The 288,358-nt window shown below is 44.8% G+C and overlaps 1 gene segment (V, D, J or C); it reads right to left on the bottom strand.

Moving 5' to 3' along the window:
* Positions 1 to 76,530: 76,530 nt before the first annotated feature.
* LOC138521168 (T-cell receptor alpha chain constant-like) lies at positions 76,531 to 231,550 on the bottom strand. The segment is given in 5 exon segments: positions 76,531 to 77,617; positions 88,061 to 88,167; positions 136,278 to 136,331; positions 165,153 to 165,431; positions 231,499 to 231,550. Coding segments are annotated over 4 exon segments (480 nt in total).
* Between the last annotated feature and the right edge of the window lie 56,808 nt (positions 231,551 to 288,358).

Raw genomic sequence — 288,358 nt, 5'->3', positions numbered from 1 at the left:
ACACTGTCTCCTGTGTCTATGTTATGTTTGCACCAAGGTGTCAAACCAGGCGACTGTGAAAACAGGGGGGAAAACTGCCTAAGCAAACTTTTCACCTCAGCCTGCTGATCAGAAGTCAGGTGAGGGGCCACTCGGACACCCTCAAAGGAGCTATCTGAAGGACCGCTTTGGAACAGGTCGGGGAGAGGTTCTGACTCCTCTTCCTCAACATCTGAAGCCAGTAGCAGTGCTGCGATTTCGACTCTTGGGACGAAAGCCTTCAGCCTATTTACGTGAAACACTTTTGGAGCCTGTCCAGACCTTCCAAGGTCCACTAAATAGTTAACCTCACCCAGGGGCTCCATCACTGTGTAAGGGCCTGACCATTTGTCCTGTAAAGCTCGAGGCCTTATGGGATTCATGATCAGGACTTGCTGACCAGGTGTAAAGTTGATGAGGGAAGCTTTCTGGTCGTACCAATGTTTCACCAGCACTTGTCCTGCCTTCAATTTATCACTAGCCAAGCCCATCAGAAGTACCATCCGTTTTCTGAGCCCTAGCACATAATCTACTACGTTGGTAGTAACAGGGGGAGTGGGCATCTCCCATCCCTCTTTGACTGTGGCTAAGGGTCCCCGTACAGGATGACCGAACAGAAGTTCGAAGTGGCTGAAGCCAACACCCTCCTGTGGTACCTCTCGGTAGGCAAACAGTAAGCATGGTAAAAGAAGATCCCATTTTCTTCTCTGAGGTTCTTCCAGAGCCCCAATCATGCTCTTTAACGTTCTGTTGAAACGTTCCACCAGACCATAGGTCTGGGGGTGGTATGCAGAAGAGAACTTGTAGGTCACCCCACATTCTTTCCACATAGCCTGCATATACTTCGACATAAAGTTGCTGCCACAATCCAAAACAGCTTCTTTAGGGAAGCCAACCCTAGTAAATATGCCAAGTAACGCTTTTGCAACTGACTTGGCAGTTACAGTTTTCAATGGGATGGCCTCAGGGTATCTGATTGCATGGTCGACCAGCACCAGGATAAACCTATTGCCCGAGGATGTTTGCGGGTCAAGGGGACCAACGATGTCGATCCCTACTCTTTCGAATGGTATTCCCACAACTGGGAGTGGTACCAATGGAGCTTGGATTGTCGAGCCAACCTTACTAGATAACTGGCAGGAGGCACAACTCCTGCAGTGACTTTCTACTTGCACCCCCATCTTGGGCCAGTAGAAGTGCATGGATAACCTTTGCTTGGTCCTCTTAATACCAAGGTGACCAGCAAGGGGCACGTCATGTGCCAACTGCAGGAGGAAGGGTCTTACAGCATGGGGAACCACCAACCTTCTATGGTCTCCTTCTGTAGACTCTGTGGGCTCACTATACAGGAGTCCACCTTCCCAATAAATCTGATGCGTCCCAGGAGGTTCACCCTCAAGCTGGGAGCAGGCCTGTCTCCTTAGGCCTTCCAGAGATGGGCACTCACGTTGGCCTTTACTGAATTCGTCCCTATCAGGACCACCTTCTACTAACAAGTCTTTTAGTTCAGGATGGTGGTTGGGTCAAATACTTCAGGCATCGCCCCCTCCTCATCAGGCCCGGGCGATTGACCAACTTCCTCCACCGCAGTGGTAGGCGAGCTCGGGGGAATATTCTCATTCCCTCGTCTTGACTTGTTTACTCCTTTCGCCTTGGGTTTCCCCTTCGGCTGGGGCGGTGTATTGGTCTTGGCCAATGCTGCCCGTGCTTGAGACCGTGTGTAGGGTCTTTCGGCAGTGTCTCCTACAAGCCCTAAAGCTCTGAGATCATTACCTAACAAGACTTTTCCTGGGACGTTTCTCTGAATGCTCACTGGAATCCTGACTGCTGTACCATTTAAGGTAAGATTTACAGGTATTACTGGGAACATACGGAGTGGGCCGTCAGCCAACTTAGTGGGCTTCAGAGTAGCTCTGGCAACTTCCTCTGAGTCTACCAAGGTAGAATCCACTACAGTTCGACTGCACCCACTATCCCTAAGAGCTGGAGTGTCTACTCCATTGATCAGCACACTGTCTTTAAAGTAGTGCTTGGTATTATCTGGAATCCTAGCATAAGCCTCTGCGACTTTAGGCTCCCAGGAACCCAGGGAAACTAAAACTACCTCAGCTTCTATCCTGCTGGGAAATGAGTCTGAGGAGAAGGATGCTCCTGTAATCTCTTCTTCCTCATAGGAGGAGAAGGCCAGATTAGCGGAGTGGAGCCCCAAAGGTCTAACCTTATACCGGGGATCCCCCTTCACGTGGTCAGTTGCTCCACAAGCAAAACAAGATCCATTGGGTCTGTTTACATAGGGAGACTTATTTTAACCAGAGTTCTGTTTCGGAGGCTGACCTCCACTACCCTGTGAGTTATCTTGTGTCTTACCCTTATTTTTCTTTTTGTGGCCTTTTTGGGAAGAAGATTTATCAGATTCTCCACCCTCCTTATCTTTGGACTTTTTCCCTTCCTCCTGCTTACCAGGATGAGTTTTGTCCTTATGGGACACTCAATGTGACACCCATAAATCTGCTGCAATGGCCAGCTTCTTAGGATCTATCTCCTTCGAATCGGCCAAATGCTGCTTAAGCTCCGGGGAAGAAGATGCAAAAATGTGTTCCAGCATGACAAGATTTATCATGCCTTCAAAGGTAGAAACCTTATAACCTTCGACCCAGCCAGTTAAGTTCTTTAAGGATTCGGTGACATAAGATACCCAAGTACCACCTTCTTTTTTCTTATACTCTCTGAATCGTTTCAAATATTGGGCCGGAGTCTTCCCAAACTTTAAAATGAGAGTTTGCTTTAACATTGCGAAATCAGCTCGCTCAGCCTTCGACATTTCCATAATGGCACTACAGCCAGAATGGGGCAGTCTGCTGAGTAACCAGGCAATCTTATCAGCATTGTCAACTTGTTGAACTTCGCATGCATACTCAAACGCATTCAGCCAGTCCATAATGTCATTCGTTTCCTCATACACACTGAGCAGATCTTTCAGAAACCGTGGATGAGAGGAGGCCCCAGACCCATGTCCAGGACCCTTGGACCCATTTGCAACCTGAAGCTTGGCCAGTTCCAACTGGTGATCCCTGTCTTTCTGTTTTTCTACCTGTTCGATTTTTAGTTTGGCTATGCTGAATTCAAGCTCCTTCTGCCTAAACCGCAGCTCTTGCTTCTTGAATTCAAGCATAGCCTCCCCATCAGCACTGGCAGAGGAAACATTAGACATCTCATCCTCCCTGTCATCGTGGTCGCGGTGGATCAGTGCAGCGGCAGAACCGTCGGTTCTACCAGTGAGAGCAGCCCCACCTCCTTCTGCACTGTCCTCGGAAGTTATAGCGTCAAGCTGCGCTTCTTGCCACGCCACGATTCTTTGGATCATATCCAATTTCGTGCCTTGAGAGGAAACACCTCTCTCCGCACACATCTTTTTCAATGTTTCTGATTTGGAAGCATTTAAAGTTAACAAGGTATTTGTTTCCATACTGTTAGATAGGACTATGGCCTTTTTAAAGTTAAACTATAACAATTCACTACGTGTCCTGGTAGGAATAACTTGAAATGCCTTAGTTTGTGCGCAACACTGGATACCTTCAGTCGTATCCCACCGCTGTACACCAATTTGTTAAAACGGATTTCTGAACTCTGTCCTGGCGGCGCAGAAGTTCAGAAGGCCAACCTAATTACTTGGAACAGGGTAACCTCTGGACAAGCCAGACCAATCAGGGTAGCGATCGCGGCGGTCAAGACTAGGTCTCAAGAGGGATGAGGGTGACTGAAAGCCTGCAATGAGCACACAAAGCAAGGACACTTACAAACTACTCCAAACAGGTGTTATATTAAAAATATATACACATTTATTCCAAGGCCTTTAAAACAATGACCGTAGCGAGAAATCACAATACAACTCTAATAAACCAACACATACCATACCAATACAATAAATATACAAATACAAACAAGTCTATAGCGTTAGATGCACGAAATGTGTAGTCCACCTAAAAGGGAAGGAAAACAGGCAGTGCGAAATAATGCTTAGACCCAGTCCGCCTTCAGAGGCACCTAACTAAAAGGAAGTCCGAGCCCTACGAAGAGTGGAGCCTTGTGCTCAAAAGTACCTGCACACGCTGGTTTCAACGGGCAAAAAGGGGAGTCTCTTCGAGGGAATCAGGCAGTTCAGTTTAGTGCACAAATGAAGAAGAACAGTTCCGTGACTCAAGCGCAGCCTCCACTGTGGGCAGAAGCAGAGCGCGAGTACGGAAAGGCGTGCTGTTTTGACACAGCGGGGAAAAGCTATGGGCTCTGCAGGAGGGCGACCAGTTCCTAGCTAAACTACTCACCGGTCCCCGATGCAAGCAGACCCAGGCTTCTCCGCGTCAGTTTCAGTCGCTGGCAGGTTCAGGAGAGCAGGGTACGTCTCGTCGTCGTGTTGATTCTGCAGCAGCAGAGTTGAGTTAAAGATGTCCCAAACTAAGTGAACCCGCACAGTTTGTTACCACAGCAGGTCAACAGAGCGGCCGTGTGTATCTGAGCCAAATGTACACTACTCACTTCAGACCTGGGAACGCCAAGTGTACGAATCGTGTGAGAGTGACAAGGACACGAAATACTACACAACCTGGCGGCGGTTACAGAGCAAGACTCCTGGGTAGGCTGGTCAGTCTGCTGGATGGCCCAGAGACGCTTCCGAAGGCTTACGAGCAGGAGATGGTGAAGATGCCGAGAATAGCTGTTCCCGCTATTTCAAGGGTCGAAGTACCAGTACAGGCCTTCTGGTTCGATCAGAGGTAAAAAGGGTTTCACAAGGCGACAGCAGTGCAGAGGAGCAGTCCATCAGCGGGTCACCAGCGATTCCTCGGTTCAGCCTCTTGGTTGCAGGATACTTGGCTCCTGTATTCCTTCGTTCGTGAGAACTCAGGAGATCGACATGGTAGTGGTGTTTCCAGCCCCCTCTTCTCCACGGTTCCCTTCGTGCCAAAACGGAGGGGGCCCAATGGGAGATCCGCTCATCAACACTCACACCATACGTGGACCTATCACGGACCACGGTGGTCCCCGGCATTCACACCACCCTAGACTCTCTGGCACCCAGGATGTGTCTTGGGACCAGACATCCCAGCCCACATCCTGGAGGCACACACAAGTCCTGTAGAAGCCCGCAAAAGCATCCGTGTTTCGCGGGAAAGTACATGCCCAAATAAGGAAGGCCCCGGGTCGGCTCGACCTGGGGAAGGTGAAGGGAGCAAGAGGGTCAGCGGACATGACAAAGGAGCCTCGTGGTCTGGCCATTTTGGGAGCCAGGCCACCATTTTGGGTTAAGTGCGAGAAACGCGCTTAAAACGCCGAAAGGAGCTCAAAACACAAGAAACGATCGCTGCCACCATTCCCGTCCGTTAATCACTTGCACCGATCAGTTACAATCCAAAAAGAGTATCTAGGGCCTGTAGAAGGCTAGAGACCCAAGAGAGCAGTAACTTAGCTTACAGTGCCCTCTTGTGTCATGTTGCACGAAAGCCGCAACATGTTAAAAGAAACTACGGAAAACAGAGTTTCCCGGTACTGACTGTCTTAAGGGCATGTCAGTTTCCCTGTAAGAAAGGAGCGAAAGCCCAGAGGAGTGCGGCAGAAGGCTGCACTTCTCTGGCAAAGTCGAGAACAAGGTGAAAAACAACAGCAAAAAGTTTAGGGGTTGCCACATGGAAGGAAAATTACCCACAATTACGAAATCTTTCCTAACAACCCTCACCTGGGACTCAATCAGAACACATCACCCAAGCAACATACACATCGATTACACACGCATGCATGGGCACTCCCCGGACAATGCTTCAAAATCTGGCAGGGCTTCCACGCCTTGGATCTTTTCCTTTGTGACGAAGGTTCCAGCGACAGACTCATGTTCAGTGAGTTGGTCGTCCTCTGGTGGAGACCCACCGCCAGTCACCAGAGTAGAGGCATGATTGGAAGCCAGCGTGTTCTTTGCTCTGCGTTTTAGATCATTACACCACTTGTAGCAATCATCAGCTGTGTGCCTCACAAATCCAAGGGCACTAATGTGGTCCGCGATGGTCTGCAGTGGGCCCTACGTTGAGCAGGCATAGTCTTGCACCCTGCAGTCACCACCATTTCGCGGCTATGTGCCAACACATAGGCCACAAGTGCATCTAGTTCGGCGTCAGTGAAGCAGGCCTTCTGGTTCGATCAAAGGTGAAAAGGGTTTCACAAGGCGACAGCAGTGCAGAGAAGTCCTTCAGCAGGTCACCAGCGATTCCTCGGTCCAGCCTCTTGGTTGCAGGATACTTGGTTCCTGTATTCCTTCGTTCATGAGAACTCAGGAGATCGACATGGTAGTGGTGTTTCCAGCCCCCTCTTATCCACGGTTCCCTTCGCACCAAAACGGAGGGGACCCAATGGGAGATCCGCTCAGCAACACACACCGTTCGTGGACCAATCACGGACCACGGTGGTCACAGGCATTCACACCACCCTAGACTCTCTGGCACCCAGGATGTGTGTTGGGACCAGACATCCCAGCCCACATCCTGGAGGCACACACAAGACATGTAGAAGCCTGCGAAAGCATCCGTGTTTCGCGGGAAAGTACATGCCCAAATAAGGAAGGCCCCGGGTCGGCTCGACCTGGGGAAGGTGAAGGGAGCAAGAGGGTCAGCGGACATGACAAAGGAGCCTCGTGGTCTGGCCATTTTGGGAGCCAGGCCACCATTTTGGGTTAAGTGCGAGAAACGCGCTTAAAACGCCGAAAGGAGCTCAAAACACAAGAAACGATCGCTGCCACCATTCCCGTCCGTTAATCACTTGCACCGATCAGTTACAATCCAAAAAGAGTATCTAGGGCCTGTAGAAGGCTAGAGACCCAAGAGAGCAGTAACTTAGCTTACAGTGCCCTCTTGTGTCATGTTGCACGAAAGCCGCAACATGTTAAAAGAAACTACGGAAAACAGAGTTTCCCGGTACTGACTGTCTTAAGGGCATGTCAGTTTCCCTGTAAGAAAGGAGCGAAAGCCCAGAGGAGTGCGGCAGAAGGCTGCACTTCTCTAGCAAAGTCGAGAACAAGGTGAAAAACAACAGCAAAAAGTTTAGGGGTTGCCACATGGAAGGAAAATTACCCACAATTACGAAATCTTTCCTAACAACCCTCACCTGGGACTCAATCAGAACACATCACCCAAGCAACATACACATCGATTACACACGCATGCATGGGCACTCCCCGGACAATGCTTCAAAATCTGGCAGGGCTTCCACGCCTTGGATCTTTTCCTTTGTGACGAAGGTTCCAGCGACAGACTCATGTTCAGTGAGTTGGTCGTCCTCTGGTGGAGACCCACCGCCAGTCACCAGAGTAGAGGCATGATTGGAAGCCAGCGTGTTCTTTGCTCTGCGTTTTAGATCATTACACCACTTGTAGCAATCATCAGCTGTGTGCCTCACAAATCCAAGGGCACTAATGTGGTCCGCGATGGTCTGCAGTGGGCCCTACGTTGAGCAGGCATAGTCTTGCACCCTGCAGTCACCACCATTTCGCGGCTATGTGCCAACACATAGGCCACAAGTGCATCTAGTTCGGCGTCAGTGAAGCTAGGCTTCCTTGACGTGCCGGAGTGTGTAGCTGTGTCTGGGGTCCCAGCCTGTAGTGCAAGAGCACCCTTTTTCTTCTTGGAAGGTGGTGCGGATCCTGAGTGGCTTACGCTGCTCTGGTTGGTAGGGGCAGAAGCGCAGGTGGACTGGGTACTTGAAGTTTGCAAAGGCACAATGACCAAAGGTCTCGGTGCAGGCATTGGCTGAAGGGTGATGTTGGCCTAACCAACGTCGGTGTGATGGACTTGTACCGACACTGTCCTGGCTGGGAGACTTGGAGCTGGGGTGGATTGAGCTGCAGCTGCCCCTGCAGCCTCCTCACCCTGGCTACTTCGGGCAGCAGATGACATTGCTGCCCCAGATCCACATGGCCTGGTGACAGCAACTTTCACCGCCACACGTGGCTTAGACTTGGTGACCTGGAAGTCAGCCTGGGAGTCATCCTGTGCCGGTTCAGTTGACAAAATGGGCTGGTTTAACAAGGGCGGAGCTTTGATGGTGTCAGCTACATTTCCCACAACCATTGGGGGGGCATAGGTGGCCCCGATTGGTCCTCCACACACTGGCCTCTTGGGGCACCCTGCACATCCTTGCCACGTCCTCTACCGTGGCCACCTTTTGGAGGTCGACCACCTTTCCCTCCCTTACTGCTTGGTCGCCTCCCAACCATGGCACTGATGTTGTTGTGGGTATGGGAGTTGCAGTAAACAATTGTCCTGTGCAATTGGGGTGAAAGGGGTAGGGTACTAGATGGAATTTGTACCCTAGTGCTCTAGCAAGGCTGTCTGTGACCCCTGGGGGAAGATGACAGGTCACGCAACGCACAGGCACCCCAAAAACAAAAGTAAACGTGCGCGCAACCCCTGGTAGACTACGTGCATGGAAAAATGAACCCGCACTACGCTGTGGCACCCAGAAGCACAAAAATAAGCGTGTAGTGTTACACGCAGCCTACAATGACCTCTGAAGGGGTACGCGACACACGTGGGTAACCACAGTTGGAAAATACATGCGCGACTCACTGTCTGCCTGGAAAAAGAACGTGAAAAAGATGCGCTTGTGCGTGTTGGCAACACCCCACCAAAAGAAGAAATGAACACAGTCTGAGGAATCAGGGAGTATGAAATTGAACCGTTGTGAAGTAATCGCATGTGAACCGACAAGAAGTACAAGAATCACCCGCTCACTCTCCACAAAAAGCACGTACAAGAAAATGGCGTCCTACACGTACCTTTTAAGCCAGCCCACACGTGTGACATCACTTAGGTGCCAATCACACGCAGTGACACTCGGACGTGCAGTTTTTTCACATGTACAATTAACATGCACCCGTGTTGTGGGAAACGCCCGTGTGTCTAACGTCACAGGTGCGCTTACGCGCTAAGGGCCTTTCCTCGAATTACACGCTAACGTGCAGTTTTTTCACGTGCCAAATCACTCCATATCAAGCTAGCCACGCAACAACACACGGAAGACCACGCTCATGCCCAGAAGGCCAAATTACTGACCCCAGTGCACCGAGCATGCCCCCACCTGCCATCTGCTGCTGCCTGCCTGCCTGCTGGCCACATGCCCTGCTATTTGGTGCCTGCATGTCAGCCTTCTGCAGGGGTCCAGTTGCTGTGACCAGCCCTGCTGGAACAGAAGACTCCCGACTGAAGTACCATCTTGCTTCACCGCCCAGCCCCAGGACCCAGTTGCCCACCCACACCTGCCTCAGGGGTTGCCATGTCGGACACAACATCATCCAGCACCACTGGCAACCCTCAGCCAGAGAGGCAGAGGGCTACCAGCTTCCCTGTTGCAGAAGTTGGTATCCTGGTGGAACAAGTCCTGGGGCATTATGAGGCCCTCTTTGGAAGCTCACGCGCCTACAATGAAGGACGGAAGAGGATCTGGATCGACATCGTGGCTGCCATCAACGTGGAGGAGGTGGCAGCCCGCGACTTGCAACACGTCCGGAAGCTCTGGGAGGACTTCAGGTCCAGAACCCTCAGCAAGGCCCGGCGTCTCCTGAAGGCAAAGCATGCAAAGGGGCGCCGGGTCCACCTTACCAACATGCAGATGAGGGTCCTGGAATGTATAGACCCAGCGCTCCACCTCCAGGTCCTTGGGAGGCTGACCCATCCGGAGTCGAGTGGTAAGTGTGCATGCGTACTGATTGGATGCTGTGCATGTTGAGGTGTGGCAGGTGTGTGCAGGTTGCCCATATGTCTTGGAAGGACCATTTATGGATGTGTATGTACAGGGACATGAGCCTGCCGCATGAGAGTCCAGTCATGTGTGAGGCACATCAACGGTGTATGTGTACAAAAGCATTATGGCCAAATGCATGTTGGGGTGCACACATGTTTACATATCTGTGTATGTACCATGGCATGGTTGGGGTGTGACACATGGATGTGGGTTCCACCTTCATGTACGTGCATGGTGTACATGTGTGTGTAAGGGTATTTGACATGTGTACCAGGAGGTTGCTTGGCAGATGTGACATGGATGCCGAGGATTTCACTGCAACAAGTGGTGTAGATGTACATGTACGTCTGGTGGCGTGTGTGCATGTGTTTGCCAATCCCCGTGTTGCATGTGATGTCAGGCTAACCTTCGGATGGTCATGATGTTGTATTTGTATGGATGGAGCTGGCTGCTGCAACATTCCAGTTCATTTGCGCGTGTGTGTTGATAGAAATGATATGTGTGTTGGAGAGTCTGAGGCCATGTGTGAAGGTTGAGACTGCCACTCATCTGCAACTGTCATGTGTGTATCAGACCATTGTACAGTGCCCTGATGCCTGTGTTCTGTCTCTCCCTGTCTGCAGCATCAACTGATGAAGAGGGCGGAGACGGTGCTGTGGAGCACACAGGCAGGGATCCCACCACCAGCTGGAGAGGCAAGGCCCAGCTCCCCTCCCAGGTTGCCATCTCGTTGGGGAGTGAGGAGGCTGGTGCCGCCACCGCTGCCGCAGCTGCCGGGGGTAGGTCTATGAGGCGGAGGTCGGAGGTGGACTCCTCGGCAGCAGAAGGGGAAGCTGAGACCCCACAGGTCCCTACGGAGGAAGATGGCACGGAGTCATCCAGGTTGGTGGTGGGTGTGGTTGAGGAGGAGGACGTGGAAGTCACACACACGGGGCCTGAAGGGGCGGATTCCACTGGTGCCAGTGGTGCAGTCCAGGGGCAGGGACAGGAGGCAGCACAGGCGGCCGCGGAGGTGCCTGTGTGTAATCCTGTTCCCGATCCTGTGACTGCATCATCCGGCACCAGCAGGGATGCCTTCGTCCAAGTGTCACCCGGGCACCCTGTGGAGCTGTCCCTGACCCATCAGCCAGTCTGGTGGAAGACACATCCCTGCCACAGTCGGGAGTCGGAGGTCCAGCAGGGGTGGCCACCCCAACAACTGGACCCCAGCAGGTGGATGACATGCAGGCAACAACAGGCAGGGCACATGCACGGCAGCAGCAGGCTCAAGGTGGGAGCGATGATGTCTCGGGGCCAACAACATCAGAGGGGCAGGCATCGGACAGAGAGCAGGAGGACCCTCGATTGCAAGTGTTTTCCGTGTGGCAGCGGTTGGGCCATGCCATAGATGCGGAGCGGGGGTGGGCGGAAGAGGCACGGCTCACAATGCTCTTGGGCGGAGAACTCCATGCGCAGGGTGCTGAGGCGGGCCGAGTGCCTCGAGGCAATTCGCAGGGAGTTGGAGTTGAACATGGCATCGTCCCTGCGAAACCTCGGGGACATGGAAGAGGCCCGCCTCCAGGACATAGACCAGGAGTTTGATGATGCCCAGGCCCGGGAAATCGGAAAGTGAGCCATCGGACTAGCCTGCCCCCATAGTATATAGTTTGTAGTGTTAGGTTTCATTTTCATTTATTTTGGGGTGATTGGATTATGCCCCACACTTTTGTATATAGTTCTTTTCTTAGGTAGTTTTTTGGATAGGTTTCATTTCTTTCGTTGGGCTCATGGACCCTGGCTGAAATCGGTGTACATATTTGAACAGTGGATTATGTGAGGATTTTATTTTACTAATCACCATGGATCAATGGATTTTTCAATTTACAGTTCCTTTGGATTTCATGTGGTGGACCGTGAGATTGGACACATTTAGTTTTTCATCACTTTGGATTGGTTCTTCATATGTTTTGTTATTCTGTTTTGGACATACATTTCATTTCATGTTTGAAATATGTTTTATGCTTTCATTTCATTTCATTCATTTTGTTTATAATACATTTTTATTTCTTACTTCCATGTGTGGTATTCGCTCATTGGGTTACTGCATGTGAAAAAGTGGATTTAGACAATCACTGGCACCCAGTGTGTGTGTGTGAGGGGCATGTTTTGATGTGCATAGTTTACTTTTGGTTTGTGTCATGGAATAGCCATTTCAGTGTAGGGTGGATTGAGGACTTGATTGCCTCTCAAGACTGGGGTGGTGTGCTGTGGGATTTTGGTGGACATGAGGCCTATGATTGTGCATCTTTATGACGTTATGGGGGGGACATGAGTCGGGTCCTGCTGGCAGGTGCCCGTCAATGCTGGGTGGGTCGGGATGCAGAGGGACATGAGTCGGGGCCTGCTGGCAGGTGCCCGTCAATGCTGGGTGGCTGGGGGTGCAGAGGGACATGAGTCGGGGCCTGCTGGCAGGTGCCCGTCAATGCTGGGTGGGTGGGGGTGCAGAGGGACATGAGTCGGGGCCTGCTTGCAGGTGCCAGTCAATGCTGGGTGGGTGGGGGTGCAGAGGGACATGAGTCGGGGCTTGCTGGCAGGTGCCCGTCAATGCTGGGTGGGTGGAGGTGAAGAGGGACATGAGTCGGGGCCTGCTGGCAGGTGTCCGTCAATGCTGGGTGGGTGGGGGTGCAGAGGGACATGAGTCGGGGCCTGCTGGCAGGTGCACGTCACTGCTGGGTGGGTGGGGGTGCAGAGGGACATGAGTCGGTGATCACTAGTGCAAGGTGGCATGTGGGCTGGCTGGGGGGCATACCCATGGTGGATGGGCTGCCTGCGGGACATGACCAGGGGTGCAGGGTAGTCCCCTGTTGTGTGGGCTGCCTGCAGGGGCTGGGGAGGGGGTCGAGGGCACACCTGGGAGGACCCACACTGCCAATTCACATGTGTAACACCCCGTGCACCCCACTTGATACATGTACCCCGCTCTGCAAGCGAAATCTCGTGTGAAAGTACCCACGCACCCCTCAGAATACACGTAACCCGCTCTGCAAGCAAAATCGCATGTGAAAGTACCTGCGCATCCCTCAGAATACACGTACTGCGGTCTGCAAGCGAAATCGCCTGTGAAAGTTCCCGCGTACCCCAGAAATACACGTACCCTGCTCGCCCAAGGCCTATCGCATGTGAGTCTCCCCACGCACCACACTGGATACACGTACCCTGCTCTGCAAGCGGAATCGCATGTGGGAGTACCCACGCACCCCTCAAAATACACGTACCCCGTTCAGACAGCAAAATAACGTGTGAAAGTTCCCGCGCACCCCAGAAATACACGTACCCTGCTCGCCCGAGGCCTATCGCGTGTGAGACTCCCCGCGCAACACACTGGATACACGTAACCCGCTCTGCAAGCGGAATCGCATGTGGGAGTACCCGCGCACCCCTCAGATTACACGTATCCCGCTCAGACAGCGAAATCGCATGTGAGAGTACCCGCGCACCCCTCAGTATACACGTACCCACTCAGACAGTGTAATCACGTGTGAAAATTCCCACGCAACCCAGAAATACACGTACCACGCTCGCCAAAGGCCTATCGTGTGTGCAACTTCCCGCACCCCCCAGGAATACTCGTTCCCTGCTCGCGCAATTGCAGTGTAGTGGCCCTGTTAGCTGGTCCAGGGTTAGCGTGGCCCTTTGCGCTGCATTGGGGATTTCAATGGTTTTTCCTTGTGCAAGGGGTGTTCTTGGGGGTGTAACTGGCGCTGCGGGATGTTCTCTGCACCAGCGCTCAAAATGCCTTGGCAATTGCATGAATACGCGGTGCGCCAGAATGCTGTTTAGCACACATGGCTGAAACACGCTGGCACACGCTCCCTCTCTGTGCTGCTCACGTGCGCTGCCTCTGCGCTGAAATCTATGAATTACCCCGTTAGTCTCTTTAGTCTGATTTTACTGTATGCCTTTGAATCCATTGCTCGATTGAGATTTTGTTTCTGAAAAATTAAATAAAGTTGACTAAATAAAATAAAAAAATAAAAAGGTAACTAACCTAGCTAGAGTCATCCTATTCTCTAGGTTGAATAAGTAATTTGACCTAGGACAACCTTGTCGTCTGTGCAGATCGAGTGCCATAATGAAATGGGGTCTATTTGTAGTTGGCCTCTGGTGTAATGCTGTATTAGTGATATAAAAGCTCTGTGGCCGTTGCTGAGGAGACACCCAATAAGGAGCACAGACATTTTTGCACAGATGCTGCAACAGAGAGTGGGTGAGAAATTCCCCAAACACCAGCACCATAACAGGAAATGCAACCAGACTTAGCCTGATAAGCATTAATAGTTGGGAGAACTGCTCCGCTCCGGAGCAGTTGATTGACTTAACAATATGAGCTGACCAGGTGTTCATATCTTTGAATTAGATGCCTAAGTAATCAAACTTAATCAAATGTATGGATTCTTTTAAAATTAACATTCTTGACAGAGATGAATGTGTTTGACCTCTTATTTCTATTAAAACCAATTAAAACTTATTTAGAGCTATAGACTGGTTTGTCCCTGGACTTCATTGTATCTACGCAGGAGTTTAGAAGTACCTGTAAGGCATTGGGTGTCCGTCCCAGTAGGACTGCATTGCCTGCAAAGCCCTAGGCAAATACTGGGCCTCATTCCGAGTATGGCGGTAAGGGATAGCGGCCACCGCTAACGAGAGCGGTGGCGGTAATCCCTTACCGCCATACTCCGAGTTCCCTTAGCGCCATGGTGCTTTTAACACCTGCTTTTAGCAGGCGTTAAATACCATGGCGCTAAGGGACCTTGATGTTAATTACGCCACCGTAATTTACGGTGGCGTAATTGACGCCTTCCCCACTCCCATTATGCCCTATGGGGCAAGAATGGGAATGGGGAAGGGTAAATGGGGATTGGGGAATTACCGCCCCGCCAACCTTGGAATGGGGCGGTAATTCCGCCAACCACCAAGGCGCTGCCGGTCCGGGTACGGCGTCAACCAAGGCGTTAATAGCGCCATTGGTTAGCGCCGTACTCGGAATGAGGCCCACTGTGCCTAGAAATACTTGTGTACAGGCTCGTTATAAATGTCACATCATATCATATCATGTTATACCTAAGAAGGATGGAACATCAGCAGGGTTACTTAAAAGAGTTTCTCCAGGCCCTCAACATAACGTTTTAATAGGATGGGGGCCATAAAACATTCCTGGAGGACTCCTCTGCTCATCTTAAATGTATATGTGCATTCACAAACTTTCCCAACATACAATATAATAAAAGGCCAGATGTATGTTTGTTCAATCCAGCCATGCTCAGTAGAGACTGCTAGCTTTGCATGTTATCACCGCTAGAGGGAGCTGTTGCCTGAGAAATATATAAGGCCAGATGTAATATTAACACCCTGAAAATGTCTCTTCTAACGCACGTTGGCCCATGTATGCAGGCTTTCACACTAGTATGTAATAAAAGCCTTGGTATTTAAATATAATTGAATGAGACTCGTGTCTATATTCAAATCACAAAGGACTGACCACAATAGAGGTCTGTTCACCTTGATAAATGCCATTGAAAGCTCCATAAATGTCAAATACAAGGTACCCCCTTTTCACTTCATTGTATTTATCAATGGCAAGGGACAGGATTAGGCACTGCCCAGTAATTCTCTCCACCTGTTGGGAGCCTATCCACCAGTACGCACCCAAGATTTTTGAAGGCACCCCACTAAAGATAATAGATCTAAAGCAGGAGGGGTCAGTGCAGGGGCCCTTTTAGAGCACTGGAACAATGCTCAACAGTAACCCTAATGATGGGAGTTCTCTTGTAGAGAGGATAACCTTAATAAAATAAACAGGGGAGCTCAAATATCAGATGAAAGCTTTCACAGATCCCATGGGTCTCCATCTGGTCCAGGGGCCATGCAGGAGTGGAGACTAACAATGGCCTTACGCACCTCTAATAAAGTAATACTATCATCCAGCAAATTAGATGGTGAGAGGGAGATACATTGCCTAGTCTCCATCCCCGCACTGAGGCAGACATAAACCTTAGTATAATGCATTAGCCATTGTGCTCTGGTAATTATTGCCTGCCATGGGCTCTGTACTGGACCAATGTTCAGAGTTTAAAACTAAGGTCACTATGATCCAAAACTGAGTGGTATCTTTTTAATGGTAGGCTTCCCACATATGGGCTCAATACCAATGTATGTGTGATCTTTGACTCCTGGATAGCATGTCGATACTTTTTACAGGCCCACCCTATTTTGCAGCCTTAGATTCTGGGGTTTTTAGCAGCTTTATAAGCATAAGCTTTGCAGCTCTGCAGTTCTTCCTGAACCAAGTTTTCAGTTGTCTATGGGGCTTATTGGTCGAAAAAGGAACTGCGAACAATGTAATTTAATTCAGAGAATAGTTTGCCATAGTCACAACCTCTAAGGCTGTAATGTGCCACTAAGCATAGTACTGAATCAAAAAATAGTCAACTAGGACATTGAGTGATCTTATAGAGGTGTTATGTGCCGGGGGTCTAACATAAATTTAAATATTTTGCCTTGCTTGTTAGTAAAGGCCACTTTGGAAAACATTTCAAGAATACCCTAGACCTCACTTGTATTGTGGTCCAATACTTACCCCTCATTCAGGGTCACCGATGCAGGAACATATGAAACCCTGGTATTTATATTGCCCCCAAGCAGGAAAAACTGATCCGGAGCTAAAAAATACCATGTTTCAATTGAAAGTGTGTGTAACGTTGCTTGTAAGTCTGAACAGTGAACCACTGCAGTTGTTGTACATATTAATCATTACACTCCTGCTCTTATTCCTGTTCACAACTCTTAGAATTTGAAGGTTTGCCAATGACGTTGGAGCCAGAGTTAGATCAATAACTAGCAAGGTGGAATCCCAGGTTACAATGACACTCTTTGCTTTACCATGTGATGCATTTTCCGGCTGGAGTACACACTGCAGAACACCTTGGAAAATAAAGGCTCCAAGGTTTCTTACAAAAATATTATATTTAATGATGCAATATATGTACACCATTCCGGGTCCATTAGCTCAGTGTTTATGCCAGCAATGTTCAAAGATTCAACTTTCAGAGCATTAGAGATGTAAGAGGGCAATTCTACAAGCCCAACAGCCTTGTCCACTGCTGCTATGTCTGATCAAGAGGTACAGAGGTCAGATGGAATAGCAGTGTTGCCAATGGTAGGAAGTCAGTCCTCTTCATCAAGATGACTCAGAGGCTCAAATCTATTCCTGAGCTCAGGAATAATACATAGAGGAGTGGCAGCCCCACCCAGGGACTGAAGACCATTGATTTATTTATTTATTGGATATTTATAAGGAGCTGTACAACAGGAAAGTGTTTCAAAGCACCACCAGGCACTGGGAAGGGAACAAGGGAGAAAATAAACAATTAAATTGACAGTGAATAAATAGAAATGGACAGAGGTCATACTAGGCCTTGTGATATTTGAAGCGTGCCAGAGGTGCCCGTGGGGGAGATAACAGGTAAGTGCATGGGCAGAGACATCCCAGGCGAAGAGGGAGGTCTGCCACCCAGCAGTTAAGTGCAGAGTGGAGGCAAACCACCCAACAGGCGGGTGTGAGCCCAGAGGGCAGTGCTGGGGAGGTACTGGGAGTGATTAGGCAGAAGGCCAGGACCCTATTAGACTCTTGAGGGACCAGGCTGCCAATCACAGCAATAGAGGGGATGGTTACCACGGGAGGGTGAGAGGGAAGATGAGGAGAAGAGTTGTTTTGAGTTGTCTTGAGTTGTTTTCAGAACTTGAGGGGGTCTGTTTCTAGAGGGAGAGAGAGGGGGAGGTTGTTCCATAGGAGGGAGCCAGCTAAGGAGAGATAGCTTGCCCCGGCTCTCTGCTTGGAGAAGCGTTTGATCACCATAGAGTTGGAGGCAGAAGATGCTAGGGATCTAGAAGGAGCGTATTTAGTGAGAGAGAGTTGCAGGTACTGCAGTCCTAGGCCAAAAGACAGCCTTGTGGATGATGCAAAGGGTCTTGCATTTGATCCTTGCAGCAAACTGGAGTCAGTGGAGAGATTTTAGAGCTGGAGAGATACAGTCCCAAGGCTTAAGGCTAAGGATAAGTCTTGAAGCCCTATTCTGGATTAGTTGAAGAGGACGGAGGCAGATTGGGGAAGAGGCTGTTACAGTAGTCTAGACTAGAGAGGACCAGAGCTCTAGAGACATTGAGCTTCTGGGTGAAGGTGAGGAAAGGAATAATGCCCCTAAGGAGGTGAAGTTGAAAGTAGGCTTTCTTGGCAAGTTCTAAGATGTGAGGAGTAAAGGAGAGGGAGGAGTCGAAGATGGACCTCAGTGGAAGGAGGAGGGGCACCCATAGAGGATGGCCATAGTTCAGGACGGAAACAGGGAGCAGGTGTCCCAATAGGAAGGGTCTCGGTCTTACTGGCATTAAAACAGAGATCATTGGAGGTGCACCAAGACTGAATAAAAGACAATCAGTGAGGGATTATAGAGGAGGAGGAAGAGGGGAGCTTTGAATTGAAGAAGAGTTGTGTGCCACATGCATAACCCTAGAAGTGAGGAGAGAAGGCAGAGATCAGGTGAGCAAGAGGTGCAAGGTAGATGTTGAAAATCCAAGGCAAAAGGTTAGAGCCCTGGGGACACCACATTTAGCGAGAGTGATGGAGGAGGAGAAGGATCCCAAGAGCATCTGGGAAGGACAGTCAGTGAGGAAAACTACCATGAGATGTTGCATTATTTGCCATGTTTCTGGTCATATTCATCTGGCCCACACGGCCTCCAAATTCAACTGTTGGATCAAACAATGACCCGTATTAATGGGAGCAAAGGTGGTTGAAAATGATTAAAGAAAGGGTTTATAAAAAAAGGAAAGGAAGAATCCTAATTTGATCATGGATTTCAACTTTGGGCAGGAACCTCCATATGATATTACTAGCTATGGATGGATGTCTGTGTGTAATGGCCACATAGTCACCTTGGAAAAGTTTAGGTCCCCTTCCAACACCATTCACTCTGTGAGCCAGTAGTAGATGCCAGTTTGATTCTACACATAGGATAGTACTGCTGTTAATGAAGTAAATAGGTTGCAGACTTAGTGCCAATGTCGACTCTAATTGAACATGTCTTAGCTTTGTAACCTGGGCAGGGCCATCTTAAGCACTTTTGGGGCCCCGGCATGGACATCTTTGGGGGCCCCCCTCCACCAATCCAAAGGAATTTAGTTAAATGATCAAGAATATCAGGTTGCGCCCTCCGCCCATCGTCGCGATAACAACCCATAGATTGATATGCTGCCTTGCAGTATTCAAAATAAGCATGTTTACTCCCTTTAAGTCCCCTTACTATCTTCATATTTGCTCTAATCAGAAGGATTAATAAGTAGCATTTGAAGGCCAACATTATCAGTCTACGAAGAGGTTACCTCTGTTCTGGCATAGATACAGGAGACTTTATTGCAGCTTGTTGTATTAATGCAGGGCTGTATGTAAAAGGTGCATGTAAACAAGAATAGACAGAGAACTCACAGTAGCTGCCTCACAGAATGCAAAAGTGCTCAAGCATGAATAGAGAAGACTAATTGGAAAGAAGGAGAAGGCTACACATACCATGGCATGGATAGTGCGTGCAGATTAGAAGCTACCAGGAAGGTGTCTGTATCCAGACAGCCTGAGGTTAGAAGTGGGACATGGTTTTCAAATATTGCTGCCATTAGAGATCAAAGGAACAAGTGCCTTTGGTGTGCAATATATCAATGCTCACTATTATACCGGAAGCAACACCATAGCCAATGAAACCATGTGTGAGACGTTTTTGAAGATCATACCCTGCTGACAATTTTGAAAGGTTTAGGGACTGGCAATTTTGAGAGGTTAGGCAAAGCAAGATTATATTAGATGCCCAGGATCGCACATTGGTTAAGGTGTGAAGCTGGGATTTGTGCTAACACTGCAAAGTCTGCATTTGAACACTTTCTTTTCCAGTTTTTACTATGAACTAAAATAATCTCATTTTATGGAACTGACTTGGACAGTACACAAAACACATTAAAAATCATGACCATTTAAAATAAAAAAAATATTACAGAAGGGTGTTACGCAAAATGAGAATGATTCTTGGTTCATTTTCCGCATCCTCAAGGGAAGTATATAAGTACAAGCATACCAATGAATGTGATTCAACAGATTTCATCTGGGTTTGTCTTTTGTATTTTAAAGCTTTCAATACTTCCAAAACACTGGCATTTGAAATTGTCATTTATAAACATGCAGAAAAATCTTTGACTTTTACAAAAAAGCAAAGCGCTGTTTGTGTCAAACCAGCAGACCTTAAAATCTGCTTGCCCGAGGCCTGCAACATCTGGTCCACTCTCTTCTGTCTACCAACCCTTCCACTCAAATGGCCTCCATAAGAAGAAAGATCAAGTAATTGGCTAAACGATGCCACCAGCATGCGAGAAGGCAAACCTCACAGAAGACAGCACAGTAATATAAGAGTTATTAGATGATTTTACCAGGATCACTGTATCATCTGCTGGCAAAGCCAGGATACAAGCATGAACACTTTGGTTCCACAGTTTTGAATTTTGGATACTTATTCATCTCACAGTTTATAATCATCATTGGATGTGACTGCTTGGTTTTACAACACTCCATCTGAACAAACCAATTTCTAGACCTTCACCATACGGATGAGATGTTAGTTTTTATAGCAACAACTATCTGGTGCAGTTATATTGCTGATACTAGCACCTGTTGTGCTGCAAAACCAAGTACATGTGCAGGCAGGTTTATGAAGTTCAGACATAGCAAAGGCTCAGCTAGCCCTGCTGGAATGTGCAATTCTAATCTTGCATATGTACACATATTTCTGAAACGAGTGCTTAACACACTGAGCTAACTTCTGAACCATTGTGGCACTCAATTTATAAATATGCATTTTAACTTTGGCTATTGCACAGGATCAACATAATCCCCACAGGAAGGAAAGAATGATACAGGAGTTCTGCCGTAAGGAACACACAAAATATGCATACCACAGTGAACACAGAAATCATTACACAATTAATTGATCAAGCAAAACGTACTTGTCAAAACAGACAGGCAATAGGTTTAGAGCCTGAAAACTGGCATCCCCCACAATTACAGTTAAATAACCAAATAAAAGACACTAATGGACACACCCCAGTAGGGAATGAGACCAGGACCAAGTGCAAGTGAGGTAAAAGATAAGTCTTTATACACATTTAAAATGGGGCACGCAGAGGACTCTGCTACTCTGAGAGCGCTCTGCCCAAACAACGATAAATACACAAAAACACATCATCGATGACATGTTCTATAGGGGATACAATTAGTAATTTCATTGGACAAAGGGGATTGGTCAGTATGTTTTCGTATAGGGACGATGCTTCAGGATTGGTCGCTTCAGATTGTAACTTCGTGGAGCACGCGGTTCAGCTGGGCTCATCTGGGAGGGGTGCGGGGTCAGGCGATGTCCACGTTTCTGTAATTCAGACTATCTAACATTTGCCCTTTTGGCCACTCATACCTTAGCCTTATTCATAAATCTCAACAAGCAATATATATATATATATTATTGGAATTTTGACCTGAACAATAAAAAGTAAGGGTACATGGGTCCAGGTGTTTTATCTAACTTAGTATTTCAGTAGCACATTAATCAAGTGTCTCCTTCGATCTGCTGCGGGTCTATTACTGTTTGTTAGTGCGAGAAGAATATATGGCCACATGGGATTAGTGATAGGGGGTGAACTGGAGTGGTACACCGGCGAGGGGCATGCAACTGTTACATCAAAAGAGGTGTAGGGTTAGGGGGCTTGTGGTCTATATTTCTTTAGACATGCTCTTCTAGTGCAGAGGCAGATTTGTGTTTCCCAAGGAGATGAAGTCATTATTGTTCGTGTGGGCCTGGCACTTAACCAGGGCCACCATCGTTGGTTCTGTTAATGCTTCTATCAGCTCTTTTAGAAGCTCAGCTTGTTGTACCGGGGACCCATCTGCCCTCCTGAACTCTCTCCTCCCCCATCGTGACAATACCTGTGTACTATAGTGGTAATGTACACTGAGTCTGTGTAAATAGTTACTGCACACCCTTTTGCTGTGTGTAAGGCTTCAATTAGTGCTACCAATTCCACTGCTTGTGCTGAAAAATGTGCTGGCAACCGCTTTTGCATTATTATCTCATATTCCCCTTCTTCTAGTCTCACCACTGCTGTCCCTATGTGTTTTTCTCCTGTCTCTGGGTGTATTGACACTGACCCGTCTACAAAATACACTTCTCCTTCCTCCAGGGCATTCTCGTTTGCTTTGGACATGTCATCCTCTTCCCCCTTGTGTGTGGCACAGTCATGGTTTTGCATATCTTCTATGGTACATGCCTCTGTGAGGAACGTGGCTGTGTTTACTGTTTTGCATCGCACTATGTGTATGTTTGGACTCGAAAGAATACTCTCATATGCTGTGGCTCTCTGTGTTGTCAGTGTGGATTTTAATCTTTGAAGGATGGCAAACAATGAACGTTCAAAAAACAACATTACTGGACATCCCATTACAATTGTGGTGTTTTTTTCAATTGCAAACGCGGCGGCTGCAAGAGCCTGTTCGCATGCAAAATGTCCCTCCATTACCGCATCAAGTGTTCCGCTGTAGTATACTAGAGGCTTGTGCCCTACTGATGTTTTTTGTATCAGCACTACTGTCATCAGCATTCCATCACCTTGTGAGAACAGGTAGAACTCACGGTTATAATCAGGGGTTGCTAGAATGGGTGCTGTTGAAATCAGATCTTTGAGTGTGTCAAAGGATGTGCTAATTTCTGGGGTCCATATTAATGTTGTGTTTTCTCTCTGTGCTTCTTTTAGTGCATGCAATATGGGTATCGTGTATGCTGCATAGTCCAATATCCATGCTCAGCAAACATTTTGCACATGCCAAAGAATTTTTGCATTTGCTTTACTGTGTTGGGTTTGCTAACTGCACGCACTGCTGCTGCTCTCTCTGGTATTATTCTTTTGCCATCTTTTGATATGAGTTGTCCCAAGTACAACACTTCTGTTAGACAGTATTGCAATTTTTGTTTATCACTTTGTACCCGTTGTGGGCTAGCAAGGTAAGCAATATTATTGAGTCATTTCTGCACTGTTCCTCATTCTCTCTGCAAATTAGAAGGTCATCCACGTATTGAATAATTGTGCTTTTTGTGTCAATGGTCCTGAGGTCTTCATGCAGTATCCTGTTAAAGATACTTGGGCTTTCACAGTATCCCTGGGGCAACCTGCAATGCTCGTACCTCTTTCACCCGAGGGTGAACGCTGTCAGGTATTGTGACTCTGGGTCCAGTGGTACAGAGAAAAATGCATTTTTCAAGTCTACCACTGTGAAACATGTCGCTGTTGTTGGGATGCTGCACAGAATTGATGCAGGGTTTGGGACAAGTGGAAATTCCTTTTCTATGATGTCATTAAGAGGCCTTAAGCCCTGCATCATCCTCCAAGCCCGGCCCTTCACTTTTTAAATTGGATAAATGCAAGTGTTACAGAGTGAATTTGATGGCACGATAATCCCTTGCTCTAATAGGGCATGTATCGTTTCTTTTATCCCCTCCTCTTCCTCCCTTGATAGTGGGCATTGTTTTACAAAGGGCAGTATTGCACCGGGTTTGAGCTTGATCTTAATGGGGGTTACTTCCTGCAGGAGTCCTACATCATGGGGCCCTGTGGTCCACAGTATGGGAGGTACTTGTTGCATATCCTGGTCGAAAAATGCCGGCGATGCACTGACAATGGCCATGAGGGGTGTTGTCACTTGTCTGTGTTGAATCATTTTTTTTTTAAACGGTTTTTATTATTTTTTAAAACAAACAAACAATACAAACCAAACTGGCAGCGCTTTTTGCAACAATCACATGAACATCTATTAGTCAAGACCACTGCTCCCCCAATCCCTCCCCCCTCAAGAGCTTGTTTGTCCTTCTCATTCCGTATCTGCTGCGTGTGGCAGGGTATCACCTCCTTCTGAGACTGCAGAATCCGTTATTGTTCCAAACAGTCCTGCTATTAATACTCTCCATGCCAGCAGGGTACTCACTTCTTCTTCCTCACACATGCTACATGCCTAAGCCATACCGCCGTTTCAGCCTCCGCCCATTTCTGCAATTCCCGCCACCATACCTCCACCCGTGGCTTATGGCACTGCTTCCATCCCATGGCAATCCTTCGTTTTGCGAGCACATATGCCAAGTCCTTCAATTTCCCAACATGTTTAAGATTCCGTGTTCTGGGAAACCCTCCCAACAGGCAGGCCCAGGCCGTATCTATAATGAGCGTGACCCGTTTGTCCGCTAGTTTTTGCGCCACTTCTCCCCAGAAACTCTCAATCAATGGGCAAGACCAAAACATGTGTGTCATATCAGCATTTTCCTTATCGCATTTTGGGCACGCTTGTCGTCCCGCATTTACAAACTTTGATATTCTCATCGGGGTCATGTAAGCTCTGTGCGTTATATACAACTGTATTTGTTGTTATCTAGCATTTCTTGACACCTTCTTGTGGTATCCCATAGCACGCTCCCACATCCCATCTTGCATCTGTGCTCCCACCTCTGTTTCCCAATCCAACCTCAAATGCGTCAATTCCTTCCCAACCCGGGTCATCACCATCTCATACAATCTAGAGATCTCATGCCCCCCTTCTGATATGTCATATATTGTCCACATAGTGGCGTCTGGTTCCTCGCCAATACAGTCTCAGGCCAGATTTTATGAATATTTTCCACCAGCCTTAGGTACATGACATACTGGCCCCTATGCAAGCCCCCCTCTTCCCCTAGTCCTTCAAAATCCCTAATGGCCCCCTCTTTCCAGACATCCCCCAATGTAACCAGCCCGACCGACTCCCAGTAGGTCCTGATTATCATCCTTAGTTGTTTGTCTTCCCCTGCCCAAGCAAAAAACGGCACCTGCGGGGAACACGGGTACGGGTCCTCTATCATTCGACATACTCTACGCCACATCTTCCACCCCAGCAACATCATTCCTGGGCGCTCCTTCATTTCTGACCTAGGCAACCAAATAATTTCCTTCAGGTAAAACGGAGTGCAGTCCTGTCCAAACAGCCTAAATTCAGGAGTTACCTCATCAGAGAGCCATTTGACCACATATTGCAACTGACCAGCTACATAATAGGCCTCAAAATTAGGCAGCTTAATACCCCCCCTTTCATAGAAATTCTGCAACTTCCATAGCACCACTCTATTCCGGGTGCCATGCCATAGGAAGTCTCTGCACATACTATTCAGCTTGGCAAAAAACTTCTTAGGTATCATATACAGAATATTGCTGAAAAAATGTAAGAACCTAGGCAGGACCACCATTTTGAGCATCGCCCTCGCCCCATCATTGCCAACGGCAACTTCGCCCAAAACTTCATGCTTATATGGATTTTTCCCACAGCCACCTCGGTGTTATTCAAACCGCCCGTGGTATCGGTAACACTGGCAACCGCTCCGGAAGGGTTCCTCTATAGCTACCCAATGGGAATATGCTCGATTTTTGGGGGTTCACCGCTATGCCAGACAGTTCTGCATACCTTTCCATTACCTCCAGAATATATTGAAGATTTTCCTCTGGATATTTCAAATATAATAGCAAATCATCAGCATACAGGGGTATTAGGTGTTTCTCTCCCCCTACCTCAATGCCTATCATGTCATATTGTTGCCGAAGGTACACTTCCAGGGGCTCCAGGGCCAGAATATATAACATCGGGGACCAGGGGCACTCTTGTCTGGTGCCTCTGCTAAGTTGCCACCTCTCGGATATCACCGCTCCTGTACGTACCCTAGCTAGCGGCTCACTGTACAGCAACTTCGCCCACCTAACATAGCCCGGCCCCATCCCGTATTCCTTCAGGGCCTCCAGCAACCACGACCACCTGGCTGAGTCAAAAGCTTTGACTGCATCTAAGGACACAACCGCCATTTCGCCCTCGCTCTTGCACCCCCATTCAATCACCTGGTGGAGTCGCCTATGGTTGTGGGTTATATTCCTGTTGGGGACATAACCTGTTTGGTCCGGATGTATCAATTTACTAATAACTCTCCACAATCTATTAGCCAGGACCACTGTCTAAATCTTGCCGTCCTGGTTCAGCATTGACAAGGGCCTATGGGAGCCGCAGCTCTGCCCTGGTTTGTTGGGATTAGGGAGCGGTATTATTATCGCTTCTCTAAGCGATTCCAGCAACCGGCCCACCTCAAACGATTCATTAAGCATTTCTAGCCTGGGGGGGAGAACCTCCTCTCTATATGCTTTATAAAATTCGCTACGAAGTCCGTCCGCACCCGGGGTCTTACTGGTGGGCAGCTGCCTCACCACCTCCTCCAATTCCTCCAAAGTAATCAGTGCATCCAGCTCCTCTCTTTCTTCGGCACTAATCTTAGGTAATCCCATATCTCTTAGAGTTTCCCTTTTCTCCTCTCGGCTGCCCCCCCCCTTTGTCCTCATATAGTGCCCTGTAATAATCCAAGAATGCCTCATTGACTCCTTCTTGGGTGTTCGCTACCTCTCCATCCTCTCTGGTTATCGTGCTAATCGGGGGCCTAGGGGTTTCACTCTTGTATAGCCACGCCAAGAGACGGCCCGTTTTATCCCCACCTGCATGCTGCCTCTCAACATACTTCTTATAGTTAAGGTTGCAGAGCCTTTCCCAAAGTTCCACACACCGCTGCTGTAGTTTAGGTACTAGCTCCGCATCCCCCCCTCCCCTATTGAGTTCCCGTTCCAGTTCATCCTCAGCTTCCCCTAACTCTGTTAGGACCCCACCCTGCAGACCCTTTGATTTAGCAATGGCAGCACCCCGCAACACCACCTTAAAGGCTTCCCAGAGCGTTCCCGCTGAATCCACACTGCCAGCGTTCTCTTCGAAATAATGTATGATCTCGTCCCTGATATCCTCTCTGAAGACCGGATCCTTGAGCGCCTCAGCCCGGAAGCGCCACGTCGGTATCCGCACTCTGGGGCTGTAGTACTGCCATCCCAGGACCAGAGGCGAGTGGTCCGACAGGACCCTCGCTTTGTATTCTATTTGGGTGGTCTCTACCACCACATCTGGAATGGCAAAAAAATAATCAAGTCTCGTATACAGTTGAGTAATGCGAATACTGTTCCTCATTAGGATGTTTCAGCCTCCAAACATATGCCAGCCCGAAGTCGTCGAGCAGTGTCTGCAATGCCCTGGCCGCTGGGGTGGGCCTATCAATCTTATCATCAGATCTGTCTACTCTGGGGTTCAGCACACAATTAAAATCCCCTCCCCAAATAACCACCCCACCCACACACCCAGGTTGGTACACAGAGTCCTAAAATATGCCGCCGTGTTTTGATTGGGGGCATACTTATTTACAATGCACACCTCTTTATTCTCCACCAGTGCCTTCAATATGACCATCCTCCCCTCTGTATCCACCACCTCTTGTGTAAGTTGGAGCGGAACGTGCGGTGCCACCCAGACCAACACTCCCCTAGCGTAGGCAGAATACGGAGAACCCACTACAATACCTCTCCACTTCTTCCCCACCAGTTCCAACTTTTCCCGAGTCAGATGCGTCTCCTGCAACAGTGCAATATCAATCTTCTGTATTTTCAAATACATCATGACGTTGTTCCTCTTTAAGTAACTATTGAGTCCCCTGACATTCCACGTTATGATCTTAAGATCCCCCATAGCTCATAAGTATCCCCCCCCCTTCCGTGCAGCAAATCCCACCTGCCCACGCGATACAGATACAACCCTCTGGCTTTTTCTTGTAGCCTCATGTACAAACTCGAATTCCCCATAACTATGTACACCCCAAACTCCCCACTTCCCTCCCCACCCTCTACCCATCCCTTCCCCAACTGCTGCCCAGCTCCATCCATGGAACTCAGGCACCCCCACATCTATCCCTGCAAGCACCAACCAATGCCCAGAGCTCAGTAGGGTGAAGTCGCTCTAATGGCCACTTAACTAAGGTTACTAAGTGGGGTAAAGAGATCCGCTCTGCAAGGCTCCCCTAAATACAGCAATAGTCACAGTGCTCATAATATATTGTGCAACAGTCTGACTTTCTCTGCCTAAGGCCCCTCAAATGACTATAATCAAGTCCCAGAGACCTATTTCGTGCCATCTTGTACCGCCCTCCTCGTGCACTACTTATCTCCTCCATCTCCTCTTCCCATCCGAACGTCAGGCTCCTGGGGACATCCCTGCGCATTGAGCCATCCCATGGCGTCCTCCGGAGTCTCAAAAAACAAAGTCCTGTGTTTGTGAAAAACTTTCAATTTCGCCGGGCACAGCAACATGTATTTATGGCCCGCCTCTCTCAATCTCCGCTTTACCGTCCCAAAGTTCATACGGCTACGCCGCACAGTCATGGTATAGTCCGGGTAGGCCGTTATGTTTGCTGCTCCTCGTGTAATTGTTCCTCCCTTGCAGAAGTGTTCTAGTATCCTCTCCCGGTCCCGGTAATTAAGGATTTTGGCAATTACTGGCCTAGGTGGGTTTCCCGGTGGCGGCCTCCTTGTTAGAGCTCTATGCGCACGTTCCACCGCAAATCCTTGAGATAAGGCTCCTGCGGGTATCTCCTGTAACAGCATAGATTCGATGAACTCCGTGGGATCGTGGCCCTCCGATCCTTATGGCAGGCCCACAATGCGAATGTTATTCCGTCGGGCGCATCCTTCCGCCTCCTCCGCCCTGTTCTCCAAGTTGCCCACTCTCTGCACCAGGGCATGCAATTCGGCCTTATGGGAGGCACAATCCGTAGTGTTCGGGCTCACCTCTTTCTCGAGGGTCTCAGTGCGATCCGCCAGTAAATTCACGTCCTCCTGCACCTCACCGACCTTAAGGTCCAATGCCGTTTTCAGCTCAGTTACGGCCAGTTCAAGCTTAGCCTCCCGGGCCGCCTTCAGGTCCGCAATCGCAGCCAGGACCTCTTGGTTAGTACCCGTCACAGGCATGCCGCCTGCAGGCGACTTATCCTTGCTCTTGGAACTTTCCAGACCAGGGGACGTCTTGGCGAAGTCGTCCAATGTGGGCTGCTTCGCCTTCGGTCTCACTGTTCTATTAGACATGACCCAGGGGACCTGTGTTCCGCGCAAGTTACAAATGCGCACACAGTACGCTCCTATCGCCCGACCACCGTGCGGCCTGCTCCTTTCTTTGTTCCGGTCGTTGATGGCCATTTTGTTTTGTCTTCCGTCTCCGGCGCTCCTTATCTTTTTCGCACAAAACTCCGCCACCGTTCCTCGCACGCCTTCCAAAAGTTCACCAAGCGCAGTCAGACCGTTCACACACCAACATGTGTGTTTTCAGCAGTCATAGGCACGTTGTTATGCACTATTTCGCCAGGATCATTTCAGGATCTCGGGAGCTCCTCCAGATCTCGTCCTCCTACATGGCCCTCGTAGCCACGCCCCCCTGTGTTGAATCATTATCTCACACGGAATGGAAATTGACATTATTATTTCTCCAACAGTGTCATTGTCAGTGAACAGCTTCTCATCTGATATGTCACGTAGTGCTACATTGGGGTCTATGCACAGCACTGTCCGCCACTCACACCCATGCATGTCCATTCCAATAACTGTGATCCGGCGCGTGGATACTTCTACTGCATGCAGATCTATGGACACTATCAACCCGGGCACCACCTTGGGGGCTGCCACGGGGCGAAATACAATTTCCGATGGTACTCGCCACTCTTGCCGTGTTATCTCTGGTACTACTCTCGCCAACACCTGTATCACCTGCACAAACATGTCTGTGTCAATGGGTATCCCCGGACTGTTAGTTCATTGGCATGCATGTGTTTAACAACATGGCCCTCATGGCACATATCCCTAGTGTTGAACACACTATTCCTCTTTCTGTAAATGAGATGCTCATATTTAGCTTGCTGAGGAGGTCCCTCCCGAACAAGCAAATCTTCATAATACAACAGGGGTGCCTGCACTGTTTTCCCCCCCACTGTTACATCCAAATCATCAGTGTATGGAACCTCGACCACTGCTCCAGAAAATCACTGCGTCTCCATTTTTCGGTTTGAAAGCGGAAACCGGCCTTCTTTTAGACACGATTTGTTTGCTTCTGAGTCCACCATAAAGATTAACTGTTTGTTTCCTATCTCTGCCCCCACAAGTGGTTCCTCGTCTGTGCAGAGGGTCGTCTGTGTTCATATGCATACCGGGGATCTGCTTGCTCTTCGCGTCTATATACACCAATAGGCAAGCCATAAGGGCTGAGTCCACCATAAAGATGAACTGTTTGTTTCCTATCTTCGGCCACATCAGTGGTTCCTCGTCTGTGCAGAGGGTCGTCAATAGTACTGGACATGCAAGTGCTCTCTGTGGGCTGTCCTATGCTGGGTGTCTCATTGTTTCATGATTGTGGAAAACACTGTCTCCCACTACTACTGTCCCTCTGAATGGTGCGGGTGCGCCATTTGCTGTTGTGGCGAATGGGTTGCCGCATGCAGGTGTCATGTGACTTTGCGATGGTGGGTGTTGCTGTGACCTGCAGGGGTGCTCTGTGTTCATATGCATACCGGTGATCGGCTTGCTCTTCGTTTCTATATCCACCCACAGGCAAGATAGGGGCTACCTGGGTGGGGGTGGACATACTGTTGTTCATTTTGGTAAGACACCTTGCGGCGACTGCAACATTCTCTTGAAAAATGACCCCACCTATCACAATTCCAACACACTCATTGCCCTCCTCCTCTGGGCCCCTGACTTCCATACCCCCCTCTCGATCCTCTCTGCCCACCTCGTCTCTCTTCTGGCCCTTCCTTGCCATTGTGGTCCTTCATACTGCTCCTCGCCAGCCCATTGTTCCTGTCCATTTGCTGCCCAGTTTGCCGCCATTCTTGCCTGTATTGCTATTGGCCCCTCCTACCCATCTCCCAGCCGTTCTGCAAGTAGGGCAGCAGCTACTGCTGCGACCTTCACCAATTTCATTTGAAATAATTTTGCCTCGTCCGCCAACCTTTTCTGCACTATCTCCTTTTCCCTCTCTTTGATCCTCCGACAGTGGTGCACTATGATGCTCTGTATTTCTGGCCAGCCTTTCGCGCCTATCCCTGCAATTTTATCTAGTGCCTTCTGTACTTCCTTTGGGAGGCCCCTCTTAATTATGAAGTGAAAAATGGAGGTGGACTGATCCCACACCGTGCCCGTTTTCTCCCTCCACATATCCTGCACCCGAAGAATGTAAGTCGCAGCATCTTCGTCCTCCCCCATAGTGCACTCCATTACTGACTGCAAATCATAGTGCCTGGGAATGTGCTCCTCAGTGCGTCCTATAGCCCAGCCCTCACAATGTTAAATGATGCTCCATCATGGCTGTTAGGAAAGATTTCTTATTTGTGGGTAATTTTCCTTCCATGTGGCAACCCCTAAACTTTTTGCTGTTGTTTTCACCATGATCTAGACTTTGCCAGAGAAGTGCAGCCTTCTGCCGCACTCCTCTGGGCTTTCGCTCCATTCTTACGGGGAAACTGACATGCCCTTAAGACAGTCAGTACCGGGAAACGTTGTTTTCCGTAGTTTCTTTATCATGTTGCAGCTTTCGCGCAACATGGCACAAGAGGGCACTGTAAACTAAGTTACTGCTCTCTTGGGTCTCCAGTCTTCTACAGGCCCTAGATACTCTCTTTGGATTGTAAATGAACGGTGCAAGTGAATCACGGACGGGATTGGTGGCAGCGATCGTTTCTTGTGTTTTTGAGCTCCTTTTGTTTGTTTGTTTGTTTTATTTAGTATAGCGCTCCAGACCCAGGGGTAAATGGGCGCTTAAGGATAGGTTACATAATTACAGTAAATAATCAGTTATACAATTGTGGCGTTAAGATGCCAAATATAGAGTATACAGGCAGGCAGTAGGAGCATTTCAAGGTATGTACAATATATACAGTTGGTGCAGATCTAAGACAATCATCTATTCAAGGTATGTACAGTAAACGCAAGTGGGACTGAGCTTAATTTATCTGGGGATTTCCTTCTCTAGAAGCCAGCTAATGACTGATCTTCTGAACAGTTGGAAGGATTTGGTCAATTTAATACTCAGTGGCAAGGTGTTCCAGAGTTGAGGGGCAAGGACACTAAAGCTTGAGCCCCCCGCTCTTTTGGCGGAGAATCTGGGCACGGTGAGGCAGAGAGTATTGGATGATCTGGTGAGTCTTGTGTTAGGCTTGAGGGAGAGTTTGTTGGTGAGGTACTGGGGGGCAAGGTGATTTAGGGCTTTATAGGTGAGGCAGAGGGTTTTCAAGTCGATTTTTTGTTGGATAGATAACCATTTACAAGCTAGTCTTATGTGTGAGATGTGCTCTCTCCTGGGAATGTTTAGAGCTGCTCTCAGCGCATTATTCTGGAGGATCTGAAGTTTCTTGATTATAGCTTGGTTGGCACCAAGGTAGAGGCTGTTGCAATAATCGAGCTTAGATTGTATGAGGGCCCTCGCCAGAATGAGGCAGCTGTTTGTAGATAGAAAGGGTTTACAAGCCCTAATTAATTTCCCCGTGTAGGCGGTAGCTGAGGCGGTCATATTAACTTGTTTGGAGAGGTTGGTATTGGCGTCTAGGTAGAAGCCTAGGGTTTTCACATGGTTTACAACTGGAATGATCTTGCCATCTATGATGAATTTGGAGTAGTCAGGGCTGAGTTTCTGTAGGTTATTGGGGGAGCCGACCAAGAGGAGCTCGGTCTTCTCATCATTCAGGCAGAGGCCGTGTATGGCCATCCATGCCTGAATGATGGCGAAGATTTCGTTGATCCTGGTGGCGTCAGTGTTGTAGTTGCCAGTGATGGTGAGGAGTATCTGGGTGTCATCCGCGTAGTTAGTGTAGGTGACACCCAGATGGTCCAATTTGTCAAAGAGGGGTTTGGTAAAGATATTGTAGAGGGTAGGGGAGACGCAGGACCCTTGTGGGACACCGCATGTGATGGGGATGGGGTCTGCTGCAGCCAAAGATGAAAAAACCCTCATGGTTCTGTTGGCTAGGAAAGATTGTATCCAAGTGACAGCAGAGTGTGAGAAGTGGGCAGCAGATGAAAGGTGGTTACAGAGTATTTTGTGGTCAACCAGGTCAAAGGCTGCTGAGAGGTCTAGGAGGAGTAGGATGGCTGCTTTGTTGTTGTCCTTGATGCCATCAATCTGGCTTTTGAGGTCAACGAGGGCTGTTTCTGTTCCGTGTTGAGGACGAAAGCCAGATTGACGCAGGCCTAACAATTGATTGGTCTCCAGGTAATCTTTAAGGGCGTTTCTCGCGCTTAGCCCAAAATGGTGGCCTGGCTTCCAAAATGGCCAGACCACGAGGCTCTTTGTCCTGTCCGCTGACCGTCTTGCCCCCTTCACCTCCCCCAGGTCGAGCCGACCCGGGGCCTTCCTTATTTGGGCATGTACTTTCCCGCGAAACACAGATGGTTACATGGGCTTCTACAGGCCTTGTGTGTGCCTCCAGGATGAGGGCTGGGATGTCTGGTCCCAATACACATCCTAGGGCTCCAAAGAGTGTAGGGTGGTGTGAATGCCTGGGACCCCTGTGGTCCGTGATAGGTCCACATATGGTGTGAGTGTTTTATGAGCTGATCTCCCATTGGGTCCCCTCCGTTTTGGTGCGAAGGGAACCATGGTTAAGAGGGGGCTGGAAACGCCACTACCATGTCGATCTCCTGAGTTCTCACGAACAAAGGAATACAGGAGCCAAGTATCCTGCAACCACGAGGCTGAACCGAGGAATCGCTGGTGACCCGCTGAAGGACTGCTCCTCTGCGCTGCTGTCGCCTTGTGAAACCCTTTCTACCCCGAATCGAACGAGAAGGCCTGTACTGGTACTTCAACCCTTGGAATAGTGGGAACAACTATTCTCGGCATCTTCACCATCTCCTGCACGTAAGCCTTTGGAAGTGTCTCTGGGCCATCCAGCAGACTGACCAGCCTACCCAGGAGTCTTGCTCTGTAATTGCCGTCAGGTTGTGTTGTATTACGAGTCCTTGTCACTCTCACACGATTCGTACACTTGGCATTCCCAGGTCTGAAGTGAGTAGTGTACATTTGGCTGAAATACACCCGGCCGCTTAGTTGCCCTGCTGTGGTAACAAACTGTGAGGGTTCACTGCGTTTGGGACATCCTCAACTCAACTTCTGCTGCTGCGGAATCTACACTACGCCGAGACGTCCCCTGCTCGTATATGAACCTGCCAGCACTGAAACTGATGCGGAGAAGCCTGGGTCTGCCTGCATCGGGGACCGGTGAGTAGCATCGCTAGGAACTGGTCGCCCTCCTGCAGGAGCCCGTATGGTTTCCCCGCTGTGTCTAACAGCACGCCTTTCCGTACTCGCGTTCTGCTTCTGCCCCTACTGGAGGCTGCGCTTGAGTCGCGGAGCTCTGTTCATCTTCTATTGTTCATCGAACTAAACTGCCTGATTCCCTCGAAGAGACTCCCCTTTTGCCCGTTGGCACCAGCGTGTGCAGGTACTTTTGAGCACAAGGCTCCACTCTTCGTAGGGCTTGGACTTCCTTTTAGTTAGGTGCCTCTGAAGGCGGACTGAGTCTAATTATTATTCGCACTGCCTGTTTTCCTCCCCATCTAGGTGGTCTACACATTTCGTGCGTCTAACTCGTTAGACTCGTTTGTATTTGTATATATATTGTATTGGATTGTGATGTGTTGGTTTACTTGAGTTTTATTGTGATTTCTCGCTACGGTCAATGCTACAAAGGCCTTGTAATAAATATGTATATATTTTTAATGTAACACCTGCTTGGAGTAATTTGTAAGTGTCCTTGCTTTGTGTGCTCATTGCGGGCTTTCAGTCACCCTCACCCCTCTTGAGACCTAGTCTTGACCGCCGCGATCGCTACCCTGATTGGTCTGGCTTGTCCAGAGGTTACCCTGTTCGAAGAAACTAGGTTGGCCTTCTGAACCTCTGCCCCTCCAGGACAGAGTTCGGAAACCCGTCCTAACAATGGCGGTCACAGTCCAACGTTACCCCGGGGAACCCTGCCTTTACCCACACCCTGTTGACCTCGTCGCCCACTGCAGAAACCAACAAACTTTTGACATCACCAATTGCTAGGGGGACCCCGGCTGTTTTTTTCTCAAATGCGTATATCCACTTACTTGCTCCGCCTGATAGTGGAGGTAATGTTTTCAACAGATTTGCTTTGTCCATTTGTGCCCATGGGACATAATGCGGTCTCCCTGCTCCTTTATGTATCAATGGCATCTGTAACTTGCTCTTTCCTTTTCCCCACTTACCTTTGTTCCCTTTTTTCATACTACTGCCACTCTTCCCGTTCTATTTATTAGTTTCCCTTGGTGCCACCCTTCCTCTTCCCCCCGTTCGCCGGGCACTGATCCTACAAGCAGTGACGCTCCGCCTGCAACATCACCACTTGTTTATAGGCGCGTTATAAATGCCATATCATATCATATCATATATTCCGTTCCCCTCCCCGTCTTCCTCTAAATCGCTCCAGTATTCTTCCTCCCTTTCTGGTGACACACTTTCTTGCCCCATACTCACCTGCTCCTCTCCCTGGTCTACTTGTATTATTCTGGCGGGGGCATTGTTTATGTGAAATAGAATTTCCCTCTTTTTCCAGTGATCTCCCACTATGTTTACAGGGGTATCGGGCATCTTTGGCGATGATGTCTGCTCTCCCCTCTGTAAGGGTGTACTTTACTCACATATCCCTCTGAGCCGTGTTAGTTCTGTTTGTGTCATTGTTAATCATGCTTCTAAATCCTGTGTTAGCTGTTTTATATTTAGCGGAGGGGTGCACATCTGTGGATTGTATGGGGGTGGGACTGGGGCTCTTGCTGGTGACATGGGGGTGTGTGCTTGGCTTTGGTACATAAACAGGGTCACTATATCCCTCTGCAGGTTTTGTCAGCATTGGGTATGTTTTTGTAGGCTCTGTTATCTTTTCCTTGCTTTCCCTTCCTCCCTCACTGCTGTTCGTGGCCTGGGGTGATGTGCCTTGGCCCTTATTCTTACTTGGGGGTATCTCTTCGAATAATCTCCACAAATCCAACACTTCTCTTCTGTTCTGGAGCAGTTTGCCATTATATTTAATGGTCAAGTATGTGGCTACCATGTCTAGTAGTGACCTTTCTAATGATCCACCTTCAGGCCATACCTGGGGCATATCTTCCCCTTTCATTTTTGTACGCCACTGTTTGTGGTATTTTAAAATGTTTTCACTATACCCTGGTAAACTCTGACATATATGCATAAGTGATGTTTCTGCCCCCATCGTGCCTTAATTGTGGCCTATGGAGTGTGCATGCAAGTATGAACAATCTAACACCAATGTCAACCAATTTCTTAAGAACAATAGCCTTTTTCACCACCATTATAGCAATACTGTTCACTAAATAATTTTTCTTACATTTTCAATTACCACACTTTGTCATTGTCAAACCAAAATTAAACAGGACATTGGCCACGTGACATATAACACTCAATTGGAAAGGCACAACATGGATCATGCAACATTGAACAAAGCGTTATACACGAACATTAAAACATGGACCCTACCTGCCTGCTGTCCCCTATTCCCCCTACCCGTAGTACACCCAGATTTTTGCCCCTGTCCTGGCCCCTTCTGGACCACACTCTAGGAGACAAGAAAGGAAGAAGGAAAAATAAAAAGCGTGTCTAAAAACTACTTTGAGTCTCCTCTTTATACAAGACTCCTACTTTGTTCACTTTGTCACCATTTAATCCGTGTACTAGTTGAGATAGTACTACGTGGCACCACCTTCTACCCCCTCGCGGAGCTAGGTTCCCGTACCTCTGTTCACCTCTTGACCTCTTACAAAATCCTAATGGCCATATGCAAAAGAAAAGGGCAGTAAAGAAAAGTTCCCTGCTTTTATCCCCACCATATATTTCCAACACACCTCTATCTGACTCCCTTCCCGTTTCCCCCCTCCACCTTCTTTTAGGATCTTTCGCACTTGATACTCACATGTCTTTATTGATCTGAGAGCCTCCGGACCCGGTCTCTCAAGGTGGCGCCAATGGCCACCGGTGCGGTACGGCCGGGTATTTGCAAAGCTGGGACTCGTGAAACCTTCTGTCCTAATGTGCGCACTTCTAAGGGTACCAGTTGCCGTAGGTAGGCGGCCTTGACGGGGGAGCCCTGGAGCTCGCCACTTTGGTCGGGGGACGTCTCATACCAAAAGGAACGAAAGAACGCTATTGTGTCAGGGTCACCAAATGAAAGCTGGCATTCCCCACAATTACAGTGAAATAACCAAATAAGAGACACTAATGGACACACCCCAGTAGGGAATGAGACGAGGACCAAGTGCAAGTGAGGTAAAAGATAAGTCTTTACATAAAGTTAAAATCGGGCATGCAGAGGACTCTGCTACTCCCAGAGCACTCTGCCCAAACAAGGAGAAACACACATTATATTACAAAAACACGTCATCTATGACATGTTCTATAGAGGATACAATTAGTAAGTTCATTGGACAAAACATACTGACCAGTCAAGTCAGTATGTTTTCATATAGGGACGATACTTCAGGATTGGTGGGCTTCAGATTGTAACTTCGTGGAGTACGCGGGTCAGCTGGGCTCATCTGGGAGGGGTCAGGCGATGTCCACGTCGCTGTAATTCAGACTAGCTAACATTTGCCCTTTTGGCCACACATACCTTAGCATTATTCATAAATCTCAACATGCAATATATATATCATTAGACTTTTGATCTGAACAATAAAAAGTAAGGGTACATGGGTCCAGGTGTCTTATCTAACTCAGTATTTCAGTAGCACATTAATCAAGTATCTCCTTGGATCTGCTGCGGGTCTTTTACTGTTTGTTAGAACAAGAAGAATATATGGCCACTTGGGATTAGTGATAGGGGTGAACTGGAGTGGTACACGGGTGAGGGGCATGCAACTGTTATATCAAAAGAGGTGTGGGGTTAGGGGGCTTGTGGTCTATATTTCTTTAGAATGGGTCTGCTAGTGCAGAGGCAGATTTGTTGAGATGAATGGTTTTTTCCAGGACCAGGCTTCGGCCCGGTCACACACAGGGCAGTGATGTAAAAGGAAGAAGAGAGATACAGTGTTTAGCTTGTTACATTTCGCGCCCAAGCTTCCATGAGAACAGGACAGCTGCGGAGAAGGCAGAGGGGAGGAGGTGGGGGGTTGGCATACTGGCTGTGCACGGAGAATGAAGGGGAGAGGTGCAGGTCTGCATTCAGCGTTTATATGCAGCCTACTAGAAAATGGAGTTAGTATTTAATACAAAATGGAGTCTTGCGGCTCATAGGCCATGCACAGTTATGGGTCATTCAATGGTAACTTCACACCTTGGCCAGAGGTGTGCTGTCAACCGCGGAATGAAAATATCATGTGCGTTGTTAGGAATGAAGGGGGGCCTGGGAGACCCTTCCTCCCTTACAAGCCTAAGCAGCATGCCATAAGATATCCTGACATGTGATATTTAAGTCTGGTGAACAATGGACTCTTACTTCTTTAGATCATGCAGCCTTGTGGGGCCCCCCTGAGGTGGGGGCCTGGGGCAAGTGCCCCTTTTGCGCTCCCATAAAAACATTGCTGAACCTGAGCCAAGTGGAGCTGTTTCAGGGGGGAGTTGCAAAGAGGACTGAGTTAGATAGTGGCGGTGTCTGAACAAGAGAATGCAGGTTAAGATATATCAGCCTCAGTTTGCACCTGATTTCGCTTACTGGACTCACCCTGTCTGCTGATAGCATACAAGTTATGCCAGACTCTTGATGCATCACTAGGTGTAACAAAGATTCTGAGAACTCTGTCCATTAAACCTACATTTGTTGTAGAGCATTGAGAATTTTTCACCTGTGAAGAATTCCTGATACTTATGACATTTGAGAAGACAGTTAGCGAGCTGGCTAAATAAGCTAGGGGTGGGTTATCTAAGCGATGAACACTTGCTTGTTCATAGTGAGTGGTGTGAGCCGGTGGATGGACAGACGGTGTAGCTCCAGCTCCAGAGATACGCAATTCTAGTTTAGTTTTGAGTGCTGTAATCGTTGAGTTGGAAGCATCCAGGGACTCTTTCAGTAAGTCGATTACCATTCTCATAACAGAGAGTTGATTTGCACGCAATAATTAACTTTCAAAACATGCCAACATAAGCTAAACATTCGTTTTTAGCCTCAGGGTTACATTCATTGAGCATGTCAGAAATCACTGGAGATGGGTTATATAGAGGTTCTGTGGAGCCCATGCAGCTAGTGTCTTTTAAAGTTAATGGGACATTCTATTCATCCGAATCAGGGGCAAGCTCCTGAGCACCTATGCACCTTGGGAGTGGTGTGCTTGCATGTCTACATTGCTGGAGTGCTCCTAAAGATGAAGCTAGTTGGTCTCTTTCAAGGGTCAAAAACTGTAATGACCAAGGCAGGAGCAACTGGGTGGTGTAAATCAATCTTGATGGATGCAAGGGTGTTTTGCCCACCCTCTTGATATTAGCGTCTTGGGATCTCTTTATTTTATTCGACTTCATCCATCTCTTTTTGGCTAATGAAATGCAGCTGAGTCTGATGCCGAGTACGTAGGCTTAGTCTTAAGCCGGTTCCCCCATTCATGGTGGTGCCCCCAGCTGCTGGTGTATTGAAGGACATTATCAGTATTAAAGCCACTGGCGTAACAGGGGCCCCTGCAGCCCCTGCAGTGTGGGGGTCCCGCCCGGACATGTACTGGGAGGGGGGCCCTACTGGAGAAAAAAAAAGAAAAATATTTTTTTTTCAAAATATTTATTTTTGTTCTTTTTGAATTTACTCTGCCTTCATAAAGAAATGAATTTTGTAACAGAAATTATTTCTTTATGAAGGCAGAATGACTACAAAAAGAAACGTTATTTTTGAAGTCCAAGGGCTCCGACCTCTCCATGGCATGGAGAACCCTAGGCTGGAGGCCTCCATGTTATGGGGTAGGGAGAGCCCTATGTCTTCAAAAAGAAATAGTTTATTTTTTAAGTCAATCTGCCTTCATTATTCTTCAAGTCATTCTGCATTTTTTAAGTCATTCTGCCTTCAAAGAAATTATTTCCATTATGGTTCGGTCCTTAACGGAAATCATTTCTTTATGATGTCAGAGTGACATCAAAAAGAAACAATGGGTCTCATTACGGGTTTGGCGGTAACTGTGCCAGTGCTACCGGCATGTTGCTGCCGGACCCATAATGATTTACCATTGCCCGACTTCCCGGTAACACCGGGGGATTACAACCACAGCGGTCCGGGAAGTCAGGCGCAGGCAAATGGTAAGTCCCCATTTCCATCGGACTCTATGGGAATGGGGACTACTTCTGTAAAAACTTTGCGGGTGGGTGCCTTTCTGCCCAGCAGGTTTGATCTGTCGGGCAGGACAGCAACCGCACGCAGAGCTGTAATATGCTGGTTCGGAAACAACGGTGCTGGTAAGCTTATCGGCACCGTTGTTTGCAGACCGGCATAGTAGTAATGAGGCCTAATTTCTTTTTGAAGTATTAGGTCTCCCCTCAACCCCATGACATGTGCGTGTGTGAGTGTATGGTGAAAGGGTGCACACTTAAATGTATAGGTGGCTCCCTGTGTGAGTATATGGTGAAAGGGTGCACACTTTAATGTACTGATGGCTGCCTGGGTGTGCCTGTATGGTGAACGTGTGCACACTTAAATGTACAGGTGGCTGCCTGTGTGAGTGTATGGTGAAAGGGTGCACACTTAAATGTATGGTTGGGTCCCTGGGTGTGTTTGCTTGTATGGTGAAAGGGTGCACACTTAAATGTATGGGTGGCTGCCTGGGTGTTGTTGGGTATTTTGCATAGATTTGGGGCCTAGCGGTATTTTCTTACTGCCAAAATGAAAATAATTCAGTAATAATCACTCTTTGCATTCAGATTAGATTTGGTATATAGTACTACAGTATACATACATTATTTCAGCACACAGATATTATATTATTGGTATTCTTTATGTTGGTAGGCGTTATTGGTGGTATTTCTGGTGAGCATAATTCCTTTATTTTATATGTGGCCCCAATATCCAGAACCCCTTATTTCTGTTTAGTTTGTTCATGTGATCACTAGAGAGGCCTCAGGCTTACATTTCAAGAACACCACATTTTCATTTGGAATGCCACCATGGGCTGTCCTCACTGACTTATCTACGACAGCGAGCTAACATGTGGTATTCATCACCAACTTTTCTACATCAGTGAACTATATCCAGGGCCTCTCCTTCTGCTGACACATGTACTTCCAGCAGCAGGCTATTTCATTATGTTATTATTATGTTCCGTTCAGAAAACACACACTTATATACTGATGGAATTGTGCACACAGCTACCGCCAAGTCTTATTTTTAGCTACCTTAAAAATGACAATTGCCCTGTCTAAACATCTCCCCATATTATCAGTACTGTAATGGTAGATGCACAAAAAAAGAGAAAAATAAAACACACTACCCGTCTGCTTTCAGATATTTTTGTGTATTATAAAAATTGCATTTCAACACGATCTTACTCTTTTTACAGAAATAAATGGAAATTGCACAGTAACAACATTATCTGTAACAAAATGAGAAGAGAGTGGCGAGAACATATTCAATTTGCAACATTAAACATGTTGATAAAACACTGGAATTCCCTCTTCTACTCTGACTAAATAGTTTCGCACACATACACACTGCCCCCACACTCTGTAATATAATTACCAAGCCTGTCCAGCATGTGAAATTCTTCGGCTGGTCGCCTTCTGGAAGTGGCTCAATGCTCCCTCTCAAATCACCCCAGCAAGGACGAGCATCTGCCGTCACTCAAACCGGGGCTTATTGTCTGGAATTCCCAGTTTCTGCAGCAGTGCACTGGGATCTGCTTTTTCAATCAGGAAACTCCCCAGCCACCAGCCAGGTCTTTCTCCGAGCTGTGTAAAAATGTCTTCTAACTCTCTTCTTCCCCCGAGATTCAAAAGAAAAGCTCTGTTACAGCCTACCAAACGAGTTCAACCAATGAATTTCTATCATGTCCTACTCTCCTTCTCTTGAACAATGGCTTGGCTTATACAGTTGCAACTGTAACAAAACTGATTTCCTGCTTATTCGAGTCTTTGCTTCCTGCAAATACTGTGGACAGAGCACAGATAGAAGCAAAGAGAAAAAATCTGGATGCACGTTTAAAATGACTTTCAGAGCCTGTCATTTTCCATCTCATTTTGCACTGGAGAACACATTATATTATTAATGAGTTAGAATCATGTTAGTATTGTTAATGAGGTTACTTCATTAATCCTCAAATGTGTCTCCTGCAACAGAGGAATTTCAGGTGAGAAAGAAAATATATGCTTATAACTGTGAAAAAAAAAATTTGCATTTTAGATGTAGAAATCGTTTTTGACTGAATAGCCTGTTTTCATTTACATGTCCATGTCACACTGGTAACACGTGCCTTGCTGTACCGCATTATAGCAATGCACCAAACCCATGCAGTTGTGCTGCATGAAAAAATTGCTAAATAATCTTACAGTGTGCCTGTATGGTGAAAGGGTGCACACTTAAATGTATGGATGGCTGCCTGGGTGTGCCTGTATGGTGAAAGAATGCACACTTAAATGTATGGATGGCTGGATGTGCGTGTGTGTATATGGTGAATGGTGTGTGTGCTTGCATTCAGGGGCGCAACAAAACCTTCATTTCGGGGGATAACCCTTCAAATGTTGGGAGAGGCGCTAACTTCATGGGTGGTGGAGGAGGGGCAAACTTATTTGTTTGGGGGCATCTAATTTCTTTATGCATTATAATGAGACTCAACTAGTGCAGCTTCAATGTTACAAGCAGTTAACTCTCTCCTTTAAGATTGAAAGCATCCACTTATGGACTGCTGTGAGAATGAGTGGTCTCCTGTTCCCCCTCTACCCTTCCAATCACTCCCCTAGCATACAAGTATTAAACCCACATCACGATTTCGATTGCCTAAAAAATGTGGCATTTAAATGCAGGTACTAACAGTGAAATGCTTTATGTTAGTAATTGCTGGGCTCTTGTTAACAGCGAAACCCAGGTGCTATTTAACATCTGTGTCATGTTCTGTCTGGCAACTGCTCTGAAGGTCAACCAGGTCGAGTCAACATAGCCCAAAATGTCTGTGGGAGGTGGGGGAGAGTGCTGAATCCCAGTCAACTCAATGGTGTTGCACCAATACTTGTGTTTAATGCATTGATTACTCATTATTCCTAGCCCTATTCTTCCTCATCCCAGAGTATGAGACAGTACTTGTGTATAAGGCACTCTGCCTGATGCACAAGTACTGGGATGAGGTAGAGGTAACTCTGACTGTCTGTCTGCTATCCAGGAGTGGTGTGCCACCAGCCAATGACCTCTGCCTTAATACCAGAAAGACTGAGATTCTCCTCATCGGCACACCCACTCCCTCCTTTCCTGTAGCTGTCTGGCCTGCCTCTCTTGGCCCTCTTCCTGCTCCCACCTGTGAGGCTAAAAACCTCGGGGTCATCTTCGACTCTACACTCTCCTTCTCTCCTCACATCTCTGACGCCTCTAAGAAGTCACACTACCAACTGCACCTGCTCAGAGGTATTCTTCCTTTCCTCTCCTTCCCCCAGAAGTTCACTGTCTCCAGAGCTCTGGTTCTCTCTAGGCTGGACTATTGCAACAGACTCTCTCTAAATCTGCCTGCTTCTACTCTTTGCCCTCTGCAACTTATCTAGAACAGGACTGCAAGACTTGTCATTGGCCTCAAGCCCAGGGATCATATCTCTCCAGGACTGAAATCTCTGCACTGGTCCGAGTGGCTGATAGGATTAAGTTCAAAACCCTCTGCATCATTCACAAGGCCATCTGTGGCCTGGGGCCTAAATACCTTCAACTCGCTCCTCCTAAATACCTTCCTTCTCAAGCCCTTCGCTCATCTGCCTCAAACTCCATCAGGGTCAGTCGCTTCTCCAAGCAACGAGTTGGTGGCAGATCTCTTTCTTCGGCGGGGCCTCCCTCTGGAACCGCCTCCTTGCCTCCCTTAAACTTGAGGAGAATCATCTTCGGTTCCAGAAGCACCTCAAAACCTTTCTCTTTGCTTCTGCTTTTTCTCCTCCTCTCCCTTGCTGACTTCCTGACTGACACTGATACTGTTCTGGCTGCCTGCCCGCCATCTGATCCCGGGCCCATGTCCCCTCCCCCACCAGTCGCACTCCTGCACTGTCCTCCTGGCAACCCCACACTTGGGGACTGTTCTGTATCCCTAGAGTCCCACTACCAGCACTTGACACCTGATGTCTGCACTTATCCTTGCACGTGCCACCTGCTGGCCGTACTTTTACTTATTGTTATTTATTTTCATATCCCATGTACTGCACTGTCCTCCCCCACTGTAGTCTCCCCCCTCCTCTTCCCATGCACTTGCGCGATCTGAATCACACTTGGCCTAGTAGGATCGTTGTCTATCTTCCCTCTGTTCCCCTCCCTTGCCTCATCGCGCCTTGAAACACTTGCGTATAGGCGTGTTATAAATGCCATATCATATCATATCATATCAAATCATATCATATCATACATGGAGGTAATGCCTGACTTAGCTACCTGTAATCTTCATTACTCCTAGTCCCACTCTTCCTCATCCTAGTACTTACCTATGATACAAAGAGCCTCATACGTAAGCTCTGGGAGAAGGAAGAGGGACGTGGAGGTAATTCTGGGCCCAGGAGCTGATTTTGGAGGTTGGGGTAGGGTTGGGAGGGAGAGGTGGTGTGTGGGCGGGGGCAGGATTGTGCAACAAATCATAATGGCTGTCCATGTCCAGGCTAAGCAGGCATGATATGTGGTATTAGTGGCTAGAGAGGCATTCTGGTGCAGCCAGTCTAGTCATTCCTCAGTTTGGTATGACTTTTTTTAACTGGGCATTTCTGATAAAGCAGTCATGCTAAGTAAATTACCTGGCTAGACTGCCATTTGGGTGCTGCCAGTCTAGCCGTTTCTTACTGCGGCATTGTATATTTTTCTGGGCATCTGTGATCAAATGATATGATATAAGTAATTTATAACGCGCCTGTACACAAGTCTTTCTAGGCACGACAAGACAAGGTAGGGAGTTTAGAGGGCGGACAAGACAAAGGATCTTACTAGGCCTTGTGTCATTCAGATCGTTCAAGTGCGAGAACGAGAAGTGGAAGGGGAACGGGAGGGGGAAGTGCAAGGGAGAGTGGAGGGAAAAACAGGGCAGCAATGCTCTGAGGAAGTGCAGCGGGACACTGGGTAGTCCAAGGAGAACAAGGGACCATAGGGTTACAGTTACAGCCCCTAAGTGTGTGGTAGGCCCAGAGGCAGTGCAAGAGTGACTGATCAAGAAAGAGTCTGGACTCAGTCAGACTCTGAGGGTAGCCAAGCAACCAGTCATTACAGCAGACAGGTAGGTCAGGTAGGCCAGCAGGGGAGGGAGAGAGAGAAAGCAGAGGAGAAGAGGAATGCTTTGAGCTGCTTCCCGAACTTCAGGTGGTCTGGCTCAAGTTTGAGAAGGGCAGGGAGGCTATTCCAGAGGAAGGCACCTGCAGAGGAGAGAGATCTACCCCCAACTCTCTGCCTGGAGAAGCATCTAACACTTAGAGAGTTGTAATTAGCTGAGCGAAGGGCTCGAGAAGGAAGATATTTCGGAAGAGAGCATTCAATGTAGTGCGGGCCCCAGGCCCAGAAAGCCTTGTGGACAATGCAAAGGGTCTTGAACTTTGTCCTTGCAGCAACTGGAAGCCAGTGGAGCGATTTCAGGGCTGGGGAGATACGATCCCTGGGCTTGAGGCCAAGGGTAAGTTTCGCAGTCCTGTTCTGGATTAGTTGCAGAGGGTGGAGAGTAGAGGAAGGCAGATTGTGAAAGAGGCTGTTGCAGTAGTGCAGCCTAGAGATAACCAGGGCTCTGGAGATGGTGAGCTTTTGGGGGAAAGTGAGAAAGGGAAGAGTCCGTTTGAGGAGGAGCAGCTGGTAGTGGGACTTCTTGGCAACATCCAAGATGTGAGGAGAGAAAGAGAGAGTGGAGTAAAAGATGACACAAAGGTTGTTTGCCTCACAGGAAGGTGAAGGAAGAGGGCCCAAGGCGGTCAGAGTGAGAGAGGGAAAGAAGGGGCAGGAGTCCAAATGAGAAGGATCTCCATCTTACTGACATTAAGGCAGAGATCGTTGGAGGCACACCAAACCTGAATCGCGGATAGACAGTCAGGAATGAGCGAGAGAGGAGAGGAGTCTGAGGGGAGCCTGAAGGAAAGCAGAGTGTCATCCACATAACACCGAAAGGTAGAGATCAAGTGCGCCAAAGGGGCCAATTAGAGGTTGAAAAACCAAGGTGGGAGGATGGAGAGGAGAGAAAGGGACCAAGTTGGACCTGGGAGGTGCTGTCCAAGAGGAAGGAGGTCAGCCACTCAAGGGCCTGATCCGTGATGCCCAGGTTCTCATGGAGTCGATTAATAAGGATTGATCAGGATGGTGTGGTTGACCGTATCGAAAGCAGAAGAAAGATCAAGGAGGATGACGACAGAAGGGATGCTGGAATCAAGGTTCGAGAGCAGATCTTCAGAGGGGTTCTGGAGAGCAATTTCTGTGACTTTGGGAGCTCTGAAGCCAGACTGGAGAAAATCAACAGATTCTGTGTGGAGAGTAAGCTGAGAGATGGGTAGCTTTTCCAACAGTTTGCCCAGGAATGGGGTGATGGGCATTGAGCGATAGTTTGCCAGGCAGGCAGGATCGGCAGACGGCTTCTTGAGGAGTGGGTGCATAAGGGAATACTTAAGGGGAGAGAGGAACGTTTCAGTGCCGAAAGAGTGATTACAGAAATCGGCCAAGGCTGGAGCAAGGGTGTCAATATGGTCCTTGATGGTTCTGGAGGATCAGGTGAGCACCTGTTTGAATGACACTTTCATAGATCAGACTTGTTTGCAACCTCATCAGGCGTTGTCAGAGAGAAAGAGGAGAAAGGAGGAATAGAGGTAGAGATGGCCTAAGGGGGTCCGAGAGAGAGAGAGGAAGAGGAGATGGAGGACAGGGTATCCTGAGTTTTAGCGGAGAAGTGAGATGACAGAACCATACAGAAGGCCTGGGAGGGAACAGGAGAGGTAAAGACTGCAACAGGATTTACCAGTTCCTTGCAGATTTCAAAGAGTTTGGCCGTGTAATTAAAGGCCACAGGATTGAATGTGTGTTCTCTTCTTGATGATTGTTATTGCTTTGATTGCCATTTTGGAGCAACCAGTCTAGGTATGTCTAAATGTGGCCCGGCATGCTTTACTGTAACGTTATTACATGTCGACACTGCTCTACATGGTGCAGACAGTTGGACATGTTTTCATTGTGGCATGGCATTTTTAATAGCAAAGCATTAATGTTCCTGTGCACTGTTGGTGACTCTCATCTATTAGATTGGTGGTACCCTACAAAACAATTGCAAACACTCTGGCTTTTTAGCCAATTTTTCTCAGAAAGTGTGCTGTATATCGCATTAAAAACATATTTATATCTTTCTCCTAGTGCAGTGTGCGGCATATCCCTTCAGCAGCACGTTTGTGCATATTGCGGACGCGTGATAATCTATGCCGGGCCAGAGTGTGGCGTGACCCAGGATTTGTTGCCGAGTTGGGGGGGGCCCTCAGCATGGCTCGCAGGGGGGGCCCGCATTTTGTGTTACGCCACTGATTAAAGCCCTAACGGAATGGGGCTCAACCACTATGTTACTCCTCAGGCGACTGCTTCTCCCACCAATGATCTTATCTGGGGCAACTGGACCAGAGGAGGCACAAACAACCGAGGGTATAGGTGAGTTGCTCAATTCCCATGGTTTGACCGAATATGCTAAGATAGAAGCTCATACTTGTCCAGGCTGAGCAGGTGGCACCCTGGTATCTTGGCTATTGGCTGTCACATTACTTTCTGTCAGTTCTCTAAGAGCTCCTATAGATTTCATAATATTCTTAGGCCCACTAGTACAGGCGTTGGCTTTCTACGTTTTGGCTAAAAACCACAGGGTGCAGTCAGCCACGTACACTTTCTCTTCTGCATGATGCAGCCTTGTGTGCCCAAAGGTGCCTGCTAAAGCGAGTTTGCTTTTCCTTCGCAGCTTAAGTTAATTTCGTGTGGGTGCTATTCAAATAAAAAATGTGTAAAAGACAGGCTCACACCAGAACAAGAAAAGCAACCATCAAGTTCAACCCAGCTGTTATTTTCCCCAAACCATTCTAACATGTAGCAATATGGTAGGGATAGGTAGGAGAGTGTTGGGTTGCAGCTGATATGTAGCTGAAAAACAGCTGAGGAGGGAAGGGTTAATAACAGAGGTCTGCAGATTAGAGTGTCATATAATTAACTGCAGGATCAAAACCTTACCCCCACCACTGAGCCACAACAACAACTGTCGGCCATCAGCCAGTGTCAGCTTACCACAGCACCCTTCGACAGTCTACCCTTCATGTGGACAGCAGCTCGTCCTCTCCGCGTTGCAACGGAAGGAGAGATTTGAGGAAAGACCTCACTTATGTGAGAGTTATGTCTGTCACCGCTAACACCGTAAGCTATCAAGCCGTGCAGAGCGTCTCAGCCACTTCCAACATCCTGCTGGGATAAGTTAGCTTTTCAAATTGAAATATTCACATTTGGACCTCGGAAATTGGAAGCCGATAATGGAGTATAATGTCCATAACACCTGATGCAACCTGACATGTGACAACAAAAGGTTGCCACATCAAATAAATATTAAAAGTAATTTTTGGTCAGTCCTTGTCATTATGAAGAAAGGCCTGCAGACCTTAACAGAGGTAGTCAACATCAAGCAGGCCCTATCAGCAGATACTATTCACCAATAACTGCCCCTCTTTGTCCATTTTGGGACCTAAGGAATGGTTAGGGTACTTTGAGACCTTTTTTTATCCAAGAAACATATCCTTTTAAAGAACATTGTGGTTTTTACTTGCCTTACACCCTTGATTCATTATTCAGAGTGCTGCAATTGCTCTGCTTATTCCCTGTCCTTTCCTCAGAGGTGGGATTTTGGTACTGGTTTTCTACTTAGTTATTTTGCAAATGGTTGTTTTATTAAAGTAGATGTTTATGTTGGACTATCATGCTTTGCTGTTTGGGTCACTACTGAATCACATTCACACCCCTCTTTAGAGCCCTCGGACCATATTTCCACAAAAGGCGAAAGAGGTATATCTCTTACTTGTGCCTGTTTTACTTTTATGATTGTGGTTGCGCTTGGTTTGTAGAGGGTGAGGGCTGAATGGACATTTTAACCTCTACTATCCTTGTACTTCTGCAGGGCAGAATCCAATTTGTCACATTATGTGCACATTTTGTTGTGCATCTTTTACTTGGACGAAAAGAAATCTTTGTTAATCTGCCCCATGAATTTTCAGAAAATGAATTTGGGAATGTCTGCTTTAAAAAGCTTTTTTGACAAAAACATTTACAACGGTACACCAGTGAAGCTGACTGCATGTGCTTGCTTGGTCCAATTTGGTTTGGGCATTCACATTCACCACTATTAAAGTTGCTGCAGTATGCAACCTACATTTTCAAAGATAAAACAGAAGATTATGACAAATCTCACTATGATAGGGCATTGTGCATAAGAATTTCAGACATGCTGAGCAAGTCCACAAACTAAAACCAAATATTACATCTTTCTAAGGAATGCAATTGAGGTAGGGGTTGATCACGTGTCTCCCAGAGATAATACATTCAGGAAATATGAAGGATTGAACGTAAATGAAGATGCAATGCATCTCTACTAGAGAGCCTTTCTGACCAAACTTGATTCGAAAAATACTGAACTTCTGTTCACTTCAAAGATTGATGTGTCTATAGATAAATATAACATTGACTCCTCCAAAAAAGAAAACGCAATACAACTACATCTACATGCAAAGATGCGAAACCTTATTTCTCAAGCTAAAATCTTGGACAGAAAATATGGTCACTTCTCACTAGTCCCGATAATAAAGTTCTACCGGGGGAAAGTGATCCCTGCTATCACATGCGGTGCGGATGCTATGCCGTCTCTTCTGCAATCACTATGGTCGATATTGGAAAGTCTGTTCTTGCGTTCAGTCCTCAACCTTCCAAAATCCACGCCTATAGTGCTAATCAGACGGGAGCTATCCTTAACATCTCTTGAGGCAATCGTAGCTCAATCCAGCTTAAAGCTATACCGAAAAAAACATGGATCCATCTAGTTCGTTGATCTTTACATTAGTAAAAGAAGAGATGAGTCTAGGGCAGTGCAAAATGCTGTCCCTCTGGGAGAATGGATGCAAGGCGAACTTGGAGGAATGTGGCAGCTCAATCGAAGAACTCATCCAGAATCCAACTAAAACAAATCTTTTTTTAGATGAGACTGATTGGATCGCCACCTTAGAGAAAGCCTCGAATTACAAATTGTCATTGCACCTGCCCCCGCCAAGGTCAGAAGACGAATCGAGCTCCAGCCATTTTTGAAGAAGTGCCCCAACAGAAAATTGCATTCAACCCTCCTGCGGGCAAGGCTGAATCTAATGCCTTCAAATGAGATCCTAAACATAAGAGGAATCTCAAACTCCAAAAATTGCCGCTTTTGTGACACACAGATGAGCTCAGAAATGCTTCAGCACCTTTTACTATCTTGCCCTGGTACTAGGCACTGCAGATCACCATACTTGTCGCACCACTTGAACAAAGGTCACTTGGCAGAAGAAGAGCTGAGGTGGGCGCGGTTAATAGGGGGCCTCAGACCATCATGGCCGATAGCTGCGGCTAAAATCCTGGACTTAATTTTTTGCAACAAATTACTGGAGCCCTCGACCGAGGTCTTAACCTCAGCAAGATCCACGTGATCATTCACTCACTGGCTTATATTCTTTGAAAAACAAGTGTCTTGTTTAGTAACTCTTGTTTACTGCTACCTTTACTCCTACTGTTGCTTTCATTTTTACTTTTTACTTTTTCTTTCTTATTTCAAGACGTCATTGCTGTCTCTTGTAAAAATCACCTCAGTGATTATAATCTCGTAAAAAAAAAAAAAAATATATATATATATATATTCAGTAAAAAAAACTTTGTTAAAGGGACGTTATGGTTAAGTTGCGCTACTAAAAACCTATGAAATTCAGTGAAAAAACTTTGTTAAAGGGACGTTATGGTTCAAAGTAAAACCGAAAACCCCCTGAAATTCTGCAGTTATGGTAAGATAAGCAACCATAACTCATGCCGTCACCGTGCACTGCTAACACTAACACCCAGGACATCAAAGATGACATCACAAATGTCATTGATGACATCACTGATGACATCAGGTGGCTGGCTCTCTCTTTTTTTCCTTTCCTGACATATCTAGGCCACATGATTTTCTTCAGTAACAGTCAGGAACTAAAAATTGTAAATTACTATATTCGTAGACTTATCCTTCAAGTATGTTCTTAGAATAATTCCCTTATGGTCCAGTCATATCATATGAAACATATACATAGGAGAAGTCACAACCTTGAAAGACAGCAATCCTTTTTGTGCATTAAAATTATCAGTAGATTTATCAGCAATTTCTGATACTTTTGATGTTTTTTTATTACTGTACTTTCCCTGTATATGCTCATATTTTTATATGTTGTACTCACACTATTTTCCTTAGGGTCCAGACACATCATGTGATATTTATAGATAGGGTAATTAACAGCTTTGAAACAGAGCAATCATTTCTCTCCATAAAGGTAATCAGTTAGGTTATGAACACTTTCTGCTACTATTGCTGTTTCTTTTTCCTACTTCAATTCCCTTGTATATATTCATATTTGTATGTGGTGTTGTCTCTTTGTGATTTGTGTATAATAATGCAATTATGTAGTAAGTGGGTTTTATTACCTACTTATCACAAGTTTCACTGTACGCACAACTCTAATATGAAAACAGTTATCATTTCAATATTCAACATGGCAAGGTTATGAATATTGCACCTCCATCATGTATGCTGCACAGAATGCCTATGTTTCTACATGAGTACCTTGGTATACTGGATTGAAGTTAATAATAGAATTCTATTTATATCAATGCATAGCTTAATGCACTGATTAGCACTTGATATTTATTCCAATAATCTTTGACACTTTTTTTATTAACATTACACTAAGAATCCCTTGTACAGACTTTTCATGAAAGGTAAATGCACATGTGATGTCATCAGTGATGTCATCAATGACATTTGTGATGTAATCTTTGTTGTCCTCGGTGTTAGTGTTAGCAGTGCACGGTGGCGGCGCGAGTTATGGTTGCTTATCTTACCATAACTGCCGAATTTCAAGGCTTTTTCGGTTTTACTTTCAACCATAACTTCCCTTTAACAAAGTTTTTTCACTGAATTTCATAGGTTTTTAGTAGCGCAACTTAACCATAACGTCCCTTTAACAAAGTTTTTTTTACTGAATTTCATAGCTTTTTAGTAGCGCAACTTAACCATAACGTCCCTTTAACAAAGTTTTTTCACTGAATTTCATAGGTTTTTAGTAGCACAACTTAACCATAATATCCCTGACTTCATATACATGTAACATAGAACATACTAACCCCCTCGTAGTGATTTTCATGTCCGCGGACTACCGCCATGTCCGCGGACACATCGAAAATCTGAGCGTGGTGAATGTAAATTTAAATATTGTGCCCCATTTCCCCTTTGAAGTTGGCTCTGAAAAGAGCCGTTGTTTTTTTTTTTACAGACGCTTGACAGACACCTGTTATTTTGTATTTTTTTTCTTGTTCTTTTTTCTTACTTCACTCCTAAAATCTTTACATAACCTTCTCCAAAGCAACCCTTACATTCCAAAATAGAAAGGCATTTCCCGTAAAAGATAAAGAAATGCCATCTTCTTTAAAATGAACAGCATTACTGGCATCAATATTCTCATTGTTACAGAAGAACATACCAGCTCTAAGCATGAAGGCACACATGCTCGGTTGATGACACACCTAGCAATGTTTTGCTGAGGACGAAAAACTGAACTATTGTCCCATATTGCCCTAGGTAGTAATCCAGAAAAAATTACTTTCGCATTTGGAAGGATCTTCATTACGGCTTGAACCAAGCCTTCCAAATCAGCCAACAAAGTAGGGGCACTGACGTTGCCCAAATGGAAAGCACCATAGTGCAAAACTACCACATGCAGACTGTTCATCGTGGTCATATCCTCACAAACTTGTACAATTCCCTGTACATTGCAATCAGGCACAGTGCTCCACACCACCTCCATTCCTTTCACATCAAAGTTCTTTGCAAAATGCCTGTATTCAGCGTACTGCTGTAAACCATGCACAAACATATCTCCAAGCACCGACACCCCTTTCTCCACTTCTGCCATCTTCACCACACACAGTCTCTTTCAACACAAATCCACAACCTCGACATCTGATTGGCTGATCCGTACAGTCTTCTTTCCATGTTGGATTTCCTGGAAAAACCCAGATGTAGCACGCCCTGTCCATGAACAGCCGCGGTGTCCGCAGACGGCGTCCACTTTACTCTCTGTGCCATTCCCTCATTGCATACAGCTAAGCAATCACACAATACGAATAACGTCCTCAGAACACCCCCATTTTGTGAATTTTCGAACATTTCAGGACAATTATCATTTCATTATTCAACATATTAACATTACAAATATTATACTTTCATCTTGTACTCTGCACACAATGCTATGTTTCTCCATTAGTAGCTCAGTATACTAGATAGAATCCCATAATACAATGCTATGTATATCAATGCATCGTTCAAAGCACTAATAACGGTATGATATTTATTGCAATATCCTTGACACTTTTTTCGCAACATTATAATAAAAATCCCTAGTACACAAATTCCATGAAAAGAACATACACATGTGATGTCATCAATTACATTTGCGATGTCATCTTTGATGTCCTGGGTGTTAGTCTTAGCAGTGCACGGTGGTGGCGCGAGTTATTTTTCATAGCTTACCATAACTTGCGATTTTCAGGGGTCTTTTGGCTGTACTTAAAACCATAACGTCCTTTAAACAAACTTTTTTTAATATTACGCAAAAAATATACAAACATGGCGTGCAAAAACCAACTTCTACATATGGCTTTACACAGAATGTTGCAAAGTAAGAATTTATGCTCATTCACAGTGAAGGTCAGCTGCTTCCATTTTTTTCTCGGGCCTCGGAGAGGCTCACGAAGCGGACTATAAGGTTGTATTGTGTTTTGACCTTGACAGACAGAGATTGTGATGAAAGACTTCTCTTGAAGGAGTGTTGCTAAAACGTAAGAGAAGATAAGGATGAAATTTATGAAACAAAACCACTTTTATATAGTATAACACTATGCGAAAGATCGCTGGCACACGCAGAGTCGTATTTTGGGACTGCACCACTCGTAGACAATGGAAATTGCAATTGTACTGCAAGTAACCCTTTAGATTATTTTATACCAAATATAATTACAATAGCGTAGCATTAAAGACCGCTCAAGTTGAACTTGTTCGTTGAAAGTGGCATAATGTTTTCTACCGCTCACTATCACCGCCAAATTGATCCCCTGTTGTTTAGAGGGCTCTGAAAAGGCAGACGACACAGGGTGGGTTAATACAAATAATTTAATCGGTCTATAGGCGGTCAAGTGCTCTACTCGTTGTGCCACTTCACAGTAGCCTGTCAAATGGCACAATGAGTACAACGCTCGCTTTGACATCCGTGCACAGCTTGCTAATGCAAGTTTGAATCCCGGCAAGGCCAAACTCAGCCTTTCATCCTTCCGTGGTCGATAAATGAGCACCACACACCGTGGTTAATAATAAGCACCGCTTAGATACCTCACGGTTCTTAGCGCTATATGAATGGGAAAATATTATTATTTTGTTATTAACATACTCCGTTGCACTATCTTCGATAGCAAATAGTTTCACGCCCTAATAAATAAAATGATGATTTTTAATGAAGATCGGCTGGTGAGACTAATTTATGTTTTTTAAAACAGGTATGTGGCCCCATTTTGCCTATGTCACGATTTACAGACTCCAGGGGATGGGGTCTTCAACTGCCAGGTGCAGGTCCAAATATGCAACTTCATGACCCTCACCATTTTATGGGACAATCGCCAAGGACCAATATGCCCTTACGCAGTACTAGCGGCTACAAACAACATACCAACCAATAGGGTGGTCTAATGGCTCGTTGTTGGAGCAACCTTCCGATTATCAGAGCGACCATTTACTGCTTTTATCATAAACCAACAGCCTATCTACCGCAAAGGAACAACGCGTGGCTCCAAATAAACTTTTGCTGATCGACAGCAGAGACAATAGCAAATCGCTGAATATTCACTAAACATTTCATGTGAAATAAATGTACTTTACCAAATGTACAATCCTGCTGTTTACTTTTAAACCACAGTTTCATATTCTGAATTCTGGCGCACTGAGTTGTAAGCTGATCTAACACCCTCTGTACCGCAAAGGAACATCGCGTGCCTCAACATGAACTTTTGCGGATCGACAACAAAGACAAATGCAAATTGCTGAATATTCTCTAAACCTTTGATGTCAAATAAATGTACTTTACAAAATTTACAATCTTGCTGTTTGCTTTTAAATCACTGTTTCATATTCCGAATTATATATGGTAGTGGCCATGTAGTTATGGTTAAGTTGGTGTTTCCGTAGGAAGAGCACTTTTTGGGCGGCTTATAGCTTCGCTCTCCGTGGACCGATCCTCACCAAACTTTGCAAAATAAGTATTTGGGTCACTCTGAATTTTTTTGCAAAGTTTGGTGAGGATTCGTCCAGGGGGGGCAAAGTTATAGTGGGGGTCCCAAAAATTTTGCTCGCGTCTACAGCCCAAACCGCTGGACGGATTTTCACCAAATTTGGACCAGGAGCAGCGGCTTGGTCCTGAAAGCGTGCTTTTGCAAATTTGGTGAAAATCCGTCCAGTAGTTTTGTTTAAAATGACCAAAAAGTAGGTTAAAAAAAATTAGTGATATCTGTGTTCGGTCCGCGGATGGACTTCCCTGTTCGCTCTGCGGACAGTGTCCTGATTGGCCAATCAGCTTGCGTGATGTTCGCGGACATGTAACGTGTTCGCTGATTGGACGGCATGGAGCGTGAAGCGCGTCAGTTTTTCGGTAGCACCCGCCATCTTGGATTTGCAGTCATCCGTGGACAGCGCGGTGAAACTTTGTTCAAAATTTGTATTTAGTAGAGTGTGTTGGTGTGTAGGAGTGTTTGGGGAGGGTGGGAGTGTATGAGATAGGATGAAAGTTGTGTTTTTTATGTGTTAGATGTTCTTTTTGTGTTCGATTTGTCTGCGGACATCACGGGTGTTCTGAAATGTTCTAAATAAACTGAATGGGGGGTGTTCTGAGGACTCAATATGTGTCCGTTTTGTTCGCAAGCCAACTGAAACTGTTCTAAGAACACTCGCAGTGTCCTGAAATGTTCGAAAATAAACAAAATGGGGGTGTCCTGAGGACATTGTCCGTATTGTTTGTTGTTCAAGTTGAATATGTTCTAAGAACACTCGCGGTGTCCTCAATTGTTCGCAAATACACAAAATGGGGGTGTTCTGAAGACGTTGTCGAACACTCGCTGTGTCCTGAAATGTTCGCAAATATGAATGGGGTTGTGGCTGACAAGTTGAATGTGTTCTAAGAACACTCGCGGTGTCCTGAAATGTTCGCAAATAAACAAAATGGGGGTGTCCTGAGGACGCTGTCCGTATTGTTCTCTGTCAAGTTGAATGTGTTCTAAGAACACTTGCGGTGTCCTGAAATGTTCGCAAATAAACAAAATGGGGGTGTCCTGAGGACGCTGTCCGTATTGTTCTCTGTCAAGTTGAATGTGTTCTTAGAACACTCATGGTGTCCTGAAATGTACGCAAATAAACGAAATGGGGGTGTTCTGAGGACACTCTCCGTATTGTTCATTGTCAAGTTGAATGTGTTCTAAGAACACTTGCTGTGTACTGACATGTTTGCAAATAAACAAGATGGTGGTGTTCTGAAGACGCTTCTAAGAACATTCGCGGTGTCCGGGGAATGTTCGTAGGGGGTGTCCTGAGGACACTGTCCGTATTGTTCTCTGTCAAGTTGAATGTGTTCTAAGAACACTCGCGGTGTCCTGAAATGTTCGCAAATAAACAAAATGGAGGTGTTCTGAAGATTTTTCTAAGAACACTCCCGGTGTCCTGGAATGTTCGTAGGGGGTGTCCTGAAGGCATAGTCCATATTGTTCACTGGCAAGTTGAATGTGTTCTAAGAACACTCGCAGTGTCCTGAAATGTTCGCAAATAAACAAAATGGGGGTGTCCTGAGGACGCTTTCCGTATTGTTCTCTGTCAAGTTGAATGTGTTCTTAGAACACTCATGGTGTCCTGAAATGTTCGCAAATAAATGAAATGGGGGTGTTCTGAGGACGCTGTCTGTATTGTTCGTTGTCAAGTTGAATGTGTTCTAAGAACACTCGCGGTGTCCTGAAATGTTCGCAAATAAACAAAATTAAGGTGTTCTGAAGACGTTTCTAAGAATGTCCTGGAATGTTCGTAGGGGGTGTCCTGAAGGCGTAGTCCATATTGTTCACTGGCAAGCTGAAAGTGTTCTAAGAACTATCGCGTTGTTCTGAAATGTTCGTAGGGGGTGTCCTGAAAACGATGTCCGTATTGTTCGCTGGCAAGTTGAATGTGTTCTAAGAACACTCGCGGTGTACTGAAATGTTTGCAAATAAACAAGATGGTGGTGTTCTGAAGACGCTTCTAAGAACACTCGCGGTGTCCGGGGAATGTTTGTAGGGGGTGTCCTGAGGACGCTGTCCGTATTGTTCTCTGTCAAGTTGAATGTGTTCTAAGAACACTCGCGGTGTCCTGAAATGTTCGCAAATAAACAAAATGGAGGTGTTCTGAAGATGTTTCTAAGAACACTCCCGGTGTCCTGGAATGTTCGTAGGGGGTGTCCTGAAGGCATAGTCCATATTGTTCGCTGGCAAGTTGAATGTGTTCTAAGAACACTCGCAGTGTCCTGAAATGTTCGCAAATAAACAAAATGGGGGTGTCCTGAGGACGCTTTCCGTATTGTTCTCTGTCAAGTTGAATGTGTTCTTAGAACACTCATGGTGTCCTGAAATGTTCGCAAATAAACGAAATGGGGGTGTTCTGAGGACACTGTCCGTATTGTTCGTTGTCAAGTTGAATGTGTTCTAAGAACACTCGCGGTGTCCTGAAATGTTCGCAAATAAACAAAATGAGGGTGTTCTGAAGACGTTTCTAAGAATGTCCTGGAATGTTCGTAGGGGGTGTCCTGAAGGCGTAGTCCATATTGTTCACTGGCAAGCTGAAAGTGTTCTAAGAACTATCGCGTTGTTCTGAAATGTTCGTAGGGGGTGTCCTGAAAACGCTGTCCGTATTGTTCGCTGGCAAGTTGAATGTGTTCTAAGAACACTCGCGGTGTCCTGAAATGTTTGCAAATAAACAAAATGAGGGTGTTCTGAAGATGTTTCTAAGAACACTCGCAGTGTCCTGAAATGTTCGCAAATAAACAAAATGGGGGTGTCCTTAGGACACTCTCCGTATTGTTCGATGTCAAGTTGAAAGTGTTCTAAGAACTATCGCGTTGTTCTGAAATGTTCGTAGGGGGTGTCCTGAAAACGCTGTCCGTATTGTTCGCTGACAAGTTGAAAGTGTTCTAAGAACACTCATAATGTCCGCGGACATTAAAAGTTTCCATAGACCATAGTTGAAATGTTTGACTCTATGGATGAGATATGCTGCGGTGGTTGTTGCCAGGGCATAGAGTCTTGGGCGCATGGCCATTTGGTGTCCTGAAATGGTATTTCTTTTTTGTATGTGTTTAGCAAAAAGTTGCCATGTGTATAATTGTTGCTTAATTGGTTTAAAGCTATTTCATTCTGTAAATGGCTTTCACTTCCAAAATATTTTTCTGGATATAGTGAATTTCTTCAAGTAGGTCTTTTGCTGTACCATGTAGAAGGATGTTATTTAACTTTGCTAGTGCTAAAGCAGGACTTTTAGCATAGTACAGTTTATAGACTAGATTTCTTATAGTTGAATGATGTGTTGATATCCTTTTGATATCATGGAAAGTGGTTTTACAAGTAGGTCCTGTAATGCAGGCCAATGAATGTCCTTGTAGTCCTGTGTACTTGCGCACTGGACAGGTATCCAAATTTTGCAGTAATTTAATTTTGATTTTGTCTTTGCTTTTTACATATTTATTGAGGAATTGTCGTAAAGATTTGAAACATTGTTTATGAATGTCACACATTGACGTGCATGGCCATTTGTACACTAGACGTTCTGATTCATTTGAATGGAGGGGTAATTCTAAGTTTTCAGGGCATATTTTTGTAAGGAGTACTTCTTGTTCCATTATGGTATTATTCACTTTTTCATAACTTGATCACTGCTATGTATGGCAATTGTATTTGTTTGCTTTTGTTTGTACGCTTTTTCATTAAAATATGGTTCTGTGCTTGTAGTGTAATTCCATTCACCTACGCAGATACTTAAGAAGTTCTTTCTGTTGACATTTCACTTATTGAGAAGTCTTTTTTGTAATTTAGTTATTAGTTTTGTTAGTGGTTTCATTTTGTTTAACAGTAAAATAAATAACTTTCTTTTCAGAAGAATTGCACTGTCCATCAACGCTTCTAAGATTAATTTCCTATTATAGGTTTTAAGCATTGAACCTGATTTCTCTCCTGTTTTTATAAGATTTTGAAGGACTTTGTGACAGTACATTTTGGCTAAAATACTTTTCTTGGCATGCTTACTTTGCACTATATTAAAATTTGAAGAAGTAGTTTTATCTGTATTTATAGCTGATTTTCTGTTAATTGTTTTTTGGTTTGTTTTACATTTTGATAGAGGAGGCAAAGTTTTTGTACTTGAAACTTCTTGTGTTTCACTAAATGACTGTATTAGCTGTTTTGTTTCAACTTTTTTTTACAAATTCTGCTAGAGATGGATGCTTATGTTGGACACTTTAATTTTAATTTGCTCTACTTTTGCGTTGCTTTCTACGGACTTGACTTTTGGTAGGCATTCTTTAGGGTCTGTTGAAAAAAATAAAGAAGATATGGGTTGGGGTGTTCTGGAATGTATGTGTGCTGTGTGCATGAGTGTTTGAGTAAGAGGATAAAGTTGTATGCAATGGTGTGTGATTGTGCATTGGGAACTACAACTAGTAGGGATAGGTATTCTTGAATTTATTTGTTACTAAACTGGGGTTCAGATGACAAAAAAAAAGTAAGCTAGTGGTGTGGAAAAGTACAAATAGTAAATCTAATGTATACAATTAAAACAGTTGTTTGTTCTATAATATGAAAATTGTAGCGGTTCAGTTGGGTAATTTGTGTGTCCAAAAATAGGAATTTGTGGGCCATTCTGGCTGTAAATCGCTGTTTAAGACATGGAGATTTTTGGACAAAATGGTACACAATCTCTATTTTTAGGCACCAAAATAGCTTGTATTAATGTTATAGTATGTTTGATTAATAATACAAATATTATGGTGATATTCTACTTACTTATTTTCTTAAATTAACAGGTAACTTCTTAGTTCTTCTTTGTTCTTCGAATTCGGCTGCTTCTTTTCAGTAGACTGGTCTTCACTGCAATTGTAAAAGCTTCAAATCAGTAACTTTGTTTGTATATAGCGCTGTTTTTAATTTAGATATTGATTTTTTTAATTGAAATCCTCAGTGCCTTCTTTAAAACCATTAAACTAATGTATTTACATAAGATACATTGCATCAGTTCAGTACATATGATATGTTCTTAATGAACAAATTGTATTGAATGACTAACTGTAGCAAAAAAAAATATCTTTACTATGTCTTGTGAAATGTATAATATACCAGTGAATACTACTATTTCTGTAAGTCAGCTGTTCTAGGTAATAGCGCCTCAATGTCATGTCTAAATTAAAGTAATTAAGTAAATAAATAAATAAAAACAAAAAAATATGAAATTGTATAAGTATTTTTTTAAAGATTTAAACATAGATTGTGCTTGCATGCAAATTTGTTTGAATATATGTGGTCTATATATTTCATTTAAAAAATGTTAGTTTAACATGATTTGAGTGTGTGTGTTTAAAGAAAGTAATTAGTATAAAGATTTATAAGTGATAGTTGATTTTAGGATATTGAAAGAAAAACAGTAAATTCATTTTACAGATTACACAAGCTAAAAATCTGTTTGAAAATGTGTTCATCTACTGTACAGAAAATATGCATACCTGAAGTTTGTATTCATGCATATGGCTATGTATGGAGCTGCAAGTAGAAAATCTTGAGACTTGTACAGTATTTCTGGTAGATGGTGCTTGCCAATGATATGACACTTGTACTCAGAGAGATTCACAGTACATTTGCAGTGCTGATCTAGGATGATACAGTTAGATCTAGAGGTCTTGAATGTGATTGGAGCATGGTCATGTGATTTTTTAGCTACATCCAATGAAGGAATGGCAGAGAGAGTGAAGTGGAAATGGTAGAAGGGCTGTTCATGTTACGATATGTCCACGGACATGGCACTAGTTTGCGGACATCGGGAGTTACATCCGGGGATTTTTGGGTTCAGAAGTCATGCAAATGAGAATAAGCACTGAAAGGGATTGGTCAGGAAAGTTTAGTGGGTGTGTTGTGCCAGGAGAGAGTTTCTCAGATACTCTTTTTGCTGAGAGAACAAAAGATAGCTATGGCTGTGTGTTTCAGAAAACAGATTGTTTGGATTTTGGGAGATTCGTGGATACATTGGTTGAAGGTGCATGCAGAAAGCTGTGGAGTAGCTGTAGATCTTGGATTCCCACATGTGGAAGTACACTGGCATGGAGTACGTGGAATGAAGTGGTTGGACTTGCTACCTCTCTGTGCTACTTTGGAGACAGAGCAACATCCAGACATAATTGTAATTCATTGTGGAGGGAACAGTTTAGGACATGTGACTGGAATTTTTTTGCAATTTGCTATGAAAGAAGGACTTGGGAAGGTTATGGACATGTTTCCTAATTCTCAAGTGATATTTTCACGGATTGCACAGAGACAAATGTGGCTTTGTTCTTCTTCATTTGGTCCACAAATGGAAAAAGCAAGGCGCAATGTTAATAAGGCTGTTTGTGCCTTTCTAAGAGATTTTGGCATGTCCTCTTTTCACAATGAAAATATTATGTTTCGTAGTACATACATTTTTCGCAGAGATGGAGTCCATCTAACTTATGCTGGCAATCAGATTTTTCTGAGAAATGTACAAAATGCATTGCAACCTTTTTGGAATTACAACAACCATTTTGAAGTAGGTGTTAAGCATTTATAATTTTTGACTTACAAACACCACCCAAAGGCTCTTTTCAGAGCCACCACTTCTTCCCAGAGAAAATTGCAATGTTTGTGATGGGGAAGCAACCCAATTTTTTAAATGTTCGCAAACTGTCCGCGGACTACTAAAAAATACAAAGGGCCCTGCTTCATTTATTTTCACTTCTATTTTTTAACTGTGAAAGGCGGCTCTGAAAAGAGCCTTATTTTTTTTTTGATTTTTGACATTTTGTAATTTTTTTGGTTTTTTATACACAACACACTAGGAGAGGAGGGGAAAGGAAGGTAAAGCGGGGGACACCAACCACAGGGATAAGAAAGGGCAAGCTGAGAGAGGAAGATGTAGAGTGGGTTTTATTTGGGTAGTGAGCAGATCTTCTCATGCTCTGAGACGATAGTCTCAAAAGCACTACGAAAGGTAAGGGTCATCAGACAACGTTTTTTCACTGAATTTCATAGGTTTTTAGTAGCGCAACTTAACCATAACGTCCCTTTAACAAAGTTTTTTCACTGAATTTCATAGGTTTTTAGTAGCGCAACTTAACCATAACGTCCCTTTAACAAAGTTTTTTCACTGAATTTCATAGGTTTTTAGTAGCACAACTTAACCATAATATCCCTGACTTCATATACATGTAACATAGAACATACTAACCCCCTCGTAGTGATTTTCATGTCCGCGGACTACCGCCATGTCCGCGGACACATCGAAAATCTGAGCGTGGTGAATGTAAATTTAAATATTGTGCCCCATTTCCCCTTTGAAGTTGGCTCTGAAAAGAGCCGTTGTTTTTTTTTTTACAGACGCTTGACAGACACCTGTTATTTTGTATTTTTTTTCTTGTTCTTTTTTATATATATTCATTAAAAAAACTTTGTTAAAGGGACGTTATGGTTAAGTTGCGCTACTAAAAACCTATGAAGTTCAGTAACAAAAACTTTGTTAAAGGGACGTTATGGTTAAGTTGCGCTACTAAAAACCTATGAAATTCAGTGAAGAAACGTTGTTAAAGGGACGTTATGGTTCAAAGTAAAACCGAAAAACCCCTGAAATTCGGCAGTTATGGTAAGATAAGCAACCATAACTCGCACCGCCACCGTGCACTGCTAAGACTAACACCCAGGACATCAAAGATGACATCACAAATGTCATTGATGACATCACTGATGACATCAAATGTGCATTTACTTTTCATGAAAACTCTGTAGAAGGGATTCTTATTGTAATATTGACAAAAAAGTGTCAAGGATCATTGGAATAAATATCATGAGCTAATTAGTGCATTAAGGAATGTGTTGATATACATAGCATTCTATTATGAAGTTCTATCCAGTATACTAAGCTATTCATGCAGAAACATAAGCAGTGTGTGCAGCATAAATGATGAAGGTGCCATATTCATAATCTTGCCATGTTGAATACTGAAATGATAACTGCTTTTTTATTAGAGTTTTGCATAATGTGAAACATGTAATAGATAGCTAATAAAACCCAATTACTACATTATTGCATTACTGCACACCAAACACAAACAGAAAATAACACATACAAATAGAGCCTATAAAGGGAAAGTGAAGTAAACAAAAAAACAGCAGTATTACCCGACAATTTTCATAACGTAACTGATTATCTTCATGTACAGAAATGATTGCTCTGCTTCAAAGCTACTACTTCCCTATGTATAACTATCACATGTTGTGACTAGACCCTAATGAAAGTAGTGTACGTGCAATGTGTACAAATATGAGCATATTCAGGGAAAGTACAGTAATAAAAAAACAACAGAACTATAACACAGTGTTGATAACCGTACTAACCATCTTCATACATAGAAAGCATTGTTGTCTTCCAAGTCTGTGTTTTCTCCCTTGTACATGGTTCATATGCTTTGAGTGGACCCTAAGTGAATTACTGTAAGAACATATTTGTAGTATAAGTCTACAAACATAGTACTTTGTATTATAGTATAGTGAATTTTTAGTTCCTGATTGTAACTGGCCTAGATATATCAGTAAAGGAAAAAAGAGGGAGCCAGACATGTGATGTCATCAGTGATGTCATCAATGACATTTGTGATGTCATCTTTGATGTCCTGGGTGTTAGTCTTAGCAGTGCACGGTGGCGGCGCGAGTTATGGTTGCTTAACTTACCATAACTGCCGAATTTCAGGGGTTCTTCGGTTTTACTTTGAACCATAACGTCCCTTTAACAACGTTTTTTTACTGAATTTCATAGGTTTTTAGCAGCGCAACTTAACCATAACGTCCCTTTAACAACGTTTTTTTACTGAATTTCATAGTTTTTTAGTAGCACAACTTAACAATAATAACTTTGACTTTATGTACATATAATATGGAACATACTGAACCCTTTCTACTGAATTTGACGGTCCGCAGACATGTTTGGACAACAGTACCACCACCTAAAAACTCTGGGGAGGTATGTGTAATAGTTATATCATAACATAGGAACATTTAACAAATTCACAAAGCAGCACACATACAAAGTATATGTAGTAATACTTAAAAAATGTTACCCATATATGTAACACACTAACCATTCATGTAAATACAATATGTTTTAAAATGGAATATACCAAAAGAAGATAAAGTGGCTTCCACCATAATTATCTCACAGATGCTCCACAACCAACAGCAAGACCAGACGTATACACTACTGATTACATATCTCACCAGACATAGTAAGTGCACTTCTTTTTACTCATATATTTATAAACTTTCCATATTAGAAAAAATAAACATATTACTTTTTTGTTTTCTCACAGAAATGTGTAGTACTCTCGACTGGCTAGAGGAGCATTTCCCACGAGAGGAAATGTTAGTAAATAGTCCACCTAATGGTACACACTTTACTATATAAACCAATTAATAAATATTATTCTGTATACATTTAACATATACTTTTTTTTATTACAGACCATACAAAAATACCAAGCATCTCACAACAACAATCAAAGGATATCATTCTACAGCAGATTAATCAAAAAATGGACAACCTTATGCAAAATTTTATGGATTTGAAATACTTTGTGGAAAATTATGTGAAACCCCCAACAGCACACCATTGTCCAACCTGCACTTGTCCCCCCTCACCCTATCCCACGCAGTTAACCCCAAACCCTGTCTATGGACCAAAGCGTTTCGATGAGCTTTCCTTCCCTTCTTCACCTGATCCCAGTTATCTAGAAATCCCTAATTCTCCTGTTTTTGTTTCTGTTTCTGCCCCACCTTCCCAGTCATAATTATATATATATATGAAATAAAGTTACTTTTCTTATATTGTGTTGTAATTACTTTCAGTTCCTTGTGATAAAACCAATTTAGGTACCACGGACACCGCGGTTGTTCGGAAATGTTCGTAAAGAAACGAAAATGTCTCTGTCCTGAGGACACTACATCTGTCCGTAATGTTCTCATGCAAGTTGAAAATGTTCTAAGAACACTCGTAGTGTCCTGAAATGTTCGTAAATAAACGAAAATGGAGGTGTCCTTAAGAACACTATGCCTATTCGTAGTGTTCGATAGCAAACAGAAACTGTTCTAAGAACACTCGTGGTGTCCTGAATTGTTCGTAAATAAACGAAAATGGAGATGTGCTTGAAACCCTATGTCTGTCCGTATTGTTAGCAAATAAATTAAACTGTGCTAAGAACAAACGCGTGTCCGTAAGTGTTCGTTTTACATGTGACGCACTTTTAATTAGTTCAGGACCTGAACACTGTCCGCAGAACATCAACACGCATGCGCAAAACAATGTCCGTACATTGGGTGTCCTGCGGACGACCGCTACCTTAGCGAACATGCTCACAAAACAATCATGTGACCGCGCCCACGCTCATCTCGTGCTCTAAATGTGGACACTGTTCGTGTCCCCAACCAGTTTAAAAGTACATTTCCAAGTAATCCACAATATTTCTCATAAGAAAATCACCATACCACAAATCCCACATACTAATCCTAACTTTCCACATAGTTTTTGTGACTTTTTGAACCTTTTTTGATGTTCGATCTGTCTTGCGGACGGCGCGCATGTCCGCGACCCGCGCTCAAGCACCCCGATATAAGACCACGCCCTAGAGCGCATTCTCATTGTGTTTCTGACTATTCCACAGAGCACACTGCATTTTGCTGCATACTTTGCAGATTTTGAGATTTCCATCTCCAAGCCTATGACATCCATGGCTCGACTACTACAACATGGTGCTACATCTGCCTCAGCACCACCCCCACCCCCTCCACCACCACCATTTCCCCAAGGGCCTGAAGAGGGGAACAGGAGTGAGGATACAGAGAAGGTAGAAGAGGATGACGAGAATGAGGTAGAGGAAATCCCGACTACCCGCCCTCGGCGTGAATCTTGGGTGTGGCGGTTGTTTACCGTTCATGGAAATGGTCCTAAGTCTCATGCGAACCGTGTCACCTGTAATGAGTGCAAAATGGTACTCAGTCGCGGGAAGCATGGTTCGTGTAGCTTTGGGACCACTACCATGAAGCGACACCTGCGCTTATTCCACACTTGGGCCATTCGCAAGGTTGTACCTTGCGAGAAGCGTAGTAGGTTGATTGCCTCTACTTCATCCTCCGTTCCTGATCCTGTCACCACAAGGAACACCTCTGTGGGACAGCGTCTGCCTCACAGGCCATACAGAATTCTGATGACCCTTACCTTTCGAGGGTCACAGTTGTATGTGTGTACTGTGACACAGTACTCTGCAGGGGGGAACGACTTTGGAGTGCTTTTGAGACGATCGTCTCAGAGCACCAGAAGACCTGCTCACTACCCAAATAAAACCCACTCTACACCTTCCTCTCTCAGCTCGCCCTTTCTTATCCCTGTGGTTGGTGTCCCCCTCCCTTTACCCTCCTTTCCCTCCTCTCCTAGTGTGTCGTGTATAAAAAAGAACAAAAAAAATACAAAATAACAAAAATCAAAAAAAAAAGTAAGGCTCTTTTCAGAGCCGCCTTTCACAGTTAAAAAATAGAAGTGAAGATACATAAAGCATAGCCATTTCCATTTCGTGAAAGTCCGCGGACGGTCCGCGAACAGAAAAACAATTGCATTGCTACCCTATTGAAAGCAATGCATTTTTCTCTAACAGGAAGTGGTGGCTCTGAAAAGAGCCTTTGGGAGGTGTTTGAATGTAAAACATTTTAACTACGTAAGACGTACTTCAAAACGAATGCTGTATTTCTAAAAAAGATCGCAATGCATTTTGTACATTTCTCAGAAAAATCTGATTGTCAGCATAAGTAAGATGGACTCCATCTTTGCGAAAAATGTTTGTACTACGAAACAAAATATCTTCATTGTTAAAAGAGGACATGCCAAAATCTCTTAGGAAGGCACAAACAGCCTTATTAACATTACGCCTTGCTTTCTCCATTTGTGGACCACATGAGAAAGAACGAAGCCACACTTGTCTCTGCGCAATCCGTGAAAAAATTATTTTACAGTTTGGAAACATGTCCATTATCTTCTGAAGTCTTTCTTTCATTGAAAATTGCAAAGAAATAATTCCAGACACATGTCCTAAACTGTTCCCTCCACAATGAATTACAATTATGTCTGGATGTTCCTCTATCTTCAAAGTTGCACAGAGAGGTAGCAAGTCCAACCACTTCATTCCACGCACTCCATGCCAGTGCACTTCCACATGTGGGAATCCAAGATCTATAGATACTCCACAGCTTTCTGCTTGCACCTTCAACCAATGAATCCACGAGTCTCCCAAAATCCATACAATCTGTGTTTTGAAACACCCAGCCATAGCTATCTGTTCTTCTCTCTGCAAAAACAATATCTGAGAAAACCTCTCCTAGCACAACACACTCACTAAACTTTACTGACCAATCCCTTGCTTCATCCAATCTCATTTCCATACCTCCCCTCCCCAGATTCCCCAGGTGTAATACGCAGTGTCCTAGAACTACCGCCATGTCCGCGAACGTATCCTAACATGTACATCCCTTCTACCATTTCGATTTCACTCTCTGTGCAATTCCCTCATTCGATGTAGCTAATCAATCACATGACCATCCACCAATAAAATCCAATAACTCTACATGTAACTGCATCATCATAGAGCAGCACTACAAATGTACGGTGTATCTCTCGGAGTACAAGTCTCATACTATTGACAACCACGATCTATGAGAAATACTATACAAATCTCCAATATTTCTACTTGCAGCTTGGTCCATATCCACATACATGAACAGAAAGTACAGGTATGCATATTTTCTACACAGTACATGAACACATTTTCTAACCGACTTTTACCTTCTATAATCTGAAAAATGAATGGACGATCATTGTTTCATTGTCCTAAAATGACCTGTCACTTACAAACCTTTATATCGTTTAATTTCTTCATACACACACACTATTAAACTAACATTTTTGAAATAAAATATATACACGACATATATCACACAAAATAACATACACACTCTATGATCAAATCTCAAACAATAATATTTGTACAAACACATAATTGGTTTTAATTTTTTTCGTTTATATAAGTACTTACATACATTTATATAGGTCAAGCAGACTATGACATTCACTCACTGTTACGTGCAAAAGCAGGCTATGACAATGACTCACTATTACCTGGAAAAGCTTAGTTACAAGAATAGTGGTATACGTTGGTAGATTATGAATTCCACAAACCATAGTAAAGATATTTTCTTTCCTACTCTTAGTCATAAAATAGTTTTAATGGTTTTCAGGAAGGCGCTGAGCATTTCAATTTTAAAAAATCTATGTCTAAAATGAAAACAGTGCTATATAGCAACCAAATTACTAATTTCTTTCTTTTACAATTGCAGTGAAGCCCATTCTCCTGAATAGAAGCAGCCGATTTTGATTTACAAAGAACAACTAAGAAGCAAACTACTCATTTTTGAAAAAAAAGTAAGTAGATTGTTACCATAATATTTGATTTATAACTCACACGCACTGTACGGTGCATTCATGGTATTTCTGTGCCTAAAAATAGAGATTTTGCACCATTCTGACCAAAAATCCCCCCCCATCTCAAACAGTGATCTCCTGTCAGAATGGCCCTCAAATTCCTATTTTTCGGCACACAAATTACCCAACTTAGCCGCTAGAATGTAGATATTGTAGAACAAACAACTGTTTTAATTGTATAGCTTTACCTATATTATTTATTCTTCTCCACACCACCGGCTTACTTTTTTCTGTCATCTGAACCCCAGTTTAGTAACACATTAATTGAAGAATACCCATCCCTGGTAGTTCAACTTCCCAATTCACAATCACACACCATCACATACATCTTTTTCATCTTACTCAAACAATCATGCACACAACACACATGCATTGCAGAAAACCCCAACCCATACCTTCTGTATTTTTTTCAACAGATGCTACAGAATGCCCACCAAAAAGCAACTCCGTAGAAAGGGACGCAGAAGTAGAGCAAATGAAAAGAAAAGTCTCTAACATAAACACCCATCTATAGCAGAATTTGTAAAAAATGTTGAAACACAACAGCTAATACAGTCATGTTGTGAAACAGAAGAAGTTTCTAGTGCAAAAACTTTGCCTCCTCTATCACAAAGTAAAACAACCCAAAAAACTTGGAATTACATCCACTACCAAAACTCCTTCAACAACTTAATTTATATGAGAGCATCATAATTAAAACAGTTCATCCATTTCAAGCAATAATATGCCTTCAACCAAAAACTGCAAAATTACCTCCCTCTGAATTAGTGAAAGGTATTCGTGGAAAAGTAGTGTATTTACCATTAGATCTAAAAGAAAATGTGCACACTCTAGGAGTGCAACGTCCAATGCAACAATCTTTAATTATCTTGGTAAATGGAGTACCTACAAAAGACAAAAAAATTTGGCAACAACTGGTAGATTTACAATATGCAATATCTCAAAGAGAATAATGATTATTACAAAGAAATTAATATCAAAGAAAACTTGAAAGATACAATTGAAATAATTCAAGAGACACAAGAAACTGGTCAATTTGAGCTCCTTGATCCTGCTACAATAGCAAACACTTTAGACCATTATACAATTCACCCATTGCACTCTAATGACACCATAGAAGATGCACTGGAAACGTACCAAATGCGTCAAACAAAAGGATCACCAATGAGCATATGGGAAAAAAGTATAGAAGCACATGCTTTTCCTCTACTCTTTCCTACTGGCAAAGGAGGAAGATACGATGATAGACCTGTTCAAATATCAGTATCAGAATATCGCTCATTATGAATGTATTCTGAAGATCCCAGATTTCGACAAAATGTGGAATGCATATTCCACCTACTCTTTGAAAGTGAACTAGGAACTTTATGTTACGGAGTTGCACACATATTAAAATCAGGATCACACTTTCCAAATATGACAGCCACACAATTATTACAAACAGTTCAACAAAAAGATGAGGTTTTACAGACAAATCTTACAAATCTATTAGCAAATATGCGAGGTATTAAAGAGTACTGGTTTCGACGCCATGTATGATCAGAAACCTTGGCACACCCAATTGGTTTGTTACATTAAGTTGCGCAGAATATGCATGGGAAGATTCATCGCTTCATTGCTATGCTACATTTTATTTGTAATAAAACTGTTCCTCCCCTTGGAGAAGTGCAATACTTCTTTTGGAAAAAAGAATACCAAGCCAGAGGAGCGCCACATGTCCACATGCTTTTATGGATTAAAGATGCTCCTAAATTTGGTCAAGACAGTGATGCCACTGTTTTACAGTTTATTGAAAAATATGTCACTTGTGAAATTCCGTCAGAATCCACAAATAGTGATCTTTATGCAAAAATCGTACAATTCCAAAGACACAGATGTGGCAAATATTGTCGTCGCAAATACAAAAACAAAGGGAAATACTACACCAAATGCCAATTTGGTTTCCATAGACCAGTTACAAATACAGGTCAAGTGAACAACCTCATGTCTTCAGTTAGACATAGTGTTAAAAGTAAGTCACCTAAAAATACATATTGCATAAAAAGAAAAGAAGAAGAAAAATATATCAATGATTACAATGCAATCATTGCCCACTTGTGGAATGCAAACATAGATGTGCAGTACATTGCGGACAATTCTACTGCAGTTGCACGATATGTCAGAGCATACTTACCCAAATCAGAAAAGACAGAGCTCCAAGACCTCTGGAATGACCTGTCATCAGATAAAACAGTGTCTCAGAAATTATACAGCTTGGGCATAAAAATGCTGTCCCATAGAGAATGTGGATCCTATGAAGCAGCTGATCAGTAAACTGGTACTGCATTGTATGGTAAATCTGCAAATATAGTATGGCTAAGTCTTGGTCCAGCTAAATCTAGAAAAAGAGTTCTAAAATCATACGAAGATATAGAAACAATAGCCAAACATGATCCCAACAGCCAAGACATTTTAAAAAAACAATTTTTTGAACACATACTACCCAAACAGGAGTACCACTTTGGAAACCATGTGTCTATACCACATAGCCCAAAACTACACATACAAAAATAATATAAAACCTGATGAGCAAAACCGTAAATACAAAGTGACAAACTGTGATAGCAGCTTAGTAAAACTCACCAAACCAAATTTAATTAATCATATCAAATTGTCATTAAAGACTCCTCAACATAAAGAAATATATTACATGTCCCTGCTACAACTCTTCAAACCATGGAGAAAAGAAGAAGACATACTAGATACCTATGACTCATATGAAGACGCTTTCAAAGCCAATGAAAGCAGTATAACTGATGTAAACTTTGCACAGTACAAAACAATGTTGCACAATGAACAGCAACATGAAGAGGAACTCCAGGCCCAACTAGATAAGGACACTCCTGACAGTAGTCAACCTTCTGTCACAGGAAGCCACGAACCACTGGGAGAACCACTAATAACAAATGAGGCAGAATTAGCTATGATAGAAGTAGAAAACACCATGTGTCACTATGAAGATAAAGAAGACTTAACTACACTACAATCAAAACTAAACAAAGAGAAACGTAGCATTTTTCAAGAAATAACAAAAGAAATTGCACATGGTGTGCAACATGAAAACAAAGAATGCACCTGCCATAATTACAAACCTATACTATTGTATGTCAGTGGTGAAGCTGGTTCTGGCAAAACATTCCTTATCAAAATCATCAGTAAGTTCATTCAACAATTGACAAACAACAAACTGTCAGCTGTTGTCACTGGCCCCACAGGTTTAGCTGCATACAATATAGGTGGTGTCACTTTACACCGATTACTACTCCTGCCAGTAGAACACCAAAACAAGATTATTACAAACTTTCTGCAGAAGCTGCAATGGAAGTACGCAGAGTATTGAAACAAATGAAAATGCTACTAATAGATGAAGTGAGCATGGTGTCCAACCTAATGTTGGCTTTGATTCACCTCAGATTACAAGAAGTACTCAAAACAAACTATGAAGAGCTATTTGCAGGAAAACACATAATTGTTTTCGGAGATCTTCTTCAATTGACACCTGTAAAAGATGAGCCTATTTTTAAAACATTAGGACACAAACTCTGCCGTAAAACTGTTGGCAGCATTGGAAATGCCAACCTTTGGCAACATTTCCAATACAGAGAATTAAAAGAAAACATGCGCCAATCTGCAGATCTCACTTATGCCAACATCTTAAAAAGTATCAGAGTTGGTATACTTTCTAGAGAAGCAGAAGCAATATTGAAAACCCGGCACATTCATGCACTTTATGGTGATAATGCATGTGCTACAGATGTTATGGAACAATTAGCCCACAAAAATGTCAATTGTATGGCCTTAATGCCAACTCTTGCAAGCTGTTTCAAATTCAATTAAATAATGTTAAGCAAAGAAATGCAACCAATTATGGAAATTAGCGCCACAGACAAACTAGATGTACATGGAATGACACTACCCATGTGTGACCAAGCCACAGCAAGACTAAATAGTTTAGAAAAATCAATCTCAAACACAGCAGGCTTGGAAAAGATATTAAAATTATCCTTAAATTGCAGAGTAATGCTTAAACGTAACCTTGACGTGGACCAAGGACTAGTTAATGGAGCATTGGGTACAGTTTGTTGGCTTTCAAACATACCCACGTGACAACAAAATTCAGTTTGCCAATGTTCTCTTTGACAAACTTTCAGAAGTAAAAAGAATAGGACGCTCAACAGCTCGATTCCTTCTCTTCAAAGACATGTATGTACGCAGAGAACAATTTTCTCTAACTCTTGCATACGCAGTCACCATTCATAAATCACAAGGTCTTACTCTAGACAAAGCAATGATAGACATTGGTAACACAGTCTTTAAAGAAGGCATGAGCTACGTAGCACTGTCACGCCTATGTACAATTGACGGTCTATTTCTAATAAACTGGGCCAAAATTTTACAATATCCAAACAAATACCTAATATCTTACTGCTCACAAAAACTGGAACAATCCAATGCATAAAGCATTAGGCAGAAAGAACAAGTAAATGTGGAAAACAAACAAATAAATAAACTGTAGCATAACAGAAAAAGGTTGTTTTTTTAATCCTTCATGGATTTTTTTTCTCCCACAGACCCAATGATTTTAGCAACAAACACACAAACTTTGTACATTGCACAGTACTCTGGTTTGTAATCTACTAAATATGAGGGTCAATAAAAAGAAGAAAATGTTGATTGTACAATGTAATAAGTCATTATAAAATACTAATACTAACATGCTATTTTCTTTTATTACAGAAATGAACAAGAAAAACATGGACTCCCCTTACTAAACCAAATAGTATGTATAACAAGATAAATACAACCATCGCAGCATATCACACCCATACAAGCTTATAACATTGTTCCTTATAAATTAGTTTTTGACCCAAAGTTAAAAGCCACTATGGGTGTGATATGCTGCGGTGGTTGTGGCCAGGGCATACACTCTTGGGTGCATGGCCAAATGGCCATGCACCCAACATTCTATACCCTGGCCACAACCACCGCAGCATATCACACCCATAGATGCAAACATTGCAACCATTGTTATGTCCGTGGACAGGGTGAAGATCCTAGGACACATTCAACTTGCCAGAGGACAATGCAAACAGCGTCCTCAGGACACCCCCATTTTCTTTATGTACGAACATTTCTGGACACCGCGATTGTTCTTAAAACATTTTCACCTTGCCAACGAACAATACAGACAACGTCTCCAGGACACCCCCTGCAAACATTCCAAGACCCCACGAGTGTTCTTAGAACACTTTCAAGTTGACACCGAATCCATTCTGTTTATTTACGAACATTCCATGAACAGCCGTGTTGTCCGCATGACAAATCGAACACAACAAAAGCGTCTAGCACATAAATAAAATACAACTTTGAACCTACCTCATACTCCCCCATGCTCCCCAAAGACTTCTACACACCAACACACTCTACTAAATACACATTTTGAACAAACTTTCACTGCGCTGTCCGCGGCAAATGCAAGATGGCGGGCGCGACAGAAAATCTGACGCGCATCACGCACCACGCCGCCCAATCAGCGAACACGTTGCATGTCCGCGGACATGACGCAAGCCGCTGGGCCAATCGGGGTGCTGTCCGCGGAGCGAACAGGGAAGTCTGTCCGCGAAGCGAACACAGATATCACTAATTTTTTTGCCTTACATTTTGGTCATTTTTTAAAAAACAACTGGACGGATTTACACCAAATTTGCAAAAGCACGCTTTCGGGACCAGGCCGCCGCTCCTGCAGCAAATTTGGTGTAAATTATGGCATTCAGTCTATGGGAAAAAGAAAAAGTTTTGGGACCCCCTATAACTTTTCCCCCCCTAGACGAATCCTCACCAAACTTTGCAGAAAAATTCAGAGTGGGCCATACACTTTTTTTGCAAAGTTTGGTGAGGATTCGTACAGGGGGAGCGAAGTTATAAGCCGCCCAAAAAGTGCTCTTCCTATGGAAACACCAACTTAACCATAACTACATGGCCGCTACCGCGGCCATGTAATATATATAACATTGAGCTGTTGCAGAGAAACCAGAAGTGATGTGGTCTGCATAATGTTACATTTTTTTAAAAAAATGTTTTAATTGTGTTTTGATTTCACATATGCTAACAGTTCAAGGAAAACTTTCACATAAAACATTAACATATTATATAAAGAAATGAAAAGAAAGACACAGTTAAAAACAGTTTGAGGTGAAAAGAGCTAGAATAAATTACTATCACCTTAAAGAAAGAATTAAGGTTAATAATTAAGGAGATTCTGCGCGTCCACTAAGGGTGAGCGTTATTGCTCAGAAGCTACTGCTGCTGGATTATTAACTGATCTAGATACATTGGGCCTCATTACGACCCTGTTGGTAGAGTGATAATGGCACCAGTAGTGCTGCCAGAGCCGTTATCACTCTACAGCCACATTACAACACTACAAGTTCTGCTCGCGGGGCCGCTCTGTACGCCTGGTCAGACCAGATGTGCAGAGCGGCACCCGCTAGCAGTACAGGATGGTAGCAACGGTCCCATTATTAATGGGGCCGTGGTTACCATCCTCCCTATTCCGATTGAGCCCTATGGGGGCTCAAATGGGAATGGGGACGTACCGGGTCCGGGTCCCGCATATGGGAATTACCGGGCCCGCAAAGGTCAGAATGTCTCGGTAATTTTCATTTTTCGGGATCCGGACCTGGACCCGAGTTTGGGGGTAGCCAAGCTGGTAAAAACTGCATGTCTATCTCCAAACTCGTAATGAGGCCCATTGATTATTATCAGATCGACTGTCTGATATGATAGGTTATTAACCCAGAGGTTTCTAAGTGCGGACCCGGGGATCAGACCTGTGCTGCTCTGTGTTGTTTTGCTTCCAAGGCGAGCACTTTGCTCCTGAGCTATCCTCCCGAGACAAACACAGTGTATCTCCAGGTGTTTTATTGTCTCAGGTGTTAGAGAGGTGCATAGCCTCCAGGTTCTGACTGGGAGATTTTACATAGTGGCAATTACTTCCAACGTCAGTGAGTTTCATTTTAAATCCCAGATATACCTCTTGGGGCATGAGTATTTACTTAAACATCGGGAGATACTGGCCCTTTTTCTATTCAGCGTTGCATATTCTTTAAAGAGGGTATACCGCAAGATCTTGGTAGTTTTTATCCAGTCCCAGTCAACCTATGTTTTGATATGTCCTTTGGAGTTTCCTGTAGCCCCTTAACTCTTGCATCATATTCAGCGAGAAGTTAACGTGTTTTTTGGAGATATGGAGTGATAACCCAACATGGTATTACCCAACAGCATTGTCATTGCTACTTAAATAATAACCAAACACATAGCATGTTTTCACTCCATAACCTTTTTATTGTAATATAGTTTGCGCATAACGTTTGTAGAACAATGATTTAATTCGGAAATAAAAAGCTCCTGTTTGAAAGATCACGTAAAATCCATATATTTATATGTATGGTTTCTAAATACATACACATTTATTTTACACGTTTTAATGAAACCATAAAGTTTAAATGAAATACATTCATAAAGATTGCAAAGATTAAAAATAAACGTTATTTGCAGAAGACTTTTTCATGTAGGCTCACTTGTGAGTTGGCTTCCTCACATGATCTAATTATGAGTACCCTGGCTCCATATGCCGTTCGTTCCATTAACTGCTGCTTAGAATTGCGTGCTCAGAAGCAGACTGCCCACTGCCAAAACGGGCGCCATTCCAAACTGAACCTGTACTACACGAGTCACCCTAAACTAAAATATTTATGGGATGATTGCTACTCTTAATACATTTTACTGTTTACTTGGTTGCTTGAAATGTATACATTATGTGTATCAAATTAACTTTTTGAAAGATGTGACCAAATTATTCTCAAATTCTTCATGATATTTTGCTGCCCATTGCCATTATTGTAAAAGACATACCGTTTGCGAAATGCTTGAAGCAAAGATAGAAGCAATTATGTATTTGTGTTATTTTAAAGACTTTTATAACATCATGGCATGGTATGTTTCAACATATGATTGCAACATATGATTGTTACCAACAGCAAGCAAACAAAGAGGACATGAAAACAGGTACTCTTGTCTTTTGAAGATTGTCATTCTGCCACGGTAGACATTAACAACATCTGTGGCTTCTTCCGAGTTGTTGTTTTTTCTGCTGTAAGTTTGACTGTCTTTTTGGACCATCCATGGATTGATTCTTCAAATGGCATGTATGGAGTCCTGGCATGGAAGAGTGAGGAAGATCCCGGTGTAACTTGATTTATCATGCAGTTTTTCAGATATTCATCAAACTAAGTTTCCGATGTTCTTCTACAAAAGTGATCACTGTGACCAAAGGCTGTCCTTTTCAAACGGTTTCGATTAAATAAATGGTCTGTGTGCTCCCAGGTCCACCTTGTTTTTTGTACTCCTGTAGGAAACAGAAGGAAATTATTTAACAGAACAATTCTCATTACATCAAGCAGACCGATTTTTGCATTTTGCTACTGACAAAGATTGCTCACTGTACTGTTTTTAAATGAAGATCTAAAATGGTTCGCCTCGCACACCTTCTGCTCCACGTTTGTTACTATCTGTATGCAAGCGCAAAGTGGTAAGGGGTAGCCATAGGTCGCTCAAAATTCCACGCCCAGCCCACGCATTTTGATGGCTGACTAATATTTGAGCTAGGCCAGAGAAATAGGAGCGGATGGCAGGACATCGATTACAACATGGAAAGTGCATTTCATCCGTGAGGTGCACTACTTTAATCATTTAATATGTGAACGTCTCCCTGCCATGCAGCAGAGCAGAGCAGAGCAAGCTCTCTGCACTAGGTCATTTCAAACACCTGATACTTTTTAAGAGCTCTTACGGTTTTCACATCAGCTTCTTTAGCATAACATTCTGCTACAATTGGAAATGTTTTTAAATTTGTTTCAACATGTGAATAGGTTCCTAAATTAGTTTCGTTCGTTCCATAACTTTATTTCGGCATCAAGCCATAAAGGTTTGCACATCAGATATAAAACATCAAATTATACAAATATAAAGCGTCACAATTAGATTACCCAGGAATGTTCAGTCAGATCAAGAACAGCATTGAGTTGGTGATAGTCTGAATGACACTAAGTTATGACTGGATTCATAACAAAAGTGACTTATAGTAAGGCATAATAATGGCGTAATGCTACTAATGGAATGTAAACCTTGCCATTCAGGGCCGAGGGGTATCACCGAAGGGCCTGCTCCCCAATGGAACAACATTTGTTCCTGAGAGCACATTTTCCCAGGGCAGGTAGCCAAGTTCTATTAGGCAGTTTGACTGTTGTTGTCAATTACATTTCAATATTGTATTTATTTATTGTTTATTTATACAGCGCTTATACACAAGTGAAGTGCTCCAGAGGGCTTCAAGGAGGGAAGGGAGCAAGGGAATACAGTAGTCATTCTTAGGCCTTGAGTTTCTGAATGATCTAAAAAAAAGTAACTAGCCTGCTAGGCCTGACAGCATTTTTCCTAGTGCAAGTGCATGAAGTATTTCAGGCGAACCAAACTAGGGAGGGAAGACAAAGGGGGGACAAGACAGAATTTAGAAGTGAAGCCCGGAATGAAGTAAAGGGCGGACGTGAACTCGCTGTTTAGAGGCCGTGGAGCTGTTCAAAATTCCTTTTGTCATTCCTTTAGTCATCCCGTGGCTGATACACTGTATCTACAACTGAGGAGAGACTGTGCGGGAAGCTTTTGACAAAACCTTTGTTTGCAGCGTTTGCAGCATTTTGAAAATCGGGAAATCCCGAGTGTGGGGCTGTGTCCCTTTAATTGCTGACTATTCCTGCTTCTGGAGATCAACTCACCACGTGACACATGACGTACGCAGGAACTGCGGCCAAAAACAACGACACATCGCCCTTGTGTGCCCATTTTGATGACACCCCGCTTTCAGAATCTGTCCTGGAATAATTCCGGAGGCTTGCACATGTTGTGGAAGAAACAGAGGACGGAGAAACCGGGCACCATTAACACAAACAAAGGGAAAACCCAAACAATGCTTGGTCCCCAATCTGGACAGAAGGTAGCAAACGAGTATCTAGGGGAAGAAGAAAAGCCAGGAAAAAAGAGGCAAAGAGAATAAGTACAACTGCGTTCCCAGTTGTCCTCAGAAAACATCAACGAAAGGCCCCTGTGAGAAAGCAAAAGGAGACAAATTTGTTAAGTGAAGAACAAATACAAAATAAAGTGAAGAAAGTTCCCCAGGAAGATCGATTGGAAAAAGTACCTAGTGGGGTAAACCTGGAAATGGCCACGGGGAGAAAGAACAAATCTATGGAATGTAGAGAAAAATCCATAATAATCACAGAGGAAGAAAACAAAAGGAGTACAGATGATGTAGTTCCAAGGATCAAAAAGCAAGAAATGAAACGTAAAAAGATCATGAAGACAAATGTAGGTTTACCAACAGTCCTCACAGAAGATCCACAGACCTTAAATATCGGGGCTATGACCCCCACAAGCCTTCCGGAAAAAACAGTAGGAAAAGGGCAAAAGCGGGACAAAAGCTGTTCCCCAAAAAAGGGACCACCATGAGCCCCGATATTCCTGGGAAAAGGGAGAATAGGTGCACCAAAAAAGGATACAGAACTCGGATTGGGCCCCTCCAAATGAAATTGCATCTATTTTTCTAAAAAGAGCTCCTCACGACAAAGTAACCACCTTCAAGCTGGTTGAAATTAAAACTGGCCAAGGCAAAACAAAAGAGTTAGCAGAGGAATGTGAAGAGCAAACGCAAGAAACTTTGAGTAAGGGTCTAATGGCGGAAAGCCCTCATCTCCAGGCATTGGCAGACAACTCAGAAGGTCAAGACTATGCTGTACCGAAACTATGGCTCAGGGCACTAAATAAAATCCCACAGCATAATTCCCTTTGCAGGAGGGCGATTCTGGGGTACTTTAGTAAAGTCCCAAATCTATACCTCTTTAGCTCAGGAGAAATGGAATATGTAAAATGTCCATGCAAAAGTAACACAAGACTGGCAGACGTGGGGTTTGCATCGCTAAAAGCATGGAATGCAATTAAAAGTAATAAAAAAGATCTGGAAAAAGTCAATTTACAGATTCTCGAAACTCTCCCGCTAGAGCTATTAAAAGCAAAAGGAAGCACAATCTCTGTTACGGAAGAGACAAACTCCAGAAAAACAGAATCTTTAAATCAGAAGTCTTGCCCAAACCCACAGGGGGACAATGGAGATATAAAAACCAACACGTTAGCGGTGTTGCCAGAGATCCTTACACAGGTGTTCCAAAGACTGGGCCTGGGGCATCAGAACCTTTAGGCAAGGTGAAATAAATATAACAAGCTGGAATACCCATGGCCCAAACACCTTCTCAAAGAACAGTATAAAGAAAACTCTCTTCTTTAATTCTGATATTATTCTGCTTCAAGAAACTTGGCACACCCACCCAATAGAAATAGAAGGCCTCTCAATCTTCACTATCCCGGCATTTCAAAAACTTAAAGGCCGCCCATCAGGAGGGTTACTAATTGGAATAAATAACTCATTGACTAAAGAAGTATTGCTCCTCCACAGATGGCATTCTCGCATGCAAAATAAGAGTACAAACAACAGAGGGAGTAGCAGATTTTTTAATAGTAAACGCCTATTGGAACCAAGCACAGATCAGCCTTCAAAATTTCCATCTGCTACTATCCACAGTACTTGAAAAGATTGCACTGTTTCATGGAGACGCCAAAGTGATCCTGGGTGGCGACCTGAATGCTCATTGTATAACAACACAGGACCCTAAGAACAACACAAGATGGGCAAAAAGATCAAACACAGGAACACAGTGGGTACATTATTTGAACTCATGGGGCCTTTATATGCTGAATGGGTCGGTAAAGGGAGACAGTCTATCAAAGCCAACTTGGTCGCAGGGCAAGTCCTTTTCCACTTTGGATTACTTCTTTGTCTCTAAAGACCTAGAAACAAAGGAAATATTAATGGAGATCGTAAGTGGAGAAGGGAGTGACCATGATCGGTTAAAAGCATGTATTCGGAACCCTACAAAAATAATAACGGACAAATATGCTCAGGCTCTCACTCTGAGAAAAGGAAAAGTGATATTGTCAAAATATAAGAGAGAGGGGAAAAAATTAAACGACAAACTGAACTGTATCCCATTGGAAGATCATCGAGAAAACTGCAGGCCGGAATATTTCAAATCATACATTTGGTCAGTCCATTTGCCAAATTCAGGATCCTCAAAGAAAGTTACGCAGCATCAACATGTATTTGATGAAGAAACTTGGGAACACAAAAAGCTCTACAGGAAAGAATGCAGACATCTAAAGAAAAATGTCAAAAACCAAATAGAGCTTAGAGCTGAATTGCAAAAGCTGAAAAGAAGATACAAGCAGTGGTCAAGGGCAAGGAAAGCACTGAGATTTCAACAGGACAACAAACAGATGCTCACAGCCTTATGTGAAAATAACACGCACAACTTTTGGTCAATTATAAATAAAGCATGGCTGAAATTTGGCAGCAACAGCATTCAATGTAATTTGGTGTCTGAAAAAAGATGGACAGACTACCTCACAAAAAACCTTAAGAACACAGAGGAAATCCCAGAAGAGGAACAAGAATCTGCAAAATGGGAGCTCAACTATGACATCAAGTTAATAGAAGAACTAATCTGGAGTGCCTCCAAGTCAAAAGCGGCAGGGCCTACTGGTCTGACCTATCAGGTATTAAAAAACAACATAAATACTTTACGATGCAATACTAGAATCGAGGAGTTTCCCTTCACCATGGAAGCAAGCAGTAGTTATACCATTTTTTAAGTGGGGCAATAGATTTCAACCAGAGAACTACAGGCCTATCGCCTTGCTTGATGTCGAAAGCAAAATATTTATGCGAATCCTCTTACAAGAACTAGAGGACTGGGTTAAACATCGAAAGTCCTGTCTAAATTTCAAACAGGTTTTAGACGCGGCATGTCCACTACGATTAATGGTTTAACGCTGAATCTTCTAGCCGAACATGCGAAACAGCAAGGAGAAGGTCCAATATATGGAGCCTGAATAGACTTTTCGAAAGCCTTTGACCTGGTAGTCAGAGAAAAACTATGGCAGAAACTAAGAGACTGGGGTCTACCGAGAAGGTTGCTAGCCATCTTAATCGAGCTAAATAGGGATACTTCCCTGATGGTAAGACTGGATGAGGCAGGCCATCTCACTAACACGATCAAAGTAGAACGAGGTGTGAGACAGAGATGTTTGGGAGCACCTTTCTTCTTCAATCTGTATTTGGTATTTGAGAGTAAGCTTCGCCCAAAGGCCGTATAGGGTTCGCAGGGTTAAACTCTGGAGCACATGTGGAGGACAATGTATCAACTGCTAGAATTTTCTGTTTTACTAACAACATTTTCAGTTATTATTTAGGAACAGGCGCTGGTGCAGAGTTCACTGACATGTCAAAGGTATAATGGGCCTCGAGGGTTGACATAGTCAGTGAATTCACTAAACACTATATTTAGAGTGAATTGTTTGCTGCGTAAGTCTGTTCCCACTTAAGACAGCTGAATCAAAAAATTGCAATTTAACAGGGTTAACACTCACGTTGGCTCTCACCTGGTTCCTATGTACCCAGACGCCAGGCTCCCGCGACCTGCACTGGAGTCCCCAGCAGATGTCAAGTGCCAGCAGATAACCCTTGTGTGGGAGCTAATCCTGTCAATGGGCAGTAAGCGGTAGATACAGGTGGCGTGCTAGTGCACAGGACGTGAACACCCAGCAGGCGCAGGCGCAAACGGCTGTGCCCTTTCCCCTGCGGGCTTCGCCCTTGCAGGTGGTGCTGGGGGGTTCTGCAGCTTTTGTCCAAGAGGGGGCAGGGCTCACAGAGGCGGCAGCACTAAAAGACTGGGCTGGGAACACCCAGCAGGCACAAACACCTGTGCCCTTTTACCCTCGCAGAGGGTTCTGCAGCTTTTGTCCAAGAGGGGCTGGGTCTTCACAGAGGCGGCAGCAACAACAGACTCGGTGGGGGACACCCAGCCGGCGGAAACACCCGCGCCCTTTCTCCCAGCTGGCTTCAATATGTGAGCTTTTTGGTCAGACTACACTGAGTAATAGAGTGGTCTGAGAGAGTTCTCAGTAAGCAGGACACCATGGGGCCTGATTTACAAAAATATTTTTAAATGGGAAAGTTCCATTGAAAACTATTTGTAAATAAGGCCTCAAGACTCCAGTCAAGTAAAATGGTGTGGGTCGCGCACAAAAAGGGAACATGATCCTCAAAAGCATCCTTTCTCCTCTTCTCTTCTACAAGCTATCCAAGTTCTCAACCACTGATCTACCATCACTTGGTGACAATTCCAATGTCTAATTCACACAACAGCAGTGATGAATACAGCACTTGAAATGGGGCACCACTCATGAAACAGAATATGTGCAAATTAAACTTAAATAACTATGCCTCATGAAGTGAACAATTTCAGCGCCAGAAAAAATCTGGACTAGATTAAATCTGCTAGTGTCCAATGAGAAGTATTTTGTATGTTTATGTGTGTTTATTTTTAGAACACGGATGTCGATTTCAATCACAAATAGCTCACAACAACATATTTACAGATGGTGTAGGTATTCCCACAAAAAGTGCCTGTACAATAGCATACACATAAAAACAAGTTGTGAGACAGTTTATGAGGGTGTAAACATTGTGGACATATAACAGGGACAAAAAAAGAAACAGAATAAAAAGGTGCTTAAAGAAACAGGTGACTTACAAAAGTAACATTAACCTACGGGAGCAAGTGCTAAAACACTTAAGAGGAGTACAATTTAAATATACAAAATATTAAGCGTCAGTGCAGTCATGTTAGGTAGGGAGGATGGGGAAGAGGGCAGGGGAGCTCCCTCTTTAGCAAGTAAGTGAAGTTTAGGCCAAGCACTTCACAGTTGAGCTGGCTTTGATTGTTATGGACAGTGGGTTTCAGTGGAGCATGGCAAATAGGGAGGAAGAGTAAAAGCAACCAGTGGCACAGAGAGGCTATCGCACAGTGAGCTTGATTGAAGTTGAGGGTCAGCTGGAACAAGATGGTGAGTAAACTGAGATACAAACAGACATGCACTGAGGAGCAAGGCCATTGATTGCTTTGTGGACTAGGAGAAGGGACCAGAAAAAGAGAGCGATTGTGCATGGAGAGCCAACAAGCATGTTGTCAGTTGGTAGAAGTGTTGGGGGATTTGGGTAGGTTGTAGAATGCGGGTAGCAAAGCTGAGGAGTTTTTCTAGAGGGTGGAAGGAGTAGAACGAAAAGCCATGGTTTAGTTTTGAGTAGTAGTCCAGTTTGCTTAGCACAAGAGTGGAGATTGGACTTTTTGTAGAGTGGTTAGTAAGAAAACGACACATTTTCTGAATATTGAGGAGGTTCATGCGCATTATTATTGTAGTGATGAATTATTGCAGTCGTTGGTCACTATCAGAGGAGCCCAAGATTGTGAAGCTTGAGTTAACGGAACGAAAAGGTCAGGAGAGAAGGAAATAGGAGAGGGGAGGGGAGAGATGGCATTGGAGCTAGGGGAAAAATTACTTCCATTTTGAAGAGTTCAGCATGAAGCAGCAGAGAGCCATCCAGTGGCGAAATTCAGTGAGACAGTTTGTAATCTGTTCTGTGATGGCTCAAGTGAATGATGGAAAGGAGACAAATATTTAATTGTCATCAGCAAAAGGATTATAGCGAAAGCCAAAATATAATTAAGTCTTTCTAGCTCAGAGGTATAGAGCGTGAAGTGCAGAGGTAAGGACTGATCCTTGGGGTATGCTGACTGGGAGAGGGGTGGGGTCAGAAATTTGCAAGCACCAAAAGATTTTAAAGGATTTAAAGGCATGAGGCAATTCCTGCAAGAGCAGATTATTTGCGAAACCCAAAGGCCTTGAGAGTGAGCAGGAGAGAGGAGTGGTTGGCAGTGTCAAAATCAGCAGTAATGTGTATAGAAGAGAGTTTTGGTGTGGTGAGCTTTAGAGAAACAATTGAAGACATGAATGAGTGCAGTCTGGGTGGACTATCTACTACTGAAGCCAGATTAAAGTGGATCTTCATAGCCATTATCACATGGTACTTAAAGATCCGTCAGAAGACCACCTGCTCAAGCACTTTAAATAATGGGGAAGGGGAGAATCTGGACGATTGTTTGCTGGGATTTTTGGGTCAGGTGATGGTTTCTTTACCAGCGGTAACACAGGGGAGAGTCCAGCAGAGAGAGATGTGAGGGTATTAGCTTTTTGGGGTAGGAGGTTTCGGCAGAGTCCTGTGCAGAGGTTAGGGGAGCCATGGAATCTATGTAGGCTAGGAGTGGCAAAGGTGTCCGTATTTTGCATCAGGGTGGTAGGTCATGGTGCATTCTTGTTTTGAGGGTCTGAATTGTAGATGTGATAGATGTGATTGAAGGCTGAGGAGGGGACAGGAAGATGTGAATTTTCAAGGATAGTATTTGTCAAAGAAATGCAGCAAAGCCAGAAATTATATTGTTCGGTCCAAAGAATAAAATGTCACAGGAAAGACAAAATCCCCCTCCACTGATTTTAGGTGAACAATTGCAGCATTCCAAAAAAGTAAAAAACCTAGGCTGCTGGTGGCAGGAGAATTTGGGAAGTGAGAGTCAGGTGGGAGCAAAGGTAAAAACAGTCAATTTTGCACTACGATCTGTATGGAGTCTACTAGCTTATATTCCAATGGAAGATAGGGCAGCTGTGGCGGGGGCAATGACTAACCCCCACTTGGACTACTGCAACAGTTTGTTAGCGGGAATCCCTCAAAAACAAATAGATAGACTCCAAAGAGCACAAAACACAGCAGTTAGAGTAATCGGGAACCTTAGAAAAAGGGATCATGTTTCATCAATGCAGAGATCCATCCACTTGTCGATGGTGGAGGATAGAATTAAGTTTAAGACGGCATGCCTAGCTTTTAAATTTTTGAAAGGGCTTACACCCGTGTATTTGGCTGATAAGATTACGCCATATCATCCCAAAAGGAACCTACGCTCAGAGGATAAACTCCTGATCTGTACTCCTCAAACTAAATGTGTATCAAGAGGAGACAGAAGCTTCAGAGCCTTCGGCCCTAAAGTTTGGAATGAACGTCCACTGGAAATCGGAACGTGTGGAACGTTGGACATCTTAAGGAAGACATTGAAAACTTTCCTATTTAAATAAAGGAGCAAAGTGGTGGAATTAGAACTCAACCATTTGCTCTTCCTCTTTGTTTCATGGTCCTGGCCTTAGTTGTCATCTGCGCCCAAATACGGTCCTCTCTGTCTGGTGCACATTATAAATCCTTCAAAATCAAAATCAAATGGAACCATAAGGGCAAGGGAAAGTCAGAGAAAGTATGGTCAATGCAAGATACATGAAAAGGGGAAAGAGACAAGAAAGAAGCACTCAAATCATCAAGGTAAGGGGTAAGGGAGTCCTGCCTGAATTACTTTTAGTCATTCAAGAGGAGAGATGAGTAGAAGATGGATGGACTGAGATGTTACAGTAAACAATAGTGATAAGAACGAGAGGGGTCAATGAAGAGGTCAGACAAGGAGAGTTCATTAGAGAGAAAGACATAGTCAAGAGAGTTCCCATCAGAATGAGTAGGCTTGTCATGCAGGGAGTAGTGGCAGTGGTCATATAGGAGGGATTTAAGTTCAAGGCAGGCACTGCAGAGGGCCTGGGGAGGTTAAAGTCCCCCAGCATGACAATTGGGATGTCAGTAGGAAGTGACTCAAGTAGCAGGGTCAGATCAGGGAAGAAGGAGTTGAGATGGGATGGGGTTCAATAGAGAGCCGGAGTAGTGAGAGGTGAAGGAGGGAGGAGTTGAATAGTGGCACACTCAAAAGAGGACGTTTTGATGTTAGATGTGGCTAAAGGGGCAGTGTTGTGTGCCTTATTGATAAGGAACCCCACACCGCTGCCCTTCCCAACAGGTCTGCTAGAGTGTGAGAAGATACCAGAGTCAGTGTCAGGAACTGCTATTATTGCATGGTCGTGAGGAGAGATCAAGGTTTCTGAGATAGCAAGAAGTGAAAGTTGAGGGTGATAAGAGTCAAAGTGGTCACTGATGTAGGAAGGCTTGCTGCAGAGGGGCTGTGCATTCCAGAGTCCAAATCAAAGTGGGATAGAGGAAGGGGTGAGGAGCAGAAGTGTCGTAGGTGAAGGGGATAGGTAAAGTTGAATATCTTGGGACCACAGGAACGTCTTATTTGAGGGGCGCGGGTGCAGGGGGGAAGAGGAAGAAGATGACGCTGTAAAGTGATGCAGAGCTTAGATCAAGTTGAGGCTTGTATGTTGTTTGTTATTTATTGTTTGTATTTTAATTCATAGTGCCTTGCTACTGGTATTAACAGCAATTTGTAGAGCACAATAAATACCTTTACTACTAGGCTGAATGCTGTGAGAAAGTGTTTAAAAAATAGGCAAGTGAAGACAACAAAGAAAGCACACAGCCAAGGAAGATGGTGGGTAGGTGTGTGAGCAGTAAGGGACCGGGTGGATGGCTGGCTGTGAAGAAGCAAGTGAACTTTCTGAGTTGGGCTAGAATGGGGCCATAGGTAACCAAATGTCAATTTCTTTTAAATAAGTGTTTCTTAGTAACCCAGGAGTGTTTGAGTTAAGAAAGTAACAAAGAGATGAGTCTTTCCAAGATGCTACTGAAACAGTTGTGCTTGTTAACATATTTAACAATGGTTTGTTGGATAACATTCAGAATGCATGCATTCCTAGAAAATAATATCACATTTGCTGTTATTGAAAAATTGTGTGTATGAACATAATGCCACCCTTAAAATATAGTCTTGGCAGATTGGGTTGGTAAATCAATTTCACTAACCTAATTAGTCCATAGGCGCAATGTCATCAGCAGGTTGAATCCAATGCTCTTCAAGAAGATGATTTTCAATCCCAGTACTGTGAGTGACAGGGTATTCAGTTGTTCATCTGTAAGAGACAGGACAGATGAAAAAATCCATCTATGACTCTTTGAGAACATTATTTCATCTTCATTCACATTCCTGCATCCCATACCTTTAGACGCATTCTCTGTAAGGCAAGTCTTAAGCTACTTTAGCGGTTAACTTATATTTTAAGAATTCCACCTGTTTCGCCTGTCTTGATTACCAACCCTCCTTGGATATATATCTAGCTCAGTACCCTAAAGTGACTGGACAACCATTGATATTTCACTCTGCAATGGAATAATTATGCTCTCAAACTGTCCTCATGCGATAGTCATCTTATTGGGATTCCACCTAACGCTGGAGAGAGGGAGGGATAGCTGTTCTATCTTTTAATGGATTTAGGTCATTTGTAAGGCTAATTATGATTTGGTAAAATGACCCTTTCACTGCCTGCCCCCGTGGGTCTATTGTACTATATCCATGGTCAAACTAACTCTCCAGATGCCAGGGTCGTGGAGCTTATACAGAGTCCCCAATCCGCAATTTAACACTTGCAAACATGTCCTAAAGGAAAAAAAGGACAACTTTATTGGAACCTATATACATACAGCAAACGGACACTCAAAGTGTTAACAGATCCCATCTGGCCTTCTGAAACTCACAGCCCATCTGTGTCTTTAGCGAATGGAGGCACATTGTTCAAAATGTAAATGTGGTGACATGACAAATCATCGGACGTGGAGGCTGGAAGACAAACAGAGAACCACTGGAGAGTCGAAGTGGAAGGAGTAAATAGCGACCAGTTATGCCGATACCTATACTCTTTGTAAACGTGAATAAGTATAAAGTAATCCTACCTCTACAGTGTCCTGCACATCACTGCAAGTTGGTGATGAGGGACTTGAAACCCTTGCCCAAGGAGCTCTGCGGAAAACAAGTTGATGGTTGTGAAAACTTCCCAGCAGAGGCACATGTTGCACGACAGGCATGGGAAGTCCCAGATAATGCCATTAACGGGGATGTTTTGATATCCCCAGCCGACGCTTTCCGAATCTGTGCCCATGCGCACTAGAGAGTGTGTGAGCATGTTGTGGAAGACATTGTTGTGAAGATGCTGAAAAACATTGCTTAGCAATGGTGCACCACGAGTTGGACTTTGCTGGCGACTTTGCACTCAACACTACATACGCATATGTAATGAATCTCCTGTACTCATACATTGTTTTTGGAATAAGGACTCCCTCAACCCCGAGCTGCAGCTTGGAAGGCTGTGTGAGCGGTGCTGAAATGAAGCATTACATTTGCCCTGCTGGGCCGTTACCTGATAATGGATTAAACAAAGTGTCTGCACTGGTTGCACTGCTCCTGAGTGTGCCTAAGCAATATACTGTGGCCAAACGTTTTACCTTCTACCTGTAATGTCAATAAATAAATAAGAGACTTCTCTCACAGTAAATAAATAAGGGACTGCTTTTACAATAAATAAGAATGCTGCTACCTGTTAAAATTGATGTGGCAGGATTGTTATTCTATGTTATGTTATGAAATGCTATGCTATTGTATGCTACATTAGGCTCTCTCATACATTTAGGCCTCAGATCCTCCATGTTGCCTTTCCCTCTGTTTCTCTCTGCCTCCCTCTGCTCTCCGCTCCTCTGCACGGCCAAACCCCTCCTGGTGCTGATTAGACCAAGACCCCGTAACAAGGCAGAGGAACACGTCAGAACGTCTCTTCCGTTTGCTTTCTCTAAATATATCATGAGCACCATATATGGTAGATAACAATAGTGTTTCTGCAAATACTGCTTATCCATACGACAACACAATGTACCCAGCCCATGTCACTGCAAGGCTTCATCACAAGGTCACAAATGAGATGTTGACAGCTATTGCCAAATGTCTGCAATTTCATGCCAAATACCTCCCACCATTGTGCAAATCCTTTATTATCTAAGTGATTGCACAGGATATGCTATGTAACCTGCACTTTGAAGGCTGTCCTTTCAGAGCTCCCAAGGCCGACTTCCTGCCACTTGTCCTGTTGTACTTTCCTGCTTATCAGCTGATCACTCTGTATGCTGCATATTTTCTATCTAATACAAGAAGCTCGGTTTACCCATCAGTCTGTGTCTAATATTCTTATTTTCTGCAAGCCAAAGCTGGGGAGGGCCACTTTGGCTACCACAGATGGTGCCCATGACTCTGGCCTACCTGCACTAAGGTTCTCTGTGGGCTACCTTCGACCACAACCGCACAGCCAAGTACACACCAAGGTCCTCACCATACCAGAGGTTGCTTTTATAAGCGTGGCACATCTGCTGACTGCGAAGTTGCTAAATCTGTGGTGGGGGTCGAGAGTTGAGCCATGGAGGATCACCAGTGCAGCGCACGGCTGTGAATCTGATCCCCTTGGGCTTAACAGTAAATACAACCTTCCTGCTGCTTATTCTCTCACTCTGTTTTTTTCTGCATTTCACCATGTGTTGACAAAATGTTTATTTTTTTAATTTTAATTTTTATTTTATTTAGTTAAATTTATATAGCGCACATCGGCCCTGGGGCATCGTGGCGCTTGTTACAGAAGGCTTACAGCTTGCAATTTAAACCTTCAGCACTTCGTCAACATTCCCAAGGAGTAGACAACGGTGCACGTTCCTTGGTTACAGTGGAACATTGAAATCGAAGAGAATGAAGTCAAGCAGTTTCATCATAAACAGATTAATTGAACAGAGTGGTTTTCAACATTTTTCAAAAGACAGTATATGATTTTTCATTTCTGAGAGTAGTGGAAAGGGCATTCCAGTTCTTAGGTGCTAAGTGTTGGAAGCTGGCACCACCTGCTTTGGCTCTTTTAAATGAGGGGACACAGATCTGGTTGGTGAGATGAGTTCTCTTGGGTCTAGAAGAAGTGCACGGGATGATCCTTTCGGATAGGTAGCGAGGGGCGTTGAGTGACAGGCATTTGTGTGTAATTGCCAGTGTTTTGAACAGAATACGCTCTTTGACTGGCAGCCAGTGAGCATCTTTCCTAGCTTGGGATTTGTGTTCCCTTTTGGGAATGCTCAATGCAGCTCTTAAGGCATTGTTTTGAGTTACTTGTAGATATTTTTTGCAGATGTGCCCATAAATAGGGCATTGCAGTAGTCAAGTTTAGTGGAGCTTGTGGCTCTGGCAATCGATAGGCAGTTTTGTGTTGATAGGAAAGGTTTCACTGCATTAATGATTTTTGTGGTGAGTGCAACGGACGAGGCTATAGCATTGACCTTGTGTTTTTACTGCTGAGGATACTTTGATGGTGGTGTTGTCGACTGTGAATGTGCTGTATTGTGGCGAAAGTTTGTTGAGGGTTTCTTTCGTGCCAAACACAAGGATCTCTGTTTCATCCCCATTGAGACAGAGACCATTGGCTGCCATCCAAGTTGATTTGCCATGTCATTTATGCACTGCCTCTCTATCTACACCCTCTGGTATATTTTGTGTTTGTCTGTAACTGGGTAGATTGCTGCACTGAAGATATTTTTAGCTCTGTCCATCACATTCATTGTGTCTGTCTTGCTTCTGTCTGTCTGTCTTGGTTCTATGCACTGTTTGCTGGCTCCAGTTTAGAGATATGCTTAAAAACGGAGTACCCATGACGAAATTAGTGTTGCAGGCTTTCCTGTGGCTTGGCCTTTTTTGCCATCTCTGAGGGACCATTAGGGTTACAAATCGGTGTACAGGGATATTGGCAGACAAGTTCAAAACAAAGAGTTAGATTTCCCATATTTAATGAAGAAGGTCCCTTTCGTCGCAGAAGCACTGGCAGGGGGCCACCGCCCACCACTCCCCCTCTTCCCTTTGTCAGAGAAGCTCCATGCAGACGCAGAAAGCACTAGCAGGGTTCCTGCCACAGCCCACGTCAAAGCCAATGTTTTCACCAAACATAAAACAAATATAAAGACAAGCACTGAACTACAAATCGTAGTCCTTCTGTAGTTCTTTTCAGTAGTTTTAATCTGGGTATGTAGTTCATTGACTCCCGCTCTTCCCTCAGTGAAGATCTGCACATTTTAGAGGGCCTTTCTTGCAAACAGCTTGTATGTGTTGTTACTGTCCATTTGTCATGTTATGTTAAAAAGGCTTCTGCTGATGTTTTTTTTCTACGCAATTTTGCCAGTGATGTTTTGATTTCTATTTTTGCTTTGTCATGTTAGGTTTAACCATTTATGTTGCTGTTTGGTTTGCAGTTCACTTTGTTTTAAGATGATGTTTTGATCCTCATTACATTTTCTTGTGATTCAGGCCTACGGCCCCCGTGTGACGTCTCAGTCTATTTCTGGTTTGCAAACTATTGGGACATGCTACTGTATCTAAATTCAGTGGGTCACTCTGCCTGTGGTTAATGTGTGCCACCATATAGCCATCATTTGCAACCTGTGTGCGTGTCCAGATTGGGGGTCCAGGTATGTTGTTGCATGGCCCCCAGGATTGGTTGCAAGTTCCAATGCATTTGCCCCTTGTTGTCTATTAAGAGTTCTTTCTCAGCGTGCCATCGCTGTAAGAGTGTTATACATTCCTGGGGTTGCCATTTCTATGGTCACATCTGATTCTGGTGCCTCGTGTTTGTACTCCGCTGCCGTGTTAATTTTAACTTTCTCCACGCCGTGGCTTTCCTTTGCCACTCAATTAGAGGGTTACAGTGGTACACCATTACCACACATATCCTTGACCTACGCCAGACATCTTTAAATTGCTGCCTGTAGGCCTGCCTTGTTTTGAGGATTTCCATATTCTCTTGGGGTTACTTGTCATTGTGATTTTGGTTGCTGAATTGACTTCGTATTTTATTTCGTGATTTATTGTGGGCATTGTCAAGATTGTTTTGCTACTATTCACCAGTGCCTTGTCCATGGTACAATACAGAGAACTTAGTGCACAGACATAGATACATGCCTTGCTACCATGCTTGGGGGAGGACTTGATTAGCAAGTAAAAAATGTGATCATAACTACACATTTTTTGTGATTGTACCCCCTTCATTGCTTTATTTACTACACGCCTGCATCTCCGTGGCTTCCAACAATACGGCTGAATGTTTCAAAGTCTGTAAGGAGCTGACCAACCCTACTGCAGCCTCATCCTTAATTGCACCCACCCAGGCCCTTTGCGGGGCCCTGGCTGCACACTTCACCGCCAAAAAACAGGACATCCTTTCCTCTCTCTCTCTCTCTCTCTCTCTCTCTCTCTCTCTCTCACTCTCTCTCTCTCTCTCCCATACACCCACTCATGCACCATCACCTCCTAGGCCCCCCTAGGCCACCTCCAACTCTCTCCCCCTTCTCTCCTCCTTCCCTGTCGCAACTGAGGAGGTTTCTAGACAAGTCCGGTCTATGAAAGCCTCCTCCAAACAGGTAGGCCCTTGCCCCTCCAAAACCATCAAGGGCCAGCCTGGGAAGACCTCTGCAACCTCTCCTTCACCACTGGAGTCTTTCCCACTTCTCTCAAGCACTCTCTTGTGCACCCTCTGCTCAAAAGAACTTTTGCCGACCCTTCCATTCCCGGCTAACTATCGCCCGATCTCTATCACTCCTCTCCTGGGCAAATTCCTGGAGAAGTTGGCTATCTCTCAGTTTACCATCCACACTGAATCTGTTGGTTGTCTTCATGACCATCATTCTGCCTGTAGAGCATCCAGAGGCACCAAAACTGCTCTTCTGAACACCTGTGAAGACCTGCTCTCAAACCTTGACTCCAACTCTCCCTCTGTCCTCATTCTCCTTGACCTCTCCTCTGCTTTTGATACAATAAACTACAACATCCTTATATCCTATCTCCGTGATATCCTAGGCATCACAGATCAGGCACTGGCGTGGCTTGCGTCCTTTCATTCTGATCATCCTTCACAGGTGGAACTTGGGTCCTTTCTCTGCACCATTACCCTCTCTACTTTTGGTGTCCCCCAGGGATCTAATCTATCCCCCTGGTACTTCAATGTCTGCAGGGCCCCTTTGGCCCGCAATATCTCTGCTTTTACCTCCAACTTTCAGTACTATGCGGATGACATACAGATCTCTTTCAGGCTACCCTCAGCCTAATCCTCCTCCTCGCTCATTCCTGACTGTCTGCAATTTAGCCCTCATGTGCTGCTAACAACCTCCACCTGAATGCCAGCAAGACAGTGATCATCCTCATTGGGATTCTCGCTCCCACTTTCACTCTGGCTGGCTTCCCTTGGTCCTGTGCCCCCACCCCCCAGTGAGGCAAAAAATCTGGGGGTCATCTTCGACTCTCTCCTTCTCTTCTCACATCCCAGACATGTCCAAAAAGTCCCATAGCAGCTGCACCTCCTAAGAGGTATTCTGCCTTTTCTAACCTTCCCCCAGAAGCTCTTTCTCTCCAGAGCCCTGGTTGTCTCTAGGCTTGACTACTGCAACAATCTCTTTCTCAATCTTCTTACTTCTACTCTCCAACCTCTTCAACTTATAAAGAACAGAAATGTGAGACTTATCCTTGGCCTCAAGCCTAGGGACCACATCTCTCCAGTGCTGAAATCTCTCCACTAGCTCCCTGTGGCTGCAGGGATCAAGTTCAAGACCCTCTGCATAGTCCACAAGGCATTCTAGGGCCAGGCCCTTATTATCTACAATGCTCTCTTCCCAAATACTCTCCTTCTAGAGCCCTCCGCTCGGCCTCCTCAAACTCTCTGTGGGTGAGCCATTTCTCCAAACATAGATTTGGGGGTAGATCCCTATCCTCTGCAGGTGCCTCCCTCTGGAACAACCTACCTACCTGTCTGTGTCTTGAGCCAGACCTCCTCAAGTTCCGGAAACTCCTCAAGAACTTCCCCTTCTCTTGCTCTTTCTCACTCCCTCGCTCCTGCTAACCTCCTTCTCTTCACTTGTTTTCCTCCCTCTTTCTCTCCCCCACCTGCTCAGTTAGCTGACTGGTCACGTGGTGTACCTCCAGAACCTCACAGGTCCCAGGCTCCCCCACCAGTCCTGCACTTGCCTCTGGGCCCCTGCACTCTGCCTGGCACTACTGCATGATGCTCCATGATAGGGGCAACCACTCTGTACTTAACCCTGGCCCCTGCTGGACTGGGCGCACTTCTCCCCCTCCCTTGCACTTGCTGTTCGTGCACTTACTCGACCTTGAATGTTCTAGGCCTAGATAGTCTGTCTGTTCAGTCCTCCCTCTATCTCCCCCCACCCAGCTTGGTCATGCTTGAATTACTCATGCATAGGCACATTGGATGACCAACCACCAAGCAATCTGCAATGTTTGCCAGACCAGTAATGTAGTTTATTGATCTGTATGTCCCCCACCCTTTTTCTCCCCTCACCCTTTGTCAAGCACTTCACTAGTTGATATGCATCTGGCCTAGTATGCTAGTTATTGTTGTTAGGTCATTCAGCATCTTCAAGGCCTAAGAATGATGACTGTATTCTCTTGTTCCCTTCTCGCCTTGTAGCGCTTTGAAGCACTTCACATGTGTATGAGTGCTTTACAAATAAACAATTACATTATAACACTCAGATCCTTGCAGTCTATATCTGTGTTCTTATTTAATCTAAAGAGGCGATGCTGATGGAACTTGGTGATTCAAGAGTTAAGTACCAAATGTTATTGCTGTACTACACCTGAAGTGGTTCCTCTAGAACATCTGGTGTCTTACTTTATCTTTATAATCTGTAACCTCTAACAAATCTTAGCTTGATCCTGTCTCCCCTTCTGTACCACCTCTCCAGTTTTGTCTTTACGCTCTCACCACTGGTAAATACCAATTGCTGGGAGGTTGTTTGCATCACCCCCCTTGGCCTGCACTGCCTGCAGGCCCAACTCCCTACGTGACTTCCGCTCCTTAAATTCTTAGACTTAGCGATGGGCTCTGAGCTATCCACAACAACACTTACACCTGCAGTAGCGACCAATGCCTTCTTCATGTTTTCAACATATGGGGCGTTCACGTGTATATATTTAAAAGATTGGAATTTGTTGACACAGTCTAAGGTGCCTGATGGTCATTGGTCAGCCTATTTCACCTGGTACAATGCATTGATGATGATCAATGCAATGCATTGATCAGATTAAGTGTCAGTCAGACTAGATCCCTTAGGAACTCTCAGGCTAGGTTGGAGAAAGAATTAGAACAATACAAGCACTCATCCTAGGCTAGCCGGCTGGCCAAAGACACTAAACTAACTAAACACACTCGCAAAACAGACCTCTACCCAAGTGTTTCTGTAGACACTGTTAAAGACTCCCCCCACCTGTTGACCTGTTAGACAAACTACCTCCTCTATCGCTTCTCCCGAGGGCCCGCACACCACCTACTCCACACCAGAGGTACCCACCACCCCCATGCCAAAGCTAGCTGCCATGCCACCCCAGCCACAGCCACCTTCAACCACACCCCGGAGCCCTCCTCTGGTTCCCACACTAGCCCCTGCTACCTAATCACCACCTCACTTTTTACATTCTTTCACCAGAGCCAAACCTCTAGCTTACTCCATGCCCATTGCTCCCACCCAACATAGCTGCAGCCACAGCCTGGAACACATGTGGACCACTGACTACTTACAAAAATCTCTCGCTGCAGGAGACCCAGGCTCACCACTGTACAAGGCATTGCAAGAACTAACTAGATAAGAACTCAAATTGTCCCATGCCTCCATGTCTACACCCCCGGCACAGCACGCTATGGATGACTCATCATCCGTCACTGCTGCCTCCACCCTTATGCCTATGCGCACCTACCCTCAGCACAATACTGATGCTGTACCTATGACAAATCACACTCCCTGGAGCTCCACTGACTTATTCCATATGACACAACAATACCCCACGTTGCCTGACAACCCCACTGCTTTCATGGAACATTTGAATACAGTGATTGCCTGTTATGATCCCACCTTTGGGGACCTGAAACAACTGCTACGAGCTGTGCTCAAAGACACCCTATACAAACAAATTATGGACAAACTGCTATGGCCTGACACACTGGTGGAAGGTGAGGCTTTGACTGCTTATATTACAGCACTTACCACCCTCAACAAAGAAAAATAACTGGTCAAATCTGATCAGTAAAAAATAGCAGCCTGAATCTCCCTCAGACTATCGATCTAGACTGACTGACTGTTTTACTAAATAATGCAGTATTGCAAATGCTGGAGAACAAGCTAAACCTGCATTAGTTTCTCATTGTGTGAATGGTCTCCTTACTGAGATTTCAAACAATATTCAAAATGTTCAGATTGGGTGGCAAGCTGAATCTATTGAAAAAGCACTGTAAGCAGCTCAGCATTTCTTTGACAAGCTCAAATGCCGGGAGCAAAATGGTGCTATCCGCCTCATGGCTTTGCAGATGTAGCATGCACAACAAAAGACTGCCTCTGGGGGCCGGGGATACCCGGGTACCTCACGTCAGCCCTATGCACAACAGAATCCACTGTCCCCTTTTCACCAGAGACACTGGCCTCAACAGACTTTTGCACACCCATTTCTGCTTGCCCAAAAGCCTCTGCAGATAGTGTAAATCGAGAGGCCATCTCATCCAGCAATGCTGTCAACTATTTTCCTCCCAGTGGACAGGTCTGGCCCCTATCTCAAATGCGACATCCAAGGAAAAGGGTGAATTCTTTAATTTGCACAGGTGCCAGGCATTCCACGCTGCAAGCTGCTCAATTTCCAAATGTTAATGTTTCAAAAGAAATTGTCTATGCTGTTGGGATATCTGGCACCACTATTCCACACCCGGTATCAAATGAATTGTCTGTTTCTATTGGTCCCATCACTGAACATCATGCCTTTCTGTTGAGCCCTTGTTCACCTGCAAATCTGCTGGGTATTTATCTGCAGTGCAATATTCATTGCACCATATATTGTTCTCATGATGGTATTTATCTGGAGGTTCCACAATCTAGGCAAACTGAATGTTTGTTTCTCCTCCAATAACCCACTCACCCGGAGCTTCCTATAGAGCCTGTTTCATACCTTGCACCCACACAAGCTACACAAGTACAACACCTTATCGAGTCATTGCCAGTTGCCCTCTGGGTAGCACATGCCAATGATGTAGGCCACATACTCTCTGCTAAACCTGTTCACATCACTCTCAATCTGGAAGTCCCTCTCCCACGTGTGTCCCAGTACAGAATATCCCCTAAAGCAGAGAATGCAGTATCAAGCCTTTTATTTCTCCCCTCATTGATCAGGGCATCGTCTACTACACCACTAGCCCTTGCAATACTCTGTTGCTCCCAATTGAGAAAAAAGGCACAGGGAAATTCTGTTTTGCTCACAATTTGTGTGCCCCTAATAAGGTGGTAATACCCTCACATCCGGTGGTGCCAGATCTCCTGACCATTCTGTCCTGTATCTAGGAGTGCTGTGAATGCCTGGGACCACTGTGGTCTGTGATTGATCCATGTATGGAGTGTGTGTTTGTGAGCAGATCTCCCACTGGGTCCTCTTCGTTTTGACGCAAAGGAGAATCTGGATAAGAGGAGGCCCCAAACAACCATGCCATGTCGATCTCTGGAGTTCTCACTGAACGAAGGATAGGATCCAAGTATCCTGAAACTACAAAGCTGAGTCGAGGAACCGCTGGTGACTCACTGGAAGGTTTGGCACCCTGAGCCCGCTGTCGTCTGGTGGGACCCCTCTGCATCTGGTGATCCTAGAAGGTCTGCGAAGAGGCTTCGACCCATTAGAATAGACTAGTGGGACCAACTATTCTCGGCACCTTCATCAAAGCCTGCAAGTAAGCTTTCTCAGAAGTGTCCCTGGGCCAGCCAGTGGACTGACCAGCTTACCCAGGTCTTTTGCTCTGTCACCGCCGCTTTTTCAAGGAGGCCTTCGAAACTTGGTATACTGCTAGCTCTCTGTCCAGGGCACCCTCACACCAAATTTCGTGCACTTGGCATTCCCAGGTCTGAAGTGAGATGAGTGCGCCAGGACCGGAGTAAACGCAGTTACCGTGTCGCTCAGCCACGTCAACAATCTTTGCAGGTGCACTGCATTTGTGACCCTCTTGCCCCTGAAGCCTGCTGCAGTGAAACTGGCCTGATCCATCCATCAGGAGCGGAGAAATCACCACTGTCCCATTTGGGAATCATCGCTGTATCTTCGGAATTGAAAGCCGCAGAGACGTCCTTTTTGTTGCATTTGAACCTGCAACCGCAGTGGACTTGACTGGCAAAGTTTGGTCCGGAGTGTGCCTGGGGCAGGTGAGTAATCATACCCCCTAACGGGTGGCCCCTAGCGCTTCGATCTATTTTTACGCATGAGTGGCCCCTTTGGGCCCCTCACCTTTCCACTGCTAGTGCAACTAGCGAACTATTCCTGAACCTTGGAACTGTCTCTGCCTTCAGGTGGTGGTCCTCCATGAATAGTGGGAATCTATTCTTCATTGCCTCACCCATCTTCCTGAGCTGCTAGAGACCCCTGAAGAGACCCCATTTTGCCCATTGGAACAACTGTGTGCGCTTGCATTGCATGTACTATTGAGCACAAGGCTCCTCTCTTCTTAGGGCTTGGACAGCCTCTTAATTAGGTGTGTGTTTGAAGTTGAAGGGGACTAAATACTACCTGCACTGCCTATTTCCTTCCCTTCTAGGCTGGGGGACATATTTTGTGCTGTTAACCCTTTAGACCCCAATGGTCTTGTATATATCTTGTATTGATGGTTTAGTAGTATTGCTGTGATTCTTTTACTGTGTGTTGAGTTACAAAGGCCTTGTAATAAATGTGTTTATATTTTTGATATATACATCTGTCTGGGAGTAATTTGCAAGTGTCCTTGCTCTGTGTGCTCATTGAGGTCCTTCAGTCACCCTCACCCCTTCTGAGACCTAGTCTTGACCGCCTGCCGTAGCTACCTTGATTGGTCTGGCTTGTCCAGAGGTTACCCTGTTCCAAGAAACTAGACTGGCCTTCTGAACCTCTGCCCACCAGGTCAGAGTTCAGAAATCCATCTTAACATCCACCGCCTGGCAATGCGTGTGGGAACGGACGTTTGTGCAAACTGCAAGTGCACGCCACAATGCCCCTGGGCTGCCTGCGCGCTATATAAATGTAATAAATAAATATGTGCCTCACTGTCCTGGTAACATCAGCACTCTGCATCATATGCGAAGGAACGTTAATGTAGTCGGGGCGTGCACCCACGTCCTACAGATAGGTATGCAAATAAGCATCCCACCTGGTGCACTCTATAAGAAGACAGCATCTTCCCAAAATTGTTGGGCCATGTGTTGTGCACTGTTAGTGTGTACAAAATTGGCAACAGTGTGCATAGTACACCCAGGCACATTCACACAACGCAGTGCACCCAAAAGACGTCCAGCAGACAGTCGTCCAAAATCATAGATGCCAACATTCTGTGCCCAAAAATTTGTACGGATGTTAACGTTTCAACAATGGTACCTACCATATTGATGACATAACAGGAAATTATGCCACATGAACTTTACGCAATGAAATGACAGTACATAACATCACAGGAAATCATTTCACATTAACTTTCACCTTATGAAATCACAAGCAATGACCTCAGTTGGCATGTGGCCTTCAAGAGATCACAGGAGTGGAGTGCCTGGTGGGCTCCATCCCATATCCTCTAACCCATCATGATAAAGAGAAGTACCAGATGAGTGACGTGTACATAGCTGTTGGAGATTGCACCCAGGTGAGGCCAGAACCATCCTTGTGAGCCCCTTGGGCGCATATATGCAATTTTTTGCGGTCTCCTGACCCTCTGTGCAGGGCCCTACTCACCCCTTCCCAGCATCCACTTCCTCATTCCCCGCTCAGCTCCTGCCTCCTGAAGCCGCCCACCACCCGAGATTGGCTACTGTGTTGGCCGTGGCTGAGTGTATCGAGCCGTGCACCGTGTTGCGAGGCTGTTGGAGATCACACCCAGGTGAGGCCAGAACCATCCTTGTGAGCCCCTTGGGCCCATATTTGCAATTTTGCGGTCTGCTGACCCTCTGTGCAGCACCCTAAACACCCCTTCACAGCTTCCACTTCCTCGTCCCCACTCCGCTCCCGCCTCCTGAACCTGCCCACCACCCGTCGTGATTGGCCACTGTGTTGGCCGTGGCTGAGTGTATCGAGCCGCTCACCGTGTTGCGGGCCTGTTGGAGATCGCTCCTAGGTGAGGCCAGATCCATCCTTGTGAGCTGCTAGGGCCCATATTTGCAATTTTGCGGCCTCCTGACCCTCTGAGCAGCGCCCTTCCCATCCCTTCCCAGCATCCACTTCCTCGTTCCCCGCTCTGCTCCTGCCTCCTGAACCTGCCCACCACCCATCATGATTGGCTACTGTGTTGGCCGTGGCTGAGTGTATTGAGCCGCACACTGTGTTGCGGGCCTGTGGAGATCGCACCCAGGTGAGGCCAGAACCATCCTTGTGAGCCCCTTGGGCCCATATTTGCAATTTTTTGCGGTCTCCTGTCCCTCTGTGCAGCGCCCTACCCACCCCTTCCCAGCATCCACTTCCTCGTTCCCCGCTCCGCTCCCGCCTCCTGAACCCGCCCACCACCTGTGATTGGCTACTGTGTTGGCCGTGGCTGAGTGTATCGAGCCGCACACCGTGTTGTAGGCCTGTTGGAGATCACACCCAGGTGAGGCCAGAACCATCCTTGTGAGCCCCTTGGGCCCATATTTGCAATTTTGCGGTCTCCTGACCCTCTGTGCAGCGCCCTACCCACCCCTTCCCAGCATCCACTTCCTCGTGCCCCGCTCCGCTCCTGCCTCCTGAACCCACCCACCACCCCCTGATTGGCTACTGTTCCATGATCATAAGTAACCCTCCCAGGGCAGCCCCCTGCCCGTGCAGCCCCTGTGGCTAAGTGCCCAAGGCAAAGGGTGGCTCCTACAGTGGCGGATCCACAAAGGGTCTGCAGGTGTCAGCAGGGGAAGCCAGTGAAGCCAGCAGCAAACAGACATCAACAAAACTGTAAGTGTGGCATGGGTGGGTGTAGTGCAATTACTCTACTCCAGAAAGCCCCTGTCACTCTACCTTACCTTCCCATAATGTAAACTGCCAAAGAATTAGACCATGCACACCTAGAGAGATCTGAGCATCAACCTAATTCAAGGCTGGACTGTAAATGTTGTCCTGCATAACATTCTAACATACTTGCCAATACTTACTAATGCCACTCCCAGAGACAATGGTGAAAATTAGACAGCCTCACATTGAGACGGGTGTAACAATGTTAGCACGTCCCACTCTTAGCTTGAATTGTGAATGAAAGCATGCACCGCACTTACATGGAATTGCGAAAAATAGCATGTGCAACATCTAGGTGGAACCGTGAATGATAGAATTATGATTGGTAGCATACCTCTCTCTTAATTAGAATTGTGATTGGTAGGATATCCCTCACTTAGTTGGAATTGTGATTGGTAGCATATCCCTCACTTAGTTGGAATTGTAAATGATAACATGTGCCACACTTAGATGGAATTGTGAATGATAACATGTACCACACTTAGATGGAATTGTGAATGATAGCATGTGCCTCTCCTAGATAGAATTATGACTGGTAGCATATCCCTCACGTAGGTGCATTGTGAATGATAGCATGTCCCACTCTTATTTGGAACCGTGAATGATAGCATGTGCCTCATCTAGATAGAATTAGGATTGGTAGCATACCTCTCACTTAGTTAGAATTGTGATTGGTAGCATGTTCCAGTCTTAGTTGGAATCGTGAATGGTAGCATGTACCACACTTGGACGGAATTGTGAATGTTAGCATGTGCCACACTTAGACGGAATTGTGAATGTTAGCATGTACCACACTTAGACGGAATTACGAAAGATAGCATGTACCACATTTAGACACAATTGTGATAAATAGCATGTGCCACACTTAGATGGAATTGTTAAGGATAGCATGTTCCACACTTGTGAATGTTAGCACGTGCCTCTCCTAGATAGAATTATGACCGGTAGCATATCCCTCACGTAGGTGCATTGTGAATGATAGGATGTCCCATTCATAGTTGGAATTGTGAATGATAGCATGTCCCACTCTTAGTTGGAATTGTGAATGATAGCATGTACCACACTTAGACGGAATTGTAAACGATAGCATGTACCACACCTAGACGGAATTGTGAATGTTAGCATGTGCCACACTTAGACTGAATTGTGGAAAATAGCATGTGCCACACTCAGACGGAATTATGAAAAACAGCATGCACCACATTTAGCCGGAATTGTGAATGTTAGCATGTACCACACTTAGACGGAATTGCGAATGTTATCATGTGCCACACTTAAACGGAATTGCGAAAGATAGCATGTACCACATTTAGACACAATTGTGATAAATAGCATTGTGCCACACTTAGATGAAATTGTAAAGGATAGCATGTGCAACACCTAGATAGAATTGTGAATGATAGCATGCACCACACTTAAACCGAATTGCGAATGTTACCATGTGCCACACTTAGATGGAATTTTGAATGTTAGCATGTGCCACACTAAGATGGAATTGTGAAAGATAGCATGTGCAACACCTAGGTGTAACTGCGAATGATAGCACATCCCTCACTTGGATTGAATTCTAAATGATAGCATGTGCAACACTTGGATAGAATTCTAAATTATAGCGTGTGCAACACTCAGATGGAATTAGAAATATAACATGTGCATCTCCTAGATAGAACTATGACTGATAGCATAACCCTCACTTAGTTGGAATTGTAAATGTCAACATGTACCACACTTAGATGGAACTGTGAATGATAACATGTACCACACTTAGATGGAATTGTGAATGATAGCATGTGCCTCTCCTAGATAGAATTATGACTGGCAGCATATCCCTCACTTAGGTGAATTGTGAATGATAGCATGTGCCATAACTTGGATGGAGTTGTGAATGATAGCATGTGACTCATTTAGATAGAATTATGACTGGCAGCATATCCCTCACTTAGATGGAATTGTGAATGATAGCATGTGCAACACTTAGCTGGAATTGTGAATGATAGTATGTGCCTCATCTAAATAGAATTGTGATTGGTAGCATACCTCTCACCTAGTTTGAATTGTGAATGATAGCATATCCCGCACTGGAATAGGTAGAATGAATAGAGTGAATAGAATAGGTGGAATAGATGACATTGATAACATAAAGGGAATGGACTGAGTAGACTGAGCGAATGGGAAAGAATAGAATGAGTGGAACCTGTTGAAATTTACCCCACGTGTTGTATCACTGTGCACCTGCTCCCGTGTTGTTGCCATATCTCTGTATCCCCTATATATGCCTTATATCTGTATCCCCTCATATATCTGTATCCCTTATATATCTGTATCCCATAAATACCTGTACTGAACCCTGTCGCTCTATATCCATATGTCGCTATGTAAGTCCCCACCATCCTGTTCACGTGCATGGTCTCAGGCACCTTACAGATAACCACCATATCATACCACTACACTTACTCTCTTCTATACACCATCATTCAACCAGAACACAGCTTTACCCCTGATAATTTGGCCTAGCTGTTCACATACGAATACGACCTCATGAACACCTCATCACCCTAATAAAACATGGCTAGCTGAGCACATTCCGGCCAGCTGCTCAGATAGGCGTTCCTCAGGCCTAACACAGCAAGAACCCAGTCTGGGCGTCCACCCTCCAGACTACACACATGCAACTGATATTGAAAGTTGAATCTAGAAAGTGTGCCTAATAGCGTCAAGGTGCTAAAGATGGATCTAGAAATGTGCCTAATAGCGTAACTGGTATAGTTGAATCTAGAAAATGTGCCTAATAACGTCTCTATAGTATACTCACTGCGGTAAAATGGAATCTAGAAAGTGTGCCTAATAGCGTCACTGTGCTAAAGCTTCATCTAGAAAATGTGCCAAATAGCGTAACTGTGGTATTGATGAAACTAGAAATTGTGCCTAAATGTACGCCCTTGTCCTGCTCTTGTGCTTCATCACATGCGCTTTACTGATAATCACCATATCAAACTACTAGGCTTACTAGCCCCTATACACCATCATTCAACTAGAACACAGCTGTACTATGACACATTCAGTCTAGCTGTTCTCATAATTAACATGACCCCACGAACTCCACATCATCCTAATAAAACACATCTAGCTGAGCACATTCCGGCTAGCTTAAGCGTCTCTTCAGGCCTAACGCAGCCAGAACTCAGTCTGGGTGTCCACCCTCCAGACTGAAAACATCCAACTGATTTCCTCAGCACCACACCTACCGCTAAGAAGCAGCTTTCATGCAACAACCACACCTGCTGCACACATATCCGGTGCACCCACGTACCATTCCACACTCTCTCTCTCTCTCTACTGACTGAACTATAGTTCCCGAGGGCGTTCAACCTCCCAGTACTTTGAGATCATACCAATGATACATAAGGTGCTATATAAATGCCAAGTAACATAACATAACAGTAACATAGTGTCACAAGTTTTTTCCTTAGCTGAACACACTTTCCTGTTGAAACATATCAATAACAATAATGTAATTCAGCAATCTCTTTTGATTTTTAGAACTCAATAAAACCTAGTGAACAATGTATGAGATCAAGACACATGTACTACTTCTGTACAAATGAACCATTTTAATTGGTCTTGGTAAAACAAACGACATGTCAGTGAGTAAAGACGAGCAAGTAAAGAAAGTGATAATAGTATACTCAGTAGGTAAACGCAGTAACCTTTTAAATAGCAAAGAGTACTTTGCCATCAAATAGATTTTGTTTTCTAGAGGCCTAACAAAGCCTACACTTTTTAACAAAAAGCAAGTGTACTTGGTGTTACAAACTGGAATGTTACATTGAAATACATAAGCATCAGAAAAATGGGGCCAAAATATAAGCAAACATACAATGCACGGTTCCAAAATCAGGGCAGGTGGGACAATGGACATGCTACTTGTAGCAGAGAAGTGCCTGCCTAGCTTTCCACTCAACAGTTAGCAGGAGCTACATTTGACTCCCATACCACCTACTGCCAAACAAGCACAAATATGTTAATTTTGGGACAATGTGTAAGTAAACATTGTAACACATCTACATCAAAATCATTCCAGAACACAATCCTTAGTTATTCCAGAAAAAGTCCTCTGCACGGTTTCACCACAAAGTGTGGATCTTCAGTAGGTGCAAAGTACTCTTATGTTCGTTTAGCCTACTTATGATTTGGCAGTTTGTTTGACAATTTCACCACACAATTTATCAATGCTTTTTGTACTGGTTGAATGGAATGGGTTTCATAAGCCAATGTTTCTTTGATGGAGAGAAAGAAGAAGATTCTTCTTTCCTTGGTGGCCGTGAGCAGGAATTTCTTTGTTTGGACAGTTTATGCTTTAAATTTGCTTTTCTTTTGTAAATTGATTGTGCTCTTGTGTGTTCCGATTGGTTAAATGATTGGATTGTGTATAAGGTCTTTATGAAATTATATCACTGTAACCAAGAGCCAAGTATCCCTATGTAACCAAGCCAAGTTCATGTAACTAAGACAATGTGATGCAACAGCGCCTCGATGCCCTTGGGCTGCTAGTGCGCTTTACAAATCGTAATAAATAAATTTTTAAAAAAAGAAAACATAACATATAACTTAGTTTCCTACACAGGCAGTGTGATTTCACAAGGAACAGATACAGTAGTGGGGGTTTGTGAAAGGTGCATAAAGGCTCAAATAAGAGATCACTGACTTTCCTACACAGTCACTCAGACCTCACAAGATACACATACACTGGTGGGGGTCTGTACAAAGTGCATTAGCGACTTTCATAAAATATCCCTCAATTTTCTATACAATCAGTCAGACCGCACACGGTACACAAACACTGCGGGGGGCCTCTGAATATTCTTCAGCAGTATGTCACAAATGCATGTGACAGGCCTGGGTAGGCTGGGATAAAAGAGTGCCTCTTGAAACCATTTGTAGAAGAAATTGGGTGTATTTCACTTTTCGCAATGATGGAATGGCTAAAAGTGGTGTCCTACAGTGCGACTGCAAATACCACCAACCATTTCACTCTGGCTGAATACGCACAGTAGTGGACAAAATTATAAACGTCCGTTCCTGTCACCCACACCCGCAAAAGCAATATTCCCCATTGTCCCAATGTCATAGGTAGCTTGCAGAAAAAGGGAGTATACGCACATGCGTGTACCCAAGAATGGCAACGGCCTTGTCCGGATGAAGCTGAAACATTACTTCTTCCCTTTGCAGTGTCTTCTTTTCAGCACAGCGACATTGCGTAAGTTGCACATGCTTCCACCAATAACATTGAAGAGCTCTCCATGTGACAGTATTAGTTGTTTACAACAGCCCTCTGCGTACACACCGCGGCCACAAACGGAGTTTCGCAATCCCTATGCCTGTGCATTCCCATAGGCACCATCCTCAAAGTCACAGGATCTGCCTTTCGAGCTGCGTTACGACACCAGTGCCAACGTGACCAGGCGTCCACACTGACGGTGCACGTGGGCCCTCATTTCGGGAACAGGAGCTGGACTCTCTGACAGCGGCAAAGCATAGGGTTGAGCAATGTACGCAGTATTTTTTTTAAAAGGCAGAAGGCAGTCTTACAAACAAATGGCTATGTACCATTGCACATGCATGCATGTTTCCGAACAATCTACGACTGCTTTCCGGGTGAAAAATCTCCACAACAATCCTTCCAAAAGGCACACCGTAGAAGTGCTGTGTAATATGTTTTTTCTGAGCAATGGAGTGCGGCACATAGGTTTGCCCTGCAAGTAATGGTGCACCACATCTGCTCACCTACAGTGCGTCTGCAACTGGTACCAGCCATGACACTGTGCCTAGGTATGCACACTAGTGGTGAAAATAATTAACAGGCCTTGGTGGCACCCACACTCGCAGCATCGATAGTCCCCAATGTCGCAATGTCATTGGTAAAAGGGAGGACACGCATGTGCGTCTACCCCAGTACGGCGACTGCCTTCTACAAATGAAGCACAAACATTCCTTCTTGCATTTCCAGTTTCTTATTTGCAGCACGCCGTCATTGCGTACTGTTCAAAAGTTCCACACGCTTCCACCAATGATATTGAAGAGATCTGCATGTAACAGTATCAGTTCTGTACAATAGTTCTCTGCGTACAGAGCCTGCCTTGATATGTTATTGCGCAATCCATGTGGCTCCATAGTCCCATTTCCATCGGCACCATCCTGAAAATGTCCGGATGTGGCTTTCGTGCTGCGTGCAAGCGTGGGGGCATATCATGCAACCAGGGTAGGGGAGTTTTGTTGTAAGGGGCTGCTCTTAAAATAGCTGTGTTAGTTTTCGTATTGTAAAGGCTGCTAAAGGGAAAACTTATTTTCCATTTTATTTTGTTTCTGTTTTCTTGTGCGGACATTGTTAAAGTAAACTCTTCACCACATCTTGTAGACGGGCGAATAAAACAGCATTACCAATGGACGACAAAGAAATGCCATCTGGTTGGAAAAATTCCACATTTCCACAACTAATGAGGTCATTGTTGCAGAAGAACATCCCAGCAGCGGACAAAAAAGTATTCATGCTTCTGTTGATGAGACACCTTCCTGCATCTGGCTAGGAACAACATCAATGATCAGTGTCCCACCCTCTTCGTGGTGTTATCGATGAGAACAGCACCTTCACAGTGGGAAAAAGCCTCTTCACTAGCATTAGCAACCTCTTTAGTCGATGGAACAAGCCTGAACAAGACATGTAACACATGTGCATGCCGCCGTAGTGAATGCCAACCACATCACCTCTACCGAAACTTGGCAGGTCTTTGCAAAGTGCATCCATGTCGGGGAAACTGCGCTCATAGACACCGTTCCACAATGCGACCACTCCTTCCAACCCGAAATTCCCATCAAGGTTTCTTTCCAGGGCATACTCGTACAGATTTAGTAGAAAGGCATCACCTATAGGCAACGCAATAGGTTTCGCCATGTCAACCAGCCTCACTATGCAGAGAATAATGTACAGCAGTGTGAACGCCCCTTCCAGTGAACCACACCAACAGTACCTGATTGGACAATTCCGAAACTCCCATGTTCATTGGACAACAACGTAAAACGTGCACATTCTCGCACGTGTGGTTCCAAATGTACCACGAGGGCCGCACCCCAGGAAACCGGTACCAGTCCATTTTCCCTTTCCACTGCCTTTTGTCCAGCACCAGCTGATTGGGTGCGAGTAAATGCGCACACATTTTATTTTGTTTCTGTTTTCTTGTGCGGATATTGTTAAAGTAAACGCTTCACCACATCTTGAAACACTTGTGTATAGGCGCGTTACAAATGCCATATCATATCATATCACATGATTCCACCAACGTCATCCAAGACGTTACCATCTAACACTGACTGTGATGCACAACACTTCATAGGTACCGTTAGAAAATCAGCCTGCTACTGTACTGTCACTTGCCAGCACGTCCAGTAGAAATTTCGGTAATAGATTTCATACTTTGTGCATCCACATTCATCCACTTGGGCACCCACTACCACAAATTTAAGGTACCAAAAATGTTTCTGCACTATGCGTATTGCTGTGTTGTAAGTACCTCTGCGCACGGTATCTGCCACTGAGCAGCCATTAAGGTCTTTAGAAGCATCCTGTTTTTTCCCCATCCCCTACCATGAAATGGCACGTTAGTGATATGTGCTTGCAACGTTCTCATTGACCCATATCAGACAGTGTAATATCGACACAGGAATTCCTTGCTTTGCTTCCCACAATGGTACGAAATGTTTTCCCCACTAACCCACCTCCTACATAAAGTTTACAAAAATGGCATCAATACCAGCATTAATTGTATCATACCCAGCGAAAACAACTTTCCAAAAGATCATTGTCTGCACAGCTGTACTTTTGGGTAGGCTTCACAATTACAGCAGGCTCTTTTTACATGTACCCCCTTGCACTCTCTGCCCTCTGCAACGCATCCAGAAGAGGAGTGCTCGACTTGGGATGGTATCTGTCCTGCATTAAAATGTCACCAATAGGTCCCAGTGGCTGCAAGACATAAAGGGAGAAGACTATACATTATGCAGAAGGCCTTCTGGCCCCTGGGACCACAATACCTTCTAACTCCCTATGCATGTGCATGCGTGAGCTCTTCCCTCATCTGTCTCCAACTCCCCCAAGGTCACGCGCTTCCACAAAAAAAACAGTTGTTGGTAGATGTGCTTTTTCACCTGGGCCGTCCCTCTCCAACCTTCTCCCTGCCTCCTTGACACTTCAGGGAAACCATCGCCAGATCTGGAAGCACCTCAAAGGGCCTCATTACGACCCCGGCGCTAAACCATGGTGCTATTAGCACCATGGTCCATGCCAGGGTCCGCCATGGTGAATGGCGGAATTAACACCCCATTCCAAGGTTGGCGGGGCGGTAATTCCCCATTCACCATGGGCCCTTCCCCATTCCCATTTTTGCCCCATAGGGCTCAATGGGAATGGAGAAGGCGCTAAGTACGGTGCCACAAATTGCGGCACCGTACTTAGCACCAAGGTACCTTTGCGGCACCCTACTTTAACGCCTGCTAAAAGCAGGCGTTTAGGTCGGGTCCCGCAAAGGGAACTCGTAATGAGGCATTAAGGGTTTAACGGCGCCGACAACTTTTACGGCGCCGTTAAACCCTTAACGCCAGGGTCGTAATGAGGCCCAAAGTCTTTCTCTTCACATCTGCTGTTTCTGTTCATCTCCCCAGCTAACTGCATGACGTACACTTAATCTGCACTACTTACTTGACGACTCTTTGATGTCAGACCCATGTCAGCTCCCCCTGCCAGGTAAACCACTACACTGACTTTCTAGCAAACCCCGCACTTGAGGACTATTTCCTGTATGCCTAACAGTGTATACACCAACTCGTGTGTGCACTTATCCGTACACTTGGAACAATTGGCCTATATTTTTACTTGTTGTCATTTGTTCTTCTTTCCATGTACTGTACCTTCCCCTCCCTCCACCCATGCACTTGGGCGATCAAAGTCACACCAGGCCTAGTAGGTTCATTGTCTCTGTCTCCCCTCTGCTTCACTTCCTTTTCCTCGTTGTGGTTTGCTACACGTGTGTGTAGGCGCATTACGAATACTATAGCATACAATCGCACATCATATTATATCATACACAAAATGCACGCACAACAGTGGGGTGTCTGCCACTTACCGTGTACACTGCAAAGATTTTTGTTTGGTTTCCGCACTACCCCCCTTACTGCACACATGTCAAAGAATATTGGGCAGACGCAGCACACCTTGCATGTTACTAACTCCAAAGAAATAGATACATTTGATGGCTACACCCAGGCTGCCTGCTCCTTACATTGCTCATTTCCACCTTAGCCTTCTACACTTCTTTGTGCAAAGAAACTTTCTGGTACACTTTTTGAGTACACACTTAACCCACCAACCGTATAAACAATGTCTTACACTCCACAGTTTCCTTTCCATGTCTCCCATCCAGATAATGGCTGGATGTGGCACGTGGAAGCGTAACGTACAGTGTAAACCGCTGACTTTTCGTGGTATGGAGAGAGAGGGGCTTGGGCGTGGGTTGGGGTGGGTAAATGTAAAACAGGATAAGGAGTTGGGTCAGTAGTTCTGTCTCAGAAAATACATGGTTATTTTTTTTTACTTTTTTTGGTCCTCTTTTTGTTATTTACATGCTTGCTTAGACACTTTTTTGTTTTTTATGTCTTTCAATGCGTTTCTGTTCCCTTCTCCTCCTCACACTTCTACGTACTGAACGTCAACCCTTCTCTTACAGTTCTACAGGATTGTACGCAATACTGCGTGCAGAGTGGCAAACAAAGCAGCATTGACAATGGAGGGCAACAAATATGCCATTTCCTTGCACCCAGTGGAAATGTTGCTCCTTAATGCTGTCATAGTCGGTGCTGAACATCCCAGCGCTGCACAGCAAGACACACATGCTTCTGTTCCAGAAACACCTCCCGACCTGTAGCTGTGGGCATATTACAGCCTCATGTGCAACACGTGCAATTACCTATAGCATGTGCTTGCGAACGCATAGCACCTCACTTTGGTTTTCCACCAAGAGTAAAATGCTCTCCGTACCCATTATTCAAAGGTCACCATCCTCGGAGACAAACAGAGACGACTGTACATGCCTGCAGTATGGTATGCTGGCTGTTCGCAAGGGATAGGCTCTTGGGTGCATAACCAACGTCCTACAGCCCTTGGCCATGTATCCAATACTGTAGGCCTTACCTACATCGAGCACAAAATAATGGCCTCATGAAAGAGAACATTTCCCACATGCCACAATCCATAAACGTAACATATGATGGGTGGTGCAAAAGGCAACTGATATCAACCACAAGTAGCACCATGTGGCTCCCTAATGTGCAAGGTGGTAGCATAATGTGTACCATATGGTACCAGACGCATATCAGGGCACTTGTGCTGTTCAACCACGTCTACAAGGTCCTGCACAACCATTTTTTCAACGTCGCCACCAGCAGAGACATGCATACTTAAAAGTGCATGTCGGCGTTATGGTGGCGTGCTATTCAGCAGGCCTAGCATCGTCGGTCATTGGCCTACGGGCTACAGGCTTTTTTCCATACACCCAACAGTGTTCCCTTGGGCACATCCAGCTCAACATAACAGACTTATCCAGGTTAACAAGTGTCCAGGTACATGTAGATCACCACTAGCCACTTCTAAGCATCCACTACTTCAGCACTTCTCCCAAAACAACACACTGGATGAGTCAGCACTCCATCATGTCCAGGCATATACTACACAGTGTAAGAATTGCAACGAATCCCCACAACCATAAAAGCAAAATTTTATGCAATGATCGCAAACTAGGTACCATATGGTACTGGACGCAAATCAGGTCACTTGTGCTGTTCAACCACATCTACAAGGTCCTGCATAACCATTTTTACAACATGGCCACCAGTGGAGACATGCATACTTAAAAGTGCATGTCAGCGTTATGCTGGCGTGCTATTGAGCAATCCTAGCCTCTTCGGCAACAAGCCTACGAGCTACAGGCTTTTTGGCATACACCCAACAGTGTTGCCCTTGCCCACACCCAGCTCAACATAACAGACTTATGCAGGTGAACAAGTGGCCAGGTACATGCAGGTCACCCTTATCCACTTGTAAGCATCCACTACTTCAGCACTTCCCCCACAGGACACTCTGGAGGAGTCGGCACTCCATCAGGCCCAAGCATATACTAGACAGTGGGCCTCATTACGACCCTGGCGGAAATCGAAAAACGATGGCGGAAATGCAATACCGCCATCGAATAGCGCTCGGTGCGATCATGACCCGTCACCGTAAAGTACGATGCCATTAGCGACACCGTAGTGAACGCCAACGCTAACTGCACCAAGTACGCGCGCGCGCGCCATGCCAAACCGTAATTAGCACCATGGCGCAAGGGTACGCGAATTCCGACCCTAGCGGACATGTACTTAACGCCATCAAGCACGGCGGAAAGTACCATTCCGCCATGGTGAGAAGTACGGCATCGCGAATCAACCGTAAACGGCCCCACTGAGTGCCTGTACACCGCTCCCTGGCCACATAGTACAACTCCCCGTAGGTGCAACGAAGTCACAATGCAACCAGTGAAATGTACAAGTCACCCATGCATGCCAACGAACAAAAGAATCACAAGAGGGGCCAATGGGAGCTGCAGGGCACAGATGGCACGAATACAGAAGCCATACCAATGGACATGACCTCAGTCTCCCACCAAGAAACGCACGCAAACACAGGCACCTGTGACCAGCAATATTCCGATAATCACATCATTCCACCAATCCACCTGGCTGACCGGCATCTGTTACACAAAACCTAATCCCCCGCCCCTGAGCATGACATCATTCAAACAGTCATATTGGCAGCCCTCACCCCTGACCTCACTGGGCTTCGTAGGCAAACGCGCCCAGCACAGTATCACGCAACTATACTCCGAAGCTGGAACCCAATGCAGATCTCCTCACAATACATCGCCCCCCAAATAGGAATATGCCACATCACTTGCAAAGAAGAACGCTACACGGCCCATATCAGAATAGAAATTTAATGCACAACAAATTCACCAAGCCCATACAGCCATTAGGCCATGAACTCCAAAACACATTTCACCATTGTGGGCTGCATCCGCAATAAATGACCAGCTACTTCTTGTGTGACGCCCTGTTCCTTCATGGTACACAGGGGCTACATTCCCGTACGAAAAGGCAACATGGAAGCGCCTAGAACCGTAGGGCCGTCCCAATAGGGAGGCACTAGTCCAGCTGAAAGGCCGAAATGTTGCTCCGAGCCACTAGTACTGCGTAAGGGCATGTGGCCCATTGGCGATCGTCCCATAAGATCGTAATGCTGCTCCACTGATTAACACGAAGCAGCAGGTGTCGGGAGTAAAACCCATCTGCAGGAGTGGCATACAGATGGCAGTGGCAAAAGGGGAGGAGATACCTGTCAACCAAAAGAAAAGAAAAAGAATAGAATGGCCATCAGAACTACATTCGAACAACTCACTTCAATGATCACACTAAATCCACAGCCATATGCATGCTAGCCCACTCCAAAGGATCATCACCACCCCAAAACCACTTGCGACTCATAACTATCCATATCGAGGTGAAAACACCATCACAAACGAGTGTACCTGTGCATGCGTCTGTGAAAACAGAATCCATCAGATGGGATTGGTAACGTGCATGGACACAAGTGTCTGAAGGCGCGTCGAGACAGGGAGGGCTCAACAAGGCCAGATAGACGATGGTCCCACTATGGCAGCCCTGCATCACATAGCGCAGGGGAGGCGGACAGATTCCAAGAAGCCCTGTACATGGCAAACACCGTATCAAATCATCTGTCCATGCATCCATTCATCATACCCTCATCCCGTAATGATAACGCCTGTTTCCATACTCACATAACATGTGAGAATTCCATTGAGTCTGTGCGTTATGCAGCCTGCAAAATCCACTGTGCCCCAGCCCGTAATTCCAGTGTTGTGAAGTAACATGTATTTGGGAACGTCCGGCCTCATCATCCACTTCGCTATTGCGCATCCCAAACTATTCATATCAATCATTGCATCCTCGCCATGGCCCCTGTCCCAAGGACACTGAACAATAGAACGTTATATTTGCAGTCAGACCTGTGGGCATCTCCTCGCCGCTAGCTGAAGACCGAAAGCGCCGCCCTTCGAATTCCTCATTTGCAACATCACGTCGAAAAGGCATCTGTGGCCGCTTGAAATCACAAATTAATCCATCTAGTGCGGCTGTGTGTGAAAATGGCAACTGCCTTCACTCACAAATGGCACGCCCCACCCGTCGGTGAACCTCGGTACAGTGATGCATGAGGGTCCACCGTTACTCGAGTACTACGTTCCACTGACCCTTCACAAGTCTGTTCGCGACTGCAAAGAATGCATGTGAAACAATGGGACCATAGCCGAATGAACATATCAACCAATGTCACACGGCCATCGGGTACTAATACATGATTGTAATAGCAAGATGCCATTCCTCGAATTGCAGCGTTGTGTGCGGGACGTGCTCGCCCAAAGGGGAGAGCAGCTTGCACAGGTGGAATGAATCACCACAGGTGGAGGCCATACAGCCTGGAAACACATAAATTGCACACCCAGTCTCCTCCCACAACCACACCCACTCCGAAATGCTACCGGCAGGACTCGCGATGTTGGCCCTGGGGGACCTGATAGCACTGCAAGTACTCCAACTCCAAGAAGAAGACGAACACCAACTACAACCGGCCGCACGGAGGAGACGCAGGAGGAGGAGGAGGGCAAGGCAGGGCCAGCAAGGGCTGCCAGCACAGCCACTACCACCACGCAGGCAGCCCGCAATCCCACGCCTCCGAGCACATCCGTTCAACCTCACTGATGAGCAGATCCACACCCTCTACCGTTTGGACCGGGACACCATAGCCGCCATTGTGGACATGACACAGGCTGACCTTGTCAGCATGATAGATAGCCCAACCGCCATCCCACCCCTACTGAAGGTGGTGTCTGTACTCCACTTCCTGGCCACAGGCACCTACCAGCACACAGTCGGACAGTTGCATGGCATTTCACAGCCACTGTTCTCACGGACACTATTGCAAGTGCTCGATGCCCTCCTGCAGCACGCAGACGACTACATCTCTCTACCACGCTCGGAGCAGGAAATTACCAACACAAAAGTGGGATTCCATGCACTTGGCGGCATACCGGGTTGCATTGGTGCCATCGACTGCACCCATGTGGAATTGGTCGTCCCACATGCCATGGAGGCCCAGTACCGCAACCGAAAACAATTTCATTCTCTGAATGTACAAATGGTGTGTGACTCCAACAGGATCATTACACATTGTTGTGCCCGATTCCCTGGATCAACCCATGATTCTATGGTCTTGAGGAACTCAACAATACCACGCTACATGGAGCGACACGCAGGGAACAGATCCTGGCTACTCGGTGAGTTTCATTTCATGCATGATGATGTGGGGTATGTGATGCGGCAATGACCTGGCAGGAAGGGGGGGGGGTGCGTACGTAGCAATGGCATTCCACATAATTCGTTTATCGTCCACATACAGGTGATGCCGGATATCCACTGAAGAGATGGCTCCTCACACCAGTCCGGAACCCACGGGACCAGCCTGAGGAGGACTACAACCATGCCCACTCACGTACCCGTGTAGTCATTGAACAGGCATTCGGCCTACTGAAGACCCGTTTCCGGTGCCTCAGCAGGTCTGGCGGGGCACTCCTGTACCGCCATGAGAAGGTTGCAAAGATGGTGATGGCATGTGTCATGCTACACAACATGTGCGTACGTAGAAATGTGCCCATGCCCCCTGACGCAGAACTGCAAGCACCTGAAGATGGTCATGATGAGGGTGGGGATGTGGCAGCACCTCAAGGAGTCTGCGAGGCACAGGAGGGCCGTGAAATTCATCAGCATCTCATAGATGCATGCTTCTAGCACTCACGCCTGGTGGCTGATACATGGACACGGGACTCGTGGCACTGTGTGTGTCTGGTACATGCACAATATGGACTGTACGCCTATGATGGCCTAGTACACAAAGATCATTGTCCACACATCTCATTGGTTGATCGTGCATTGTTTATGGCATATGTGATATCATGTTGAACACCCTATCGACCCGCCACCCAAGTGAGCCCAACACACCCCCTCCACCCTCCTACCTCCCCCCCGAACACCAGTGTCCAAAGATGCTCATTGTCAGTGGGCAGTCGCTATTGCAAGCCCCCTCTGCGGGTATCAGGGGCACCCCTGCCTGTGGAGCGCAGGTTCCTCCCAGATCTACGTTGGGGGCTGCCCTGGACGGAACTTGCAACGGATGATGTCTCTGCCTGCTCACGTCCATGCATGTCCCTAAGGGTTTGTGAGAGCTCAGTGAGCACACGGCGCACTGCGGCAAGTTCGGCACATACGTCTTTGGACGTCGCATGCAGTTCCCCCCTCAGGCTCTCGGTGCTTCTCTCCATTTGGACTCTCAGGCTCTCGGTGCTACTCTCCATTTGGACTCTCAGGCTCTCGGTGCTACTCTCCATTTGGACTCTCAGGCTCTCGGTGCTACTCTCCATTTGTGCCCTAAGTGTCTCAGTTGATGTTTCTATGTCTGCCTTAGTGCCCCCACATCCATCGGCATGGTCCTTGAGGAGCGTGGCCAGTTGCTGCTGTTGCACGATTAACTGGTCGAGGGACTGTTGCCTGTGCTGTGCCATGGCCATTTGCGGTGGTGTCACAGAGGGGCTGTTCGCCTCATGTTGCCCTGCCACAGGGCTTGTGGGGGATGGCCAGTCGTCGTCTTGTGGGTGCCCCTGCGTGGTATCCTCATGGTGTACGGGATGGAACAGACAGGGGGATTGGGACAGGTCATGGATGGATCTGACTTCGACATCCCCGTCTTCTGTGTCGGAGCATGCTGCCATTAATGGGGTGTCACCTATGGTGCTGCTGCCACCAGAGGCAGTACCTTCTGTGGCATCCATTGGGGGGACCTGTGGTGGTGCTGTTGTGGGCATGCTGGCTGCTGGGGTGCCTGTTGATGTTCCCTCCTGTGTGCTGCCACTTGATATGTGCTGCTGCCGTGTCTTGATGCGTGCAGCTGAGGTGGAGGGTCTTTGGCCGTCGGTCTTGGCCCTCTTTGCAGGTGTGCTGGTAGGGGTGTCCTGGAGCTCGTCGTTTGGATCGGACCCTGTGGTGGAGTAAAGGAGGGCGAGCGTTATTAATGGGTCTGTGGGAATTGGAATGGCAATGTATCACATGCATTGGGGTGGTACCTGTGGGTGATTTGGGTCGGGGCCTTGGAGGTGCTTTCATTTGTGTGTGGAGTGAGGGTGCAGTTGTTTGGCAGCCTGCAGTTAGGGTGTGCCTGCTGCACGTGTAGTGGGTGTTTTTGGGGTTTTTACTTATTTATGTATTTATTGTGGTTTTAAAGTGCGCTATCAGGCCAATGTGTGTGGACGTTCTCCTGGCCATGTGTTGCTGTTGCGCTATGTGGACACATGTGGATCACATGATTGGACATTGTGGATTTGGCATGGTTTTATTTGGGCCACCTACCTGATTCTCCGGATGTCTGCACTCCTTTCTCCATCCCTCCGACTCCCTCTATGCTCTCCATTCCAATGGTGGAGGCACAGATTTCTTCCCAGGGGGTCAACTTGATGGGTGATTCCGATCCTCCCCCGGTGGCTGTGGCAATGTTGCGGTTGGCAGAAAGTATGCTACGGACGCGTATCCGCAGGTCGTCCCACCGCTTCCTGCATTGCTGTGGGTTGCGGGGTGCGGTCCCCACCGCACTTACCCGCTGTGCCACCAGGGCCCATATGGCCTTCTTGTTCGCAAGTGCCGTCCTGGTCATTTGCGTGGAGAAGACGGCGGCGGCATTCTCCTGGAGGGTCTCTGTTAGCACGGTGAGTTCCTCACGGGAGAAGTGGACCTGCCGCTTGCGGTCGCACGCTTTCTTCGCTACTTTTCCCATTTTTCTTGGTTTCACTAGGGTGGATGACGGGTTGGGATGTGTCTCAGGGTGGTGTTTTTAGTGGTTGTGTGTATTTTGTGGTTTTATAGGTGTACGGCGTGTTGTTTCCCGTTCCGGGCCCATGTTTTTACTTCCGTTTCCGTATATTTACGGTCACCGTACTTTCCGGTTGGCGCTCACTGCGGTGTCCGATATGATGGGTGGCGGTATTGCACCTAGGGCGCCGTACGGCGGCGGTATGGGCCGTTTTGGGGTCATTTCCGCCATCGCGGACTTTGCACTTCCGCCATGCCGTGGTGCTCGTGCCCGATGGGTCGGAATGGGCCGCACTTTGCTCCATCGTGCAATGGCGGAAACGCTATTTACGCTGTGGCGGTCCGGTCAGTCACTTTCCGCCAGGGTCGTAATGAGGGCCAGTGTAATAGTTGCAACCAATCCCCACAACCATAAAAATATCATTTTATGCAATGATCACAAACCGCACATCGAAGACAGTATTGTAAAATCTACTTCACCGCACAGCACCCTTCTGCCAGTGCAAGGTGGCCATCCATTCATGGAAGAGTCTACAGGCTTAGCACATGCAACACACCATACTGCAGTGTAGGTTGCAAGTTTCATGTGTTCTCCATTGTTCTCCACTTCTGCCATTGGTCTACCATGAGTGACCGCTGGGCCTCACCACACACTCAACTACCTAGTGCAACCTATGTTTTACTTCTCATTTCATGTTGAAGAGGAAGTGCCAAGTGTCATCCGCAATCCAGCCACCCCCTTTGAAGTGCCAGGTACGTTCACACAGAAATATGTGATGTATGATGAACAAATAAACCAGCAGAGAGCCACTGCTGGGGTCTGCCCAGTGCCTATTAGAGTAACAAAACCTACTGAAGTACCGACACCTGAGAAATCCTGGACAGTAAGGTAACCATTAAGAAAACCATATCTACAGGCAAGACAAAATGACATTTGTCAGAATGGAATACCCGAAGAAGCCAAGAAGATATTAAAGGAAGAAGAATGGTGACATCATAAGAAATCGGACAGACGCACATATAGAAGATATAAGGACCTGAGAATACTGACAAAGAGATGAAATACCATGGATAAGTGACATCTTGAGCCAAAGGTGAAGCAGTTGATGTCAAGACGCAGAAACGTATGCTATATGCACGATGAAGATATTCAGTTAGTTTAAACGTGTACAGATGCAAGAAACTGCAAGAAGCAAAGAAATCGTTAAGTTTGCATATTGTTAGTAGCAAATAGATTACAGCAAGAGCCAACTATACATATATATACCTCAAAAAGCACTTTATAGATGAGTGCAAATCCACTACACACATAAGCAGAATTGAACAAAGGTTATTAAAGGTCTCAAGAGGAGAGTGTTGCAGCAAACAAATCGAGAATTAAGACAGAGAGAAACAACAGCTGAAGGTAACCATGCCAAGGTTGTATTGGCTGCAATAGGCCAACAGCGGATACAATTAAAGAGAAAAAGAACAGAGTATCCTGTTCAGAAAAGTCAAGATAAGCCACAGATGGTAGAAGACTGGTGGCAGAATTAAATCCAATACACGAAATTACACAGAGAAGAGGTCAATTTCACGGTGTCTGAATCACGTGACAAGGCAGGCAGGAAGGGATGAGACTTTCACACCTACGCATGGATCTCTGCCATGCCCATACTCCTTAACTTTCTCAGACCAAGAAGCAGACTTGAGGCCAAACTACAAGGAGGTAATTGACACATGACCACTGAGGTGATGATTGAATGTAACATAATTGGAGGGAAGCTGGGGTGCAGACAAACTCCCTGCACCTGGCTGGTTGTTCTGCATGCTGCTGAACGTAAGTGGAAAAGTATGAGTGGGGTTGATGCCAACCCAATCATAGTGGACCGTGTAATCTAGGGTCCTATAGTGAGTAGAACCAATGGGACCTCGTTCTTTCAGTGACATTTATAGTAGCCATTTTGAAGTAAGGGCTTAGTTGCCCCACCTGGCATTGATAATCCAATCCCCTCTCCCTGTTACCACATACAGTTATAGTGCCTATGTTAAAGTTACAGTTACCTTCCTATAAGCAATCACGTTGCATGTTAGGTTTTTAAGATTGCGCGTCAGTGATGATGAGTTTTTGATATAAATACTGTGTTTTTTCTGAAATTAAGTGGAGTTGAAGCGAGAAGGAAGATAGAGCTGTTGCTGATGTTCATTGAACTCCCCGTTTTTTGTACTTGTCATTAAATGGACTCCCTTTGCCAAACTACTGAGTTGTCGTAGTTATTTGGTGCAAGAGTACAAATCTGCATCCCCATCTATCTCTAGGGTGCTGCTACTCATCTTAAAGGGCTGTTTGGAGACCCCCAGTTGAATGGGCCAGCTGGGGTCCATCCAGTTCAATGTGTAATGCAAGCCCCATCTGCAAATGAGCGTGCCAACTTTCACCCTGGCCACATCTGTACATACGTTGCTCAATTACATTGTGTTGCCTGTGCATACCAGTATGTGAGTGGCTGTGTACATTTTGCATTTTGCAACTTTCTGATGTTGATGACTTCCTTTCATAGCGCAATGTGGTAAAGAAAATGTGTCAAGGAAGGGTCTGATAAGGGCCTACCCATAGCAAATGCAGATGGTGACATGTGGCTCCCTATTGTACAACAGGGGCAATGATGTACAACATATGGTAATGTATGCATAGCATCTCCTTCTGCTGTTTCACCAAGTGCACAATGTCCAGTGTAAGAATTGCAACCATTCCCCACAACCATAAAAGCAACATTTTATGCAATGATCACAAACCAGGTACCATATAGTACCGTACTCATATCAGGTCACTTGTGCTGTTCAGCCATGTCTACAAGGTCCTGCACAACCATTTCTTCATCGTCGCCACCAGCAGAGCCCTTATTGTGCAACAGGGGCAATTATGTACACCATATCATAATGTATGCATAGCAGCTCACTTCTGCTGTTTCGGCAAGTGCACGATGTCCAGTGTAAGAATTGCTGCCAATCCCCACAACCATAACAGCAACATTTTATGCAATGATCAAAAACCAGGTACCATATGGTATCGGACACATATCAGGTCACTTGTGCTCTTCAACCATGTCTACAAGGTCCTGCACAACCATTTTTACAACGTCACCACCAGCAGAGACATGCATACTTAAAAGTGCATGTCGGTGTTATGGTGGCATGCTATTGAGCAGACCTAGCCCCTTCGGTAACTAGCCTACGGGCTACAGGCTTTTTGGCATACACCCAACAGTGTTGCACTTGGCCACACCCACCTCAACATCACAGACTTATGCAGGTGAACAAGTGGCCAGGTACATGCAGATCACCCCATCCACTTCTAAGCATCCACTACTTCGACACTTCTCCCACAGTAGACACTGGAGGAGTCAACACTCCATCAGGTACAAGCATATACTACACAGTGTAATAATTGCTACCAATCCTCTCAACCAAAAAAGCAATATTTTATGCAATGATCACAAACCCGCACATCGAGAACAGCATTCTGGAAACCTACTTCACCCCACAGCATTCTTTTGCCAGTACAAGGTGCACGGAATGGTCTACAGGCTTAGCACACACAACACACCATACTGCAGTGTAGGTTGCACATTTCATGTGTTCTCCATTGTTCTCCCCTTCTGGCATTGCTCTACCATCACTGGCTGCTGTGCCTACCACACACTGAACACCCTAGTGCAACCTATGTATTATTCATTTCATGTGTAATGCAGGCCCCATCTGCAAAAGGCCTGCCAACTTTCACCCTGGCCACATCTGTACATACATTTCTCAATTACATTGTGTTGCGTATTGCCTGTGCATACTTGTATGTGAGTGGCTGTGTACATTTGGCATTTTGCAATTTTGCGGCCATGCACCCAACAGTGTAGGCCTAGGCCACACTCACCACAACATAACAGAGCCATGCAGGCGACCAGGTACACATGTGCCAAATATCACAAATGCAACATACACATCAGCACTTCCACCTAACCGCCACACCATTAAGCAGAGACGTAAGGACACGAGTTCCACTTACCGTAATGCAGCAACATACCGCAGTGCTTGACACCGCTACCCATTTCCAATCAGAAACCATTGAAAGCATGCCAACCAAACAAGACAATCTTCACAACATTCAGCCTGCTCCCACAACTTTCTGATGCTGATGACTTCCTTTCATGGCGCAATGTGGTAAAATGCTTCATGAAGGAAGGGTCTTATAAGGGCCTGCCCATAGAAAATGCAGATTTATTTATTTATTTATTTATTTATTACATTTATTACTCACCCAGACCCGAGGGTGTCACGGCGAAATTGTAAGCAATTTTCACAATTATTGTTTAGTGTTACAGTTACAGACATATTATCACAAATCTTATACAATGTTGCAATCCGTCAAAGCAGTGAATTCACAGTGCTATAGGGCACTAGTTCCAGGTCTATGCGACCATTGGGCATAGGCATGAGCCAAGTGATCAACAATTAGTATTACAGTTTGAAAACAGCGAGATAGGCCTGGGTGTTCTGGTGTTAAGGTGAAATGGGGTAGTTGGTTAATAATTATTGAACAACCAAGTTTTCAACGCTTTTTTAAATCTTAGTAGGGTGTCCTCATTTTTGATGCTAGGTGGTAGTCCATTCCAATGAGTTGGGTCTAGGACTTTGAAGCTACTATCCCCTGCTCTACTGTATTTGTATTGTGGTACTTCCAAGAGAGCCTGTTTATTGGATCTAAGTATCCTACAGGGATTTCTTTCTTGATGGTATTGTTGAGGTAGCTGGGTGCTTTGTTTGAGATGCATTTATGGACGATACTAAGTGTTTTGAAAATGATTCTGGCTTCGATCGGTAGCCAGTGATTTTCTCTCCTGATGTTGGATATATGTTCGGATGTCTTTATACCTAGAGCCGCTCTAAGGGCTTTGTTCTGTAGTAATTGTAACTTTTTAATGTTAGTTTTAGATGTTCCTAAAAAAAGGATGTTGCAATAGTCCAGTTTCGTTAGAATCAGCGCTCTAGCCAAATTAATGCAGTTTGTGGGAGTAAGAATTTGGTGGCTAAGAGCAATATGTTTAGCTGTGTATGCTGTAGAGGAGAAGAGGGCTAATATTTGCTTGTGCATAGTGTGGTTCGCATCTATATATACCCCGAGAGTTTTGACCTGTTTGAATACTGGGATCTGTGTGCCGTCAATGTTGATATGTGAGTAGTCGGTATGGAGGGTGCTTATTCTTTTTTGAGAGCCTACAATTAGAACCTCTGTTTTCTCGTCGTTAAGGCAAAGGCTGTTTAGGGCCATCCAATTTTGTATTATGGCATATACTTTATTGATGGTATAGGTGTCTTGGGTATAGTCACCTGTAATGGGGATAAGGATCTGGGTGTCATCTGCAAAGTTTGTGACAAGGAACTGCTATAGGGTCAGCTGCATATTTTCCAATGACAACTCTGGATGTTCGGTCCATTAAGAAGGATTTGATCCAGAATGTGGCGTTGTTTGAAAACTTAAAGTCTTTTTTTAGGGTGTCACATAGTTTGTCATGGTCTACCAGGTCGAAAGCTGCTGATAAGTCCAACAGCAATAGAATGGCTAGTTTCCCTGTGTCTCTGGTGGTGTCTAATTGGATTTTCAGGTCCAGGAGGGCCGTCTCCGTGCTGTGGTTGGGCCTGAAGCCAGATTGTCTAGCTCCTAGTAAATTATTTTGTTCAAGGTGGGTTTGTATTTGGTTGTATGCTATTTTGTCACCATTAAGCAGAGACGCAAGGACACGTGTTCCACTTACTGTAATGAAGCAACATACCGCTGTGTTTGGCACCGCTACCCACTTTCAATCAGAAACCATTGTAAGCATGCCCACCAAACAAGACAATCTTCACAACATTCAGCCTGCTCCCACCACTCTAGTACGTGCATAGAACCAATGCTGCATACTGCGCTGCAACACTTACTAATCTGCACAATGGACACTATGCAAACATATACAAGAAACATTTGTACCGGGACCTCTTCCATATGTACACTATTGCGTTACTACACCCATTGGAAACACTGCATAACTGCTCACTGCACCATCTCCACCCATACACCAACAATTGTAAGTTCTACTAGCAATCACCACACACATACAACCAACATTGTGTGACGTGCAGCCAAATGTGATACACTAAGCAACAATGTGGCACCTGATTTCAAACTGTGGACTTACCTTTTCAACCAGTAAACATAATGTTCTATGGTAGTGCTCCAGGCATGTAGCCAAGGGGCTACTAACTTACCTCACACAGCACACCATAGTACAAGCTATGTTTACATCGTCATATGTCGGGGAATGCAGTGCCCTTCAGAAAATGCGCCTGCCAGATTTTACCGCTGTCAGACCACCATCCTCTTGTATAGTGACATATATCACATGACATTCTTCTCACTCCTGCACCCTTTCCATCCTTCTTCCCACCACCAGATGCCTGTCATGGCCACTGGACAGGGGCCCATGTTTTTATCACCTAAAGTGTCCAAATGGACCCAGTCCTGGCGCCTCTGGCACCAGGCTCATGCAAAAGTGTGCTTTGCACACTTTGTGCCTAAGGCACGTGCATCCAGGCTGGGTGTGGCCATAGGAGAACATTTGGGAGCACGTGCAAGAACCTCTGGGATTGGCAAGGTGGAGCCACAAGGTGAGGCCAAGGGGAGGGGCTGGGACCAGCCTATTTAAGGCTAACCTGCCTGCATACTGGCGCTTCGCGTTATTCTGCTTTCTGCAGCGTAACGCTTACCACTGCCTGCAGAGTTCTTACCTGTTTTCCAGCTCATCACCTCGACGCGCATCCTCCTGGTTCCAGCCCATCACCCTTAGCGCGCATCTTACCTGGCTCCAGCTACACCATCGCTGAAAGCACATCTTACCTGGCTCTAGCTACACCATCGCTGTAAGTGCATCTTACCTGTCTCCTGCACTCCATTGCCTGCAGCGCAGCGCATCTTACCTGATTCCCATAGTCATCGGAGTTTTCCTGGTCCCCCGAAGCTGAAAAAGCCTTCCAGGAATTAAAACTGACCTTCACCTCAGCACCAGTTCTTCGCACCCCTGACCTGCCCTATGTAGTTGAAACAGATGCCTCCAGCGTGGCCATGGGGGCAGAATTATCACAAAAGGACTCGGACACAGGGCAATTACATCGCATAGCATTTTGGTCCCGTAAGTTTACTGCACCAGAAATGAACTATGCCATCACTGACAAGGAGCTACCAGCAATTAAAGGAGCTCTTAAAACCTGGAGACACTACCTTCTAGGAGCAAAACATACAGACACTTATCACAGACCATCGTAATCTGCAATATTTGAAAACTGCTAAGGCCAAATCTTCACGTCAGCTTCGCTGGGCTCTTTTCTTCGCAGAGTACGATTTTGTTATCACTTACAGACCAGGAGTGCGTAACGGAAAAGCAGACGCTCTGTCACGCATGGGAGAGGACAAAGACGCCTTTATACCATCTGAACCAGTGCCCATCATTCCCGAAGAACGGATTCAAAACCAGATTGCAGTAACCGCCTGCTGGGAAGACTTGAAGGTCGATCTCCAATCTCAAATGGACCAAACAGCCAAACAAGAATGGTTGGCTAAAGGGGACCATTACTCCATCAAGGATAATCAACCTTATTTTCAGGGAAGACTATATATTCAAGACAAGGAAATACAAAACAAAATTATAGCAAACTACCGTAAGTCGTTAGTAGAGGGACATCCTGGAATTACCGTAACAATTCTGTAGGAAAAATTCGTAAGAACTATTGGTGGCCAACCTGGAGAAAGGACGGGGTCCAGTTTATTGCAACCTGTGGTGTTTGCACGCAACAAAAATCTCAAAAGTTAAGTCTGGCAGGGTTATTGCGTCCATTAGCTGTACCACCAGCACCATGGCACACTCTGTCCATGGACTTCATTACCGATCTGCCACTCTGCGATGGTTTAAACACAATTCTGGTCGTAGTAGATTTATTCTCCAAAATGGCACATATTATTCCACTAAAGGGGCTTCCCACTGCTGCATCTCTGGCCACTGTATTCTTGGAGCAAATAATCAAACTATATGGCTTTACCTCGGTACTGATTTCAGATCGTGCAACTCAATTTGTCTCAGCTTTCTGGAGGAGACGTTGTAAGATAGCACAAATCGATCTTCGCCTATCCACAAGTCACCATCCCCAAACCGATGGTCAAACTGAAAGGACCAGTCAGACACTAGAGCAATACCTGAGATGTATGTTGCAGCAGATGGAAGGGTCTTGCAAAAGCATTCTCTGGTTGACTGAATTTGCCTATAATAACTCCATTCATACTAGTAGTGGACAAACCCCATTCTATACCATGAATGGTCGGCACCCTCGGACATCCTCCTTTGATCCGCTTGATGAGCTAGAGATGCCAGCGATCACCTCCTTACATAAGACCATTACTCAAACTCTTAAGGAAGCAACCAAGAACTTAATCAAGGCCAAGGAACAACAGAAAAAGTTTGCAGACAGGCATAGAAAGGAAGCCCCGCATTACCAAGTATGGTTGGCATCCAAGAATATTCCATTGAAGGGACCTTGGGTCTTTCATCCAAGATACCTCGGACCTTACCCCATCAAAGCCATCATTAATCCTGCTGCCATAATATTAGATCTACCAGCCAATATGCGGATCCATCCAGTATTCCATGTTTCCCTAATAAAACTGGTGAAACCATAGACTAGGATAAGAAAACCACCTGAACCTGAGATCATAGTGGGAGAACCCGCGTACGAGGTTAACACCATTCTGGACTTTAAGATAGTACGATCAAAACTGTACTACTTGATCGACTGGGAGGGTTACGGACCTCAAGATCGCACATGGGAACCAGTTGAATTTGTCCATGCACCTCGACTAATCAGACGTATCCGTCGCGTCGTGATAACTCCGCCAAACCAGGACCAGGGAGAAGAACGCCCATGAGAGGGGTCTTGAGGGGGAGTGCTGTCATGGCCACTGGACAAGGGCCCATGTTTTTATCACCTACAGGGTATAAATGGACCCAGTCCTGGCACCTCTGGCACCATGCTAATGCAAAAGTGTGCTTTGCACATTTTGTGCCTAAGGCACGTGCATCCAGGCCGGGCGTGGCCATAGGAGAATATTGGGGAGCACATGCAAGAACCTCTGGGAGTGGCATGGTGGCCAAGGGGAGGGGCCAGGGCCAGCCTATTTAAGGCCAACCAGCCTGCATACTGGCGCTTTGTGTTGTCTGCTTTCTGCAGCGTAACGTTTACCGCCGCCTGCAGAGTTCTTACCTGTTTTCCAGCTCATCACCTCAAAGTGCATCCTCCTAGTTCCAGCCCATCACCTTTAGTGCGCATCTTACCTGGCTCCAGCTACACCATCGCTGTACGCGCCTCTTACCTGTCTCCTGCACTCCATCGCCTGCAGCGCAGCGCATCTTACCTGATTCCCATAGTCATCGGAGTTGGAGCACATCCTCACCTGTTCCAGACGTCCAGCTACGCGGGAGCTTATCTTACATCCATAATCCTCATGGAGACACCCATCCTGCAACCGCGGACAGGCCTTCGGACAGCCGCTTCCCGCTTGACGTCGCCAGGCCTTCCCTGCAAGGGAAAAGAACACACAAGGTTAGAAACTGCATTAATAACCTACACTTGGCTGCGCAACACCTGAGCATTGCGTTCAACCCTGAAAGCCAGCTTACCATCTATTTGAAAGCCTTGCGATCCTCTTGGGCATCATTGGACTTCCTCTGAACACTGAAACTCTGTGCAGCCATCTACACACCTATAGGGGAGAGAAAAGACATTGCAAGAATTACGAACTATAATCATAGCGAAACAAAAAGACATTGCATAAGAACACGGACAATAATAATTTTTAAGACCACTTACTTTCCAAGTGGTTTGTCGCAGCCAGTCTGGGCCACCACTTCCACGGACCAGTGAAGCAAATAGGTCCTCCCAAGGCGCTCCTGCTAATCTGCTAATGAGAAGCAAGGCAGAGAGCTCATCCTTACAAGAAGTCAGGTGAGCTTACATGGGCAAACGCTTGCTCATCTCGTTCTGGAACGAAGGGTTCGAGGGAAATCACGATACCACCACACCATTCTCATTCCCTCTCGTATTCCCTCAGGGGCAGTACCAGCAACCAGAGCAGTCGACATTGCAGCAGCTGGGGGAGAGAACCGATCCAGGGGAGCCAAGTCCAGGGAGGGCTCCAACCGTGCCCCAAACTCCCCGCAGAGACCAGGTGAGCATAATAATGCCGTACACTATGATTTTCTGATCCTTTTGCCACTGCATTGTCTTCCGATACAACTTACCGTCGGCATGGAACACTTCACACATCCAATAACCACACACTGCAGTGCAAACAAACTTTTGACTGCGTTGCGAACAGGGAAGTAGGACACGGCAGCAGTTCCAAAAATGACTTTTTCAGTACGCACACTACTACCTACAAAAGGCCCAGCCATGCACACAGTAGTGTAGATCCTTGCCACATACACTGCAACACTGTCCTCCAATACACCATGGTGGGGTTTCCCAAAAAATGTTCACACACAGCACGCTTCCCTCCAGCCAACCACCGGCCATATCCAGTGTTCACCGACAGCACCGCATACCGCAGCACAATGAGAGATTGGTCCTCGGAGCGAACAAGGAAATTGGTCCGCGGAGCCGACCCAGATATCACACATTTTTTGGGACCTGCATTTCAGTGTTTTTCAAAAAGATTACCAGTCCAATTTCCACAAAACACACAAAAGCACGCTTTCTGACACAAGCCCTCGCTCCTGCCACAAATTTGGTGAAAATCTGTCTAGCCGTTCGGGCTGTAGCCGTACGCAAAGTATTTCCCCATTCAGTCTATGGGAAAAAAATTATTTTGGGACCCCCCTATAACTTTTCCCCCATGCACAAAACCTCGCCCAACTTGGCGAAAAAATTCAGAGCCGGCTATATACTTTTTTTTGCAAAGGTTGGTGAGGATTCATCCAGGGGGAGCGAAGTTATAAGCCGCAGAAAAAATGCTCTTCCTATATATGGGGGTATAGTAATATGGGGGGGTGGTGGGGGTCTCCACCTGCATATGTATGTGGTATAAAGGGGGTTTAAAAAACAAAGTTGGTATTTTTGCCCATCGCAATTACGGGGGCTGCAGTCATCACATAGATCCATCCAGAATAGAATGGCGCTTGATTATTTACTAGCTGCTCAAGGGGCTAAGTGTACAATTATAGGACACGAATGCTGCACCTGGGTACCCAATAACTCCTCCCAGGTTGAGAACATCATAAAACACCTCCAAGGGGTTGGTACCACCTTACACGATGTAAACAAAGGTTATGCCGGCTCACTGTTAACTTGGATTCAAAACACTTTTGGTTCACTGGGATCTTCTATTCTACATGACATTTTAATAATTGTTGTTATAATTGCTGCCATTGCAATGATGGTTTTTATTATTCACTGCCTTCTGTCCTCCTACGCTAAACAGGTATCTCACTTGCCCGCCGAGGCCAAACTGCTGCCACTTGAAAAAGAGAAATCTCTAATTAAGGAAGATACCTCCAAAGATGCCTCCAATGAACACGAAATGGAAGTTGTGTTAGGACAAATGTCAGATGCCGAATTCTATGAATTTTTTTAATGCGACCTTCAAGGCCGACGTTCTATGTCTCTGAAGCAACATCCTTTCTGTGACAATCCCTGTGCTTATCCACCCTATCTCTATGTCACCTGTGTATTTGGGGATCTTTGATTGATGCTTTGCCCCAATGCTGCTCCCTGTGGTCTATGCCCTGTCTCAGGGATGACTAAACGTGGGGTTGATGTGGCAGGATTGTTATGCTATTCTATGTTATGCTATGCTATGGTATTCTATGTTAGACTCTCTAATGCATTTAGGCCTCATATCCTCCATTTTGCCTTTCCCTTTGTTTCCATCTGCCTCCCTCTGCACTCCACTCCTCTGACATGCCCAAACCCCTCCTGGTGCTGATTGGACCAAGACCCTGTAACAAGGTAGAGGGACACATCAGACCATCTCTTCCGTTTGCTCTCTAGAAATATACCATGAGCACCATATATGATAGATAACAATAGTGTTTCTGTGAATACTGCTTATCCATATGACAACAAGATATACCTAGCCCATGTTCATGCAAGGGTTTGTCACGAGATCACAAGTGAGATGTTGACAGCTATTGCCAAATTTCTGCAATTTTATGCCAAGTACCTTCCACCATTGTGTAAATGCTAAAATATATTAGTGATTGCATAGGATATGCTGTAAAAACCTGCGCTCTAAGGGCTGTCCCTTGAGAGCTATGAGTGCTGACTGCCCGCCACTTGTCCTGCTGTGTTTTCCTGCTTATCAGCAGATCACTCTGTATGCTGTATATTTTCTATCTAATAAAAGAAGCTTGGTTTGCCCATCGGTCTGTGGCTAATCTCCTTATTTGCTGCAAGCTAAAGCTGAGGCCAAAGTGATCCTTGGGGAGGGGCAGCTTTGGCTACCACAAAATGTATACATATGTTCTACATTTGAAATAGCCAATAATGAGTTCAGATCATCGGTTGGCCACATGAACATGAAAAGTGTTCCTCCCTGTGGTGGGAGAACCCACTATCTCTTGGAAAAGGTGTCTCAGATCCTTTGAGCCCTATGCAAATTTTGTGTGTGTCACCAATTATAGTGTGCATAGGAAGAAGTCTCTCTTTCTACATTGACTGCCCTGCAACCTCCCCCTCTCCCTTGCCCCCTTTCACTTTTGTTGGCCCTCTTGCACAATCCAAATGACATGAGGCCTAGTAGGATTGTTGTCCTGTCATTCCCCTGCTCCTCCCTTCCTTGACTTGTGGCACCTAGAAACACGTGTCTACAGGCGCGTTATAAATACCAAATCATATCATATTGTGTAAGTTCAGCAGGTCAAGAGAAATCTTCCTGAACTATCCAAAGTGTCTCAATCTGAATGAATATGAGAAAGGTCTAAAACAGATGAATACACACGATAAAAGAAGATTAGCACCATATTGAACGTTAGAAATGTGGAAAAACAGTTCAAGAAGAAGGAGATAATGTGGAACAATATGTTATGGCACTGCGGAAGCTATCCATATCCTGTAACTTTAACCAACAACTGGATGAAAGACTGAGGAATCAATTCATGCTAGAGTACAAGAGTAGCAAGTTGAGAGCGAGGCTATGGGTGGAAGGTGACCCAGCACTTGAAATGGTAGTATGGATAGCAAAAGAAGTTGAACACACTGAAAAGTGTGTTAAGGTATTAGAATGCAGGATGAAGGAGGCGACAATTAAGTTGATATCAGATATGCCTGGAGGGACATTGGAGAGGATATCTGTTGTATGGAATCACACAACTGGAAAAAAGGGTCCAGGATGGTCCCCAGAAGAAAAGAATATAAAAAAATGTGTCCAGATTTGACAACGCAAGGGGAAGAGGGCGATTTCCCATGAAATCCTCAAGTCAAACGAGGAGGTGCTACAGGTGTGACAGCATGCCACGGTGGGAAAACAGCTCAAATTGCCCAGCACCCTGGATCATATGCAGAATATGTAATGGAAAGGGTCTCCTGGCCAGATGTTACAGGAGCAGCAACAACTCAACAAAATGGATTAATGAGATACAAGATGATGAAGGTGACAAATATATTTCTAGAGTCAGAGATGATAAAGAAGATCTAGAAAGTCACAAGGCAACAGTTTATATGAATACAATACCGGTTGTGATGATGATTGTTCTGGAGCTAATTGCACTTTACTGCCAGAAATGGCATGGAGGGATACATTTGTCACAAGTATTTGCACTAAGTTGACATAGATCTAAAAGCAAATGGGGAGTGCAGATGTAACTGATTGGTTGGTTTCAAGCCAATTTATGCTTAAACGGGAGAGAAGCAACTGGGAAAGTGTATATGTCTAAAGAAGAATCTATGCCACTGTTGAGCTGGGCACATCACCAGAGGTTGGAAGTGAAACTACACCAAAATGCAGATGATGCTGTACTGGCAGTACAAAGTGATAAATCGCCAGGTATACATCAAATTGAGGAAAAAATATTTTGAGGTGAGATTGTATGTTTGAAAGGATTCACACATCAAATTCAATTGAAGAATGATTTTAGAGCAGTCACTCAGAAACTGTGGAATGCTCCGATCTCCATGAGAGATGAGGTAAAGAAAGAACTGAAGAAACAAGAAGATCAGGGAAATATAGAAAGAATAGATGCTTCAGAATGGGTGTCACCACTAGTGTGGTAAGGAAGGCTTCTGTGAAGATAAGGATTTATGTTGACATGTGGGAGCTAAATAAGTATGTCATACCGGAAATACATCCTTTGCAAAATATTCCAGAAATAATATCAACAATGGGCCCAGCAAAAGTATTTTCGACACTTGATCTTACGTCCACCTATCATCAAGTTAAGCTTCACAGAGAGTCTTAACACCTGATAGCATTTATAACACCAGAAGGTGTATATCAGTATTTGAGGATGCTATTTCAATACCTTCAGCCTCAGTGTTTCACAAATGGATGTACATGCTTTTTGACAGTGATGAAGGAGTAATCATTTTATCAGAATGATATTTTAGTGTATGCTAACACGTTAGAGGAACACGACAGGAGGTTAAACGGTGTACTCAGTAGTTGCATGCTGCAGGGATTACTCTAAGCAAAGTGAAATGGTGGATCAATAGGAAAGAAATTGAATACCTTGGACATGTTATTTCTGTGAAAGGTATATCTCCCAAGCAAGACCTGGTGAACACCATTGAGAAGGCAGCCACTCCCACTAGCAAATAACAAGTAAGGGCATGGTGGAATACTATTTGAAATATAGCCATAAATTTGCAAATGAAGAATCTAGTGAGAATGGGAGTAACATTTGAATGGCACGAACGTTGGGAGGATCAATTTAGGCACATAAAGAAAGCCTTAGCAAGTGCACCAGCATTATACAACTACAAGAGAGCTAGAAATACAGTCAACACAACTGGTGCCATTAATGTGTGGCTGGGAGCAGCTTTGACACAGACATAGGGGAACAAGAGTGCTTTTGCGACGAGATTGTTGAAGGGGCCAGAGAAGGCGCACACTACGATTGAAAAGCAAGCCTTGGTGATAAAGTGTCTGACAGAGAAGTTCAGGAGTTTTGTGTGGGGAACAAAATGTTTAGCGCATATTGATCATAAACCGCTAGTGGAAATATTACTGTCAGTAGTTCTGGATAAAGTGTCATCAAGGCTAAGACGATGGATGTCTAGATTACAGGAATACAATTTAATAATGCTATATATACTGGGATTAAGGAACTATGCAGCCAATTGTTTGTCTCGAATGATGACCAATGAAGAAACTGTTGGTGGGGAGAACAGGAACGTGTTCTGGAAATAGTGGGAACAGCAGTCCTGGAAGGAGAGTGAAAGGCTGCTTTGAATAATGACAAGGAAATGCTTTCAATTATGAAGTGCTTGACAGAAGGAATGCTGAGCAGAACATTGCTACACAAAGTGAATGTGGAGGGTTTCTGGAACATAAAGGATGAACTATATGTACAAAACAATGTCCTAAAAAGAGGAGATAAGAGTGTACCTCCAGATGGATGATACAATGAGTAATTGTTCTGGGGCAAGAAGGTCATCAAGGAATAGTTAAGACGAAATGGATGTGACATGCAGATAGAGAGAGCTGTGAGGAATTGTATCCTTTGCGAAAACAGTGACAAAGTGTGTGTGAGTTCGAAGTGTCCAATGGTGGTAACAGATGTTACATGGAACCCTTGTGAGAAATTAGGGATGGAAATTGATGGTCTGGTTTGGAGTGGTAGAGTACAGAATTATTGTTTAGCAGTGATAGATCTTTTGACTAGATGGGCTGAAGTATTGATGACACAACATGTGAGTGCAAAGAGAGTGATTGAGATTGTGGAGGAGTTGTGTGGCCCTAAAGGGTATCCCAACACAACTCTGACAAATAATGAAACACACTTCAGATTTGGGAGGGTGGAAAAATACTTTTGAGATAATGCCATTACACATTGTACAAGTGCCATAGACCACCCCCAAACAAATGGTGTTGTAGAGCGATTCAATAGTATGCTAAAGGAGACGATAAGGTGGGCATGGACAAATGGGAGAGACTGGAAGCATGCAGTTAGAGAGATGGTGTTAGCACACAGTTTTACACCACATAGAACTACAAGCATTTCACAGCTTCAATTCAGCAGAGGAAGGAAGGCTGGCAACAAGCCTTTTCCAGCTTGATTAAGGAAGAATAATGCAACTAATGTCAGAGTGGATAATGTGGAAGAGAGGATAAGGAGGAGACAAATAATGAGCACAATATTGTATGACAGGTCTGGTGTGAAAAATGTGGCATATCTCCCAGTGGGAGATTGGGTCAGAATTAAGTTATCCTCAGCACACAGGAAACAAGGCTGCAAGTGTTCAAGACCAATAAAAGTTAAGAATGTTTTTCAAAACACAATCAAGATAGTACATTGAGAGAGTGATGGTACTGAATGGAAAGGGGAGAAATCGTACAGAGTGTGGAGGTGGAAGGATTCAGGTGGGAGGTTTAGGATGTGGAAATGGAAGAGCTCAGGTGAAAGGTGTTTCCTTGCCTTGCAGCAGAGATGGTGCTGTGTCAAGGTCTAGAAGAGGAAGGAAATATGAAAGCCCAAGATACCAAAGAGAGGGGGGATGTTTGGTGATGTGATGGAACATCAAATATTGAGACAGGAAGAAGAACAGAGAATTGAAGGACAGAGAAGATGGTAGAAGACTCAAGGACAGATGAATATATAGAGTTGCTCCTTATGCAGATACTTATACTAGTTGTAAATGTAAATACATATATATTAATCCTACCTCGACAGTGTCCGACCCATCACTACTAGATACATACAGTAAATAGGCACTCAAAGTGTTAACAGGTCCCATCTGGCTTCCCGAAAATCACAGACCTTCTGTGACTTAAGCAAATGGAGGCACACTGTTCAAGTTGTAAACAATAAAATGTCTTACCTGTCTCAAAACTTTCATTGACTGCCATCACAGGACATGCAATCTGGACACCACCTGTAAAGGGGGCATTATGATTATTATTGGTAGCTTCCTCTGTCACATAAGATTATTTCTTTTTAATATTTTTAATAATATATTACTTATTTCGCTTTCACTACATCGATTTTCCTCTCCATACAATAGGGTGTGCTCATATCAGTAATAAGAAAGGAAGCAAAGACAGTTGTGCATTATTAATATGCATTTGCCTTATTGAAACAGATTTCACCTTACATCCTTTAACAATATACAAAATGTGTGGTTTTACTGTTTGTGTGCATGATGCATGGTTCTGTCATTGCAAAAACAAAGAGGTGATGGCTGGAAGGTTTAGAATGAATCTTAACCACTGGCATTGCTCTGGGCAACCCTCCAGACCACCGTTCTTAGCCTGCTAAGCCATTACAAAAGGGGAAAGACCATATGCAAATCAGGCTTGGTCTCACCCCAAAAGGGGCAATGCAGCCCGAACTGCTAGGTCACATCCCTTCTGCACAAGACCACAAACATCCCCAAACATGTTTCTGCCTTGTTGGGCCTCATCAGTGAGGAGTAGCTTGGGTCTCTAGGCCCAGCAGGCACGGGACCCACGTCTGGGCATACCCGTCCCACTCAGGGTGACAAAGCAAAAACAAAGAGGTGATGGCTGGAAGGTTTAGAATTAATCTTAACCACTGGCATTGCTCTGGGCAACCCTCCAGACCACCGTTCTTCACCTGCCAAGCCATTACAGAAGGGGAAAGACCATATGCAAATCAGGCTTGGTCCCACCCCAAAAGGGGCAGTCCAGCCCGAAATGCTAGGTGACATCCGTTCTGCACGAGACCACAAGCATTCCCAAACATGTTTGGCCTTGTTGGGCCTCATCAGTGAGGAGTAGCTTGGGTCTCTAGGCCTAGCAGGCACAAGACCCACATCTGGGCATACCCGTCCCTTCCTCACTATTCTTAGAGAGGCACAGCTACACCCTACTTATGAGGTTCAACCAGACCGAAACACGTGTCTGGGGTTGCTGTTGGTACTCTTGTTCAGAGGAGAATTGCCTAGCATTTCGGTGCTGGACTGCCCCAGGGCAGGACAAAGACTGATATGTTTAGGATATTTCTTCTCTGTGAAAGATAGTGAGCTAAAGACTCTGGGTAAGGCTCTTGTAACCAGGACTCATGTCTGGCAGAGAGTCTCCCAGGACCCCCCTTGTTATCTGCATATTTCAAGTATCTTTGGGTCTAACCCTAAGTTACTAGGGGAATCCAGACGTGGACCCATTTCTCACTATTCTTAGAGAGGCACAGCTACACCCTACTGATGAGGTTCAACCTTGGTCTGTGAAAGATAGTGAGCTAAAGACTCTGGGTAAGGCTCTTGTAACCAGGACTCATGTCTGGCAGAGAGTCTCCCAGGACCTCCCTTGTTATCTGTCAATGGTCATTGGAAGTTGTGTGTTCTGATGGTCTGACATTTCTACAGCCTTGCATCTGGATTGTTTTCTTTCTCATTATATATCTGACAATTGGATTGAAATTTCACAAAATATTTAATTCACAAATGCACTTTAAAATATTGTTGAAGAATGACATAAAATTCTCAACAGATTTGTCTCTAAAATGTACATTTTAAACATTTTCTAGGCTAAAAAAAGTTTTGCAATTCAATTAAATTCTTCATGTTTTATTCATCAAACTGCTCATAGCAGCCCTTGAGCGTTTTAGCCAGAGAGAAGAAAGAGAATGGTGCACACGTTTACTTCAGGTTCTTGTGTAGGATTGCCTGGATTTGTTTGGTTGCCTAAATGGAGAAGAGATATTCATGCAAGTGTGTAATGGACCCATCCTAGGCATCTGAGTGGCTGGAAGAAAGGGATGATGAAGGGAGCTGACACTGTATTGGTGAGACTAGGATATAGAAGTAATACTCTATCCTATAGCGACATGCTCCTTAGATAAAATGGGTTCACAGGCCCATTGGAAACTTGAGGAAGTCTTCTTTTCATCTTAAATGTGCAAAAGGGGCATTCTGATATTAAATCTTAAAATAATATATACCTTATGTGAGGATAGAAAGTAAATTCCTGGTGTTCAACCTTAATTGCCAGGAAAACGACTGTGTCTGAATGACCTGAGAAAGATTGCCTATGATGTGGCCATGTAGTGCCATGTGAGTTAGGCACAAGGTCTTTCATAACAATCTGTGCTTAAAGGGGAGCCAAAAGAGCCAAAAAAGTGCCCTCAATATTGGGGTCACATATTTCTGGCTTCTCAGACTGATTATGCATATGATGTTTTAGTCCTGATATATTGAACTTACAGACTACTCTTTTCAGAATCCCAGTATAGGTGGCATTGCACCACTCCAGTCTAGAATTTCCCAATACGGGTACCCAGAACCTTCTTCTCAGAGGGGTGGGGTAATGGAAGTATTCATCATATTTTCAGATAGTGTGCTTTCTCTATATATTATGCCACCATTTGGACTAGTGTTGATTAAGCGCTAATAAATCCCACCTCCACCCACATCCTAAACGTCCTTGTCCTGAATGGCTATAGCATCCAACACAGAGACTGGCTGAACAAGACAGGCGGAGACCTCACAATCATCCACAGGACCTTGTGGCCCTGCACCAGATTTGACGCTGACAACAAAGTCCTCTCCTGCCCCTTTCCACTCTCCCTGATGGACACAGTCACCTTCCATGTCATATACAGACCACCAAACCGAACACTGCCTTTAGCAGAGACTTCACTAACCTGGTCACCACTATGTCCCTCATGCATACCAACAACACCTTCCTAGGTGACTTCAACTTCCCAGGCAATAAGGCCAACAAACCGATGAAGGAAGCTCTCCTCTGCTTTCTTGACATCCTCAGCCTCATGCCACACATAAAGGACCCTATGCACAAGAAAGATAACATCCTCAAACTAATCATAACTGCAATGCCTTCCCTCCACTACAGCTCTCCTCACCCGCTTGACTGGTCGGATCACCTGGCCATGCCTTTCAACATCATGTACACCACCCAAGTCAATCACTCCCAGCAGAAACCCATCAGACAAACCTTCAGGTCCTTCAAGATTTTACCAGTGGAAGTCCCCACAGAAGACCTCCACCCCACATGGACCAAACACCACAAAATATACTGCAACTCTCTACTGGAAGCATTCAACACCACCCTCTCAGCCTCCATCGACTGACACACACTTCAGAAACAACACACCTGCAAACCAAAACCGTCAGCACCCTGGTACACCCAAGAACTCAACCTCAGCAAAAGAGTCACCACGAAGCAAGAGAAAACTTTGTGCTGTTCCAGGACTGCTCCAGGACCGCATCGACCTGGCACTCCTCAAGGAGCTCTGTGTAACCAGCCAACAACTAGTCAACACAGCCAAAGCCTCCTATCAGAACACCATAGCAGAAGCAGACAACAAAAGCAGAGCCCTCTTCAAAGTGGTCAAGCAGTGCATCAGCCCGCTACACGACCCTGCCGTACCACATTCCATTGAAAAATCCATTGCAATCAAAGCCTACCTCATCCACAAAATCAGAAAGATTAACCAGTACATAGATACCAGCTCCGCATTCACAGACCCACCTCACGTCCCTTCTTCGCAAACTCTCCAAACCCTGGACAACATTGAAGATATTCTCTACGGAGGGCCTTGTAGAAACCCTGGCTGCCCTCAAAGCCACCCCCATTGTATACAGATGGCATCCTCCCAGCATCCAGCCTCAAGCCCCTCCACACAGAAGCTCTCCTTCCCTAACTGGAGCACATCAACAGTGTAATTGGTTTCAACCCAGCACTCCAGCTAAGTCAATGCCTAGCGTGAGATGCCCAGCTGGAACCCTTATTTATATATTTTTATGTCAAAAGTTTTTTTATTTCTGGATGATGTACCCTTATATCATGCCCCTCTCTTTGAATCCACCAGGTCTCACTGCACCAAGAAGTAGGTTTTTTTGCAAAGTTAAAATATTTATTTGATGAATTGAACAATATATATATATCACTTTTATGAATATGAATAATATCTAAATATCACACTTATTAATATTTATACAATGATCAGCAATGGGTGATATGACAATAATCAACAATCTCTTTAATCAATTAGGAGTAGGAATGGGAAGAATAATGTAGCAGAGAATAAAACTTTGTGTGGGTTCAATGAAATGCAATGATATGAAATTAATGCAGCAGAGAAATAAAACTTGATATGAATTCAATCAAAGACAATGTAATCACTCTTTCCCCGTGATACTACTCAACCCCCCTAATATGCAGTCTGAAGAGCTGGAATGAGGGCACACAGGTTTCAGGAATGTACAATCAACAAATGCAAGTTCAATCCCAATTCCCACAGCAATCTTAGAGAGAACAGGAATTATTTTAAACAGGCCAATTGCTTTTGAATGTGGTTTTAAATAAATGAGAAAAATGCTAAAAATGATTTTAATTCACTAAATTGGATTCAAAACTAGTGGGAGCTGCTTTGGATAGGTTCAGGTAGATACTAGCAATGATGTTTGAATGACTGGGAGATAGGAAATTAAATTCAGAGTTTGAATGCAAGAAATAGCTATTTTATATGGAATGAAATTGAGCCAAATGCAAAATTGCGGCAAACATTTCAGTGCGCGAGAAATCCGATTACAGAAAAACTATAAGGAGTTGGAATGATGAGAATGTTAGCTTCAATTTGACATTTACATTTCGTTCCTAGCATGTATGGTTCAAAAGTTACAGAGGTTTTAGTAAAGGTTGATTTTTCTCAAAAGAGTCAAGATTTCAAAATGAAAGATGCGCTTTTGAAGATTAGGAACAAAGATTTCTTAACACTAGAGAGTCTATGGAGCCACAAGCTACACGACAGCACAGCCACCAAGCCAGAGGCACCCCCGGATGGTTTCTATCTGCCGAGACGCTTGCCTTTCTCCAGCAAATATATATTAGCGCAAAGATGATTATCACTACAATTATCACAGGATTATATGGATTAGAGAGGGATTCAGGATAGAAAAAAGAGATTTTACAATGCAGTTCTGGATATGTTGGAATGGGTTGGATAGGATTACTTAAAACTAAGAGATGGCTATGGACAGGTCTATGCTAAATACTCACAACTATGGCTTTGGAAAGGGCCCGTCAACATCTGGTCAAGGATTTGGACTGGACTTCGCTCGCCACCGGAAGTCACTTAGTTCTGCTCTCAGAAAGGCACTCTGGTCTCTGCACGGCCTCTTGGACTAGATCTGACGGGTTGGCCTTGGGTTACAGCTCTGCTCTACTGGTTTGGATCTCTGGGTTCTAGCAAGGGTTCTTGGCCAGAAGCAGAAAAACAGCATGGCTAGGCTGTTGTATTTGTGGTGCCCCTTGGAAGTTTGTGGTTAAAATCAGGTTGCAAGATTTTAAAGGCCACCTGAGAAGGGTTCAGCTTTTTGGATTGGGCCTTCTGCTTCAGGGTTCTGGAGTCTGGATAGTTCTGGAGTCTGGGATAGTCCTGGATCTGGATTCTCCTTCACTGCTAGTAGATCAGTTGATGGGTCAATGTGTGTGTCTGTGCCCTCAACAGTCCCTATTTATGTATTTTCCAAGGGGGTGGGGAGGCTGATTATACTATGCCCAACCCTCTAAGAAACTGATTGGTCAGAGGGTTCCCTCTCTCCTGATTTGAGAAGGAACAGTGTGTCATGATGTGTCATGATGTGTCATAGTGACACTGTTTATGGTCCAGGAACAACCCTCCCCTTTGTTTCTACCCAGAAAATCTATTATTCATAAAAACATATTCACAATATCACCAACTTGCTAACATTACATATTTACATCACAAATTAAATAAGGCACACATCCGTCAAAGTCCCATCTTCTTTTGGTCGGTTACTCAGTGTCAGTTCTGTACCAATTTTTCCACATACATGCACATACCATCTGGGCATATTCCTGTAAATTTTCATATTTTTAACATTATCAAAACTGCTACAAAGTCCACATTTTGATAAGTCTGTCTCTGAATATCGCACAAGTTCCAGAGTAGTTTCTACTTGTGAGCAACATTTTCATTTTAATATCCTCTAAATTCCATATTTTTACCAGTTCGGCACAATTTTCTATAAGTCTTTTTCAAAAAGATATTTTCTGTGCTTTCTGAATAAACAAAACTGCTTGTCTCCACCCCCAAGGTCTTGGCGGGGCTAGAGAGCAGTCTCAGGCCTCTCTGACTTTGGCATCTGGTTTCAGCCTACACCCGAATTAGAATTTCCTTTGAGTCAAAGGGAGTCTTTTGTCTCCTAGCAGAGCAACAGGCCAAAGTGCTCCTCCCCTTTCCTTTCACACCTGCCTGCCAGTTCCTCAGCCGAGATCAGGGGAAAAGATTCCTTTGTTTGGGAGAAGGTGTGGAATGTCTTTGAAGCTCAGTGTAGCTGGCTTTAACTTTTAACACCATGTTTAAAATAGTCTTGTCCTAAAATACAAATTACATTTTTAACAAATATATCCAGCAATCTCTTAATTCCAGCCTTTTAAACTATAGTTTTGAATTGTATCCACCTCTATTGCTTCTGATAGCAAGTCTTTCCTTTTCATCCTTTGATTTCAATGTATCAGTTTAAATGACAGGTTAAGTAATCGCCAGCTTCTGACACAGGTGAGCAGCAGCACTACGCCCATTTGTGACATATTTTTCCCAGCAAGCATCTTTAAATGTGGATTTTCTTCTAATAAAATATGTTTCTGCTGACATTGTGCTTAGGTGAATTCTTTATATACATTGATGTTTAACACCCAACAAGGAGGTTGGATCTCTTGTGATGTTTGGGAACCATGATTTTTGCACTTTCCACAGTCAAGGAAAACCGGATTTTTAAACAGCTTTGTGTTTCTCTTGCAATGCAGGAATGCTTTTCAAATAGTTTCATTTTCCTCTGTGGGCAGCCAAATGATGGGTTTTGGCAGTGGTCTCCTGTGCTGCCACCGACATAGGCAAAAGTGGATTGGCATCCTATTTTTCAGGTTTTCCTGCGCACTTCTGGTTGATTTTAGCATGCATAATGCTTTCCAGCGGCCATTCTGAGGTTTCTGATGCAAGCAGTGCACAGTAATGTTGCAGGGCATGGACTAGTGGGTTAAAACATCCTACAAGTGCTCCCTAACTCAAGGCAACATCCCATTGACCCTAAAGACAGGGCAAATCCTCCCTCTACTAAAGAAACCCACTCTGGATCCCAACAACCTAGGTAATACCATTACCCATCTTCCCTTACTAGGTAAGATCATCATGAAAGCGGTAGCCGCTGAACTGCAGCAGGTTGATGACGCCCTCAACATCCTTGATGAGGGCCACCCTTGCCTTCTGGTTCTACTCGACCTCTCGGCCGCATTCGACTCAGTAGACCACCAGGTGCTCACAGGCACCCTACATTGGCGCATAGGGATCTGCAACTTTGTCCTACGCTGGTTCAAGTCCCACGTCACCAACCGACAGCAGTTTGTTTAGATGCACCTCTCTAGATTATCCATCACCTGTGGAGTCCGACAGGGTTCCATCCTCTCCCCAGTGTTCTTCCAACTGTACATGGAGCTTCTGGAAGCCCTTCTAGTCACACACAATATCCACATCCACCAATACACCAATAACACACAACTATACCTCAAGGTCGACTCCATCAAGGGTATCCACAGGCTCAAAATCTGCCTCTCGCTGATCCAGTCTTGTATGTCCAGTACATACTTGAAGCTTAACCCCCCAAGACCAAATTTCTACTCGTCACAAACAACACCGAACACCCAGACAAACAGACCTGGCTATCAACCATAAACCCTGAGGATTTCACACCAGAGCTCACCTTCTGCACCAAGCCCCTCGGGTTCCACATCACCAAACACCTCTCCTTCAAGACACACATATCTAAGAAAACTCAGACAGCTTGGTGTCAGCTCTCTCTCCTGTGGAATATCAAGCTCTTCCTCCGTCTGGACAGCTTTGCATCCACTGTTCAAGCAATGGTCCTATCCCACCTGGATGGGGGCAATGCCCTCCTTGAAGGCTTCCCATTGTCTTCCCTTGTGCCCCAGAGAAGTGTCCTACACGTGGCCTCACACCTCATCTAGGGTCTACGCAGATATGAGTACATCACCCCGGATCTAATGGACCTTCACTGGCTTCCACTGCCTACACGAATCACCTTGAAGTCTTGCTGCATCATCTTCAATGCAGTCACCCTCAGTCACTCAGCTACCACGTGGAGAAACTCAGCATCTCCGGCAGACAGCAGACCACCAGAAGCCTGGACACGTGCAGACTTGAAATCCACCACTGCAAAAAGGAAAGGACCAGAATACAAGCCTTCACTGGCTATGCCCCAAGATTATGGAACATCCTCCTCGGTAGCATCAGACTCACCCGCACACTCCCACAATTCAGAAAATAACTCAAAACCCACCACTTGAAGGAGCTTCTCCTCATCAACATCATGTCACCCCTGCACCATCCTGACTCGCTAGACGCTGTCCGACACCCTCCTCTCTGCCACCCTGTACAGATGTACCCCTCCTCTGTGCCCCTTTGTATGCTACACCCGCTGTGTATCTGTTCTTTTGTTACCTCTGAAAAGTACTCCATTATGCATCTGTACTGTTGTATACCTCCGTAAAGTGCTCCGTTGTGTATCTGTATTGTTGTATACCTCTCTAAAGCGCTCCATTGCTTCTTATAGCTAGGTCCGCACTCAATAAATACCATCACAATAATAAGAAAATCTGTCCAGAAAATATAAAGAGATAAGGGGCCACTGGGTCCAATAGTAACAACTGTCTTCTGAATGTTGAGAGAGGGATTTCCTTCAAGCTTTATGTAACTGTTTGAAAATCTGCAAATCCCTCTTTCAGATTGATGTCATTCCAGATTCTGTCTGCAAACTCGTGTTTGATAATGTTGTGGGCTATCATTATTGCAGCATTTGGGGCCGTTGAGCTAAAAGAGAGTGTGAGAGTAATGGCTGATGAAAGACTACACAAACTCTAAATGTGGTTGATGATACCAAAACTGATATAGAAATAAGCACACAATTTCTCTATATGTGTGTGTTCAATCTCCCAGTCACCTCTGCAACGCATGGTAGGGTAGCCTCAGCGTATCATGCACATGAAGCTGTCTATTGTTGCTCAAGAGTTGACAGAGCTGCTAAAGGTAAGCCCTGAAACTTGTAAAGCGCCTGGGGCAACTGGGCGCTAATCTTACAGGTTACACAGGAATGACATATACATGAAACCTTACAGGTTACACAGGCATGAAATATACACAAAATCTTACACATTGCACAGGCATGAAATATACAGGTAGCCCATTAGCCAAAGATAAGGCATACAATGTACGTTATTTACAGGCAGGAGTTTGCAGGTTACATGGACATGAGTAGGCAAACAATAAAATACAATACAATAGTAACAAGCAGTACATATGGAGATTGGCATGGCAAAGAGCATCTATATAGTTATTATATAAGTACAATATATGAGACAAAGCGGATCTTTACAGAGATAATAGGTGGTGGAAGGATGTTTGGGGAAGTATTTTAGCGGAGCAGACTGGTTGAGGTCCTGTTCGCTGAACCATTTTTTTTACCTTCAGGCGGAATTGTTCAAAGGAAGGTTCTTCTCTAATGGAGATAGGGAGAGCATTCCATTTCTTTGCCGCAAGGACAGGGAAGCTGACTCCACCCGCACGTTGTTGGTTAAATCATGGGATGGAGACACAGTGTGCTTGTGCAGTTCTGGTAGGTCGAGTCGAAGTGTGGCATGAAAAGGTGTCTGACAAGTAGGTTGATGCTGATTGTAGAGACACTTGTGAGTGAGTGAAAGTGTCTTCAAATCTATTCTCTGCTTAATGTTAAGCCACTTTATAGACAGTCTGGTAGTTGTGATATGTAGTTTTCTAGGAATGTTGCAAGCCGATCTAACGGCATTATTTTGCATAACTTGCATTTTGTTAATATTCTCTTGAGATGTGCCCAAGTAAAGTGCATTACCGTAGTCAAGTTTTGATAGGACTAATGCTCTTGCTACTGAGGTGCAGTTGGTTTTTGTAAGGTAGGGGGGGGGCAAACCGTAATGAGCTTGCACGTATGAGCCATTGAAGAGGCTAAGGCATTGGTTTGTCTCGTAAGTGAGAGTGCAGAGTCAATGTAGATTGCTAGCGCTTTTACATACTTGCTACTTTAATGATGTTGCTGTCAATGCTAAAGGAGGAGAATAAGGCCCCTAGCTTGTTCAATTTGGTTGGAGAGCCGAACAGGAGTAGCTCAGTCTTTTCGTCGTTCAGACAAAGACTGTGCTTTGCATCCAGATTTGTATGGTGCTATATATATCGTTAAGTGTCTTACTGTCTACAGTGTGGTCACCAGTGATAGGTATGAGTATCTGGGTATAATCCGCATAGTTAGTGTATATGATACCCAGGTGATCAAGTAAATCAAAAAGAGGCTTAATGGTGCGACTATTGTAGAGAGTTGGGGAGACGCACGCTCCTTGTGGCACCCCACAGGTCACAGGTGAAGCTGGGGAGGATGCAGAGGGAGCGAAGACCCTCATAGACCAGTTCCTAAGGAATGATTCAATCCAGGCGTTGGCTTGGTCCGAGAAGTGTGCGGCAGATGACAGGTGTTTACATAGAATTTTATGGTTCACCAGGTCAAAAGCCGCAGGAGGAATAAGGCAGATTTGCCCTTGTCTTCTTTTAATATCTGAATTTGAGTTTTCAAGTCGATGAGTGCTGTCTCTGTCCTGTGTCTAGGTCTGAAACCTGATTGTCTTAGTCCTAATAGATTATTTATTTCCAGGTGCTGCAGATATGCTGCACGGGTCAACATTTTTAACAGGAAAGGGACCACAGTCTTTAGTTAGATGGGTTGTTAGGGTTTAGGGGATTTTGTTTTAGTAAGGGGACTACTCAGCCATCTTTTAGGTTATTAGGAACAGTGTTTGTGTTAAGGAGGCATTGATGAAAGAGGTAATGAATGGAGCAAGTTCAGTGGCCGCCTCTTTGATAAGCAGGGAGGGGCATATGTCACCCTGGCAGTTAGAAGGTTTGAGTTTTAGTATAATTGATTCAACTTCTTTAATGGTGAGAGGTTTGAAGTTAAATTGTGGTATATTCAGAGTGGGTCGATGGGGTAGGCCCTGGGGGATGGCTGTTTCGATTAGGTTTTTTTAAATTTGGATTTTGTTTAGGAGTTCGCTGATTTTACCTTGGAGCGCCTTCTGAATGTTAGTGCACCAAGAAGTATCTTCGGTGCAGGTATCAGGTGCAGGGGCTGGAGTTTCAAGTTCTTTCAAAATGTTGAATAGTTCCTTAGTACTGGACTTAGCTTTGGCTATGCGATCATTGAAATTGTCTTTTTTGGCGTGGTAGTTAATTGAAGCGGCTGTGAAATTATCCTTGTTGGACTCTGATGGGGAGTTTCTCCAAGCGGATTCTGCTGTCCTTTTCAATTTCCTTAAGATCTTAAGTTGGGGGGGGTGTACCATTTGTTGATGTGGGCACGAGGTTTGGGTTTTTGGAGTTTGAGAGGAGCTATAGCATTGATGGCATTGAGTATGGTGTAATTTATATGCTCACTAAGATAGATGGGTCAGAGTGCAGAATGTCTGGATGAGTGATAGGTTTTACAAAGGTAGTAGGTGCTCTAATGTGAGGTTCCCTTTACTTCTTGTCATCGTAGCAGGAGCTTGTGTTTGTAGGGTAGTAAGTGCTACCTTGTTGATGGAGAAAGTGATTGAGTGATGATCGGTCCATGCACATGAGGTATTTGCGAGTAAGTTGATGTTGCATTTGTGGTCTGCTAGCCAATCTAATGTTCTTCCTTTGTTATGGGTAGGGTTGTTTATACAATGTGTGAACCCTAGCTCAGATATGGTGTCCTTGAGGGCAGTAGCTTTTGTATCTTTCGGGTCATGATGGCCTAGGTTAAAGTCTCCTAGGATAATGACTTGGGAGATACTTTTGGTATTAGTAGACAATAGGTGTGATATGTCATTTTCTAATGTAGTGGTTGGTCCTGGGGGTCGGTAGATCAAGTGCATGGTGATAGCGGTTGTGGTCAATGTGGATAGTTTCATGGATAGTAGTTCCGCAGATGGTAAGTGTTGCTTGTTAGTCATTCTTAAATCTAGCAGTTTTGTGAATGATGGCAATTCTTCCTCCCTTTGATGTGTTGCCATCCCTGTTTTAGAGTAAGATGGAGTAGTTCTCTTGAATGGCCAGTGATAGGGTGGGGCCTGATGCTGTATTTAGCCAGGTTTCTGTGATGGCAATGAAGTCAAGGTCATGAAGTGTTATGATGTCTGCTATGTCCAGTTCATGTGCTTGGAGAGATATGGCGTTAATAAGTCCTGCTTTGATGGTTGTGGCTGGGGGACTGAGTGTGGGGACTGCGACTTTCGGTTCTTAGCCAGTCTAGTGGGTGGCGAGTTGGAATTGTCTGCCGATGTAGTCAGTGCTTTGTTAGCCTGTGTAGAGTAATGGCAAGAAGATCTGGAATCTAGTCTGTAATTTCTTAGAGGTAATGGGCAAGCAGTGTTGATGCCTGATGTGATTTGGAGGTCTGTGGGTCTGGAGCCTAATTTATAGTTTCTCAAAGGTTTTGGGCAGGTGGAGGTGTTACCAGATGAGGGGGTAGATACCAGAGGTTGGTCTAATTGGGATGTGCAGTCAGTAGATGGCAGAGAGGCAGGTGGTGCAGTTGCTGTGGCTTGCAGGAAGGCTGGATTGCAATTGTGGTCGGTGAACTTCTTAAAAAAGTTGGAGAGGGGAGTTTCTGGGGGTGGTATAGACATGTGTTAAGACAAGGTTGCAGGAATTTAGAGGGCAGGATGTCTACTGAGCGTGGAAGAATAGGTGTCATGGTAAGACGTGTGACAGAGCCGCTGAGACCCAGGTTACAGTCCATGTTTTTGGAAATAGGGTAACTAGGCTCAGGTAGTGATTTGGGTAAAATAAGGTTGATGGAGCCGTGGATGAAAAATGAAAGTATTAGCTGTAGTGATAACATGGCTAATATGACTGATATCCGAATGGATAAAGTGTTAGGCAAAGACACATTGTAGACTTGCAAAAACTTTGAGAGCTCGCCTAAGGGCATTTGGCTTGGATTAAATCCGGTGCGGCCTGTGTTGCAGTTTTCTGATATACACGCCACCTGTAACAAAGCAGATGGCAGGCAGGACAAGGTATAAAAACAATAAGTAATGGGGCCTCGTAACAGTAATTACAATTTGCAGTATTGTTCATAAATATTGGCAGAGTTTATGACAGTGAGGAGCGCAGATGGCAAGTGCGCATAGTTGGCATTACAGTTCACTAAACAACATGAGAGATGTATCATAAGAGAAATCACGTGTGCAGGGAAATTGAGGAACGATAGGACAGCAGACGCGGGGGTACACCAAATTATCAGGGAGACGAAGAGGGCAACGGGTGGGATGCAACGCATTTAGCAGAGTGGCTATTGAGATGAGCTAAATATTTCTTCAATATAATGCAATATGACGCAAGAGCATGACATTCGGTGAACCGGCAATGTGGAATGCACTACAACAAACGATGGCAATCTAGTAGGCACAAGTGGGACATTCAGTTATGGTGAACACAGGTATGCTAGGCTAGGTCATAATAATTCGGCCGCAGGGTGTACGATATGCGGGACGCATCAGGATACTAAGATGCACTACAAGTACTATTACACACCAAGGTAATGTAGGCATTACAGAATACTAAAGTACGGTCCAGATCCTATAATACACAGAATAATGCAGGCATTTCAAATACTTGGTGGGTTGTGGATGCAATGCGTAGAGCGAGAGTGCCCAACGGGAGTCACAGTCGAGCAGGCAATATCACACGCAGTTAGAGGAGTGTTGATGTACAAAGTACTTACGCGGCGTTGGAGCAATGAGCCTCAGCGAACACATGCGTAGTGTAGGAGGGCTGCATATGACGGTCAATGGTATTAAATGCTTCTATAGTAGGGTCAATGTTGTCCATGGGCGCACATTGATAACAGTTTCTCCCAAATGGGAACCAGAATTGAGTCCAGCAAATACTACTGGGTAATGGGAAAGGATTATGGCCCAGGCCCGGGCCGCATAAAATGCGGGACGATAGAGGGTCTGGGAGGTTAGGCGTGGGGTGGGGGAAAACGGTGCGAAAACGTAGGGAGGGGCGTCCGAACAGCGCCACAAGAAACAAATGCCTAGGAAAGGGCATGAAGCAGCAACTGGGAAGGTGCGAAATATAACAGCAAGAGGTCAGGGGGGTAACCCGGCCGCCCCTAGGAAGGAACAAAAGGCTGGGGGTGTATAAGTAAGCCAGGAAAAGGAGAGGCGGCACAAACCAGGTAAGAACTCACCTCTCTCGGGTAGGCTCTTAGTGCCTGGATAAGGGGAAGGAAAAACCTTTGCTCTTGCGGGCTCACGCATTTCCACCTCCTCTGATTTCGACATAAACGCAGTGGCTACGAGTCGCCCAGTGGGGCCGGAGCAGGAGCGACACAGAAGTACCAGCTGTGAGCGAACAAAGCACCTTCGTCGTGGACAAACGAGACGGGCAAGGAAGATCGGGAGTAGAAAACCAGAGAAAAGCAGAGGATGCACGGTGCGGAGGAACCGGAAAGCGTGGCTGACAGAATTCAAACGAGAAGGATGGCGGAAGGAAGAGCAAAAAGGGCCCAAGAATTCTCAGAATGGACGATGAAGGCAGAGAAAGAATATGGGGCACAATGGGTGCTGGAGATAATGCAGAAAGAAGAAAGGGCGAAGGCAACGTCACCTCTGCTGTTCATAGAGCCGAGCAGCAGCGAAGGAGAAGACGAGGTACCGCAATGACAGAAGAGGCGGAGAGCAGAGTCGAAGAGATCGGAGGAACAGACAGAGGCGCCGACCAAGAGAATGAAAAAAGAGAAAAACAAAGGTACTGTGAATAATAATGTGGGGAATAAAATCGTAAAAATGTAAAAAAATTGCGTCACGGTTTCGGGTAAGTCACCCAGAACCAATGGCAAGAAGAGTAGACGGGAGAAGGGATCCAGGGAGGAGCGGCAGGGGAGTTCCTCAACTGAAGCAAGCAGTGATGACGAAGAAAGGGATCATCTAAGGGCTTGGGTAAAATGGAGAGGAGTGGTGAGCAAGGAGAAACAGAGAGGGGCAGTGGGGGCAGGGTCAGAACTCAGGGAAACCCCGGTCCCGGCACTGCAAGGGGCACCAGTAGTCCCAGTGCCACAAGGGGCACCAATAATCCCGGCACCGCAAGGTCCACCGGTAGAGCCAAAAACAGGGGGAGCTCCTCAAGGACACAACCCACAACTGGGGGTGCCAACAGGGGCACAAGGGTCGACAGTGTCAGGGGACCCACCAACGGGAGCAGCACCGACGGTGGCAGCGGCAGACAATGGGGGGCCACTCATGACGAAATATGGCAGGCCAACCATGGGTAAAGATGCGCAGGGCAGGTCAATGAAGGCAATGGCTTGGTATATAAATGACAAAGTAAAGGAGAAAATATGGAGGAAGGAATTGATCGATATTTTCACATTGTTAGATTGTCAAAAGAGAGGGATGAATGAGGCCCTAGAGGACATGAAGGAGGACGAGAAAAGCTTACTAAAAAAGGGGCCAGTGGTAAGGAATTTTGACAACTGGATGTCGGCCTTCACCATAATGTCTACAATTAGATTACAAAAATTCCTGGAAGACGGGGTAGCATTAGTGGCGTATCAGCAGAGGGTGCTGAAGGTACACGCGGCGCTTGGGGGTGACGCATGGCTGGAGTATGATCACGAGTTCAGAAAGGAGATGGACTGCTTTCCGGATATGGGATGGGATGAGGAAAACTTTAATCTCTACATATTTAATGTGCTAAAGGAGAAATGGGATTCCAAGGAGCGAAGCACAGGGGGCAGCAGAGAAGGCAGTATTGGCAGAATGATTACAAAGCGGATTATAGATACAATAACAGAAGGTACAAATCCAGCTATGACAGAAATAGAGACCAGAGTTTTCGGAGCAGAAATTATGGGTCACAGAGAGGGTGGCAGAGCAGCCTGCTCCCGACAACGCAGGGGGGGCAGCGGGAGCACAGGAGCAACACGAGCAGAACCAGGACAATGTCGGAGTTTCGAAAAGGGGGTACCCTGTAGCTGGGGATGGAAGTGCAAGTTCAGCCACAAGTGCGAGAGATGTAAGGGTGACCACAGCAGCTCCAAGTGCACAAGGGCCGCAACCCCAAGCGGCAGAAGCGATGAGACGTGGAAATAAGAACTGGGGCGGGAAGGGGGCCATGCCAGTAAAAATTGAGAGGATGGAAATACCCAGACCAGGAAACGGCAGATCAGATCAGACACGGCTTTGGAGAAGGTTTTAACATCCCGTTTACCGGGTAGGGAGCGCAAGACATTCTTAGGAACCTAAAATAGGCAACCGAGAACAGAGATATAGTGACCAGTAAGATCTGGAAAGAGGTAGAACTGGGGAGGGTGGAGGGCCCCTTTACGGCCTTACCATTCAAAGAATTTATATGCTCTCCACTGGGGCTGGTGCCGAAAAAAAACGAAGGGGAATACAGGCTGATACACCACCTATCCTACCCCCCGGGGGCCTCAGTGAACGACGGCATCGCCCAGAGCGATGCGACAGTATCATATTCAGACTTCGAGGAAGCAGTAGAACTGGTCAGGAAAGCGGGAAAAGGGGCATGTATGGCGAAAGCAGACATGAAATCTGCATTCCACCTGTTGCCAGTCAAGAGCAGATCTCAAATATGGTTATGTATGCATTGGGAGGGGGAATACTTCATCGACAAATGCCTCCCGATGTGGTGCGCCATCTCATGCGCATATTTTGAGAGGGTAAGTTCATTTTTGCAATGGGCGGTAACAGAAGAGATGAGGGAGTCCATGATGGTACATTACCTGGACGATTTTTTATTCATTGGGCCCAAAGGTTCAGAGCTATGCAGGGCAAACCTGGATAAATTTGTGGAAATAACAAGCGAGTGGGGTTTTCCTCTGGCGGAGGAGAAAAGATTGGCCCAACGCAGATTATCCAATTCCTAGGAATAGAAATTGACTCAAACAAAGGAAGGCGCCGGATCCCGGATGACAAGGTAACAGATCTGCTGAAGACAATAAAGGAACTACAAGGAAGAAACAAAGTGACGGTGAGAGAATTGCAAGCGCTGGCAGGAAAGCTGAACTTCGCAGGAAGAGTCATACCACAGGGGAGGGTGTTCCAGAGAAGTATTCAGCTGAAAACGAGAGGTGCTACAAAGGGGCACCACAGAGTCAGGCTAGGGGGAGGAATCAAGAGAGATCTGGAAGTGTGGGCAGAATTTCTGAAATACTTCAATGGGTCAGTGATATGGCGCTCACCGGTAAACGAGGAAGGTAAAAAGGTGTTGTTCACCGATGCAGCAGGTGGCCTTGGTTTTGGCGTGATACTGGGGAAACAATGGTGTGCCGGCAAGTGGCCAAAAAATGGCAGGTGGCGGAATGGATGAAAAACATAACGCTGCTGGAGCTCTTCCCGATATGGGTCGCGTTATGCGCATGGGGGGAAGAGCTAGGAAACAAGGAGTTGGCAGTATGGTCAGATAACATGGCAGTGGTGCACGTGTTAAATAAAGGAAGTGCGTCATGCATAATAGTGTTGGAATTAATGAGGGCAATCACGCTGGAAAGCCTAAAAATGAATAACTGCATAAAGGCGAGGCATATCGCTGGGGAAGCAAATGTGTTGGCTGATGCAATTTCTCGCTTTCAGTGGGAGAAATTCAGGGAGCTGAGACCGGACGCCGACAAGGAAAGAACGCCCACGCCGCGGAAGGCATGGGTCCCATTGGAGGCACTGGAAAGAAAAGCACGGTTGGCCACAAGGTCGACTCAAAAGAAGTGGGTCAAGAACGGAGAAAGGAAAGGGTCATTGACAAGCTGACCAGGAACGCCCTAACGTACAAAACGGGTAAGCAGTACGAAAAGCATGTAAAAGATGTGTTGGTGGAAACAGGTGTAAAAGAGGTGGAAAAAATTTCACGGAAACATTTGTGAATTTCTCGAAGGGGCATTTGCCAAAGGGAAAAAGAAAAGCTGGGCAGCAGCGCACCTAGCAGCGGTGGCATATACCACAAAAGTGGCGGGCATGCCGGATGTTAAGACGGATTTCTGAACTCTGTCCTGGAGGGGCAGAGGTTCAGAAGGCCAGCCTAGTTTCTTGGAACAGGGTAACCTCTGAACAAGCCAGACCAATCAGGGTTGTGATCGCGGCGGTCAAGACTAGGTCTCAAGAGGGGTGAGGGTGACTGAAAGCCCGCAATGAGCACACAAAGCAAGGACACTTACAAATTACTCCAAGCAGGTGTTATATTAAAAATATATACACATTTATTACAAGGCCTTTGTAACATTGACCGTAGCGGGAAATCACAATAAAACTCAAGTAAACCAACACATACCAAACCAATACAATATATATACAAATACAAATGAGTCTAACGAGTTAGACGCGCGAAATGTGTAGACCACCTAGATGGGGGGGGAAACAGGCAGTGAGAATAATAATTAGACCCAGTCCGCCTTCAGAGGCACCTACTAAAAGGAAGTCCAAGCCCTACGAAGAGTGGAGCCTTGTGCTCAAAAGTACCAGCACACGCTGGTGCCAACGGGCAAAAAGGGGAGTCTCTTCGAGGGAATCAGGCAGTTTAGTTCGGTGAACAAATGAAGATGAACAGAGCTCCGCGACTGAAGCGCAGCCTCCACTGTGGGCAGAAGCAGAGCGCGAGTACGGAAATGCGTGCTGTTAGACACAGCGGGGAAAAGCTATGGGCTCCTGCAGGAGGGCGAACAGTTCCTAGCGATGCTACTCACCGGTCCCCGATGTAAGCAGACCCAGGCTTCTCCGCGTCAGTTTCAGTGCTGGCAGGTTCAGATACGAACAGGGGACGTCTCGGCATCGTGTAGATTCCGCAGCAGCAGAAGTTGAGTTGAGGATGTCCCAAACGCAGTGAACCCGCACAGTTTGTTACCACAGCAGGGCAACAGAGCGGCCGTGTGTATTTCAGCCCAATGTACACTACTCACTTCAGACCTGGGAATGCCAAGTGTACGAATCGTGTGAGAGTGACAAGGCCTCGTAATGCAAGACAACCTGACGGCGGTTACAGAGCAAGACTCCTGGGTAGGCTGGTCAGTCTGCTGGATGCCCCAGAGACACTTCCGAAGGCTTACGTGCAGGAGATGGTGAAGATGCCGAGAATAGTTGTTCCCACTATTCCAAGGGTCGAAGTACCAGTACAGGCCTTCTCGTTCGATCCGAGGTAAAAAGGGTTTCACAAAGCGACAGCAGTGCAGAGGAGCAGTCCTTCAGCTGGTCACCAGCGATTCCTTGGTTCAGCCACGTGGTTGCAGGGTACTTGGCTCCTGTATTCCTTTGTTTGTGAGAACTCAGGAGATCGACATGGTAGTGGCATTTCCAGCCCCCTCTTATCCACGGTTCCCTTCGCGCCAAAACGGAGGGGACCCAATGGGAGATTCGCTCATAAAACACTCACACCATATGTGGACCTTATCACGGACCACGGGGGTCCCAGGCATTCACACCACCCTAGACTCTCTGGCACCCAGGATGTGTATTGGGACCAGACATCCCGGCCCCCATCCTGGAGGCACACACCAGGCCTGTAGAAGCCCGCGAAAGCATCTGTGTTTCGCAGCAAAGTACACGCCCAAATAAGGAATGCCCCGGGTCGGATCAACCTGGGGGAGGTGAAGGGGGCAAGACGGTCAGCGGACAGGACAAAGAGCCTCGTGGTCTGGCCATTTTGGGAGCCAGGCCACCATTTTGGGCTAAGCGCGAGAAACGCGCTTAAAATGCCAAAAGGAGCTCAAAAATAAAAGAAACGATTGCTGCCACCAATCCCGTCCGTGATTCACTTGCACTGTTCATTTACAATCCAAAGAGAGTATCTAGGGCCTGTAGAAGACTAGAGACCCAAGAGAGCAGTAACTTAGCTTACAGTGCCTTCTTGTGCCATGTTGCGTGAAAGCTGCAACATGATAAAGAAACTACGGAAAACAACGTTTCCCGGTACTGACTGTCTTAAGGGCATGTCAGTTTCCCCGTAAGAATGGAGCGAAAGCCCAGAGGAGTGCGGCTGAAGGCTGCACTTCTCTGGCAAAGTCTAGATCATGGTGAAAACAACAGAAAAAGGTTTAGGGGTTGCCACATGGAAGGAAAATTACCCACAATTAATAAATCTTTCCTAACACCTGATCCAACCGACAGCGCTAAAATAAAATACGCTATGAGAGGATGGGCAAAATTAGAGGGGAAGAAACCAGATAACAGAAGGCCGGTAAACTTTGGGAAGTTGATAATTCTGCCAAAAGTGCTGTGAGACACATGCAGAAGCACGTACGAAACCGCGCTGTTCAGGACAGCATTTGCGCTAGCATACTATGGGGCTTTCAGGGTAGGGGAACTGGTGGCCAGTAATACAGTGGCAGGAGACGGCCTGGCAAGGAAAGACATTAGTATGGGAAACAAGGGGATGTCTATAATGCTAAAGAAATCTAAAACAAACCAAACGGGGAAGGGGAGAGCAATAGACCTCAATTGTCCTCCTCTCCCCGCTCCCTTCCCGCCTCCCTGCCCACCCACACCCCCCCTCCCCTTCCTCTCCTCCTGCCTTAAATTCCCACACCCCTGGGCATGCCAAGGGCAGCCCCCCTCGGCTAAGGGCCCCCTTAAGCAAAGGGCGGCTCCTAAGGCTGCGGCTCCCTGTGTCTGCAGGTGTCCGCAGAGGACGCCAGGCGCCGGTCCGCCATTCTTTCTGGTTAGCTCCACCTGCTGCCCAGCCCAACATTCTACACCTTCCTTTCCTTTTCACTCACATGGTTCTACACTTCAGTGTGTACCGCTAATTGTGGTAAAGTAGGGCTTTTTCTCCCCTCGCAGGACTCTCAAACTTAGGTGGCCTCTCCACTGGGTACCTAATTCGTATTTACTGTGCTACTGTTGCTCTGTAATTGTGGTAAACTAGGGCTTTTTCTCCCCTCGCAGGACTCTCAAACCTAGGTGGCCTCTCCACTGGGTACCTAATTAGTTTTTACTGTGCTACTGTTGCTCTGTAATTGTGGTAAAATAGGGCTTTTTCTCCCCTCTCAGGACTCTCAACCTAGGTGGCCTCTCCACTGGGTACCTAATTCGTATTTACTGTGCTACTGTTGCTCTGTAATTGTGGTAAACTAGGGCTTGCCGCTTTCACTCCTGTCCGCTTGCTCTCTGTCTTCCCCCCCACTCCCTCCTTATTCCATGGTGCTCTCTATCTCTCCTATCTTCTCTAACTGCTTCTCCATTGACTATCCTGCTCTCCTCACTAAATCTGGTAGGAAAAAGTTTAAAAAGGATATCCTGGTCTCCAACCCAGGCCTCCCTCTCGCTGACACCTATACCAGTGCCTCCTCCAAGGAAACTCTTACTGACATCCTCTTTTTCGTGCCTTCCCCTGACCAATGGACCCTTCATATGGTCTCTGTGCTCTCTCCCTTCTCCTCTTCTCCCATTAATGGTGGCACCCGTTGGGATGTCCTCTTGGCCCCCTTCCGCTCCTCTAATGCCATCATTAATGTCTACGCTAATGGGACCGTCTTGGTCCAAGGCCCTCAGGCCAACCTCCATCTCTTTGATAGACGCTTCCCGCGCCTCATCAACTTCCTTTCCTCTCCTGCTGTCCCCTCTTCTCTGTCCTCGGCTACCTTGCCTCCACCCTCTCACCCTGCCCTCTCTCTTGCTCCTTCCTCTTCACCTCCTCAGGGTGTACCTCTGATCTGTACCCTTCCCCGGAAGTCCTTTAAGGATGGCAACCTTCTCCTCATTGCCACTCTCAACTCTCGCTCTACCGTCAAACATTCCTCTGATATCTGTCGCCTTCTTGAGGAACTGGACCTTGACACCCTCGGTCTCACTGAGACATGGTTCATGGCCAGCTCTGTCACCAGCTTTGACACACTCCTACCTGACGGTTACAAGATCCTCTCCTTGCCCAGGCCCAACCGTGCTGTGGGGGGTGGCCCTTATCTTCCCTGAGTGGATTCCTGCCACTGTCACCCCTACGCAGACCTACTCCTCCTTTGAATGCCTGGTCTGCCAACTCTCTCTCTCTCCTAGCCATTCCCTTACCGTGGCTACTATCTATCGGCCACCTGGTCAAATTTCCTCCTTCCTCTCTGAGTGGGCTGACCTCTCCTCCTCACTCCTGTCCTCAACCACTCAACTCCTCTTTCTTGGAGACTTCAATATCCACCTTGATGCCTCCTGTCCTCCCTCTGGACTCTTTCGCGACCTCTGCAACTCTCTCTCACTCTCTATTCTCCCGTCTGGGCCGACCCATTCTGCAGGGCACACTCTTGATGCTCTGATCTCTTCTGAGCTTCCCCTCTCGGTCCCTCTCTCCACTCCTCTCTCCTGGAGTGATCACTTTCTCCTATCCTCCCACCTCACCTGCCCCACCCCACAGGCAAAGCCACCCTCATCACTGCCACCCACCTTCGCGGTCATCCGACCCATGAAGCGCGTGTCAGTTGAGGCTTTCGCTTCCACCTTCTCGCCCCCCCTCCCCCTTCGGCTGACTCCCACCCTGACACAGCCCTCTCCACTCTCCACTCTGCTATATCTGATACCCTTGATATCCTTGCCCCTGTCATGAGAATCCGCCTGAAGCCCAAAGCCAAATGTAACTCCTGGTACGACTCGGATCTTGTCACCCTTAAACGCAAGTGCAGGGTGGCAGAGAGGAAATGGCGTACTTCATGTTCATCCTCTGACAAACTGGCCTGCCGCCTGCTCCAAAGGCAATACCGGCTCTCCGTTCTCACTAAGAAGAGAGCCCTTATCCAAGCCCGCATCTCTGCGGCATCTAACAATTCGGCCGAACTCTTTAAAATCTGCAAGGAGCTGGCCAACCCTGCTGCAGTCTCCACCTCTCCTGTCCCCTCCCAGGCCCTCTGCACGGCACTGGCCTCTCACTTCATTTCAAAAACTCAGGACATCCTGTCCTCACTCTCCTCCTATCACCTCCCCTCCTCTATTCCCTGCTCTCCCTCTGGGCCTTCTGCAGCCACCCCTCCTCCCTCCTTCTCTGCCTTTCCCCTTTTTTCTGCTGACGAGGTTTCGAGACAAGTCCGATCTATGAAAGTCTTGTCAAAACAGGTCCACCCCTGTTCCTCCAAAACTATCAAGGACCACATTGACTCCCTGGCGCCTGCCCTGGCTGACTTCTGCAATCACTCCTTCGCCTCTGGAGTCTTCCCATCCCCCCTCAAGCACTCCCTTGTGCACCCCCTTCTTAAGAAACCCTCTTCCGACCCCTGCTGCCCAGCTAACTATCGCCCAAACTCTATCACTCCCTTCCTGGGCAAGCACCTGGAGAAACTGGCCATCTCCCAGCTTAATCTCCATGCTGAATCTGTTGGTAGTCTTCATGACCATCAGTCTGGCTTCAAAGCTGCCAGACGCATGGAAACTGCTCTCCTGAACATCCGTGAGGACCTGCTCTCAAACCTTGACTCTAACACCCCTTGTGTTCTCATTTTGCTCGACCTCTCTTTTGCCTTTGACACTGTCAACCACACCATCCTGCTCAACCGTCTCCGTGATAACCTGGGTATCACTGGTCAGGCTCTGGCGTGGCTGACCTCCTTCCTCTCCAATAGAGCCTCCCAGGTCCAACTGGGTTCCTTCCTCTCTGACATCTTTTTCTCTACCCGTGGTGTCCCCCAGGGATCTAACCTCTCCCCTGGCTGTTCAACCAGTACCTGGCACTTCTTGCTCACTGCATCACCGCTCTCTGTCCCAACTTTCAGTGCTATGCGGATGATACCCAGCTCATTTTCAGGCTACCCTCGGCCTCCTCTTCCCCTTCCCTCATCTCCGACTGTCTTTCTGCTATCCAGGAATGGTGTGCCGCCAACGACCTCTGCCTTAATGCCAGTAAGACTGAGATTCTACTTATCGGCAAACCCACTCCCTCCTTCCCTGCAGCTCTCTGGCTGGCCTCCCTTGGCCCTCTTCCTGCTCCTACCTGAAAGGCAAAAAACCTCGGGGTCATCTTCGACTCCACACTCTCTTTCTCTCCTCACATATCTGACGTCTCTAAGAAGTCACACTACCAGCTACACCTCCTCAGAGGTATCCTTCCTTTCCTCTCCTTCCCCCAGAAGCTCACTATCTCCAGAGCCCTGGTTCTCTCGAAGCTGGACTACTTTAACAGCCTCCATCTAAATCTTCCTGTCTCTACTCTCCGCCCTTTGCAACTCATCCAGAACAGGACTGCGAGACTTGTCCTTGGCCTCAAGCCCAGGGACCGTATCTCTCCAGGACTGAAATCGCTACACTGGCTCCCAGTGGCCACGAGGATTAAGTTCAAAACTCTCTGCATTGTCCACAAGGCCTTCTGGGGCCTTGGGCCAAAATACCGTCAACTCTCTCTTCCTAAATATCTTCCTTCTCGAGCTCTTCGCTCATCCACCTCCAACTACCTCAGGGTCAGCCGCTTCTCCAAGCAACGAGCTGGGGGTAGATCTCTCTCTGCAGCAGGGGCCTCCATCTGGAACAGCCTTCCTGCCTCCCTGAAACTTGAGGAGAACCATCTCCGGTTCCAGAAGCACCTCAAAACCTTCCTCTTTGCCTCCGCTTTCTCTCCCTCTCTCCCCTGCTAAAATCACTGAACCTGCACTGAATCTGCAACTGGCCACTCACCGATCTCGGTCCTTGGCCCTGCCACTCTTCCCTGCACTGCCTACCTGCACTACGGGGCTGTCTCTGTATCCTACAGCCCCTTCTCCCGGCACTTACCTTGCACTTGCCACCAGCTGGCCCTATTATTTATCTTGTATTCTACTAACCATGTGCTGCACTCTCCTTGCACTTGCCACCAGCTGGCCCTATTACCTATCTTGTATTCTACTAACCATGTACTGCACTTCCCCTCTCCCCTTCTCCTTGCACTTTTCCCAGTCTTCCTACCCTTGCACTTGCGCAATCTGAATGACACCTGGCCTAGTAGGATCGTTGTCTGTTCTCCCCTTGTTCCCCCCCCGCCTCGTCGCGCCTTGAAACACTTGTGTATAGGCGCGTTACAAATGCCATATCATATCATATCATAATTGCATCAGAGAGAAGGACCACTGTCCCAGATGCATCACCCAAGAATTCCTTGATCTTTGACCAGAGGTCGACGGGCAGTTATTGATACATAGGGATGGCAGCGCACTCAGTAGGTACCAGTTTCAGGCGGTATTGAAGCAGGCGGTGGCAAAAGCAGGATGGGATCCAGCCGAATTTGGAACACGCTCAGGATAGGAGCAGCGACCTCTGCATGGGTGGGGGGCCTGGGAGCAAGGAGTGTGAGAAGAATTGTGGGATGGAAGTCGCAATGTTTTAAAAAATACATAAGGGAGGAACTGATATAACACTTATCTTCCCCGTTTCCATAGAGGCCGGACCCTACAAATCGGCATGGATAGTGGGGCACTCTTTCGTGACCCGGGCAGGCAGGTGGCTGGAAGAAGAGAAGCAAGGACTACATTTCAGAAACACAATCACATCCTGGTGGGGCCTCCCGGGTATGCACTGGAAGGACATTCATGACAGGCTGTCGGACCTGATAGGGTTCAGGGACCCCCCCCCCCCCCCCGAGTACCTAGTTATACATCTCGGAGGGAACAACCTGGTGAGCACAAATAGGGGTAAATTACAAAGAAACATTTGCGCGTCGCTGCATAGCATAGCCTGCAGCTGGTGGAAAACCAAGATTTTTATGTCGGAAATAATACCAAGAAGGGTCTGGTATGGGCCACAGAAGAGTCACGCAATCAAAATAGCCAGAAAGAAACTAAATAAATCAGTAGAAAAGTACTGCAAGACCACAGGGTTGCACTTCATAAAACATGGTTTACACCGGAACAATCCGGACATGTTTCACCAGGATGGGGTACACCTATCAAAAAAAGGGATGGGGGTTTTCTCCGACAACATTTTTAGGGCACTCCAAGAACGGGGTTGTAGGAAGGGTGCTTTTGGGGGGACCTGAGCGGGCGTGAGGAACACCCGCTCAGGTGTGGCGGCATGTGCCCAGGAATGAAGGCCCAGGGAAAACAAGGACTCAGGAGGAGCCTTGGGCAACTTCGGGACTGGACACAAAGTGCCCAAAAGCATATGACAGTGTATTTATTTTTTGTTGTGTTGTATTTTCTGTAAGAAAATAAAATGCCTACGGCCTACAACTTTTCCATACACATAAGTTGTCTGTGATTTATTACTTAGGTAGGGATCTGGTAAGAGGAGCAAAGCGAGCCCACACTACTCAGCCTATGCAGATGTTGTGATGTAATGACCTAATGGGGGTCATTCCGAGGTTGGAGGCAAGGAATTACCGGCACCGGTAAGGGTGCCGATGCCGGTAATCCCTTACCTCTGTATTCCGAGGTCCCTTTGCGGGTCCTTCCTTACCTCCTGCTTTTAGCAGGAGTAAAGTACGGGACCCGCAAAGGTACTTTCGGAGGTAATTACGGTACCGTAATTTACGGTGCTGTAATGACCTCCTTCCGCATTCCCATTGAGCCCTTTGGGGCAGAAATGGGAATGGGGAAGGGCAAAAGATGAATGGGGAATTACCGGTCCCTCCAACCCTGGAATGGACCGGTAATTACTCCATTCACCATGCCGGATTTGGGACGGTTTCGGAGGCAACCATGGAGCTAATTACTGCATGGTTAGCTCCAAACCTGGAATGAGGCCCAATGTCATTTATGTTACTACATAAGAAGGAAGAAGGCAGCACTTGTTATGGGTTTCCTAATTCACTGTAGGTAGTGACATTTTTGTCCGAAAAATTTGCTACATTTCTAACCTATGATCCTAGCTGAAATGGAAACCTTGCTTTTGGTATACAGCACTCAGTGACTTCGATGAGAAATGCTAATTTCAACCACGGACCTTTGAGGGCGTTATCCTTTCACGTCAATAGAGACATGTTCTCAGTACAAGCTGACCTATGGCCTGGTCATATTCAGTTTCAGGAAAGCAAGTTGCTCAAAAGCTGAAAACGCCCTTCTTTGCAACCTGGGAGGAATTTGGAACTGGTCCTGAATAAAAATTGCGCTTTTACCACAAATGATCCTCATAATGCTTGGGCTGCCCTGCAAAGTGAATAGCGCTCGAGCTCAAGGATACTGTCTCCTCTACGATTCCTTGTAAGTAGGTGTTGAAGGAATCATTGGCCCAATTGTTCCAGTGAACCAGAATTAATAATACGTTTAACATTTAAAACATATAGGTTGAGTGAGGTTTTGGAGGCTAATAAAATAGTGAACATTGTGTAGAGTGAGAAAGGAGATCCATTTATTTTGCAAGACAGTTCTTCATAGTGCATTTATTTTATGAGAGCGATTCGTGATATGTATGCCTCTCTCGTCCTAACATCCTACGGGGTCATAACAGACAGTCCTAGAGCTATTGAGATAACCCCAGATTGCCATTATTTTTTTTGTATGTCTCTGGGTGGAAGCAATATCACGGGCTCCCTCACATTATTTTGCAGGGATGCTTATTTTGTGTTACGAGACGGCCTGTGTCATCTCTGTATACATTTATCATGGGATAAATGGCGGAAAAAGGGGTTCAATTATTTAGTCCACATGTATCTGTAAATCAAATATCTGTGAAGGCTCAGAAATGAAGCAATTAGTACAAAAAGCACACTTTTCACATGCTGTCCCTAGCAATAAGATAACACGATAGAAATACACTCTCTGGGTGCCGTGGGGATGTATGCATATGACCTAAAATGATTAATGTTTAGATGTGTCGCCCAGTCCACTATCCAAGCAAAAACCTTTCGGTCTGGCAGTCATTTTATTTTGCAATTTACTCTCTTCAGGATTATATTTGCACTAGCTATGCCTCATTCCAGATAAGCTTGGTCAGACATAGCACCACATTTTTGTGTTTAACCTCGAAAGCAAAGCTGCAGCAGTTCAAATAGATGTTTAATTTCAATGAACATGTATCCAAATTGCTTTCAAATACCCATGGTTGTCATCATGATACTGCATGCTACATTTTAGAGAAAGGCCCGGCCACCAAAAACATCTGGCTATTTAAATGGTGAATGTGGAGAAGCCCGTGTAAACTTGTATGTGATTTCTGGAGTGTTATCACTCTGTCTGTAGGGTATTTTGTGGGCGGATTCCTGGCCAGATTTCTGAGGTCGTGTGGTCAGGTGTTATTTATAATTTGTGTTTGGGTTGATTACATTATAATTCCTTTACCCATAATGTCATCATATAGAGGCCTCATCGGAAATAACTGTCACAGTTCGACCACCAAGGACACACAGCACTAAATGTTCGCTGCCTAACATTGCTGCTTTTACTGTAAACTGGGCCTGATTAAAAAAGTGTATTCAATGGGATTTTCCCATTGGAAAAAGGCATTGTGAATAAGGCACACTCTGTGCGTGCCTGCAAATAAAGCACTATTCTTGTGTACTTCATAAAATGAGACAGGTTGGTCTATAGGGAAATTATCAGAATGTCTGACAGGCTGGAAACTCTAAAAGGCTGATCCTGATATGGAACAGATTCTACACCAATCATTTCAGAGGAACCATCTTGTCTGTGCTTTTCCTTTCCCTCTGTGGGTCTGCCTGCATCTATAACTAAGCATTTTAACATTTCACCCAGTTACCAAACATTTATTTTTGCAGTTTATAGAAACTCAGATACTCTACCAACCTTTGATTTCCTGTGCTGTGTACATTGTATCCTTATATTTTGCATTGCACTGGAACTGTGTATCATTTTGCTTGGTGCTCCATTCCACAATTCCATAGCTCCACTTCATCTGACTTTGCACCAGCGTTGCTTCCCTTTTCCCTTCTTCTGTGTCATTGCGGAACACCTTGACCTTATTAACAGGGGAGAAATCTGTGGTTAGGCAGGCAGAGCCTACCTGGCCTTCACTTTCAGATGCTGGCTTTAAGAGATAGACTGAAGGAGGTGAGTCTGGGATATCTAAAAGAGAGCAGGTAAAGGAGAACAGTTGTCAAGGCAAGCAAAAGTATAAACTCTAGTCGCTGAAAATCATGTTAACAATCAGACCTATAAGAACAATGTTCAGCAAGCTGTGTATATATATATATATATATATATATATATATATTCAGTCAAAAAACCTTGTTAAAGGGACGTTATGGTTCAGTTGCCCTAAGAAAAACCTATCAAATTCAGTGTAAAATCTTTTTTTAAAAGGACATTACAGTTACTTTGTACTAATAACAACCTATCCATATTATGGTTACAAGTAAAACCGAAAACCCCCAGAATTGTGCCAATTATGGCAAGCTAAGCAACCATAACTTGTGCCACCACTGTGCACTGCAAGCTCTGCCCATCCTTGTACTCCTGCAGGGCAGAAGTCAGTTTGTCACACATATGCTTGTGAGAGACATGGACATTGCATCCAATACGCATACCAGGATATGAATTGTATTGTAATCCTGCACAAAAATGACCAAAAGGGCATCCAAGAAGAGGCTTAGTGATCTGTGTGTTGTTAGCATATCTTTGGACCTATACATTGAACCATAGAGCTCCATTTCATTATTACTGCTAAATGTACATCTTAGGCCTGAGGTAATTGCATTGGGACAGTTGGAAATGGTTCTTAATCCACTCTTTGGAATGCATACATTTGAGTCAATAGAATTTACTGTGGTTGATTTCAATGCACAATTTGAGCCATCAGTGGATTTGGAGATGAGCTATGGGGAATATCTGACCTTGAATTGATTCCTCTCCCAATGTCAATACTGCTTTGCTAAACAGTTAGCTCATCTTTTTTTCACCTGTGGGATAAGAGCATTTAATGGCAGAATGCCTGAAGACACCCCAGCTAGAGTGGCTTACAGATCTCAATTTGGACAATCTAGTATAGGGTATATTCTAGTTGTTTTATCCAACTGAGGGTTGGTGAAAGCCTTTAAAGTGGAAGAACGGCTGGAAAGTGACCATGACCCATTGGTGGTCAGTTTGGCCCTACTCATGCAAACCCTGTATACTATACCATGTCAGACAATGGATTTCAAATGGCGTCAGGGCTTTAAATTGAATAGAGAAAACCAATATCTGCGTCATATAGATGTTTATTATAAGCATTAACTTTATATGCCAATTCATTTTACAGTTTCACCATTTTAGACTTTATTACTACTGCCCCTCGCGTTTGTAGCAAAGGATGTTATGTTATGTTAAAGGTACTTATATAGCGCACTGTCACCAACGGAATTGGTCCCCAAGCACTCTGGCGGATCTGTAAACGAGAAGGTGGGATGGGTTAGTAAGGTGAAAAAGGAGTAGGTTAGTGAGAGGAGTGGTGTACTGTTGGCAGCTTCAACTCGGTAGACACCGGGTGCTGAGCTTTGGTGCGAGTATTGGATCGGGTACAGTCTGCGTGTTCTGTTGGTGGGGATTATGTGTTGTTGCAGTGTGGTGAAGTGCGTGTGGATTGATTGTGCGAGAGGTGGTTGTGTGAGTTTTTTGAGCGAGATAAGTATGCAGAGAGTTTGAGTTTATATTGGTTAGTGGGTTATATGACATTTAGGGGCCGATTCATGGAACAAACGTGCGCCGAAAATCTACGCGCAAGCAGGCGCAAGCAGGCGCAAGCAGGCGCAAGCGGAAAAAAAGAGGCGCAAAGTCCCTGCGCGTGTCTTCCTCGGGATGTGCGCCAAACCCGTGCATGGCGCACACATCACTGCAACATCGCGAAAGGAGTGCGCGACGCGCACAGTGAAAGCGCACAACCGCAGCGCACACACCAGAAAGTGGGCGGGACATGGGGCGTAACGCGCGGAATGGGGAACAACACGCGAAAATAAGGGCGTAACTGGGGATGTACTGCAGGGAAGCAGACGGAACGCCCACACGCACTCGAACCACACGTATTCATGGAATCGAATAGGGCAAAGCCACGCACAGCCAAAGACACGCACAAGCTGAAACACGGCCGCCACACGAAGGCAGGCGGTAGAGTCCCAGCGCATCCAAAAAGTGGCGCGCGGGAAGTTAAATACGCGATTGAGCGGGTACGTGGATTTCAGGGGTGTGCGAGAAATGCTACACGCGATTGGCCTGGGTACGTGGATTTCAGGGGTGCACGAGAAATGCTACACGCGATTGGCCTGGGTACGTGTATTACAGGGGTGCGCGAGAAAATCTACACGCGATTGGCCTGGGTACGTGGATTTCAGGGGTGCGCGAGAAATGCTACACGCGATTGGCCTGGGTACGTGTATTACAGGGGTGCGCGAGAAAATCTACACGCGATTGGCCTGGGTACGTGTGTTTTGGGGTGCGCGGGTAGTTCCACACGCCATTGGCCTGGGTACGTGTGTTTCGGGGTGCGCGGGTAGTTCCACACGCCATTGGCCTGGGTACGTGTGTTTCGGGGTGCGCGGGTAGTTCCACACGCCATTGGCCTGGGTACGTGACGCCATTGGCCTGGGTACGTGTGTTTCGGGGTGCGCGGGTAGTTCCACACGCCATTGGCCTGGGTACGTGTGTTTCGGGGTGCGCGGGTAGTTCCACACGCCATTGGCCTGGGTACGTGACGCCATTGGCCTGGGTACGTGTGTTTCGGGGTGCGCGGGTAGTTCCACACGCCATTGGCCTGGGTACGTGTGTTTCGGGGTGCGCGGGTAGTTCCACACGCCATTGGCCTGGGTACGTGTGTTTCGGGGTGCGCGGGTAGTTCCACACGCCATTGGCCTGGGTACGTGACGCCATTGGCCTGGGTACGTGTGTTCCGGGGTGCCGTGAACTTTCACACGCGATTGGCTGAAATCCACGTGTGTTCTGTCATCACGTGCAATGAGGGATACTCCCTCGCACGTCACGTCACAGACGCGCTCACGCGCTGAGGGCCTTTGGTCCAATGAAAATGCGTATGCGTGCAGACGCGCTTACGCGCTAAGGGCCTTTCCTCGAATTACACGCTGACGTGCAGAATTTTCACGTGCCAAATCACTCCGTATCAAGCTGGCCACGCGTAAGCACACGGAAGACCACGCTCCTGCCCAGAAGGCCGAACTACTGCCCCCCAGAGCCCCGAGCACGCTCCCACCTGCCATCTGCTGCTGCCTGACTGCCTGCTGCCCACGTGCCCTGCCATTTGCTGCCTGCACATCAGCCAGGGGTGCTGTTGGTGTGACCACCCCTGCTGGAACCAAAGACTCCCGACTGGGATTCCATCGCTCCACAGCCCAGCCCCAGGACCCAGTTGCCCACCCACTCCTGCCTCTGGGGTTGTCATGTCGGGGCAAACTCCATCTGTGACCACTGACAACCCCCGGCCAGAGAGGCAGAGGGGCACCAGCTTCAGTGCCACCGAAGTTGGTGTCCTGGTGGAGCAAGTCCTGGGGCAGTATGATGCCCTCTTCGGAAGTTCCCGCGCCGACAAGGAAGGACGGACTCGGATCTGGACTGACATCGTGACTGCCATCAACGCGGAGGGGGTGGCAGTCCGCGACTTCCAACATGTCAAGAAGCGCTGGGAGGACTTCAGGTCCAGGACCCTGAACAAGGCCCGGCGCCTCTTGAAGGCAGCGGATGCCAAGGGGCGCCGGGGCCACTTGTCGGAAGAACAGATGGGGGTCCTGGAACACATATCCCCAGCGCTCCACGTCCAGGTCCTTGAGAGGCAGACCCGTCTGGAGTCGAGCGGTGAGTGTACATGCATCCTGATTGTGAGCAGTGCGTGTGGTGATTGTTCAGTAGTGTGCAGGTTGCACATCTGTTTGTATGGGGTCGAGTATGGGTGCGGGTGTACAGGTCCGTGGGGCTGACACATGCGAGGGCTGTAATGTGTGAGACATGGATGGTGCCTGTGTGTGTGGGCTTGCATGCCAAATGCAGTTGTGTGGGCACACAAGTTTGTATGAATGTGTATGTGAGTAGACATGTCCGTGATGTCACGCATGTATGTTGTTTTCAGCTGCATGTATCAGCGCTGTGTACATGTGCATGTGTGTGTATTTGACAAGGGTGCAACAGTGATGCAACATGGATGCATGTGACAGCGGTATGTGGAAGCCTGATGGGCAGATGTGACATGGATGCCCGTCTGAACACTGCAACACTTGGCAGAGGTGTACACATGCATGCAAGTGTGGTGGTGTGTGTACATGTGTGGTGCACTTCCTGTGTTGCATGTGATGTCTGGCTCACCTTTGGCTGCTCATGCTGTTGTATGTGTATGGATGGTGTTGGCAGTTGCGATATGGCTGTGGTATGGCTCGTGTGTGCGAGTTGTAATGACATGTGTGTTGGGGATCGTGATGACATGTCTGAGGTTTGCCAATGCCACTCATGTACAACTGTCATGTGTGTATGTGTCCATTGTACATTGCCCTGATGCGTGTGTTTTGTTTCTCCCTGTCTGCAGCGTCAACTGATGAAGAGGGCGGAGAAGGTGCTGTGGAGCACAGCAGCGGGGATCCCACCACCAGCCGGAGACGCAAGGCCCGGCTCCCCTCCCATGTTGTCATCTCGTCGGGGAGTGAGGAGTCCGGTGCCGCGTCCCAGGCCGCAGCTGCCGGGGGGAGGTCCAAGAGGCGGAGGTTGCAGTTGGACTCCTCGGCAGCAGAAGGGGCAGCTGGGACCCCACAGGGCCCAACGGGGGAAGATGGCACAGAGTCATCCAGGTTGGTGGGGGGTTTGGTGGAGGAGGGGGCCGTGCAAGCACCAGAGACGGGGTCTGGGGGTGGGGATCCCACTGGTGCTAGTGGTGCAGTGCAGGACCAGGGACAGGAGGCAGCACAGGCCGCCGCGGAGGTGCCTGTGTGCAATCCTGTCCCTGATCCTGTCCCTGCATCATCTTGCACCAGCAGGGATGCCTATGTCCAGACCAGTTTTCAGGCAGGGGATGAGCTGACGTCAACTGGCCTTCCTCTGCCTGCGGACGTGGCTATCCAGGCCCGGGTTGAGCCTGTCCTGGCTGGTGTGGCGTTGCGTCAACGGGCCATGCGAGGTGACCTGCAGTCTTTTCATGAAGAGACTGCACGTCATCTCGAATGGCTCGTTGACCACGTCAGCCTGCTGGGACAGGTCACCCAGGCCGGATTACTCCGTCTGATGGGGCTTGCCACGACCCCCTCCTCAGCTGGACCCCCTACGCGCCAGTCGTCCTCTGTGCCATCTTCCCACCCATCAGTCACCTGGGTGCCCTGTGGAGCTGCCTCTGACGGTGCGGCCAGGCTGGTGGAGGAGGCATCCCTGCCACAGTCGGGAGTCGGACGTCCAGCAGGGGTGGCCACGTCAACGACTGCACCCCAGCCGGCGGAGGATGTGCAGGCAGCAGGAGGCAGTGCAGGGGCAGAGGCACAGCAGCAGCAGCACCATGGTGGGAGCCATGAAGGCTCGGGGCCTTCGACATCGGAGGGGCAGGCATCGGCCGGAGGGCAGGAGGACCCAGGACAAAAAGTGTCTTCCGTGTGGCAGCGGTTGGGCCACGCCATAGATGCGGAGCGGCAGCGGGCGGAAGAGGCACTGCTCTCAATGGTCAGGGCGGAGAACTCCATGCAGAGGGCCCTGAGGCGGGCCGAGTGCCTCGAGGCAATCCGCAGGGGTTTGGAGGTGGACACGTCGACGGCCCTGCGGACCCTCGGGGCCATGGAGGAGGACCGCCTCCGGGACATTGAGGAGGAGTTCGATGATGCCCTGGCCCGGCACATCCAGAAGTGAGCCGTGGAACTAGCCCGCTGCCCTTGTACATAGTTATGTAGGTAGTGTTAGGTTTCATTTTTGTTTTTGTTTCATTTGGACCTTTTGGACATTGGCCACATTTTTGTATATATTTTTTTTATTAGTTAGTGTAGTTAGATAGGTTTCCTTTATTTTGTTGGGATAATGGACCCTGGCTTCTTGCATTGTACATACTTTCTTTTTTAACATTCTCCATGGATCAATGGCTTTTATTTTTATTTCCCATTGGATTTTGTTTTGTGGACATTGACTTTGTACAACATTACTTTGGATTTCAATATGTTTTTATTTTTTTTATTTTGAACGGACATGCTTCTTTTCATTTTTTTACATTCACATTTCTGTTTCTTCATTTTTGATTCTATTCATGTTTCCTTTAATACATTATTTTTTTGTTGAACTTCAATGTGTGGTATCTCATTGTTTTCATGCATTTCATGTTATGTGTTTTGAGATTCACTGACACCCATTGGGTGTATGTGAGGGACATGTGTTTGTTTCGGAACTTCCAATTGGTGTTCTGTGATGTGATTGCAAATTATGAGTGGGTGGATGCAATACTCGGGTGGGTGTTTTGCATTTGGGGGCTGACCATAGAGACCAGGGTTCTGGATTGTGATGACATGTTGGGTGGGGAACATGAGTTGGACATGGGTGGGGGCCTGGTGGAGGCTGCCCCTGCACTGCTGGGGGGTGGGGGTGCAAGGGGACATGAGTGGGACATGGTTGGGGGCCTGGTGGAGGCTGCCCCTGGTGACTGGAGGGGTGGGGGTGGTGGGAGACATGGGTGGGGGCCTGGTGGCAGGTGCCCCACAGTGCTGGGGGGTGGGGGTGCAAGGGGACATGAGTGGGGGCCTGCTGGGGGGTGGGGGTGCAAGGGGACATGAGTGGGACATGGTTGGGGGCCTGGTGGAGGCTGCCCCTGGTGACTGGAGGGGTGGGGGTGGTGGGAGACATGGGTGGGGGCCTTGTGGAGGCTGCCCCTGGTGACTGGGGGGGTGGGGGTGCTGGGAGACATGGGTGGGGGCCTGGTGGAGGCTGCCCCTGGTGACTGGAGGGGTGGGGGTGGTGGGAGACATGGGTGGGGGCCTGGTGGAGGCTGCCCCTGGTGACTGGGGGGGGTGGGGGTGCTGGGAGACATGGGTGGGGGCCTGGTGGAGGCTGCCCCTGGTGACTGGAGGGGTGGGGGTGGTGGGAGACATGGGTGGGGGCCTTGTGGAGGCTGCCCCTGGTGACTGGAGGGGTGGGGGTGCTGGGAGACATGGGTGGGGGCCTGCTGGGGGGTGGGGGTGCAAGGGGACATGTGGCTTGGCTGGGGGGCATGCCCATGGTGGATGGGCTGCCTGCGGGACATGACCAGGGGTGCAGGGTAGTCCCCTGTGGTGTGGGCTGCCTGCAGAGGTCGTGGAGGGGGTAGAGGGGAGACCTGGGAGGACCCACACTGGCAATTCACCTCTTCAACTTCCCGCACACCTACGTAATACACTGCCCCACTCGCACAGGCCCAATCGCGTGTAGGATTTCTCGCGCACCCCTGAAATCCACGTACCCAGGCCAATCGCGTGTAGAATTTCTCGCGCACCCCTGAAATCCATGTACCCAGGCCAATCGCGTGTAGATTTTCTCGCGCACCCCTGAAATCCACGTACCCAGGCCAATCGCGTGTAGAATTTCTCGCGCACCCCTGAAATCCACGTACCCAGCCCAATCGCGTGTAGAATTTCTCGCGCACCCCTGTAATACACGTACCCAGGCCAATCGCGTGTAGGATTTCTCGCGCACCCCTGAAATCCACGTACCCAGCCCAATCGCGTGTAGGATTTCTCGCGCACCCCTGAAATCCACGTACCCAGGCCAATCGCGTGTAGAATTTCTCGCGCACCCCTGAAATCCACGTACCCAGCCCAATCGCGTGTAGAATTTCTCGCGCACCCCTGTAATACACGTACCCAGGCCAATCGCGTGTAGAATTTCTCGCGCACCCCTGAAATCCACGTACCCAGCCCAATCGCGTGTAGGATTTCTCGCGCACCCCTGAAATCCACGTACCCAGGCCAATCGCGTGTAGAATTTCTCGCGCACCCCTGAAATCCACGTACCCAGGCCAATCGTGTGTAGAATTTCTCGCGCACCCCTGAAATCCACGTACCCAGGCCAATCGCGTGTAGATTTTCTCGCGCACCCCTGAAATCCACGTACCCAGGCCAATCGCGTGTAGAATTTCTCGCGCACCCCTGAAATCCACGTACCCAGCCCAATCGCGTGTAGATTTTCTCGCGCACCCCTGAAATCCACGTACCCAGGCCAATCGCGTGTAGAATTTCTCGCGCACCCCTGAAATCCACGTACCCAGCCCAATCGCGTGTAGATTTTCTCGCGCACCCCTGAAATCCACGTACCCAGGCCAATCGCGTGTAGAATTTCTCGCGCACCCCTGAAATCCACGTACCCAGCCCAATCGCGTGTAGAATTTCTCGCGCACCCCTGAAATCCACGTACCCAGCCCAATCGCGTGTAGATTTTCTCACGCACCCCTGTAATACACGTACCCAGGCCAATCGCGTGTAGAATTTCTCGCACACCCCTGAAATACACGCTCCCCGCTCTGCGTTTGCTGCTGCCCTTTGCGCTGGATTGGGGATTTTGATGGCTTTTCCCTGCGCAAGGGGCGTTCTTGGGGGCGTAACTGACGCTGCTGCAGGGTCGCTGCGCCACTCTGCGCCACGGCTGGTTGTGGATGTTGGAATCCATGAATACGCTGTGCGCCTGAATGTGTTTCGGCGCACGCGGCTGGCGCAGACTACCGCACGCGCACACTGTGCGCCAGCCGCGTGCGCCACTTGTGCGCCGAATTCTATGAATTGGCCCCTTAACATGCTAACATTCAGTCAAAGTGTAGTACTAGCTGATCTATATAATTCCGTCTAAGTGTGGAACTCGCTAACCTTCACAATAATTATCTAGATATGGGGCAGGCTGATGTTCTCAATTCTAAGTGTGGCATATGTTAACATTCACAATCCTATCTAGATATGGCGCAGGCTATTGTTCTCAATTCTAAGTGTGGCAGATGCTAACGTTCAAGTTCCATCTATGTGTGGCATATGCTAATATTCACAATCTATCCGGATGCAACGCAGGCCAAAGTTAAGAATTCCATCCAGGTGTGGCACATGCTAACATTCAAGTTCCATCTCAGTGTGGGATATGCTAACATTCACAGTCCTGTCTAGATATGGTGCAGACTGATGTTCTCAATTCTAAGTGTGGCAGATGCTAACATTCAAGTTCCATCTAAGTGTGGCATATGCTAACATTGACAATCATATCTAGATGTGATGCAGGCTAAAGTTGGGAATTCGTCTAGGTGTGGCACATGCTAACATTCAAGTTCCATTTTAGTGTGGCATATGCTAACATTGACAATCCTATCTAGATGCGACGCAGGCTAAAGTTAGGAATTCCGTCGAGGTGTGGCACATGATAACATTCAAGTTCCATCTAAGTGTGGCATATGCTAACATTCACAATCCTATCTAGATGCGACACAGGCTAAAGTTGGGAATTCCGTCTAAGTGTGGTACATGCTAACATTCAAGGTTCCATCTAAGTGTGGCATATGCTAATATTCACAATCCTGTCTAGATATGTCGCAGGCTGATGTTCTCAATTCTAAGTGTGGCATATGCTAATATTCACAATCCTATCCAGATGCGATGCAGGCTGGCGTCCACGATTCCCTCCATGTGTGACACTTGTTAACATTGACTAGTATGTTAGGATGCAGTGCAAGGTAACATTTCAAATACTGTCATGGATAAATCAGGCTGGTGGTCACAACTCTTTCTAAGTATGACTGGGCTAAGTCTATGGCAGTCTTTTTTATTGGAAGGTAAGGTAGAGTGACAGGGGCTTTCTGGTGTAGAGTAATTGCTCTACACCCCACCCATGCCACACTTAAGTTTTTGTTGGTGTCTGTTGACCTCTGGCTTTACTGGCTCCCCCTGCGGACACCTGCTGACACCTCCTGGAGCCGCCTTTGTAGGAGGCGCCCTTTGCCTTGGGGCCCTTAGCCACAGGGGCTGCCGGGCAGTGGGCTGCCCAGGGAAGGTTGGTTAAGACCGTCAATAGCACCAACCGCGGGACGGGGGTGGGCCCGGGAGGAGGGTAGGTGGCAGCGAGCAGGTTGCTAGACCCGAAATGACGGGATATTATTAGCCAATGGGAAGCAGTGGGCGGGTTGGGAGGCGGGAGGGAGAGGGGAGACCAGGAAATGGTCGCCAGGGACTACAGAGGCGCAACAAGGCCTAGGAACACTTTTTTTTAATTTAAAGTGGCCAAATGGGCTCGCAATGGGGACGGCTGCACTCACCTGCTTCTTGGAAGTAAAATGAAGCAGGTGGCAGCGAGTGGATTGCTAGACCCGAAACAACAGGATATTATTAGCCAATGGGAAGCGGTGGGCGAGTTAGGAGGTGGGAGGGAGAGGGGAGATGAGGAAATGGTCGCCAGGGACTGCAAAGGCTCACGAGACGTGGGAGCACTTTTTAAAAATTTAAATTGGGCAAATAGGCTCGCAATGGAGACGGCTGCACTCACCTGCTTCTTGGAAGTAAAATGAAGCAGGTGGCAGCGAGCGGGTTGCTAGACTTGAAACAACAGGATATTATTAGCCAATGGGAAGCAGTGGGCAGGTTGGGAGGCAGGAGGGAGAGGGGAGACCAGGAGATGGTCGCCGGGGACTGCAGAGGCGCACAAGGGCTGGATAGCAGTTTTTTTTATATTTAAAGTGGGCAAATGGGCTCGCAATGGGGACGGCTGCACTCACCTGCTTCTTGGAAGTAAAATGAAGCAGGTGGCAGCGAGCGGGTTGCTAGACTTGAAACAACGGGATATTATTAGCCAATGGGAAGCAGTGGGCAGGTTGGGAGGAGGGAGGGAAAGGGGAGACCAGGAAATGGTCGCCGGGGACTGCAGAGGCTCACGAGGCCTGGGACTACTTTTTTTTAAATTTAAAGTGGGCGAATGGGCTCGCAATGGGGACGGCTGCACTCACCTGCTTCTTAGAAGTAAAATGAAGCAGGTGGCAGCGAGTGGGTTTCTAGACCCAAAACAAGGGGATATTATTAGCCAATGGGAAGCAGCGGGCGGGTTGGGAGGCGGGAGGGAGACGGGAGACCAGGAAGTGGTCGCCAGGGACTGCAGAGGCGCACAAGGCCTGGGAGCACTTTTTTTAATTTAAAGAGGGCAAATGGGCTTGCAATGGGGACGGCTGCACTCACCTGCTTCTTGGAAGTAAAATGAAGCAGATGGCAGTGAGCGGGTTGCTAGACCCGAAACGACAGGATATTATTAGCCAATGGGAAGCGGTGGTGGGTTGGGAGGCGGGAGGGAGAGGGGAGACCAGGAAATGGTTGCCGGGGAGTGCAGAGGCGCACGAGGCCTGGGAGCACTTTTTTTAATTTAAAGTGGGCAAATGGGCTCGCAATGGGGACGGATGCACTCACCTGCTTCTTGGAAGTAAAATCCCGATGCCCGAATATAATAAAATGCTTTGATCAGGATTGTAGGGCAGCTAAGAAAGGTGTGGATTATGAACTTAGATTGCAAACAACTTGTGATACGGATAGAACTGCTGTGCGGGAAAGAGGAGGAAGTACAAGGACCTAGAGTGGTAGGAAGAAGGAGGAATTCTTGAATAAGTAATTGGTGGCTTAGAAGAACACTTCCGTAGGAGGAAGGCAAAAGGAGTTCTAAACAATGATGAAGGAGCATTGCTCAGATGTCTTGCCCACAAGGAATAATAATATCAGAGACAACACCTGGTTTGGGTGTACGTGATTTGGCCGTGGCAGAATTCTTCACGGCGGAATTGACTGTGATCAATTTTGCCACAAATACAATTTTGCTGCAGCCAGATCTGGCAAAACTTTGACCCCCCTAGTCCTCAAAACACATCCCCCCCATGCCTCACTTACCTTTTGGATGTCGCTTCCTCTCCTGACCCTGCAGCGTCAGTTCCGTCCCTCTAACGCGGGTCAGATCTGACGTCGCAGGGTCCCCTTTTCTCTTTTTTATGTTTTTTCCCCATCCTGCATCCAATCCACAGGAAGCGGAGGATACCCCTGCTGTCCCCAAGGCCATCAATAGTGCACATGGGGAGCGGGTGACACCCCTGCAATTTGTTTGAATTTAATCGATCAAATGGTACTGGCTGAATTCGGCCAGATTTACCATCCAATCAATTACATTCGAACACATTGGGTAATACCCCTGATTTACCAATTTGAATAACTTCTATAACGCTAGCTGTGATCATATTTCCGAGTTAAGTAGAATGATAATCCATTCATTCCATGTCAAAAGATACTGGGCCTCATTTACAAAGCCTTTTTCAATGGGGTTTTCCCATTCCAAAGTGTTTTTGTAAATCAGGCCCACTATATGCGCCTCTGCCGGTAACCTGAAATGCAGATAAAATAAATAAAACCATTGCCTCACAAAGATTTGATAAGGTCCCAGGTGCATTTTGCATTTCTGCTGACGTGTTTAGGGGGAATACTTTACATAACTACATGTTTTAACAAAATAATTCTCAATCAGAAAATACCTTATCGTTCTCTAGGTGTGGTAATAGTGCCAATATAAAAGAAAGGTGACAGCAACTCTCCCAGAAATGATTGCCCAATTTCCCTTGTGCATTTATGAAAATATTCTCAATCTTGGACCGTTTAGAGAGCTCGCGAGAAGATAGTAACTATTTCCAAGATGAGCAAGTTGGTTACAGAAGATGGGTATCAAGAGATATATAGATTACAAATGATACCATGTAAATGTGTTCTTTGGCAGAAATGATGGGTTTTGATGGGAGAACGCAATCAGCATTTAATCTCTCCATGAGTGTAAGGTATGGGGGGGGTTATCCTCCTTGTTGTTTTTATTGTATATTAATGATCCTCTAATAGCAGCTAACAATGTTAAAGGTGCTACCCACGATTGGCAGATCATAATACTGGCGCTTTATTTTTTGCGGATGACACAGTTTTAATTTCTAAGACCCCAGCTGGACTACAATGGCAAATATCCACCTTCCACATAGTAACAAAGGCTAACGGAATGCCGATTAATACAGAAAAGACAAGGGTAATAGTCTGTAAAACTCACAGAGGCAGGCGTCCTTGTGATAAAAGATTTATAATTGATGGTGCTGCTGCAGAGAATGTGGATACCTTTGAATATTTGGGCATACAATTTAATAGCAATATTGATTGGTAAGGTCAAGAGGAATTTATGACATGCAGAGACTAGCTGAGAAATCAGGTACATTACTAAAAGGCAAAGACTGAAAGGGAACTTAGTAAAAAAAAATGTAGATACATCCAGACAGGAAAGTCAAATAACTACATATATGGGCCTGACAAAAGAAATCCTGACGTTCAGTGCCTGACAGGGAAATCAGAAGACAAAGGGCCTCATTACGACCCAGGCGGATTTCGCGGTGCTAAATGCACCGCGAAGCATGGCGGAAAGCCGCCGATAGCGCCATGGGGGTTGGCGGATTTACCGCCCCATTCCGACCTCGGCGGAGCGGTAAATCCCCAATCCCCATTCTGCCCTTCCCCATTCCCATTTTTGCCCCATAGGGTATAATGGGAGTGGGGAAGGAGTTAATTACGCCACCGTAAAATACGGTGGCGTAATTAACAACGAGGTCCCGTAGCGCCATGGTTTTCTCCGGCTGGTAAAACCAGGCGGAGAAAACCTCCATGGCGCTACGGGAACTCGTAGTATGGCGGAGAGGTACGCCATGCACTACGCTGGCGTAATACCCTCTCCGCCAGGGTCCTAATGAGGCCCAAAGAAATGTTTTAGCAGTCAGAGATTGACAAGCAGCTGACTGAGTCCCATCCTTGCTTGCCTCTCATAATCACCAGCCACAGTTAATTCTTCAGATTTCCTTACATGCAGTCTACTTTCAGATATAAGAAAATTAGTACATTTCACTTTTTCCTTTTTGAGCAAATGTTACTCGCTTTTCCTTGAGAGTTCATGTCAAACAAGCCGCTCATTTGAAAATAACCTCCACTCAATACTTCCAAGCCACTGCACAGCTGGGAACAATCAGTTTAGTGTGCGTCTCAGATGACAAATAGCATATCTAGTGAATACGCAACATGATGGAAATATTAAAGCTAATGCTTGTAAAAAACCTTTGAAAACTCAAGTTTGAAGTTTCAATCATTTTGTAGTCCATCTTCTGCAATTCCTTCAAACACATTATTAAAAGGCAATCTATGTATTTGGGAAAAAAAACAGACAGTGCGTGCTGTGCCAAGATTAAGAATTGGTACTGGTAATATAAAGGCTTACTGTGTTCATGGGTGTAAGAGGTTATGCCCATAACCTCAATAGTAGTAGGTTAAGTGTGTGAACACCCCATGCCCCAATGTGCATGTTTTGGTTATATAAAGAAGTTTTCCATGCTCATATGCAGTTTAGTGTATCTTGTGAACTCTGAGAAGTGAGAATGTTATACTCTTTGTGATAATAAATGATTTAAAGTTTATTTACTTTAGCAGATTACTAGTCGTTGCCTTAGACAGTACATTTTTTGACCCAAGGAAGTCCTTTCAAGGCTCTAAGATGGCAATTTCAAATATTAAAATATATACAAGCGTCCATTGCTTACAAATTTATATAAGATGCAATGGTCCTGTGACATCCAAAAATCCAAAGCATTTCATGAAACGAGAGATCACTTCTTATAAAAATTTTAAATTAGCATTCCACTTGGGTCAGCTCAATTAGTCAACCAGACAGTCAAGACCCTTCACCATTCTAAATATCAAATGTTTCATTGTTTAGCATATATGTGAGATCTTTCCACAGGATTCATATTGTCCATCCTATTAAAGAGCTAAGTTTCAAGGTGTATTACCGATCTCAAACTTTAAATGTAATGTTGCAGGAATTTGTATTAATTCCTCAGATTTCCTCTCATTTTTTCTTTCCTGTGGTAATCTTAATATTCGAATATTGGAGTGTCTTTTATCACCCCACCATAATCACCATTGGCGTTCTGACCAATGTCCAGTTGACTAACTGAGTTGATCCAACTGAAGCACACATTTTTAATATTTATAATAAGTGATCTCTCTTTTCAAGAAATGCTTTGGATTATAGGATGTCACAGGACAATTGCATCTAACATGAATACGAAAGAAATGGACACATGTATATATTTGAATATCTTAGAGCCTTGAAAAGGACCTCATTCGGTTGAAAAGTGTGGTGACTAAGGCAACAACTACTGATCTGCTAAAGCAAATAAAGGTAAAATTGTTTAATATTTTAATATCACAAAGAGTATAACATTCTTAATTCTCAGAGTTTGCAAGACACATTAAAGTACATATTAACATAGATTACTTTTATTTTTATAACCAAAACATGCACGTAGGGCCTGTTGTGTACACACATTTAACCTACATTATTAAGAGGAGCCTTTTGGCTTAAACCGATCACTTAGGCACCCTCTGCACAACATAAAAGGCAAACAATGATCAAATTTACTGGGCCTGATCAGAAGGGTGTAGTTTCACTGTGTATAAACAGCTGCCTAATTGTAAACAAATGGACTTACTAACACCACTAAATTACACAGCAATCACAAACTTGAAACAGGAACATCTACTCCACTAAGAACAAGCCTACCGCTAGTGCTTCTACATTACTGAGAATATCTAGGGTGGCATGTTCCAAATTCTATGAGTGTGTTCATATATTAGACAAACAATAGACTGAAAATTATAAATACTGTAACTGTTCTTACCTGAGTTAACAATCAAATGAGTCCCTCTTCCAAATGTGTACTTATAACCAGACCCGGCATTCACACATTGAAGCATCACTTAACAAAAAGCTACAATATCTGTATTTTGTACAACCCATATTTTAAAGAAGTTAAAACTTGCTCCAATAATTTGGTTGAAGATAGACATTTTATAAAATCAAAATTTGGCATCATCGCAAGAAATGTTGTGGGAGCAATTCTAATTACAAGCTACTGAACATTTGAAAATCCTTTGTGGTGTAGGTCCTCTACAATTTCAAAATCTCTATTGTTCCACCAAATTGAAATGTACCTTAACCTGTATGACTTTCATAATTACCAGGAATTGAAGCTAAATGACATGTGTTACAATAAGTATGTTAAATAGTGAAAAAAAGGCTTTGGAGCAATCTGGTTTAAAGTGAATAAATAATCATGGTCAAAGTTATTGGTCCACACCAGAAGCATTACCTTAGATCACACATTGGTGTTAAATGTAATGAAATTCTAGATAATATTTAACTGGGCTATATAAACCTATCTTCAAATATAATTATTTGTGTTGGCTGTGGAGTGAGCAAATGCATACTATGTTGATTATTTTGACCCCAACACAATTAGTAGCAGACTAATAGTATAGCCTTACAAACCAATTGAGGGGTTATTATCGCGGGATAGTGATATGCCACCAAGTTCTGGACTGAGGCAAAGACCAGGGCCATAAGTTGGTGAAGGGTCATTATCCCAAGCGATAATGACACACTCCCGAGGTCTTTAAGGCTATTAGCACATGGTGGTGGTAGCAGTATCGTTTTGGAGTTTTGGTAGACGACTAAAAAATGTTACCCTATAAGTGAGTAAATAGACAAACCGAGTTAGTAAATTAAGGGGCAAATTTAGAAAAATGTTTTAACATGGGAAAGTCCCATAGAAAAGTTTTATAAATCAGGCCCTAAATGTAATTTCATTTTGTAGTATTTAAATAGCATGGTTGTCTTCTGAAATTACGAACTTTAATTGCAACTTAGTTGAACTGGAACAGGTTTAAAATCAACATGCTCTAGTTTTAATGTAAAAGAATAGTGTCTCTTTTGTGTGTTATGCAGAATGTTGCAGCCGACAAAGAAGCTAATCAAGAGAGGAAGTGTGTGGTTGAAAAGATGTTGCCTGGAAATTGGTTTGTTGTTTCCCTGTCTGCTTCTGAAGACTCTAGGCCCGATTCATGGAATTTTCTGCACGGTTCGAAGTGACTTTGCAATGCTGAAAAGTGAATTTGCACTGCCAACACAAAGCCTTATTCATGGAACTGTGCAAAGTGTATTTTTGCAGTGCAAAGTAGTCCATGCAAAGTCATTTTGTACAGCAAACATGAATATGTGCTGACTTTGCACTGTAAAAATCCACTTTGCACAGTTCCATGAATCAGGCCCTCTTGAATGTTCAGAATACTTTCATTGGCAGTAGTTATTGACTGCATTCTAAACATTCAGATGGGCTGAGAGGAGGTCAATAACGATCTCCATGTGCTAATAAATGATAACTTGCTGTCTAGAATTGATTAGTGAAACTAAAGAACCATTGTGCACCTCTATTATTGCCATAAAAGCGTTGCACTCAACAAAATCCAATAAGTATACATTTATCAAGATTTGCAAAGCACATCATTGATTGAAACTGTAAACTATGTACATGTTAAGGAAGGGGAAATTGTTAACAATCATGTTAAAAGGCAATAGGAAAAGATGACAAACAGAACACAGTAATAGCCCTTCACAAATAGCACAGTAAACATCTTGATCCATATAATTGATTCTAAATGCACATCTCAGATGTTTCAGACTTTATATTTCTGGAACTCTGTGGTATCTTCTCACATTTGTTTTCAGCCTTGGAATTGAAAATTATTTTAAAGAGATAACCGGATATGCTTAAGTCAGATTTATATTTACATAAAAAGCAATTGTAAAAGATAATAATGTGTTAACGCGGTAACCTTAATGTAATTATATTTTATAAACATTGCTTTTGTAATAGCTAATGCTACATTTAGATACACAGAGGGCCTGATTTACAGACATGTTTTAACAAGGGAAATCCCCATTGAAAACATTTTTGTAAATCAAGCCCATAGAGCCGTGGATAGTCTTAACAGTGTGTGTAATTCCATTGCGTGTTATTTTCAAGCAATCTATGCACATCTCTTAATCTTTTTTCCCTCCCAGAGGACACCTTTGCTTAAGAAATTTAATTGGAATACTGGTACTTTGCCCTCCACTGACCTTCTCAACTGTGCACTAATAGAAGGCCAATTTGAAGTGTTTGCCACTTCACTTTGTGAAAATTGCTTTTGCTGCTGTTTTCAGGAAGTTAGATTGAATGACTAAGGGCCTAATTCACAGAGTGTTTTCCAATGCGGTTTTGACGTTATAAAACGCTCCAGTGAATTAGGCCCTAAATATTCTTAAACTAATAAAGGTAGCAATGAAGCAACTGGTGTACATCTGTTTAAATGAGACACTGCACCTAAATAAATTTTTCAAATTATAGAAAATTATACGTCAGTTGTAACTTTATCTCATCTTTTCTGGAAATGCCCATATGTGTTTCTTTATTGAAAATATTTGTGTAAAATTAACTATCACTTTTTAGTATTACGTTGGTGGGTTGCTGTCTCACTTACTTGGCTTTACAGTCAATGATGTGCCTTTGCCAAAGGTTAGTTTGTTGTTAGCAATATCCACACAGTGTTTGGAGGCTAAACAAAAACATGCTGCACCCATCTTCCTCCCTATTTCTCTCCTTCCATTCCTCGCTAAGCTGCTAGAGCACATCGCCTACTCCCAGCTCTCAACCTTGGTCACCAATCTCTCCCTCCTACCCCCCTCCCAATCTGGCTTCCGTCCTAAACACTCTCCTGAAACTGCTCTTACCTATATCCTTAACTCCCTCCTCTCTGCTCGACACTCTAAGCAATCCTCAGTCCTCATTCTTCTTGACCTCTCTGCTGCTTTCGACACTGTCGATCACCCCCTCCTTCTTAACACCCTCTCCTCCTTTGGATTCACAGGCTCTGTCCTTAACTGGCTATCCTCGTACCTCTCCTCCCGCTCTTTCACTGTTTCCTGTGGTGGCCGGTCCTCTCCATCCCAACCTCTTGAGGTTCAGTACCTCAGGGTTCAGTGCTTGGTCCTTTCCTTTTCTCGCTCTACACCTCCCTCCTTGCCCCTGTTATCTCCTCGTTTGGCATTTCCCACCATTTCTATGCCGACGATACTCAACTCTTCCTTTCTTTCTCTTCCTTCTCATCCGACCTCCACCTGAAACTCTCTTCCTGCCTTACTGCCATAAAGAACTAGATGTCTTCCCGCTTTCTCTCCCTCAACACTGACAAGACTGAAGTCGTCTTTTTCCCCTCCAACTCTCTTCCCTCTCCCTCCCCTCCCCCTTTCATTCACTTCCCTCCCACTTATCTCCCTATCTCTCTCCACGCTCATAACTTAGGAGTTCACTTTGACTCCTCTCTCTCTTTCTCCCACCATATCTCTCTCACTTCTCGTGCCTGTCGCTACCACCTCTTCAATATTCTCAAAATCCGCCCTTCTCTCACCTTTCATGCTACTAAATCTCCGCTCTTATCTTCTCTCGCCTCTTCTACTGCTCCTCCTTACTCTTTGGCCTACCTACTTCTCATCTCGATCCCCTCAAGTCTATCTACCACTTTGCTATCCGTACCCTCTGTCTCCTTACCTCCTGTGACTCTATCTCAGCTTCCCTCTCCTCCCTTGGGTGGCTTCCATTTCACTCTCAACTTAAATTTCACTTTCTCTGCCTTGTCTTCAAATCTCTCCATGGACTTGCTCCCCCCTACCTCTCCTCCCTCCTCTCTTTCTACACTCCCTCCTGCTCCCTTCGCTCAGCTGATTGCTTCCTTCGGACTGTGCCTCCGTTCCCTTGTGACCCCTCCCGTTTCCGCTCCTTCCAGCTCCTAGCTCCCCTGCACTGGAACTCCCTACCTCTCTCAATTCGTTCTATTCCTACTTTCTCCTGATTTTGTACCTCCCTTAAATCTTTCCTTCTCCACCCCCTGCCTTGAAACTCCCTCCCCTTCTTGCTCCCCCTCCTTCTTTCTCCTTTCCTTGATTCCCTCCCTCCACTCCCTACTACGCCACTCTCACCCTTTCCCCTCTCTCCTCTCCTCTCCCTCATATTCCCACTGCTTTTCTCTCCCTATTGCCTCCAGTTTAATTGTTCTTCTTACTGGTTTGTTGATTGATTGATTCATACTGTAATTTGCTTCTACCGTTATATTGTTTATGTTTTTTGTACCAAGTTGTTCAATTGTGCAGTGCTTTGGCGTAAAGCGCTATATAAACAAATAAATACAAATACAAAGTGAGCTAAGCATACATGCACATGTAATACCATGTGTTACTGCCTTTTATGTGGATATCTGTTTCTACCAATCTGTGATTTTGTGTTTAAATTCTCTCCTCCTTCAATTGCAATTCCTACATTCTCATTACCTGCAACTGAGGTTTCAAAGTTCCATTTGTCAAAGTCAATATGTGCCCTTTAAAATCACAAACATGAGTTTGCTATTCTGAGGAGTTTTGTCTCAATTCTGAAGTTAGCCATATGTGTTGATTTGCTCTTCCTAAGTGGGCATCCCAGCATGCCAAAACACAATTCTTTGCAAAGAGTGTGTATCATCAATGGACAGTCAGTAGTTGTGTGAACGGCCAGTAAGCTAATGCACTAAGCTAAAGATGGGGTGAAGTACATCACCTATACAGTAAAGAGTTCCTTACATAATTTGTGGGTTTCAGTCACTCTTCTGTACTTATTGGATAGCCTTTTCACCAGATGTGAGATTGAGGCTTTGGGTGGCGAATGCTAATTTCAACCTCCAACAATGTGAGTCTCTCTCATGATTAAGCACACTCAAAGTATCTACTATATTGAATTTCTCAATGTTGCCAGATCATTACCTTACCATGCACATGTAACCAACTAAACAAATCTGTCCATTTTCTACAAGTTTATGCAAGAGCATTAAAATACTCTGGTCCTGAGTCACAAAGGGCCTGATTCATAGATTGTTTTGGGTGCTGAAAAGTGATTTTGCGCAACTTTTCAGTGCGCAAAACTCCTTTGAGCCATTCATGTGTCGAACTTTTTGTGTATTCCCGGGACTTTGCGCAGGTCCATCACGACTTTGCGTGCAGTCGAGTGCTATGCGTGACACTCCACACAAAGTGTGGGAGGGCCTAAGCAAGGAAATAAATAGGGGCAGAACATGCATATTCCGTATTTTCCCTGAAGAATGAGGAAAAAGGAATAACGTGACTGTGTTGAAGGACGAGCCATGAAGAGAAATCACAAGGCGAGTCAAGCGCAAACCTAACCGAATTCATGGAATCCAACGTGCAACTTCACATCGGGAAAAGTTTCACGCAAACCTTGTGTACTCACTGCCACAGGACAGGAGGCGCAGAGCACTATGCATATAGGATACAATGCACAAAAGTATGCTTTACATAGCAATTTAGGAGTGACGCCATGTAGTTGAGGTGCCACTTGGAGTTGGGGGAGGTCCTATGCAGATAAGCGGGTTGCAGCCTTGAATTACTGGGGTTGGTATGCAGAATATCCGGGTGCTGCCATGAGTTACGATAATTAGAAAGCAGATCCTCGGGGTGCAGTTTTGGGTTAGGGGGGTTGATACACAGTCCTGCTGGTGTTCTGCCTTAGTTGCAGGGTGTTGGCTGGCAGTATTACCAGGGTGCTTGATGGTGGGGATTAAGTAGGCACAAAGATCGGCATATGCAGTTGTTTTGGTTTGCAGGGGCGGGGTGTCGTGGGCGTTCCGGGCACTCCTCTAATTTCTTTGTGCCTAGGGTTACTTTGCGGTTATATTTCCATGAATATGCGAATGTACAGAACATACTTTTGTGTGCAGGTAGGCGCAAAGTTGTTTTACGTGCACAGTATTTTGTGGGACTCTGCATGTTTTCTATTAATCAGTCCAAAAGTGTTTCTCAATGGGTACACTTCATAGAACAAAACACTTTGTAAATCAGGTCCACTGTGTTTATTCAATTGTGACCCCTCACCTAACGTTTTCTTTCCACAGTAACAACGCCTGCATTCGTATAGGCATGCCATATCCGTGTCCAGCAGATGGAGAACGGTTAATTCCGGTATCTTCCACTACTCTGCACACCATTTCACCACCCATATACAGCATGGAATGGGGTCTTCCATCACCGAACACCGATTCACCTGACCCTGTCATCGTTCAGCAATATAACATTTGTGATCCTATGGGTCAGGAGCCAACGGTCACAATATCAAACAATATTAGCATAATTGTACCTATACACCACATATCTTGGCTCCAACTCAACACTTGATCCTTGTTAAAGCATGCTGTGGAGATAGCAGCATATATATTGAAGAGCTGGATATTGACATTTGTGCTCTTACCGAAACCTGGGCACATAGTACCGCGGGCCCCTCCCTCAATCTTGCGGTCCCAGAAGGATACTCAATGTTGAGAGTAGATCGGCCTACCGGAAGAGGGGGTGGAGTGGCGCTGATTTTTAAGTCACACATTACCATCTGGGGGAACACTGTTAATATTCTAGAAGGCATTGAATCCATTCAGATCAAGAGTGGTATAAATGTTGAGGCTATGCTTAACTTATTATTAATTTACAGGCCATCCTCTCACTCTGTGGATTTCATTACAGTGCTATCCAGCCATCTGGTGGCATGCCTCAAACCACTTTCTAGATTTATCATTATGGACAATCTCAACTATTGGTTTGGCCATTAGGACGACCCTAGAGGGTCAGACCAAGAGTCCGCCAGGGACACCTTGGGAATCACCCAATATAATCACCACCCCTCACACCATCTTGGACACACCCTTGATTGGGTAGCAGCTACCAATGTGTCCATAAAAGATCTGATGACCACTCCCTGCCCTTGGTCGGATCATTATTTTGTTAACTTTGTTATCTGCTCAGCCTTCCCGGTTAAGCATAAAAGCAAAATATTGCCACCTACTAAGGGTCGAAATCCTAAATCTCTTATCTTAGAAAATATTATTCCTCTGGTCAATCATATGACCAATCTTTTGCCCACAGACTCTTTGCAGACTTGTCTAAAGTTCTCACGGACTCCTTTTTGGACATTACCAACCGGTTAGCTCCTGAGAAATTGAGGAATCACAAATCGGTACCCATAAATAAATCTTGGGTCACACCTGCCTTACGCAAGCTTACAGTTTTAGCACTTAAGCAATATTTTTTTTTATTTTTTTTTATTTGTTTATTGGTTTAATAACATGAGATAAACAAGAAAACAAACCAATATCATTAGCGATTGGTCAAGCATATCAAATAAAAATACCCCCCCACCCCCAAGACCATGGTTAGTTCACTGTTCCTCTCTTGTCCGTGCCCGCGTCCGGGCAACTCTCTCCACTCCGCTCCGTATTATCTGCCTCAGGGTGGAGCAAAGGCACCGTCAGGGCCACCCAACGGTGTAGTTCCTCCCTGGAATCCAGTCTTTGCACATGGATAGCCGTTTCCCATGCAGCGGTTTCAGCTATAATCCACTTCGTAAGGTCTCTCCACAATAGGGGCATATGTGGACCTCTGGTGCTTTTCCACCCAATGGCAATACGTCTTTTGGCTGTTATGTATATAAGATCTGTGAGCTTGGATAGGGGTTTGTTCTTTCTGTTTCGCCTATATCTGCCCAGGATACAGGCCGTAGGCTCGTCCACCTCAACTTCGATGTCTGCGCCGGCCACTCTGTCCTTCACTTGTGACCAGAACTCCCTGATCACTGGGCAGCCCGAGAACATGTGAGTCATTCCTGCCCTGGGTTCACTGCATTTGGGGCATAATTGGGTTCCAGCACCTGTGAATCTTGATATGGCTTCAGGTGTGAGGTACGCTCTATTGGTGATGTACAGCTGGATAAGCTGCAAGCGAGCGTTCCTGGAAACTTTCTTATGGTAGTGGGTTATGTCACCCCAATCTTTGTCTTCAAAAACAAGGCCCAGTTCAGTTTCCCACTTACTCCTGCATTTAAGGTCTCCCCTGGTCGTGCCCCACAACAGGGCCTCATAGATTTGTGAGGTTTCATGCCCCCCCTCAGCGGAATTCAGTATCGTTTTGATGCATTCATTTTCCTCAGTCAGGTCGGCAGTGACCGGCCATCTTTTGTACAAGGCCTGTACGACCACCCTGTGCAACAGGAACTGTCCTGCCGGAAGGCCCGTGGCCTCACAGAGTTCCAAGAAAGTTAGGATTTCCTGTTCTTGAATCAAGTCCCCAAGCGCGGCCACCCCGAGGGGCTCCCATTGTGTGCATGTTTCAAGTTGCCCCCAAGAGTGATTAACCATAAGTGCAGCAATGGGGATCTGTGGGGAGAACGGGTCGTCCGACCCAACCAGCTTGCAGGCCCTTTTCCAAAGCCGGATCCCGAGCTTGGCGAGGTAAGGGCAGTGTCTCGTAGCACCCTCCCCAGCCCATAGTATGTCTCTTAGTAACAGCCGGGGGAGGGCCGGTTGGAGGAGGCGAGTGTCTGTCGTGCTCTCATCGGCCATCCATTGCGTGACATGTCTCAGCTGGCTGGCAAGGAAGTACAGCTCAAAGTTGGGGATCTTAAATCCGCCCCTTTCGTATGGTCTTTGGAGGGTCTCCAACGCACCCTATGCCTACCTCCCTGCCACAGGAAGCCCCTACAGAATTTGTTGAGATCTTTGAAGAATAAGGGGGGGATGTTGAAGGGGACGTTAGTGAAGTTATGTAGTAGGCGGGGAAGGGCGACCATTTTAAGGAGACCAGCCCTTCCGGCCATCGAGAGCGGGAGCCGACCCCAAAACTCCATGGATTTCATGAGAGAGTCTTTGGCCCTTACGGTATTAAGGATGTGTTCTGTGCCGGGGTTGCGGTGTATGGTTATCCCCAAGTATTTGAAAGATGTTGCCTGCCATTCGAGATCTAGAGGGGGAGGGATCTGTATTCATCAGTGTAAAGTGCTGCAAGGGTGTAAAGGCAAGATTTGCTCCTATTAATCTGGATCCCGGTGAGCTTGTGGAAGAAGTCCATGGTTTCCAAGATGTAGGGCAGGAGGTGCTCAGGGTCTTGAAGGTACAAAAGGGTGTCGTCAGCGTACATGAAGATGAGGTGGGTCACCCCGTCTATCTTAATGCCTCCTTACCCATATTCCTGTCTCAGGTAGGCCGCCACTGGTTCCGCGGCAAGAATGTATAACATGGGGGACAGAGGGCACCCCTGGCGGGTGCCCCTGTGTAGGGACCATTTAGCTTAATAGGTTTTGTTGGTGCGTACTCTCGCAGTAGGGTTAGCATAAACTAGCTGGGTCCACTTCAGGAATACAGGGCCTATTCCCATTTTGGCCATGGTGGCATACAACCAGTCCCACCTCACGGAATCGAAAGCTTTGGTGGCATCTAGTGACGCCACTGCAAGTTTCTGCGGCCTTCCCTCAGTGCTATAGATGACATGATGTAACCTGCGCAGGTTCTCAGTGATGGAGCGCCCCGGGACGTATCCAGTTTGGTCTTGATGGATCAACAGAGGGATTGCTCTGCGCACTCTATTCGCAAGCAGGGCAGTAAGGATCTTGCAGTCTACGTTAAGCATAGAGAGGGGCCTGTATGAACCACAATCTGCACCGTCCCTCCCTGGTTTAAGTAAGGGTATAATCACGGCCTCACTCATGGAGTCCGGGAGGGTACCACGCTCGAAGGCCTCATTAAAGACCGGGAGACCATCCAAACCCGGGGTTTTCCCAGCTGGTAGTGATCTAATTACCACCCTGACCTCGTCGGGGGTGATGGGCTTGTCAAGGGTCTCAGACAATTGCGAGTCTAGTTTAGGTAGGTCAATGACGTCAAGGCGTCTTCGATCCTGGTGTCGGAGGGGGGCGGGGCTTCGGAGTACAGGCTATGGTAGAAGTCGGTAAAAACCAAATTGATTTCTTGTTCGGTATGCACGGCTTTGCCGTCAGGTGTGAGTATGTGGCAGATGGGTGGCCTAGGGGGTCTCCCTTTTATAGAGCCAAGCTAAGAGTTTCCCTAGCTTGTCTCCCAGTGCATGGATTCTCTCTGTATGCTTGGCGTAACTCAGTTTACCGAGGGATTCCCAATGAGCTAGGCAGGTTTGTCTAAGTTCAGCCATTTTTTGTAATTGGTCAGGGGATGGGTCAGCCCTGCCTTCGAGCCTACTCAGGTCCCTCTCTGCGTGCTCAAGCAAGGATGTAATGGATCTCTGAGCCCCCCCAACTGCTGCGATCATCTCGCCCCTCATGACCACCTTGTATGCTTCCCAAGTTGTGCTCAAGTATCTAACGCTATGCAAGTTATTTTGCCAATATTCCTCAGTAGTATCTTTTATGCGTTCCCTGAATGCAGTGTCAAGTAGGGCCTCAGCCCTCAGCCTCCATGTGGGTACAGGGGCTTTAGGCGGGAACACCTCCCAGCTTACCAATAGAGGAGAGTGATCAGACAGCACCCTAGGCAGGTAGCGCGCATCAACAAATATGGACTGTTGTGTTAGGCTGAGAAAAAAGTAGTCCAGCCTGGTGTGTACAGCGTGAGGTGGAGAGTAGAAGGAATACTCACGTTGCTCCGGGTGCTGGACCCTCCATAGGTCACTGAGTTGCAACTGTTGGATTAGTTTGGAAAGTATTTTGGCCGGAGGGGAGGGGCGATCGTGTTTATTATCTGATCTGTCGAGTAGAGGGTCAAGGGTACAGATGTGATCACCCCCCCCATATCATAATTCTGTCCACATACGGGCTGAGTCGCGTATAAAGGGAATGGAAGAAGGCAGTCGTGTCATGGTTGGGTGCGTAAGTGCTGACCAGGCATACCTCTTTGCCCTCGATGGAGCCGCACACCACCATCATCCTACCTTCGTTGTCCGTTTTAGTGCTAGTGAGTTCAAAAGGAACAGTGGGGGCAATCCAAATCAGAATCCCTCTGGCGTAGGAGGAGTAAGCCGAACCTATTAGGGTACCACGCCAAGTTTTGGCCAGGTCTTCCAGTTTCTTGGCAGTTAAGTGAGTCTCTTGCAGCATGGCGATTCCGACCTTGCATCTTTTCAGGTAGGTTTGGACACGCCGTTGTTTTACGAAGCTGTTCAGGCCTCTGACGTTCCAAGTAACGACCCTTATTGTGTCAGCCATGGGCGTAGTGTGGTTTATTGTATGTAACAGGTAGAGCTTGAGGTCTTGATGGTGCTGCGTTGCATGTGAATTGTTCCCGTGGTCTCGGTATACCCCAGTGTATGTCCCCAACTTGTGCAAAAACTCCCCTATTCCCACCCCCCCCTTAACTGTGAAATCCCCAAACATAGAACTGGCCCAGCGAGGTTACCCTCGTTATGACTGTCCCGTTTATGCTCCGTCGGACCGTGCATTGGTCTCCAGGTGCCCTACGGGTGGGTATATATACCCAAAAGGAAGAAACATTCAGGGGGTGGAGTGAACTTGGACTCCAGGTCTCCGCAAGGAGGATCCATTCAGCTGTGTAGAAGATCAAACAAAAGTATAGTTCCCACCAGGATGACAAGAGGATCGGTATCTCGGTTGCCGCTTCCTTTCTTCAATATCAGGAATCTGTAAACCGTCCATCCAGTCCCTGGCCTGAGCCGCAGTGTCGAACAGGTGCACCTTATTGTTATGCAGCACTTTAAGCCTGGAAGGATAGAAGAGCATATAGCGCAGCCCGGCGGCTTTCAATCTGGTCTTCGAGTGTATGAACTGTGGTCTGTTCATTTGGACCTGAAAGGTGTAATTGGGGTATATGGCGATTTTAGCAGAGTTCCATTGGATTTGGCCACCTGCTCGGGAAAAGGCCAGAATAACTTCTCGATCCCTGTAGTTGAGAACTTTCGCTATCACTGGCCTGGGTGGGGCCCCCAGCGGTGGTTTCTTAAGCAGGGATCTGTGGGCCCTCTCGATGGTGAAGCCCTGGGAGAGTTTGCCAGCTCCTACCTCATGTAGCAAGAGGTTTTCTATGTAGTTAGTGGGGTTGGAGCCTTCGGAACCCTCTGGAAACCCGAGGAGACGTATATTGTTCCGGCAAGCCCTCCCTTCCGCCTCCTCGGCTCTGTCCTCTAAGTTTTTGACCCTTTGCTGAAGCTCGTCGATGTCTCGAAGGAGGTGAGTTTTGGATTCAGTGTTTTCCCGGACTTGTGTTTCAAGCGCCTCGGTTCTGCCAGCCAGGGATCGGACATCTTGACGCAGGAGGCCCAGGTCTGTGGCAACGGCGTCGATTTTGTTTTCCATCGTTGCCTGGAAAAGCTTGATGGCTTCAAGTATCTGGGTGTTACTAGGCTCTGTAGCCGCAACTGCCATGCGGTTAGATTGAGCGTCCGAGGCCGCCTTGTTTGTGCCCTCGGAATTTGGGGATTCACAGGCTGCGAAGGTGTCCATCATGGTCTGGCGCTGCTTGGGCCTGCCGTTTCTGCCGGACATATCGTCAACGTAGGGCCTCACCGCACTGAGAGTGCCAGGAGCGCGATCGGGAGGCCGCCAGCAGCAGCTGCGGAGAGGAGACTCTCGTTACTGCCGCAGCACCGACAGGGCAACGATATGAAGCTGCGGGGCAGCAGGCCAATTTCGGGAAGCAAAGGGTGTCTCAGTTCCAGCGGGCGCTCTGTGCGCCGGATGGCCCCCCCAGTTGTCGGCTGTGGAGTGGTGGGGGAGCACGGGGACTCCCCTAAGAGTGGGCCTCACGGTCCGCCAAGGCGTCAGTCTGCAGGCAGGGGCTAGGTGTTTTCGCCCACACCTCCCCCCAATGAAGGTTCATGCGGGCGGGGGAAAATAGACAGCCGGGGTCTCAGTGCCTCGGGGAGGCAAGCCCAAGTTCTTGCATTGCCACCAGCGGTGAAGTTAGGCGCAGGGGTTAGAGTAATGCACGGGCACGGGCCCCACGCACCCAGCCGCCAATGTGGATGTCCGAGCTGGTCTTCCGCCACGCCCGCCTACCTCCACGGCACCGGTCGGCCACCGCTTACGCCGGGGGCCCTTGCGACTATCTAGGGCACACCTCAGCCCAGTCGCACGCCGCAGGCAGGGCGCAGTCTGGCAGGGGCGTCCGGGTCGGTCCTCTCAATCGATAAGTGCAGCTGTTCAGCCCGCTCCTCCAGGCCCGGCACAGGTCGGCGGCCCAGGATCCTCTTCCCCCACCGGCAGGCAGTGTCATGGGTGGTGATAGTGCGCTCCGGTCTTTCGAAGGATCAGGCCGCGGGAGCCGCCATTTTGGATCCGCTCACCGACACTTTTCGCACGCCGGGTAGAGGTGTTAGCTGTCTCTTCTCCACCTGGGAGACGGTACAAAAGTTGCTGAAGAGGTTCTGCGGCGAATGGTGCAACTTGTAGGGTTCCGGAGCACTTTAAAGTCACTTAAAACAGCTTATCATGGCACATCAGCACGGAGCTCTCAGGAGACACGTCCGCTCTACATGGCGGTTAGCCACGCCCCCCCTTAAGCAATAGTATAGTTGGAAAGCAAACTGCTCTCCTATCCTGCTTCTTGCCTATCAGCAGGCGGCCAGAAAATATAAAACTGCACTATTGGAAGCTAAAACGAATTCATTCAACAACAGGATCATCACAGCCAAGTCAGAGACTAAGGAGCTCTTTAAAATCCTCAAAGAGCAGGAGTCCACACCCGTCCCTGATGTAGATGAGGTGGTGAAAGACAGAGCTTGGTGTCAGTTGATACAGGATGCTATGGGCGCAAAACTCCAGGGCATCAAGTCTAACATCCTTATTAAAAAAGCCAATGCCTCTCCAGAAGCTAGTGTCATAAGCGAAAATGAACCAACTAGATAACCCACAATTCCTGAATTCTCGTTTGCCGTTATCACACTGGAGGAGTTGACGGAGGTTGTTAAGCATTTAAAAATGACTAGCTGCAAGGGAGATCATTTCTCTGCTATTATCATTAAAACTTGTCCCCCTATCCTGTTGGATGCCATTTTCCAGTTCGTTAATGCATCCTTCAGAGAAAGCACGGTGCCCGACGATCTGAAACGCTCGTGGGTGACTCTTCTGTTAAAAAAGTAGGCCTCCCTAAAGAGGACCCATTGAATTACAGGCCCATTACCAACTCAGAATTTCTGATGAAAATATTGGACAGGGTTGCGTATAAACAGATAGCTAATCATCTTGAAAGCCACCATATACTCAACTACCGACAATCGGGCTTCAGAGCCGGGCATAGTACTGAAAAGGCTCTCCTGGACCTTAAATCTAGGCTCTGGTCCAATATCGACAAGGGAGAGACCACCATGCCTATGCTGTTGGATCTCTCTGCCGCTTTTGACCTGGTTGACCATGTGTTGTTGGTCACCAGGCTCGAAAAAGTGGCAGCAAGTCTTTCTCCTTGTTTTTATAATGGGCCTCATTACGACCCAGGCGGTAAATTACCGCCTGGGCCGTGACTTTACCACCATGGCGTAAACTACGTTTACGCCATGGTGGTTGGCGGACTTATCGCCCCATTCCGACCTTGGCGGGGCGGTAAATCCCCAATCCCCATTTACCCTTCCCCAATCCCATTTTTGCCTCATAGGGCATAATGGGAGTGGGGAAGGCGTTAATTACGCCACCGTAAATTACGGTGGCGTAATTAACTCCATGGTCCCTTAGCGCCATGGATTTTAACACCTGCTAAAAGCAGGTGTTAAGTCCGCCATGGCGCTAAGGGACCTCGTACTCAGGCGGTAAGGGTCGGCGCTGTTTACGCCGCCGTAAAACCCTTACCGCCTGGGTCGTAATGAGGCCCAATATCTTTACAGCTCCTTTTTTTGCAATGCTCGAGCATCATCCCTCAATGTGAGCTCAATGTATCATCCCTCTGACTGGTGATCAGGCACAAGACGAAGATTGGATAAATAAAGCATATACATGCATCGAAAACTGGATGGTCATGAATGGATTCACCCTGAATCGGACCAAGACGGAACTAATGATTGTGGGGTCCCCTAGTTCGATCTTCAAGATGGATCCCCGGTACTGGAATTTCCAACTTGGAGAAGTAAAGGCAGACACCCTCAAGAAAGTAAAATCTCTTGGGGACATCCTAGACCAGCACCTCACCATGAAGGCCCACGTGGGGGAGTGTGGTTTCCAGAGCTGCATACTATTTAAGACTCTTTGCATATCTGCAACCCATGATCTCCCAGATTAATGCGGAAATGCTAGCAAGAGCCATAGTAGGTTTAAAAATGGACTATTGCTTCAGTATATTGACTGTCATTAGTAAAACCGAGATAAATCGGCTCCAGGTTATCCAAAACGCAGCCGTGAGGGTTGTCACAGGTTTAGCGAGACGTGACCATGTCACGCCAGCCAGAAGAACATTGCATTGGCAAGAATTCATTATCGCCTCCTTTTGATTACCTTCAAGAGTCTTATGAGCATTATGCCCCGCTGTCTGAATGAACTTATTACGTTCAAGACCACCGACCGATCACTTAGATCAAAGAAGTCCAAAATGCTAATTATCCCTAGAAGCAAATCCAAAAGGGCGGAAAAAGGAGCCTTTGCCACAGCGGCACCAGCGGACTGGAACAGTATGCTGTTGGATCTCAGGTTGGAAACAATATTAGAGCCGTTCAATAAAAAGTTAAAAACTTGGTTATTCGATTAAACTTTGCTTCTGCTCATTTTTCCTTCTGGCCAACCTGTGCATATGTTCTATGTATTTGTCTTATGCCTATGGGTCCATTGATGCGCACTATTCGTTTATTAAAGTAAATAAAGTAAAGTAAAGTGACAGAGTGCTTTGACTCACTGTTCCAATCATTGAAGAACCTATCAAATCAATTTGTGTGACCGGTTGAATCAGAACCTCTTATGTCAGAAGGTGTTTACGGCTTAGCCAGCTAGTTTCAATTGGTTTACAGGCCAACATTATTTGAAATACTGTCAAACGAGTTGAGAGGTATTTGACAAACGTTTGGTTGAGTTGTTTGATCTTGTATGATTGTGATGATAACCTCATGTAATAATTAACCAAATGTTCTGTATTAAAATTCAAAAGCTTGTAATTGATTATATTCATTCATTTAAATGACAAATGATAACTCACTTGGGATTACTTTCAGTCTAGTTCCCATCCCAAAGAAAAGTTCTCCCCAGCTGGATCCAATCTTCAGAGAGTAATTTACCACTTTATAGAAGCTTCCATCCTTTAACCAGTGTACTTCACAGAGCGTGCCTAGTATGGCACCAAACTAGCAAACCATACATTTCATTTTCATTTATTTAAACCAATGCATTTCTTTAGCAAATCATTATGCCTTCATAAAAGAACTGAACATTAACATTTACAGCTCAAATATATGAGTGTGTGTGTTTATACAAATATCAGCTTGATGAAATTTATAAACAGTTTAAAGATAACGAGGTTTAAAAGCAACACTATTGTATTGCACATGGATCAATACCTCCCTGGCCGCTGTCCTTTCCATAAATCTGTCAACCAGTTCTTTATTTCAAAATCAAATATTACAATGTGTGGTTCATAAAGTTCTTACAATATTTTGCTTTATTTATTTGCATATCATTCTTGGCATTTATTGAGTGCGAAGATACTGGTGGGGGATGCCTGTACTTCCGCTCTCTATACAGTAGAGGAGAGGCACAGAGGACCCCAGCCAAGATTCTCAAGCGGTAGCAATGGACGAGCAATCAAGGCCTAGCTTCTCAGGAGGTGATGCAGGCTGGTTCTTAAGTACAGTGTAGTCCCCGAACCCCCACAAAGGAATGTCCACAAACTGTATTACTGAAAACACAGTCTTTATATAATTAATATTCAATGGTATGTACACGATCACAATAACGCACTTTGTACTCGGAAATCAACAATGATAAATATATACAATTCTAAAGTGGTACCACCAATGTTATCAAATCTCATTAAAGTGCATCAACTGTACGGTTAAAATGTCACACAGATCAATAACGAGGAAACCAGCAATAGAGATAGGAAGGAACGCAAGATGGTTGAAACAATAGGCAGATTTCTGGCCCCTACCACTAGGCACAGTTCTGTGTGGAGATCCCGCCACCTGGGCAACCTGTAAAATAAAGATATAGCACAAGCCCAGTCCATATATTGTTCAATAGCCTTATTTCCTCCTATAATGTTTTACCCCCCAATGTACCTGGTGGAGTAGAGTTCTTCGAAGATGCATCGAAGGATCCTGCTTGAGTGACTCCCTTTAAAGCAGGAGCCACAGATCATCGAGAGGCGTTGAAGATGGTGAACTTGTCGTCGATGGCGGCGATGAGAAGTTCAAGGGTGCCGAAACCCCGATGTCGATCCAGGCGGTGCTCGTCAGCGACGTCCTGCGAGGATGAGGTGTGCGGGGCACCTCGGCGATGGATTGTTCAGGACCACAAAGAGTTTCAGAAAAACTGTGGCCCAACAAGGGTGTCGAGTCGTTGAAGTCTTTGTGGCCTTCAGGTGGCAGGAAACCCACCGGCGGATTCTCCTCGGCGCGTTGGTCGTCCTCGATTTTCTCCAGCGGGACAAAGCGGTTGACGTTGCGGACAAGGAAGTCCTTGGATTCAAATGTTCTTAGGCAAAGGAGCGGCCAGCTCCGGTCGTCGGCAGCACGGTGTCAAGTGGTCCCCACGGCTGGGCAACACAACTGCGACGTGCCTCCAGTGGTTACTGAAACCTGCGAACCTTGGTCGACAGCAATAGACTTCACCAGCGGCAAAGTCTGGGTGCATTGCTTCGTTCTCCTCAGCGGTCCCGTCTCGGGTCGACAGCCTTTCGAGGGTCTGACTTCCAGGGAGCTTCGGCGAAGGTTAGCGGTGCTCGATGGTCCCTCGGAGCACGGGAAGAGGGCGCCTTACCAGGTCCTCTCTCGGGTCAGTCCTTGACGAATTCGGCAGCTTTCAGATCAGGTCGAAGCAAATGCAAAAGCAAGTCTTCGTCTTCCAGCTGGGCGTCGAGGATCAGCAGTTCCAGTTACTCTTCAAGTGTAGACACAGCTTCTTAACGCTTCTGAACGCTTCTGAACGCGTCTGAACACTTCTGAACGCTTCTCAGTGGTGAGAGGTCCCCAGATATACTATCTTGTCTCTTATCCACACTGCTGGGTCACTCTCAGCAGCCAATCATACTGAAGGGCATTCATGCAGTCAGTCAGCCAATCAGGCATACAGTGCATTCAGGCCACCCTCCTCCCTCTCAGACACTCACAACAAGGAATGTGAATTGGGACAAGTACTCAGCCATTCAATACTACACACTGCATTCAGGCCAGTTTCGGGCAGGGCTGTCTCAGTCTTTGTCTCTCATACCAGAAACCAGACAGCCACAACAAGAAGTGCATATTGGTCACACACTCCATTCACCCAGGTCCCACCCACAGGAGGTACCCATAACATCCAGTCAGGGGGAAGGGACAGAGTCAGGGCTTCCCAGGACTTTGGGAAAACAAGGTAATAGGTAATAAAAAGCAAGAGGCCACAGGGGCATCTTGTTTTCCATCACGAATCAACTGATTCCAATGGCAGGGCTGGGGTATCCCCAAAATGGAGGATACTCAGCGCACCTGTCAAAGTCAGCATGGAGCTGCCACCAGCCCATACCCTGCTCTGCGGAACACCCACAGGTGCCCAGAAACATTCACTAGGGGCACAGGTTTGTACCCGCACCCATGGGTGCCGTAAGGGTATCCCATGGGTCTGTTCACCAAACCAAAAGAGAGAGAGCTGCACCGCCAGGAGACCCACGTGAACTCCTGCGAGGAAAATATGACAGAACACACGATAAAAAGGCAGTAAAGGACAAGGATATGGAGGCCCTGTCCCTCCGATGCATTTCCAGCATCACATTGAGCAAGATTCATTGCTTGGCGTTGTCAGTATATGATAGATTATTACAGGAGGAAGAGTCATTACAAGATAAAAATGTATTATGTAAAATGTTTTGACTAATGGGGATTAGTTAAAATGTATCATTAGTGGCAGAACATGTGACAGTGAAGAGAGGGTTATGCAGTGGAATAGAGAGAGGTATATGGTGGAATAGAGAGAAGGGTTTTCAAAGGGCGGTTCTTACGAGGGTCACTGGCTGTACGGTGAGTGAAAAAGGTGTTCCCTGAAGAGCACTGTTTTGATTGGTTTGCAGACAAGTTTCATTCTTCACCTAAGCTTGAATTTTATGTTATTCACTAAACTAAACAGGATTGGCTTGTAAATCCTATGCAAGGTGGACTCCAATCAGATGTACAGTATATTCACAATGAAAATAACTACATAGTATTAAGTCAATGGAGGTTAGTTCCATATTTCTGGTCCTTCTGAAATCACAACGGTGCTTTACTGTTTACTTTATTGGTGACCCTAGTCCTTTTTATAGCAATGCATTTGATTTTTATAACTATATCTGCTGGTAATCCTTTACGTTTTCTCTTCCATGACACTCATATTACTTTGAATCCAATTAATATTTGGACACTCCAGCTATATTCCCGTAACTATTTTTTATTTTCGTTAATACTATATTGGTTCATAAAAGAATGTTTATATAAGACACAGTTTCTAACATGTCCAAATTCAACTTTAAAACTAGAAAATAATTATATTTTAAGTTTAAGTTTTAAATGTATGTGAGGTGAAAGTTATTTCTGTCTTTGTTGCATCATGTACGTTTATGCAAATATGTATGGCTTGATTTACAATATTGGAATAAAATATTGGGTTGTTTAATGGGGCATGGATTTCTGTTATTGGTTACAGGCTGACTGTGACCTAAACAACACAAAAAGTATTTTCTACACTTGATGTGCCCATTACTAAATTGCTAATACATTCACACTACTACTTAGGTTCACCACAGCACTTTCCAACAATACAAAAGAAGTGTCCCTTATATATAATTAATATTATTCAATAATTATTATTCAGAGCGAGAGAGGACATTGTGAAACACAATATAAGTGACGCTTTATGAATCCATTTAAAAATTATTGTGTATTTTCATGCGACTTCATCCCCTTAATGGCACTTTAAAAACAGCACAATAAAATTGCTATAATAACATTTATATCAAGTCGGAGATCATAAACAGTTGTGTTAGTGTTATTACCCTCATGCGATGGCACTGGGGTCTTGCTGGCTGATTGGATCAATTGCAAGTGCATAATTAGAGATTCAGATCCCAGGACCCTCTGTTAAGTCATGCACAAATACTTATCTGGCTTGAGAGATATCATGGTGCCTGATCGAAAACAAATGCTGAACTCATCATACCACACTGCCGCAATCAACAAGTATTTTTGGGCAGCTGCAGCGTACCTCAAATCTGTACTGCCTTACACAAGCCTTCTGCTTCAGAAGTCCATGAAACCTCTCTGATGACACTAGGGGCCTGATTTACACAAGTCCCATTAAAAAAGCTGTTGTAAATCAGGCCCTTAGTCTGTGACAAGGCTGTTGTAAGCTCAGGGTAGCCTATTTATTTATTACATAAATGCCAAACGAGACAATGGTAGCAATGCACCTCTTGCCAGCTTGTACCTTTTGTACATAGGTTTAAGTGTGGATTTGCCCAATGAAAAAACAACTGAAGATTTCCTTTTCCCCTATAGTAGTGGTGATCAACTTGGAGACCCATCTATCTGTATGTCCAAAAATACCATTTCCAGTCTTTTATCACTATTACTCGTTGGGATGTGGGCTAATTAATTGAATGAACATAACATATTTTCTAAATATGGACTTTTTGAGGATGCCTCTTTCCTCTTTGTTACTCTTGCTCTGGCACACATGCATTCTTAATTCTAAATAAGCCCACCTAGCTATTTTACCATTTTGCTCCTGTACTCCGTCATATCAGTTGTGGACAACAACAAGAGGGGCTGGGCCATGTTTGTAAATTGTGAGTTGCATCTATGGTCCCCTGCAATCCAAGAAAACCATGAAACTTACTTGGTTTCACAGTCAGCTTTGTTCCATCACCAAACGCCAGTGCATATGTGTTGGCAGTCACACAGTGTTCATTCCCATAGCAAAAAGGCTTTCTCTAAACTATACATTTAAGAATCCACTGATTACAAGTCAATCAAAACAAGGTGACAGGCTATTGCGTTCTGATTTCTTAAGCATGCATGAAAAATGTTCAAAGTTTAACTGAGTTTTCATAGATATTCTTGCACAATTAATTGATTCGATAACGAATGTGAAGAGAAGAATTCTGAATGCTTATACATTTTATCTTGGGAGGACACTAAATTATTTTGTACATTGTAATCTTCTGTTTTAAGGGCATACTGTTTGTACGTTATATGTGATGCATGTTTTATGGGCAGATTGTCTGACGCAAACAGCATTGGAAAATGAACTCAATGGGACTGATTTATAAAAAAAATGTCAATGGGACTTTCCCACATTGAAACATTTTTGTAAATCTGTCCCAGGACCTCTGCAATGTCCTGCAGCAGAAACGTGTGTGAGTAATCTCTGGATCAGTCCCAGGTCCCCTCCCCCACCAGTTTCACACCTGCACTGCCTGGGCAACCCCAGCACTTGGGGGCTGATTCCGTATCCCCACACTCCTCTACCTGCTCTTGATAATTGGTGTCTGCACTGACCCCTTCATTTGCCACAAGCTGACTGCACTTTTACCTATTGTGTTATTTATTTTTCTTATATTGTGTTTACTGTTGATTCTATGTATTGCACTGCCCCCTTCCCTTTGCCCCCCACACTTTTCCCTTTCCCCCTGCACTTGCGCGATCTCAATGTCACCGAACATAGTAAGATCATTGTCTTTGTCTTACCTCGGTTCCCCCTCCCTTGCCTCGCCGCGCCTTGAAACACTTGTGTATAGGTGCATTATAAAAGCCATATCATATCATATCACTGGTCAGACTCCTGGAAAAGCTGACTCATTGATACTTTTTTCTATGCAGATAAAATGAGTATCAATTTCAGTTGGATAATAATTATTGTTTATAAATATGTTCTATGTAAAGTGACTTGATGGGAAACTGTACATACATAACCGATTATTATAAAAATGTTGACCACGGCATCTGTGAATATCAATTTTTGCTCTTGCAATATGGTTTAAACATAGGCTTCTAAGTGGTACCTGAAATATCAATAAATATGTTGCACTTTTTCCCCTGCATGTACACTGAGGGAACATGTGATGCATGATGCGTGTTTTCTAGGTTGTGTTCCTCTGATACTTTTCTCGTGTGAATGAGACGATGATGCAAATGAAAGCAAAGGGTTGGCTTTACAGTGTGTACAGTTCAGGGAAGTGTGGATACTGCGGCCTGATTGAGAGGGCATTTTGCAGTACCGTTTAATTTACTCTTCGAAAATGAGTAATGTATTCATGAATAAGTTACTCTAAATTCACAAATGGAATTATGAGCGATTTGCACACATATTATCAGTTTTTCTGTTGACTTACTCAAAGACTAAAGCTCCCAGGGGCATATTCGGGAGTTGTGGATTTGTGAGAAAGGGTTGTGGGCAAAAGGTTGACGCTAACAAAGACACGACTTCACTTGCTGGGTAAGCTTGCCCCATGGCAATTAATGCTGGTAGCACTATGGAAACACATCAAGGTTTCTGAGGGATGCTTTTTTCATAGATATAATAAAGCCCACCTCAAGCGTGCAACACGTGTTTTCTCTAAAAGAGAAAATATACAACTAGAATGGGCACCATGGAAACGTTGGCGGGGGTAGCTATAGGGAACCTTCTTCCAAGTCCCTGGGACCTGTGAGCAGGGAGCCTGAGGCAATGATTTAGGCACGAAGGTGAAGCATATATGATAGGTTATTTTGCAGGTGAGTCCTTGCATTTTAATGTTCTTAATATTGAATAGTGGGCAATAGGATAAATGCGAGGTTGGGACAGTTGCAGGCAGTGGGCCGTTTTTGCTAGGTCTAGAAAAGATCTTGGGCTATGCTAATGTTGGTACCTTCGTAATCAGGGCTACCTTGCCTTTTGATTGTAGCCCCTGAGCTTCTATCCGGGGCTACAACTAAAAGACACGGGGCTATAGCCCCTCAGCCCCCAGCAAAGACTCTGGGCAGGACAGAGGTGGTGGTGCCCACAAGAGCCACATGAAGTCTGCTCCAAAAATAAGGTTATACAGTTTGCTATATCCCTATCTTGGAACAACCTAATTGGTCATGCACAGACCAAGGTGCTCATCAGGAGTGACGTACATTTAAAGGAGCAGGTGCACAAAGAAGCTACCAGCAGTATATTTGACTTACTAGCGATTTCTCTAAATGGGAAGCTGACAGGGAAGAAAAAATAATTGCAGACATGAGTCTGAGAAGAAAATCAAAGAATCCAGCATATGCAAAGATTGACAAAGCAATTTAAATTTCTCTGAGGTAGAATTTGACAAGCGAATTTGAAAATCCCATGGAAAACAGGGTCTGACAGGAAACTGCACATTTCCAACAGCAAAACAGAGCCTGACTTGGTACAACAGCCAAACAGAGCCTGACTTGGTCCAGCACTGGAGGCCTTTTAGAGTCAGTGGGCCTGATTTACAAAAGTGTTTTTGAATGGGAAAGTTCCATACAAAAACACTGTGTAAATCAGGCCTAGTGGCTTCTGACATTTACTCAGATTTTTTTAAAACAACATATTACTAGATGTACTAGATGCAAGTAAACAGGAAAGGAAGACTTTATGGGGCCGATACATGGAACAAACGTGCGCCGAAAATCTACGCGCAAGCAGGCGCAAGCGGAAAAAAACAGGTGCACGCGTGCGATTCATGGAAGTCCCTGCGCGTGTTTTCCTCGGGATGTGCGCCAAACCCGTGCATGGCGCACACGTCACTGCAACATCCCGAAAGACGTGCGCGACACGCACAGTGAAAGCGCACAACCTCGGCGCATACACTAGAAAGTGGGCGGAACACGGGGTGTAACGCGCGGAATGGGGAACAACTGGCGAAAACAAGGGCGTAACTGGGGATGTACTGCAGGGAAGCAGACGGAACGCCCACACGCACCCGAACCACACGTATTCATGGAATCGAATAGGGCAAAGCCACGCACAGCGAAAGACACGCACAAGCCGAAACACGTCCGCCACACGAAGGCAGGCGGTAGCGTCCCTGCGCATTACAAAAGTGGCAACATACAGCAATTGTGCCTGTGCGAGCGGGGCACGTGTATTTCGGGGTTGCGCGGGAAGTTACACACGCGATTGAGCGGGGTACGTGTATTCCGGGGGTTCGTGGGAAGTCACACACGCGATCGGGCCTGGGGGAGCGGGCTACATGTATTTCAGGGGTTCGCGTGAACTTCTTCACGCGATCGGGCCTGGGGGAGCGGGCTACGTGTATTTCAGGGGTTCGCGTGAACATTTTCACGCGATCGGGCCTGGGGGAGCGGGCTATGTGTATTTCAGGGGTTCGCGCACGCGATCGGGCCTGGGGGAGCGGGCTACGTGTATTTCAGGGGTTCGCGTGAACTTCTTCACGCGATCGGGCCTGGGGGAGCGGGCTACGTGTATTTCAGGGGTTCGCGCGAACATTTTCATGCGATCAGGCCTGGGGGAGCGGGCTACGTGTATTTCAGGGGTTCGCGTGAACTTTTTCACGCGATCGGGCCTGGGGGAGCGGGCTACGTGTATTTCAGGGGTTCGCGTGAACATTTTCACACGATCGGGCCTGGGGGAGCGGGCTACGTGTATTTCAGGGGTTCGCGTGAACTTTTTCACGCGATCGGGCCTGGGGGAGCGGGGTACCACTCACCGTCTGCCTTGCGTGTAGAAGAACGCGTAGCCAACACCCGCTGTGAAGTAATAGCGTGTGAACCCCAACGGATGGAAAACACATGCACCGCACGAAAAGCACGTACAGAACAGTGTAAAGGCACGCGGGATCGCCAAGCCCTGCCAGGGCAACGCCCGTGCGCAAAACGTCACAGACGCGCTTACGCTGTAAGGGCCTTTGGTCCAATGAAATCGCGTATGCGTGCTGACGCGCTTACGCACTAAGGGCCTTTCCTCGATTTTCACGCTGACATGCAGGATTTTCACGTGCCAAATCACTCCGTATCAAGCTGGCCACGCGAAGACACACGGAAGGCCACGCTCCTGCCCAGAAGGCCGAATTACTGCCCCCCAGTGCACCGAGCAGCCTCCCACGTGCCATCTGCTGCTGCCTGCCTGCCTGCCTGCTGCCACCGTGCTCTGCCATTTGGTGCCTGCACATCAGCCATCTGCAGGGGTCCAGTTGCTGTGTCCACCCCTGCTGGAACAGAAGACTCCCGACTCAGATAACATCGCTCCACAGCCCAGCCCCAGGACCCAGTTGCCCACCCACTCCTGCCACTGGGGTTGCCATGTCGGGCACATCCACATCTGGCACCAGTGGCAAACCCCGGCCAGAGGGGCAGAGGGGCACCAGCTTCACTGCCACCGAAGTTGGTGTCCTGGTGGAGCAAGTCCTGGGGCAGTATGATGCCCTCTTCGGATTGTCCCGCGCCAACAAGGAAGGACGGGAGAGGATCTGGGCCGACTGTGTGGTTGCCATCAACGCGGAGGGGGTGGCAACCCGCACCATCCAGAAGGTCAAGAAGCGCTGGGAAGACTTGAGGTCCAGGACCCTCATAAAGGCCCGGCGCCTCGTGGAGGGGGGCCGGGGCCGCATGAGTTCCATCCAGATGAGGGACCTGGAACATGTACACCCAGCGCTCCACGCCCAGGTCCTTGAGTGGGAGACCCGTCTGGAGTTGAGCGGTAAGTGGCCAAGCATTGCTGTGTGAGACAGGGCATGTTGCAGTGTGCTGGTTGTCTGATACTTGCCTGTATGTGTGACATAGGCCATGCACGCATGTATGTGTGCAGGGACATCATGGTAATGCATGTGCGACCAGTAATGTGTGAACCGCACGGTTGTTGCATGTGTTTAAATGCAACATGGGGAGCCCTATGCAGATTGTACACATGAGAGCATGGCAGTCTCTGTTCCTGGACATGGGTGGGGGTGAGGGATGGGTGCTGATGCCAGGTACATATATGGTATCCATGTCTGTGTGCCTGACCTGCATGTCTGTGACTTGTGAATGCCATGGATGCATGACACATGTCTGTGACAATGTACAGATTCACTGATGCAGCCTAGTCATCCTTGTATCCACTGTGATTGGGGTGTACAGGGCCAGATGGATGTGACTGAGGTGAAGTGTGTGCATGTGATAGGCATGACCCATGATGCATGTGAGTTCCATTACATTGTATGTTTCGAGAGTCCATTGGACATGTATGGAAATGTCCATGGCATGCACCATGACTGTCACTGTGTGTGTTTTGGCTGGACTGACACATGTGTTGTGGAGGGACATGATGGAAGTGTACTTTGACAGTGGCACTCATCTGCTATTGCTTCCTGTCTAGGGGACCATTGTACAGTACCCTGATGCTTGTGTTCTATGTCTCCCTCTACGCAGCGGCTAGTGAAGAAGAGGGCGGAGACGGCGCTGTGGAGCAAGGCGGCGGGGATGCCCCCATGGCTGCAGCGGAAGGGGTGGGTGAGCCCCCACAGGGGCCTGCTACGGCGGAAGACGGTGAGGAGCCATCCAGGTTGGTGGTTTTCACAGAGGAGGAGGAGGCCGCCACTGAGGCGCACATGGGGCCTGGTGGGGGCATCCCTGCTGGTGCAAGTGGTGCAGTCCAGGGGAAGGGGCAGGAGGCAGCACAGGTCACCGTGGAGGGGCTTGTGCATGTCGCTGTCCCTGACCCTGTGGGTGCACCACCATGCACCAGCAGGGATGCCCCGTCCCAGGCCCGTCCGCAGGTAGAGGGGATGTCCATGTCATCTGACTCCCCTCCACCTGCGGACGAGGGGACCCCTGGCCGTATGGAGAAGGTCCTGATTGGGGTCGCGATGTGCACGGCTGTGATTCGTGATGCCGTGCGTGCTTCCCAGGAGGAGCACGCACGTCATCACGAAGAGCACCGTGCCGACGTGGCCTAATTGGGATCGTCCATGTTCGGGGGTTTCCTGCATGTGTCGGCCAATCTGGCGGCCCTCTCCTCCTCTGTGGAGACTATACGCCAGTCGTTCTCCTTGCCGTCTTCCGGCCCAGATGCCACCAGGGCCCCCTGTGGACCTGCCCTGACCAATGCAGCCAGCTCGGTGGGGATCCCATCCCTGCCACAGTCGGGAGTCAGTGGTCCAGCAGGGGTGGACACCACAGCAACTGCACCCCAGCAGATGGAGGATGTGCCGGCATCATCAGGCAGGGCACGTGCACGACGGCGTCGGTGGATTCCATCAGCCTGGATGCCGTCGTGCTGGCAGAGGCAGTGGCGTCGGAGGCAGCAGCGGAGTCAACGTGGGAGGAATCAGGGCTCGGGGCCATCAACATCAGTGGGGCAGGCATCGGCCGGAGGACAGGAGGACCCAGGATGGGAAGTGTCTTCCGTGTGGCAGCGGTTGGGCCAGCAGATAGGTGCGGAGCGGCGGCAGGCGGAAGAGGCATGGCTCACAATGGTCAGGGCGGAGAACTCCATGCGGAGGGCCCTGAGGCGGGCCGAGTGCCTCGAGGCAATCCGCAGGGGGTTGGAGGAGGAGACGGCGTGGTCCCTGCGGACCCCCGGGGCCATGGAACAGGACCGCCTCCGGGACATCGAACAGGAGTTCGATGATGCCCTGGCCCGGAACACCACGGAGTGAGCTGCTGGACTTGCCCGCCGCCTTTGTATATAGTTATATAGTTAGTGTTAGGTTTCCTTTATTTATATTCTTTATTTGGTTGCGATTGGACAATGCGCCACATTTTTGTATGTAGTTCAGTTTTTAGTTAGTTGTCATAGTTAGGTTTCATTTGGTTGGGCTCATGGACCCGGGATTATCTTGTAAATAGTTCTTCAATGGATTTTTCTATTTTTTGGATTTTTTTCATCGCCATGGAGCAATGGTTTTTGTTTATCATTTACACTTGGATTACTTTTCTGACTGTGACTTTGGACACCATTTTTTTGGATTGTGCTGTGTGTTTTTGATTTTTTTCCTTGGACATTCTTCTTCTTTTGGTTGTTTTGCTTTGTGGTTTTTCTCATTTCATTTTCATTCAAGTTGATTTTAAATACATTTTTATTTTCATCCTTCAATGTGTCGTATCATCTCATTGCTTTCATGCATGTCATGTTCGGTGTTTTAACATTCACTTGCAGCCATTGTGTGTGACAGACATGTGTTCATTTGCATTATTTACATTGGGTGTGTAACATGTCATTGCCTTTGATATGTGGGTGGATGTGATAGTTGGTTGGGCCTTTTGGCAGGGGAGGATGGCCATTACGGACATTATTGGGGATTGGTGGGACCCAGGTGCAGGGGGGCATGGATGGGACATGGGTGGGGGCCTGGTGGTGGGTGCCCCACAGTGCTGGGGGGTGGGGGTGGTGGGAGACATGAGTTGGACATGGGTGGGGGCCTGCTGGCAGGTGCCCCACAGTGCTGGGGGGCGGGGGGGTGGGGAACATGAGTTGGACATGGGTGGGGGCCTGCTGGCAGGTGCCCCACAGTGCTGGGGGGTGGGGGTGCTGGGAGACATGGGTGGGGGCCTGGTGGAGGCTGCCCCTGGTGGCTGGGGGGTGGGGGTGGTGGGAGACATGGGTGGGGGCCTGGTGGTGGGTGCCCCTGCACTGCTGGGGGTGGGGGTGCTGGGAGACATGGGTGGGGGCCTGGTGGAGGCTGCCCCTGGTGGCTGGGGGTGGGGGTGGTGGGAGACATGGGTGGGGGCCTGGTGGTGGGTGCCCCTGCACTGCTGGGGGGTGGGGGTGCTGGGAGACATGGGTGGGGGCCTGGCGGAGGCTGCCCCTGGTGGCTGGGAGGTGGGGGTGGTGGGAGACATGGGTGGGGGCCTGGTGGTGGGTGCCCCTGCACTGCTGGGGGGTGGGGGTGGTGGGAGACATGGGTGGGGGCCTGGTGGAGGCTGCCCCTGGTGGCTGGGGGGTGGGGGTGGTGGGAGACATGGGTGGGGGCCTGCTGGTGGGTGCCCCTGCACTGCTGGGGGGTGGGGGTGGTGGGAGACATGGGTGGGGGCCTGTGGAGGGTGCCCCTGGTGGCTGGGGGTGCAGGGGGACATGCGTTGCTGGGCAGTAGTGCAAGTTGACATGTGGGTTGGCTGGGGGGCATGGCCATGGTGGATGGGGTGCCTGCAGGACATGTGCAGGGTAGGCCCCTGTGGTGTGAGCCACCTGCAGGGGCCGTGGAGGGTGTAGAGGGAACACCTGGGAGGACCCACACGTGCAATTCACGTGTGGTGCTCCCCGCGCACCCCTGAAATACACGTACCCTGCTGAAATCGCGTGTGGAACTTCACGCGCACCCCTGAAATACACGTACCCTGATGGAATCGCGTGTGGAAATTCCCGCGCACCCCTGTAATACACGTACCCTGATGGAATCATGTGTGGAAACTCCCGCGCACCCCTGAAATACACGTACCCTGATGGAATCGCGTGTGGAACTTCCCGCGCACCCCTGGAATACACGTACCCTGCTGATTTCGCGTGTGAAACTTCCCCCGCACCCTGAAATACACGTACCCTGATGGAATCGCGTGTGGAACTTCCCGCGCACCCCTGAGATACGCGTACCCTGCTCGCACGGGCCCAATCGCGTGTGGAAATTCCCGCGCACCCCTGAAATACACGTACCCTGATGGAATCGCGTGTGGAACTTCCCGCGCACCCCTGGAATACACGTACCCTGCTGATTTCGCGTGTGAAACTTCCCCCGCGCCCTGAAATACACGTACCCTGATGGAATCGCGTGTGGAACTTCACGCACACCCCGAAATACACGTGCCCTGATGGAATCGCATGTGGAAATTCCCGCGCACCCCTGTAATACACGTACCCTGATGGAATCGCGTGTGGAAATTTCCGCGCACCCCTAAAATACACGTACCCTGATGGAATCGCGTGTGGAACTTCCCGCGCACCCCTGAGATACGCATACCCTGCTCGCACGGGCCCAATCGCGTGTGGAACTTCCCGCACACCCCTGAAATACACGTACCCTGCTGTAATCGCGTGTGTAACTTCCCCTGCACCCTGAAATACACATACCCTGCTGATATTGCGTGTGGAACTTCACGCGCACCCCTGAAATACACGTACCCTGCGGAAATCGCGTGTGTAACTTCCCCTGCACCCTGAAATACACGTACCCTGCTGATATCGCGTGTGGAACTTCACGCGCACCCCGAAATACACGTACCCTGATGGAATCGCGTGTGGTACTTCCCGCACACCCCAGTGATACACGTAGCCCGCTTGCTGTGCTGGTACAGGGTTTGCGCAGCCCTTTGCGCTGGATTGGGTATATTGATGGCTTTTCCCTGCGCGAGAGGCGTTCTTGAGGGCGTAACTGGCGCTGCTGCAGGGTCGCTGCGCCACTGTGCGCCACGGCTGGTTTTGGTGGCTGGAATCCATGAATACGCTGTGCGCGGAAATGGATTTTAGAGCACGCGGCTGGCGCAGGGATTCGCACGCGCACACTGTGCGCCAGCCGCGTGTGCCACTTGTGCGCTGGATTCTATGAATTACCCCCTATGTGTTGCCAATTCTCTACACTGTCCTCTAAATTGTTTTGTATGTCACTGTTCAGCAGGTTGATAATGTAAAAGTAACTGATATTCAACACTTGTAACCTGCTGCAGGGCTCGAAGTAGCTCCTGTTGCATGTAAGGTGACACATATAACATCAAGGGACATATTACAGAAACTTTGCATCGGAACAAGTGCCAGTCGCACTGTGACAATCATTTCCTTAGTGCAAAAACATATTATTTCAATGCATTTTTGCTGAAGGAAACAACCTGTCTTCACGCTAGGACCAAGCCAAACATTGCACTATTGCAAAAATGCATTAAACGAACACGGCCCTCATTTACAAGGTGTTTTTCAATGCTTTTGAAAATCAGTCCTTATGTTTTTTGCACTAGGTCATATTTACCCTAGTGCGTATTGCACTTCCACCAATGCAGGCTTTGTGTATTTTGGTCCCTACCCAGTAAAAACATATTTGAAATTAAAATATTTGGGCTAATACTTCTAAATGAAAAGCAAAATCTCTAAGTAGGAATCTCCATAATTTTATAGCCTGTAATATGCAGTTCTCAACAGCTCATCTGACACAACAGTCAAGCATTGATGAGTTTCATCACGCCTCTCTCTGTAAAATGTGCTATGAGTATTTGTCAGCAAAGAGCATTACCTTGAAATACTACAACGTGCCCATCTGACTTTCTCGACTATACACTAAGGAAAGTTCTCTTAATTTGACATTAGTGTTACTACTTTTCCGAAATATTGTTTGGGTCTGCTTTTAGGAAGTTAAATTGAATGGCGTGTTTTTTTTTTAAACAATGGGCCCAATTCATGGAATATTTGCCCGGTTCAAAGTGAATTTGCACTGCTCAAAAGTGACTTTGCGCTGCCGACACAAACCCTGATTCATGGAACCATGCAACGTGTATTTCTGCCGGGGCAAAGTCCACGCAAAGTCATTTTGAACTACAAAAATTACTATGTGCTGACTTCTGGGCAAAGTCATTTTGAACTACAAAAATGACTATGCGCTGACTTTGCCCATACTTCGCACTTCAAAAATACACTTTGCACGGTTCCATGAATCAAGGTTTGTGTCGGCAGTGCAAAGTCACTTTTCAGCAGTGCAAATTCATTTTGAACTGGGTAAATATTCCATGAATCAGGCCCAATATATCTAACAACGTGAACCTATGGAGTAGGTTTGTGTGAATGATCCAAAGCAAGTGCATTTTCTTTTTTATAAAGAAGATTCTGTGGTAGGTGTTGCTGTACACCTTATTTTATAGGGATAGCTATATGGATTCTGCATTGAAATAATTTGGATAAAAATAAGCTCCACTCGTTCAAATAAAACAGTAGTTTTCTGGCTGACGTACCTGGTTTCAAACACAAAGATGTGCCTTTGCAAAAGGTTAGTTGGTGGTTAGCAACATTCACATAGTGTGGACGGGCCTCACAAAAACAGGCCGACCAAATCAGGAGCATTTTTGCAAAGGTGAGATAAGTATACATAAAAAGGCGAGGTGTTACTGTTTTCCCATATATGTGTCTATCTGTGTGGAAACAGCATATGAATAATCATATGTTAAAATTATTTTTGATATGGTCATGTTCCTTGCCATAACACAGACTATGCTATCAGTAGATATCCATGCCATAACACGCAGACTATTCCATCAATAGATAGCCATGCCATAACACAGACTATACTATCAATAGATACCCATGCCACAACACAGACTATACCATCAATCGATATCCATGCCATATCGCAGACTATACCATCAATACATATCCATGCGATAACACAGACTGTACCATCAATAGATATCCTTGCCATTACACAGACTATACCATCAATAGATATCCATGCCATAACACCGACTATTCCATCAATAGATACCCATGCCATAACACAGACTACCCATGCCATAACACAGACTATACCATCAATCGATATCCATGCCATATCGCAGACTATACCATCAATAGATATCCATGCCATAACACAGACTGTACCATCAATAGATATCCTTGCCATTACACAGACTGTACCATCAATAGATATCCATGCCATAACGACTATTCCATCAATAGATATCCATGCTATAACATAGACTATATAGCATGAATAGATATCCAGTAGGTCTGAGAAAGGCAAGTAAGCCTATCTATGAAGCAGGCGATTTGTCAAAGACCTCAAAATACAGGAGGGCTTCATGTATGACTTGTGGTTGTTTGGAAATGCTCCACACAGAATCTGTGAGAGTACTTGCATCAGGAGGCCTACTTGTAGCCTTCTCAGCAGATGTGAGATTGAGGCTTTTGAGAAAGATTGTTAAACCAAACCAACAAATGTGTGAGTCTCACTCATGATACTTTGTCACTGCTTATTTGACGTCAGAGTGAAAAATGTGACAAAATAAAAAAGGGACTGCATACTAAGACCAAGCAAAGGAGAGGGCACAGGCATAAAGATATTTGGTTAAGTCAGGGGACTGCAACTTGTGTCTCTCCAGATATTTTGGATTACAACTACCACAACCCTCACTTTTTAATATACTGCTTGCTCTTCTCAGATTTTGTTCATGATGGCTGCAAGAGATCTGTTGTTCACAAGAGAGTATGGGTTATTGGGAGCATGGGGTTTGGGGTCTGAGCTCAATAATTTGTACCTAAGCAAATGTATCGGAGTCTGGAAGATTTTATTTATTTAATTTATTTATTTTATTTTCACCGCGCTGGCAGGCGCGGCCGGAGGCATAATAGCGCACCACGTGAACAGACAAACAGGAAACAAGAATTTACTGCAACAGAAACAGACGGCGGAGCGGATTAATTCAGAGTCAAGGAGTACAGAGTCAAAAAGATGTGTTTTCAATTGGCTTTAAAAAAGTTGCAGATTAGTGCATGACCTCACATCTAGCGGAAGCATATTCCACAGTCGTGGTGCTGCATGTGGAAAAGATCTATACTCCACATGTGCCAAATGTGCTCTCAGTGATTCCAGGAGGCTACTAGAGTTAGACCTAAGTACTCTACATGCCGGTAGGAGTGAAACACGACTGGCCAGATACTTGGAGCTTCCCACCGAAAGGCAATTATGCATAATGCACATTGCCTGGAAAATGATCCAACTGCGATTAGGGAGCCAGCGTAAAGCTCTCATAGCTGTTCTGACATGGTCTCTCCTTTGAAGCCCTGCCACAATGCGCACAGCCTTTTTTTGGATCACCTGCAGCCGGGTAAAATCTTGCTTGGAGATACCGATCAGCAAACTTGAACAATAATCGACTTTGGCACCAATAATGGCGCAGGCTACTGTGGTACAATTTTCGGAGGACAGGAATGGCTGTAACTGTGCTAAAAGTTTGAGATGATAACATGTGCTTGACACAAGGAAATTAACCTGATTTTCCATGTCCAATTCCTGATCCAGGACCACCCCAAGTGTCTTGACCCTATTCTGGGTATGAATCACACAGTCTGCAATTTTAAATGATGTGTAATCAGCAGGACGTTTTTTTAGGTGCAATGTCGTAAGCAGAATCAGGAGCTCAGTCTTTGAGGTATTTAGTGCTAGCTTGTTTGCTTGCATCCATGCCTGAAATATTTGATATATGGAAGTAAGAGACGCGGCATAAGTGCACAGTCGCCAGTCAGGGGTACAAGACACTGAGTGTCATCCGCACAGTTTGTGTACACCACACCCTAGCCCTACAGTCTGCAAGAAAAGATTTAACCCATTCCATCACCGACTCAGAGAAGTGCGAAGATATGCGTAGTCTCTCTGCCAACACTGAGTGATCTACAAGATCAAACAAGGCATAGAGATCTAACAGCATACGCATCGTGATGTCACCCTCTGCCATAGAATGCATTATATTAGACTTAAGATCAAGTAGGGTGGATTCAGTACTGTGGGCTTTCCTAAAGCCTGATTGTTTAACCCCCAAGATATCATGAGCTGACAGAAAGGCCTCAATCTATAGATGAGCCACCTTATCTAAAATCTTCAACAGAAAAGGCACATTTCTGATGGGCTGGTAGTTGCCCGCAATACCAGGATCAAGAGATGGCTTCTTTATGAGAAGAGAAATACATGCTTGCTTTATATTTTTAGGGGCAACATTTTCCCTAAACGAGGCATTAATAAACTTGGTACTCACAGGTACCAGATGTGAAGCGCAAGCCTTGATGGTAATTGCTCGGCAGATGTCACCTCTACAATTTGTAGGCTTATGTTTACCCAAGATCTCAGCCAGATATTGCTCAGATATAGGCTTAAAAGTGAACTCTGGAAAGGGTTTAGGGGCTGCCTGTTCTACAATTTTTATCCCCTCCAATGGATGGTCAATGTTTTTCTGCTTAATATTTTCCTGTTTTTTTCAAGTTTATCCACGAACACTTTCTTGATATAATTACACCAAGCGGCATCCTTAACCATCTGACTAGGTAGCAATACACGAGTTTCCAGCTCCTTAAGGATCCGAAAGAGTTCCTTAGAACTGGATGCTGCTCCAGAGATACGAAGATCGTAATATTTTTTTGGGCCCGAACAATGGCTATTTTATAGATGTTGGCGGCCTGCACATAGATGAGTTTATCCTCATCAATCTTGATTTTAACCCAAACTTTTAATGCATTCCACACATTTTTCCGAAGGAGTTGCAAATCTGGCGAAAACCATTTATGTCAGGTGGTTTCGTAGTTACGCATGATTTTTCTGTTGCTAAGTTTTCCACAACTAATTCCAATGTTACCATTCACTTCTCAAGAGGTTAACCAAATGGATAAACTGATGAACAGCTTTCAGAATTCTCTACACAATGGTCATCTTGTACTGACCTATGCAATGCATATGTTTTTTTGTTTAATCCATGAAATGGTGCTGTTATAAAGACTTCCACTGACTCAATTGATTATAATGTCTGTAGGATGTCATATTGGTGTAAAACAAATTATTGGAGATGTAATCCTCAGACCTGAACATGGCCATTATTCCCTTTCTGGTTGGTTGCTTATTGAATGTAATCATAATGTTAGTAATTCCCTGAATCCTTCGTCTATAGTAGCTAGAAACATCAGGTGGAAGATTAAATGGTGTTATGAACGTCAATCATTTTTTATAGACAAAATACTTAATGAAGGTAGACAATATATGTATCCTTGTCTCTCAGACAACTTCTCTACTAATCAAAGTCTAATAGGCTTTTTTTCTCTTAATGGGATAATTAAGGGTGCTGTTACGACTGGTCCAGTCAGTTCGAACTATGTAAACAAAAGGTTAACACCTAGCTCAACAAGGGTTGTAATGTAGCTAATGTTTATCCTCTAAATTGTTTGAAGGACGAAAATTCGACCAAGACTTAGATAGTCACTCTAAGAGCTGATTATCTATTAACACTTGATCGGACCACAAAAGGTGCTAAGGACGTACTATGCAATGATGTGCATCTTGCATGTAATGCCAAGGATACTTGGTTGTTTTGGTGATAAAGGGATCATTTTTAAATGATATATCGGACACATTGCAGGATAACTTTCAAAGTGACAGATGGGATGACTATTTTAGGGAGATAAATGGTAATCATGCCAAGGTCTGGGCAAATAATATCAATACTACTGGTCCATTGACTGCTTTGTTATGTTATGTTATGTTATGTTATGTTATGATACTTGGCATTTATATAGTGACTTGTGTATCATTGGTATGATCTCAAAGCGCTGGTAGGTTGAACATCCTTGAGAACCGTAGTTCAAGGCAGTAGAGAGAGAAAGAGTCATAAGGTGCAGGTGTGCACCGGATGTGTGTGCAGCCGGTGTGGTAGTTGCATGATAGCTGCTTCTTAGCGGTAGGTGTAGCGGTTGGGAGGTTAGGCATATGTGTTCATTCTGGAGGGATGACGCCCAGACTGATTTGTGGCTGTGTTAGGCCTGAGGAGACACTTAAGCTAGCGGCGTGCTTAGCTGATGTTTAATTAGGATGATGAGGAGTATGTGGCGGGTGTTAGTATGAGAACAGCTATACCGAATGTGCATAGTATCACTGTGTTCTAGTTGCGTGTTGGTTTATAGGAGAGATTAAGCGTGGTAGTGTAATGTGGTGGTTATCTGTTTGGCCAAGGAATTACCTGTAAATAATGTGGGCCTGATTCAAAGAAGCTGTTTATAATGGGGCAATTCCATTGAAAATGCTTTGTGAAACAGTTCCTTTGTCTTCGATAAGCCACTTAGGTACGTTAAAAATACCTGATCCTGATGGCAACATATATAAAGCACATTTTAACTTGTGGGTGCCATTATCATGTAATGTCTTCCGAGCTGTTTTACAAAAAGGAAAAATACTTTACCATTTTTTAAGAAAGGGAGACTTGATTCTCCAAATTGTTATAGACCGATTTCATTGTCAGATCAGATATGTTACTTAACTTATTAGGGACATTTCTTCTAACAAAATTTGAGACATGGGTTGAAGACAGCAGAAATATGTCTGATTTGCAATTAGGTTTTCACACTTCTTTGGGAACGACAGAACAATGATTAAACTTGACTCTGATCATGGACAAGTACCATGCTGTCAGTAAAGAAAATCACTGTCTGGCATTCATGAATTTGTCCTCGATGTTGTAAAAAGTCCACACATTTTTTGTGTGGAATATCCTACAGAAACAGGATATTAAAAATTAAATTTTGAGTTTGTTGGTCCAGCTACACATGGATTCTGAGACATATGCATTGTAAGGAAAATTTGGTGGAACAACTAGTACTTGGTCAAGGTGTGAAGCAAAGCTGTGTCCTTGCACCATTTCTTTTAAATTTGTATTTAACTGGTTTGGAAGATTACCAGCTTAAATATACATACAATTAGTTTATATTGTGCAAATTCTATTGTTTTAATAGGGAATATTCTACTGAATTATCAGCACTTCTTAGAGCTTACAATAAATGTATTAATTCTTGGTGTATATAATTTATAATTTGGCAATATGTATGGCAGTACATGTTGCTAAATCAAAAGTCATGATTTTTAACCACAATAAAATTAAGAATGTTCCCTTTTGTGCGGATAATTATCAACTAAAGATAGTCAATAATTGGTATTGCCCGGATGTAAGATTTTCGACTAATTATAAAAGGTCTCAAAATATTGAGAAAATAGCTCACAAGATGAAACAAACTAGTGCGTATTGCACTTCACAGCAAGACATGGGTGTGGTGACATATATTGAGCTATGAAAACACATGAAGCTAATGGTTGAGTGATATCCTAATATGCAAGAAGAGTCTGAGCATTATACTCTTTATCAGCCCTTGCTATAACTGAGTGTCATTTTCTGAAGTCGCTATTAGGGGTTCGATAATCTACTGCCAATTAGAAAACCCTAGTGGTGTTTCTGGGAAGCTGATTGGCCAATCTGCGGGCTATACGCATTGATATAGCCCGCAGATTGATTACAGCCCTCAAATCGGGTGTTTGCAAAGCAAGCAGCTTCCATGTTGTATTCTGCAACGTTGAAGCTGCTTGCTTTGGTGTATATGAAAGTGTTCATATACACCCGCGGTACATACAAACACTTTCATATACACCAAAGTAAGCAGCTCAACGTTGCAGAATACAACATGGAAGCTGCTTGCTTTGGTGTACATGAAAATGTTCATATATGTTAAGATGGATTTCTGAACTCTGTCCTGGAGGGGCAGAGGTTCAGAAGGCCAGCCTAGTTTCTTGGAACAGGGTAACCTCTGGACAAGCCAGACCACTCAAGGTAGCGATCGCGGCGGTCAAGACTAGGTCTCAAGAGGGGTGAGGGTGACTGAAAGCCTGCAATGAGCATACAAAGCAAGGACACTTACAAATTACTCCAAGCAGGTGTTATATTAAAAATATAGACACATTTATTACAAGGCCTTTGTAACATTGACCGTAGCGAGAAATCACAATAAAACTCAGGTAAACCAACACATCACAATCAAATACAATATATATAGAATTACCAATGAGTCTAACGAGTTAGATGCACGAAATGTGCAGACCCCCTAGATGGGGAGGAAAACAGGCAGTGCGAATAATAGTTAGTCCCAGTCTGCCTTCAGAGGCACCTAACTAGAAGGAAGTCCGAGCCCTACGAAGAGTGGAGCCTTGTGCTCAAAAGTACCTGCACACGCAGGTGCCAACGGGCAAAGGGGAGTCTCCTCGAGGGGATCAGGCAGTTCAGTTCGGTGAACAAATGAAGATGAACAGAGCTCCGCGACTCAAGCGCAGCCTCCACTGTGGGCAGAAGCAGAGCGTGAGTACGGAAAGGCGTGCTGTTTGACACAGCGGGGAAAAGCTATGGGCTACTGCAGGAGGGCGACCAGTTCCTAGCGATGCTACTCACCGGTCCCCGATGCAGGCAGACCCAGGCTTCTCCGCGTCAGTTTCAGTACTGGCAGGTTCAGGTACGAGCAGGGGACGTCTCAGCATTGTGTAGATTCCGCAGCAGCAGAAGTTAGAGTTGAGGATGTCCCAAACGCAGTGAACCTGCACAGTTTGTTACCACAGCAGGGCAACGGAGCGGCCGCATGTATTTCAGCCCAATGTACACTTCTCACTTCAGACCTGGGAATGCCAAGTGTACGAATCGTGTGAGAGTGGCAAGGACTCGTAATACAGCAGCAACCTGACGGCGGTTACAGAGCAAGACTCCTGGGTAGGCTGGTCAGTCCACTGGATGGCCCAGAGACACTTCCGAAGGCTTACGTGCAGGAGATGGTGAAGATGCCGAGAATAGTTGTTCCCACTATTCCAAAGGGTCAAAGTACCAGTACAGGCCTTCTCGTTCGATCAGAGGTAGAAAGGGTTTCACAAAGCGACAGCAGTGCAGAGGAGCAGTCCTTCAGCGGGTCACCAGCGATTCCTCGGTCCAGCCTCGTAGTTGCAGGATACTTGGCTCCTGTATTCCTTTGTTCGTGAGAACTCAGGAGATCGACATGATGGTGGTGTTTCCAGCCTCCTCTTATCCACGGTTCCCTTCGCGCCAAAACGGAGGGGACCCAATGGGAGATCTGCTCACAACACACTCACACCATATGTGGACCTATCACGGACCACAGTGGTCCCAGGCATTCACGACACACTAGACTCTCTGGCACCCAGGATGTGTATTGGGACCAGACATCCCAGCCCACATCCTGGAGGCACACACAAGGCCTGTAGAAGCCCGCGAAAGCATCTGTGTTTCGCGGGAAAGTACATGCCCAAATAAGGAAGGCCCTGGGTCAGCTTGACCTGGGGAAGGTGAAGGGGGCAAGACGGTCAGCGGGCAGGACAAAGAGCCTCGTTGTCTGGCCATTTTGGAAGCCAGGCCACCATTTTGGGCTAAGCGCGAGAAACGCGCTTAAACAGCCAAAAGGAGCTCAAAACGCAAAGAAACGATCGCTGCCACCAGTCCCATCCGTGATTCACTTGCACCATTCGTTAACAATCCAAAGAGAGTGTCTAGGGCCTGTAGACGACTAGAGACCCAAGAGAGCAGTAACTTAGCTTACAATGCCCTCTTGTGCCATGTTGCGCGAAAGCTGCAACATGATAAAAGAACTACGGAAAACAACGTTTCCCGGTACTGACTGTCTTAAGGGCATGTCAGTTTCCCTGTAAGAATGGAGCTAAAGCCCACAGGAGTGCGGCAGAAGGCTGCACTTCTCTGGCAAAGTCTAGATCATGGTGAAAACAACAGCAAAATGTTTAGTGGTTGCCACATGGAAGGAAAATTACCCACAATTAAGAAATCTTTCCTAACAATATACACCACACCACTCGTTAAAGCTAACTCGGTCTTCAGGGACCATAACGCCCGGTACGGCCATCGCTGCAGGTCTATAAAGCTATATTAAATGTTATATTTAGAGCCCCAGACAATTCCCATATTTGAAAATGTGTCTCTGATGCCAGTTCCGAAATTCAGAGATTTTATTGATGTTTTAACATTGGAAAATCATAAGGCTATTATTTGGATGAGGGCTGTTAAGAAGTTATTTAATCATGCTGGTCTTCTGATCTATTATCATTAGCTGTTAACAATAACTTCTGTGGTTAAAGTGACTTTGAAAAATATCTATAGAGAGTTTAATTAGTCTTCTCTCATAGCACCCTCACAGTCAAAAGCACCTGGAGGGTAATTTCTTTCCTATGCTCATGTGAACAATGATCTGGTAAATTATGTAGTTTATAGGCCTCATTACGGTATGCCCAGATTCCACTAAACTGTATTTCGGCAGCGTTGTAAATCCCAATTTTGTTTGTACATAGGAATCAAGGAGGCATTTTCGGCAGAATTACTGTGGCGGTAATTCGGCCGCAGTAATTGAGCTGAAAATTGCCAGAAAGTAAGCAGATTTATCTTCAGCTCATAGCTGGAGTTGAATCCTCCAACTTTCTGCCCAACTCATAGTTGGGCGGTGTGATAATGTAGCGATATACAGTAATACTGCTGCATTTAAACCTCACCGCCCAATGATGCATTACATTATTTTACATGATTCAGCTACCTTTAGCGAAACATATCCAATGAAATGGCAAGCAAATGGACAGGATACCTGCCTTTGGAATCACTTGGAGGATGAAAGTATTCTTCATTTTATGTTTTATGTCACTTGCCTAAAAAAACATACTAGACTATGTATGTTCACTCAATGACATGTAGTACTTCAGTTTCTCCTAGAAGCTAAGGATCATTGCATATGTTGGAGTTTAGGGCATTACTTATCTGCTGCTATCAGCAACACATCAAGATTTTTAGCATTTATTCAATTATTTTTTTATATTAGATCATATATTGTCTCTTAAATTTATCTTCTTTTCCTGACCCTGTTTTAACATAATGCTTGTTGATGAATCGTGTGTGTACTTATGTGTTTGACTTTGTTTTGATATATTCTAGTACTGCTTGATTAAATGATTTCAAATAAAGCAAAACTAACTTGAACAAACTCACTTGGTACCACTGTCAGCCACTGATATTGTAATCAGTGTTCTCACTGCAATTCATATCATAACATAAACATCATTTATTGCTCCCTTCATTGTTAGATCATCAGATGTTAGCCTCTTAGTTACAAATACCCACTCCATTGTTAATGTGCAATAGTTTGAAGTGCCGTTTTGCTCTTCGGTTCATGCTATAGAAATGATAATACGGCTACTCACTCACTCGCACAACCATGTTGGTGACAGAAGTAATGTCATGCATGATACTCAGCTGTACATAAATGGAACATTGGACCTTTTTGTACGACAACCAATTCACTTAAGTATTTGTTGGTATGGGCACCTGGTTATCTGAGTAGATATGTGTCATTAGTTGAAATGGTGGTAGGGAACAAGTGCAATAGCACAAAGAAAACTATTCATGTACATCCCATGTCACACAAACACATTCTGAAAAACTGATGCAAAGAAGAACATCAATGAAACCATGTTTAATGAATTTCAAAACATTGCAGGAGTGACTCTCTGCTGTATATCAGGATGCTGATTTATATTATGTTAATAAGTGTCTCCATTTAATGAGTACTCTCTAGAAAAAGGGTAGTCTCACTGACAAACCTATGTGTAATCCCTTGAGATTCCAAGCATGCAGTTCAGAAAGTCCCCAAAGGCTTTGCTCTCCCAACAACATGACCTTCATGGAACTCTTGAATATTTCTTTCATTGAAAATAGTTGTCCACGTAAACACAACGCTCCACCTCTGAACACAAAGCCACCAATGCCTCCTACAACTCTGATTTCGAAAGTTTCATACAAGCAGGCAGAGCTCTGGCTGCATCTGATATGCAACCCCAACTCAAAGCCCTGCAAACTTGCCTTTCCCTCTCCTACCAACAAACCAAACCCATCCACTTTCTTGCAGATCTACCATGCTAATGACTGCAGTGCACACTACAATTCCTAATAACATAACATAACTTACCAAAGAAAGCATTGCTTGCATGTACGTACTTGGATTTACTGTTAATGTAGTTCCACCTCCAAAGGACACCTTCCAGCCTGAGCCAGTAGTCACACTGTGAGACACCCATAATCAAAAACTTGAACTCTAGACATTCTGCAAGTAAAAATGTGTAGGTGGGGCACTAGGCCCCATACTCTAGGGGTAGTGAACATATGTCCAGTTGCATCACTATAGAGGAATGGACAAAGTGGTATTCCAGTGAAAACAAAATAATGTGCCTCTCTGTGTCATTCGTGTATCACCAAATGTCACCACCAATATGGCTCCCCTTCCTTGATGATGTGTCTATGACTTAGGGCCTGATTTACAGAGCGTTTTTAATGGGACTTTCAAATTCGAAACGACGGTTGTAAATCAGGCCCTTTTTGTGATAGGATTCATTATATAATAGCCTTTAATTCTAAACACATGCTTAGATCCATATCGGTAAGGCACCTCGTGATGTGAAGAAGCCATGGGTTGACTTGCTTTAAAGCTTCCCTATAACTTGCTAGCCCTAGTGTGCCCTATATACGAGCCCAATAAAACACGGACTTCAATTTTATTTCTTAGATTATTGGCCTGGTATCAGTCTTCATCTGGACAAATGCATTGGGGGTTACTAAACACATACTAATGTATTTACCAGATCTAATGTATGTGACATATGATGAAATAGTATAGCACAACAGAAACTAGCACTTAATGGAATATGCATCAAATTCTAGTTGAGTTGTTCATAATCCAACAAAGATCATAGAAAACAGGGCATATCCTAACCTACCACAGAACAGTCGAATCTTGATTTACCTTACAGAACATATGCCAAAACCAAATGTGTCTACATCTACAAAATCACGGACCACTGTTATTGTAAATATACATGGTAAAGAGTTCTGTCTTCATACTTCACTGCATATGTGCATTTGACAACCATACTCCAGCCGGCAGTTCTTAAATATCCTCTACATGCTTGCTAGTTTACAATCTTTAAATAACTGTTCTGGATTTTGCAATACCAGTGTCTCCCTGCGGTTTCAATTTAGATCTTCAATTTGCACCTGTATATATGTATTAATTGATATGCTTATCAATTTAATAACTTACCAGCATGTCCCTTGTATATATTTTTGAACACTTTGTAAAACATCAAATGGGTACGCAGATGCATTCAGGCCAGGTACCTAGTTAGGGCATTTTTACTTTTTAGTATTCCCGTAATTTCCAAGTTTAGGTTTCTAGTCATAGGGCCATATTATAGACATTTTACATCAGTGCAAGTTCAATTAGCATTAGACCTGGGAGAGCCAGGGAAAGCCAAGCCACGGCTGAGCCTGGGGATCTGGTCTGGAGCTTTGGGACATACAGGAGCCCAGCCAGAGAAATGGCCACATGAAACTGGGGGAGGGACCACTGTAAGGGATTCAGACGAAAGAAAGGGGGCAAAAGAGGTTGAGGTGCAAAAACAGAGCTAAAGGAGTAAGATTGGTTAGTTAGAAAAGGGGCTAATGGAGTTAAGGGGCAACAAATGTGGCTGGAGGCAAGAAAAGGCGCTAAATGAAACTGGGTAACAAAAGGGACTAAAGGAGTTGGGGCAGCGAAAAAGGCTTAAAGTGTTGGGGCATCAAAAGGGGCTGGGAGCAACAGAAAGGGCTAAAGGAGCAGGACAAGGGGATAACATAGTCTGGGCGAGAAAAGGGCCTAAACGGGGCAAGAACATGGGCTAAACATGACTGGGGGTGCAAGAAAAGGGATAAAGGTGTTTGGGCAAGAAAAGGGGCTAAATGGGACAGGGCAAGAAAAGGGGCTAAATGGGTTGGGGAACAAAAGGGGCTAAACAAGCCTGGGGAAACAAAAGCAACTAACGGTCTGGGAGGAATAAAAAAGGCTAAAGGGGAAATAAAAGGGACTAAAGGGGTTAAGCGGCTAAATGGGAACTGTTAGGTGTGGGTGGTTTACTGAATATAATTGGATTGTCTTTTCTATTCATTATGAATGCTGGACTACAAGTACCAGAAAGTAACAATACAAAGTGGTTAAGTTACTCATGAAGATATGGAACAGGAAAGGTCTGCTTTTTAAATCGTTCATCATTTATCAGTCATGCTTTAGCCACACGGTTATGACATACAGCTGGCATTTGGCCACCTGCCACGTGGGACACCTTCAACCAGGCCTGGCTTTTTAGTCAACAGCGTTTTGCATGCTGGGACTTGTAGGCCAAGCGTTTCTTAGAAAAAGGGAAACTAGAAGTAATCGATTTTACAGGCGGTTTATTAAAAGATAAAGTACTGTTTGATGGTATTATGCAAGGGCTTTTTCTGGTATAAAGATGTGGTGCAGATTTTAAAGACGATTTGAAACAAGGTCGCCCACATTGGGAGGGCACCTGGACTGAGGGGGGCGAGGCGTTGGAAGCCAGTTAACTATACGGCTGCGCAAAGTTAATTGCTAAATTTGCATCCTATCGGATGAATTTGCCTGGCTCCTCACTCTAATTGGAGGCAATGTTCTTTCATTGCTCGCCTACCTTTCATTAGATTAGGCCTGTAATATGATGCAATGTTACTTTTACTCGGCTGAGAGGAGTTTTCCTTGGTGGTAAACAATGCTCCCGGGCATCAATAGTTAGGCAAATTAACTGGGGCTTCGTTTGCCAGCATTCTCCAAGAGCATCTGCAACAGCCAGCACCTACAAAGGTTGTATGCAATTGCATGTGCGAGTTCCTAAAGTCGACTGCTTGGGACTGAGGGCTGCTTGTAATACGATGGTTGCTGGTTTGAATCCTAAAGGTGTTTCCAGCTTTTTTTTTTTTTTTCTCCAAGAAGGATAAAGCACTACCCTTAGTTTAACAACATTCATGGCCTTTGTAATCTGGCACAGTAGCTCAGTGGGTTGAGCGTTCCCCTGCAGAGATCGGCATGGGTGTCGGTGATGTGAAGTAGAACCGGGAAAAGCCTTACTTACGTCTCAGCACCTGTCTTCCTGTCCTGTCCCTGTCAAACAATGAACGACTGGGGTGGGATCGGAAGTCAGGCGGCCGGGACCGGAAGTTAGGCAGACACACTCCTGGAATTTGCTGCTGGCATTCCAGGAGCACGTCTTTTTTGTGTGTTTGTTGCAGAAGGGTGTTGGGGAGCCGGTGGAGCTCATGGCTGGCCCCTGCTTTGGGTATGTGCTGACCCAAGAAAAGGGTCAAGCCAGAGCCCTAGGTGGGACTCAGGCTATGCCGGACTCACCCAGCTCTAGTTAGCATTAACTTAAAAACTGATTAAGTGCAAAGAACATATGGTCTGATTCACAGAGTGTTTTTCAAAGAGATTGTGCCATTATAAAACGCTTCTTTGAATCAGGCCCATCATCCGGGCAATTTTTGCCCTAGTGCTAAATGCATTTGCACCAGTGCAAAGTTTTGGTTATAAAACTCCATAATGTTTAACCAAGATGGGCTTAATTTCTAATTCCTGGCATATTTCCTAGAATACTAAATATCACGATGTTAGGTTGTCAATCAGAATATCTTCCAAACTTATACTTTGATGCAAACAACAAGAAAACATCACAAGAGGTTTTAGCGAAAATCTGAAGTAGCTAGTTCAATTAGCAAACGAATTTCAGTATTTTAATGGCCAGAACTTACTTGGTTTCACAGTTACCTTTGTGCCACTACCAAAGATCAGGCGGTTGGCATTTAGATTCACACAATGTTCTTACCCAAAGCAAAAACGAGCCTGTGAGTAATAGGTACAAAACAACCCAATAGCCAAACCGTCATTTAGGGTGGCACTTCTGAAAACCAAGGGGCAGGTGAAAAGACAGTTACGTAGTAACATGCTTCAGTATTTTCTGGATGCTCAATATTTTATATTAGCAAGAATGCAAATGTCCAAGTTTTGGCAGGGGTTAAATCCGTCTGTTCCATTTGAGACAGCAAGAGTAACATCTCAAATATCTACTTAGGTTTGCAGAAACTCAAGATTTTATGATATATTATTTGATATTGCATTTTATCTCTGATACATGCTGGACATAGCCTGAGACCATCACCACATGTTGTGTCCTATTGGTGCTAGGGAATACTGTAACAAACTGCAAACTAATATTGGCACAACGAAAGAAGGAGTTTTTTTTTTTTTTTAAACTAACTTATAGAGCCATGCGCCAAAATATTGATTAAAGATTAAACTTGTGTCGCAATTAAGTGCAGGGCAACAAAAAGGGTGAAATCAAAACCCCAACCCTTTGGAAACGACGATACACAAAAAGCTCCACACTTTTATGAAACTGCACCACATTGTATTTTGAGTGAAAAAATATCTGCTTTTAATAGGATGCCCTTTGTAGATAACACGTGTTTCGACACACAAGTGTCTTTCTCAAATCAGGGCTAATTTTGACTATCATCCATATCAAAGGTTGTTCCAATTCAGGGTGGCAACATGAAAAATGTCACGTGTTAAATCCCCCTCGTACCTGGCTCAAAGTCTCCTGCCGTCTGTTGTCTGTTGACATTTTTCATGTTGCCACCCTGAATTGAAACAACCTTTGATATGGATGATAGTCAAAATTAGCCCCGATTTGACAAAGACACTTGTGTGTCGAAACACGTGTTATCTACAAAGGGCAACCTATTAAAAGCAGATATTTTTTCACTCAAAATACAATGTGGCGCAGTTTCATAAAAGTGTGGAGCTTTTTGTGTATAATATTGGCACAAGTCTGTCTCCAATGTTTTCTGTTCTTGGATTACTCAGATCTAAAAAGCGTGGGAAATCCTCATTCCAGTGACCATAATGCAGAAGTTACTTCCCCCCAATGTTGATTTCTATGAAGTGATAGAAACGTGGGTGCCCTTGAGCAGAGATTGAGGGCCTGATTTACAAAAGTGTTCTTCTGGCCATGAGGATGTAATGTTGGAAGATCTCAATCAGAAATTAAGGCCTTTGTTCATAGAGAGGTGTGATGGAACATTATGGGCTCCCAATAGTTGCACAAAGGTGATACAATAAAGCCCCAAAGGCACGTTTCAATAATCCCAGGTAAGACATTGGGCCTCATTATAAGTCTGCCGGTCCGGTAGTAACGGTGCCGGTAAACTACCAGCACCACTGCTAGCGGACTGGCAAACTACGGGTTGTGCTCGCGGGTGCCTTTCTGCTCGCCAGGTCTGACCTGGTGGGCAGACCGGCACCCACGAGCACAACTCGTCGGATGCACCGGCACCATTCATGAATGGTGCTGGTGCATCTGACCTCCCCATTCCCATTGAGCCCTATTGGGCTCAATGGGAATGGGGAGTAATGAATACCGGCACCCAGCAATGGGGATGGACCGGGTCCGCTGGGGTCGGAATGCCCCTGTACGTCCCCATTGCCAGGTGCCGGTAATTTCACGACTTTGGTGGCATCCGTGCCAGTTTCACTGGCACGACTACCGCCAATGGCGCAATGAGGCCCATTGACCCTCATTATAAGTCTGCCGATCCGGTAGTAACGGTGCCAGTAAGCTACCAGCACCATTGCTACTGGACCGGCAAACTACGAGTTGTGCTCACGGGTGCCTTTCTGGCAGACAGACCGGTATGAGCAAGCAGAACTCGTCAGATGCACCGGCACCATTCATGAATGGTGCCGGTGCATCCGACCTCCTCATTCCCATGGGAATGGGGAGTAATGAATACCGGCACACAGCAATGGGGATGGACCGTATCCGCTGGTGTCGGAATGCCCCTGTACGTCCCCATTACTGGGTGCCGGTAATTTCACGACTTTGGTGGGAGCTGTGCCGGTTTTACCGGCACGGCTACCGCCAATGTCGTAATGATGCCCATTGTGTTTTTGTAGAAATGTATGCTGTTGTGACTGGTAAATCCCCATTGCAGGGTGCCAAAAAAAAAATTACTCTGGTGGCAGCCATGCCATTTCTACCACCACGGCTACCGCCGGGGTCATAATGAGGCCCAGTCTGTTCTTTAACTTAGAGAATGGGCTGTGCCGGTAAAAACGGCACAGCTGCCACCAGAGTAATTTTGTTTCCGGCGCCCCGGCAATGGGAACTTACCAGGGCATTACAGCCCCGGCGGTCCCGGTAATTCCCAATTACCGGGCGCCGGAAAAAATTACTCCCCATTCCCATTCGAGTCCCGTTGGACTCAATGGGAATGGGAAGGATGGATACACCAGCACCATTCATGAATGGCGCCGGTGCCTTCCGTTAAGGTCTGCGAGCGGGTGCCGTTCCGCCCACCAGGTTAGACCTGGCAGGCTGAAAGGCACCCGCTCGGAGAACTCGGAGTATCCCGGTCCGGTAACAACAGTGCTGGTAGCTTACCGGCACCTTTGTGACCAGACCGGCATACTTATAATGAGGCCCAATGACTTCTGAAATGATACTTGTATCTTGGAAAAGTGTAAACAGCATCATCACGGCTTTTTCTCATTTGCCCATCTGGTGATTCCAATTAATTGAGAATCTCTATAAACCACCATGGATGTGACTGACATTCATCCGCGAGTGCAGAGTTGACTTCCAAATCTACCCATGAAGAGCCAAATAGTGTTTTCACAAACCAAAAACAGAGGTGAAGCATAAGAAAAGGCACTTCTCTACAACCTGAAGTTATCATGTGTGAACACACATATGAAGCTGCTTAAATCTCAATAAGGCATCAATAGAGCTCATCATGTACCATCAATGTGATCTCTTTCTGTTGCACAAATGAACAGGGCACAAAGGGGACCATGGTGGACTAACCGTATGCAGTTAATCGTTTCTGTACATGGGGGTTTCTGTAGGCAAATCTAGGTGGTGAGCAACAGCATGTTGCACATGTTGTACAAGAGAAGAGGGGTGGGGTGATGCTGTTGAGAGAATTGAGTTGTCCAGTATTTCACGAAAGTAAGATAGTTTGTACTCATCTAGCCTCGTGAGGGATAGAGATCAATTGACATATTTTACAAACGCCGTGCTTTGCAACTCAGGCCCAAGAATCTACAGCTATAGATAAATGACAGAATTCTGTGATGAATGGTGCCTGTTATGCAACTGACCGTTCCACCCACACCATCAACTTGCTGGTGGCACTAGGCGTACAAGGATTATGTCTCCATTCCTCTAAAAAGCCAGTCCACATCAATCCTAGTGCAAGCACATGAGCTGTTTTAGGCAATATAAGTTTACACTGATGTTGACAAGTCAGGAGTCGTAAAAGTGTGCCTTGGGTAAGGCAGTGTGACAGCGCAGACAGGGGCAGTGTGACAATGCCGACACAGGCAGTGTTACAGCGCAGGCAGCAGGCAGGGGCAGCGTGACAGCGCAGACAGTGGCAGCAGGATGACCTTCACCATTGGCCTCGTCACACTCCAAATGCTGATATGTATCTCCGGTAGTTGAACTTAAGTAACAATGTATGATCTAAGACCACATTCTTGTGTCGCAGTATTTCTGTATCCATATCTCCCCAGCACATCAGTGACATGTAGTTAACATTCTAACAGAATATGAAGAAAGCTCGATTCTTTATTTGTAGTTGAAAGGCCACCTCTGGGACTAACACCTCTGCAGGTAAAATATTATCAATAAAAACATCTATGGTACATTTTATAGTTAAAACACATTGTTCTGGTTTAATATCAGCCACAAAAGAAGCAACCTGCAAATAAGTGTCCGGATAGAGATAGAAAGGCTTCTCTTTTAAATAACAAACTGTTCTGAAACCGTTATTGGTCAAAGGAAAATGTGTGTTGCTTTCAAACTATGTAAACCTATTAATGTTGGCATCTGAACAGCAAAGATATTTTCGTGAAAAGTGATTTTCCACAGAAGTGCACTGCTTTTTGCTGCCCTGCCTTTCTGGAGGAAGTACTTACTTGGTGTTACAAGCAGTTTTGTGCCTGATCCGAATATCATCTTGACGTTATTATTCACACTGTAGTCAAGAGCTTAACAAAAATGAGGTGGCCACCTCGCTTTATGTCGCCAAGGTGTGCACTCTAGGGCAGAATGGTAACCGACACAATCTCTAAGAGAGCATGATAACCCACACACTCTAAGACAGCATGGTAACCCACACTGTGCATGTGGGATGCGGATGAGATGTCATCTGGTAGATTGATTGACAGTCTGTGAACCAGAGTGAGATCCTGTGTTAGCGGCCATATTAGGCAACATTGTATGAGCCTGGGGGAATGTTTTCACACTGAGACTAGGTTCTCTTATTTGCCAAAACCCGTCAATGTTTAACACCAGTGATTATGAGCTATTTTAGGAAACCCTGTGAATTTGTTATACATTTCTTCAAGGTTGAAGCATCTAAATCACATCTAATCACATCTAAATACATCTAAATCACACCATGAACTCAGTCTGTCATCTGAAGCAACAGTCCACCACACAAGAGATGTAACGAGGGGCTGGTTTGTGTTTCGCAGCATCTCCAAACTACCCTAATACAGGAGAAAGAGAAAAAGGGATAATGAGATGGATAGTATTAAGGTAAAGGCGCCCAGAATTTGGACCACTCATACATTTTCTTCTCAGTCTTGATCCACACTAGAAGCATGAGCTCGACCTTACTATCATCAAGTAGGCCTTCTGTCAGAATGGAACAAACAGATCTTAGATTGTGTCCCCGACCCTCCTTTTTCTCGGAAAAGGAACTGATATGCAATCAGAGCTCATCTTTTCCTGAAAGTGGTCTCATAACTGTCCCCTGAGAGCAGATGCAGATAAGGGCTCTGTGGTGTAGCCTGAGTAATCAAGACTCACCCCGTTTCACAGCCTCATCCCTGCCGCTCATGATATCGTCCATCTCCCTGGGCGGTCCAGCTCCATGGGCGCTGCAGCCTTTGCACAGTTGCCGTGTCTGCACCAAAGCCATCCAGTAGCACCCAGAAACTCATCTCCGTCTCACCCTTAGAGTGCATTGCCCACCAGTCCCAGTAACTCATCTCTACTCTAATAAGCACATTTCTAATTAAAATGTGAACATTGTGGTCTGGATGATGTCACATATATTGGGGCTGGCAGGATAGCTCAGTGGCAAAGTGCCTCTCTCTAGCATGAAGCGCGATATGAAGCCCCATTTTTAATTTAATTGAAGCCATTCAACAAATCTGTTAATTAAAAAATGTGATTCGGGGCACATGCCAATGCAATTATGTATCTGCTCTATTAGCCATTGGAGACACGCATGTCTGCTTTCGGTATACAGACTTCTCTTACGAATGTGGCATTAACATGGGAAGTGAGAACCCTCACTCTACGCTAACCATGATACACCAGGCTATCTATTTAGACACCAGGCTACCCGTTGTCATTGGTAGGATTTTGGCTGTAAAAATGTTGCGCCTTGAAAGTTGTGCAAAAGGGCGCAACAAGTACAGCTGGATATGATTGTATGCAATGGTGATCTTAAAAATATTGTACTCAACAGACCGCACAAAGATCATAAAATGATGAACAAATAAAGCTTCATCCCTGATCTTTCTTTAAGAGGTTCTAATGATCTGATGATATGTCCTCTTCTTTGCTACAAATAAACTATACTGTTGAGTGTTCAAAATAACTATTACATACAGCCATCTGGAGTGCAGTTTTGAAAGAAAAGGAACACACATTATTTCAATGCTGATTTGAAAATGTCCCTTCAAAGCAATGGGTCATCAAAATGCATTCGCATTTAAACCGTATTATTAACATTGAGATGTGGCAGGCAAAAAGCACAATTGTGAATTTTCAATTAAAAAGCTAATTCTAAATTCCAAAGCTCCCCTTAGTTGTTTGTACATACTTGGTTTTAGTATAGGTTTAGTTCCGGCTCCAAAGAAAATATTCCAGCCCGATGCAGTAGTCACACTCTCACAAACCTACCTTCAAAAACCGTTTACACATAAGATTATGCAACTAAATGATTGTATCTGGGATCTGGCATTCTAGGGCACAGTTAGTAGCAGGAGCCCGCTGCTTCTCAGGTACAGCAGAGGAAGGGAGATTGGGACTGGAGTGGGATATCCAGTAAACATACAAATAAATCCAGCCCTCTAGACACAATCTGGCATCAACAATAATCAACAACTATACAGGCCCCGGAATGACCCTTTGTTTGTAATGTCAGGACTTGTGTAGTTCTTTGAGTCGTGTTTGTTCTGTGAACGATATAGGAAGAGTTGCATTCTACTACATCATGATGTGGAGGTTCCTTCTCAATAACTCTGGCCTTGTGTGGTATTCACTAGGAAATTAAAGTAAAGTGCATTATCAATGTCAAGCAAAGTGGGTTGGGAATCTAAACAATCAGAATGCAGAAGTTCTCTCAGGCGATCATCAGATGTATTGAGCCATGGTGGACTGTTGGGATAAATCGCTCCAGAACATCTACTCCCATTCCTGGGAGCAAAGCAGAGTGATCGAGGTCAGGCCCAGTGTGACAATGACCCTTATTATCAAAGAAGGAGAGTTTACAACGTTGACTTGACCGAATCTGATCGCATTGTCTACAAATAATTCCCTTATGTGTACACATGCAATTTTCAGGATGAATAGACAGCTGGGCCACATTCACCTGTGTTACGTTTTTTTTAAGTATTGTTGTAAAATGTTTGTGTACCACCACCATATTGAAAAGTGTTTCCTGGATATTCAAAATGTGTTCGCCTATTTAAATGTAACTAAGTTCTGTGAAAAATTGACGGACCTTATGATGTAAAGATTACACCCAAATTCAGAGGAAGGAATAGGATGTTTCAGGAATGTCATAATACAAACATAATCAATTGCAAGGAGTGGAGTAGGGGATTATTGTATTCCTCCGTCTGTGTATTATGCATATTTAGTATCACCCTGATCACAGAGTGAGCAGAAGAACTTTTCGCCAAGTTTAGGCACAACTAAATATCTGCACCTAATCCACACAGATGATGTGTTTTCTCTTAAAAATCCTATGACAGGATAGAGAGAAAGAATGGTAGTCACCAACAAATACCCAGTAGAGCGACATTTAAATATTAAAAGCAAACCTTTGAGGTGTTATATGTGACCAATTTAATGTAAAACTACATTAAATGATTGGGTATCACTTTTGCACTACATATGAAATGATCAATACATATAAAGTTGATAATGTAAGGTCCAAACACAATGATTAGAGGAATGCATTTGGGTGTCCAAATGATTGTCCAACAGCTATTCTTGGAAGCCAGACGACAAATCTGAATAAAGGAATGGGCCTGATTGTAAAATCCTAATTTGTTGATGTGCGCTAAATATATATAGGCAGTAACATATTATGCTGTGGTGACTTAAATTATCTACTTTATTGATCGATGCATTTTATAAAGTGCATGTATGTCATTTTGCAGCAACATCTAAGTATTGCGACGGGAGGGTTAAAAGTAAGGAGCATCTCCCTTCTTAATACTACTTAAAATGATATGTTCCTTAATGGGTCTGAAAAAACATTTTTCAATGGGGTACACCTATTGAAAAAAACATTGTGAATCAGGTCCAGTGTCTTTAAATGGTTGCGTTTGAGGATCAGGGGTCAGAATGCAGAACCTGTGCACTGGTGCAAGATACATTTTGCACTTATTACCAAAATTGCACTACTACAATAAACATCTTATTTCAATGAAGTTTTGCCCAATGCAGGGGACCAGGGTGGTTGTAATGAAACTTGTACTAGTGCAAGTGCAATTAGTGATGGTGCAAACACATTCTGACAATGCCTTTTTTGCCGCTGGTCTAATGTATGCTCCATTCGGTGTCCTTTGAAAGAACTTTATATGCACAAGGATACTTTTGCCCTCATGTTTATTGAACTTGTACTGGTGCAATGTTTGCATATCACCACCCCTGATACTGTGACCTCGTGAAAAAATGCATTGAAAGAATCAATTCTTCATACAAAAGCACATGTTGCCCAAGTGCTAATTGCACTTGCGCCAATGCAATGTTTCTGTAATACCATTCAAGGAATAGGGCGAACATTGCCCAGGTGCAAAAATGCAAGAAAATAATTGTTGTTGCTAGCACAAAAACATTGCACTGATGCAAGTAAAATTAGCACTAAGACTTACATTGCCCTAGTTCGAGAATGGGCGTGATTCACAAAGAATCAGGCCCTATTATTTCAATGCATTTTTGCACCAGAGCAAAGGACTAGGACAAGGGCAAATATTGCCTTGGTGCAAATATGGATTACAAGAATATATGGGCCTGATTTCCAAAGCAATTTTCAACAGAGTTTTCCCATTGAAAAAAGCTTTTGTAAATCAAGGCCAATATTTTCTACAGTATGGCCATTTTTGCACTGGTGCTAATTTCAAGATTAACACAAGGGTCAAAATTGCCACAGGGCAAAACAGCAAAACATGTATTTTTTCAAGGCAATTTGGAATCATTGCAACGTTTCCCCGGTGCTTATATGGAAAGGTATTACCCTTAGGGCACTCTTGGTCCTTGTGCAAAAATACATTGAACGGATACATTTATTTCACTAGAGGAATTCTTGCCCTGGTGCTAAAGACGTGCACAATTGACTTGCATTTAGGCGCAGGGGTATCAGCAGGAAGGAAGTAGTTTAGGGCATAATTTAATTGGAAATAAAAGGAGAATAAAGATCTAGGTATGATGTGAATATATATACTGAGAAATGCAATGTGTGCAATATGTACGATGGAATATATATACTGAGATACGCAATGTGTGCAATATGCACGATGTGAATATATATACTGAGATATGCAATGTGTGCAATATGTATGATGGAATATATATATACTGAGATATGCAATGTGTGCAATATATGTATGATGTGAATATATATACTGAGATATGCAATGTGTGCAATATGTATAATGGAATAGATATACTGAGATATGCAATGTGTGCAATATGTATGATGTGAATATATATAATGAGATACGCAATGTGTGTAATATGTATGATGGAATATTTGTGGAACAGCTGGGTATTTCTTTCTTAAATTGTGAGGATATGCAGCAGTAATATGTTTTCTCTGCACTTTTATAAAAAAACATATTTTATGCCCAGGAGAAATGCTGCTAGAGAATGTTTAAAGTATTTTCTTTCATAAATGACTTACCTGGCTGCAGAGTGAGCCTTGTTCCACGTCCGAATATAACTCTATTGACATTATTACTCCACTGTGGAAAGAGACTTTTCAAAAACATCCATCAAGGCTTCAGAGAAGCCTAGACATTGAATTAGACGTTATTGCTGATCTAAATGTTTTTTTTCTCCAAACATTTCAGAAAAATAACCAAATGTTTATAAAAATAGGAGAGCTGTAACAAACAAGGTCCAGTCTCTGTCTACTACTTACTTGGGCGTACATTAAGATGTGTCCCAGCACCGAAGGCTAACTGGTATCCTCCAGTATTCACACACTAAGATCTTCCTTTACGTAAACGCCACCTGATTAGACTCTGAAGGGCCTGATTTACAGAAGTGTTTTATAATGTTGCAACCCCATTGGAAAAGGTTATGTGCATCAGGCCCTGAACCTTATAGGAGGATTCCATGGGCCACGTAGTGATCGTGTTTGAGATAGATTGACAGTGGCTGCTCAACATACACTGGACCAAGGAGAGGTACCCCGCCAACTGCTAGCGAAGGCTGAAAAAAATAAGACAGCCCATGTGTCTTCTGGAAGACAGGCTTTCATTGGTTTCAAAACAGACTTACAGAGGATGCATTCCAGCGCTGCAGTAACTATTTTTAGAAGAACATGTTAAAATAATAACTATAAATTTGGCCATTTTAAATGAACTACTGTAGCTGAAGAACCTTGATCCTAAATTGGAGAAAGTTAGACGTGTCATAACTTTCCACCCAATTCTGACGTAGCGTCTGCGCCATGAAGCAATATTTATCAAACTGCTATACTTTAATATATGCGATTTAGGCAATTGTTTGAGATTACTATGCTTTTATAAAGAACTTAATGAAATGCACCCCTCACTAGTGAGCGCCGTAATACTAGTGTTTTCTTTATTAGCCAATAAAGCTGCAGTAAATTCAATAAGCTGATGGTGATGAAAGGTTTCGTCGACTTTGGCAGGATTCGATTGTGCTTAACCAGTACCAGTTATTTAATGACATTGGGCCTCATTCCGAGTATGGAGGTAGCCATGCCGCTTTTAGCAGCATGGCTACCCCCATACTGGGTACCGGGTCCGGGTTCCTTGAATGGGGAAATACCGGGCCATTCCGACCTTGGATTTCCTCATTCCCCATTCCCCATTCAAGGAACCCGGACCCGGTACATCCCCATTCCCATTTGAGCCCCCAAAGGGTTCAATGGGAATGGGAAGGATGCTAACAACGGGCCCGTTAATGATGAGCAGACCTCGTAATGAGGCGGTAGGGGGTTAACGGCGCTGACAGCTCTACCGGCGCCATTAACCCCCTACCGCCTGGGTCGTAATGAGGCCCATTGTCTTTCTTCTCTCTAGCCGAAGTATATTGACAATATACCCTGCATATGGAGTGGGACTTCATGTATCTCAAGCTTCCAGGCCCACCCCACCCTGTACTATTTTGCATTAAGAACATCTCGTGCTATTTCTCTTCAATGTATCATTAGACATTGCATTATCATAAAACACAAAATAAAACCACATCTTCATTACTCTAAGACACAATCATTTGAATTCCAAATTTACTTGGATTAACTACGAGTTGAATGCCATTCCCAAACACACATTTCTGGTAACCTCCAATAGTCACGCCGCCCTTGACACCATAACAAAAAGGGGTCCTGCAGAAAATTCCATATGCATGTGGGCAACAGCACAGTCAGGAGCATTACTGGCAGGCAAGGGCTAGATTCAACCCTACATGCACGCAAGATGGGGGGTGTCAAACAGGTCAGACAGTGCCCTGATTGTTCCAGAGTCCAATGATTTATAAACAGGGAGTACAGACCCGTGCACTTAATGTGCTGCATGCCTATCTTGCCTATTCCAGGGTAAAATAAAGAAACCTTTCTAAATTGTGCAACACTGGAGATTATGGTCCTGGGAACATCGATGCTGAGGCATGGCATTAGTAAGCCACCACCAACTGTCAAAATGCAATCAGACATACATTCCTCAAACTTTTTCTGCTGTGTCTTTCACCAGTGGAAACGCAATTCCCAAGGCCTGAACGAATGCAAGTGGCAAACAAGGTATATGACCCTTCACTCACGGACACTCACACGCTCTGTCCAAATACATGCTCTGAAACATATATCAGAGATACACACCCACACTCCACACACCAAGCTCTGCAGCAGCGCACCTAATTTCACAAATCTGTACTCTTACCTGATGCTCTGGCATACTTTCCAACATGTCCCATTCCGATATGTAGGTGTTTATCCAGTCATGGTTTTTTTCTTTGCATTCTTGGACTTGTAGTCCGAGTTTTATAATGGGGAAAGTGGATGCAATGGTGGTTTCCTCGTCAATTCCGGCTCTTAACATAATTGTGGGATGCTTCGCCACACACTGCGTTTGCTTGTGTGCGTTTCACTTTTAACCCCTCCAGGCTGCTGTTTGTCCCCGGCTTGTAGATCATTACTCCACATGCTGCAGACATACATGTACTGCGCATGTGTATTAGGTTTGACTCAAAAACTCATCCCAGTGCACATGCACAGTACCAAGAGTGTATGTCCAGGAACGAGGGCAGCAGTATTAGGCCTCCTTTCACTCACTGTCATCCACTCTATTAAAGTGGTGCTTAAAGAACATGGCTACCACATCTGCCACGCTAATGAGCCAGCCGCCACCGCTCACTCAAACAATTGTCATTTAAAAACAAAATTCCAAATGCAGTCATGCTTGACTTATGCAACTACAGTTTCTCCCGCAAAGACAGTTTCTCTCTCAGGCTTACAGGGCAGTTATACTGAGACAAACTCACCATCAAAACCCACAAATCCAAACCAAAGAATAATATGCACCCAATAGTCTTATAGACCGAGCGAGGGAGCGTTATCACGGAATAATGACCTGCCACCACGTTATGGGCCATGGCAATGCTGAGGACCATACATTGAGGAAGGGTCATTATACCAAGCGATAATGACCCCTCCAGGGGTCTATAAGGCTATTAGGACATAATGGTAGTTGCAGTACGTGTTTTGGAGCTTTGGTGCAGAAGTAAAAAAGTGTTTAATAATGAGAAAGCAAATTGACAAATTGAGCTAGAAAATGAGTGTGGTTTTATTTTGTAGTACTTAAATAACAAGCTTGTATTCACGCATTCAGCACTAGAAATGCAAACTTGGTTTAACTGTATTGGGGTTTACATAAGCATATATCAGGAGTCACATACAATTAAACAGTTTTTCTTTAAAAATTTAAAACATTTTCCCATTTTTCAGCTTTGTTGTTGGTGTTCTAAATAGGGTGATGCGGGTAAAAAAGGTGGTCCTAGATGGGACGCTTCTTGGTAAATGACATCTTGCCTGGAAACTGCATTATTGGTTCCCTGTCTGCCTTTGAAGTCAGAATGTTCAGCAGGCACTCAATACTAGTATTTATTAACTGTATGCTGAACATTCTGATTGGTAGAGAGGAGGTCAATAACGATTAAGGTTTTAGCATTCTCTTTGGACTGTAATATATGAAGTTGCTGCAAAAACCTGCTGTCAGAGAGCACATTTCTTGTTGAAAAAAAGTCTGCCTGGAAATTGCATTGCTATTTCTCTGTTTGCTTTTGAACTCAGAATATTCAGAATGCAGGAATACCAGTAATTATTGACTGCACTCTAAACATTCTGAGTGGCTAACAGAAGTTTAATAACATACGCCTGGTGCTAAACGTTGGTGCTCAAAAGATGTAGCCGGCCTTCAAAGTATTTAAAGATAGCAATGTTGTATCAAATTGAGACATGGGGAGAAGTCCCAGAAAAGCATGAGTTTGATGTGACTTGAAGTTCCTAAAGTTTTTCCAAATGCAACAATTTGAATGGAATTGGGTTGAAGTTTGATAGTGTCAAAGGCACTTTTTCTTTAAGGAGTAGAATTCTTTTTCATGGAGTAAAACGTAAATATTCCACCCATATGGAATAAACATAAACATTGAAAAATGTTGCATAGGCAGCTTTATTTGCATGAGTGTGAAAATATGCCCCTTCGATTCCATGTTTGGCAATCTTTTTATCACTCGGGCCTGATTAACAACGAGTTTTTCAATGGCATTTTCCCATTGATAAAGGCTTTTGTAAATCAGCCCCCTTGTCTATTAATCCTCTTTCTTTAGATTTTGCTTTTGTTATTTTGTATAAGTGAATACATCCGTACTCCAGCTCCCCCGTGCCGTTTCTACTTCCCCTAAGCATGGTCCTGCCTGTGCGGTTTTCTCTGCTTTAAAGTTATTCATGGTGAAAAGACGCTGAAGAAAATGGTCAACTTTGATGGAAAGGCATGTCATAGTCCCTAATTCTGATAAAACAATTAGAATAACAATTTTTAGATACAAAGGGCCTGATTTACCAAACCTTTTTCAATGAGATTGCACCATTGAAAAGGGCTTTGTGAATCGGCCCCCAGTCTTCATCACTGGACTCCTCCCACAGGCCCCTTTGTGCTACCTTTCTACTTCTACTATTTTTCCTTTCTGTTTGTGTGTGTGTTTGGTCTGCTTTGAGGTGACCCATAATTAAAAGTAATGGAAGAGAAGCTATACCATTGATGAAAACACAGTCATCGAGGAATAAAGATTGTACATTTTTAGTAGGCAATGCAAGACTGATACAATGCAGGGTCACTCATAGCTTTTGAACGGTGATCACCTACAGAGAGGCATCTTCAAAAGTATCTGAATGTATACAACCTGCAATACAGTCTTTTACCTAAAAATGACAAGATCTCGATATAGACACTTTACACCAGTGCACATGTGCAATTTGGCACATTTCTAGCAATAAGGCAAAAATAGCCCGAGTTCAACAACTTATTCTTTCAATGTATTTTTGCACCATGCCAGTGTTTTCCGGAGTGCTAATTGGGAAAGAGGAAAATCAATCGGATTGTATATTTCGGTGTGAGAAAAGTATGGCAATGTTAGATGAAAAGCGGGCAAGAGGAAGATACGTTCAGCATTACATGCTTTAAGTCTGACAGCATTTCATGGTGCTGTAAAGGGCAGTACAAATAGCTTAATCCAAGTATCTTCTCTGCTGTACGATCTGTTATTTTATTTAAAGCATCAAGCTGCTCACTTCATCTGACTGACACAGTATTTAACCTAACTGTGGGTGAAACACATTTGCAATGCTCTGTATTATGTCAGCCAGTGTCAGAAACATGAGAAAGTGACAGAGTTAAATGGTTGATCCGGAGCTAAGATATGAACAATATATAAACTTGACCAGAAGCAAATCAGCGATTTTAGTCCCTCTGATTAGTTCCATTTGCTTAGAGCTGTCTGTATAGCTTGTGTACACTGCGCTGCAGCTGCTTATTGCCTTTGATGCATGTATTTAAAGGGCTGGGAATCTGGAAAATCATGACAGCAATATGTTCAATTATGTAGACTTCATTTCTTTGTGGGGCCTTGAAATGTTGTCCTATCCAGGAGCATGTTGAATTTGGGGCTGCAGGGGACCAGGAAAAGGGGCACTAGCAAAAGATGTATTTTTACTGAACAGAATAAATAACACAATATTGAACTGTGTTTTGATATGCTGCAGAAATACTAAGATATCGATGGGAGCAATATCTGTAAAAGGAATAGGAATGGTAAATATATGTATTTGTTATTTTATATTTTCAGGCCGATGTGGTGGTCATATATTTGTATTCATGTATTTATAGAAATGTTTTAAGCAAGGGAAACATCCTAATGAAACACTTTTGATATGTGAATTCTTTTAAGCATTTGTCTTAATGCATTACTTACTGGGCTCTACAGAGAGCCTTGTTCCATGTCCGAATACGAGTTTGTCATAGTTATTATTCCACTCTGGTAAAATGCTTTCGAAAAACACCCTGGGGCTGATTCACAAAGCGTTTTTCAATTGGTGCATGCCATTGAAAAAGGCTTTGTGAATCAGCCCCCCTCTTTTTCCCATTTTAGCAGCCTGTACACTGGATTGTTGTTTATAATTTAAGAAACTAAACGCTGGCATGAAAGTCTTTTTAGAACAACCTGAGTGAAAATGAAATGCCCGACACGTGGCAGTGCAGAGAGGTATGCAATACATGTCTTTAAATATTTTTAATCGTGAGCCACAAAGTCTCACTTATCACGATAGTATAATGTGTGAGCAAAAATGGGAATCCTCAAATAAATAGGTAGGGAACAGGAGTTATTGTAGTTTAGTGTAGTTTACCGGTTGTTGGTTTATGATTTTGATTTGATTTGATTTACGTTTGTAACGTGCATATCCTGTAGGGTCAAAGCAGAAACTGCATCAATACGATGACGTTACGATAGCAATTTCCATAAACTACACAGAGCTATCACATAAGGCTCTCAATTATGGAAGTGCAGATTACATAAAAAGATAGGTTTTTAATTGCTTCCTAAAGATAGTCAATGACTCAATCCATCAAAGATCCAACCGAAGAGAGTTCCAGGACCGATGTCCAAAGGAAGAGAACCTCCTGTCTCCCCTGGTTGTCGTTTTGACAAGTGGAGCTGTCAGAAGGTACTGGTCTGTGAATCGAAGTAGTTGATGTGGGCAATAATTTTGGAATTTTGAAGTCATGTATACCGGAGAAAAGTCCATGAATGCATTTAAAGACCAAACATAGGACCTTAAACAGATTTCTATGATGTATTGGGAGCCAGTGGTGGCTCCTCCGATATTGTGAAATAGTTGCCTTTCTTGGCAACAAAAAAATCAACCTAATAGCATTTTGAGCAACCTGCAATCTCTTGATTTTAAATGTTTGAAGACCCATGAGAAGTGCATTGCAGTAATCTAGTTTTGAAATAGTGAGTACACCCAACACAGTTGGGCAGTCCTTTTCAGCGATGAGAGATAAAACATGCTTATGAACGTGAGTTGGTGGCATACGGATTTCACCGTCTGGCTAACATGAAGACTACAGTTCATACTCGACTGCCAGATACAGCCAAGAATTTTTACTGCATCCCAGAATTTAGTGGGAAACGCAAACTTAGAAGGACACGGAATGCATTGTAAGGCAATCCTTACCCTTCTCTTGGTACAATGATCTCAGTCTTTAATGGATTTAACTGAAGTTTGTTTTCCTGCATGTAGCTTTTAATTTTATTCGCACAGGATAAAACTCGGTCTATTACCTCCAACGATTGTTTGAGTCGTTCATAGATTTGGGTGTCATCAGCATATGAGTATAGGACAGAACAAAGTCATAAAATCAATAATGGATGAATATAAATGTAGAACAACAACGGGGAGAACAATGATCCCAGAGGCACCACACAGCCAGAGAATCTGAAAGATAGGCCCCAACTTTAACCTGCTGAGTACGATTAGGTAGAAAGACTCAAATCATTCCAGAATTTCGAGTGATACTTGTGCCAACGATGACAGCCTATAAATGAGAATCTTAAAATTGACTGTGTCAAAAGCTGCTGACAGGTCCAGCATGACCAGCATGCTTATGTCCCCTTCATTGGCGGCCCCCAGTAGATTGGACCAGACTGCCATAAGGACTGTCTCAGTGCCATGGCCCGGTCTGAATCCCGACTGAAAAGGATCCAGAATTGTATGTTCTTCCACATAATTCTGCAATTGACTGGTCACATCTTTTCTAAAATGTTAGCAGGCCACAAGAGACCGCTTATTGGACAATAATTGGAGAGAGTTTTGTGCTCCAATGTCAGGTTTTTTAGCAGCAGTGTAAAGTTTGATTTCTTTAAATCCAAGGGGATGCAACTTTGTGCCAGCAAAGCATTTATCACAGTTTGTATAGACCCACCGAGTGCATTAGCATGATGCTTGGTCAAATAAAATGGGATCAGGCCATATCCCAAATTGGTGGGCTTAAGCTTACCTAGTAAATAAACAATGTACTCAATTCCAACAGGAGAGAACGTGAATTTAGGATATGATGTTTCCATATTCAGTTGGACATGTTTTGCTGGTATAGGAACAAAATCAGCAGATAGAGCATAAATACTATCGCTAATGATTTTAATTTTATTTCGAAATAAGAGATTACTCTCAGCCATTTTAAATCAAGTTGGCAAACTTGCATTGATACATTCTGGATTGGTGACATTGGGCCTCATTACGACCCTGGCGCTAAGTGTTTAACGTCGCTGTAAAAGGCTGAGGCGCCGTTAAACACTTAGCGCCTTACTACAAGGTCCCTTTGCGGGACCCGACCTTAACGGCTGGTCTACACCAGCCGTTAAAGTAGGGACCCGCAAAGGGACCTTGGTGCTAAGTACGATACCGCAATTTGCGGTACCGTACTTAGCGCCTTCCCCATTGCCATAGAGCCCTATGTGGCGAAAATGGGAATGGGGAAGGGCCATGGTTCAATGGGGAATTACCGCCCTGCCGATCTTGGAATGGGGTGGTAATTCCCCATTGAACCTTGGCGGAACCGTTACAACACCGGCACCAACCATGGTGCTAATAACGCCATGGTTTAGCGTCGGTGTTGTAATGAGGGCCATTGTTTATGACCAGAAACTGTGCTTTAGGTCTGTTTAAGGCAAGATTGTAGGGCACCAGAAGTGTCCGTTAATAATGGTGTAACATTTCATTTAAAAAAAGGAAATTTAAAACCTTTAAAGAATGAATATTTGTGAAACTGAAATTTAGAAAAAACAATTACTTTTAAAGTACGTAGATCCTATTAAAGATGGTTCAGCGTTTTTGTATACTCACTTAGACGGACTGTGAGGTGTGTCCCTTCCCCAAAGATAAACTTGTTTCCCGCAGCATTCACACAGTGAGAAGAGCCTGCAAAAAAACGTCCACCTGGATAGACTGTGCTGAGAAACGTTTGCACAATACTTGAAAGCATTTGGAATATACGAACCTTTCAATTGAGAGTCCAGGCTCTAAAACCATAATATTAACTTATTTTACAGCAGACACGTTTTGCAAAATAAACTTTCGTTGGTTGAAAAATTAAAGTTGTATTCTCTATCTTCATCATTTGGTCTGCACATTGATTTGGACCCTATTCTAAATTTAGCTGATCAGGAGAATTCAAAATTATCAGTGTAATCATTATAATTGATTTAAAATTATAACAAAATATGTTAGGGGCACATAATCAACTCAGATATTTTGGAATGACCTGGCTGGAGAAGGATTAATCTGACCCATGAGAGCATTACGTTTCATCCAGTGCTGTCATTGAAATATAGTTTCTTGAAGTGCTACGACTTAATTGATGTATGATGGTGAATAATTGACGTCACTATCCCTTGGGTATATTTACAAGGTTCAAATTGTCTTCTTGCAGGTAGACATATTGTGTAATCCCTTGTATTTGCATTTAGTGAAACGTGAGATGGGACTGTTCACTGGTCTCAGCAGAAAGTGAAGGCCAATCATGGGTGCAGAGTTCCTGATGTATATATCATGAGACTAGGGTTTTCACGAGAGTGTTAAATGGTGTGGATGAATGAAATGCGTTTGCTGATTTCCCTGCATCTACACCAATTTGTTTACCAGCTCCATGTAGGCAAGCTGCACGTGTCGCAACTCACAGTACTATTATGATGCTGACAGACAGGCAAGGATTCCGTGAAAACATTGCCTTCTTTTTAAGACATGCTGACATGAGGCAGAGCCAATAACGTTCCGTTGTAATGGCGCCACTAGTTTAGTCAAGGTGACTTGCTGATCTCCACCATGTCCACATGTGCAAGGTTGAGATCAATCAGGAATAGATCAAATGAAGGGGCAGTCGACAGAGAAATAGGGGGTGCCCCAGATTGCTCTGCCTCTGCATGCTTTTAATCATAGAAGCTGGTCGAGAAATCTGAAACGCAGAAGTAAAGCATCCTCAGCTAAATTCTTGACATTCAATCGAATGACCACTTAATGAATTTCAGTGGAAGGTATTTGTGCATTTCCTGATCAGCGGGTCATTGAGCCAAACCCTATTGGAAGGTTTATTTTTTTTGCCACGCTGCATCTATGGTATTGGTATGGTATTTTTTTTTTTAAATCGTCTATAAACAAGCAAGTGTTTTAAAGCGCTCAAGGAGGAAAGGAACAAGGGGAATAAACAGCAGCCATTCAGTGTCCTTGAATTTCTGAACGATACACATCTGCACGGGCAGAGTGGGTTCATAGAACAAGTGCATATAATACAATTAACGATGTAGATAAGAACAAATAGGTCTGATGACGATTCTGCAGTTTTTCCTACTGCATTGAGGCTCCACCATGCAAGGAGGTGAGACAAGGAAAAAAACAGATAGACGATCTTCAAGGCATGGTGCATTCACATTGTGCAAGTGCGAAGACAGGTGCAGGAGAAGGGAGGGGGGACAGGTGCAGGGAATGGGGGTGGTGGGGAAGGGGACAAGTGCACCCAGTCAGTCAGAAGCTGGGGTAATTGATAAGAGATGCCACTGTTATGGGTCATTGACCAAGTGCAGTAACGATGAGGCGAGTGCAAGGCCCGGAGGCAAGTGCGAGAGGACTGGTGAGGGTGCCAGGGAACTGTGAGACTCTGAGGTACACCAGGCGACCAGTCAGCAGGCTGCGGGGAAAAGGAGGGAGCGATGGATAGAGCAAAGAGAAAGGTTAGCAAGGGAGAGAGAAGGAAGAGAAATGTCTTAAGGAGTTTCCGGAACTTAAGGAGATCAGGCTCACGATGGAGTGCGGCAGGGAGGCTATTCCAGAGAGAGGTTCCTACAGAGGATAAAGATCTCCCTCCAAATCTCTGCTTGGAGAACTGGCTCACTCATAGAAGGTTGGAGGTAGATGAGCGGAGGGCTCGGGAAGGACAGTATTTAGGTAGGCAACATTGCAGATAGGTAGGTGCCAGGCCCCCCAGAAAGCCTTGTGGACAATGCAGAGGGTCTTGAACTTGATCCTTGTAGCCACGGGGAGCCATTGGAGGGATTTCAGCACCGGGAAGATGCGGTCCCTGGGCTTGAGGCCAAGGATAAGTCTTGCGGTTCTGTTCTGGATGAGTTGCAGAGGGCGCAGAGCAGAGGCAGGGAGATTGAAAAAGCTGTTGCAGTAGTCCAGCCTTGAGAGAACCAGGGCTCTGGAGATGGTGAGCCGCTGGGGGAAGGTTAAAAAAGGAAGAGTCCCCATGCATAACAACCCTGTTGACAGCTTTCACCTGGAACTTGGTCTTGTGACTGCCCAACTACTTAGAGCAGAGCTAAAAGCAAGCCCATCAAGAGAAGAATCTCAACAAGTGAAAAGTGCACATGGCCCAAACAGACCAGATAATTGGTATCACCTCTTGGGTGAGGTTGATGGGAGTTCTTTGAAAAAGGCCACGTGCCATGAGACAATTTTAAAGAGAATAAAGAGTGTCAGATATAATCAAGATTCAATGAAGATGAAGCAAAAACAAAACATAAGAGATGTGGGGCCTGATTTACAAAAGCGTTTTACAATGGTGCAATCCCATTGAAAAATGTGTTGTAAACCAGGCTTGCAGACTTGCACCTGGACTGCTTCCTTTCAGGGCCAGAATCAAGACTTGCGTGTCTATTGACATTTATAAAGGCATCAAAGAGCTAAAGAGTCGTGAGTGTGAATGTTCCAAGGAGGAATTTATCGTGGTCTGGTGGCGTTTTCTCAAGCATTCCCATGACCACTTTTTGTAATACCCTCAGCCATAATTTTCCATGGCCTCCTCCAATACCCACACCAACCCTCAGCCCACCCCCTCTAAACAGATGAAAGACTATTCAAGGTCAATCGTTGCTCTTCAAGGTCGCTTGCAAAAGGATCAGATATGAACAGCTCAGGTGCAGGTGCAGGTGCAGCTCAGGTGCCCAGGGACCCTCCAAAAGGTATAAACCCAAAAAGATTAGATGTTGCTGTCAACATTACCCCAACCTATGCTTGTTGATACATTTTTTAATCCTATTTCTGCATAGGACTACGGTTTTCATAAAAGCAATCTGTTATCTTTTACAAATATAGAGCAGCAAACGTGTCCTATGTTTTATATCGTTAATCAAAATACACAAAGACTGATTTTTCTTCAAGTATGATGTTGAAATTCATTTCTGTCGCAATTTGACCCTTGTATGGTATTTCATTCATTTTCCAATTACAATTTTATTTTATTTTAACACTTATAACAGCGCACCAAACCCCCAGGCGTCAGGGTGCTAGTTACAGTAAGTGCGAAAGACACAAATTGATTGATTTTTGTGTGGGATACAGTCCTAAAAAAAAGCCCCATTTACTGGCACGCCTCATAGATAGCTCGTATGTAGCTGCTTCCCCTGCCCTCGAGTTATCTCGTAGTAACCTACCAAACATTGAGGGTTGAGTGAGCAGATGCATTATAACATTATAAGCGCATTACTTACTGGGCTTCACCAAGAGTTTAGTTCCAGCTCCAAAGGTAAGTTTGCCGTAGCTCCCAAAAGTCACACATTGATTCACACTGGTACAAATACAGCTCCTGCCAGTGGTGGTCTGTGGGCTGCAGATAGGAACTGCGTTGCCTGGAAACTTTATCACATGGTGATTTTAGAGATCGCATGAAGTTTAACTAGAGCATCCAGTCCCCTGCAGTTTTGGCGGGATGGCACTGCATCGCCTGGCCAGGGAACGATAATGTTCCTTTCCTGACTGCCTGGAATACCACTGGCTATGCTACCTTTGCCAGTCTGAAGGGGACCTATTCACCCACACATGCTTTCCCATCTGGCATTCATCAGAGGTTCTCCCTCGCCTCCATACCCCATATGTAGCAGATAGTGGAGTCTTCCAAGTTCCTGACTCCCCATAAATAAACATTCATTTTTTCTGTCCTCCAAAACCGACTAATTTACTTCTTAAATTAATTCTTGTACGGCCGTTTTCAGTCCACATCACAGACATGAAATGTGTGCGTTTATTTTTCTAAACAAAAAAACGAAATACGAAATGGAGGTTCCATGCGCATATTGAGTTGCATAGAGTTTGACTAGTACGTCATAAACGAGACATACACACTGTCCGACTGCTTGACTTCTATGAATTAATGAACAACATGTTGCAGGTGTGACTACTTACATGTTGGGCTACCCCTGCCCACGAGGAACAACTCCTCAATGCAATTGCAGTTCATGAGTTCCTGGGACCCTTGTGCAAATAAATGGAGCAACTGAATTTGGCAACCATTTTGTTGCTTAGTAAATAAAGAATGGAACAAACAGGTTTACTCCAATCCATATTATCTATATATCTTATCACACAGGTAACAATGCCGCCGACTGATTCATTTACTCTGCTTCGAATACACATTGTCAGAGAACCGGTTTCCTCCATTCTGTGTTCTCTTAACATGTGCTCAGTTGTAGCCTTGATGAAAGTGTTAGGTAAAAGGCCCTCGGTGTTTATGTACTTGCCATCTTGCAATGGCAGCGGAATTATACAGGAATCTTCCCTGCCGTTTACTTTGTAGAGAGGCATGCTGGTAGTCGGCCAAGTAGATATTGAAAGTGGGAGGTGAGATATCTCACTCAATTTCTCTGCGAGCGGTTTCCATTTTTATATCACTTATCATGTGGCCATGGCTTTATAAGCCAAGTTTAATCTAACCATAATAATAACAATTTGATATTTATTTAGCGCTTACGCCTAAGCACTGCACATCGGACATATTTTACATATATGAATCATCCCACCCGAAGTTGGTACTCATTTATCGACCTCGGAAGGATGAAAGGCTGAGTTGGCCTGGCCGGGATTCGAACCTCCGTCCTGTAAAATACACATAGATCGCAGCAGCAAGCGCTCAATCCACTGAGCTATAACCAAATCGAAAATAAGTGCCTTTCTCGAGTACAGTCACCAAGGTTTGTTTAACAATCAGGAAAATATGTGGCATTCCCATTTATTTTTGCTCTCTTGACCAAGTGTAACGAAAACATTTTCTGTACCTTAACAGTTACGTGAAACAATTTCTCCATTCCTTAAAGTTCTAGGACGCTGTAGACTATTTCCTATAATGAAAATAAGTCCAATATCACTGTAACTTGCCATAAAACAATGCATTATCAATATCACCTCATTCACATTGCAAGCACCTCTTTTGTTGTCTTTCTTATTCAGCCTCTTTATTTCTACTGGACTTAATTTGTTGGACAGACAGTTTGGTACCCGTCCCAAATACTAGCTTCAGGATGCCTCCAGCCATGAGCACCATTAGAAAAAGAGACAGCGTTTGCAAAGTGAACAGCTGTCTGTATGATGGGCAGCACTGGCAAGAGGCGGGAGGCAGCAATCACATCCCAGCACATGAGTAGAAGAGGTAGCAGTAAGCAGACATGAATCAGATAACAGCACAAGGCTAGGATGAGCATATTGTCAGCCGTGGCAATGTTAGCAGACTTAGCTCACAGACCAGCTCATGTCGAGAAAGGTCAGGGCGTCCAGCACAAGGCCAGCTGGGGCTGGAGGTGGCAGGCATGGCTCAGAGAGATGCACAGCCCCACCACAACCATCAGTGGGTGGTGTGCGCATGCAGGACTCAGAACATGCGTATAACCTGCAGGGGCAGGTATAAGCAGTCAGGACTCAGTGCCCAAAACGTAGCCAGCAGAGGGAAGAAAAAGCACACAGGACTCTCAGCCCAGCACAGGGCCAGCTGGGGCAGGGTTTAGCAGTCAGGACTCGGTGCCCTACACGCAGCCTAGCAGAGGGAAGAAAAAGCATCCAATACTCTCAGCCCAGCACAGGGCCAGCTGGGGCAGGGTTAGCAGTCAGGACTCGGTGCCCTACACGCAGCCTAGCAGAGGGAAGAAAAAGCATCCAAGACTCTCAGCCCAGCACAGGGCCAGCTGGGGCAGGGTTAGCAGTCAGGACTCGGTGCCCTACACGTAGCCCAGCGGAAGGAAGAAAAGGCATCCAAGACTCTCAGCCCAGCACAGGGCCTGCTGGGGCAGGGGTTATCAGACAGGGATACAAGTCCAGCACATACTCAGAAGTGGCCTGTGCTACAAGATAAAGGTCAGTTTTAGGCATACATATCTGACAATCGAAAGATCCCTTTTCAAGGAGAGCAGGACACGAGGAATACATGTGATGTATTTCTATTTCTCGATGACGAGAAACTACATCTGTCTGAATGGAGTTAAACTGTGAATGAAGCCATCGCGGCTGACACCATTCCATTCTGGAGGCTCGCCTCCATCAGTACTAATTCCATCCCAACTACGAATCAAAACAATATTGGTGTCGTGTTCAACTCATTATTCATATATTCATCAAAACGTATGAATTGGACAACGGCACTAATTTACAATTCTCCATGCTCTTTGAAACCCTGACATTACTTTAAAGAAAACAGTTACTCTGCAAGCTGTGACAATATGTGAATCCCTTGGGCCAGGCCAATGAAGAAATACTGAATTCAATTATATTGAAATAGTGAAATGGACGATAGAGCTGGTAATTGCATACAGAGTTTGTTCCAACAACCCAAGTATTTCCCAGAGTTGTTCTTGTTGAATAACTGAAGGTTCATCAAGTGCAAAAGGAAGTGGCCAAATCCTGCCGCAGGAGTCCTCCACTGTCTCCAAATGGAAGATATAGTAAAATGCAAAGAACCAGGCTGCGGACCCACGTCATCCTGAAGTATGGATTCCAAATACCTAATGAAACAGACAGTTCTCTATAGGGCAATAAAAGAACACTAGTCTGCAACATGTCATCCAATCTCCCAACCTATATCAAGGCAGTAAAAGTGTGGTAGGTGATCCCTGCGAAAGAGACCCAAAGTGCCTAAACAAGCACAAACAAGCACTCAAAGAAGAGCCGCAACTGCAATCTTCAGACAGACAACCCTAGCAAACTAAAGGTTTCAGACAACTCTTTATCAGAGCGTGGTCATCATCAGACATATCCGTCACTATCATCCGGAGAAGAAACCATAATGATGCCCTCAAATAAAAAACCCTTGCAGGTTTACCTTTCACCACCTCTTCACCAGCTAAGAATTACGAAGGAAAATCCTCTCTGATGATAGTCCAAGCCTGACAATCCCTCACACAAAGCCAGAGAGAAGAGGGGCACCAACAAAAATAGGAAAAAGCACATGTCAAACAATTCTGTCCCGACTCCTGTTGTAACCCAGTGATTGTAGACAGTCTGACAATTCAGGGCGCGCCAATCAAACAACGCCATATCGGGGCCAATCTCACATCAGTCAGAATTCTACATTCCATCCATTTGAGACACAAAACATATACCCTATAACAGTTACATTATCAGTGACTATTAGGGAACCTTCTCCAAAGTTGTACATCTCAATGTATGAATTAATGATGGTACCTTTTCGATTTGAGTAAATATTTTGAAGGTGTTTTAAAAAGAATGATTTAAAATAAATATCTACTTAAATAAAGATACATGACCATAGTTGATTTACTGTTAGAGACCTGTTAATTAAGTATATGTACACCCTGTTGCATCTTACGCAGGCTCTTGTGAGGCCTGATACTCTAAAAAGATTTCAAGGAAATATGACAGCACTTGAAAAACACTAAGTAAAAGCTAGAAGCAACTTCGTCACTACTTGTGTTTTACAATTCCTGTGTTTGGTACAGTAGTGTTCGATGTCTACACATCTGTCCTTATTTGCTAAATGTAACTTCCTGTGCAGGTAAAATATTTGAAATTTAAAAAATCTATGCTACATTTTATAGTTGAAACACATTGCTCTGGTTTAATCTCAGCCACAAAAAGCAGCAACCTGCAAATAAGTGTCTGGATAGAGATAGAAAGGCTTCTCCTTTTTTAAATAACAAACTTTTTTGAAACCGTTATTGGTCAAAGGAAAATGTGTTTTGCTTTCGAACTATGTAAACCTATTAATGTTGGCATCTGAACAGCAAAGATATTTTCGTGAAAAGTGATTTTCCACAGATGGGCACTGTTTTTTGCTGCCCTGGCTTTCTTGAGGAAGTACTTACTTGGTGTTACAAGCAGTTTTGTGCCTGATCCGAATATGGTCTTGACATTATTATTCACACTGTATGCAAGAACTTTACAAAAAATAGGTGGCCACCCCGCTGTCTCTCTCTGAGGTGTACACTCTAAGACAGCATGGTAACCCACACTCTCGAAGACATACTAGTAACCCACACTGCGCATGTGGGATGCGGGCGAGATATCATCTGGTATATTGACAGTCTGGGAACCAGAGTGAGATCCTCTGTTAGCGGCCGTATTAGGCCACATTGTATGAGCCTGGGGGAATCTTTTCAAACTGTGCCTAGGTTCTCTTATCTGCCGAAAACCGTCAATGTTTAACACCTGTTATTATGAGCTATTGTAGGAAACCCTGTGAATTTGTTATATATTTCTCCGAGGTTGAAGCATCTACATCACATCTAATCACATCTAAATACATCTTAATACATCTAAATCACGGCATGAACACAGTCTGCCATCTGAAGCAACAGTCCACCACACAAGAGAGGTAAAGAGGGGCTGGTTTGTGTTTCACAGCATTGCCAAACTACCCTAATACAGGCGAAAGAGAAAAAGAGATAATGCGATGGATAGTATTAAGGTAAAGGAGCCTGGAATTTGGGGCATTCGATCCACACTAGAAGCATGAGCTCGACCTTACTATCATAAAGTAGGCACTCTGTCAGAATGGGACAAACAGATCTTAGATTGTAGAGTGCATTGCCCACCAGTCCCAGGAACTCAGCTCTATTGTAAAAACACATTTCTAATTAAAATGTGAACATAGTGGTCTGCATGATGTCACATATATTGGGGCTGGCAGGAGAGCTCCGTGGCAAAGTGCCTCTCTATTGCATGAAGTACGATATGAAAACCCAATTTAATTTAAGCAGGTAGACAGCTCTGTTGTATAAAATTGCAAAATGTGGTTCAGGGCACATGCCAACGCAATTATGTATCTGCTCTATTAGGCATTGGAGACAGGGTTGTCTACTTTCGTTTTACAGACTTCTCTTCCGAAAGTGGCATTAACATGGGAAGTGAGAACCCTCATTCTACGCCAATCCCGATACACCAGGCTACACCAGGCCGCCTATTCCGACACCAGGCTACGCTTTGCTGTTTCTAGGATTTTGTCTGTAAACATGTTGCCCCTTGACAATTGCACACAGGGAACAACAAGTGCAGATGGATATGATTGTACGTAATGGTGACCTTAAAAATATTGTACTCCACAGACAGCACAACGATCATAATAAGATGGACAAATATAGCTTCATCCCTGATCTTTTTTTAAGAGTTTTAATGATCTCGTGATATGTCCTCTTTCCTACAAATAAACTGTACTGTTGAGTGTTCAATCTATGTGTCATCTGAGACAGAAAGGGACAAAATTAACCAGGAACCAGACATTATCAGTTAAATATGTTGATCTATTCTTAAACACATTTTTAGTTAATTGAAGGCACTAGCACCTGCTTCCTCTTATTACTTCAATGGCAATAAAAATAAAGCATAGCTTTAAAATATACTACATACATCCGTCTTGAGTGCAGTCATCAAAGAAAAGGCAACTGCACATAATTTCAATGCTGATTTGAAATGATCTCTTGCAAAGCAAAGGGTCACCAAAATGTATTCGCATTTAAAGCTTACTATTAACATTAAGATGTGGCAGCCAAGAAGCACAATTATGAATGTTCAATTAAAAAGCAAATTCTAATTTCCAAGGTGTGCCTTAGTTGTTCGTACATACTTGGTTTTACTATTAGTTTAGTTCCGGCTCCAAAGAAAATATTCCAGCCTGATGCAGTAGTCACACTGTGACAAACCTACCTTCAAAAACCGTTTACACAAAAGATTATGCAACTAAATGATTGTATCTGGGATCTGGCATTCTAGGGCACAGTTAGTAGCAGGAGCCCGCTGCTTCTCAGGTACAGCAGAGGAAGGGAGATTGGGACTGGAGTGGGATATCCAGTAAACATACAAATAAATCCAGCCCTCTAGACACAATCTGGCATCAACAATAATCAACAACTATACAGGCCCCGGAATGTCCCTTTGTTTGTAATGTCAGGACTTGTGTAGCTCTTTCAGTGGTGTTTGCTCTGTGAATGATAGAGGAAGAGTTGCATTCTACTACATCATGATGTGGAGGTTCCTTCTCCATAACTCTGGCACTGTGTGGTATTCACTAGGAAATTAAAGTAAAGTGCATTATCAATGTCAAGCAAAGTGGGTTGGGAATCTAAACAATCAGAAAGCAGACGGTCTGACAGGCGATCATCAGATGTATTTATTTTAAAGCCATGGAGGACTGTTGGGATAAATCGCTCCAGGAAATGTATTCCCATACCTCGGAGAGAAGTAGAGTGATCTAGGTCAGGGCCAGTGTGACAATGACCCTTATTATCAAAAACGGAGAGTCTGGAACATTGACTTGACATAATCTGATCGCACTGGCTACAAATAATTCTCTTATGGGTACACATGCAGTTTTCAGGATGAATAGACAGCTGGTCCACATTCACCTGTGTGTTACGTTTTCTTAAAGTATTGTTGTCAACGTTTGTGAAGCACAACCATATTGAAAAGTGTTTCCTGTTTATTCAAAATGTGTTCACCTATTTAAATGGAACTAAGTTCTGTGTACAATTGATGGACCTCATGATGTCAAGTTTAAACCCAAATTCAGAGGAAGGAATAGGATGTCTCAGGAATGACATAATACAAACATAATCAATTGCAAGGAGTGGAGTAGGGGATTATTGTATTCCTCCTTCTGTGTATTATGAATATTTAATATCACCCTGATCACAGAGTGAGCAGCAGCACTTTTTGCCAAGTTTGGGCACAACTAAATATCTGCCCCTAATCCACACAGATGGTGTGTTCTCTCTTGATAATCCTATGACAGGATAGAGAGAAAGAATGGCAGTCACCAACAAATACCTAGTCGACCGACATTTCAATATAAATATAGCTACATTTCACATTTAAATATTGAAAGCAAGCTTTTAGAGAAATTAATATTGGACACAATTAGTGTAAAATTGGCCCAACTGTTTGCATTAAATGATTGTGTATCACTTTAGCACTTCATTTGTAATGAGCAATTTATATAAAGTTGATAATGTAAGGTCCAAACACAATGATTAGAGGAATGCAGTTGGGTGTCCAAATGATGGTCGAAGACATGATAGTATTTGAGGCAATTGTTGAGATGCACATGTTATATGAAATTGGTATATTATTTGGGGCCTCATGCCTCAGATACATTTCCTTGAAAAACATATATTTTTTAATGTGTTCATTGAGTCCAAAAGGTACTCTGAATGCGGCCATTTGGAAGCCAGACGACAAATCTGAATAAAGGAATGGCCCTGATTGTAAAATCCTTATTTGTTGATGTGCGCTAAACATATATAGGCCGTAACATATTATGCTGTGGCGACTTAAATTATCGACTTTATTGATTGATGCATTTTATAAAGTGCATGTATGTAACGTTGCAGTAACTTCTAAGTATTCAGACGCGAGGGTTAAGAGTAAGGAGAAACTCCCTTCTTAATACGTACACTCATATGTTCCTTAAAGTAGACTTAATGAGCCTGAGAAACAACGGATTTTTCAGTGGGTTGCATCTTTTGAAAAATACTTTGTGAATCAGGTCCAGTGTCTTTAAATGGCTGTGTGAGAGGATCAGTGGCCAGAATGCAATATCTTTGCACTGGTGCAAATTGCATTCTACACTTTATGGGCAGTGGTACTCAAATTGCACTACTACAATAAACATGTTATTTCAATGCAGTTTTGCCCAATGAGGGAACCAGGGTGGTTGTAATGAAACTTGTACCAGTGCAAGTGTAATTAGTGATGGTGCAAACACATTTTTTCAATTATATTTTTTTGCAGTTCGGGTAATGCATGCTGCATTCGGTGTCCTTTGAAAGAATTGTTTTTGCACAAGGATAATTTTTGCCCTACTGCCTATTGAACTTGTACTGGTGCAATGTTTCCATAAAACCACCCCTGATACTGTGGCCTCGTGAAAAAATGATGCCAATTAAACTATCAATTCTTCACATAAAAGCACAGTTTGCCCTAGTGCTAATTCCACTTGCACTTGCAAGGTTTCTGTAATACCATCCAATGAATAGGCCGACATTGCCCAGGTGCAAAAATTCATTGAAAGAATTGAGGTTGGTAGCACAGAAACATTGCACTGGTGCAAGTAAAATTAGCACTAAAGCGTACAATGCCCTAGTGCAAGAATGGGTGTGATTAACAAAGATTCAGGAACTATTAATTAAATGCATTTTATAACCAGGGCAAAGACTAGGACAAGGGAAATCATTGCCTTGGTGCAAACATGGATTAGAAGAATATATGGGCCTGGTTTAAAAAGCAATTTTCAACAGTTTTCACATTTTTTTTATGTTTTAGTTTATAAAAAAAAACGTTTACATTTCCATTTACATAAATGGCCATGTTTGCATCATCAAGTACTTTAAAATAAACCAATAATGAAGGGTTGTTCATGTAACATTCCTGATAACTCAAAAAATTATTCCTTCACACGAGTACAATTCCTATTGTGTTGAGCAAGCAATCTGAGTGTTGTCCCTTCTATCGCCCAGTTTGGTCGATAGTAGCTTTTCCAATCATCTCATTCCAATATTGGACAACTCTGAATGTCAGACTCTTGTAGTTACCTACAAGTATGGTTTCCCATTGTTCTTCTTGATCTTTCCTACAATTTTCTGGTGGGAGAATGGCCGCACATCTTTTTCTTTCTTTGTCCAAGGCCATACATTCCATAAAAATGTGATATGCTGTTTCAGGTTGGCTGTTATCCTTACAAAATCGACACATATTCAATTCCATTGAAATGTGTCTCATTTTTGTTAGAACTTCTCTCGTTAGTAGGAGATTAAGCCGAAGCTGAAGAAAGATATCTCTTGTCTTTTGGCAGGGAAAGAGTTCTAGATATTTTGGTAATTGATTTTGTGCTCTGCAGTCAAGTGTGCAATTGAGCAAAAGTTGGTATTTATCTGTTTTGTCAATAGTTCCTATCCTGTCTTTTTGCTGAATATTTCTTTTAGCGTCACATGGTCTGCACGTCAATATTTCTTCAGTGATTTCCGTGTTTATCATTGATTGTTTGCATGCTTCCTTTAATGTATTGAGGATTACGTTGTTGATGGTATTAGGTTGAGTCCGTAAGAAGCGAACCGCCACAATGTCCTCATTTACCACAGTTTTTCTGTATAGCTCAAGTGTTTTCTACATAACGATTGACTGTAAGCATTGCAGTGCTAACTCAAATCGTATGCATTGCACTGGAAAGGAGTTTGGTAAGGATAAAGCTTTTCTCCAGAATCTTCCCTCGAGCGTGTCCCAAACCTGCCATGGTAGATTCAGGAGGGCTTCACTTCCATATGTCATGTTCGCTGTTACTTTCTGACAATAGAACATAATCAACGGCTTAAATGAAAATCTACCGTATTTCCTATGCAAGACAATCCCTTGCCGTGTCAGGCAATCCATTTTTTTCATCAAATGGTCTCTCCGTACATTTACGTCAGCATTCTGGTCAATCCATACTCCCAGGTATTTGGTAGACTTCACACTTTCCAATTGCGTCTGTTGTAGATAGATCTTTGGAACTTTCTTTTTCCTTCCCATGCCTTTTAATAAGGGCATTGTTTGTGATTTTTCCAGATTGAAGATTAGGTTGTTAACTTCTGCATAACTGGATAAGGCAGTAACTATTTTTTGCAGGCCTGTTTGTGTTTTATCAAATAACACTAGGTCGTCTGCGTACTTTATCAATTTTATTGGTATTCCGTCCAGGATATGAGGGTTAGTGATTAGAGCCTTTTGATGCATTTCGAAGTCTGCTAGACACTGAAAAGGGTGGCTGCCAACAGGCAGTCCTGTTTTAAACCATTCCAAGTGGGAATAACTTTGGAAAGAGCGCCTGTGTGCGGCAATCTGACATGCACGCTGGTCAATGAATATAGAGCTTTTATTGGCTCAAGGATGTCAGATGGGCTTTTCCAGGCAATGTGTTTCAGTAACCATTTTTGGCGATGGACACTGTCGAAGGTCATTTGAAAGTCAATAAAGACTGCAAGAGTCTGTGTCTTGCTCCTAATTGCCTCTAGTTTCAGTATGTTTAAGATTACTAGGTTGCTGTTCATTCCTACTCCTCTTACAAAGCCTGTCTGTCTCTAATTGCATTTGTTGTTTCGTATTATCCATTCGGTCAAGTGGCGTTGTAAGATTGTAGCAAAAAGTTCCCCAGGGGGTCCAACAGCGCTATTGAGCAATAGTTGGTGGGTGTTTTCCGATCACCTTTTTTAAAAATCAGAATTAGTATCGGTGATTTCCAGGTGTTAGGAATGTATTTGTGTGTTACGATGATTTGAAACAGGTATCTACAAAACTTTGACCTGGCTTCTGGATTTCTTTTTAGAATCTGATTACTCAATTCATCTGGGCGGGGGACCCATGAGGTGTTTAGCCGTGTGATTATCATCCGAATTTCTTCATAAAACCATTCAAATTCCCATGAGTCCTTCTCAGATTTGCCTACTTCCAGTCGTATCCCCTCCTCGTCTTTTTTAAAAATCATAGATCTTTGTGAAATGATCACTCCAATCTTCCTCTGTTACGTCCGATGTTAGCAACTCCATGTTCTGAGCTTTGTTGTTTAGTAGGTTCCATAACTCTCTGGTGTTTCTTTGATTTAGGGCTGCCAACATTATTTCAGCATCATTTTGTGTTCGCATAGCCTGAGAAGCTTTTAGCCAATTTCTATAGTCTTGTTTGTGTTTTTTGGCAGTTTTCCTTCTTTCCTCAAGGTTGAGCTTCTGCGCCATTCGGATCTGAAATCGGAGATTCCTTTTCCTATTTGCCGTTTCTTGATTGTATGCGTGAGGATGGGGCAGTTGATTTGGGGCATTGAAAAAGGGTTTTGTATATCAATCCCATTGTTTTCTACATTATGGCCATTTTTGCCCTGGTGCTAATTCCAAGTGTCTGTAATACCACCGATTAGCACTAGGGTCAAAACTGTCATAGTGCAAAAAAAAATATATTTTTTCAATGCAATTTGGAATCATTGCAACGTTTCCCTGGGTGCTTATATGGAAAGGTATTATCTTTAGGGCACTCTTGGCCCTGGTGCAAAAATACATTGAACACGTACATTTATTTCACTAGATCAATTCTTGCCCTAGTGCTAATGACGGGCACAAGTCACTTGTATTTAGGCTCCAGGGGTATCAGCAGGAAGGAAGTAGTTTAGGGCATCATTTCATTCGAAATGAATGGAGAATAAAGTTCTAGGTATGATATGGACATATATACTGAGATATGCAATGTGCATATATACTGAGATATGCAGTGCGTGCAATATGTATGATGGAATATATATATATACTGAGATATGCAATGTGTGCTATATGTATGATGGAATATATATATTGAGATATGCAATGTGTGCAGTATGCATGATGTGACTATATATACTGAGATGGAAATGTGTGCAATATGTAAGATGGAATATTTGTGGAATAGCTGGGTGTTTCTTTCTTAAATTGTGAGTATATGCAGCAGTAATATGATTTCTCTGCACTTTTATAAAAAAATATGTTTTTATCCAAGCTGAAATGATGATAGCGAATGTTTAAAACTCGGTCGTTCGAAAGTATTTCTTGTTCCACGTCCGAATATAACTCTATCGACATTATTATTCCACTGTGGAAAGAGGCTTTTCAAAAACATCCGTCAAGGCTTCGGAGAAGCCTCGACATTGCATTAGACGTTAATGCTGATCTAAATGGGTTTTTTGTCCGAACATTTCAGAAAAATAATCAAATGTTTATAGACATAGGAGAGCTGTAATAAACAAGGTCCAGTCTGTGTCTACTACTTACTTGGACGTACAGTAAGATGTGTCCCTGCACCGAAGACTAACTGGTATCCTCCAGTATTCACACTCTAAGATCTTCCTTTACGTAAACGCCACCTGATTAGACTCTTCAGATTTGGTGGTGAAATAAAAAAACTTTAGTTTAATAGTGGGTAAAATGTATAGACAAACTGAGTTATAAACCTAAATGTTGTTCTATTTTGAATATTTAAATAAAAAGGTGTTCTTCAAAAGTTAAACAATTTCCTTGCACACCTGAATGTAGTGGTGCATGCTTCTCCATAAGAAAGCGAAAACATTTACAATGTTTTACCTTTCTCTTTGGTCTGTAATATATGAAGTTGCTGGAAAAAAGCTGCTGTCAGGGAGCACCTTTCTGGTTGAAAGAAGACCTACCTGAAAATTGCATGCTTCCCTGTCTGCTTTTGAATTCAGAATGTTCAGAATGCATTAATGGAAGTAGTTATTGACTGCACTATAAACATTCTGATTGGCTAAGAGAAGGGCAATACCGATCTCCTGGTGCTAAACGTTGGTGCCCAAAAGATGTTGCCGGCCATCAGAATATTTGAAGATAGCAATGTTATATCTAACTAGGGGGCTCTGCCCCCCTGGCACTTTCGTCACCCAACCCTGCGAGGGGCTCCTTTCGCTCACCCCCACTCTGGCAACAGCTGCACATTGAAGTCGGTGGCTTGTTCGCTTGTAGTGATTCTCCACCATGTGCTTGCTTCGTTCGCAACCCACCCCCCCTTTGGGGAACTGGAAAGTTGGACAGTGTACCAGCAAAGTCAGAGAAATGTGGGACGGAATGAGAGCAGACCCATATCTTTAGGGCATACAATGACCCCAATTCAAAGCGTTGCGGTTCCGTCAGTTATCACTTACAGAATGTCATCACACAACTTCATCAGGTAATGTCAGTTAATAAACTTTGAACGCCATAGGAATTGTAGATTTGGACAGTATACCATCAAAGCCGAATGCATGTGGAACGGAATGCCACCAGGCTCATATGAAACGTTAGACGAAATTGTCAATTATGCACGACTTCATCAGTGAATGAACTCCAGTGAATGGACTTCAAACACCTTAGGAATTGCAGATTGGACAGTATACCATTAAAGTGGGCAAAATGCGGAACGGGATGACACCAGACACATGTCTGTAGCATATACAATTACCCCAATTTAAAGCGTTACAAAAAAACTAAACACCTTTAGACAAAATCGTTACAACATCAGTGAATAACCTTCAAACGCCTTAGGAATTGCAGATTTGGGAAGCATACCATGAATGTGGAAAGGAATGACACCAAAACCATGTCTGTAGGACATACGATGACTACAATCTCAAGCATTACAATAATAATTACATAAAATCGTTATACAAAATCGTCACTTATGATTTTATATTGTAGGGTGAATTGAGATATGGGGGAGAAGTCCCAGAAAAGCAGGCATTTGATGTGACCTGAAGTTCCTAAAGGTTTCCAAATGCAACAATTTTGATGGAATTTTGTTGGAGTTTGATAGTGTCAAAGGCACTTTTACTCTAAGGTGCTGAAGTTTTTTTTCATGGACTAAATAGAAAATGTTTCACCGTTATGGAATAAACATTGGAAAATATTGCTTAGGTAGCTTTTTTTGCATGAGTGTGAAAATATGCCCCTTGAATTCCATGTTTGATAATCTTTTTATCACTGGGGGTGATTTACGATGAGTTTTTCAATGCCATTTTCCCATTGATAAATGCTTTTGTAAATCAGGCCCTTTGTCTTTTAATCTTCTTTCTTTTGGTTTTGCTTTTTTGTTATTTTGTAAAAGTGAATACCTCCATACACCAGCTCCCCAGACCCTTTTCTACTGCCCCTAAGCATGTTCCTGTTTGTGCGGTTTTCTCTGCTTTAAAGTTATTCATGGTGAAGACACTGAAGAAAATGTTCACCTTTGATGGAAAGACATGTCATAGTCCCTTTTTCTGATATGAACAATGAGAATAATGATTTTTAGATACATAGTGCCTGATTTACACAACCTTTTTCAATGGGATTCCGCCAGTGATACAGTTTTTTGTAAATAAGGCCCATATGTCCCGATTCATGGCATTTTTTGCACGTTTCAAAGTGACTTTGCACTGATGAAAAGTGACTTTGCACTGTCGACACAAACCCTGATTCATGGAACTGTGCAAAGTGTATTTTTGAAGTGCAAACTTTGCACAGTTCCATGAATCAGGGTTTGTTTCAAAAGTCACTTTTCAGCAGTGCAAAGTCACTTTGAGCCATGCAAAGAATTCCATGAATCGGGCCCCCAGTCTTCATCACTGGACTCCTCCCACAGGCCTGTTTGTGCTACCTTTCTACTTCTCCTACTATTTTTCCTTTCTGTTTTTTTGTCTACTTCGTATGCTTTGAGGTGATCCATAATTAAAAGTCATGGAAGAGAAGCTATACCATTGATGAAAACACAGTAAACGAGGAATAAAGATTTACATTTTTAGTAGGCAATGCAAGACTGATAAAATGCTAGATCACTCATAGTTTTTGAACGGTATTCACATATAGAGAGACAACTTCAAAAGTACCTGAAGGTATACAACCTCCAATACCCTATATCATAGTCTTTTACCTTAAAATGTCAAGATCTCGTTACAGACACTTTACACCGGTGCACATGGGGCACATTTTGCACATTATTAGCAATAAGGCAAAAATAGCCACAGTTCAACATCATATTCTTTCAATGTATTTTTGCACCATGCCAGTGTTTTCCGGAGTGCTAATTGGGAAAGAGGAAAATCAATCGGATTGTATATTTCGGTGTGAGAAAAGTGTGGAAATTTTAGATGAAAAGCAGGCAAGAGGAAGATACATCCAGCATTACATGCTTTAAGTCTGACAGCATTTCATGGTGTTGTAAAGGGAAGTACCAATAGCTTAATAAAAGTATCTTTTCTGCTGTAACTTTTGTTATTTTTTTTAAAACATCAAGCTGCTCACTTCATGTGACTGACACAGTACTTAAACTAGCTGTGGGTGAAACAAATTTGCAATGTACTGCATTATTTCAGCCAGTGCCAGAAACATGAGAAAGTGACAGAGTTAAATGGTTGATCCGGAGCTAAGATATGAACAATATATAAACTTGACCAGAAGCAAATCAGCGATTTTAGTCCCTCTGATTAGTTCCATTTGCTTAGAGCTGTTTGTATACCTTGTGTACACTGCGCTGCAGCTGCTTATTGCCTTTGATGCGTGTATTTAAAGGGCTGAGAATCTGGAAAATCATGCAGCAATATGTTCAATTATGTTGACTTTATTTCTTGGTGGGGATTGGGGGGGTGCAAACATTGTCCTATCCAGGGGCATGTTGCATTTGTGGCTACAGGGGATCAGGAAAAGGGGCACTAGCAAAAGGTGTATTTTTATCCGACAGAATACATTACAAAATATTGAACTGTGTTTTGATATGCTGCAGAAATACTAAGATATCGATGGGAGCAATATCTGTAAAAGGAATAGGAATGGTAAATACATGCATTTGTTATTTTATATTTTCAGGCCGATGTGGTGGTTATATATTTGTATACATGTATTTATAGAAATGTTTTAAGCAAGGGAAACATCCTAATGAAACACTTTTGATATGTGAATTCTTTTAAGCATTTGTCTTAATGCATTACTTACTGGGGTCTACAGAGAGCCTTGTTCCATGTCCGAATACGAGTTTGTCATAGTTATTATTCCACTGTGGTAAAATGCTTTCCAAAAACACCCTGGGGTTAATTCACAAAGCGTTTTTCAATTGGTGCATGCCACTGAAAAAGGCTTTGTGAATCAGCCCCCCTCTTTTTCCCATTTTAGCAGCCTGTACACTGGATTGTTGTTTATAATTTATGAATACTCAATGTTGGCATGAAAGTCTTTTTGGAAAGAACCTGGGTGAAAATTAAATGTCTTACGCCTTATAAAAACGCAAAACCTCAAATAAATAGGTAAGTAAAAGGAGTTATTGTAGTGTATGTAGTGTGGTGTAGTGTAGTTTAGGTTGTTGGGTTGCAGGACATCAGAAGTGTCAGTTAATAATGGTGACCGTTTCATTTAAAAAACATGACATTTAAAACCTTTAAAGAATGAATATTTGTGAAACTGACATTTAGAAACAACAATTACTTTTAAAGTACATAGATCCTATAAAGAGGGTTCAGCCTGTTTGTATACTCACTTGGACGGACTGTGAGGTGTGTCCCTGCCCCAAAGATAAGCTTGTTTCCCGCAACATTCACACAGTGAGAAGAGCCTGCATAAAAACGTCCACCTGGATAGACTGTGCTGAGAAACGTTTGCACAATACTTGAAAGCATTTGGAATATACCAACCTTTCAATTGAGAGTCCAGGCTCTAAGACCATAATGTTAACTTATTTTACAGCAGACACATTTTGCTAAATAAACTTTCGTTGTTGAAAAATTAAAGGCAGTTTCTCCCTTGTATTCTCTATAGTGCTTCATCATTTGGTCTGCAAATTGCTTTGGACACTATTCTAAATTTAGCTGATCTGGAAGATTCAAAGTTATCAGTGTAATCATTATAGTTAATTAAAAAATATAACTAAATATGTTAGGGGCACAGAATCAATTCAGATATTTTGACATGACCCGGTTGGAGAAAGATGAATCTGACTCACGAGAGCATTACGTTTCATCCATTGCTGTCATTGAATATATAGTTTCTTGAAGTGCTACGACTTAATTGATGTATGATGGTGAATAATAGACGTCACTATCCCTTAGGTATATTTTCAAGGTTAACATTGTCTTCTTGCAGGTAGACATATTGTGTAATCCCTTGTATTTGCATTTAGTGAAACGTGAGATGGGACTGTTCACTGGTCTCAGCAGAAAGTGAAGGCCAATCATGGGTGCAGAGTACCTGATGTATATATCATGAGACAAGGGTTTTCACGAGGGTGTTAAATGGTGGGGATGAAGGAAATGTGTTTGCTGATTTCCCTTCATCTACACCAATTTGTTTACAGCTCCATGCAGGCGAGCTGCACGTGTCGCAACTCACAGTACTATTATGATGCTGGTGGACAGGCAAGGATCCCTAAGGACGTTGCCTTCTTTTTAGGACATGCTGACATGAGGCAGTGCCAATGGGATTCCGTTGTAATGGCGCCACTAGTTTTGTCAAGGTGACTGTCATTGCTAATCTGCACCATGTCCACATGTGCAAGATTGAGATCAATCAGGAACAGATCAAATGAAGGGGCAGTAGGCAGAGAAATCGGGGGTGCCCCAGATTGCTCTGCCTGACACCGACTTCATGCTGTTGTTCATAGAATCTGGTCGAGAAATCTGAAATGCGGAAGTAAACCATCCACCGCTAACTTCTTGACATTCAATCGAATGACCCCTAATGAATTTCAGTGGAATGTATTTGTGCATTTCCTGATCAGCGGGTTATTGAGCAAAACCTTATTGGAAGGTTCATTTTGGTTGCCACTTGGCATCTATTGTATTGTGTATTTGTAAAGTGCCTATACACAAAGCAAGTGTTTCAAAGCGCTCAAGGAGGGAGGGAACAAGGGAAAAAACAACAGTCATACAGAGCCCTAGAATTTCTCAACGATACAAGTCTGCACGGGCAGAGTGGGTGCATAAAACAAGTGCATATAATACAATTAACGATGTAGATAACAGCAAATAGGTCTGACAACGATTCTGCAGTTTTTCCAAGTTCATTGAGGCTCCACCATGCAAGGAGGGGAGACAAGGGAAAAACAGATAGACGATCTTCCAGGCATGGTGCATTCACATCATGCAAGTGCACAGAAAGGTGCAGGAGAGGGGAGGGGGGACAGGTGCAGGGGGCTGGGGTGGTGGGGGAGGGGACCAAGTGTACCCAGTCAGTGGAGTAGGTGCTGAGGATGCCACTCTCATCGGTCATTGACCAAGTGCAGTAACGATGAGGCAAGTGCAAGGCCCGGAGGCAAGTGCAAGAGGACTGGCGAGGGTGCCAGGGACCAGTGAGACACTGATGTACACTAGGTGCACGTCAGCCGGCTGTGCAGAAAAGGAGGGAGAGAGGGATTGAGCAGAGAGAAAGGTTAGCAAGGTAGAGGGAGGGAGAGGGAAGAGAAGAAGGGGAATGTCTTGAGGAGTTTCGGGAATTTAAGGAGATCAGGCTCAAGTCAGAGTGCGGCAGGGAAGCTATTCCTTAGGGAGGCCCCTGCAGAGGATAAAGATCTCCCTCTAATTCTTTGCTTGGAGAACCGGCTCACTCGCAGAAGGTTGGTAGTAGATGAGCGGAGGGCTTGGGAAGGACAGTATTTAGGTAGGCAACATTGAAGATAGGTAGGTCCCAGGGCCCAGAAAGCCTTATGGACTAAGATGAGGGTCTTGAACTTGATCCTTGTAGCCACGGGGAGCCATTGGAGGGATTTCAGCACCAGGAAGATGAGGTCCCTGGGCTTGAGGCCAAGGATAAGTCTTGCGGTTCTGCTTCTGGATGAGTTGCAGAGGGTGCAGAGCAGAAGCAGGGAGGTTGAGAAAGAGGCTGTTGCAGTAGTCCAGCCTTGAGAGAACCAGGGCTCTGGAGACAGTGAGCCATTGGGGGAAGGTGACAAAAGGAACAGTATCTATGCGCAACAACCATATTGACAGCTTTCACCTGGAACTTGGTCTTGTTACTACATGACTAATTAAAGCACACCAATGTATGCTTTACCCGCTAAAAGCAAGACCATCAAGAGATGAATCTCAAAAAGTGAAAAGTGCACATGGCCCAAAAAGACCATATAACTAGTATCACCTCTTGGGTGAGGATGTTGGGAGTTCATCGAAAAGGGACACCTGCCCTGAGACAATTTTAAAGAGAATAAAGAGCGTCTGATATAATCAAGATTCACAGAAGATGAAGCAAAAACAGCAACATCCCATTCCTGAAATACTGGTGTGTCATTGGTCATTAAAAACAAAAAAGTAGAGATGTGGGGCCTGATTTACAAAAGCGTTTTGCAATGGTGCAATCCCATTGAAAAACTTTGTAAACCAGGCTTGCAGACTTGCAGTTCCAACTGGACTGCTTCCTTTCAGGGCCTGAATCAATACTCACGGGCATCTGGCTATTGCAATTTATAAAGGCATCAAGGAGCTAAAGAGTCGTGAGTGTGAATGTTCCACGGGGGAATTTGCCGTGGTCTGGTGGCGTTTTATCAAGCATTCCCATGAATAATCTCAGCCATAATTTCCCCTGACCTCCCCCAATACCCACCACACCAACCCTCAGCCCACCCCTCTCTAACCAGCTGAAAGACTATTCAAGGACACAGTTGTGTCAATCGTTGCTCTTCAAGGTCGCTTGCAAAAGGATCAGATATGAACAGCTTAGGTGCCCAAAGACCCCCCCCAAAAGGTACAAACCCAAAGAAATGAGATGCTGCTGTCCACATTACCCCAACATTTGCTTGGGATAGGATTAACACATGCGTTAATCCTATTTCTGCATAGGACTACGGTTTTCATAAAAGCAATTCCTTATCTTTTAAAAATATAGAGCAGGAAACGTGTCCTTTGTTTTATATCATTAATCAAAATACACAAAGACTGATTACCTCTATTTTCATGGTTGTAATTGACGTTGAAATTAATTTCTGTTGCTATTTGACCCTTGTATGGTATTTCATTCATTTTCCAATTTTCTTTTCTTTTATTTATTTTATTTTAACATTTATAGCAGCATACCAAACCCCCAGGCGTCAGGGTGCTAGTTACAGTAAGTGTGAAAGACACACATTGATTTATTTATTTTTGTTTGGGATACAGTCCTAAAAAAAAGCCAACTTTGCTGGCACACCTCATAGAGAGCTCAGAGATAGCTGCTTCCCCTGCCCTCAAGTTATCTCATAGTAACCTACCAAACATTGAGCGTTGAGCGCGCAGATGCATTATAAAATTATATGCGCATTACTTACTGGGTTTCACCAAGAGTTTAGTTCCGGCTCCAAAGGTAAGTTTGCCGTAGCTCCCAGAAGTCACACATTGATTCACACTGGTACAAATACAGCTCCTGCCAGTGGTGGTCTGTGGGCTGCAGATAAGAACTGCGTTGCCTGGAAACTTTATCATATGGTGATTTCAGAGATCGCATGAGGTTTAACTAGAGGATCCAGTCCCCTGCAGTTTTGGCGGGATGGCACTGCATCGCCTGGCCAGGGAACAATACTGTTCCTTGCCTGACTGCCTGGAATAACACTGGCTATGCCAGTCTGAAGGGGTCCTATTCACCCACACATGCTTTCCCATCTGGCATTCATCAGAGGTTCTCCTTGGCCTCCATACCCCATATGTATACTAGCAGGATAGTGGAGTCTTCCAAGGTCCCCATAAATAAACATCAATTTTTCCTGTCCTCCAAAACCGACTAATTTACTTCTTAAATAAGTTCTTATACGGCCGTTTTCAGTCCACATCATAGAAACGAAATGTGTGCGTTTATTTTTCTAAACAAAAAAACGAAATACTAAATGGAGGATCCTTGCACATATTTGAGTTGCATAGAGTTTGACGAGTACGTCAAAAACGAGAAATAAACACTCTCCGATGTTGCAGGTTGGGTTACCCCTGCCCACGAGGAACAACTCCTCAATGCAATTGCAGTTCATGAGTTCCTGGGACCGATGTGCAAATAAATGAATCAACTGAATTTGGCAACAATTTTGCTGCTTAGTAAATAAATAATGGAACAAACAGGTTTACTCCAATCCATATTATCTATACTTCTTATCACACAGGTAACAATGCCGCCGACTGATTCATTTACTCTGCTTCGAATACACATTGTCAGAGAACCGGTTTCCTCCATTCTGTGTTCTCTTAACATGTGCTCAGTTGTAGCCTTGATGAAAGTGTTAGGTAAAAGGCCCTCGGTGTTTATGTACTTGCCATCTTGCAATGGCAGCGGAATTATACAGGAATCTTCCCTGCCGTTTACTTTGTAGAGAGGCATGCTGGTAGTCGGCCAAGTAGATATTGAAAGTGGGAGGTGAGATATCTCACTCAATTTCTCTGCGAGCGGTTTCCATTTTTATATCACTTATCATGTGGCCATGGCTTTATAAGCCAAGTTTAATCTAACCATAATAATAACAATTTGATATTTATTTAGCGCTTACGCCTAAGCACTGCACATCGGACATATTTTACATATATGAATCATCCCACCCGAAGTTGGTACTCATTTATCGACCTCGGAAGGATGAAAGGCTGAGTTGGCCTGGCCGGGATTCGAACCTCCGTCCTGTAAAATACACATAGATCGCAGCAGCAAGCGCTCAATCCTCTGAGCTATAACCAAATCGAAAATAAGTGCCTTTCTCGAGTACAGTCACCAAGGTTTGTTTAACAATCAGGAAAATATGTGGCATTCCCATTTATTTTTGCTCTCTTGACCAAGTGTAACGAAAACATTTTCTGTACCTTAACAGTTACGTGAAACAATTTCTCCATTCCTTAAAGTTCTAGGACGCTGTAGACTATTTCCTATAATGAAAATAAGTCCAATATCACTGTAACTTGCCATAAAACAATGCATTATCAATATCACCTCATTCACATTGCAAGCACCTCTTTTGTTGTCTTTCTTATTCAGCCTCTTTAATTCTACTGGACTTAATTTGTTGGACAGACAGTTTGGTACCCGTCCCAAATACTAGCTTCAGGATGCCTCTAGCCATGAGCACCATTAGAAAAAGAGACAGCGTTTGCAAAGTGAACAGCTGTCTGTATGATGGGCAGCACTGGCAAGAGGCGGGAGGCAGCAATCACATCCCAGCACATGAGTAGAAGAGGTAGCAGTAAGCAGACATGAATCAGATAACAGCACAAGGCTAGGATGAGCATATTGTCAGCCGTGGCAATGTTAGCAGACTTAGCTCACAGACCAGCTCATGTCGAGAAAGGTCAGGGCGTCCAGCACAAGGCCAGCTGGGGCTGGTGGTGGCAGGCATGGCTCAGAGAGATGCACAGCCCCACCACAACCATCAGTGGGTGGTGTGCGCATGCAGGACTCAGAACATGCGTATAACCTGCAGGGGCAGGTGTAAGCAGTCAGGACTCAGTGCCCAAAACGTAGCCAGCAGAGGGAAGAAAAAGCACACAGGACTCTCAGCCCAGCACAGGGCCAGCTGGGGCAGGGTTTAGCAGTCAGGACTCGGTGCCCTACACGCAGCCTAGCAGAGGGAAGAAAAAGCATCCAATACTCTCAGCCCAGCACAGGGCCAGCTGGGGCAGGGTTAGCAGTCAGGACTCGGTGCCCTACACGTAGCCCAGCGGAAGGAAGAAAAGGCATCCAAGACTCTCAGCCCAGCACAGGGCCTGCTGGGGCAGGGGTTATCAGACAGGGATACAAGTCCAGCACATACTCAGAAGTGGCCTGTGCTACAAGATAAAGGTCAGTTTTAGGCATACATATCTGACAATCGAAAGATCCCTTTTCAAGGAGAGCAGGACACGAGGAATACATGTGATGTATTTCTATTTCTCGATGACGAGAAACTACCTCTGTCTGAAAGGAGTTAAACTGTGAATGAAGCCATCTCGGCTGACACCATTCCATTCTGGAGGCTCGCCTCCATCAGTACTAATTCCATCCCAACTATGAATCAAAATAATATTGGTGTCGTGTTCAACTCATTATTCATATATTCATCAAAACGTATGAATTGGACAACGGCACTAATTTACAATTCTCCATGCTCTTTGAAACCCTGACATTACTTTAAAGAAAACAGTTACTCTGCAAACTGTGACAATATGTGAATCCCTTGGGCCAGGCCAATGAAGAAATACTGAATTCAATTATATTGAAATAGTGAAATGGACGATAGAGCTGGTAATTGCATACAGAGTTTGTTCCAACAACCCAAGTATTTCCCAGAGTTGTTCTTGTTGAATAACTGAAGGTTCATCAAGTGCAAAAGGAAGTGGCCAAATCCTGCCGCAGGAGTCCTCCACTGTCTCCAAATGGAAGATATAGTAAAATGCAAAGAACCAGGCTGCGGACCCACGTCATCCTGAAGTATGGATTCCAAATACCTAATGAAACAGACAGTTCTCCATAGGGCAATAAAAGAACACTAGTCTGCAACATGTCATCCAATCTCCCAACCTATATCAAGGCAGTAAAAGTGTGGTAGGTGATCCCTGCGAAAGAGACCCAAAGTGCCTAAACAAGCACAATCAAGCACTCAAAGAAGAGCCGCAACTGCAATCTTCAGACAGACAACTCTAGCAAACTAAAGGTTTCAGACAACTCTTTATCAGAGCGTGGTCATCATCAGACATATCCGTCACTATCATCCGGAGAAGAAACCATAATGATGCCCTCAAATAAAAAACCCTTGCAGGTTTACCTTTCACCACCTCTTCACCAGCTAAGAATTACGAAGGAAAATCCTCTCTGATGATAGTCCAAGCCTGACAATCCCTCACACAAAGCCAGAGAGAAGAGGGGCACCAACAAAAATAGGAAAAAGCACATGTCAAACAATTCTGTCCCGACTCCTGTTGTAACCCAGTGATTGTAGACAGTCTGACAATTCAGGGCGCGCCAATCAAACAACGCCATATCGGGGCCAATCTCACATCAGTCAGAATTCTACATTCCATCCATTTGAGACACAAAACATATACCCTATAACAGTTACATTATCAGTGACTATTAGGAAACCTTCTCCAAAGTTGTACATCTCAATGTATGAATTAATGATGGTACCTTTTCGATTTGAGTAAATATTTTGAAGGTGTTTTAAAAAGAATGATCTAAAATAAATATCTACTTAAATAAAGATACATGACCATAGTTGATTTACTGTTAGAGACCTGTTAATTAAGTATATGTACACCCTGTTGCATCTTACGCAGGCTCTTGTGAGGCCTGATACTCTAAAAAGATTTCAAGGAAATATGACAGCACTTGAAAAACACTAAGTAAAAGCTAGAAGCAACTTCGTCACTACTTGTGTTTTACAATTCCTGTGTTTGGTACAGTAGTGTTCGATGTCTACACATCTGTCCTTATTTGCTAAATGTAACTTCCTGTGCAGGTAAAATATTTGAAATTTAAAAAATCTATGCTACATTTTATAGTTGAAACACATTGCTCTGGTTTAATCTCAGCCACAAAAAGCAGCAACCTGCAAATAAGTGTCTGGATAGAGATAGAAAGGCTTCTCCTTTTTTAAATAACAAACTTTTTTGAAACCGTTATTGGTCAAAGGAAAATGTGTTTTGCTTTCGAACTATGTAAACCTATTAATGTTGGCATCTGAACAGCAAAGATATTTTCGTGAAAAGTGATTTTCCACAGATGGGCACTGTTTTTTGCTGCCCTGGCTTTCTTGAGGAAGTACTTACTTGGTGTTACAAGCAGTTTTGTGCCTGATCCGAATATGGTCTTGACATTATTATTCACACTGTATGCAAGAACTTTACAAAAAATAGGTGGCCACCCCGCTGTCTCTCTCTGAGGTGTACACTCTAAGACAGCATGGTAACCCACACTCTCGAAGACATACTAGTAACCCACACTGCGCATGTGGGATGCGGGCGAGATATCATCTGGTATATTGACAGTCTGGGAACCAGAGTGAGATCCTCTGTTAGCGGCCGTATTAGGCCACATTGTATGAGCCTGGGGGAATCTTTTCAAACTGTGCCTAGGTTCTCTTATCTGCCGAAAACCGTCAATGTTTAACACCTGTTATTATGAGCTATTGTAGGAAACCCTGTGAATTTGTTATATATTTCTCCGAGGTTGAAGCATCTACATCACATCTAATCACATCTAAATACATCTTAATACATCTAAATCACGGCATGAACACAGTCTGCCATCTGAAGCAACAGTCCACCACACAAGAGAGGTAAAGAGGGGCTGGTTTGTGTTTCACAGCATTGCCAAACTACCCTAATACAGGCGAAAGAGAAAAAGAGATAATGCGATGGATAGTATTAAGGTAAAGGAGCCTGGAATTTGGGGCATTCGATCCACACTAGAAGCATGAGCTCGACCTTACTATCATAAAGTAGGCACTCTGTCAGAATGGGACAAACAGATCTTATATTGTAGCGTGCATTGCCCACCAGTCCCAGGAACTCAGCTCTATTGTAAAAACACATTTCTAATTAAAATGTGAACATAGTGGTCTGCATGATGTCACATATATTGGGGCTGGTAGGAGAGCTCAGTGGCAAAGTGCCTCTCTATTGCATGAAGTACGATATGAAAACCCAATTTAATTTAAGCAGGTAGACAGCTCTGTTGTATACAATTGCAAAATGTGGTTCGGGGCACATGCCAACGCAATTATGTATCTGCTCTATTAGGCATTGGAGACAGGGTTGTCTACTTTCGTTTTACAGACTTCTCTTCCGAATGTGGCATTAACATGGGAAGTGAGAACCCTCATTCTACGCCAATCCCGATACACCAGGCTACACCAGGCCGCCTATTCCGACACCAGGCTAAGCTTTGCTGTTTCTAGGATTTTGTCTGTAAACATGTTGCCCCTTGACAATTGCACACAGTGAACAACAAGTGCAGATGGATATGATTGTACGTAATGGTGACCTTAAAAATATTGTACTCCACAGACAGCACAACGATCATAATAAGATGGACAAATATAGCTTCATCCCTGATCTTTTTTTAAGAGTTTTAATGACCTCGTGATATGTCCTCTTTCCTACAAATAAACTGTACTGTTGAGTGTTCAATCTATGTGTCATCTGAGACAGAAAGGGACAAAATTAACCAGGAACCAGACATTATCAGTTAAATATGTTGATCTGTTCTTAAACACATTTTTAGTTAATTGAAGGCACTAGCACCTGCTTCCTCTTATTACTTCAATGGCAATAAAAATAAAGCATAGCTTTAAAACATACTACATACATCCGTCTTGAGTGCAGTCATCAAAGAAAAGGCAACTGCACATAATTTCAATGCTGATTTGAAATGATCTCTTGCAAAGCAAAGGGTCACCAAAATGTATTCGCATTTAAAGCTTACTATTAACATTAAGATGTGGCAGCCAAGAAGCACAATTATGAATGTTCAATTAAAAAGCAAATTCTAATTTCCAAGGTGTGCCTTAGTTGTTTGTACATACTTGGTTTTACTATTAGTTTAGTTCCGGCTCCAAAGAAAATATTCCAGCCTGATGCAGTAGTCACACTGTGACAAACCTACCTTCAAAAACCGTTTACACATAAGATTATGCAACTAAATGATTGTATCTGGGATCTGGCATTCTAGGGCACAGTTAGTAGCAGGAGCCCGCTGCTTCTCAGGTACAGCAGAGGAAGGGAGATTGGGACTGGAGTGGGATATCCAGTAAACATACAAATAAATCCAGCCCTCTAGACACAATCTGGCATCAACAATAATCAACAACTATACAGGCCCCGGAATGACCCTTTGTTTGTAATGTCAGGACTTGTGTAGCTCTTTCAGTGGTGTTTGCTCTGTGAATGATAGAGGAAGAGTTGCATTCTACTACATCATGATGTGGAGGTTCCTTCTCCATAACTCTGGCACTGTGTGGTATTCACTAGGAAATTAAAGTAAAGTGCATTATCAATGTCAAGCAAAGTGGGTTGGGAATCTAAACAATCAGAAAGCAGACGGTCTGACAGGCGATCATCAGATGTATTTATTTTAAAGCCATGGAGGACTGTTGGGATAAATCGCTCCAGGAAATGTATTCCCATACCTCGGAGAGAAGTAGAGTGATCTAGGTCAGGGCCAGTGTGACAATGACCCTTATTATCAAAAACGGAGAGTCTGGAACATTGACTTGACATAATCTGATCGCACTGGCTACAAATAATTCTCTTATGGGTACACATGCAGTTTTCAGGATGAATAGACAGCTGGTCCACATTCACCTGTGTGTTACGTTTTCTTAAAGTATTGTTGTCAACGTTTGTGAAGCACAACCATATTGAAAAGTGTTTCCTGTTTATTCAAAATGTGTTCACCTATTTAAATGGAACTAAGTTCTGTGTACAATTGATGGACCTCATGATGTCAAGTTTAAACCCAAATTCAGAGGAAGGAATAGGATGTCTCAGGAATGACATAATACAAACATAATCAATTGCAAGGAGTGGAGTAGGGGATTATTGTATTCCTCCTTCTGTGTATTATGAATATTTAATATCACCCTGATCACAGAGTGAGCAGCAGCACTTTTTGCCAAGTTTGGGCACAACTAAATATCTGCCCCTAATCCACACAGATGGTGTGTTCTCTCTTGATAATCCTATGACAGGATAGAGAGAAAGAATGGCAGTCACCAACAAATACCTAGTCGACCGACATTTCAATATAAATATAGCTACATTTCACATTTAAATATTGAAAGCAAGCTTTTAGAGAAATTAATATTGGACACAATTAGTGTAAAATTGGCCCAACTGTTTGCATTAAATGATTGTGTATCACTTTAGCACTTCATTTGTAATGAGCAATTTATATAAAGTTGATAATGTAAGGTCCAAACACAATGATTAGAGGAATGCAGTTGGGTGTCCAAATGATGGTCGAAGACATGATAGTATTTGAGGCAATTGTTGAGATGCACATGTTATATGAAATTGGTATATTATTTGGGGCCTCATGCCTCAGATACATTTCCTTGAAAAACATATATTTTTTAATGTGTTCATTGAGTCCAAAAGGTACTCTGAATGCGGCCATTTGGAAGCCAGACGACAAATCTGAATAAAGGAATGGCCCTGATTGTAAAATCCTTATTTGTTGATGTGCGCTAAACATATATAGGCCGTAACATATTATGCTGTGGTGACTTAAATTATCGACTTTATTGATTGATGCATTTTATAAAGTGCATGTATGTAACGTTGCAGTAACTTCTAAGTATTCAGACGCGAGGGTTAAGAGTAAGGAGAAACTCCCTTCTTAATACGTACACTCATATGTTCCTTAAAGTAGACTTAATGAGCCTGAGAAACAACGGATTTTTCAGTGGGTTGCATCTTTTGAAAAATACTTTGTGAATCAGGTCCAGTGTCTTTAAATGGCTGTGTGAGAGGATCAGTGGCCAGAATGCAATATCTTTGCACTGGTGCAAATTGCATTCTACACTTTATGGGCAGTGGTACTCAAATTGCACTACTACAATAAACATGTTATTTCAATGCAGTTTTGCCCAATGAGGGAACCAGGGTGGTTGTAATGAAACTTGTACCAGTGCAAGTGTAATTAGTGATGGTGCAAACACATTTTTTCAATTATATTTTTTGCAGTTCGGGTAATGCATGCTGCATTCGGTGTCCTTTGAAAGAATTGTTTTTGCACAAGGATAATTTTTGCCCTACTGCCTATTGAACTTGTACTGGTGCAATGTTTCTATAAAACCACCCTGATACTGTGGCCTCGTGAAAAATTATGCCAATTAAACTATCAATTCTTCACATAAAAGCACAGTTTGCCCTAGTGCTAATTCCACTTGCACTTGCACCTATGCAAGGTTTCTGTAATACCATCCAATGAATAGGCCAACATTGCCCAGGTGCAAAAATTCATTGAAAGAATTGAGGTTGGTAGCACAGAAACATTGCACTGGTGCAAGTAAAATTAGCACTAAAGCGTACAATGCCCTAGTGCAAGAATGGGTGTGATTAACAAAGATTCAGGAACTATTATTTAAATGCATTTTATAACCAGGGCAAAGACTAGGACAAGGGAAATCATTGCCTTGGTGCAAACATGGATTAGAAGAATATATGGGCCTGGTTTAAAAAGCAATTTTCAACAGTTTTCACATTTTTTTTATGTTTTAGTTTATAAAAAAAAACGTTTACATTTCCATTTACATAAATGGCCATGTTTGCATCATCAAGTACTTTAAAATAAACCAATAATGAAGGGTTGTTCATGTAACATTCCTGATAACTCAAAAAATTATTCCTTCACACGAGTACAATTCCTATTGTGTTGAGCAAGCAATCTGAGTGTTGTCCCTTCTATCGCCCAGTTTGGTCGATAGTAGCTTTTCCAATCATCTCATTCCAATATTGGACAACTCTGAATGTCAGACTCTTGTAGTTACCTACAAGTATGGTTTCCCATTGTTCTTCTTGATCTTTCCTACAATTTTCTGGTGGGAGAATGGCCGCACATCTTTTTCTTTCTTTGTCCAAGGCCATACATTCCATAAAAATGTGATATGCTGTTTCAGGTTGGCTGTTATCCTTACAAAATCGACACATATTCAATTCCATTGAAATGTGTCTCATTTTTGTTAGAACTTCTCTCGTTGGTAGGAGATTAAGCCGAAGCTAAAGAAAGATATCTCTTGTCTTTTGGCAGGGAAAGAGTTCTAGATATTTTGGTAATTGATTTTGTGCTCTGCAGTCAAGTGTGCAATTGAGCAAAAGTTGGTATTTATCTGTTTTGTCAATAGTTCCTATCCTGTCTTTTTGCTGAATATTTCTTTTAGCGTCACATGGTCTGCACGTCAATATTTCTCCAGTGATTTCCGTGTTTATCATTGATTGTTTGCATGCTTCCTTTCATGTATTGAGGATTACGTTGTTGATGGTATTAGGTTGAGTCCGTAAGAAGCGAACCGACACAATGTCCTCATTTACCACAGTTTTTCTGTATAGCTCAAGTGTTTTCTACATAACGATTGACTGTAAGCATTGCAGTGCTAACTCAAATCGTATGCATTGCACTGGAAAGGAGTTTGGTAAGGATAAAGCTTTTCTCCAGAATCTTCCCTCGAGCGTGTCCCAAACCTGCCATGGTAGATTCAGGAGGGCTTCACTTCCATATGTCATGTTCGCTGTTACTTTCTGACAATAGAACATAATCAACGGCTTAAATGAAAATCTACCGTATTTCCTATGCAAGACAATCCCTTGCCGTGTCAGGCAATCCATTTTTTTCATCAAATGGTCTCTCCGTACATTTACGTCAGCATTCTGGTCAATCCATACTCCCAGGTATTTGGTAGACTTCACACTTTCCAATTGCGTCTGTTGTAGATAGATCTTTGGAACTTTCTTTTTCCTTCCCATGCCTTTTAATAAGGGCATTGTTTGTGATTTTTCCAGATTGAAGATTAGGTTGTTAACTTCTGCATAACTGGATAAGGCAGTAACTATTTTTTGCAGGCCTGTTTGTGTTTTATCAAATAACACTAGGTCGTCTGCGTACTTTATCAATTTTATTGGTATTCCGTCCAGGATATGAGGGTTAGTGATTAGAGCCTTTTGATGCATTTCGAAGTCTGCTAGACACTGAAAAGGGTGGCTGCCAACAGGCAGTCCTGTTTTAAACCATTCCAAGTGGGAATAACTTTGGAAAGAGCGCCTGTGTGCGGCAATCTGACATGCACGCTGGTCAATGAATATAGAGCTTTTATTGGCTCAAGGATGTCAGATGGGCTTTTCCAGGCAATGTGTTTCAGTAACCATTTTTGGCGATGGACACTGTCGAAGGTCATTTGAAAGTCAATAAAGACTGCAAGAGTCTGTGTCTTGCTCCTAATTGCCTCTAGTTTCAGTATGTTTAAGATTACTAGGTTGCTGTTCATTCCTACTCCTCTTACAAAGCCTGTCTGTCTCTAATTGCATTTGTTGTTTCGTATTATCCATTCGGTCAAGTGGCGTTGTAAGATTGTAGCAAAAAGTTCCCCAGGGGGTCCAACAGCGCTATTGAGCAATAGTTGGTGGGTGTTTTCCGATCACCTTTTTTAAAAATCAGAATTAGTATCGGTGATTTCCAGGTGTTAGGAATGTATTTGTGTGTTACGATGATTTGAAACAGGTATCTACAAAACTTTGACCTGGCTTCTGGATTTCTTTTTAGAATCTGATTACTCAATTCATCTGGGCGGGGGACCCATGAGGTGTTTAGCCGTGTGATTATCATCCGAATTTCTTCATAAAACCATTCAAATTCCCATGAGTCCTTCTCAGATTTGCCTACTTCCAGTCGTATCCCCTCCTCGTCTTTTTTAAAAATCATAGATCTTTGTGAAATGATCACTCCAATCTTCCTCTGTTACGTCCGATGTTAGCAACTCCATGTTCTGAGCTTTGTTGTTTAGTAGGTTCCATAACTCTCTGGTGTTTCTTTGATTTAGGGCTGCCAACATTATTTCAGCATCATTTTGTGTTCGCATAGCCTGAGAAGCTTTTAGCCAATTTCTATAGTCTTGTTTGTGTTTTTTGGCAGTTTTCCTTCTTTCCTCAAGGTTGAGCTTCTGCGCCATTCGGATCTGAAATCGGAGATTCCTTTTCCTATTTGCCGTTTCTTGATTGTATGCGTGAGGATGGGGCAGTTGATTTGGGGCATTGAAAAAGGGTTTTGTATATCAATCCCATTGTTTTCTACATTATGGCCATTTTTGCCCTGGTGCTAATTCCAAGTGTCTGTAATACCACCGATTAGCACTAGGGTCAAAACTGTCATAGTGCAAAAAAATATATATTTTTTCAATGCAATTTGGAATCATTGCAACGTTTCCCTGGGTGCTTATATGGAAAGGTATTATCTTTAGGGCACTCTTGGCCCTGGTGCAAAAATACATTGAACACATACATTTATTTCACTAGATCAATTCTTGCCCTAGTGCTAATGACGGGCACAAGTCACTTGTATTTAGGCTCCAGGGGTATCAGCAGGAAGGAAGTAGTTTAGGGCATCATTTCATTCGAAATGAATGGAGAATAAAGTTCTAGGTATGATATGGACATATATACTGAGATATGCAATGTGCATATATACTGAGATATGCAGTGCGTGCAATATGTATGATGGAATATATATATATACTGAGATATGCAATGTGTGCTATATGTATGATGGAATATATATATTGAGATATGCAATGTGTGCAGTATGCATGATGTGACTATATATACTGAGATGGAAATGTGTGCAATATGTAAGATGGAATATTTGTGGAATAGCTGGGTGTTTCTTTCTTAAATTGTGAGTATATGCAGCAGTAATATGATTTCTCTGCACTTTTATAAAAAAAATATGTTTTTATCCAAGGTGAAATGATGATAGCGAATGTTTAAAACTCGGTCGTTCGAAAGTATTTCTTGTTCCACGTCCGAATATAACTCTATCGACATTATTATTCCACTGTGGAAAGAGGCTTTTCAAAAACATCCGTCAAGGCTTCGGAGAAGCCTAGACATTGCATTAGACGTTAATGCTGATCTAAATGGGTTTTTTGTCCGAACATTTCAGAAAAATAATCAAATGTTTATAGACATAGGAGAGCTGTAATAAACAAGGTCCAGTCTGTGTCTACTACTTACTTGGACGTACAGTAAGATGTGTCCCTGCACCGAAGACTAACTGGTATCCTCCAGTATTCACACTCTAAGATCTTCCTTTACGTAAACGCCACCTGATTAGACTCTTCAGATTTGGTGGTGAAATAAAAAAACTTTAGTTTAATAGTGGGTAAAATGTATAGACAAACTGAGTTATAAACCTAAATGTTGTTCTATTTTGAATATTTAAATAAAAAGGTGTTCTTCAAAAGTTAAACAATTTCCTTGCACACCTGAATGTAGTGGTGCACGCTTCTCCATAAGAAAGCGAAAACATTTACAATGTTTTACCTTTCTCTTTGGTCTGTAATATATGAAGTTGCTGGAAAAAAGCTGCTGTCAGGGAGCACCTTTCTGGTTGAAAGAAGACCTACCTGAAAATTGCATGCTTCCCTGTCTGCTTTTGAATTCAGAATGTTCAGAATGCATTAATGGAAGTAGTTATTGACTGCACTATAAACATTCTGATTGGCTAAGAGAAGGCCAATACCGATCTCCTGGTGCTAAACGTTGGTGCCCAAAAGATGTTGCCGGCCATCAGAATATTTGAAGATAGCAATGTTATATCAAACTAGGGGGCTCTGCCCCCCTGGCACTTTCGTCACCCAACCCTGCGAGGGGCTCCTTTCGCTCACCCCCACTCTGGCAACAGCTGCACATTGAAGTCGGTGGCTTGTTCGCTTGTAGTGATTCTCCACCATGTGCTTGCTTCGTTCGCAACCCACCCCCCCTTTGGGGAACTGGAAAGTTGGACAGTGTACCAGCAAAGTCAGAGAAATGTGGGACGGAATGAGAGCAGACCCATATCTTTAGGGCATACAATGACCCCAATTCAAAGCGTTGCGGTTCCGTCAGTTATCACTTACAGAATGTCATCACACAACTTCATCAGGTAATGTCAGTTAATAAACTTTGAACGCCATAGGAATTGTAGATTTGGACAGTATACCATCAAAGCCGAATGCATGTGGAACGGAATGCCACCAGGCTCATATGAAACGTTAGACGAAATTGTCAATTATGCACGACTTCATCAGTGAATGAACTCCAGTGAATGGACTTCAAACACCTTAGGAATTGCAGATTGGACAGTATACCATTAAAGTGGGCAAAATGCGGAACGGGATGACACCAGACACATGTCTGTAGCATATACAATTACCCCAATTTAAAGCGTTACAAAAAAACTAAACACCTTTAGACAAAATCGTTACAACATCAGTGAATAACCTTCAAACGCCTTAGGAATTGCAGATTTGGGAAGCATACCATGAATGTGGAAAGGAATGACACCAAAACCATGTCTGTAGGACATACGATGACTACAATCTCAAGCATTACAATAATAATTACATAAAATCGTTATACAAAATCGTCACTTATGATTTTATATTGTAGGGTGAATTGAGATATGGGGGAGAAGTCCCAGAAAAGCAGGCATTTGATGTGACCTGAAGTTCCTAAAGGTTTCCAAATGCAACAATTTTGATGGAATTTTGTTGGAGTTTGATAGTGTCAAAGGCACTTTTACTCTAAGGTGCTGAAGTTTTTTTTCATGGACTAAATAGAAAATGTTTCACCGTTATGGAATAAACATTGGAAAATATTGCTTAGGTAGCTTTTTTTGCATGAGTGTGAAAATATGCCCCTTGAATTCCATGTTTGATAATCTTTTTATCACTGGGGGTGATTTACGATGAGTTTTTCAATGCCATTTTCCCATTGATAAATGCTTTTGTAAATCAGGCCCTTTGTCTTTTAATCTTCTTTCTTTTGGTTTTGCTTTTTTGTTATTTTGTAAAAGTGAATACCTCCATACACCAGCTCCCCAGACCCTTTTCTACTGCCCCTAAGCATGTTCCTGTTTGTGCGGTTTTCTCTGCTTTAAAGTTATTCATGGTGAAGACACTGAAGAAAATGTTCACCTTTGATGGAAAGACATGTCATAGTCCCTTTTTCTGATATGAACAATGAGAATAATGATTTTTAGATACATAGTGCCTGATTTACACAACCTTTTTCAATGGGATTCCGCCAGTGATACAGTTTTTTGTAAATAAGGCCCATATGTCCCGATTCATGGCATTTTTTGCACGTTTCAAAGTGACTTTGCACTGATGAAAAGTGACTTTGCACTGTCGACACAAACCCTGATTCATGGAACTGTGCAAAGTGTATTTTTGAAGTGCAAACTTTGCACAGTTCCATGAATCAGGGTTTGTTTCAAAAGTCACTTTTCAGCAGTGCAAAGTCACTTTGAGCCATGCAAAGAATTCCATGAATCGGGCCCCCAGTCTTCATCACTGGACTCCTCCCACAGGCCTGTTTGTGCTTCCTTTCTACTTCTCCTACTATTTTTCCTTTCTGTTTTTTTGTCTACTTCGTATGCTTTGAGGTGATCCATAATTAAAAGTCATGGAAGAGAAGCTGTACCATTGATGAAAACACAGTAAACGAGGAATAAAGATTTACATTTTTAGTAGGCAATGCAAGACTGATAAAATGCTAGATCACTCATAGTTTTTGAACGGTATTCACATATAGAGAGACAACTTCAAAAGTACCTGAAGGTATACAACCTCCAATACCCTATATCATAGTCTTTTACCTTAAAATGTCAAGATCTCGTTACAGACACTTTACACCGGTGCACATGGGGCACATTTTGCACATTATTAGCAATAAGGCAAAAATAGCCACAGTTCAACATCATATTCTTTCAATGTATTTTTGCACCATGCCAGTGTTTTCCGGAGTGCTAATTGGGAAAGAGGAAAATCAATCGGATTGTATATTTCGGTGTGAGAAAAGTGTGGAAATTTTAGATGAAAAGCAGGCAAGAGGAAGATACATCCAGCATTACATGCTTTAAGTCTGACAGCATTTCATGGTGTTGTAAAGGGAAGTACCAATAGCTTAATAAAAGTATCTTTTCTGCTGTAACTTTTGTTATTTTTTTTAAAACATCAAGCTGCTCACTTCATGTGACTGACACAGTACTTAAACTAGCTGTGGGTGAAACAAATTTGCAATGTACTGCATTATTTCAGCCAGTGCCAGAAACATGAGAAAGTGACAGAGTTAAATGGTTGATCCGGAGCTAAGATATGAACAATATATAAACTTGACCAGAAGCAAATCAGCGATTTTAGTCCCTCTGATTAGTTCCATTTGCTTAGAGCTGTTTGTATACCTTGTGTACACTGCGCTGCAGCTGCTTATTGCCTTTGATGCGTGTATTTAAAGGGCTGAGAATCTGGAAAATCATGCAGCAATATGTTCAATTATGTTGACTTTATTTCTTGGTGGGGATTGGGGGGGTGCAAACATTGTCCTATCCAGGGGCATGTTGCATTTGTGGCTACAGGGGATCAGGAAAAGGGGCACTAGCAAAAGGTGTATTTTTATCCGACAGAATACATTACAAAATATTGAACTGTGTTTTGATATGCTGCAGAAATACTAAGATATCGATGGGAGCAATATCTGTAAAAGGAATAGGAATGGTAAATACATGCATTTGTTATTTTATATTTTCAGGCCGATGTGGTGGTTATATATTTGTATACATGTATTTATAGAAATGTTTTAAGCAAGGGAAACATCCTAATGAAACACTTTTGATATGTGAATTCTTTTAAGCATTTGTCTTAATGCATTACTTACTGGGCTCTACAGAGAGCCTTGTTCCATGTCCGAATACGAGTTTGTCATAGTTATTATTCCACTGTGGTAAAATGCTTTCCAAAAACACCCTGGGGTTGATTCACAAAGCGTTTTTCAATTGGTGCATGCCACTGAAAAAGGCTTTGTGAATCAGCCCCCCTCTTTTTCCCATTTTAGCAGCCTGTACACTGGATTGTTGTTTATAATTTATGAATACTCAATGTTGGCATGAAAGTCTTTTTGGAAAGAACCTGGGTGAAAATTAAATGTCTTACGCCTTATAAAAACGCAAAACCTCAAATAAATAGGTAAGTAAAAGGAGTTATTGTAGTGTATGTAGTGTGGTGTAGTGTACTTTAGGTTGTTGGGTTGCAGGACATCAGAAGTGTCAGTTAATAATGGTGACCGTTTCATTTAAAAAACATGACATTTAAAACCTTTAAAGAATGAATATTTGTGAAACTGACATTTAGAAACAACAATTACTTTTAACGTACATAGATCCTATAAAGAGGGTTCAGCCTGTTTGTATACTCACTTGGACGGACTGTGAGGTGTGTCCCTGCCCCAAAGATAAGCTTGTTTCCCGCAGCATTCACACAGTGAGAAGAGCCTGCATAAAAACGTCCACCTGGATAGACTGTGCTGAGAAACGTTTGCACAATACTTGAACGCATTTGGAATATACCAACCTTTCAATTGAGAGTCCAGGCTCTAAGACCATAATGTTAACTTATTTTACAGCAGACACATTTTGCTAAATAAACTTTCGTTGTTGAAAAATTAAAGGCAGTTTCTCCCTTGTATTCTCTATAGTGCTTCATCATTTGGTCTGCAAATTGCTTTGGACACTATTCTAAATTTAGCTGATCTGGAAGATTCAAAGTTATCAGTGTAATCATTATAGTTAATTAAAAAATATAACTAAATATGTTAGGGGCACAGAATCAATTCAGATATTTTGACATGACACGGTTGGAGAAAGATGAATCTGACTCACGAGAGCATTACGTTTCATCCATTGCTGTCATTCAATATATAGTTTCTTGAAGTGCTACGACTTAATTGATGTATGATGGTGAATAATAGACGTCACTATCCCTTAGGTATATTTTCAAGGTTAACATTGTCTTCTTGCAGGTAGACATATTGTGTAATCCCTTGTATTTGCATTTAGTGAAACGTGAGATGGGACTGTTCACTGGTCTCAGCAGAAAGTGAAGGCCAATCATGGGTGCAGAGTACCTGATGTATATATCATGAGACAAGGGTTTTCACGAGGGTGTTAAATGGTGGGGATGAAGGAAATGTGTTTGCTGATTTCCCTTCATCTACACCAATTTGTTTACAGCTCCATGCAGGCGAGCTGCACGTGTCGCAACTCACAGTACTATTATGATGCTGGTGGACAGGCAAGGATCCCTAAGGACGTTGCCTTCTTTTTAGGACATGCTGACATGAGGCAGTGCCAATGGGATTCCGTTGTAATGGCGCCACTAGTTTTGTCAAGGTGACTGTCATTGCTAATCTGCACCATGTCCACATGTGCAAGATTGAGATCAATCAGGAACAGATCAAATGAAGGGGCAGTAGGCAGAGAAATCGGGGGTGCCCCAGATTGCTCTGCCTGACACCGACTTCATGCTGCTATTCATAGAATCTGGTCGAGAAATCTGAAATGCGGAAGTAAACCATCCACCGCTAACTTCTTGACATTCAATCGAATGACCCCTAATGAATTTCAGTGGAATGTATTTGTGCATTTCCTGATCAGCGGGTTATTGAGCAAAACCTTATTGGAAGGTTCATTTTGGCTGCCACTCGGCATCTATTGTATTGTGTATTTGTAAAGTGCCTATACACAAAGCAAGTGTTTCAAAGCGCTCAAGGAGGGAGGGAACAACGGAAAAAACAACAGTCATACAGAGCCCTAGAATTTCTCAACGATACAAGTCTGCACGGGCAGAGTGGGTGCATAAAACAAGTGCAAATAATACAATTAACGATGTAGATAACAGCAAATAGGTCTGACAACGATTCTGCAGTTTTTCCAAGTTCATTGAGGCTCCACCATGCAAGGAGGGGAGACAAGGGAAAAACAGATAGACGATCTTCCAGGCATGGTGCATTCACAGCACAGAAAGGTGCAGGAGAGGGGAGGGGGGACAGGTGCAGGGGGCTGGGGTGGTGGGGGAGGGGACCAGGTGTACCCAGTCAGTGGAGTAGGTGCTGAGGATGCCACTCTCATCGGTCATTGACCAAGTGCAGTAACGATGAGGCAAGTGCAAGGCCCGGAGGCAAGTGCAAGAGGACTGGCGAGGGTGCCAGGGACCAGTGAGACACTGATGTACACCAGGTGCACGTCAGCCGGCTGTGCAGAAAAGGAGGGAGAGAGGGATTGAGCAGAGAGAAAGGTTAGCAAGGTAGAGGGAGGGAGAGGGAAGAGAAGAAGGGGAATGTCTTGAGGAGTTTCGGGAATTTAAGGAGATCAGGCTCAAGTCGGAGTGTGGCAGGGAAGCTATTCCTTAGGGAGACCCCTGCAGAGGATAAAGATCTCCCTCTAATTCTTTGCTTGGAGAACCGGCTCACTCGCAGAAGGTTGGTAGTAGATGAGCGGAGGGCTTGGGAAGGACAGTATTTA

Source organism: Ambystoma mexicanum, chromosome 13 (assembly GCF_040938575.1).
Source record: "Ambystoma mexicanum isolate Mex_15411 chromosome 13, UKY_AmexF1_1, whole genome shotgun sequence".
Lineage (NCBI taxonomy): Eukaryota > Metazoa > Chordata > Amphibia > Caudata > Ambystomatidae > Ambystoma > Ambystoma mexicanum.
This window is presented reverse-complemented; position numbering and strand designations above follow the sequence as displayed.